The following is a 288,358-nucleotide window of genomic DNA, read 5'->3' on the forward strand; positions in this document are numbered from 1 at the left end:
GAGGCAACAGCCCGCTTGTGGTCCCCAGGGGGGAGGCTCCATGGGTCTCGGTTCCTGAATCGGGTGGGGGGAGGGGTCCCCGGCTCTCCCACCGCTCCCCACCGGCTGTCCGACCCTCACCAGTACTCCCCAAGCTCGGAGCGAGGAGAGGAGGGGGAGGGCAATGAGGGTGGGCGGGGAGGCTCCCGAAGGACTGCCGTCCCCGGCGATCACAGCAAAGGGAGGCGCGCCTCCTGAGTCGGCTTCCCAGCTACTTGAGGCTGCGACTTTAGATCCCGCTGCGGGCCTCAGTGTCGTCGTTCACGCTCCGTGTGCGCTCGGGGGCGAGGGCGCGTCTCCTGTCCCTCCCCCTGTCTTCCATGCGACGCCAGTCCTCAGTACCTGCTCTAGCAATGGTTGGGGGGACTTTCCGTGCACCCCCGGTGCCGCCACGCCCGGTCCGCGGTCCGCAGCCTAGCGGAGCTCGCCACCTAGGTGCCCATCGCTGTTCGTGGCCAGACCACGCCCCCTAGAATCCTGAATCTTATTAGAAGATTAATGAAACAAGTCACAAATTAAAACTGTAAGTTACCGCTTCCTTTTCGGCATGACTAGGTCTGTACTGACAGAAAGAGCGCGTGAAAGGAAGGCTTGCAGGGTAGATTAATTAGAGTTGAGTCGCTTAATTTTGGAGACGCTAATATACTGTGGCGTATCGAGTACTGAATGTTGGGGGCACACATTGTGCCACATATAAAACTGATAGGAGGAACTACTAAGATCACTCTAAAAGTGCTTGTCACAAATGGGTGTGTGAATGATTTAAGTTTTGTATTAGTAAAACATAATTTATTATATTTATTGGTTTTCTACAAAACCAACTTAAACTACATAAACCTCAAAAATCCAAAAGCTATATTTAAGACTTTTTTGTTATACCTGAAAGGTATATTTTACGCCCGCCCAAAACTTACTATAACTCGTGCACTTGAGTACAGTGTTGCAACTCGCTAGCAAGACTAAATTAACTACAACTCGCACCTTTCCCATGCAGTGTGTATGCCCCATCATATTATATCATGGCATGTTAAATCATAGCTTAACAACGCTCATGAAATCTCAAATGATATCATTTGTAAGAAGGGTGTACATGGTAGAGTGCCATGTTATAGTTAATTTAGCCCTTTGTTGGTTTTAGCAGCGCCAGATCACAACCCACAGCAGCTACCAGGCAGACATGATGGTTACTGCATTTGTGTAGTTTCTGGAGTGCAGTTCTGAGGAGGAAACCCATAGAGACATCTGGAGATCCACTCACATCTCAGATCAATCCTCAGTTCACTATCTCAAGTAGTCTATTTTATATGGGTATTTCTCAAGCCAGGAACATGCTGGGGTTCTCCTCCTCAAGAGTTTCTCCTGCTGCAGGGCCAAAAACACTTCCTCCATCATTCATCAGGCAGTCTGGCTTCTAGGCATTGAGAAACCCTCAGATCCTGTACCTGAAAGTGAAGACTTCATGTGATGTCACCACAGCTCTGGAAGGCTGGTTGATGCAAGTCCTGATTACAGCATCTATTCAAGTACTCACTTCCTGGTGAAGAAAAACATTGGATTGCAAAAAGTGGGGTGGTTTAGATCCCACTTTTATACACAATGTCCAGATAAGGGACGTGGAGCCACTTTCTCAGGATTCTCAGGATTCAGAACTGGCTTGAGTGAGATTTATTACAGATGTAGCTTTTATAGGCAGAAACACCCTCTGTCAATGATTCTTTTTATCCTGATATTACATCCTTTGGCAATAGCTAGTAGAACATCTACCAGCATTAGTAGGATAAACACATCATCAGGAGAACTGGAATTCATGTTCTATGTGCATGTTGTACTGACAATTAGTAATCTTGACCAGTTACGGCTCGTGGTGATAAAGGGGGAGGAACGTGTGGGGGAGGGGTCAGGGGGCACGTGGCAGGAGGGTAAAAATATTAATAAAATAAAAAAAAAAAAAAAAAAATTAACTGAACGCCGTGCTCCGTCTCTGCTGCCTTGTGCTGCATGCACAGGCTCCCAGCCTGCCCTGCGCCAATCCTGATGCTGCTTTGAGCAGCATTAGGATTAGCTGAGAGCACCCAGCCAGGGCTCTCCCAGGCAGACTGGGAGCCTGTGCAGGCTCTCTGGCGAGAGCCTGTGCGCATGTGTGTTTGGCCGGCCCGAGACAGCCGGCCAAATACACATGCGCTCTGAGGGGAGTGCTCTGGCACTCCCCTCAAGTGCTCCTCACCCCCATGGCCCTGCCCCTTTTAAAAAAAATAAAAATAAACACAGTTTATATCTTTTTCTTGAAAAGGCTTTGCAGCTGCCGCTGCTGGCGGGGGGCGACGTTCCTCCACCCTAATGGAGGAGCCGCACCTGATCTTGATGCTACCGTACCAGCCCTGATGGAACTAATTGCTAGATTCAAAATAAACTGAACTAGACCATCACCTAAACCCCAACATGGGAACCTGATGGAACAACACCAGCTATTAAATGCAATCAGACAACAGAATCAATATAATGGAATCAAGTCCATGAAAGACCCAGACAATCCACTGTTAGCGGAGATAATCCATGTATGGTCTTCGACTCTCAAATATCTGGAGAAAGAATTGTTCCTTCACTGTGATGCCCCATCTGGAATAATATAGAAGTAACAAAAGTGAACAGCTCAGTTCTGGAAATACTTGAGTCAACTGAAATTGTTTAACAACAGATTAGGGGTGCTACCACAAAATGTGTTGCCCTCTCTCCTACGTGTTTACTTGATAAACGAGGGCACTTCAAAAAATGATCTTCAGTCTTTATAAACATATAATAACAGAACTATACTCCAAGACCAACATAATTGTAGAGATGATATCCGTACACAGGATTGGTAAATTATATGTTTATTTGGGGAACAGGAGTACACATCTGCAAAAACTCACAAAACAATTCCAACTGCCATCCCTCCAGTTACTATTCTAGAACCCCATTATTTCATGAGAGTGCAGCTGGTATCCTAGATGCCACAGTAATGTATCAGTACATGTCAAACAATATTACACAATTCATACACTGACAAAGAAAGGTAAGATCTATTGAAGACTCATGACAAAGGCTGCAGAGGTGCCAGTTTTATATTTAGATTCCTTAAAATTTCACAGGACTGGCATTTGACTCCACACATACTGCTTAGGGTCAAAATGTTGACTTCATCATGTTCCTATTATTGTGACGAATCAGAATTCAAACAATTCAAAATTCACATGGCATTGATATGGCATACCATTAATTATAAATGTGATTTCAATTTTTAACCATGTGCCAGAACTAGCGATCCGACACGGCATTACAGGGATAAATAACCACAAGAAGAGATTGTTTGATACAGCTCTTGCTGTGACACAATTGTGTTTCTTGAGGAAATGGAGAAAAAAAAACATAACCCATTTATAAGGAATTGGTGGAAATGTTGACACACAAGAGACTTAATTATAAACCTATTGACCAGCTGAAAGTAGCTGGGTCCCATTTGAATGAAAGGGATCTCTAACTAGCATCTTTCAACCTCTAAAGGTTATTGGGGACTTGCAACAAAGGCTTAGGAATGAGTCTAATACCCTATATCAACACCAATATCTGGTAGTAACTTCCTTCCTTGTTTAGTCCCCTGTTTTCATATTTCTTTACTCTTTTATATCCAACGTAAGTACTTGGCTAGTGGATTGTATGAAAATATTATTGAAGCGCTCATACTTATTTTCTATCCTTTTTTCTTCTCAATGATTATCATCATGGTCTTTAACTGGTATATTAGGTTACGTTACACTATTCTGAATCTTTTCAAATCCTTTCTTAGTAACTATATTATCTGACCAACCAGTCATTTATGTAAAAAGCTTTTTAAAAAAAATGTAATATTCAGGTTGTTCTGCAGACACAGCTGTTTAATAAAATGATGCACATATCAATGGGTTTGGCTTAAAGTGTCCAAAAGATGGCACAGTAAACTTTGAGCTGCCTGCACCTGATTGTCATCAGCGTTCTTAAATTAGTAATTAGGGGCAGACAAAAGGGCTGGCGTGAGCTAGAAACTTCCTCACCTTGAAAGAGAGAAACCACAGTCCTACCCTTTACCGCTAGCTTCAACCAAATAGTTGTCCTCAGAAAGGATTTATCAGGAGCCATTTGTTAATGAAGACTTTGTGGAACTTGTGTCCACTCTCTAGCCATATGAATGGAGGCAATACATTTGCACTTTCTGAGGAAACTGTCCTCAACCTCCATTGTATGCTTGGTCAAACGAGGAACATCCAAGATAGACACCACTGTCTTCAGTATCAGACTCACAGACACATAAAGTTCCAATATCATAAACGTTTCACACACACTCTCTCTCTCTTTCTCTCTTTCTTTCACACACACTCTCAGTTGGCCTGCCCATGGGATGTCATTGCAAGGTTCTGGGGTTGACATAACAGTAAAAAAGAGTGCCTGTGCAGGGTCAGTTGACTGTCCTCTCACTGACAGAAACATGTCTGGCAAAACTCAATCACAGAACACAGTATGCTACCACCACAGCCATGTGAAACACCCTGGAGGGATACAGTTGTCACTGACTGCTCTTTCTAGGCCCCAGGACTGGTTCTGGACCTAGGTCACAGACAGGCATAGATCTCTGTGCACTCAGTAGATTAGTGTAACACCAGGGTCAAAATAAAAGCCAGGGTATCAGCTTCACATGCTGTTGGGCCCCTGGGTCATAGTTACATGCCTTTAGACTATGCAGGGGACATTCACGTCCAAACAATCATAGTTTTATGTAACATCTAAACAATTCATGTGCTAAGACTGTATAGACCTAGGGCTGAGTTATTACAAACTTTTGAGGCAGGGGAATGCCGCAAGCCTTCATACTGCGCTGCCCTGCACTGAAATAAAGGGCAGGAATTTGCCACATCTACAAGATCCAGCTCATTCCTGACCTTTTCCCCTGTGCTGGCACACAATGGACTGCCATGCACCAGTGCAGGCACCCTTGCACCTTCCTGCACTAAAACAATCATGAAAGGCGTTTTCCTCTTTCTATGTGTGCTGTTGAATGTACAGCACACATAGAACGAGTAAAAAAGGAGGAGAAATAATGTTATTTCTCCTCATTGCGCCTCCCTTATGCCTCTCCTGGGAAGGCATAGACTTTTGACTCATTTCAGGTTTACACAATCTTGTAAATCTGGGAATGCGTCAAAATCCATCGGTGTTGCGTTGGGACACCCACCACAACACCCATGGAACGCCTCTATGACACAAAGTAAGGCAAAGCAGAGCTACAAGGCTAGGTGGTTTTGTGTGGCCTTGTAGTTATGGCCCTTCAGCCTGTGACACCAGTTTCTTAAGCTCGGTGACCCCCCCTCTCAATTTGCTTATAAGTTATACATTTATCTCTATCCTCAGCTCAGGTATCAAGTATGTGGAAACATGCTAAGGTTATTCCTCTCTTGAAGAAGCCATCTCAGGATGCCTCCAAACCAAATAACTTTCACCCTATCTCGCTCCTGCCATTTACAGCAAAGGTCACAGAGAAATATGTTAATGGAATTTTAGCGAAGTACCTGGATTACAATCATATTTTGGATGTTTCTCAGAATGACTTCAGGCCACGGCACTTTACAGAATCCGCACTTCCTGTGGTCAGGGAACAGCTTCTCGGCGCCCTAGATGAAGGCCGTACATCTGTTCTGATCTTGCTTGACTTGAGCGCCACATTTGATAAGTTGTCTCACAAAATTATAATACAGCATTTAGAAAGCATCAGCATAGGCGGGAGGCATAGTCCTGGTTTTTATCTTTCATATCTGAACGCTCCTTCCAGGTTATCTCCCCTCCTTTTAGTCCCGATACACATATTTTAAAGCATGGCATTCCGCAAGGGGCTTCACTAAGCCCTACCCTGTTCAACATGTATATTGAACAGTTGGCACAGGTTATTCAATCCACCAGAATGACATTGATATCCTATGCTGACGATACTCAACTTGTGCTTTCCTTTACAGATAACTCCTTGCTTGACCGGGCCAACTTCCAAAAAGGACTGCTAGTGGTTGCAGTGCGGATGAATTTTAATTGCCTTTACCTGAACGCTAATAAAATGGTAGTATTCCTTTAGGGCAAAGATACCTACTCCTGGGGTGATCATTGGTGGCATACCCCCCTTCCCCCACACCTAAAATGTCTGTAAAAAATATAGGCGTCATAATTGACAAGTTTCTGACCTTTGAGGCTCAGGCCAGTTCGGTTGCTGGCACCTACTTTGGGCTCCTGAGGAGTCTTAAATCCATACTTGGCTTTTTAGATCTTAATATTCAACGGTCTATTGTCCAGGCAGTAGTCCATCCCGGTTGGATTACTGCAATATTCCACACCTAGGAGTTAACAAGACACTTATCAGAAGACTTCAGCTGTCTCAAAATGTTGCAGCTAAGCTGTTATTCTCGCTCCCAAAGTCCTATTCTGTGTCCAGACTTTTGCATAAGTTACACTGACTCCCTGTGGAAAAGCACATACATTTTAAGGCTTTGTGTGTGGTTCATAAAGTTCTGTATTCCGAAGGGGCCCCTATTTTGTCTAAACTTGCTCTTCCGTATCATCCCTCCCACTCCTTGTGCTCTGTGGATCTCAATATGGCTGTGATTCCCTGATTCAAGTGAGTTGGAGCAGGGAACTGCTCCTTTCGAGTCAAGGCCCCTGCCGCATGGAATTTGCTACCTCTTCACATCAGGAACAATGAGAATCATCTTTAGTTCAGGAAAATTCTAAAGACTTGACTTTTTTGCTCTTTAGCACTCCGCAGGGCCTTTCACTTCCATTTCCAGCAGTAGCAGTTCTAGCCCCGTCAGGCAAAGCACTGGGAAGCCCCGTTGCTGGAACAGCTGTGCGATTTACAAATCTTATAACATAACATCACAAAAAGTGATGCAGTGACAGCACAGGCCGCTTGTACACATGGCCCCTAGAGTTTTGGAAATAAAATTGATCTACAATAGAAACGTTTTACTTTTATTTTTCCAAATGTGGCCTGCACCTGCATTGTCTAAGAGATGTGAACAGCCAGTTCAATCTACTTGCCCAACAACTGTTTTTTGTGCCCACTGTGAAATACTTGACTGAAGATGGCAAAGCAGATTTTAAGAATCCTTATCCTGATACAATTGAAACAGTTCCCAAGTGTAGAGGACTGTAAATACGATTGTGAGACATTTGAACATCATTCTGGCAACATAGTTTTCGGAGATTTGGAAATATATGTTTAACCATTTTACACCTTATTGTGCCCTGGCTCATTGGCTACCATGACCCAATTTCAGTTGTAAATACAAAAGTCTACTGTGGACCTTACAACTGTTGCTCTCCTTTGTTCATCCAGTAAGCCACAAATAATTGTAATTCTTAAGACCCGGAAATGTTTCTCATTTAAAGATGTTGCTCGGATTAAACGTCAAGTTTTATAGTGATTTTGAAGAGAGAAATGGTAACCTTCCCACTTCTCATTTTGGCACATTTGGTACTAAACTTTGCTAAGAGATCTCTTAACCTCAAATACATCACTTTCATATTGCTGGCATTTAATTCATGGTAATATTGATACATCCAGTATTTCATTACCACAAAGTGTTTTTTTATTCTGTCACTCTCAATTTTATAAGAAACTGCTTGTGATAATATTCAATTCCTTTAGCCAGGAATTGATTATTGGGAATAGGCTGCAGGGAGCAGGCTGCATAAAGTGGATTCATAAGTGCCTTCTTCACCAGTGGTGTAATAAATGCCTATTAGAGGCAATAGGGATAGCATTACACCAATATATTATATTGATTGCTGTAGATATTTTAGAGAAAAAGCTTGTGCATTGGATTTAATTCAGATTTTTGGTATTAATTTCTCATTCATTGTTGAGTATTTGTGATGCCTTCTCTGTATGGGGTGTTCATACTCTGTACTGCCTCTTTTTTGACAGCTCATTAGTGTTGAATGATCTGTTTAGGAAGTCCCCACACTGTTTACTTAATACTAATGAACTGCAGGTGACATATGGCCGGTCATTCTCCCTTTTTCCTTACCCAGACCTAGTATAGAAGCTTTCTGTGCTTCTATGGTATTGAAGCTTGGACATACAGCAAGATGACCACAGAGTGTAGAAAGCACTGCAGATCCATGGCATTAGGTGTCTTTTATGCTTCAAGCCTTGCTATGATTGGTTGTTGTCTCACATTTCTCTCTCTGATACCCTGTGTGTGGGATCCTTAGCCCTTAAGACCTCAATTTCAAACCTGTTTTTGGGGACATTTACCAGCTTCTCTCTGTGCTATTGTTCTTGATGACTGAATCTATTTCTGTGAACCTCCATGTTATTTAGCCAGTTTTCCAGTACAAGGCACACTAAGATATACTGCAACTATGTCTTTATAAATAAGAGGGCATGGAGAAGCCCCCCCAGAATGCAGCTGTTTGTATCCAGTACCAACCTTATTTACACATGCTTTTGTCAGGCTTTTGTCCAAACTATGGGGTCTAAGGATAGAGAATGTAGACATGGAATGATTATCATTCCTCCCACAAGGCGAACAAAATCTAAGGTTAGTGCTTGGTTTGATTTTATGATCTGCTTGACGGTGTGGTAGTAGACTCACCATGAGGCAGAAGATCTGACCAAGGTCCTTACCCCACTTCTGAATCCACCTTAGAGCACCATGCACCCTTAGGCCTGCATCTCTTTTGAGTATCTTTCGTCGTGGTGGCCCATTCCATGAAGTTGCTCATCATGTCAATAGCATAGGAGGCCAAAAGCCTCTTCATCTTCTAAGATATGGAAAGGCCAGGTAATATGTGGGTATGCCGACAGTGAAGCTTGCAGCCTGAGTATAGAAGATGGCATTGGAGTCAGGAATCTGGAGGCCCTGGAACCAGTGACTACTAGTGCATGCATGTGTGACCAAGCGTGCATGCAGTCTTCTGGCAAGGAAAGCAAATGAAAATGAACCCAAACATCAACACCAAATATATTGAACAACACAATACTGCTAAATAAAACACCAAATATAAATAAATGATTATGCTTAAAAATAATATAAATTAAAGAAAAATTGTATATAAATATACAATAAAAATAATAGCAAGCGCTTTTTATACATAGTCAAAATATGTTGTAAGTAATAACCAACGAAATTTAAAATAAAAACAGAAAGTAGAAACAAACCACTACTTAAAAGTAGCATAAAGAGAGAACAGCAAAATAAACCAAACTGCTTCCCTGGATGCCACGGGACCAGGGGAGCATTACTCTGAGTAATAGCCACAGAGAGCAACTGCATCAAGAATTTTAAAGAAAGCATCTCAAACTCCACAAAAGTGAGAATCTAAAAATAACATGCAACGATTTATTATAAAACAGCATTTTAAACTACTTTATAGCAAACTAAACAGCTTAACTAATGCAATGCAAAGTTATTTACATATCAACAATACAAACAAAGGCAGAAGAAATTGAAAGAAAAACTGTAAAGAAAAAAAGAAAAATCCTGAAAATCGAAAGAAAATCAGACCACTAGACAAGACACAAAGAAAATGTAAATTGAACAATTAATATAAAACATTTTAAATTTATAGATGAATAATCCAAATCATTGAAAATGTAAAAAATAATTATAAAAAATACAGAAAAATATAGAATAAGAATGTAAATGCTAAATATGTAACACATTTTTACAAGATATTTTTTCATATCTAAGCCCCAAAAAAGAAAACCCAAAACAAGTACTGCAAAAAGAAACATTTCAGAGACTCTAATTAGGAAAAAAAGGAAAGATAAGTGTTAAAAGTGACATGTTAGAAATGTACCTAATAATAACTGTAAATATAGGGAGCCGGCAGTCAATGTAAGCCTGTCTCTTATTGCCTTGTGACTTCTAACCTGCCGAGTCATCTGTAATAATGAGATGACATGGTTGCTATACTATAATAACTTATTGTGGTCAAGGCCACGGGAATTATGTGAGTGTGCTGCCCTGGCGAGTTTCCCATTATTAAAGCTTTGCCGCATTTGCCACACAATATATCATCTGCCGCATAATCTTCAGATTTTAACAACAACAAAAATTCTAGCTCAAACAGTTCAAAAGTTACTAAAATTGCAACAACATGCGAAGTGGGAGGTCCTTTTTAAAGCTGCACTGGTCCCTTTTTTGCTGCTTATTGGCAGTGGCGTTACAAAGGCTTCCATAGCTCCCATGGTGCAGGGAGCCCCAAGCTCCAGGAGGCCCCCTCCGACACTCTGCAAGCCGACGGGCACCAGAATGAGAGCTCCTGACTGAGTCCAGAGCATGGGGGCCCCCTCCATATATTTTGAAGGGGGCCCCCTCACGTTTCATTATACCACTACTGATTGTTGTATTTGAGTGTTGTACAGGTACTAATAAGGTGCAACCAGGGCCCAGAGAGAGTTATCAAGTTTACAAATTCCAAAATAATTAAGTAAAACTATCACAACATTTGCTGCATTATTCAGCATAATTTGCCTTCTCTCACCACATAAATTACTTATCTCTGCCACATAATCTGGTCTTCTCCTGCCACATAGTTCCAGTGGGCCTGATTGTAGTTGACTTTTGAGGTCAATTGTCAGAGCGAGCAGGCGAAGAGAAAGGCAGCTCAAAAGCATAGTTTAATTTGCATTTTCAAAAAATTAACATGAAACTAGGTGTTTACTCCTTCTGCTCTGTGTTTCTTGATGAAAAGTGATATGCATAAAGGAGATGCTTGTGGCAACATGTTTTGTTTTCCCGTGCTTTGGAAAGTTATAGGAAAGATAAAATTGCTCTGCATCTTTCTAGACATTCTGAGCTACAGCTATTTTTAAAGTATGATGTGGACTGGTTCTAATATCTTTTTGCAGCAAACATCCAACTGCTAGCGTGTTTCACACTAGAGAGCCTAAATGCAAACATTCAAACATCCTAACTCCCTAATATGAAAGAGCATCCCACTAAATATTTAAGTGGATTGTGGGTTGGGTGAAGTTATGACCATGTAGTATGAATAATAGCGTACACCCTATTGTTTATTATACGAATATTGCAAACCACCTCGGAGTTCCATGACCTCTTTAAGGAACTCAGCCTTCAGCCTTGTTCCTCTATATGGTCCCATACCTCCTTGTGACTTGCATTATCCTTATACTGTAGGTCAGGTTATACTTTATCCAAAATACAATACAATACAATGAATATATGATATAATATAGTACAGTATAATATAGTTTTCAATATTACAATAAACCACACCTCCTAAAATGCCAGAAACTGGCCTGGTGTAGATATGTCCAAAGGTCAACAGCTAGCATGGGCTGCTCAACAAATGCACAATTTGAATTTAAACAAAATAAATGATTAGCCGTAGCCTATATGCCAAGTACAGAAGTGAGAAAATACTATCGATGGAGAGTCACACTTCAACCAAACAAATAAACCAAAACAATCTATAAAACTGGAAAAAGAAAACACTTGGGTTGGATACCTGCACTCCTCAGTTCACAAGCACTAAGGAGTAGCCAGAAAATTAATAAACTCCCTACTTAAACCATATCTCATATCATACCATGTGGGAGCGCGCACATACACACACACACATATAGCGCCGGGAAACCTTCGGGTAGCTGTGCGCTATATAAAATCAATAAATAAATAATAAATAAATAAATATATATACATATATATATATACACACTCCACTCCATACCTACTCCCCAGTTTTCTGGATGGACAAATGAGCTACACCAGCAGAAACGCTCCACACTCATTTAATCACAGCATATGGATTAAACACAACGCGTTTCGGCCTGCACTTGGTCTCAATCACGCCATTACTACTCTGTTGATAAACACTGAAGGCAGACTGTGTTCACCTCTAAAATCACAGAAATCACACAAAAAATACATGTTTTCTCCCATGGGTGATCAAACTGACATAATTAAACAATCCCTTATATGATGACCACAAATTAACTTCTCATGAATTAATGGCAGTCCTCAATTCAGTAAATCATGAGCATGGACTGCAAGCAACTACGTCTTCTGAGTAGTATTACATAGTTTTTCAATGTAATCATGTATATCTTGGATTGCTCATTCTGCTTAATTTATAATCCATTTTAACATGATTTAATTAAACACTTGAAATAAATATATTCATCACCTAGGCCCTTATTAGGAGTATGGCGGTCTTGAGACTACCACACTCGTGGTGGCAGTCGGACCACCACCAAAGTGGCGGTCCGACTGCTATATTACAACCATGGCGGAGGTGCCACGGTCGGTCTGCCGGCACCACCAGGTTGCCACCAGTCGACAGCATGGCGGTGCCAGCAGTCTAAATCCACCAGGGCAGCACTGCAAGCAGCACTGCCCTGGGAATTACGACTCCCCTCTCCTCCGGCATTTGCATGCTGCTTCCACCGCTGTAAAAAGGCTGGCTGAGATGGGGTGCTGGAAGCCCCATGGGCATGGGAAGTTCAGAAGCCCCCATGGACAACCCTGTCACCCTTTTCACTGCTTGAATTACAGGCAGTGAAAAGCGATTACAACCGATTACGAGCAGGCACCAATGTTGTGGCCTGTTTCCCGCTGGGCCAGCGGATAAAAAATCGGAGTAGCAGTTTTCTGACCCAAACTCTTAATAAGGTCCTCAGTGTGAACACTAATAATATCAGTCTCTCCTACACTTTAACATAATTCGCAGGGTAGCTACACATTGTAACATTTTCACTTCTGAAGCTAAAGTAGCAAAATCCATGTTGTTCCTGACATATGTCTTGCTTTCCCTTAATGTGTATATTGTTATTGTCATTAGGGTGGAAATACATGCATGCAAAATCAAAATATATGTCAAAAATCACTTGTCCTGTAATGGCTTCTATTAGCCAATCGGTCTTTCCATGATTCAACAGGAAAATTAAAACAACTGTATTCATCACCTCTTGTCAACAGTAACAATGCTTTGTCTTGCTAATGCTAAGAAGTTTGGGCAAGGTATCTTTGCTATATCATTCTGTTCACACCTGAAGCACAAGTAGTCAGCTATAGATTCCATAATAGCAATGACCTGTTGTTCACAGCCCAGGACGTGCATACTTTCAAACATTTGTATAAAAAACACTCACAAAAACAAAATAAATGAAAATGTATCACTTATCCAATATAGGCTTCCAGTAGCCATTTGTCAATCCAAGTCTAACCGTTGATCGGACATAGTAAAATCACAAAATAAAATTATGGATGGAGTGTTGAAACTTTTCAAACACTCACCCCTACTCACAGATCTGGGTATCATCCATAATTATTTTGCTCACCACATCATCCCAGTTTGGGCCCAGCCATATGCAAATCAGTTATGTGGAGTTCACTGTAGGGGATACTCTGAAATTTGGTGGGTGGTTGCTACGTCCATGTAGGACTGAACTACCTCCAGTGCCTTTTCTGAATAATTTGGTCCCCACGTCAAAGTTTACCATGATGTAAGACTCTTCCCAATTATTCTTTTGCATCTTAGCTATAAAATGTTTAGTATCCCTAACATAAGATGTCATTCCTTCAACTGCTCAAAGCATCTGTGGTGTAAATTCACATAATGTTCCAGATGTACGAACGATCTACGAGTTGCAAATCAATCGCAAACTGGTTAGCAAATGCAAAAAGGGCTATGTACGAAACCCATTCCCTAACCTAAAATTGCATGCAATAGTGACTTGCACAATTGTGTGAACAAAAACAGCAAATCTGTATTAGGGAATCGCTAATACTGACTACCAGGCTAGATGTATAGATCAGTTGCAAATAGCGAATAGTCACTAATTGGCCCGTTTGCACATGCAATTTTCCACCAATTCAAACCAGGTAGTAAATGGTAGGTAGAAATATCGATTTTTAAATATTGTGATCCACAAATATCGTGATGCATTATTATCTTTGACGAGAATATTAATTTTAGATGTAAGTAATATTGATCTTAAAAATATCTATGTTTTAAATATCAATGATAAAAATATCTATGTTCTTAATATTTTTTACAAAAATACATATGTTGATAATATAATGTTAAATGTCTATGGCCCTCATTACAACCCTGGCGGTCGGAGATAAAGTGGTGGTAATACTGCCAACAGGGTGCATGTAATTACCGCCAAATTATGACCATGGCGGTGAGAACTCAGATAGACAGCCACTTTACCACACTGACCGCCAGTATTAAGACCCTGCAATCTCCCACCTTTTCCGGGGCGGTACCACCGACATCAAAAGCCTGTCGGAAACAATGCAGAGAAGTGAAAGGAGTCACCACTGGCGACACAGGGAACAACCACGCCGCCATGGAGCCCGAGCTGCATGTCCAATGATTTTCTATGTGCTGCTCCACCACCAACAACGGCGAAGACGACGACGGTGAGTACAGCCGCCTAGCACACAATGGAGGGGGGTAGGAAAAAGAGAGTGACACACACACACACACGCACAACGCACCCCACCACCCCAACACCATACACACAATCAGCTGCAGTGATAAAACATATATACCCCGTACCTCGGATGAATAATGCAAGGACAACAGGAATTTACTAGAGTGTGATAAAATCAACACAGTAGAAATAAGAAATATGCAAGGTAACTGGTATATACAAATGTACAGTTCAAGGGACACTGCCCAGTCCTCAGTGTGCGTGGGCCACAGGGCCACAGGCCAAAGTCCAAGGCCGCACTTGTCACCTGCACCAACACAGAGAGAACACTGCAGGGGCATCAGTTGGAAAATAGGCAGGCACCTCAGGAGGACGAGGAACGGGGGGCACCTCAGCTGGCAGATGGAACAAGACCACTGGTTCTGGAGGGGGGCAACATGCCCTGTGCTTGGTCCTGGGGAGTGCGAGGCCACAGTCTCTCAAGTGGGTGACTCACTCACATGCTCTGGAGGGGGGCACATGCCCTGTGCTTCGTCCTGGGGAGTGCAAGGCCACAGTCTCTCAAGTGGGTGACTCGGCCACATGTACTGGAGGAGGTAACATGCTCTGTGCTTGGTCCTGGGGAGTGCAAGCCCACAGTCTCTCAAGTGGGTGACTTGCTCACATGCTCAGGAGGGGGCAACATGCCCTCTGCCCGGTCCTGGGGAGTGCAAGGCCACAGTCTCTCAAGTGGGTGACTAGCCCACATGCTCTGGAGGGGGCAACATGCCCTGTGATTGGTCTTGGGTAGTGCAAGGCCACAGTCTCTCAAGTGGGTGACTTGCCCACTTTCTCTGGAGGGGCCAACATGCCCTGTGCTCTTGATCCTGGGGAGGCTGGGGTTGTGGGTGACTTACCCACTGGTTCTGGAGGGGGCATTGTGCCCTGTGCTCTTGATCCTGGGGAGGCTGGGGTTGGTGGGTGTCTTACCCACTGGTTCTGGAGGGGGCATCGTGCCCTGTGCTCTTGATCCTGGGGAGTGCAAGGTCACAGTCTCTCCGGTGGGTGTCATACCCACTGGATTTACAGGGGCCAGGCCGAACAGCAGCCCGTGGAGTCAGGACTGCATACCATCCACCGGTGGTGACAGCTGCTGGGAGTGGTGGTGGTGCTGCAGCCGCTGGTGGGGGGAGGCTCCAGCACACCCCCTGCAGCCTCGGATGGCTACCCACTGGTGGTGGTGGTGCTGCTGCTGCTGCTGGTGCGGGGAGGCTCCTGCCCATCCCCTGCAACCTCGGACGGCTGCACAACCATGGTTGGTGGTGGGGGCTCTGTCTGAGTCCCTGACCCAGGGCCCTTGTCCTTCCTGCCTGCTGGTGCTGGCTCCTTGCCCTTCCTGGCCGCAGCTGGTGCTGGCTCCTTGCCTTTCCTTGCAGCAGCTGGGACTGGCTCCTTGCCCTTCCTGGCTGCAGCTGGTGCTGGCTCCTTGCCCTTCCTGGCAGAAGCTGGGGCAGGCACCCTTTCCTTGAGGCTGCCTGGTGCAAGCTCCTTCACCCTCTGCACACATGCCCTGGATCCTTTCCCACCACAAGTGGGTATGGAGACTATTGGCCCAGGAACTGGGTGGCTGAGGTGCTTGCCTGTGTTTTTACCACCCTGGCCAGATGTGAAGGACGGGAGCGAGGGGGAGAGAAGAGGTAAATGGTGGAGAGGAAAAACTTCTTAGGGACTTTGGGGCGGGAAGAGGGAGAAGGTTTGGGAGTGGAGGAAGAGGGAGGGGTTGTAGGAGGTGCCTGTCTGATGATTTTGGGTGCAGGTGCATGGGCTGGATGCTGTTGTGAGGTGGATGGCTGCTGGGTGTCTGAGTGCTTGAGTTTGTGTACTTTAGGAGGAGAGACAGACCCAGTGGGAGAGGACACAGGGGACATGTGCATGGAAATTGTGGATGTTGGTATGTCTGCATCTGGATGGTATTTATGTAAGTGCCTGTGGGATGATGTGTGGTGCTTGTGTTTGCCTGTGCCACTCTTGTGTGTTGTCTTGTGTGCATGCTCATCTGTCTGTGTGCTTGGGGTAGGTAGGGGTTGAGAGGAATGGGATTGGGAAGAGGAAGTTGGAGGGGGGAGGGGGGAAACAGGGACAATGGCTGCCATCAGAGAGGTGGCCAGAGCCTGGATCGATCTCTGTTGGGCTGTCAAGCCAGTGTGAATGCCCTCCAGAAATATATTAGTTTGTTGCATTTGGGCTTCCAGCCCCTGGATGGCATTCACAATGGTTGACTGCCCTACATAGATCGATCTCAGGATGTCAATAGCCTCCTCGCTCAGGGCAGCAGGGCTCACTGTGGCAGAGCCTGAGGTGCCTGGGAGGAAGGAGATACCACACTCCTGAGTGAGCGGGCACGGGCAACTCTATGAAGGGCTGCTGGGAGGGCGGTGCTGGTACGGGGGTGGCAGCTGTAGCTGGGGTGGTCACAGAGGTGTCCGCCACCACCAGGGAGCTTCCATCGGAGGAGGTATCTGTGTCTGAACTGTCCCCTCCAGTCTCTGCCGTGGTGCTCTCCTCGCCCTCCGTCCCACTGGTGCCCTCACCATTGGTGGACTCTACCTCCTGAGTCCTGTGTGATGAAGCTCCCTCCGTCGCCTCTGCTAGATGATGCTAATGCACATAACGACAGCGTGACAAAACAAAAAGGGGGGGAAGAGACAAAGGATACACCTGGTCAGTGGCTACACCAACACCACCGTTGGCGTACACACAGCTCTCTCACACAGGGAACAGCCCTATGCACTATGCATTGCTTTACCAGTTATTTTGCTAGCCACCAAGGCATGGGGATGGGCACACACCGCCAAATGCAGCACACCTGGGACCCACGCAGCCCTGACCAGTTGTGGATGCCTACGAGCTAGGTAGCAGGATTGTCCCTTCAGGACCCTTGCCACCAGGGGACCTACTCTGCCTGGGCTGGGGGCACCCACTGACACACATCCCCCACCCGGATACCACCCTACCATGCTTAAGTTGTAATGATGGGCACTGTACTCACCCCCTTGTGGCTGCTGTGATGCCCTCAACCACCCATCCAGCTCTGGATAGGCCACCGCCAGCATGTGGGCCATCAGGGGGTCAGGGTTCCGACGGGCACCCCTTCCTTGTTGTGAGGCCATCCCCAGCTGGGCCTCCTCCGTCTTCATTGCCCAGCGTCTCAGGTCCTCCCACCGTTTCTGACAGTGGGTGATCCACCTGCCGTAGACGCCCAGGGTCCGCACATCCTTGGTGATGGCACGCCATATACCCTTCTTTTGATGGGTGCTGACCTGGAGAGGTATTGCACACAGGAAAATAGTATCAGTCAGACAGTCCTGCTTGTTTCGCTTATGGCCCACCATACCCCTTCACATCACCATTTGCACACCCAGGGCCCAGCACACAACCAATACGCCGCCCAGAGGACATCCACCCAAACCCCTTAGACAAGGCCTTCACACACACCACTCCATGAATTCATGCCACATGCATCCTGCTCACAGTGTACTCAACTGTATGTCTGGAGGCCCATACAGCAGTCCGTACTGTGGTAGGACCCCATCCACCAGTCACTCCAACTCCACCGAGGTGAAGGCAGGGGCCCTTTCTCCAGTCACACTGGCCATGGTAGGTTCCAGACACAGGTCACAGCATGACATGCAGTGTGGGTCCTCTCCTGTTGAATGTCAGGTAGCAAGTGAGTGATCAGATAGAAAATGGTGGTCATGTCCGCGGCGGTGTATACCGTCACCGCAGGCATAGATCACCATTGGCCACTGTACCCCATAGGGCCCAATGTTAACCACTGAAGAGTTGCACGGCGGTTCCCGACCACCTCCCGTAACAGCGCACAACGTCAGCAGAATTACCTCACTTCTACCTGTCCCTCCACACAGGACATGCGAACGCCATTTCAGGGGGGGGGGCAGGTCCTGGATAATAACTGCATCATAGTTAAAATTTGGACATACAGGACATGTCCCACTTACCCATTACAAATTTACATCATTCATTGTACTGTTGTGGCTCCAATGCTCAGTTTGTGACCGGCTCCTCACTCCTTTGTCCCATAGATGGCTACCGCTGTGGATGAATAGGAGATGGAGACATACCCCCGTGTCCAGATCCCTGGTGGACTTGGCAACACTGGAGGACAGGCACATCATCCTCACCTATAGACTTGACAGGGCCACAATCACAGAGCTGTGTGCCCAATTTGAGCCTGACCTGATATCTGCTATCTGTCACCCCACTGGTATCGCCCCTCTTGTGCAAGTTCTATCAGTGCTCCATTTCCTGGCAACTGGTTCTTTCCAAGTGACAGTGGGCTTGGCAGCAGGAATGTCACAGCCAATGTTCTCAATAGTGCTGACAAGAGTGTTGTCTGCCCTGATTAAGCACATGTGCATCTACATTGCTTTTCCCCAGGTGGAGGATTTGGCCACAGTGAAGGCTGACTTCTATGCAATGGGACATATCCCCAACATAATTGGGGTGATTGATGGAACTCATATTGCATTTGTCCCCCCGTCACAATGAACAGGTGTTCAGATATTGTAAGAGTTTACACTCCATGAATATACAGATGGTGTGCTTGGTGGACCAGTACATCTCCCATGCCAATGCTAAGTATCCTGGGTCGGTGCATGATGCCTTTATCCTGAGGAATAGCAGCATCCTAAATGTGATGGCCCAACTACAAAGGCATAGGGTGTGGCTAATAGGTGAGCCCTGGCTCCCACACAGTAGGTGTTTGGTGTATGGGTATGGTGTGGGCCATATGGGATAGTGTGTGGCTAAATGTTGTCCCTCGATATTTGCAGGTGACTCTGGTTACCCAAACCTATCATGGCTACTGATCCCTGAGAAGAATGCCAGGACAAAGGCAGAAGAACGTTACAATGAGGCACATGGGCGAACAAGAAGGATAATCAAAATAACCTTTGGCCTCCTGAAGACCAGGTTCAGGTGTCTCCATCTAACAGGTGGATCCCTGTGCTACTCACCCAAGAAGGTCTGCCAGATCATCGTGGCATGCTGCATGTGCCATTTCTGCAGGAGGAGGAGGTTGGAGATGGCTGTGTGGCAGCAGCGGACCCTGTGGACAGTGAGAATGAGGAGGCAGACGATGAGGATAAGGACAATAGTACAGCAGTGATACGACAATACTTCCAATGACACACAGGTAAGACGGTGTTACTTCACATTTCATTGTCAATATTTTGGTTATCTTTGGCAGTGGCATGCTGTTATTCCCCACTTCTATGCCTACTTACTATACCTTTTGGCAATTCATTTTACAGGTGTTGGTGCCCCATTATCGCTCCTGGTGTGATCACTGCAGCCAAATACAGGTCTTTCCTATGTGCACAATTACTGTATAGTTGAATTGCAGTGTTTGAACCTGGAAAAGCAAATACATACTTTAAAAATGTAACATACTCTATACTCCACACTGGCCATGTCTGCCAGCACCCCTGCAATGGAGACCAGGGTGGTGTTGATAGCCTACAAGTCCTCACTGATCCCCTGGTACTGTCCCTACTGCAGCCGCCTATTCTCCTGCACGTTGTCCATGATCTGGCCCATCATGTCCTGGGAATGTTGAAATGCTCCTAGGATCTCGGTGAGTGCCTCCTGGTGTGTCGGTTCCCGGGGCCTGACCTCCCCCTGGTGTACAGCAATCCTCTGAGTTTCCCTGTTGTCCTGTGCCTCTGTCTCCTGAACCATATGCCCACTGCCACTGTCCCTTATTGTCTTGGCTATGAGGTGTGGCCTGGGGTCCCTGTAGAGGTGGACCCACTGCTGATTGACGTGTCCTGGGGACAGAGGTGTTGGTGCGCTGGGTGGGTGCTGTGGTGATGTTTCCAGATGGGGGAGGCTCTGTGGTGGTGTGTGACTGGACCTGGGTAACCTATTCCAGAGGTCCCTGAATGGCCAGGTTGGTCATCCAGATCCAGGCGACCAGAGTTGCTGTCATCACTGTGGGCCTCTTCAGTTGGGAGACTGGATAGTGCTGGCACCTCTTCTCCGGTGACATTGGCTGGGATTCCTGTGGGGATGTAAATGAAGTGCTATTGTTTCTGTGTGTGATATATTGTGCATCAGTGGGTTGCCCTATTTGGTTGTATTTGCCCTGGCAGCTTTCACTTGTGTAAGTTGGTATGTGGTGGGCTAGCTGATTCTCTCTAGTGTGCATGCTTTGGTGATAGGTGTCCATGCAGGGCTGTGAGTGGTGTCAATGCATTGGTAGTGCATGCAGGGTTTGGCATTGGAATGCGTGGGATGTGATGGTGGGGTGTGTGGGAGGTGGTGGAGTGATGGGAGTTCGGGTGAGGTAACAGATTATGATGTCATGCAGGTAGGGGGGTAGTAGTAGTATAGAGTTGACTTACCAGAGTCCAGTCCTCCTCCTACTCCCAGGCCCTCAGGATGCATGATTGCCAAGACGTGCTCCTCCCATGTTGTTAGTTGTGAGAAGGAAGTGGGGGTCCACCGCCAGTCCTCTCTACAGTGAGCTGGTGTCTTGCTGCAATGGAACGTACCTACCCCCATAGGACGTTCCACCTCTTCCTGATGTCATCCCTAGTTCTTGGATGCTGTCTCACGGCGTTGACCCTGTCCACGGTTCTGCGCCATAGCTCCATCTTCCTAGCTATATATATCTGCTGCACCTATGCTCCAAATAGCTGAGGCTCTACTCTGGTGATTTCCTCCACTATGACCCTGAGCTCCTCCTCTGATAATCGGGGGGGTCTTTGTGGTATCATAGTTGTTGTGTAAGGTGTGTAGGTGAGGGTGTGTAGGGTAATGTGTTGTGGTATGTGATGTGCGGTGCGTGAGTGGTGTATAGGTACGGTGGTATGTGGCTCTGGTTGTGTGAGTGGTCTTGCTGTCTCTCTCTGGTGGCAATTATTTGTAGTCGTAAAGTGTTGCGGGTAATGTGGGTGTGTGTTTTACAGTGGTGTGGGTGTTGTGTGTGTATGGGTGTCAGGTGTGTGTTATTTAAATTGACCAATGTAATGTTTTTTTGTATGTGTGTGTGTATTTTGAGCACGACGGTATGTCCCACCAATGGTTTACAGCGGTTGAATGTCCGCGGTGGTGATTTGTGGGTCATAATGTGATGGGCATTGTTCTGTTGGCGTAACGGTGTGGGTTTGGATACCGCCAGTTTATCACTGACTTTTGGTGTGGCGGAATTGTATCTGTGGCTGAATAGTGATGAATTGGTGTGTGTGTGTCATAATATGGTGAACGGATATCCGCGGCAGCGGCGGTATGTTGGCGGCAGTCAGCATGGCGGTAAGTGGGATTTACCGCCAATGTCATAATGAGGGCCTATGTTGTTAATATCGTTTGCAAAAATATAGTTGTCAATAATATCATTTTAAAATTATTTTTATGTGTTTTAGTACACATTTTTATTGTATATGTTTTAAATTGCATGAATATTGTTATTTTTTTTTATAAAGTTTGTAACTTTGTAGCTGTTTTTTATTTAATTTAATTGTTTATTGTAATTTTTAGTGTTGTGGCATGTTGTGGGTTTTGAGGGGGATAGGGTGGGAAGTAAGTTAATTATAATTATTTAATAATTAATGTTTAATTATTATCAATGATTTAACTGATAATTAATTATGTAAATTCTTGAATTGATTTATTTTTTCAGTCACGGTTTAGGTCCGGGTTGTGAGTTTTGTAGGAGTATAGGGTGAGAAGTAATTTAAATATAATTATTTAACAATTAATTTTTAATTAGTATTAATTAATTAATTGATAATTGATCATGTAAATTCTCGAATTAATTTGTTCTTAAGTTATGTTTTAGGTGCGGCTTGTGGGGTTTTCTAGGGGTACAGTGTGGGAAGTAAATTAATTATAATTAATTAATAATTCATTTAAATTATGATTAATTATTTAATTGTTAATTATGTATGTAAATTGTGGAATTATGATCTTTATTAGATTACACGTTAGGTGTGTGTTGTGTTTTTAGAGTTACAGGATAGAAGTTCATGAATAATTTATGGATATTTATTTATGACTTTATTATTTATATTTTAATTGATAATTAGGTTAAGTTATATTTTAGGTGTGTGTGGGAAGGTATTAAGTAATTATTTTTAAACGTTTTTGTTAGAAATTGGGTTTTTGGTTGGCAGTCAGGTTGCCCTCTGTCCAAGTAATAACCCTCACTCTAGTCAGGGTAAGTCACACACAATCCAAAATCAGCCTGTGCTCACCCTCCGGTAGCTTGGCACGAGCAGTCAGGCTTAACTTAGAAGGCAATGTGTAAAGCATTTGTGCAATAAATCATACAACACCATAGCATAACACCACAAAAATACACCACACAGTGTTTAGAAAAATATATAATATTTATCTGGGTATCTTCAGGTCAAAACGATCAAAGTTGCCATACGAATTTGTAAAGATATCACTGAAAAGTGATAGAGAGTGTCTTAAGTCTTTAGAAAGTAAACAAAGTCTCTTTCAAACACAAAGTACCTGGTTTCTGGTGGAAAATCTCCTCAGAGGGCCACAGAGGAAGAGGTGCGTGGAAAAAGGGTGTGTGCGTCGATTTCTCCCCAGCACACACAGACTTGCATTGTTATTTTCCACGCGGGGAAGTCGGGCGTCGTTTTCCGGCGCGCGGAGAGTCTCTTTCTGTGGGTCGCGGGGATTACCAGATGTCCCGGGTCTGTGCGTGGATTTTCCTGCTTGTTTTCCGGCTGCGCGTCGTTCTGCGGGGCTGTGCGTCGAAGTTTTGATCTCACGGAAGGCGTCGCGTCGATTTCTCCTGCGGAGTCGGGCGGCGTTGTCCTTGCGAGGCCGTGCGTCAAAGTTTTGATCTCACGGCAGGCGTCGCGTCGATTTCTCCTGCGGAGTCGGGCGGCGTTTTCCTTGCGAGGCCGTGCGTCAAAGTTTTGATCTCACGGCAGGCGTCGCGTCGATTTCTCCCGGGAAGTCGGGCGGCGTTGTCCTTGTGAGGCCGTGCGTCAAAGTTTCGGTCGTCCCGAAGGCGTCGCGTTGATCAGCGTCGGTGTGCGGCATTTTTCTTGCCGCGGAACAAGCTGTACGTCGAAAAGTTCGGCGCACGGAGCGTCCAGGAGGAAGAGTGAAGTCTTTTTGGTCCTGAGACTTCAGGGAACAGGAGGCAAGCTCTATCCAAGCCCTTGGAGAGCACTTTTACAGCCAGGCAAGAGTTCAGCAAGGCAGCAGGCCAACAGCAAGGCAGCAGTCCTTTGTAGAAAAGCAGACAGGTGAGTCCTTTGAGCAGCCAGGCAGTTCTTCTTGGCAGGATGTAGTTTCTGGTTCAGGTTTCTTCTCCAGCAAGTGTCTGATGAGGTAGGGCAGAGGCCCTGTTTTATACTAAGTTGTGCCTTTGAAGTGGGGGTGACTTCAAAGAGTCTCTCAGAAATGCACCAAGCCCCCTTTCAGTTCAATCCTGTCTGCCAGAGTCCCAGTAGGGGGTGTGGCAGTCCTTTGTGTGAGGGCAGGCCCTCCACCCTCCCAGCCCAGGAAGACCCATTCAAAATGCAGATGTATGTAGGTGAGGCTGAGTACCCTGTGTTTGGGGTGTGTCTGAGTGAATGCAGAAGGAACTGTCAACTAAACCTAGGCAGACGTGGATTGAAGGGCACAACAAGATTTTAGTGCAAAGAAATGCTCACTTTCTAAAAGTGGCATTTCTAGAATAGTAATATTAAATCCGACTTCACCAGTCAGTAGGATTTTGTATTACCATTCTGGCCATACTAAATATGACCTTCCTGCTCCTTTCAGATCAGCAGCTGCCACTTCAACAGTGTATGAGGGCAGCCCCAATGTTAGCCTATGAAAGGAGCAGGCCTCACAGTAGTGTAAAAACGAATTTAGGAGTTTTACACTACCAGGACATATAACTACACAGGTACATGTCCTGCCTTTTACCTACACAGCACCCTGCTCTAGGGGTTACATAGGGCACACATTAGGGGTGACTTATGTATAGAAAAAGGGGAGTTCTAGGCTTAGCAAGTACCTTTAAATGCCAAGTCGAGGTGGCAGTGAAACTGCACACACAGGCCTTGCAATGGCAGGCCTGAGACAAGGTTAAGGGGCTACTGAGGTGGGTGGCACAACCAGTGCTGCAGGCCCACTAGTAGCATTTAATCTACCTGCCCTAGGCACATGTAGTGCACTCTACCAGGGACTTACAAGTAAATTAAATAGTCAATCATGGATAAACCAATCAGTAGTACAATTTACACAGAGAGCATATGCACTTTAGCACTGGTTAGCAGTGGTAAAGTGCCCAGAGGTCAAAAGCCAACAACAACAGGTCAAAAAAAATAGGAGGAAGGAGGCAAAAAGTTTGGGGATGTCCCTGTCAAAAAGCCAGGTCCAACAGTTTTCAACTATTTTAAATTAATTTTTTGATTATTTCATATGTTCATTATGTTACACTTTCTTTATTTTTATTACATTTTAATAGTTGGCTGTTATGTTGGTGGGAATATAGCGTAGTATTTTAAATAATATGTGGGTTCATTGATAATGATTATTAAAATTTGTAATAGTTATGTTACTTTTCAAATTGTTGTTAAAATGAAGAGAGTTTATGTCTTCGTGGTCTTGGGACAGCCATACCATCTTTGGCGGTCCTACTGCTGCTTCCTCGGATGTCTGACCACCTGACTACGATCTGTGCAGTTAGACTGCCACAAGACCGTCACCACTGCCGATATTTGATCTACCACAGTGGTAGGGACTGCAGCAGTCATTGGTGTCAGTGCCAGCATTTGTATCACCGTATGTATTATGATCTACCTTTCGACTGACCTCTTCATGGCAGGGATACCTCCATGAAAAAGTCAGCAGGATGGGCAGGTAAAGCACCACAGATAAGGGCCCCAGGGCGAATAAGCCCATGTGGATTGTGGCCGGGACCCATGTTGCCCTTAGTCCTGCAATGTTGGTGTGCACACTGTTTGCTGTGCACGACATGGTGCATGGAAACAGTGCGCCTGACTTCCTGGACATGCAGCAGTGTAGGCGGCATTGACTTCAGGCTCTCTTCAAGAACCAGAGCATGCCACCACCTTGACTGCACCGCCGACACACTGTCAGCCCCACAGGAATGTCGTAATGCGGCAGTCGTGATGCAGCCAGCTTAGTGGTGTTCTCCCAACTGCCGCTGTAGCGTCCTGGCGGTTCAACCACCAAAGTCGTAATCAGACTCTTAATTTTTATAACTAGAATTGTATATTTTGAGGCATATAATAGAGTTGTTAAATATGTTGTTTGTTTGAAGTGAAGCATTTGCTTTATACTGTACCAGTGAATGGGGTGGGAATATTACATTTTACCTCTTCTAAGTAAAATGCTTTCCATACTGTTGCACACACTAGAGTGGGAATAGTTTATTTTACCCCTCCTAAGTCCAATGCTTTCCCCACTGTTGTAGTTACTAGAGTGGGAATAGTAAATTAAATTTTTCCTGAGTCCAGCAGTTTTCCTACTGTTGCACACATTGGAGTGGGAATAGTAAATTTAACTCTCTTCGGTTCAATGCTTTCCCTATTGTTGCACGTAGTAGAGAGGGACAAATAAATTTGACCCCTCCTGAGTCCAACATTTTCCCTAATGTTGCACTTACTGGAGTGGGAATTGCAAATTTAGGCCCATCTTTATGGAAGCTTAGCGTCACCTTAGCACCTTATTTTGCCGCTACAGCAGAGCTAACTTACCACCTTATTTATATTTTGACGCCAAACTCGTCTAGTGTGAAAAGATTGGAGTTAGCGCCATTTTTAGGATGCGCCAACCCACCTTGCTTCAATGAGATGCAAGGTAGGCGTTCCCATCCTAAAAATTACGCTAGCCCCCCAGCACCATATTTAACTCCAGGCGCAGAAACGACGTGTGGGTGCAAGGTGGATCAAAATGATGGCTCTAAACCCTCTTAGCACCATTATTTAAAGCCTGGTCAGACCAGGCTTCAAAGTGCAGGTAGACCCATTTCCATGTAGAAACCCCATGGAATGGGCACAAAAATGCCCACCTCAAGCCCGGCAACACTGCCACCCACACCAAAGGGACACTACAGTAGGAGGGAGCACATCCTAGGTAAGTTGCAGGTAAGTGTTTGCGTATGTGTGGGGTGTGCCATTGGGGGCTCCTTACATGGGGTCCCCTGCCTGGCACTGGGTATGAAGGGCTTGCCCACAGGACACGGGTCCCCTGTGGTGGGCAATGGGGTGGTGGTAATGACTCCTGTCTATACTTAGACAGGAGTAATTTCTTGTTCGTCAAAAAATGACACTAGGATGATTAGCAACAGAAATTTTGCTGCTAACCAGCCTAATGTCATTTCTGACCCACTAGCTCCATTTCCCCTAGGGCCATCCCCCACCGGCTAGCATCTTTTTTTGTGACGCTAGCCATTCCTTAGCGCCGATGTGCATCATTTCTTAAATATGGCGCATGGATGGCTTTAAGGAATGGTGCCAAAAAAAATGACGCACAACTGCTCCATTTTTCATAAGTATAGGCCTTAATTTTTCCTGAGCCCGCAAGTTTTCCTACTGTTGCACACACTGGAGTGAGAATAGTACATTTAACTATCTTGGGTCTCATGCTTTTCCTACTGTTGCACACATTACAGTGGAAAAAGTAAATGTTACCCCTCCTGAGTCCAACGCTTTTTTCTACTGTTGAACCTCTCCTGATTCCAATAGTTCCTCTAGTGTTCTACACACAGTAGTGGAAATAGCAAAATTTACCTCTGCTAATCCAACATTTTCCCTACTGTTGCACATAATAGAGTGTGAACATTAAATGTTACCTGTCCTGAGTCCAATGTTTTCCCTACTGTGGCAGTTACTGGAATGGGAATAGAAATTGTAACCTCTCCTGAGTCCAACACTCTCCCTACTGTTGCACACACTCGAGTGGGAATAGTAAATTTGACTCCTCTGGTGTCCAACGCTCACCTTACTGTTGCACAGATGGGAGAGGGAATGGTAAATTTTACCCTTCATGAGTCCAATGTTTTCCCTACTGTTGCACTGACAGTAGTGGGAATAGTAAATTTTACTTTTTCTGAGTACAACACTTTCCCTACTGTTGCACACACTTGAGTGGAAGTAGCAAATTTTATATTTCCGGTGTCTAACGATTTCTCTACTGTTGCATAGATTGGAGTGGGAATAGTAAATTTTACCCCTCCTGAGTCCAATGCTTTCCCTACTGTTGTATAGATTGGAGTGGGATTAGTATATTTATTATTGCTATTTTTTAATAGTTTTGTTAAAATTGTTTGAATGTATATTAATATTATGTGTATTTTTATCTATTGTTTACTTTTTTTATATAATTAAACTGGAAATATTTTAAATTTATTTGCAGTCTATTTCTTATATTTTTATTAATATTATATATATATATATTATATATATATATATATATATGGAGAGAGAGAGAGAGAAATGTAAGGCGAAAAAATATAGCTATATAAGGATGCAGATCCAACTGTCCCCGTGCTGATATCTGATAGGCTACCAACACTTCACAAGGAAGTGTTGGCAGCCATCTTGGGACTCAGCTTCAGCCGAGTCCCAGAAAAAAAGCCAAAAACAGAAAAGGGACCAGGTTAGAGTCACCCTGACTCCTTAGCCCTGGTACTGGGGTCCCTGAGGGACCACACTAGGCTTCAAAAGCATTTTTTTTTTAAACATCAGAACATTTTGCAGATGGATCTGCAGATATTTTGAGATTTCAAAAAAAAATAGTGGTCTCTCACACTTTCTATTTTTTTTGGTCCCAGTTGTTTGGAGGTAGGGGAGGTCAGTTGGCCTCCCCCACAGCCCTGGGAACCATCACCACTTCGGGGCTTTCAAGTAATGAACATGCGGAGCTGCCAAGGCCCCCTGCTGCCCCGGGGACTGCCACCTACCTATGGCTATTTTAATTAAATAGGGGGTGGCCACCGCTCCCAGCCCACAGGTCCATCACCTCCCCAGGGCTTTCATAATAAATAAGTGGGGGGGCTGCATGGCCTCCCCTCTGCCCCAGGACAACTACCTCCCCATGGCTAAGAGTAAGAAAAGTGAAGGGGGTCCATTTTGGACCCATTTTAGCACAGGGGACCACCACCCCCCCGGGGCCATCTCCACGTTGGAGGGGGCTGCATGGCCCCACTTGTGGAGCCACTGATGGTCCTAGGGACCACCACACCCAGGGCTGGCTCCTGCTATGTCCTGGGGTGCCTATCCCGGGACATAGCTGTTTGTTGTGGCTTGGCTCCGCTTTCTGGCAGTGGGGCCTGTCAAACAAATACCGCAGTCAGAAAGCGGAGTTTTCATCTTTGTTCCGTGCATGCATGTATGGATACAGGGAAAAGAGATGAAAGCTTTGCTTCAGCAAGCAGGGAGCTGTTAAAAGCAGCTGCCTGCTTGCTGGAGCAATGGGAATGCGGGGGAGGCATTCAGCCTCCCCCACGGTCCCAAGTAGCCCATAAAGGGCACAAAATAAAATAAAATAAAAATTGGCAGGGACTATGAGCAGGCCTTGAGTCTCCTCCTGCAGCCCTCAGTAGCCTGTAAAAGGCACAACAACAAAAAATACAAAATAATCATTAGGGACCGTGGGGAGGGCTTAAGGCTCCCCACAAAGTCACAGGTAGCCCATAAAGGCCATTTAATAAAATAAATTAGCAAAAAAACTTGTCAGGGACAGCAGGAGAGGCCTTGAGGCTTCCCCCGCTGTCCCAGATAGCCCATGAAGGGCTAAAAAACTATACTTAAAAAAATGAGTAACAAAAGTGTGAAAGTCAGGTCTTTCACACTGAGCACTGAGGGTTTGAGTCCAGGTGTATCCCTAGTCATTTCCTTTTTTTTTTTAAGTTTAAACATTTAGGGGGTCATTCTGACCCCGGCCGGCGGCGGAAGCCGCTGGCCTGGCTGGAACCTCCAGAATACCGCTGCGCGGTCAAAAGACCGCCGTGGGTCTTCTGAGTTTCCCGCTGGGCGGGCGGGCGACCGCCAGAAGGCCACCCGCTCAGCGGGAAACCCCTTCCCACGAGGAAGCCGGCTCCGAATGGAGCCGGCGGAGTGGGAAGGGTGCGACGGGTGCAGTTGCACCCGTCGCGATTTTCAGTGTCTGCTATGCAGACACTGAAAATCTTAGTGGGGCCCCACGACACCCGTTACCGCCAGCCAGGTTCTGGCAGTCAAAACCGCCAGAACCAGGCTGGCGGTAAGGGGGTCGGAATCCCCATGGCGGCGCTGCCTGCAGCGCCGCCATGGAGGATTCCCCAGGGCAGCGGAAAACCGGCGGGACACCGCCGGTTTTCCGTTTCTGACCGCGGCTGTACCGCCGCGGTCAGAATGCCCATGGGAGCACCGCCAGCCTGTTGGCGGTGCTCCCGCGGTCATTGGCCCTGGCGGTCCATGACCGCCAGGGTCAGAATGACCCCCTTAATGCTTGTACTAAAATGTGATCTTACTGTTTTTAATTGACAAATACATTTTTCTTTTCAATTTGTGGAAAAATATCTCTTTCTAACTAAATCATCCATCAAAGACTAAAAACTCCCTCTCACTCTCTTTCTCTCTCTCTCTCTCACTTTCAATCTCTTTCCCACTCGCATACCCACTTACGCACCTACTCACAGACCCACTTAGACACTCACACACCCACTCACAAATCCACTCAGATCCTCGTGCACCCACTCACATTCAGATGCTTATGCACCCACTCAGAAACCCAATCTGACAATCACGCACCCCACTCACAGACCTACTCCGACTCTCACACACCCACCCACTGAAAACCACATGCACCCACTCACACACTGATGCACCCACTAAAACACTGATGGATGCACTCACACCCAGACAGACACTCTTACAGCCACTCTCACCATCTGATAGCTCTCTCACACCGATTCTGACACCTAGAGAGGCTGCGGCCAACTCCTGACTTTGTGCAGCATGAGGTTGGGTGGTTAGGGGGGTTGGCCGCAGGGTCTGGCTGCAGGCTAGGTCTTGCGCGAACCTCAGCTGAGCATGGGCGAAGGCCATCTATGGTGCAAGGTTGGGTGCCTCATAGCGGGTAGGCCGCAGGCCAGGCCATGTGGCCAACTGCCATCGCACACGGCCAAAGTCCGTGCGTGGAGTTGGTTGGATTAACGTATAGTAATGAAAATTTCTATATGTTAAAAAAAGCATAGATATTCACTGAAAAACCAAAGTTTACAGGCACGTCATAGTTAGGAAATATAATTTAAAAAATCATAGAAATTCACTGACAAAAACAAAGGTTATAGGGGCATTATAGTTAGACACACGTTTTAAACATACAAAACCATATACATTCACCAGTTATAGTTAGAGTTATATCAAGTATCTATATTTTATGCCCTAAGGTAACCATAACTCATGCCCTCGCCATGCATTTCTAAATATCCCACAAATTGCAGCACTCATGACATCTTTGATAGCATCATTGATAATATTAATGTAATATTTGCAGTAAAAGTTTTGACAAAAATACTGTGCATGGCGAGGGCTCCAAACTCGTAATTAGGCCCTAAGTAATCCTACCACACGTATCTTTTTGTGTTTTACATGTTGCACCAGGCTCAGTGATTCAGAATAGGGGAGAGAGAATGAAAATGTACCCTTTTCTTCCTTATCTGCTCATATATAAAAGTGGCGGTGACCATGGGTATATAACCATCTAGGGCAACATCAGGGAAGAATACCATTTGCGACTTCCTAATAGGGAATCTTTGTGATTCGCAATTAGATCTGACCGCCGGGCGGCCGCATATGAGGCCGCACTCCAGCCACGGTCATTTAGAGATCCCCGCTGGGCCGGCGGGGATCTCGGCCGCGACACAGGAGCCGGCTCCAACTGGAGCCAGCGGTGTTGTGGCCGTGCGACGGGTGCAGTTGCACCCGTCGCGCTTTTCACTGTCTGCATAGCAGACATTGAAAAGCTGCATGGGGCCCTGTCAGGGGGCCCCTGCACTGCCCATGCCAGTGGCATGGGCAGTGCAGGGGCCCCCAGGGGCCCCGTGACTCCCCGTACCGCCAGCCTTTTCCTGGCGGTTCAAACCACCAGGAAAATGCTGAAGGTCGGGGACTCGGAATCCCCTGGGCAGCGCTGCAAGCAGCACTGCCCAGGCGGATTATCACCGGTGGGGCAAATGTGGCGGGAAACCTCCGACCCCGGCGGTGCGACCACGGCGCTTCCGCCGCAGAAAATATACGAGGTTGCAACGCCAGCCTGTTGGCGGTGCAATCGCCAAAACAGCCCTGGCGGTCTTTGACCGCCAGGGTTGTAATGACCCCCTTAGTGTTTTCCAGTGGGTTTCCAATGGACTTACCTCATCAATATTCATGACATAGGTCACAATTTGCGACCCATTGGGAATGGCCTGAAATTACAGGGAAGGTAGCCTGCTGAGTACAGCAGACCAACATGTCTGTGATTGCTTTTTCAATAAAGCATTTTTTTTAAAATGCAGACGATTTTCCTTAAAGGAAAATGGGATGCTATTCGAACACAAAATTTAAAAGTTATTTTTTTCATTTTTTAAAAGTAGGCAGTGGTCCATGGGACAATTGCCTACTCTTAAAAACTGTTTGCGCTCATATTCACTAAGGGGAAAGGGTCCCATGGGGGCCTATTCTCATGTGTGAATGGGTTACCACCAACTTGAAGTTGGTGGTAAACTGTGAATGTTTTGCATTCGAATTTCAATCGCAAAACAATTGCACATGCCAGCGCGAGTCCCTATTAGAAAGGGATGTCCTTAACGCACCCCTTCCTAATACTGAATTGCAAACCCTATTTAGCAATTCTGTAGTAGGTTACCGAATCGCAAAATATGGTACATACGTTGGACCTCATTATGAGTTTGGTGGTCTTTGGGCAAGACCACCATGGTGGCGGCGTCAAAAGACCGCCATATTGGTGGTTACACTGTGAAGCCTGCCAAAAAACAGGCAAAACATCCGAAACTACCAGGACACTGGAGGAGGGAAAAGAGGCGGTACCACCGCCAGCACTGCCAGCCCAACAAAAACCCTCCCATCAGATTACGATCCACAAATCATGACAGCATTTCCTCCATGGCAGAAAACCACTCGAACTGCCGTGGTGTCTACTCACATCACACTGCACACAACAACACATAGGATAGTTTGAATACCCCACACCTGACACACCTACACACTGTACTATATAACACACCCCTACACGACCCACAATCCATTGCAAATAGAATGCCACACACAGCCACAGACAACCTACACATTAGACAGATACAAAAAGTAAGATTAGACACCCATTGACATTTTACTATGCACACTTCACACACCTGTACAACCCACTCAACACACATTTTACTACCAAACATAACCCACAACAACTGTCACTTACTCATATCACAGCACCTACACCTCACCATTTACCTTTTTTTGCAGCCATTCACTTTGAACACAACCACACCATTTTCACCACCACTACTATGTCTCCACAAAAACACCCATGTTTCACGGCTGAGGAGTTGAGTGTCATGGTGGATGAAATTGTCAGGGTACCTGTTTGGAGCACAGGTCCAGCAAACATCAATTGCCAGGAAAATTGATTTGTGGCAAAGAATAGTCGACTGGGTCAATTCTGTAGGCAGCTATCCACGCACAAGGGAGGTCATCAGAAAGAGGTGGAATGACTGCAGGGGGAAGGTACGTTCCATGGCATCCAGGCACCAGCTGCAGTACTCAAAACTGCCGATGGGCCCCCACCTCCTCCCCCTACTTTCACATCATGGGTGGTGAAGGTCTTGGATATACTGCATCCTGAGGGCCCTACAGGAATACATGGGGGAGTGGAGTCGAGTAAGTCATCACAACATTCATGTCATTCAATTGTCAGGTTCTGCTGCTCCCTCAACAACTTATCCCACCCCAATTAACACACCATCCACTACACCTCAGTCAAAGTCACCTAATAATCCTCTCTGGCATGTCACATGTCCACTAACCTCACCTGGCCTTGGAAATGGCATGTGAAGTACTGGGTAATTATAGCAATATAACTCCCAGAATGCAATATCCCATTATTGTGAAAACCTGGACAGTGCACCAAATATTATATATCATGCATGTTAAACTAACTTGCTATCTAAATTCATCTTGAATTTTCTAGTGTGGAACAGTATATGGTGATGATAGCAATGCAATGGCTCACTGGCACTATCATCCCAAGCAAAACACATCTATAGCTGAGTGCCCATTCATAATGGCCTCAGATTAAAGATTCCTAAGCTAGAAATGTACTCACCTCGGTTGGAAAGGCAGATCGCTGAGCGGATGCAGATGCAGTACATCCAGATACAGGTCAATGTCCATTGCTTACTCACATACTGTGTCCCTACAATGACACTAATGTCAATTGTGCAGCTCTTATTTGTGCTATCTATCATGCTTGACAGTTCTGTAAGTAACAGAGGTGAACAGCCATGTCAATAATCAGACAACATCAGATGGCGTCAACAGTAAAATCACTACCAACATAGTCTGTCAACTCTAAACATGGAGCATGGAATTGAAGTCACTGAGTGTTATGTTATACTAAGTTATTCTGTGCAGAAGCTGTCAATGTCATGTGCTGTGGATCATGTTAAAGCACGGCCTGCATCTCACAGAACTGCAACAATGCCCCCAGTTTACCCTGAACCTTGCCAGTGTCATCATGGACAGGATATCAGAGACTGTCACTACCCCTCTGGATGTATGCCCAGTGAGGACAACACCCTTGGATGTCTGGATACTGATGATGAACCTGGCCCATCTGGGACACCTGGTCAGTCAAAAACTGTCAGTCTCACTCTGGCTCCACCCCTTCCACCCCAGTAGCAACTACAATACAGGCAACCATTCGCCCCTCAACCTGTGTTCCAAGGACAGTTCCATTTATTGTGTGCACCACCGTACAGGTACCTGAGTCTCCTCTTAACACCCTTGACAATGTTGGTCCTGCCACCACTGGGAGTGGGCACACTGTGTCAGGGGCAGAGGCACGTGTGGGCAGGGTGTGTGAGAGGGATACTGTGGCCTAGAGGATGGGGCATCAAAGGGAAATACTGACCAGGAAACTATCTCCCATGTATTGGGAGCCTACCAAAATTCCTAAGGCATGATGGGCCAAGTAATCACCATTTTGAGAGAAATCCAAAACCTGCAGAGGGACAACCACCGGGAAGTGATGCAGCAGTGGCAGGCACAAAAATGCCATCCTGGCTACTACTTCTGGGATTCTGAGGGACATCAACACTACCCTGAGTAGGTCTGCAAAACAACATCATGCCTCTTCCACTAGTAATGACTCTTCAAGCCCTTCAACATCTGTGATTGCTAGTGGAAGTGAGGCCCCTCCAGGGGAAGGACATGCATCAGATACCCCACCCTCTGTAGCTGAAGAACTCCCCGGCAAATGTGGATGTCCACCCAGACATCCAGCAGAAGCAGATGCCAAGACCAAATGCACTGCCAGGAAGTGAACCTCTCCTGACCTATTCCCCTTGTTTGCCACAGATACACCCTGTTGATTTTTCTGTAACCTATCTCTATTTTCCCTTTTTGCAAGGACACTGGACTTGTGTATCCTAATAATGTAAAGGTTACCCTAATCATTCCAGCCTCAATGACTGAACCCTTCACTTTTAATTCAGTGTTACATTTTGCTACTAGTCACACATATTCTTTTACTGTACAAAGTAAATTACACCAAAACACAACACAGATCCTGTGTATGTGTCATTTATCAACCATGTACAAAAGTTATGCATGTCAACTCTAGTATGATTATGTCCCTCTGTATTGTACACCCTTTGTTATGGACATCACACGTGGACTCTATCAGCACAAGACTCGCTACATTAGGATTTTAACAACTACATATACCAAAAATGTTATAAACTGCATTTACACACACATTTATTGGTAGAGCATAACTGAAAGTAATATCAGGATGTTTGCTACGATGTCACACAATGCTAAACCACAGTATACAGTTAGGGTCATGTTAATCTTCCCAAAAGGCAGGAGGCACACATATTGGTCCTTTGTTTCACCTGGTAAAGCCTTATCACATACCCATACCATAGCTTCCAAATATTCATATCCCATGATACAGGCAGAGATCAGTACTGATGTCCCCAGTCCAGGGACCCATCACTTACATTGGCCACATACCTGTAGGCTTGTCACTCACCTATGTCAGTCCACAGTGACATGCACATTGGTCTGCAAAGTAGGAACACACTGGCAGCTGGGTTCAAGGAAGAATACATACAATCGAAACCATTGTGATGGTAGAGGCTATGGTCCTATATTTATGCAGACACAAATGGAGGCACAAATTACACCATTTGACCACCCACTGTTCCCTACAGATGAACTTGAAGGGAAAACACATTACCACCCCACTGTCCTGATAGTCTAACAATGTTAGTTACACTCCACAGACTCATGACTATTAGTACCTGGTTTTAGCCATGTCCACTTCTCATGTCTGCCTGCAATTCCCATCTGCTTCTGACACTGTCTGTCACTTGCTAAGGTTGATGAGCCAAACAGATTCTCAGCAAATCTGTGATTGACAGAGATATGGGGAAGGATAGCAGAAAACATTCCTCAAATCAGACAAGTCATGTCCACAAGTGTGACTTTGCATCTGCTATAACAAAATATGATACTGTAGATCACTCTGTTCTGTACAAAATACAAATTTCCAGTCTACATGCTACCTACAATCCCACAGATAATGCAATAAAGGAGGTGACATACTACCCATCAACTTCAGGTTACTAGATTAAATCATAACATTAAGTAAACATCACATAGCTTTTAGTCAGTTGAAGTACTAATTGATGAGATCTGCCCTGGAGTCTCCTGCTTCATTTTCCTCTAGCTCTTCATCACTTGGCAAATCTGCATTTCCACCCACAGGTTCGCTGCCTCCCCTTCATCTGGTATAAATGGTATCTGATGTCTCAGGGCAAGATTGTGGAGCATACAGAAGGCAACTATTATTTGACATACCTTGTTGGGTGAGTAGAGGAGGGCTCCTCCTGAAATGTCTAAGCACCTAAATCTTGCTTTCAAAAGTCTGCTCCATGACACACCCTGCCCTCCCGTGGGCCTCACTGTAGCGGACTCCCTGGTATGTTTGGGTACCTCACTGGTGTCAACAAATAAGGACGGTCAGGATTGCCGGAGTCACCTGTAAGGAATTTGGTAGAACAACACAAATGTATACATGGGACATGCAACATTGTGATGGCAGGAGACATACTTTGCAAACACACAAGTCAATTGTAACTAACCAACCAGCCAGGCCCTCTCAGTGTGGAGTCGTATCATCAGCATTGGATTGCTGTTACGCATGATGAAGGAATCATGGACTGATCCTGGATACTTAGCACTGACTTGTGAAATGTACTAGTCTGACAGACACACCACTTGTACGTTGATAGAGTGGTAGTTCTTCCTGTTCCTATAAACCTGTTCATTGGAACTACAGGGAACCAAGGCTACATGGCTGTCATCAATGGATCCACCCACATGTGGAATGTGTCCCATAGCATAAAACTCTGCCTTCACATAGGCCAAATCCACCCTTTGGGGAAACCTGATGTAGCTGTCCAGGTGTTTTCAACAATGCAGCCAGTACATCCTTTTAAACCAGACTGAACATGGGCTGAGACATCCCTGCAGTTAAGGCCACTGTATTCTGAAAGGAACCAGTGGCCAGGAAGTGTAGCATTGACTTGACTTGAACGATGGGAGGTATGCTATAGGGATTGCGAATGGCAGGCATCAGAACTAGCTCCAACTGATCACAAAGATCCATGACAGTATGCCGATTCAGTCAATATGTCTGAATACTATGGCCCATATTTATGGCTAACACAGTTTTGCAACAAAAAAATCAACACTGGCTAAAGCCATTCATTAAGGCCATCTTAATGCCATATTTATACAATGACGCAAGATGGTACTAAGTAATGGCTAGAACTGGAAAAAAGACGCTAGCTTCAAAGGGTTGGCATTATGGAGCTAGTGGGTCAGAAATTACTTAAGGCATCATTTTCTGACACACAAGCAGCCACAAACATGACTCCTGTCTAAGAGTAGACAGGAGTCATGCCCACCATCCCAATGGCCAGCACAGGGGACCAGTTTTTAGGCAGGCTTCACAGTGTAACCATGCCGGGGGCCCCCCATGGCACACCTAAAAATAAAAAATAAATACTTATCTAGGATGACCAGATTTTGAAGAGCAAAAACCGGGAAAGGTCAAACATAAAAGAAGGACTAACGACTTTGCACTCACTTTTATATTTGGCCTGTCCCGTTTTTTTTTTGTGTAGCTTTGTGAATGTGTGCCTATATATGTGTGTGTTTATATATATATATATATATATATATATATATATATATATATATATATATATATATTTCTATAAACACACACACATTTACAAGACTATACATGTAAAATTAGCTATGGTTTGACCTCCCACCCTGCACCCCAACACACTCCCACCCACCTCTCTCTGCCCCCCACTCCGTATCTCTGCTAGGCGCAGACAGGGGACTGTGTTGCCTGACAGTAATAGATAAGTCACTTAATTATTGCATACTTTGTAAGACGTCTGTTAAAGGAGAGCATACCTTTAATTTATGCTTCCCTAGATAATCTGACCTTTGTCCAAAAACCAGGACACTTATGTAATAATTTGAGCTTTGTCCCAAAAACCGGGACATTTGTTTAAAATTAAGAGAAGCGTCGGGACACCGGGACAGACCTCTAAAAACCGGGACTGTCCGGGGAAATCCGGGACGTCTGGTCTCCCTATACTTATCTCTACTTACCTGGGATGGAGTCCCCTATCCTGTGGTGTCCCTCTGGTGTGGGTGGGGGGGTTCCTGGGACTTGGGGTGGGCATCTGTGGGCCCTTCCATGGTGTTTGACCATGGTAATGGGTCCACAGCAACTCTAACGTCTGGTCTGACCCAGACGTTAGATAATGGCGCTAAGTTGGCTTAGCGCCATTATCTGGGCCTGCCTACTCCTTGCAAGTGGTCTCTGCACTGGAGTATAGGTATGGTAGTGGGGGTAAGAGTAATTTCTAGGGTGGGAATGCTCACCTTGCATCTCATTGATGCAAGGTGGGTTGGCACATTCTAGAAATGGCGCTAAGCCCAATTATTTGACACTAGATGTGTCTAGCGTCAAAGTATAAATATGACGTTAGGTTTGCGCTATTTTTGTGTCAAAATAGATGACGCTAAAACGGCACAAGCAGAGTATAAATATGCCCCTTTGTTTTTCCTCCATGGTGTACACGTCTACAAGTGGACGGTACACTGGTGCTTTTCTTCCTCTCCTCATGGAAGGGTAACTATGTGAAAACATTTAGATATAGTATGTGACATGCAGCATGCACCCATCATGTAAATGTCCATATACAAGTCACACATATCTGCTCTTGCTTTCGGTTACAACCTCTGACATCTACCGTAAAGCACATAGCTATGCATCCGATGACACTCCCCTTGGTGCACATAACCTCAAGTACCTAATGTACTACACATACATATTCATCTGCGACTGAATTTGTTTGTTAGTAGAACCTACTTGACATGTCGTACACATTTTGTTGCACATTATCTACATTTACAATGTACATAGGATCCTGAGAATAGGTGTACATTGCTATCACCACATGTCCTTCAGTTACACAACTTTTACTGCTCACATGCACAAATTGACAACTAAACATGTAGGCTGTACATACAGATGTACTGCACAATATACGGCACATAGTTTATGACGCAGATTACAAAACTCTTCCAAACATGAAATGTGCTCAAAATGGCAGCATCTGACCTACTGTACTGGACAAGTGGAAGTGACCTAAGTCCACTGGCGGAAGTCGTCATGGCGGTAGGCGGTTATAACAACGGTGCAAATTGCCACTGGAACACATTTCTGCCTTTGGCGGGCTTGGAACAATGGCGATGCCCACCAGTGGTGACGGTCCTGTACGTGGCGAACGTGACCACCATCTTCTGCAGTATTGCTCACTTGACTCCTCACATTACTGCCAGCAAGACCGCCACTTCCTGAACTGCTTTGTACTGCCCCTGGGAGCTATCATGCCACATCCTGCAGGTGATAGGGCCCCAGCCTTCACCCCTGAAAAGCTGGACAAGCTTGTGGAGGAGGTCCTACCCCTGTATGACAGCTATATGGTGCATCAGAGGAGCCGGTGAGTACAATGGCATACCAACGTCAGAAAGGTGTGGTGTACGGTGATGTATCTCAAATGTAAAGTAGTGAAGGTGTTGATGCATGTAGATGCTAAATAGTGCATGAGTGTGATGTTGCCTACTTGCTGTTACTGAAGTGTTCTGTCCACTTGTGTTAGTATGGTGCATGTGAACATGACTTTTTCCTTTTGTCTGTGTCATCCAAGGAGGTCAACGCCCATCAAAAAAGGGAATCTAGTGTGCCACCGCCAAGCAAGTGCAGACCCTGATGGTCCACAGCTGGCAGAGCACGCACTGTAGGAAGTGGGGGGAGGATCTGAGATGCTGGGCCCGGAAGACAGCAGTGGCCCCGGGAGGGCTGTCCATTGGGCCTTGAACCTCCCCCCACCAATGGCCCGCATTTTGGCTGTGGCCTACCCTGAGGTGGATGGGTGTTTGAGGGTAGCACAACAGCCACAAGGGGGTAAGTACTGACAGTACACATGTACATGCCTCTGCCAGTTAAGTGTATGATGTCTAAGTATCTCAGCTGTGACAATGTGATGAGTGCTAGAGGTAAGGTGTCTCCTAGGAAGACATAGTACTACAGTTGGCAACATTAAAACACAGATGTGGCCATTGTATTGTGTATAAGGACATGTTAATCAACTATGTCAACCAAATAGTATGACTGCATGTGGAGATGCATATGTGACTGTGTCATATGTGTAATTCTACTCAGCCATACATATGTGTAACTTGCTGTGTCATCCTTCCCAACTAGTGTTCCCAAGTCCATTTACCTAATTTGTAAGTTGTCTAGCTCTTTGGTCTCTGACCAGTCCTATTCCACTGGATCTTGCTCAATGTGCAACGTTGGGTCTGATAGATGAATAACAAATTCTGTGTCCTGAAATAGATGGAAACTTCATATGAGGCTGCAATCCCAACCAGTATTTAGCTATGTCAAAATTACTACACTCCCTATGAAGTTTGAGGAGATGTCCCCATTGTCATGTCAGATTCATACATTGGGAAAGGTAGATATTGATCAGGGTGGACTTCCTACACATTGAAAATCATGTTGGTAATAATACATTAACATTTCAAGACATAAGATTGACATGTGTTCCAATACCTTTTAATCTAATGTATATGGTATTGAAAAGGTAAGTGGATAGGCTGCTGATCCCTTAGACGATGTATATTGTCCAATGCTACATAGGGCAGTAATATACCTCTATGGGTGCAACATAAACCATGTTGTGCCTACATCATGTGCCAATTGATACTTCATGCCTATTGTTCTTTTGAAACCTCTTATTTGCTAATCTGAAGCCATTTGGACAGTTCTAGTAATTGATCTGGTCATTTCTTCCTGACTTAATAGTGTAGCAGGGCTTTATTCGACATACACATGTTGGTGTTATGGGATATGTTGTCCTTCAATTTGCTTGACTCTAGGTGTATGTGTCATTCATGGTCATATTAATAATTAGTTATGTAAGTGTTAGTTCTGTACTATGGTAATAGGATTCATATGTCTGGACAGTTGTTAGTGATGTAGGTGTTTAGATGTTGTCATGGAGAGGTGTCTAATCAGCATGAATAGTGGAGTGGAATGTAGCCTTCATGCACATTGTTTGGTATCCATTGTATTGGAGGTGTTGGTATGCTCCCAGTGGATGTCTGTGGTTGTTTCCTGCATGCTAAGTAGGCTCCTCCTGCAGGACACAGGATTGTTGTCTATTTGTAAATGAGTTAGATAATGGGTCCAGATAAGCATTATAAATCTTTTAATAGTATTTAGATTTATGTTTCAATGACATGCTATGTCATTTTGTGAGGCACACTGTTATGCCATAGGTAGTGTCTTCACCTGAGGTGTTTAACATTGTGAAAGATATGGACAGATTTGTGTTAGGTATGTGTTTGCAAAGCAACATGCTATGTTGTATTTGAAGTGAGATGAGTTTACTTTCATGAAACATGACTACTGGTGATGGACTGGGAAAGTGTGGAGTAGGGGGAGGCATGATATTGCATTTCCTAAGAATTATTTGTTTGTACACAGTGATGATCTGCATGGGGAGAGACTTTAGATGTAGGCAATTCATCTTATGCAACATCTTTTGGAGTTACTGCTGTTTTGATAAGGGGGTGATATAATGGTCCGATGGTTGGCTAATGTTGGAGGTGAGACTGTGGTCATATGGGAATATTGGAAGTATGTAGTTGTGACATAATGTAGGCTCTAAATGGTTCCTATTTGCGTCTTAATTCAACAAATATGTGTTGTTACTGTTGTATATGATGTAATGTGTGTGTATGTTAAGAATGTGATGACCCTCTCTCTCTCTCTCTCTCTCTCTCTCTCTGTTTCTCAGCATCAGGATAGGCAGGCAAAGGAGACGGGGACCAGCCAAGTGGGGAAGCTACTGGCCATGGAACCCGGCGTGCTGATACCACCGACACCGTGCGAGCCAGAGGCCTGGAGGGCAAAGGGAGTGCTACAAGGGAGACTAGATCCAGCTCTTCATCATCAGAATCCTCCTCCAGTGGACACTCCCTGGCAGTGGTGGACCCATAAGGGACCACCCCAGCACCATCTCTGGCTGCCACCCCTCTTACTGCCACCGCCCTCCCTGTAGCTCCCCACCCAGTTGGCTGTGCCCACTCACCCAAGAGGGAAGGCGTCTCCTTTACTGCAGGCACCTCTGCCCCTGTCCCTGTCAGCCCTGCTGCCCTCAGTGAGAAGGCTATTGACCTCCTAAGGTCGATCTCTGTGGGTCAGTCGACCATCGTGAATGACATCAAGGGACTGGCAACTCAGATAAAACAGAGCAATGCGTTACTGGAGGGCATTCACAGTGCACTGGCTGGCCTACAGAGATCCTTTCAGGCTCTGGCCTCTACACTGACGACAGCCAGTCACCCTTTGCCTTCCGTCTCCCCTCAACCTTCCTCTTCCCAAACCCAAACCTCTCTTCCCTGACTCAGCCAAAGCACACAGACTGACAAGCATACATCCACCTCAACATTCAAGGGTAGCTCAGACAAACAGAAGCACCACAAGACACACCACTGCATGCACAAAGCAACATACACCTGCACACACATTAACAGTCACAACCTACCCTGTCACTTCCAGTACCCCAGCATCACAGACAAAACACCGGACACACCTGCAGACACCACACCAACATTCACAGATTCAGTCACTACACCTATCATGCCCACAGACACCACAACAGCAGACACTCAGACATCCTTCCCAGTCTCCATATCCACAGACACCACAACCACGGATGCACCTACATGCAGCACATCCACAATACCTGCAGTCACCATCCCAACAGACACTCACCCACCTAACACAGCATCTCCCAGCACCTCCAACCCCCCTCCTCCCAAGACAAATAAATGCCCACACTCACCCACCCAACAGACACCCACCACCCACAAGCATACCTCGCACAAACATGCGCCCAAAACATCCAGTCTACCCTCTACCTAAAAGCCAACCCTCCCCTAAACCTAAGTCCAGGCCCAACCCTCCCTCACAAAGCCAGATCTCAAAGGACCCCCTCCAAAACCCAAACCCAACCCCTCTTCCACACCCCTACAGATAACCCCTGAGGTGTCTGCCTTCCCCATAGATGCCCCTACCTGTGGAGGTTACATGGCAGTCAAGTTCGGGATACACACATGTGCACTGTGTGCAATCAGACTTTTAAGTGAAGAACTGGCCTTTGTTTTGCCTTGATCATGGTTTTAATAATGACTTAAACCAACCAGTTGTTGGTTTCCTCATTACATCGCCATGCATTACTATCCCTAGTATGTAGTTGTCCCTGGCTGACATTAGTTGTGTGTCTGTATTTGTATGTGTGTGTTCTGCTTGGGCTACGTGTATTCTTTAGACAGTATGTGAGGTTCTGTCCTGTGATTTTGTCCGAAAGTGGTAGGGTATGTGTTGTGTGATGGACATTTGTGCTTCGTAGGGATAAGTTGTGCTGGTGTTGTGTGTTGTTGGTGTTGTGATGTGTTTGATGGTGTGACTTTGTGTGCACTGAGTGTGTGATCATTATGTGCATGACATGTTGGACACAGAGTTCTTTGTAGGGGGATCGGTAAGTAGTACGATTGTGTATTTGTATGTGTGTTTTGCCTGTTGGTGTTTCGTTGTGAAGTCTGTGTGATGTGTCCCTGGGAAGTGGCCCCTGGTGTCCCCTGCCAGGTGATTCGAGATGGTGAGGTTGTGTTGTTTTTGTGACATGTTGTAGTCCTGTGTTGTAGTATGTGTCGGCCTGTGCTATGTTTCCGTTCATACCTGTGTGTGTTTGTGACATGTGTGTGTGTGTGTGTTGCCTGTGACGTGTTTGTTGTGTATATGCAAGCGTATGTGTGGCTGTCTGTGAGTGTGCGTGTCAGTGTGCAGTTATGTGTGAGTGTGCCCTCGTACCCCCTTCCCGAATGTATTTTGTGTGTGTACAAAAATTGACAATATACAACACTAACACGTAAGTGTCTATACTTAAGGTTGCTGTCATTGTTGTTGCAGGTTCTGAAGTCTTTGGGTGAGCAGGAGCGGGAAGATGTGTAGTTCTGGTTCCATGGCGGCTCCGGACAAGTATGGCTTCCTGAAGGTGGGTGTCTCCTTTTATGCAGTTGGTTTCCGCCTCGGTTTCCATCGTGGTACGTCCATGGCGGAAACCGTGGCAGTGCGCAGCCTCGTAATCTGTCCTGCGGAAACATGGTCTCCACCAGCCTGCAGGTGGCTATCGTTGTCCGTGGTGACCAGACCGCAGTAGTGGTGCCTGTGGTGCTTTGGCTGTATTCTGTTGGGAATACTGCCATGGTCATAATATGGTTGTCTTCTCCGCCAGCCTGTTGGCGGTACGACTGCCAACATGGCAGTCCTGGGACTGCCAAACTCGCAATGAGGCTCATAGTATTTAAGCAATAACTTGTAGAACTAGAGGCATCTCTTAAGTAGCTTTTAAATTGTGTAGGAAAAAGAGAAGCCAAAACTGCTTCCTGCAGTTCAAAAGGGTTTCGCGTCAAGGCAAAGTCCCTGGAAGATGTATATCAAGCGAAAAACTTAAAGATTCATGAAGCCCCTTATATCATCCTTTTTACTGTTCTTAAGCTGAAAGCCCCACTGAATCACCAACCATTGAACATAGGAGCTTATGAAACCTAATAACAGCCTTAATGCAGGGGTCAAAATGGACAAAATTAAAATTCTGCAGTTTATCTAAGATTTGCCCTTCCAGTTTCCATAGAAAGTCCACTTTGTCATATTAATTGATTCAATGTCATATAATTAAGTCGGAGGAACTTTCTCCTTAAAAACAGATGAATAAAATGTCTCCGACCCATCGCGTAGCAGAATGCATGTAACCCATTGGCATGCAAAGAGGCCTTAGAGAAACAATGTTTATTATGTGCTATTTCAAGCGTGTTACCTACAACATTTTTCTCTAGATAAGGATACATGTTTAAAACCTCCAGCTTCCCTCAACCTAAACCCCAGGCATAGTTACTTGTCTTCCCAGCCTTTCTACTTTTTAGGACTAATACCTTGCTCTTTGAGACATTGATCTTCAAGTAATGAAGGGTGGCATACTACTGTAAAGATGCCAGACTATTACCCTTGGGAGTTAGGTCCAAGATTGTGATATCATCTGCATACATTAAGCAAGGTAAAGGTTAGCCACCTACCTGAGGAGCATCTCCCTTGTTAATTTCTAGGCAGTCAGGGAGGTCCAAAATATACAATGAGAAAAGGAGTAGAGCAACCCTGTTTCAGACCATTTTTGTTGGAATTACTGAGAATAGTCCTTGATTCCCCCTAGCACCAGCTGACACCAGATAGAGGAGTGGAGGGTGATTATTAATGAAAGAAGAATATTGGGCAAACCTAGCTTGTTTAGCTTTTTTAATAATGTTGGACCTCCACCCTTTCTTAAGCCGTAGAAAAATCTATGAATGCCACTTACATATTGAGCCTCGGATTAAAGCTTGTTCAATAGAGAGTATTCTTTCCTCTTGGACCCACTCCGTGAGATGTTCTAAAATACTCCTAGCAAATATTTTCCCTACCGCATCCAGCAGTGCTATTTGGCAATAGTTTTCTTGTATCCTTTTTATGGAATGGAATTAAAATGCTTCCAGACAAAGAAGAAGGGGCACCATACTGATAACAGTGGACAAAAAAGGGATTAAGGTAAGAGGCCCACAGCGAGAGCTCCATTTTGATAACAGTAATGGGGACCTCATCCAGTGACAATTGCCCCTGAGACACTCATTCCCTTAATAATGCCCTCAATCTCTTTTGTAGCAGGGACATAACATACTGGGGGAGAAGAAGAAGATTCAATAAAGGGAGTTTGAAGCCATACAGAATCAGTGTTACCTGAATAAAGTTATTCTAGATAAGCTCTCCAAACCGCTTCCTTTATTGGATTAGGGAGGTACTTTACTTTAGTGCTACAGCTATTAGAAATATTTTCCCAGTATCTTTTCGAATCTTTATAGGAGGCTGTTTCTTTTAACTGTCGCCAATTATAATCATCTCTTTCTCTCTGTAGAGAGCATTTTAGACTGTGTCTTCTCCTTTTCAGAAGATTGATTAATTTACTTTGTTCGAAAGAACAGGCCAGATATTGGATCCTCACTGATCTGTTTATCTCCTGTTAGAACAATAACTGGGTTAGGATGTGGTCTCCAGCTGGAGGGTAAATTGATTATTTTGCAGGTGGTTGCGAATGTTTATAAACAAATTTCATGCTTAATTACTGGATCATAATACAAAAACTGTGGATCCCCTAATAACGCTGTCAGTGATTCTTTCCGTTTTACAGATGTATTTGAATATCAATTAGTTCTACCAGTTGATCGCTTGAACCTCACTGTTCTTTAAAACTCAAGGTTGCATTAATCAAGCAGCAAACCAACATATGATCACTATAGGGATTGTTAAGAACGTTCTTGTCTGATATCATATTAACTGTGGAAAATTGGGCAATTATATAATCAATATGGAACAGCTGGTTGAAGATTTATCTGCAAAATTCGCTGGAGTATCACTCTCTATTCTTCCATTTACTATTAGAAATTCATTATTCCTTACACATTTAGCAAAAGCGGTCATCTAATGCCAGCTCTAAACTAGTAGGGAAGGTTACAGGGGTGATATTTAATGCTTCTTCTTTAGAATCATTTGCAAATGTTCGAAAAGCATGATTAGAGACTTTAGCATTCATTTTGTCTAATAGTACGATGGCCCTGGTTACAAGTTTGACGGTCCATGGACTACCAAGGTACCGGTGGTGGTCTGACCACTGTCAGGTTGGAGGTCAGCATCAGCATGCACCAACTTCCTTATGTACACAAACAAGAATTCATCTTGTGTGTCACACAAGGCCCATCACCAATGTTCTGGGGGATGGATAGCAGACTCTAGCACATCAAATTGGAGATGTAACAGGCAGGGACAGGCCCAGAACTCCCCTCAAATGCCCATTAAGCTCAATGGATGGACCCTCCTGATTGTCGAGACGGGGCTACTCACCTGAAAAGCAGGATGTCTGCAGGGGCGATGGTATGCCCCTCAACCTCCTGGAACACCTCTCGGCACTTCCTGGTGGACACAGAAACCCCAGCAGGTGTCCCAAAAGGGAAGGGGGAGTGGAAGAAAAAGAGACAAAACACTGCCACGTTTTGCCGGTCCAGCCAGGCACCCTATATCTTCGGAGGGCAGGTCGTTGTTGACAGAGTGATAGTAGAGTTAGTGCACTCAACTTCCTTGAAACTGAATCTCTCTTTCGGATATGATCACGGGAGCAGTAGAAGAACACCGGGATGCTTCAGCACTTTTCTTGGATAATAATAACTGTTGGCACAATTACTAACACTGCATTACCAAAAACCAAAACTGAGTACCATAACAATAAGTACTGCAATGCTAGGGCTGGCTTCACAGAGATTCACTGTTGCACACTATAATTAGGACTGTGGTTGCACTTATCATGCACAAAAAAGACAAACAAGGGCATTAATTATATCACATATAACTTTCCTGCATGCATAGGGTTAAACGAAAAGGAACAAAAACAATCCAAGAAATACAAATGTCCACTCTGGATTTAAACAGTTAGGGTGGCACAGTTTGGTTTGGTTTTACTGTGTGTGAACAACCCTTCAAAAAGCAAATTCCTCAAACCTGAAACACAGGCATGAATGACACAATTTAAATCCAAGATTTATGCTATTAGAGAAAGAAAAGTCACGTAAATGCTCTTTTAAAATTGCACTGTCACTTTTTGTAGTATTTGAGCTCAAGCAGATTTCCTGAAGCACATTTAGGCAAGTAACTACAATAATAATGTAGAAAGTTCAGAAATGCATTTTTCTCTTCAAGATAAGCACTCTGCTAAAATACAAGGTCTGAAATACACCAGCTGTTCTAAGAAAGCGCAGCGCTCAAAGAACAAACTCCCTGGAGAATACTAGTCACTTAGCTGCAGTCTTTTCCGGAGTGCTGGAGGAATGCCTGGTGTCAGCTGGTACAGGAATGAAGAAAAGAATTGCCTCAAAATTCCTGAATACGAGGATGACAGCAGGGGCTGGACTGCCAAGTCAGATGCTGAGATCAGGAAGCAAAACAAAGCCAAGGAGGGAGGCATGCTTCACTCTGCCATTTATAGCCAATCGTTAAAGCAGTTGAGTTTCCACATGTGGATGAGCCACCACACACAATTAGAAGCACATGTCTACACCACCCCCAATTAGAAGCACATATCTACACCTGCTCACATTAGCAAACAAGCACTGGTAAAACAAGCATTGATAAAACCAATTGTGTAACACAGCACATTATGGCCCTCATCACAACCCTGGAGGGGGCTACATGCCCACTGCTTGGTCCTCGGGAGTGCCAAGCCACAGTTTCTCAAGTGAGTGGTTTGCCAACTGCTTGGTCCTGGGGAGTGCAAGGCCACGGTCTCTCAAGTGGATGGTTTGCCCACTGCTTGGTCTTGGGGAGTGCAAGGCCACAGTCTCTCAAGTGGATAGTTTGCCCACTGCTTGGTCTTGGGGAGTACAAAGCCACATTCTCTCAAGTGGGTGGTTTGCCCACTGCCTGGTCCTGGGGAGTGCAGGGCCACAGTCTCTCAATTGGGTGGTTTGCCCACTGCTTGGTCCTGGGGAGTGCAAGGCCACAGTCTCTCAAGTGGATAGTTTGCCCACTGCTTGGTCTTGGGGAGTGCAAAGCCACAGTCTCTCAAGTGGGTGGTTTGCCCACTGCCTGGTCCTGGGGAGTGCAAAGCCACAGTCTCTCACTTAGGTGGTTTGCCCATTGCTTGGTCCTGGGGAGTGCAAAGCCACAGTCTCTCAAGTGGATGGCTACTCCACTGGTTCTGGAGGGGGCTTTGTGCCCAGTGTGCTTCATCCTGCAAAGGATAGGGTGAGTGTATGCCTTATTCCACTGGTTCTGCAGGGGGCTGTGTGCCCAGTGTGCTTCATCCTGCCAAGGATAGGATGAGTGGATGCCTTCTTCCACAGGTTCTGGAGGGGACTTTGTGCCCAGTGTGCTTCTTCCTGGCAAGGAGGGGCTGAGTGGATGCCTTCTTCCATCGGTTCTGGAGGGGCTTTGTGCCCAATGTGCTTCTTCCTGGCAAAGAGGGGCTGAGTGGATGCCTTCTTCCACCGGTTCTGGAGGGGGTTTTGTGCCCAGTGTGCTTCATCCTGCCAAGGAGGGGGTGAGTGGATGCCTTCTTCCACTGGTTCTAGAGGGGGCTGTGTGCCCAGTGATGCAGCACTTGGGGAGTGCCAGGTCACAGTCCCTCACCTGGGTATCAGAGCCCCGAGATTTGCAGTGGCCAGGATACATGATACTCCATGGTGATGCTGGTGGGGGTGCTGCCAGTGGTGGGGGGAGGCTTCAGCCCTTCCCCTGCAGCCTTGGAAGGCTGCCTACTGGGGCTGCTGCTGCTGGCAGTGGTGCCACTTTCAGTGGTGCACGTGGTGGTTCTTGTGGCGGGGCTAGCGGCGGTGCAGGTGGCGGTGCTTGCGGCAGGGCTTGCGGCAGTGCAGGTGGCGTTGCTGGCCGCGGTGCAGGTGCCGGTACTGCCTATGGTGGGGGAGGCTCCAGCCCTTCCCCTGCAGCCTCGGACAGCTGCCCACTGGGGCTGCTGCTGCTGACAGTAGTGGTGCTTGCGGCAGTGCAGTTGGTGGTGGTGCAGGTGGCGGTGCTTGCGGCGGTGCAGGTGGCGGTGCTGGCTGCGGTGCGGGTGGCGGTGCTGTCGGTTGTGCTGGTAGCCACCAGGACTTCACCTGCAGGCTCGGACGGCAGAAGTGCCTTGGCTGCTATTCTGTGCCCCTTCCTGCCCTTGGCAGATGGTGGTGTCACCTTGGGTCTGGCAGCTGGAATCTTTGACGTGGCCTTGCTGGGTGGTTGTGGCTCCTTCTGGCTGGATGCTGTCCCCTTCTTGACCTTGCCAGGTGGCGGAATCTTCTTGGCTTTGGCAGGGGTTGGTGGCACATTGGCTGGGCTGACGGGTGCCCCCTTAGAGCCTCTGACAGCTGCAGAAACCACAGCGGACGTGGATTTGGAGCTGAAGTGCTGCGCTGGCTTCTGGCCTCCCTGCCCCGAGGTGAAGGGCGGGGGGTAGGGAAGAGGTCAATGTTGGCTACGAAAAGCTTCTTAGGGACATTGTGGTGGTTAGAGAGTAAAGGTTTGGGAGTGGAGGAAGAGGGAGTGGTTGTAGGTGGTGTCAGTCTGCTGTGTTTGGGTGCAGGTGCATGAGTTGGATGCTGTTGTGAGGTTGATGGCTGTTGGGTGGGTGTGTGCTTGCGTTTGTGTACTTTGGGAGAAAGGGTCACAGACACAGTGGGAGAGGACACAGATGATGTGTGCATGGATGTGGGGGTGGTGACTGCCAGTGAGGGGTGTGTAGTGATGGGCGTGCTGGTGATGGAGGTAGTGGATAAGGATGTAGTGCATGCAGGTGTGAGTGGAGACACTACAGAGAGGGAGGTGGACGAGGAGGAGGAGGGGGACACAGTGGAGGCAGTGGATGTTGGTGTGTCTGAATAGGGATGGCGCTTGTGTGAGTGCCTGTGAGATGAAGTGTGGTGCTTGTGTTTGCCTGAGCCACTTCTGTGTGTTTGTTTGGGTAAATACTGGTGTGAAGGTGTGCTTGGGATAGGCTGGGATTGAGGGGATTGGGACTGGATAGAGGAAGTTGGAAGGGGGAGGCTGGACACAGGGACAATGGCTGCCATCAGTGCGGAGGCAGAGCCTGAAATGCTCTCTGTTGGGCTGCCACCCCAGAGTGAATGCCCTCCAGTTATGCATTTTTTGTTGCAAATGCCTCTCGACACCCTGGATGGCATTCAGAATGGTTGACTGCCCAACAGTGAGGGATCTCAGGAGGTCAGTAGTCTCCTCAATGAGGGTAGCAGGGCTGACTAGGGCAGCGCCTGAGGTGCCTAGGGCGAAGGAGATGCCCACCCTCCTTGGTGAGCGGGCATGGGAAACACTCTGAGGGGCTGCTGGGAGGGTGGTGCTGGTAAGGGGTGGCGGCTGTACCTGTTGTTGTGGTGGGCACAGATGTGTCCACCACTGCCAGGAAGCTTCCACCGGGGGAGGAGTCCTGTCTGTATTGTCCCCTCCTGGTTGCATCGTGGTGCTCCCCTCGCCCTCCATCCCACTGGTGCCCTCACCCTTGGTGGATTCGGCCTCCAGGCCCATGTGGGATGCAGCTCCCTCTGTCGCCGGTGCCTCTTCTCCTCTGCCAGATGATGCTAATGCACACAAGGACAGGGTGACGAAACAAAAAGGGGGGGAGAGACAGAGGATACACTTGGCCAGTGCCAACAACAACACTAATGTTGGCGCACACAACACACTGGGAGCAGCCCTATGCACTAGGCCGTGCACTACCAGTTACGAAGATAGTCACCAGCCCATGGGGTACATAGCATAACGCCATCAGCTGCACACCTAAAACAAACAGGGCCCTGTCCAGTAGTAGATGCCCACTAACACCATTGGGGTTGGAGTGCTTCAGAGCCTGACCAACAAGGGACCTACCCTGCCATCTTCGCCTTGGCCTAGGGGAACCTGCAGTCCACATCCCCCCACCCAGGTAAAACCTTAACGCGCGCAAAGTCATGATTCTGAATCTGTACTCACCCCCTTGTGGCTGCTATGATGCCCTCCAGCCCCCATCCAACTCCGGATAGGCCACCGCCAAGATGCAAACCATCGGGGGGGTCAGGGTACGACGGGCCCCCCTTCCTCGTTGGAAGGTCAGCCCCACCTGGGCCTCCGCCATCTTCCTTGCCCAGTGGCGCAGGTCCTCCCACCGTATGCGGCAGTGGGTGCTCCACCTGTCAAAGACCCCCAGGGTCCGCACCTCCTTGGTGATAGCACGCCAAATAACCTTTTTCTGATGGGCGCTGACCTATTGGAAAAAGACAGCAGAAAAGAGATTAGTCATACCGTCTGGACTGTCATACTCATGGCCCACCATATCCCTCCCATCCCCTTACGCACATACATTGACCACCATACATGCAGCACTCTGCCCAGGACCCCTCAGCCTCCCTCCACGTGTGGCTTACACACACAGCACTCCATACATTCATGGCCCACGCATCATGCTCACAGTGTACTCACCTGTTTTTCTTTAGTTCCATAGAGTAAAGTGTACTGGGGTAGGACCCCATCCCCCATTCTCTCCAACTCCTCCGAAGTGAAGGCAGGGGTCCTTTCCCCATACACATGAGCCATTGTCGCTTCCAGACACAGGTCAGAGCAGCACTTGTAGTGTAGGTCCTCTCCTGTTGAAGGTCAGGTAGCAAGTGAGTGAACAATTACGCGGTGCGTACCGTCACTGCGGGCGTACATCGCCATTGACTCCTGGAAGCCATAGGGCCTAATGTTAACCAATGCGAAGTTGCGTGGCGGTCATCGATCACCGCCTGCTACGGCACACAGCGCCAGCGGAATTACCTCATTTCCACTTGTCTCTCCTCACAGGTCAGGCAGCCTCCATTTCAGGGGGGCACAGGCCATGGCACCTAACTGCATCACAGCAAACATTGGCACATCAACTGACTCTCAAATTCACATACCGTTTATGTAAAGGAAGAAATGCATCGTTATTTAAATATATGTGTGAATATGACCCTCTGCTCACCGTTTTCCACCCTAGACTTCAAACTCTGAGGATGAATAGGATATGGAGACATCCTCCCATGTACAGACCCCTGTAAGACCAGCGACAATGGAGGACAGACACATTATCCTAACCTACAGACTTGATAGGGCCACAATCCAAGAACTGTGTGCCCAATTGGAGCCAGACCTGATTTCAGCTATCCGCCAGCCTACAGGTATCCCCCCCTCTAGGGCAGGTCCTGTCAGTGCTCAATTTCCTGGCAAGTGGTTCCTTCCAAGCGACAGTGGCCATGGCATCAGGGATGTCACAGCCTATGTTCTCCAACGTGTTGACGAGAGTGTTGTCTGCCCTGCTGAAACACATGCGCAGCTACATCGTATTCCCCCAGGTGGAGGATTTGGCCACAGTGAAAGCTGACTTCTATGCCCTGGGACATATCCCCAACATCATTGGTGCCATTGATGGTACACATGTAACATTTGTCCCCCCCAGAGGAATGAACAAGTGTTCAGGAATAGAAAAAGCTATCACTCTCTGAATGTGCAGATGGCATGTTTGGCGGACCAGTACATCTCCCATGTGAATGCCAAGTATCCTGGCTCTGTGCATGATGCCTTCATCATGAGGATTAGCAGCATTCCATATTTGTTGTCTCAAATCCAGAGGCACTTTGTGTGGCTAATAGGTGAGCCCATGGTCCCCACCCAGTTGATGTAGGTATATGGGTGTGGGGTTGTCCCTAATGGTGAGTGTATGTCTAACAGGTATCCCTCGAATATTTACAGGTGACTCTGGTTACCCCAACATTTCATGGCTACTGATGCCAGTGAGGAACGCCAGGACAAGGGCAGAGGAACATTACAATGAGGCACATTGGTGAACAAGAAGGATCATTGAAAGAACCTTTGGCCTCCTGAAGGCCAGGTTCCGGTGTCTCCATCTGACAGGTGGATCCCTGTACTACACACCAAAGAAGGTGTGCCAGATCATCATTGCATGTTGCATGTTGCACAACCTGGCCTTGAGACGCCAGGTGCCTTTTCTGCAGGAAGATAAGCCTGGAGATGGTCTTGTGGCAGTGGTGGAGCCTGTAGACAGTGAGGAAGAGGAGGCAGAGGAAGAAGATGTGGACACCAGAAGATCAATCATACAACAGTACTTCCAGTGACACACAGGTAAGACACTGTAACTTCACTTTCTATTACAGTTTTGTGTTGGACATTGTACATGGCAGCCTGAATTTCCATATTGTATGCCCACTTACCCTTTGGCAACTCTATTTTCAGATCTATGTGCCCCACTCTGGCTCCTGGTGTGTTCCCTGCTGCCCACTACAGGTCATACCTATGTATACATGACCGTACAGTTGAATTGCAATGTTTACAGCTTGTTAAACGAATACATATTTGAATCAATTGACAGACTCCATACTTGTATTAGTTCTAAGGGTGCTTATTTTTGTGCAAATAAGTAGATGGGGTATTGCAATGGGCTAGGTTGCTGATGTTGGAAAGTCCAGGGTAGTGTCCAGTCTATTGGTATCACAGGTGCATTGTCCAATGGGGCATATGAAGGGGAGCAATAGCAGTTCAGGGTGGACAGGGTAACAGAGTGGGACAGAAGGGTGACAATCAGGAGAGTCTTATTTCTGGGTGGGGGTCTTGGTAATGTTCTCTGGCTTCTGCCTGGATCATAGGGAATGTTTGCGGGGTGGTTCTCCTTCTGCAGGGAGTGGGGTGCTGGTGGCCGGTTGGTCCTGTGGTGGTGCTTCCTGTCTACTAGCGCCGGTGGAGGTGGAGGGCTAGTGTCAGGGGCCAGTTGGTGTGCCACTGCCTCCCTCATGGTGTTGGCCATGTCAGCCAGCACCCCTGCAATGGTGACCAGGATGGTGTGGATGTGTTTGAGGTCCTCCCTGATCCCCAGGTACTGTCCCTCCTGCATCCGCTGGGTCTCCTGCAACTTGTACAGTATCTGGCCCAAGGTCTCCTGGGAATATTGGTATGCTCCCAGGATCTCTGCAAGTGCCTCATGGAGAGTAGGTTCCCTTGGCCTGTCCTCCCCCTGTCGCACAGCAGTCCTCCCAGCTTCCCTGTTGTCCTGTGCCTCTGTCCCCTGAACCGTGTGCCCACTGCCACTGACCCCAGGTCCCTGATCATGCTGTCTTTGTGGGGTTGCCTGGGGTCCATGAAGTGGTGGACACACTGCTGGTTGACGTGTCCGGGAGACAGAGGTATGGACCTACTGGGTGGGTGCTGTGCTGGTGTTTCCTGAGGGGGAGGCTCTGTGGTGGTATGGGACTGTGGCATGGTAACCGACAATCCAGAGGTCCCTGATGGGCCAGGTTGATCATCGTGATCCAGGCGTGCAGAGCTGCTGTCATCACTGTGGGCCTCTTCTGGGGGGGGACTGGATGTTGGTGGCCCCTCCTCTCCGGTGATGTTGAGTGGGGGTCCTGTGGGGATGTAAATGCAGTGTTATTGTATCTGCGTGTGCCATCTTGTGCGTGGGTGTGTTTCCCTGTATGGTTGTGATTGCCCTGTCAGCTTTGCCTTGTGTGAGTGGTGATTTTGTGGGCTAGGTGATTCTCTCTAAAATGCATGCTTTAGTGATGGGTGTCCATGCAGGTATGTGATGGGTGTCCATGCATTGGTGTGGCATGCAGGGCTTGGTTTTGGGATGGGTGGGTTGTGACAGTGGGGTATATGTGAGGTGGTGGAGTGATGGGTGTGAGGGTAGGGGTAGGAGTTTGTGCATGCAGGTAGGGTGGGGGATATAACAGTAAAGATTTGACTTACCAGAGTCCAGTCCTCCTGCTACTCCTGCGAGGCCCTCAGGATGCATTATTGCCAAGACTTGCTCCTCCCATGTTGTTAGTTGTGGGGGAGGAGGTGGAATCCACCGCCAGTCCTCCGTACGTCTCCCTGGTGTCTTGCAACCACGGAACGCACCTTTCCACTGTAGGTCGTTCCACCTCTTCCTGATGTCATCCCTTGTTCTTGGGTGCTGTCCCATGGCGATGACCCTGTCCACGACTCTCCGCCATAGCTCCATCTTCCTAGCAATTGACGTCTGCTGCACCTATGATCCGAATAGCTGTGGCTCTACCCAAATGATTTCCTCCACTATGACCCTTAGCTCCTCCTCTGAAAACCTGGGGTGTCTTTGGGGTGCCATGGATGTGGTGTGAGTGGTATTTGTGAGGGTGTGTGGGGTACTGTGTTGGGGTGTGTGCTGTGAGTTGCGTGGATGGTGTGTGGGTGATGGTGTTCTGTGGCTCAGATTGAGAGGGTGCCCCTGGCTTGTCTCTCTCTGTTATCAATCTTTTTTTTTTTGCGTTGAAAGGGTTGTGGGTAATGTGGGTGTGTGTTTTATAGTGGTTTGAGTGTGTGGGTGTGGTGTGTGTATGTGTGTCAGGTGTGTATAGTTTGAATTGTCCAATGTAGTGTAGTTTTGTTAGTGTGTGTGTATTTTGAGCATGGCGGTGTGTACCGCCAATGATTTACCGTGGTTGAAAGACCGTTGCGGTGATTCGTGGGTCCTGATACTGTGGGCATATTTCCGTTGGTGTAACGGTGCGGGTTTTGGTACCACCAGTTTATCACTGACCTTTGGTCTGGCAGACTTGTGTGGGTGTCTGTATAGTGGTGGATTTCTCTGAGTGGGTCATAATATCCGTAGTGGTATACCTCCGCGGTCACGGTATGTTGGTGGCCGCAAGCACGGCAGTAAGCGGCATTTACCACAAGGGTTGTAATGAGGGCCTATGTTTACTTAGAAACATGAAGGTTTAACCAAGAACAGAGATATGATTTAACCCTAATCCCTGGGGATGATGACAGATAATGCAGGAGGCACCTTAGGGATTCCTGACAGTCCTCCCCACCAAGGACCCTCTCAAAGAGCAGGGCTTGGAAGGGTGCAGGAGATGGAATTTTTTAGTAAGACATGGAGCATGAATTGTGAACGCGGGTTCCCAGGAATTGTCCTCAGGCCCATAGCCTTTCCAAGCCAATAAACAGTGTAGAACACCACGGACACACCTGGAGTCAAGAATTTGGGCCACTTCAAATTCCCATTGCCCCTGTACTTTTACTGGGAGAGGTGGTGGGGCATCGCGGGTATCAGGGGAATAGGGACGGAGTAACGACACATGAAACATGGGGTGTACTTTGAAATCATCTGGCAATGTCAGTTCTACTACCACAGGATTGATAATTTTGGCAATAGGAAAAGGGGCCTAGAAATCAGGGGTTTAATTTTCTGGATCCTGCAAGATGGGGATTTTTTGATGAGAGCCTCACTGATCTCCTATCTGATAAGAGGGACCAGGTCTCCTTCTTCTTTCGTCTGCTTGTTTTTTTTTTACTTGAGCTTGGTAGAGTTTTAAATGGTGTTGTACTTGTTTTTTTAATCTCCTGTAACTCTTTATGGTGTTTCTGTACTGCTGGCACTCTTGTGGATGTTTGGGAACCAGTTATAGGTAGCATTCTTGGGTGCAGACCAAACAAACAGTAAAATGGGGATACTCCTGTAGCCACATTGACATGGTTGTTATATATAAATTCAACATGAGGTAAAGCCTTATCCCACTCAGTAGACCATGTCTCAATGTAACATCTCAGGATTTTCTCCAGCGATTGGTTGGCATGTTGCGTCTGGCCATCCGTTTGTGGATGATATGCAGAGGACAAGCGGACGTCCATACCGACAGAGGAACAGAAGCTACGCCAAAACTGTGATATAAATTGGGGGTCACGATCAGAAACAATTGTGGTGGGCAACCCAGGAAGCCGTACAATGTGTTGGACAAACAAGTCAGAGAGCTTGGAAGCCGTAGCAAGGCATTTTAATGGAACAAAATGAGACATTTTAGTTAGGTAATCAACAACCACCCATATGACATGGGTCCATTGGAAGCTGGGAGATCAGAAGTAAAATCTATACTTATGGTATGCCATGGGGCCACCGGAAATGGCATGGGAAGTAACAATCCTGTGGCTGAAATATGTGAGGTTTTAGCCCAAACACAGGTGGAACAAGTCTGGATGTAGCTTCTGACATCCTGTACAAGTATGAGCCACCAAAACCATCTTTGACAGAGATCTAACATCTTTTTCTCACCTGGGTGACCTGGGGGGACAGAATTATGTCCCCAATGTAACACTGTTTCCTGTAATGTTTTGGTAGGGACGTACAACTGATCAGCATGGTATAGTAAACTCTCTTTTTCATACACATCAGTTGAACAGGGAACCTTGTGTTGGGCGACCCATATTTTCTCAAGGAACTCTTGGGAAGTGCACACAGCCAGATTTTTTCTGGGGGTATAATGCTTCTGACCTGTTCTATCGTAACATCAGAGGAGAAACCCTTCCCAGACAATGTGGCTCCATTTTGTTGTGTAGTACCGGGCCTATAGGTGATTACGAAGTCAACCTCGTTAAAGAATAGAAGCCAGCATAATTGATGAGGTGTAAGGGCCTTGGTCGCTTGGAAAAAACTGTAACTTATGGTGATCGGTGTAAATAGTTAAGGTGTGTCTAACTCCTAGTAGGTGGTGACATCATTCCTGGAAGGCAAGCTTGATGGCCAGAAGTTCCCGCTCTGCCACCGTGTAAATTTGCTCTGCGGGTAGCAATTTCTTTGAGAAGTAAGCTACTGGATGGAAATGCCCAGACTCAGGATCTCGTTGGGACAAGACACCACCCACTGCCATTTGGGAAACGTCTGCTTCCATGAAAAATGGCTGGGCCGGGTAGGGATGATGGAGAATGGGTGCTTGAGTGAATGTGTTTTTAAGATGTTGGAAGGCTTTCTCAGCTTCTGCATCCCAGAGGAACTTAACCCCCTTTTGTAGGAGACGAGTTATGGAGATACCACTGTAGAAAAGTGGGGTATAAGTCTCCAATAAAAATTTGCGAAGCCCAAAAACTGTTGCCCTTCCTTGATGGATTTTGTGGCTACCCAATCCAGGATGGCCTGTACCTTGGACTTATCCATGGAAATTCCATCGGGAGTGATCACATACCCCAGGAATTCTACAGTTGTAGCATGAAAAACAAATTTTTCCAGCTTGGCAAAGAGATGATGCTCACAAAGCCATTGTAAAACTGCTCTCACATGCCCTATATGTTCCTCAGTGGAAGACAATAAATCACAATGTCGTCTATATATACCACTACACAGATATCCAGAAACTCCTGCAGCACGTCATTGATGAAAAATGGAAATGCTGCAGGAGCGTTACACAACCCGAAGGGCATCACTGTGTACTCGAAGAGTCTGAATTTAGTTTGGAACGCTGTCTTCCACTCATCCCCCTTCGTCACTTGGATCAAGTGGTAGGCGCCCCAGAGGTCGAGTTTAATATAAATGGTTGACTGACGTACTTGATCTAAAAGTACCAAGATCACTGCGCGATAATCTATACAGGAGTGCAGCTCGTGATTCTTCTTAGGCACGTAGAACAAAGACGATGATACTGGTGACATTGAATGACGAATGAAAGCCTTGGCCAATAGATCATCGAGGTAGTCTCGCAGGTATCGATTCTCAGGCTCAGAAAGAGCATACACCCTACTGCATTGTAGCGTTGCCCCTGGAATCAAGTCTATACGACAATCGTATGACCTATGTGGCGGCAGCTGGGTGGCCTTCTGTTCACTAAAGACATCATGGAAGTCTTTATGCGGTGCAGGAATGGCCAGTATGTCGTCCGGCTTGATAGCCGTACTATGTGTGGACCCACAATGCAAGGGTGTCACTAGAAATAGTTTGTCTTGGTAACAGGAGTGCCATCAATGTTTAGAGTATAATGTCACTTTCCTTGCTGCTGAGTCAATTTTGGGATTGTGTAGCTGAAGCCATGGTATCCCCAAAATGGCTCCAAATACTGGGGTATCTATGAGGTCAAACTGAATGTGTTCTGTATGGTTGTTTGCACAAAAAATGGACAAGGGTGTTGTTAGATAAAGGATAAGTCCTGAGGACAATTCTGAGCCATCCATGGCTCTGACTGGTTCAGGGACGTCTTTTCTGACAGTCGTAATATTTAGGGTTTTAGCCAAACCGAAGTCTCAAAAGTTTCCAGTAGCCCCAGAGTAAAGCAATATGGGAATGACCTTACGAACCTGAGGGGACAATACTAACGTCATAATAAGAGTTAGGTGTTGAGGTACTGGACTGGTGGTATTAGCCAGAAGATGTGAGACCATATTGAAAGAAGTGCTTGATAAAATGGCCTCAGAAATTATTGAGCCAGTTAGTTTTCTGCCTGGCCAGGAAGAGAGAATTCAGGCCCTGTTACCGGTCTGGTGGCTTTCTTTGGAGCAGTAGGCTTGTTAGGACATTCCTGAGCAAAATGCACGCCTTACTGCAGTATAAACACAGTTTCAATTTTTTCCTACGTTATTTTTCTTCTTTAGATAGTGTGTCCCGCACACTGCCAATTTGTATGGTCTCAGGAGTATCATGAGTGGAAATGGTGGACTCCTTTTTCTCAGTTTTGAGCACCACTAAGCGTGTGTCACCCCGGAATTTTTCTCCCTTACTTTTACTCAAGCGGTGATCCAATCGTACCACCAGGTCAATGAACTTGGATCACTCCATAGGAGGTTCCACAATTTGGGCTAGAACATCCTGGAGATCGTCCCGAAGGCCATGATAGAAGAGGGAGGTCCTCTTCTCCTCGGGCCACTGAGTCTCTGCCACCAACCGATTGAAAGAGGTGATATAGGACAGTGGATCCTTGTTTCCCTGGGGCAAATTCAGCAACTCATTGTCACTAGCTTGCATGAAGAGGTGTTTAGCAAACAATTTCCGGAAGGCTTCCTTGAACTGGTTGAAATCACACAGTATAGGGTCATTGCGCTCCACCAGCGGAATAGACCAATTAGTTGCATTGCCTCCCAAATAAGAGATAATAAAAGCTACCTTTGCAGCATTGTTGGGGAATGCAGCTGCCCGACACAAAAACTGTATATGGCACTGGTTAAGAAAAATGCTGAACTTGGCACTATCTCCCAAAAAACTTTCTGAAGGAGCTAAGGGCACAGGGGTTGGTGTCATGACCATTACCTGCATGGGTTGTGTAGTGAAAGTAGTTGGGCCTGAATCGGGTCTAGGAACATGATTAGATGGGTCAAACCGAGGGGCCTGTAGTACTGGAGACCTTTGTTTTAGTATGACTCCTCCCCAGGGGTGTCTTGTGGTTTATACCACTGTAGTTCAGTGTGCAACTCCAGGTTCTCTTGCTTTAAGGAAAGAACTTCCTTCTGTAATCCCGCTATGGCCCCAGTTAAATCTAATAAAGATGGAGCATCCTGATCGCTGGTAAAGCCTGTGCTAAACAACTACCCATTGAGGAATCCATCGCCCAGGCAGCCCTGTATGTTGTGCCTTGGCTTTGTGTCCAGACGGGGCGACTCACCTGAAAAGCAGGAAGTCTGCAGGGGCGATTGTATGCCCCGACCTCCTGGAACACCTCTTGGCACTTCCTGGTGGACACAGAAACCCCAGCAGGTGTCCCAAAAGGAAAGGTGGAGTGGAAGAGAAAGCGACAAAACACTGCCACATCTTTCCAGTCCAGCCAGGCACCCTGTATCTTCGAGGGGGGGGAGGTCGTTGTTGACAGAGTGATAGTACAGTTAGTGCACTCAACTTTTTTGAAACTGAATCTCTCTTTCTGATATGGGCACGGGAGCGGTAAAAGAACACCGGGATGCTCCAGCACTTTTCTTGGATAATGATAACTGTTGGCACAATTACTAACACTGCATTACCAAACCCTAAACGGAGTACCATAACAATAAGTACTGCGACACTAGGGCTGGCTTCACAGAGATTCACTGTTGCACACTAAAATTAGAACTGTGGGTGCACTTATCATGCACAAGAAAGACAAACAAGGGCATTAATTATATCACGTATACATTTCCTGCATGCGTAGGGTTAAACGAAAAGGAACAAAAACAATCCAAGAAATACAAATGTCCGCTCTGGGTTTAAACAGTTAGGGTGGCACAGTTTGGTTTGGTTTCACTGTGTGTGTGAAAAACCCTTCAAAAGCAAATTCCTCAAACCTGAAACACAGGCATGAATGACTCAACTTAAATCCAAGAGTTATGCTATTAGAGAAAGAAAAGTCACGTAAATGCTATTTTAAAACTGTCACTTTTTGCAGTACTTGAGCTCAAGCAGCTTTCCTGAAGCACATTTAGGCAAGTTACTACAATAATAATGTAGAATGTTCAGAGATGCATTTGTCTCTTCAAGATAAGATAATGCCAAAATACGAGGTCTGAAATACACCAGCTGTTCGAGGCAAGCACAGCGCTCAAAGAACAAACTCCCTGGAGAATACTAGTCACTTAGCTGCAGTCTTTTCCGGAGTGCTGGAGGAATGCCTGGTGTCAGCTGGTGCAGGAACGAAGAAAAGAATTGCCTCAAAAGTCCTGAATACGAGGATGACAGCAGGGGCTGGACTGCCAAATCAGATGCTGAGAGCAGGAAGCAAAACAAAGCCAAGCAGGGAGGCGTGCTTCACTCTGCTATTTATAGCCAATCAGGAAAGCAATTGAGTTTCCACATGTGGATGAGTCACCACACCCAATTAGAAGCACATGTCTACACCTGCTCACATTGGCAAACAAGTATTGATAAAACCAATTGTGTAACACAGCACCTTATGTTTACTTAGAAACATGAAGATTTAACCAAGAACAGAGATATGATTTAACCCTAATCCCTGGGGATGCTGACAGATAACGCAGGAGGCACCTTGGGGATTCCTGACAATGATGGCCCACACCAGTATGCGGGCCATCAGGAGGGTCAGGCTCCGGGATACATCCCACCCACATTGGGAGGGCAGCCTCAGTTGGCCCTCCGTGATCTTCCGGGCCCAGCGTCTCAGGTCCTCCCACCTCCTGCGACAGTGGGTGCTCCGCCGGCTATGGATCCCAGAGTCCTCACCTTCTGGGCGATGGCTCTCCAAATCCCTGTCTTCTGATGGGTGTTGACCTGTATGGATGCAATAGACATGTGAAGAAGTTACAATTCCATTTAATAAACAACCTGGTTGTGTCACATACATTTCAGAAACACCAACCACAAAAATATTGTAACTGTCAACACACCACAAGTCTCAAGCATATATGCTGATACGTACAGGGACATCCATGCACACTTTTGGAGTCATCTGCAGAGTAACCCACTGCCTTGCACATGGCCTATACTGAATAAGCAATGCCACTGAAAGCAGGTAGCCCAGGCTCAAGAAACATGTACTGGGATGTGAGCCTCAATGACACACAACACACCATTGTAACCTTCGGAAGGGTAAAATACTTGAGTCTGACTGGAAGACACATTTACATCCAGCCATATTGAGTCTATGCACACAGTCCCTACAGATAGCTACCATAGTACAGACTACACCCTCAGACTCAAGTGACAATGAAAAGGCTGGCATGGGTGGCACGGGAAGTCTCCTCCCTGTGCATGTGTCAACATGTGGCCTACCCAGTGTAATCTCATATCACTTCAGAGTGGGTTTGTTTGGTGTGTCCCTATTGTGATCAATTGTTGGTTTGCGGCTAGATAAATGTGACCTTGAATTTTAAAGAACAGTGAGGCTCAAGCGATCAACTGGTAGAACTAATTGATATTCAATTATATGTGTTTGGTATGTACTTGTGGCACATAACTAAGGGTGGGCGGAGCGCATGGAGTTGCGCCACACGGAACTCAGTGAGGTTTCAAAAATACTCAGTTGCATCATGTGGAGTTCCAGGAACGGGTAGAGTTTTCTGTAGCACCTGTTTGCATTGCGTTTGACATCAAACACAACACGACACATGTATTTGTGTTGAAAATTGCACCCAAAAAGTAAAACGCGGTTCTCAAGGGAGCAGCCATCTTATTTTTTAATCTGCTTATGGTGCTGTGCCTTTTTTTCCATCCCTTTTTAATCCATTTGATCCTTCACCCCCCTAAACTATCTGCCCCCCATTTTTATTTATTTTCTAAGCCTCTCTTATATTGAATCTATATGTTTACCTTTTTAAAAAAAGGTTTTGCTGTTTTTTCTGACTTTTTGTCTTTTTATTTAATTTCCTATTTCTTTCTTCCTTCATTCTCTTATCTCTTCACTCCACCCCACCCAGCACCATGGGTGCAGCCTCACCCCATTTCAGTAAAGGAGGAGACGGCAGCACTAGTTTTGTTTGTGCAGCACCTCCTCCCCTCCATGCTGACAGCAGGTATCAGGCCTAATTCCGGTTACCCCCTGCAGGAGTGCTGATTGCTGTGAGGGAGTGTGTACCGGCTGTTTCGTCAGCACACGGGGAGCCAGCGCACCGAGCACCAGCTGATGCACCATTGGGCGGACATCAAGGACCGTGAACAAGACCTGCTTGACCTGATGGGAGTCAAGATGCCGGGATTGGTGAGTAATTGTAAACTTTTTTTTATTTATTGTTTTGTGTCTGTTGTTCTGCAATGCAAATCACTGCGTTGATGCACCCTGCGACAGGGAGGCGTGCCATGGTTGGAAAACTCCTCTTGCAATTGTTTTTTGTTGCAGGAAGGTGTTCCTTCCTGGACAAAAACAATCATTCCCCCAATGCAGGCACCCTTGCAGCATGGTGTGGGGTGTCTGCATTGACTCTTGGCAGCCCTTGGTGCGCCAAAACAGGGGAAAAGGAGGACAGGAATGCGCCATATCTATTGTAGATACAACACGTTCCTGCCCTCTCCTTTTGACGCAGTGAAGCACTGCAAGAAGGCTTGCAGTGCTGTCCTGCATCAAGGCCCGTATTTATTCTTTTTTTAGCACCGCATTTGCGCCGCTTTTTTATGCAAAATGGTGCAAACCTACAAAATACAATGGCATTTTGCAAGTTTGCGCCGTTTTTGCGTCAAAAAACGACGCAAATGCGGCGCAAAAAAAGTATAAATACAGGCCCAAATGTTTGTAAATAATATTATGGCTGCTAGTTTAGGAAATTTGTAGAAGGGCTTAGGTGTAGGAATTAGGAAAGTCAAACTAATAAATAGGTCAACTTGAGTTGAGTCCATCATACTAGGAAATCTGATATAGAAAAGTACAACATTTCTGTATGTGCCCCCACTTGTCAAAAAATATTTTTTGGAGGTTAACTGTGCCACTAATCTTTTATTTGTATCTTCTTTATTTCTTACCTCAGCACCCAAGGGGAAGAAGAAGGCAACAGCATTCATGGGTCTAGAAGGAGAGGCTGCCAGTACTTCAATTGCCACCACCCGTGTGGATGCTGGCAGATCAGCTTGCCCCACTAAGCCTTTCTTTATATTATTTTTATTTCCCTACTTTTATTTTTATTTTTCACCTCTCTTCCTTTAAATTCATTTTTCTTTTAGTTTTACTGTGCGTGTCTACTTTGTTGTACTTATTTTTGTTCTATGCAAGCTTTGTTAAATTCTTGTTCTCTCTGCATTTATCTATTTATTTACATGTTTCTTCTGTACCTGACTTCCTCCTGTCTGCAGTCTGTATTAACTTTCTTCTGCTTTGTTACTATTTACTAAGCTTAGCTTTCTCTTCTCCTGTTTATATATTGCGGATTGCTACTTAATACAAAGAGGACAGATTTTTAGGACAGGTACCCTACCGAAAAGATTGCATGCCCAGGTCAGTTTTTATACAATATGCCCCATTTGCAGGAATAACAAACAAACTCCAAACAAAACTTCAAAGAATCCAGAAAGCATCTGCACGCCTCATTCTAAACATTCCACGCTGCGACCACATCTCACCCCATCTCAGAGACCTACAATGGCTACCAGTATCAAAGAGGATCACCTTCAAAATCCTCATCCACGCACACAAGGCCCTCCACAACACAGGTCCCACCTACCTCAATGACAGACTCACCTTTCACACCCCCACCGCAACCTTCGCTCCGCCAACCACGCCCTTGCCTCTGTTCCTCGCATCCGCCATACGACCACCGGAGGAAGATCATTCTCCCACCTTGCCGCAAAGACCTGGAACTCCCTACCACTCCACCTCTGCCTAGCCCCCCCGCGCCTTGAGACCTACCGGGTGAGTAGTGCGCTTTACAAATCCCTGATTGATTGATTGATTGATACATATGTTCGTGAAGGTTTTCTTTGCCTTGCTCATGCCCATTGCATTTGCCAACCAAGACCTCCTCATAGGTTCTCCTGGATTGACCAAAGTATTCCACCCATTTATTGCACTTCAGTGACTTAGCTGAGCTCTGCCCCTCCATTCCAAAACGTTTGCGTAAAACAAAATTCCTATAGTGAATGACAGAAGAAGATAGACCTGTAATGATCTATTGTGGCTGTATTTATTTTTTTGGAACTAGATTGTGTAATGGTTTTTCCCGCCGCACTGATCACCAGGGCTGGGGCCAACGGCAGCACCAGCGCGCCGCAGCATCTGGCGGTTGAAGGAGGAGAACCGGCGGCAGCTGGGGCAGGCGGTGTTAAGTCATATTGCTCTTTTTCATTGACAATTACTAATATACTCACTGCAAGGGTGTTGCTTGTGAAGCACCTGGTTGAGCAGCTGCAGTGAGGGTTGAGTTCTCAATTTTAATGTCCTCTTCTCTCTGCAAATCAGCGGACAGAAGCTCATTATAATATTGCACAGAGGCTAAAAATAATGGCTTGATGGAAAACCAAAGGATGGATGGCTAAAAGAAAGAATGGGTGAAATGGTATATGAGTGAAAGGACGTGTGGCTGAAAGCAAAAGAAAGATGCATAGGTGAATGATAGGAGATACAAGGGTGGGTGAAGATAGATGAAAGGGGTAAAAGGGGAGAAAGGATGCCCAGTGAGTGAAAGAAGGGTGAATGAGTATGCTTGGGTGAGGAACGGGTGGATGGGTTGATAATGAACAATACATGGATAAGTGCCAGACGGATAGGTGAAAGCAAGGTGTTTGAAAGGGTGGATACTGGATAGGTGAGTCTATGGATGGACAAGTGGAAAAATATGAATGGCTGGATTGGAATAGTGGAAGACTGGATAAGAAAGTGTAAGTTTAAATCAAAGGGTGAATGGATTAGATGAATAAAAGACAAGTGTTTAATTGCTTGGATCAAGAAGAAATAAGGGAGCCGTTGTGGAGAGGGATGTGTCTGCTGTTCACCTAATTCACTTGCTTGGTTTGCATGGTTATCAAAGTTATGTTTAAGTGGGGGTATTTTAATTTTTTGTCCTCTCCCTTAACTCCCTGTAGCTGAATCAAGGCAGATGTATCCTCCCACCCATCATGGTCATACCTCCCTCCCCATTAGTCACCAATGCTACCATGAGTATGTAACGGCAGTGTGGCAGTGTACAATAGTGCTTTATATGCAAAGTTCTGTCCCAGGCCACCCCAAAAAAATGTAAAATTCCTTTTGGCATCTGCCACATTTATGTATGAGTTAATAATATGTCATGGCTTCCATATTGGATTCATACCAGTTCAAGTTTTACCCTTTTGACATTCAGACGTCAACTCAACTACAGTGCTGCATGTATGGATACAGAAAATGGCCCTGTAACTAGTCATAAATAATCTCCCACATCAAATTCCAATGGCTCTAAAGGACTAGCAATTTACTGCTGTTGTGCCACTGTTATTTTGTTTATAAATTGTTTGAACAGAGCACGGTTTACAATTTGTTATTTTCCTTTTTCTTTCCTGCTATAGCTACTCCTGGTGGACATCATCACCCAGCTTGCCAGGAGATAGCAGCACTGCTCCGGCAGCAGAGGCTGGAGGGCATCAGGAATGAATATGGGCAGCTGGTACAACCAGGAGGAAGAGAAGGAGAACGAGGCAGTACTTATGGCCGCCAGCCCTAGATCCTCCTTCTAGCTGCCAATGCCTCCAGCCTCTCAGCAGCACTGGCAACACCAGCTGGCAGCTAACCCATCCCAGTTGCACCACTGCTGCCCCCCTCCTCACGCCAGGCTCAGGATTGCTATGCCGCGTCTTATAACACCTTGCATGACTGAGGCGGTCCTCAATAATATACAGACCCTACTCTAATGAACTTGGATGCACCCTCTTCAGATCCTTTTTTACCTTTTTTGTTTTGGTGGTAGGGACACTTGTTGTGGGTGGGGAGAGTGGGGAGGGATTTGGGAGGGGGCTTACTTTGACTTTTTGTTGAACTTTTTCGGGACATGGCTATTTGTTCAGGGAGAGGGGTGGGCCTGTTGTAGGGGGAAAGGGTGGGTGTTGTTCAATTTGTCAAAATTAAAGGGGATCATTTATTTTACTTTATTTATGCCTCAATCCAAAGTTTATTATGGTGTTTTAGTTTGCATCAAAGTCTTTAAGTGTAGCCTGCTTTTTAAATCTGCTAAAAAAGGTGTAAATCATTTAATTATACGGTTACCATTCTTCTATTGCCCTCTGCAACTGAACTATATTGATAACTTGTGAATCATTGGCATTGCCTATTTTGCCTATAAAACCTAGATACACATAGATAGGTAAGACAGCATCTTCTTTAGTAGGAGTTAAATTACAAACTAAACAAGTTAACTACTTCAATCCATAGTAGTTTTTTTACCTGAAATAATGAAGTCAGAGAGTCGTCTTCTTCTTAATGCAGGGTTTTTCCCAAGATGGCAACATGATACGTAAGGGGGTGATAGGCAGTAGTAGTAGCAGGCTAGCATGCTAACTGGAAAGACAGAACTTTACAAAAGGTGCCACTCAAAATACAGGATTAATCAAAGGGTTATGCATCACTGTCAACTCGATTGAAAGAAAAGTAAAACAGAGTTAGTGGGCTATAATATCATAACTTTAGGAAGACTGAGACTAGACTACCACAATTACAGTATTTGACACACAGCAAAGAGGAGTCAGACCTGATATGATAATAAAATCTAACAAGATCAATTTCTTCTGAGCAATGGTGGGGAGCTATAAAAACTAAATGTAGGAAATTAAGGGGCAGATGTAGGTAGCTAAATAATAGCAAGTCGGAAATGGCAAGTCGTTGCGACTCGCAATTTCTGACTCGCAAACAGGTATCCAACAAGAAAAAGCGACTTCATTTTGCGACTCGCAAATGAAGTCGCACCGCAGATTGCGAGTCCACTGTTAGCGAGGTCGCTTTTTGCGACCTCGCTAAAAATGAACACGCAAATTGCGAGTGGGTGTCGCAAATTGCGACTGTGCCGCAAATAGCATGCAGGTGCAGCAGAACAGTCTGGAAAACACTTCCTGGCTCTTGCTGATGACATCACAGCCAGGAAGTTTACAAATACACCTGGGAGGAGGGAGGACCACACCCTTTTCCAACTGCTGAGCAACCACCAGGAGGAACAGCAGCAAGAATGGAGGACTCTGGCAGGAAGAGAAAACTTAAGTTTTCAGAGAAGGAACTGGAGGTGCTGACTGATGAATGCTGCCAGCACCATGACCAGCTATTTGGAAGGGCTGCCCTGAGTGTGCCAGAGACCGACAAAAGGAGGATTTGGAGTGACATCCAGGAGAAGGTCAACGCCATAGGGGTGAGCCACAGGAGCATTGAAGAGCTCAAAAAGAGATGGTACGACCTGCGCTCCAGGAGCAAGGAGAGGGTGGCAGAGCGCCTCCGGGAGATGAGGGGCACAAGAGGAGGCTCATCCACCGTCCCACCACCCACACCCATGGAGGAACGTGTGGAACAGACCCTTGAGCCAGAGGCAGTGGCTGGAATGGGAGAGCTGGACACGTCAGCGCCAGGAACATCAACAAGTAAGTACTGTGAAACATGCATGTACACCCATATCTGCCATACCCCCACCCACCCAGTACACAGCAGCATGCACAACCAAAATAGCTCCATTCCAGACTAGCAACCGCCAGAATGGTGCATTATGGGCAATGTAGTTCAGTAGTCAGCTGATAGGCAACAGTTTATTAGGAAGCATACAACAGATGTTAGATACTGACAGTGTGCTTCCTATGTCCCACAGGTCTCCCACAAGACATACCCACCAGCCAGTCCGTCCAGGGTGCAGAGGGCAGCCAACAGGCAGCACCGGAGTCAGGAGCAGCCACTACAGGGCCCAGCACCACTCACCCACAGTCCCCTCCAGCTGCACCGATGGACATTGGGGAGATCCTCCCAGCACCCGGTCCCAGCCACAGTGCCATCCAACAGGACCCTGATGCTCCACCGCGTCGCAGACGCCGAGTCCATGTCCCTCCAGTGTCCCAGGAGGATGTAGGGGACTCTTCCATGTCCGCCGCCGAGGCAGCTCTCATCAGTGGTCAGCGCCTGCAAACAAGGCAGATGAGAGTTATTTCAGGGGCCATGCAGCGAATGGAACGGAATTTCACCACAGGGCTGGCACAGGTGCACACAGACTTCCAAAGCCTGAACACTCATGTTGGTGACCTTGCACTCTCCATCCATCAACTAGTAACTGAACTTGTGTCAGAGAGAGAGAGTGCAAGGCACCGTGAGCGGCAACTCATACACCGTTTGGACCGCATGGCTGCCTCAACCGTCCGCCTGGCAGTCAATACAACAGGGCTGTCACGCCGTACAGTCAGTTTACAGGTAGACTTGGGCCACTTTGCAGGGGATGTGGCTCGAGGACTGGGTAGGATTAGCCACGCTGTGGACATGATGGAGGCAAGACAGGTAGCCAGGGGCACGGCAGACACACCTCAAGATAGTGAGGAGGGCTCCACCGTCAGTAGTGCATCTGCCACGGACACAAGAGTATTGAGGAGGGGCAGTGCACGTCAGGGATCTGCTGACACTCCAAGCACTAGCCATGCTGGGTGTCCCAGGCGGAGGAGTTGAGCTATGCACTTGCGGACAATTGAGGCACATGAGGTGAATGTGTCCTCATTGCATGTGGACATTTACAGCCCCTTCCCAAAAGTTCACTCCGTAATTACTTAGGTTCACTTAATAAAAGTTCTTGTTTGTTCCACTTCACAACTGGGCTCTTTGTGTGTGACAGTAGTGTGTGTGGTGACAGGTAGCACATACCTTCCAAAGTATTGGTTTGCAATGTGGTCCCGTCTCTGTCTGCCTTGATTTGCAATGCTTCTATCCCCATGATGGCGATGTGGTAGCTCTTGCTCGTCATCCTCCGAATCTGGGTCTTCTGGGGTGAGATGTAGCCCACGTCTGGTGGCAATGTTGTGCAGTATAGCGCATGCGCCAACGATCTTGAATGCTGTAATTGGGGCATACTGGAGCGCACCTCCACTTCTGTGGAGGCATCGGAATCTTGCCTCCAACAGTCCAAAGGTCCTCTTTATAACATTTCGGGTCCTCCTATGTGCACTGTTGTATCGCCTCTCAGTCTCATTGCTGGGTGTTAGGTACGGGGTAAGTATCCATGGTCTTAGAGCATATGCACTGTCACCTGTTTGACAAAAATAAGCAATGTTAGCAGGGCATGAATGGTTTCCACAGTGACCTGTCTGTAAGTCTTCAGGGTGTCTGCAGCAATACCTAATAGATATCCGTCTCCAAACTCCCCACGTTCTAGGCGTTGGTGTATCCCACTGTGCCTGAAAATGTAGGAGTCATGTGTACTCCCAGGAAATTTGGCTACCATGTCAGTGATGACATAATGGGCGTCACATACCACCTGGATGTTCAGTGAGTGGGTACACTTACGGTTGCGGAACAGATATTCCAGATTTGCAGGAGGGCAGATTTGTATATATGTCCCGTCTACACGCCCTATTACATGAGGGAAGTTGGCAATCCTGTAGAATTCCAACTTGGTGCTGTTGATTTCTGCCTCATTCCTGGGTAGGTATATGTATCTGGACATGTGTGTGAGTATGGCATCTAAGAAACATCTGAAAAACCGGGAGAGTGCACTTTGGGATACGCCACCTGCCACAGCAATGACCCCCTGATAGCTACCCGAGGCCAAGAGGTGCAGTGAGCATAGCACTTGCACATGTGTGGGGATGGCGCTGCCGCGCACAGTCTGGCATGAAGCTGCGGATTGAGTAGATCTATTAATTCTAATATTGCTGCACTGCTGAGTCTGTATTTATCATATATCTCCTCCATCTTGAGTAACCCAGGTGCCATCTGGGTCTCCTTTTATACTTTGGTTCTGGTTACCATCTGCTCTGACTTAGTGGTAAATTGGGTGTGCCAAATGGGCTTTTTGCGACTAGTCGCAATTTGCGAGTGGCTTTTTCATATGGTTTGCGACTCGCAAATTGCGACTTCCTATTTGCGGGTCGCACTATGGGGTCGCATATTTTGTGAGTCGGTAATGGCTTGCGTCGCTATTTGCGATTCGGAAATGGGGTTTTTGCATCCCATTTCCGATTTTGCGGGGTCGCAAATAGCGATTCGGGGCATTTGCGACTCGCAAAATTTTGCTACATCTGGCCCTAAATCCTGGAGTCAGGAGAAGTGGGCTCAGACTTGAGCGGTTGGACCAGGTTAAGCATTTATTGAACACACACACAAGACCTGAATGATGATGATTTGATTGGGCAGGTGTGGAATATTGCTCAGGTAGAAGAAGGCAGAAGGTCATGCAATGAGTTGGTGTCGCTTTCACCACACCCTCCACAGCAAGTGTGTGATTCATTTATGGTGTAAAATTAAGTCACACCTTAATGAACCACACAGCCTGGGGCAAGAGGGTTAGGGGCCTGATGAATGGATAGAAAAGGGAATTTGGGAAAAGGTGTGACAAAGACAAACCTTACTCAAAAGAAACAGCAGCAATATTCTTTGGTGCTCTGAGCAGCACACCATCATCAATCTGTTGTGAAAGTAAAATGAAACAAAGGGATAAGTATGACACAGTTCAGTTTAAGGCATGCAACAAACTGTCCTTCTGCCTTTAGAGAGGCATCAGATAGTATATCGTAAGTGGTACGTCTTCTATTTTTGAAAAATAGAAATTATGGAAGATTAAAGATAACCCGCGCAGTTCTAAATATTGTGATTGTTAAAAATAAAATGATACTGTTTTGCCAAATTCGGCGATGCATCTCTCCATTCTTGGAATGCTGGTCACTCCTGGATGCCTCTCTAAAGTCTAAACCTGACCGGTAGGTAAGCTGGACTGTTGAGTTTTCTGCAACTTTTGTTCATGCAGCAGAGGACAAGAAGAAGGCCTGCGTATTGAGAAAAAACAGTAGATGTGTTATGGAATAAAGGAGAAGGACAAAAGGAAGCAAGGTAAGCTTCATGAGGAGTCAGGAGTGTACCAAGAAGACTCAGAGGCAGAGCAAGAACATAAGGAGTTTCACGTTTGAGTCAGCAATGCAGCAAACACATACCCTTCAGCAACATTTCCAAATCAACGCACCTCTCTCCAGTTCACAGAGCTCAGAGAGTGAGTACTAGACATCAGAGCCTTCGCCATCATCATGGTTTCTCTCTGAAGTGGATAACTTTCTCTTTCTAGCTGTTGAGGTAGTCCAGCCCTTCGTCCTTGCATCCTTCTCATCTTGATTCTGAGTAACTCCAGCCCAGTCCCAAATCAAGCAATGTAAACCTGTGAAGTGCACTGCTGTTGAAATGAAGATTAGAACAAATAGAGAAACAGAACTGGAGTATTTTTTGTAGATTTGTGTTTGGTAACTTAAATGGCTGGCCTGGAACCAGAAAAAGCTAAAGAGTGGACCCTGCAGGTAAATTTCACTAAGTTTGAAAGGACAATCACTTTCAGGAACAAATTATCACCCATCAGCCCCCAAACATCACAAATCCTCGGAAACAAGTTTGCAAATTTCTTGAACTCTCTTCCTCAATGTCAGCCACCACATAAATTAGTCATCACTCACAAATTCACAAATACTCAATGTATCACCACTCATTGGTGCAAAAAGAGTTACTTTGGTACTAACAGTAGTTACCTCTTCCAATCCAAGCACGGTCATTGAACAAAATACCTCCTCTTTGATGGCAACTCAACGCATTGTTGACATTGGCACTGACAGTAGCTTGTTTTTTGATCTTCTAGGGCGGCCCTGCTTGGTGATGTAAAAAAAAATAGGATAGGCAATGGCATGTGAGGGAGGCAGGCATCGTCGCCAATCTCCTGAAGGGTATGTGGGAGCTTCTTCACTGCACGTGTCCAACTCCAATCCTGGTTTGTAATATGTGACTGTAAAATGGTGGGGCAGCATAAATCAGACACAAACATAATGTTCCACTTCTTTTTTTTGCAAAGAGAGACAAAAATAAATTCAATGAGAAAAATAATTACAAAGTTCTATGGTGGCTCTAGCATACTCAGTCCGGGAAGTCAAGTTTGTCCTCAAACTCTAGTGGTTCACCCAGATGTTGGTCTGCTAACATACTTGATTCTGACCAATCATCCGTTTCCTCCTCCTGTGGTGTTTCGGGAACGGTGTAATCAGGTGGTATAAAATGTTGTCTCATTTTAACCATGGGTAATCTCTCCACATTTTGAGGCTTGAGACTGGCCCTTCTCACTGTAACAACTGCATCAGCTGCACTGAACACACATTCTGCAGACATGCAGGCTATAGGACAAGCCAGACACTTTATTGCCAGCCTGCTGAGCTCTGGCCATTGGCACATCTTCCCATGCCAATACACCAATGGGTTTTGAGCCACATACACCTCCTTCGGGTCATCCAGGTACTCCTGGAACATCCTCTGAATGGTCATTGGTGCTGCCACCTGCTCGACTGCTTTTTCCTTCACCTCTGCACTGGACTTATGACCTTCCACTTGAAACTAAGCCAATGCAGAGGCTGAGTATGATTCTTCTGTTGCTGTTGTCACTGGTTTTCTTGTAGGTGGGGTTGGGGTATGTTAGACAAGACTGCCCTCTCTGGAATTTGAAGGAGACACCCCAGAACTGCAGAGTGGAACTGAGAGTTCCAGCCGTTCTTCTTCCAGTTCTCCTGTTTGCTCAACAATCCACCTCTTGTATTGTGCAACATCCCCTTTAAAAAAAAGAAAGATAGTGGATAGACTTTTTTGTAGTGTATTTCAAGTAGTCTGGCTCAGATTTACTCTTTGGACAAGATTATGGCATTTTTCAGCCTTGCATTACAAGTCAAGCAATAGCTTAGGCTAGCAACCAAGGCATGCACTTCTGGGTTTTCATTTGCACCCCCGCATATGAACCTTTCAGACACCTTCTTTAGCTGCTCCTGTATCAGATGCAATAAATGGATAGCTTGGCCCATTGTACTATCCTCCTTGCTAACTTCCCGCATGAAAACCTCAAAAGGGAGCAGCATCTGTGTGAGGCATTTGACTAGGCCCCATTTGTCAACATCCATGGTCATAGGTGTCCCAATTGCATCAGCTCATCTTTCAATGAGATAGTCACTGATCTGTTTGTATTGTTCAAACAGACATTGCAACGTATAATAGGTTGAGTTTCAACGTGTTGGAACCTCCTGTATCAGGACTTTAACTGGTACTCTCTTATGACGCTGAATAATCCACGACAGTTTCTGGGCTTTAAAGGAATGGCTGAAATGAGTTCAGATGCACCTGCAGGTGGTCAGTATCATGCTGACTATGTCTTCTTTTTTTAGAAAGTCTTGCACAACCAGGTTGATGCATTGCACCAAACACAGAACCCTGAAATAACCACCGTCTGCTATGTCCTTGACTATGTTACTGCCATTGTCCATGGCAACAAATCCAACTCGAAGACCTCTGGGTCGTAGCCATTCAGACACCTTTCTATTAAATTCTGCCAAGATGTTTGCAGCTGTGTGTGACTACGCCATGGATAACATGACTACTATTGCATGTCGCTGAACACTCTTAAAACATTTTTCAGGGCTAAGACCAGTAGATACCTTTTGTTTTATCTCCAGAAAAGAGATCCAGTGTGCAGTGATGCACATGTAATAAGTCGCCTAACAACCGGTCCACAGGTCTGTTGTCAGGTGGATAATGTGGACAACACTTTGCTGCAAAGCTTGGCCAACTAATTGCAGCACATTGTGATGCAGTGCTGGAACACCACCTCTGGCAAAATAGGTCTAGTTTGGCACCTTCCATTTTGGGCAGAGGGCTGCCACAAACTCTAAGAATCCCACTCCATCCACAAACGAAAAAGGGAGGAGGTCCAGTGCTAACATTTTTGACAGCTTGCCATTGTGCAAATGTGCCAATGGGTGGTTGCTGTCGTAACTAAACATGCAAACAATTGTAGCCTGAATTTTTTTCTCTTGTGGGGCCACTGACAAGTGCAACTTTTCAGATGTAGGTGGTGGTAGAAGTAGTGCACATTGTGGTGCAGTTACGAATGCTGTAGTGTCTCCATCTGACCCTGAGATTTCCTGTGCCATCGTGAGGTAGCTGAGGCAGGTGATTCTGGCGCACTGCTGGGGACAGGGCTGCTTTGCGTGAGGATGATGTCACCCTCTTCTTCCTCACCTTCCACTGTGATTTGACAAGGTGTAGTTGATATTTCCTGGCTCTTCTCAGCTTAACCACCATGACCACATTGAACCATTTGTTTAAGGGGCTTCTCCCACCAGATTGTATGATGTTTTTTTCATATGGGTTGTCTGGCCTCCAGTACCATAATGTGAACCAGGCTTACCTCGCATGGCAAATTGAACATATGGCAATGTTCTCCTCCTGTTTGCTAATCGTAAAAAGTCCCAAGCTGGGGAGATGTACTTTCTTGTTGGGCCACTGCCAATGCCTGAAAAATAACTGGATATAGGTGGTTGTGGGTGTGTTGATTGCCTCTCTGCTGTGCATACTTGTACTGAGGTAGGGGGTGTTGCAGGTCTCTGCTGGGACATTACACATATAGGAGCTAGGGGTGCTGCCTGTGCCACATCCCTCGGAGCAGGTTGGATAGTAATGTCGGAATCCTCTGTGCCAGCTTCCACAATGACTGTGTCATCATCATCATCCTCTTCGATGATTCTAAGGTTTTCTGGAACCAAGATTCTCACATGACTCAAAAAGTATGAATACCCAGCTCATGCTGTAATGCACATACATGTTGATTTACAGTTACAAACATCATATCCAAAGACATGTAATTGTATGGCTGTTGAGTCTCCTTACCTATATATAAGAATGAAGCAGAATGAGGATCTGTGGCTTATCACACATCACACAACACAATGGTAATGTGACATACATAGAGTACTTGTCACTACTACCAACACTGTGTGCATCCTATGTAAGGAACACAAAATGTGACAACAGGCATCTAATAAATCTCACTGGCACTCAGAGGCACATTGTACCCTATGAGAATGGTGTCAAACAGAGTCAAATATGCCTATGAGGTTCCTACCTGCTCTTCTGGTGAGCCATAGAGCTGACCATACAGGGTAAGGACCTCACCAATGAGCCTCTCTAGCTCCTCAGGAGAGAAGGCAGGGGCCCTTTCACCTGCTTGGCCCGGCATTATGCTCACAGGGGTGGCACACAGCAGCTGAATTGGAGGAACTGTTGATGGCAGCAGTGTCAGGAGTCAAGTGAGTGATTTAGGAAAACACGTCACTGGCATTTGTTGGTGTCATATCACCAGATGCCGAAGCACTGGATTGTAATGACCCTGTGATCAGAAACTGTTGCATTGCCATCTGTCTGCCATCTCCCTGAGTCTTGCATTATATGATGTTGGATTCCTTTTGAGTGATAGGCGATATGGCTCCAGCTTATGACATCATCCACTTTAATAAACATTAACCACTTTAATATTTGCCTATTCTGTTGGAAAATGTATGATAAATCTCATCCTTCCATGGTCTGGAGGTCTGTATCTGTAAATTTGATAATTTACCCAGTAATGATTCAATCATGTATGGTTTGCTATGTTTCAGACATATTGACAGCCTATGTGTTGAACAAGGTAATAACATTTCTTCTTTGACAAGACACTTGCACATATGTGTTTGTGTGGAATGTCTGTAATCCTGAGCTGGACTCTGTGTACATGCTACATACCCTGTTTGCACAAGTACCTTGGATCTTCATTCTATGGTTTACATGGTCTGACATATCTACATAGCTACATTTTAATTTGAAGACAGCAGACAATGAGTTTGTGATTGGTGAATTTATTGCAATGCTACTATATAAAAAAAACTTGTGACAGAAATAAACAGAAATGTAAAGTGAAGGGGTCAGTCATGGTGAATGAAATCAGTAGAGTAGATGCCACGCCACTGGAAGTCCGAAGTCCAGAGTATTCCTCCCATTGGAAATCACATGCCCCTCTGCAGCTTCTTTATTTCCCAGAGTTCAGTCAATACCTGGCCCATCACGCCTTGTGACTCCTGACTGACCCCCCGACTTGGCTGATGATATCCTGGTCATGAGTGGCCCCAGTGGCCTCTATCTGTTGACTCACAGCATCCCTCCCACTGACTCTACCCATACCAGCCTGTGCGCTTAGCACAGAGTGTCCTCTCCAACTGGGTCCCAGGACCTCAGTGTCAGGAGTGTTGGGTTGGAACTCAGGATCTGGGACTGGGTAGCATAAGATGGTGGAAACTGTGCTAGGAACACAGGTTGTGCGACGCATAGTTGCCTGTGATATTGATGCAGCAGGGCTGGAAGGTGTAGTTGTGGGGACAGTGAGACTCACTGCTGCCATCTGACCCGGTTGGCCAGATGTGCCAGGACCGTCCCCCAGGTCCACAAGTCCAGGAGCGTTGTGATCACTGAGGGCTTTATCCTGGGGTTGAGTAGTAGTCTGGTCGGTGGACGAGGTCTGCCCAGGGACTATGCCTGCTCGACCTGTTGAGTAAGAGAGTACATTGTTATTCTTTGAAGTATGCCATCTACCTTGAAAGGCTTTGTGTCATAATAAGTGGAGACATCGGACATTCTTAAGTTGTAGGTCAGCCTATTGTGCCATGTTACCATGGTACTGGAGTACTTGACATGACAAGTGTGAAGCTTGCCTAGACTATTGGTCTCAAGCAGCTCAGTAGAAGTGCTGATCATTTGCAGTTTTAATGAGGGAATGAAAATGACATTTTACCAACAGTGAAGCGAACACATTTGAGAGGCAACATGTGCATGTGATCATTTGGAGGCATAGTTGAGTGTGATACAGGTAAACATACAACTTTGTTGTATCTATATCTGCAGTCATCATGTGTGCAGTGGTGTGTCACTGTGTTTGCTGCTGCTACCAATATGCTGATGCAGCTTAAGGTCTTAGGAATACTTGCTGTAAGGTGTCATCCATGTCCTCAATAGTTTAATTTTGTGATACCATGTCAAGATGGGGGTAGTTAGACAGACATGTCTCTAAGTTGAGCATGATTTGCATTTTTCTTACTCCCAGGTGAGTAAACTTCATTTGAGAGTTCACACCCAGGTGTCTTTGGGAAAGTTAACTCTGGGCTTGTGGTTAGAGTTACAGGAACAGGGCCTCCCGGGAGTTGTAGTGAGGTCACTCCTTCTACTTCACACTGTAGAAAAATGGCATAATCCCAGGTGAGGAAACTTAATTTGAGAGTTCACACATAGGTGTCTTTGGTAAAGTGACCACTGGGCTGGTGGTTGGAATTATAGAACAGGGCCTCCTAGGAGCTGTAGTCAGGTCAATCCCTCTATTTCACACACTAGACAAATGGCATATTCCCAGGTGAGTAAACTTAATTTGAGAGTTCACACAGAGGTGTCTTTGGGAAAGTGAACACTGGGCTGGTGGTTGGAATCAAAGGAACAGGGCTTCCTGTAAGTTGTGGCCAGGTCAATCACTCTACTTCACATGCTAGACAAATGGCATACTCCCAGGTGAGTAAACTTCATTTGAGAGTTCACATGCAGGTGTCTGTAGGAAAGTGAACATTGGGCTGGTGTTTGGGAATTGTAGTTTGGTAGCTGTGATGTTTAATCCAACAGTACACATTGATAGTCTTAAATGTCAGATTCTCTGGGTATTGTATGTTTGAATAGTCAATGAATGACACTGTGGTACAAGCTGAGCTGTGTGCATGCAGGACATTGCAGTTTGGCAACAGTTTTTGTGTTGTAACTTATAATACTCCGCTCTCCTATGTATTCCTTTCAGGCCCTCAGGATGCAGAATGGCCAAGACCTTCTCCTCCCAGGTAAAGAGTTGTAATGGGGCACTGGGAGGGCCACCACCAGTCTTGTTGGCCCCCATGTGTTGCCTGGAGGCCAGGGAATGTACCTTGCCCCTCAGGTCATTCCACCTCTTCCTAATGTCCTTTGTGTGCAAGCATTTACTCTGTCAGCTATCCTTTGCCACATTTCCAATTCCCTACTGAGAGGAGTATGTTGGACATGTGTTCCAAACCATTGTGACTCTACTCTTATGATTTCATCCACCATGACTCTCAACTCATCCTCTGAGAAATGTGGATTTTTAGGGCCTGAAATGACTGAAAATAAAGTTGGTGACAAAGTAAACAAAACAAGTGATATTTGGGACAAAAAATAAAAAAATATTCAAAGTGTGTGAAAGGTGAAAAATGGTCTCTGTTTTGTTGTGCTGCAGTGGCGAGGCAAAGGATCATGGTCTGTGAAAGGGTGTGTTTTATAGTGTGATTTGCAGGTGAGTCCACTGGGTCCATATTTGTCAGTTGTGTTGTTTCTGAATTCATCCAATGTGCACTTGTCTGTTACATTGCTGAATGCGGACTGGGGTGGTTAACCACAATTGACTAACCACCATAAGGGGACTGCCATGTCGAATGTGTGTTTGTAATAGCTCAGTGGTTGGCCGCAGTGCCGATGGCACCAGAGTATAGACCGCCACGATAGCAGACCGCCACACCTCTGGCGGTCTGCACTTTGGCTTGGTGGAGGGGAGATCTACCTGTGTGCATCATCATACGGTGTTTACATGCCTCTCCCAGCATGATAGTATCTCCTCTAAAGGCAGACATGTTGATTAACAGGAGGACGTGGGAAAGATCAGGTGGAATGTATACATTTACCACTAGTAATGACTTAATACTATCTTGCTTCCCATTAAAGCTTGTTTTTACCACTTATATTACTTTTGAGTCCTGAGTGAAATGTTCGTACGTCGAACTGTATTTCCTACTAAATAATAAGGGTATACCTCCTTTTGCATAACCCCTCTTAGAGGGGATTGCAGGGCAGCTTAACACAAAGTGTCCCACAAATGACCAATTATTTGTAAGCCAGGTTACTTGGATGTAAACTACATTGGTCTCCATTGTGTTCAGAAATAGTATTTTGTTCCTATCGGTCAGTAGCTCAGCCATATTCCATGAGACAAGCTTAAGATTATTACTAGGCATAGCTTTTGCAGAATAGTCCAGTGGAACCATTAGAATTAAGTATACCCACTACCCAGCTCCATCTTCCAGCTCTCTCATCTTGGACATGGTCCTGCCTCTCTCTGAGAGCAATAAAACCCACCTGCCCCTTTTTCTCAACGAGACCCGCAAGTTATTTTTCTTCTCAATTGGGGAGGTGTCTGGGAGAGGAGAATCTGGAAGATAGTTGCCCTCAACCAGGATGTTATGCGAGGAGATTTTAGTAACCTTCTCCTCCTGCAGAATGAATACATCAATGCCACGACAGCGCAGCTTGTTGTTATTTAATAATGAAAGGTTAGATACCACTTTGAAATTAAAAGTTACTCTAGCACTGCAATTTACCCTGTGATGGGTCATTTGAACGAATGAAAGATCACTACTTTGAAGTGTAGATCTGGTATATCTGCAAAGCAGCCTAATAAAAATAACATATTCAAATAGATTTCTGGGTCATAGATAGCAATAAATTCCACAGTCAAAGGCACTTTTAGTGGATTTCAAAATATATAATACCCAAGAAGCCCCATCACATTGGAATTATAAACAACTTTATTCCCCACTTTAGACGTAAACATCTTAGCATTGGGGTTCAGGGAGCACCATTGGGAGGGACAAGACTGTTGTGTCCAGAACGTCTTCTCAGGGATTTGGCTGTAATTCAGAGGAAGTCCCTTTTGCGCTGTTAGAGTCGGGCAGAATTTAATTCAAAACGTTTTTTCCTTGGTCACCTTTTACTGATTCTGCAATGTTTCCTCCTGCCTGCAGTCATTTGTTTGTTGTTTTCCTTAAGCTTCTTGCTTTCCTCCTCTAAGGGTCATGGTAATGCTATGGCCTCTTTACTTTGAAATATGGGAAAGAGTGTATTTACTTTGCTCTGACGTACAGGAAGAGAGATTGGGGACAGGATTAGTCCTTCCTTCAGTTTTGGCTCAATAAGACTCTGCAGGGAGTAGATCTGATCATTCTCTGTGGAGCTCTCGCTCTCATTGTTACTTGTCCCTCATTATGTGGACCGGCCTATGTGTCCGAGTCTTTACAACAGGGTTCAGGTGTGGCGTCCACCGATATGGTTTACTTGAGGAGAGACCAAGTTGAGAACCTGAGACCAAGACTCACTCTCAGACTTCCGAGTTATGGCCAGGGGGAAGTGGCTTTTTCCAATACAGTTCTCTTATCTAAAATTAGAAATTTAGTTAGGGAAAGAAGTGAGTCCAGAATATGGACAGATATTCACTGATTTCCCTATCAGAGCAAAATCAAAGGCAAGATTGTTTCTAAACAAAGTAGGGATTCTCACAACTGTACATAGCTCCCTGGGTGGTTAGAAGAGTGTGGGCTCAAGCGCAATTCTGTAGTACTGGACAGTATTAGGTTGGTTATGAAACTCTCACTAGAGGTGCTACTGAAGAGTTGCATCCTGGGTGGGGAACCCAGGGGAGTGCCCACCATGTTTTTCTCTGGCCGTTTGGGAGATGGAAATTTAGGAATTACTCTCTGGTACAGTGGTAAGATGACACTGCACGCAGTTGAAATCCAAGCATTTATTGAGAGTTCAGGTTTCGTAAAACAACCACCACAACAGTACAGTCTGCTTCTATGCTCTCCTTCAACCCCCACTGTTGCCTGGTTACAAGCATTCCCTATGATGCATCAAAGAATCTCTTAGATACATCACAGTTAAAGCTGAACCACAGCAGACAGCTTGTGACTTTGAGCAATGTCTATGTCAGGGATATAAAAATCTTGATTAAAAGATACCATTTATTAGTAGATGAGATCGCCTGGGTCATACACCCTTCCAAGTTATTTGGCACTGAAGTTTTACAGAGCATGAGACAAGGTTCGGCTTCCGCCAGTGATTCTAGATTTGTCTCCAGGTTTGCCTCTACCAAAGCCAACTTATTGGATCCAGCCTCCCTTGTGGTAAAGAAGGTAAAAATTGCATTAAAGCCTTTTAGGGCGTTCACTTGCAGAGGCTTATTTCTCGGGGCGTTGGCTTTAGTTTTTTATAGCCTCTTAAAAAGGCCAGTCTATCAGAGCAACATTTCCTGGCCATCATGGCTAAACCCCCTTCCCTAGGAGAGTTTTCTATTCAGTACTATATGGGTGAAGGGTATCAGATTCTGGGAGAGCAGAAATTAATATCTATTGCACACCGGAAAGTAGTCCACAAGCTGCACCTGGACATTCAGCCAATCTACCCCAACATTATATCACATTCCTTTCCCCTACCTCTTCGTCCTTTGTAAGCTGACACAGGCCTTAACTCCCTCCACCTTTACCTAGGTACTCCAGAGGCCTCCAGTTCCCAGATGCCAGCTATGCAGATGCTGGGGTGGAAAACAATGCCACTCAGAAGACGAAGACACTAACTCTACCTTCAGTGAGGTACACACAAGCACTAGGACAATGTGGCACATGCACCTGGGCAGACACAGTAATATCCATTACTCACACGAGGCTTGCATGGAAGCTTTCTGTGAGAAAGGGCCTCTTTTGACACAACAGCCCCCCCACTTTTTGGCTGGAAAATGATGTGTTTTCAAACTGTAAGTGCCCTGGGCCCCTGCTAAACAGGTTTCCAGGGCCAGATCTCTTCCCCCAAAACTGTACTATGTTTGTCACTTCATCCAACCTTGTAAGTTCCTAGAAAATGGTACCCCAGTACATAGGGCATGGGTACTGAAGAGGGCCCCCCCAGAGCTGCAGCACTATTTGTGCCACTCTGAGAGGTCCTACTGCATGCCTCCTGCAGACTGACATTGCAAGTGCATGACTTAGGTGTACTTAAAAGTTACAAACTCGACATGGTACTCACCGAGAGTGTGATGCCCACTAATACTGCATGCGACATAGGTAACTCACCCCTTTGGCAGGCCTTCCAGCCCTAGGGCAGGGTGCACTATAATGCATGTGAGGGTATATGTGTGCAAGAGCAAATATACCCTTACTGTGTCTTTGCAAAACCTGAAGACATAGTAAGTGTACCGGGAAGTCATAGCAAATACATGTGCTAGACACTGGTCTTTACCGGTTCCTCACCTACATGATGGTCTCTCTGCATTCTGGGTTGTTTGGTATGAAACAACTCATAATAATAAACCCACACTGGTTCCAGTGTTGGAATTATTACAAAATGTATCCGGAGGGCACCTTAGAGGTGTCCCCTCCAAAATCTAACAGCCCTGCCATGCTTGCTGACTGATCTTAGCCAGCCTGCCACCATGAGACAGAAGTCTGGACTCCTGGGGTGAGAGCCTCTGCTCTCAGGTGCCAGAACACAAAGCCTTTCCTGGGCATAGGTGTTACACCTCCTCCCTCAGACAGGCATCCTGCACCAGCGGTCAGCTTCAAAGGCCTTCCCGCCTTTAAAATCTGACCCACTCCTCTGCTGCTAGCAGCAGATGGCTGCCCAATGGTTTTTCCCCACTTTGAGTGGGATAACCGGTGGGAAAACTAAGACGGAGTAGAAGGAATGGCCCCCCCTTCGGCTGCACCACCCCTCACGTGTGGAAGGCAAGATGACCACTCCATTTCATTTCTCCCATCCTGGATGGCAGGAAAATAGCCAATCATAGTTAGGGATGTGACCCCTTCTCAGAGGAAGGGGTCACATAGTGGGTGTAGCCACCCTAAGGTAGGTGACCCGTTGGCCACTAACAGGTACTTCCCCTAAAACTCACTAAATGCAGTATTTCATAGGAATCCCTGGACCTGCAGATCAGATTTGACAGACGCAAGACGACCAGGAGAAAAGAAGACCCAAGTTACGAGAACAGACGTCCTGCTGCAAGAAGAAAAAGGGACCAAAGCCTGTCTGCTGCTCCTAGGACTCGACAATAGCTGCTGAAGTGTTGCCTGGAAACCTGAAGAACTCTATAAGCCCTCAGAGCACTTCCAGCCTTATAAAAAGCACCAGGAGTCTCCCTCAGAGTGAAGGTATTGCTGTCCTTCAAGGTGCAAGCAAGGAACCAGTGAAGTCCAGTTCACTGACCAGCTGCTGACCAGCGAACCGGATCCAGCAGCCAAAAACAAATCCACACAACAGACCTGAATGTCAAAACCTACCAGTTTGGTGGCACTGTGACTTTCAGGGCCTGAGATGTCCCAGTGCCCAGGGTAATCAACTCCCAATGTCAGACCTCCAGAAGCAACGTCCACTCTGGACTCTCCAAGGACCAGATGCAGGCACCAGTCGAGGGACTTCAGGAAATTCAAGAACCACCCCCAGAGTGGCCCTGCTGACCTGCAAGCTACCCTCCAAGTAACCTGCACATGACTCCAAGGACTTCCTGACGCATGACTCTTGGCTGAACTATCTGCACTGCAGCCGGCCTCCCTGGCACCTGCAACACCAAACCAGCTGCACTCTAGGGGTCCCTAGCCCCTTGTGTCTACACTTCAAGGGGGCACAACAGACTTAAGTTTAAAGTCCACCTGTGCAGTGTGTTTCCAAGTGGTCCCCTTCTCCGTTGTGCACCAGCTCCAACGCTTTCAGCCACTACTCCTGCATGAACTAGGAACTGCCCAAACTTCTCCAGCTGGCCCACAGGACATCTTGACGACCACAATCTTAAAATAGAAGGTGACACTTGTGAGAGCACTGCCTGATTTTATAAGCCTTTGTAAACATGTTCCCATTCCTACCGATGGTGCATACCTACACACAAAAAGCATATATTTTCGAAATTTGAAAAATCATAACAAAAGAAGTACTTACCATATATTGATGATATTGGTGTTAAAAATGTTACAGAAATCTGAAGTATTTTTGGACATTGGTCTCGAGTTATTCTTCTGAGTGTGTGTCCAAATTTATTGATACTGTGAGTACGACAAATGCTTAGCACATCTCCAAGATAAGCCTAACCCACACTACCACAAAAACAGAGCATTAGGTGGTGTGATTTTCACTTCTGAATGCCAAAGTGGGGTTGCTTGGACTCTCTGCACAGTGCACGTCATTTTCATGCACTATATAAAGAGCCTGCCTCTTACCTTTGGTGAATCAGCAGTGGGATAAAATACTTTTGCTGATACCACTTTGTCACTAAGGGCCTGATTACCATCTTGGCGGATGGGATTACTCCATCACAAAGGTGACAGATATCCCATCTGCCATATTACGATTCCATTATATCCTATGGAAATAGTAAACTGGTGGACGGAATATCCATCACATTTGTGATGGAGTATTCCATCCGCAAACATTGTAATCAGGCCCTCAGTAACAGAAGTAACTCTAAAAATTGTCTGCAGTTGTATTTTGTAATTGGACTATTTTTCTAAATTTTAAAATGAATTGTTATGGCCCTGGTTAGGTCCCTAAAACAGTGAGCAGAAACTAAAAGTCTTTACTATAGTTAGGCCTTAGAAAAGTTTCAAACAGTTTCTAAATGTTTTTGAAAGTTTGCAAAAGTTTTTCCAAAAGCTAAAAAGGTCCCAACTTTAGTGAAAACATGTCTGATGCAGAGAACCAGACTAAGGAGCTCGACCTGACTCCTTGCCTGGATTTGAAACACCCTAGGCTAAGGAATCTCTGCAAAGGATATCAAACTCACACCGGTGCTCATGCTACCACAGAAACGCGTAGGCAGCTTATGACAGAATATGAGACTGCACACCAGGTGGAGGAGGGGGAACCCTCAGGAACAGAAAATCAGGACAACCCAATGGAGCTGAGGATGATGAGGTAGGATCCTCCATTTCAGAAATAGGAGCCCCCTCAGAGGAGAATTTGTCTCTAGAAAGGTTAACCAAAAGGCTTGCTTTAGAAGCCCAACTTTTGGAGATAGAATTTAAGAGAAGAGAATTGGGCCAAGGACCCATCTCTGGTGACAACATACAAATAACTGGAGAGAAAGAAAATTATTTCAACCTAAAAAAAAACAAATGAGTTGCCCCACCTTCTACAGAGAATGATGCTATTACCAAGTGTCTGTCTGCCTATAAGAGAGCCTGCAGAGCAAGAGATATAGATAGAAGACATCAGGGCTCTCTGTTATGAAAACGTTTCTCAAGAAAATGCTAGGATAGAGTTCTGACAATAAATGAGGCAAATGCCAGGTCCTATGACCTCATGAAGGTTACCCTGAGTGGGGACTTTGGACTTCCAACTGAAGAGTACATAATTAAATTCAGGGAGACTCGGAAACCCAGAGTCAATACTGGGTAGAATTTGTGGTCTATTCAGTAAAAATGCTGCGTAGCTGGTTAGAAGGCAACAATGTAGAATATTTTGATGGGCTTTCAAATCTAATTATGACAGAGAATCTTTTGAGTAATTGTTACAATGAGAAACTACATCAGTTCCTGGTAGATCTAGGTCCACCTTCTCCTCCAGAGTTGGGGAAGAAGGCAGACCACTGAGTCAAGACCAGGGTGACCAAAACAACCACTGGTGGAGGAGACAAAAAGAAAGAGGATAAAATGCCCCCCCCCCCAGTGAAAGATGAGAACCAAACTAAAAGCAGAGTCTTCATCAGGACCCCAAAAATCTGTTCAGGAGGGTGGCCCCTGAGACTCCACACAGCCTAAGTGTGAGAACAAAGGTAGGAACCTTGATTCCAATAAGGCTTGATGCCATGATTGCAAGAATAGAGGGCACTACACTTGAGACCCTAGGTGTAAAAAAAAAGAAAATGTCTCTTATCCACCTGCAGTAAAGACAGTTGTCAATCTCCACATGGGATCACATTTGTGGCCTGAACATGTCAGTGAACCCACTGAGGCAATATTAGTCACTGAGGAGGGGTAGATCTATGCTGTGCTGTCTGGCCCACTAACATGCAAAAATACAGGCAGGACCCTTTGATTAATGGGACTCGGTAGAGCCTTGAGGGACACAGGGACTAGTGTCACCATGGTGACCCAGCAAACCAGTCCACTCAGATTAGTTTTTGTTAGTAAAAACATATCCTTTTACCAATGCTGACAATGTCACAAAGATCCTTCCCATGGCAATGGTATCATTTGACAGGGGTAGTTGGTCAAAAAGAAGTAGCTGTGTCCCCATCCATCCCTGTAGACTGTCTGCTTGGTAATGATTTGGAAGAATATCCCTGGGCTGAAGTTCAACTGAGGACTCAGCAACAATGCTTGGGCTCCCAGAATGGGGTTGTGTCAAAACAAGGGCACAGAGAAAACTCCAGAGTGAACAAGAGGTGTTGGATCCTGGAAGAATGGGCCAACCCTCCAAGAGAAAAAGCAAGAAGGCTGGGGGACAAGCTTCTGAACAAACAAGTCAGAACCCCTCTTTCTAGGAAGACACCTTGTTAACCCCAGGGGGAACTGAGCCTGCAGCGCTTGGGCCTTACCACCCAGAGCTCTTAGGACCAGGGGGAGCCCCTAGGGAGGTACCAGGGACACAAAACCTGTCCCACTCTTGAAAGCCTGGGTAGCAAGCTGCACAGGAAGAAAAGAGTAGTGTCAGTGGTACCCACAGGGTTTATTGTTCACTGAGGCCAGAGACCGCAAGCCTGGTCAAACCAGGAGGGTGGTAGTGCCCCAACAATACAGATAGCTCCTTCTCTCTTTAGCCCAGGACATTCCCCTAGCTGGGTATCTGAGTCAAAACAAAAGCTGGAGCTGGATAGTTAATCACTTTTATTTTTGTCAGTCCTGTGTCACCTACCAAAGGAAGGCAGGAGACCATCTGAAGGTGTCCTTAATTCCATTACCTGTGGTTGGGTGCCCTTCGAAAGGGCAGGGGTTGACATTGTTGGCCCGTCTTGACCCTCAAACAGAGTCAGGGAATAGGTATATTTTTGTGGTAGTGGATCACGCCACTAGGTACCCTGAAGTCATTCCTCTTAGGACCATCACTGCCCCTGAAGCGGCTAAGGCCCTCCTGGGTATTTTTACCAGGGTTGGCTTTCCTATAGAGGTAGTATCAGACAGGGGTTCAAACTTCATGTCTGCATACTTAAAACATGTGGCAGGAACGTAAAGTGACTTATAAGTTCACTACCCCATACCATCAACAAGCAAATGGACTGGTTGAAAGATTTAACTAGACATTAAAAGACATGACTGGAGGACTCCCTGAAAAACTCAGAAGGAGATGGGATCTCCTACTTCCATGTCTGCTGTTTACCTTCAGAGACGTGCCACAGAAGGGAGTAGGGTTTTCCCCTTTGAACTTTTGTTTGAGCATCCTGTTAGGGGTCCATTGTGTCTTGTGATTGAAGGCTGAGAGAGGCCTCTCAAAGATAATGTTGACTATGTACTTGGCCTTCATTTCAGGATGGCTGAGTATATGAAGAAAGCAAGCAAAAATCTTCAAGCCAGCCAGGAGCTCCAGAAGCACTAATATGTCCAAAAAGCTCCACTGGTGGAGTTCCAACCGGGTCAGAAAGTTTGGATATGTGAACTGGTGGCTCCTAGGGCTCTCCAAGAAAGGTGGTCTGGGCTCAGCCCTGTACTTGAAAGAAAATGGGAGGTCACCTACCTGGCTGACCTTGGTAGTTGCAAAAATACCAAAAGCATTATTCGTGTCAACCACCTGAAGCTCTATTCTGACAGAGCTGATATGACCATGCTCATGGTTACAGATGAGGGACAGGAAGAAGAGAGTGAACCTCTCCATGATCTCCTCTCCAGCAACCCACAAGATAGTTCTGTGGAGGGAGTGTTTGTGTCAGACACTCTCACAGGACAACAGCAGGCTGACTGCAGGCAAGTCCTCAACCAGTATGCTGAGCTCTTCTCTCTGACCCCTGGTAGGACTAAATGATGTACCCATGATGTGGACACTGGTGTCAGCTTGCCTTCCTTGGCTTAACTGGGTACTATATGAGGTTTGTGAAGGATAATGGCACTCTAGTGATCCCCCTCACAGAACTTACCTCTAAGAAAATCCCCCAAAAGCTCAACTGGACAGTGAGTTGTTAAAAGGCTTTTGACACTCTGAAGGATGCAATGTGCTCTGCTCCAGTCCTAAAAGCTCCAGGCAGTTTATTGTCCAAACAGACGCCTCAGAACTTGGGATAGGAGCAGTCCTAGCCCATTCCATTCATGAGGGAAATGACTAGCCTTGAAGCCTACTCCCTAGAGAACAAAAACGGAGTATCATAGAGAGCAAAGCCTTTGCTGTGGTCTGGGCCTTGAAAAAGCTGAGGCCTCACTTGTTTGGTTCTCACTTCATAGTTAAGACAGATCACAGGCCTCACAGGTGGCTTCAACAGATGAAAGTCGAAAACCCCAAACTACTTAGGTGGTCCATATCTCTACAGGGAATGGACTTTAAAGTAGAACATAGACCTGGGACTAACCATGCCAATGCAGATGGTCTTTCCAGGTTCTTCAACATAGACGATAAAGACTCCCCAGGGGAATGATAGTTTCATCCCCTTTCATTTGGGGGGTAGTGTGAGAAAGGGCCTCTTTTGACATGGTGACCCCCCACTTTTTGCCTGGAAAATGATATGGTTTGAAACTGTAAGTGCCCTGTGCCCCTGCTAAACCAGTACCAAGATGCATGTTTCTTGTCCAGTCAGGACCTGGCCTGGCAGTTCGGGCTGAACTGTTCCCTTTGGAAAACAAGGCCAAGAATGATTTGCATATGGCTGGGTTCAAACTGGAATGGTATGGCAAGCAAAAAAAATAATGGACAAAACCCAGATCTGTGACTGGGGGTGAGTGTTTGATTTGTTCTGCATTCCATCCATCATCTGTGTTTTTGCATTTGTCATCCTAACTGGGAAGGGTATGCCCAGACATGGGTCCTATGCTTGCTATGCCACCAGAGTAAAGGTAGCCCGGCTGATGAAGGGTGATACCCTGAAACTGGTTCCAGGATGCTTGTTTCTGGTCCAGGGAGGACCTGGCCTGGCAGTTCGGGCTGGACTGTTTCCATGGGGAACAGGGTCAAGAATAATTTGCATATGGCCAGGAGCAAAATGGAATAGCATGGCAAACAAATAAACAAATGGTTTAAACTGAGATCTGTGACTGGGGGTGAATGTTTGATTTGTTTTGCATTCTGTCCATCATCTGTTGTTTTTGTATTTGTCACCCTAAATGCGAAGGGTATGCCCATATGTGGGTCCCATGGGAAAGGAGGGAGAAACCAGTAAAAATGATGCAGGAAGCAGGAGAAATGTCTTAGAAAAATTAAGGAAAAGGAGGGAGAAACCTGTGAAAATCAGGCAGAAGGCAGGAGAAAGCAGTTAGAAAAACAGAGAGGAAAGGAGGGAGAAAGTAGTGAAAACAAAATAGAAGGCAGGAGAACACACTCAGAAAAATGGAGGGAAAGAAAGCAGTGAAAATGAGGCTGAAGGCAGGAAAAAGCAACCAGAAAAATGGATGGAAAGGAGGGAGAAAGTAGTGAAAATGAGTCAGAAAGCAGGAGAGAGTACTCAGAGAAACAAGGGGAGTGGAGGAGAAGGTATTGAGAATGCAGCAGGAAACTGGAGAGAGCGAGGCAGTAGGGGAGAGCAAGCCTCGGACCTGCTCAAAGGCGTTGCCCTGGGGCCTCCATTAAGTAGGTTCTGCGAGGTGGTGGGTGGGGTAGGCAAGAGCCAGGAAAATGGGCAGCAGGCGAGAGTGGGAATGGAGGAAAAAGGAATGAACAAAGAAAGAAAGGAGACAGAAAGCAGAAGAAAGCACTCAGAAAAAACAGAGGGAAAGGAGGGAGAAAGCAGTGAAATGAAGCAGAGGTCAGGAGAAAGCACCCATAACACAAAGGGGAAAGAAGGAAAAATCTATGAAAACTAGGCAGAAAGCAGGAGAAAGCAGTCAGAAAAAGAGGGGGGAACGGGGAGAGCAGTGAAAATGAGGCACAAAGCAGGAGAAAGCACTCAGAAAAACAGAAGGAAAGGAGGGAAAAAGAAGTGAAAACGAGGCAGAGGACATGAGAAAGCACTCAGAAAAACAGAGGGGAAGGAGGGAGAAGGTAGTGAAAATGAGGCAGAAAGCAGAAGAAAGCACTCAGAATAACAAAGGGAAAGGAAGGAGAAAGCAGTGAAAAAGAGGCATTAAGGAGAAGAAAGCACTCAGAGAAACAGAGGGAGAGGAGGAGAAGGTAATGAGAATGAGGCAGCAAACAGTAGAGAACGATACAGCAGTAGGTGAGAGCTAGCCTGCTGCCATAATAAAATAAGCAGTTGATCAGAAAGGGTAAAAGAAAATATAACTAGTTTCCTTGGTTTCTGCACTCCAGCCACCGACATATACCTCTCATCCTCAATAATCCTTGCACCATTAACACCCAGCAGCCCACTTTTCAGCAAACCATCAACTCAACTACCCCATTCTGAATACTGATAGAACAAAATTACAGATGCTGCCAAGACACCTCAAGATAAGCCTTGTAAATCTCTCCTCTTCAACTCCATTAATCTGCTAAATCCTATTAAAATATTAGCAGATAATGTTAATACAATTTTGATGTTCCTTGTATTTGAGGTGGTCCCATCATCTGGTTAAATTTGTGCAATATGATTTTAAATTACTAGATGCCACAACGTACATACAATTCCATTCTTGGGCCTTTGGTTTTTAAATAACGGAGGATGCTTATTGGTAGAACATTTTAACAAGCCTACTGATATATAACGAGAACAATTCAACAGATTGTGCCTCTTTTTATTAAAAAGAGATTATCTGTGAAGACTACTTAGACAATGTGAGACAGTGCCTCATCTTGCATGATCACTCCCATTGTTTGTGGACTAATGGGGCTGTTTGTTTTACTCTGTGCACTCGGACACTACTAACTATGCCACTGTGCATTTGGTCCAACCCATAAAACATGACAAATTTACAAGCATCTAATTGGCATATCTAACTTTCCTATAAGTCCATTGTATATAGGGCCTAATTACGACTTTGACAGTCAGACCACCAGACCACCTTGGTGGCAGTCCTAGAAAGACCACTGAGTCAACGGTCTCTCGTCTGCCATAATATAATGTTGTTGCTAGCCCAGCAGGGGTGTACTTGATGGCCGTTGACTGGGGAAGGACACGGTCTGCAATGCAAGGTATTTTTTTTACATTTTTCTTGATGCAGGTGTGTACATTTTGACTAAAAGTACAGATATGCATGACATGTGTAAAACTATGTTGTGCATGTGCCATTTTATTGATGGTGACTGGGCCAGATATGCCCAGTCCAGCCAATGGCAGAAAAATGCAAATTATACTTACCTGTATTATTTATTTTTTATCAGTGGTAAAGATACTGCCATGAAGGGAGGGCATGGACAAAGGGGCCCTCGTTGGAAACTGTGGGGAAAATAAGGAAATGAGGGAGCTAGTGCCCCATTTTCTTCGGTTCCGACAACTTGTAGGAGTTGGAGTCGCCCATAACAGTCAGCTCGTTGGAACAGCACATAATAATGTGCAAGGCGCTTCCCTTGCCTACACTGCCCTTTGATGGCTACTTTAACTCAGCCTCCAAGGTGGTCAGTGGATGGCTGGCTGTGTTGCCTGGACTCTGGCAGTCTCTAGCTCAGCACACCGCCAACATCATAATACAGCAGTCAGACTGCCAACACAGTGGCTGTCGGACCGGCGCTATGGCGGTCCCCTGAAGTCCAAACTCGTAATGAGGCCCGTAGTGTCCATAGTACATCTGTGGCATGGAAAGTTAAATATCTCCTATGGAGTACTGCACTACTGTGCTATGTACTAGTGTGGCCAGGCAGACAAGACTCCAGGTCTGCCACTGCAACCTGGCAGCTGCAATCTGACTGGTGAAAATAAACTCTTTTTGTTTCGCCTATGTAGGTCTTGCAGCCCACAGTGCAGAGCGCATAGTATTTAAAGTTAATATGTCCTCACAATGACTAGCACCTAGCAGCTATTTTCACTGTAGCAAGGCTGGCTTCATCCCTGCACTCTAAGATGCACTCTTAGATTGAATATTGCTACATGTGATTAGGAAACACCTAGAAATGTCATTCTTGAACCCTTTGAAATATTTATTAAAAGCCCAATTCTCTAATGAAATCTGTTTTTTCATAAATATTAAGGTAAAGATACGTTTTGAAAGATACCATTTGCTTGCCTAAAACCTGCAAAGGATGAGGTCAGAGAAGTTATCTGGGAGTGCTTTTCAGACACAACCTGCCTCCTTGGTCTGCTTCTGAACTCTGAATATGCCCTTGGCAGATATAATACTCCGTCACAAACGTGAAGGATCTCCCACCCGCCTTTTTACAAGTTCCATAAGATATAATGGAACTTGTAATACAGCGGGTGGTATATCCGCCAAGGTCGCAATCAGGCCGTAAGTCTGAAGGTAGAAATCTTGATGGTGCAAAAGTACCATAATTAGCTGGCAAGAGGACTTTCCTGGCATGAAATTTGAATGTCTCCTGATCTGAGCTTTTCCCACCAAAAGTAACAGTTTCACTCTGACCTCATCCAAAATCTATCCAATGTCATTGAGCCTTTTTCAGTTCCAGCCTGCTGCCTTGCTCCGCTAAAGGATTTTGACTTCCAGAAAAAGAGTCTGAAGGTAAACTTTCCTTCTGGGTCAAACCTAGTTGGTGTATCTGACCCATGAATGTCCTAATCCTGAAGCTCCATATCTAAAATGTGTAATAATTGGTACAGAGGTTGTCCATATAGGTTGAACAATAAGGTACATATAGAGGATTCTTGTAGAACCAATGTTCAGCAACAATAGTTTCTGCACTTCATAATTTAACAAATACCCTTGCCTTCCTTTTACAAAGAAAATACACTTTCCTTTTACCGACAGTCACCAGCAAACTGACCCGGTTTCTAACCCTTGTTATTTAATATAAAACACACTGCCAACAGAAGTATGACTGGGACGCTTCAGCACTTGACTCTTACTGGTAGCTTAGGTTGATTAGTCCAAGGCTAGTCAGGTCAGGATGAGGTACACACAGAGTGTGAACACAGGCTGACAACTCAAAATATGTTCAGCTGTAGCAATAAATGACTGTCCAGTCAAATATGTTCTTTTATGAAAAAAATAGTATTTGTATACAAGCACAAAGCAAAAGAAGACATTCACAAACAATACACACAGGCACTTGATGTTTCATGGACTGGCTCCTGAGTCCAACTCTCCTCTCCCTATTGGTAGTGGTCATTCTTAATTCACTATAGATGACATTTAAGTTAAGCCCCAGTAGAAGGCTGAATCTCAGGAGACCCACTCTTTATCAAAGTCAAGTGTTCCAGCGGTCAAGCACTATCTGGCAGGCAAATTATCATGTGGGCTTTGTTACCCCAAAATCAGTCTTAGTCTCACCAGTAGAATCTGAGAAACCAGAATCTCTGAGCTTGCCCCATTCACAGGTATTGAAACTGCAGTGGCTGCCTCCAGTAAGTATTTCACACTTGGACGGGGAGGGCAGGGATAGTGTTCTCAAGCTCCTCATATGCTGTCTTGCAGCATCCGGGGGGTTCTTAATGCTCCTCCAATGCTGGTAAGTTCCTTGGGATCATCCTCACAGGTGGAGGGTGCAATGCTTTTGATACTGCTCCTCGGTCTTGGCTTGGGCACAGTCAGGTAACCACACGGCCTTCTTCCGCTGGCAATGGTCTCCACGAGACCATTCTCCTTGCCTTGTCGCTGTGTACCCCTGCCATACAGGGCTGTTCTTCCTCAGTACATGGGCTACGGCCCAAGAGACACAGCAGCAATCTTCACGGTGCCCCCACCTGGCATACAAGGTCACCGACTTAGCTCTGCACATGGGCTGTGTTAGACTTGGTATCTTTGGTGTGGTCTCCCCTAACTTTTTGCCTCTGTTTCCCAGGTTGTTGATGTGTGCTGGACTCTGTTTGTGCTGTTTTTGTTACTCTGCGCACTTTACCACTGCTATCCAGTGCTAAAGTGAAAGTGCTCCTATGTAAAATGTATGTGCAATTGGATTTCCATGATTGCCATATTTAATTTACTGGTAAGTCCCTAGCATAGTGCACTAGAGGATGCCCAGGGTCTGTAAATCAAATGCTACTAGTGGGCCTTCAGCACTGGTTGTTCCACCCACATTAGTAACCCTGTAAACATGACTCAGACCTGCCACTGCAGTGTCTGTGTGGACAGATTTTAACTGCCAATTCGACTTGGCAAGTGTACCCACTTACCAGGCCTAACCCTTCCCTTTTCTTACATGTAAGACACCCCTAAGGTAGGCCCTAGGTAGCCCCAGGGTGCAGTGTATGTTTAAGGTAGGACATATGCTTATGCGTTTTATATGTCCTGACCGTGAAATACTGCCAAATTCGTTTTTCACTGTTGCAAGGCCTATCTCTCTCATAGGGTTAACATGGGGGCTGCCTTTAAAAAATATTAAAGCGTAGATTCCCTTTGGGGGAAGATAGACATCGAGTTTGGAGTCTCTGAGCTCACAATTTAAACATACATCTTTTAGTAAAGTTGGTTTTGAGATTGTGTGTTTGAAAATGCCACTTTTAGAAAGTGGGCATTTTCTTTCTTAAACCATTCTGTGACTCTGCCTGTTTGTGGATTCCCTGTCTGGGTTAGTTTGACAGTTGGGATGTTTGTACCTCTCTTTAGGCAGTGACACAAAGGGAGCTGGGGTGTAGCCTGCATATCCTGATGAGCCATCTGTGCCAGGAGGGAGGGGAGAAGTGGTCACTTACACCTGAAAGGGCTGTGCCTGCCCTCACACAATGCAGTCTCCAGCCCATTGGTGTGTGTCTGGGACCTGGCCTGGGCAAGGCAGGATTTCACAAACAAGGGAGATTTTCCTTTGAAGTAGGCCTACTTCAAAGGCTGAACTGGGTATAAGAAGGTCACCCAAACCCCTGAAAATTAGATCACTTCTCGACATCAAGAGGAACATCTGCCTGGAGAAGAGCTGAAGAGCTGAGGAGAAGTGCTGCCCTGCCGGTGACTGTGCTTTGTGGAGCTATCCTGCAGTTGCTGCTTCTGCCTGCGCAAGGGGATAAAGACTGGACTTTGTTTAGCATTTCTTCTTGTGAAGAAATCTCCAAGGGCTTGTCCTGAGCTTGCATACTGTTGTTGAAGTCTCAGGGCCATCAAAGACTTCTCTTGCCAGCACCTGGACTCTCTGCTAAGACTCCTGCCCTGCCAAGTGGTGCCCTATCCAGTTTCTGGTGCCTGGGAAGGTGAAGCTGGCAGACCAAGACTGAAAATCCACGCACAGACTGCCGTGTGGTGAAAATTTCGGCGAACCTTCTGAGACGCGGCTGAGAAACGACACGCCGCTGGCTTCGCGGCTGAAATTGACTCTCCACCTGCATTGCAGCTGGAAGATCGACGAACGCAGCTGGAGAAATGACGCGCAAAACACCCGCTGACGGAGGCTGATAACGTTGCAACCCACACAGCATGGTTTTACTCGAAACCGTGCGGCCTGATTTTCGATGCAACATCGCTGGGCGTGGAAAAACGACGCATCACTCTCCTGCAGAGAGAAGAAATGACGCACGCTGACGCGACCGGAGGAGGAGAAAGGACGAACGGACTCGCTTGCGGGTGAGAAATCGATGCATCGCTAGCCTTTTCCGATGCACACTCACCCGTGCGTGTTGACACTACCAAGGATTTAAGACTCTTTTTGCTTTTTAATTCCTAACTTAACTTGTGTATGTTGGATTTTCGTCATTTTGGTCTTGTTTTTTTTAGATAAATATTTCCTATTTTTCTAAACCTGTATTGTGTCATTTTGTAGTGTTTTCACTCAGTTACTGTGTGTGTTGGTACAAATAATTTACACCTGGACTCTGAAGTAAAGCCTGCCTGCTTGTGCCAAGCTACCAAGGGTTGAGTTGGGGTTAACTGAGGGTGATTCTCCTTTACCCTGATTAGAGTGAGGGTCCTTGCTTGGTCAGGGGTTAACCTGACTGCTAACCAAAGACCCCATTTCTAACAGGCTGTGACCTGATAAGCAATGAAGCACTCTTCATATTTACTCTTAGCCTTGACATTTGTTTTTTATCGCAAGTCAAATGAGAACAGAGTCTGACCAGTAAATTTGCCTGGTAAATATCTTACTCTCATCCAATCAGTTGGTATCCTATCCAAGATCCTTTGATGTAAGTTGACTTCCAATGATTGCTGGCCGAAAACCTAGTCCTTTGAAAGGATGAAACGTGTTGCAAAAGCTGGATCTTTTGGGTCCTGTAAATCAACAAACACATTTTCGAATAGAGTAATCCTGGATCTTTGAAACATAATAGACAAGTATCTATCGTATAGGTAATTCACTAGTTTCTTAGCTTTCAATGGGATGAACATTGCAACTGTAAATTACATAATTGCAGATGAACATAATCCAATCTTGTTAATTATATGTTTGCAGATGCTTTACAAATAATGTGTGGCAGGGGTATAGCAACAGAGTGAATAACCAGACTTCTCATTTAGCCATTTCACTGTGCCCAAAACTATGCCTAAAATATCATTTGATGTGGGATCTCTAGTTTCATTGTCATGAGCATTATGAAAGCATACATTTATTGATGCACATTTCAAACAAGTTTTATTATTTTACTTGTCCATGGCAGGAGTTTCTTTTATTCTACTTGGTTGCATCATTTCCTTCTAAGCCCTTGTTCAAAATGACTCATCTGACCCTGGTCCTGTGATTCAGAAATTAATAGGGACAGCTTGAGCTCAGATTTCTTCAAAATCCTAAAGTCTGAAAACACAAACTCCCGTTTAGGGGCAGGATCCGAGTGATTCCCATTAAAACTCAGCACCTCATTATCCTATAAACAGCTGATTGCACTGAAGTATCCTTCCAGAACCTACTAACAGGTATGTCATTCTCCTATCTGAGCCCCAGTCCACTCTGTTTCTATTCAGTGGTGGCAGGTTTTTGTTATCTCCAGTTGAATCACCAGGAGAAATTGATGTCACTTGGGAGATTTACTAAAGGCAGGAGCTATGATTGTGAGGGACAAGGCACTTTCATCTGCTGCTCATTCGGCATTCATCCAGCCGTGTGGCTTCAGTTCTGTGACTAGCCGCATGACCGACCTCACATGAACATGTTGGTGGAAGGATTGCTGTTGTGCTTAAACTCGGAGACAACTACTATAAAAATATGTGTGTGGTAAAGATCAGTTTGTTGATGAGACGTGCCAGCCTGCATGGCATACACCTTGTCATGTGGTGTGAGCCCAAACCCCCCCCCCAAAAAAAACGTTTTACTCTCCATGGCCTAGAACAGAACTGAAGAACACCAGTGGGAAAATTCAGCCTACTCAGCCATGGTGCTGATCTGGTAACCACAATGAAGTGAAAGCTACTTCTTATTTTATATTAATTAAAACACCTGCTTCTCGGTGCTTCTGTAGAACTTGGTTGATGATTATAAGGGTGGGGTCTGGGACACAGCTTACTCACTAGGTTTCCAATGAAAGACCATAACAACAAATTGTGGTCACTACTTGGATTACTCATTTGATGCCAGTTTTTAGGTCGAGTGGGCAAGTGCTTTTACCTGTCATAAGTATTGTGGGTTTTTAAACACGCACACCGCACGCACATCACATTCACTTTTTCCTAGGCTTGCCTTTCAAAAATCCTTTGTTATCGTTGATAAATGCTGTACATTTGTCCCTCCTTGGGGCGGTTTTGTTACCACCTTGCAGACTGCCCCTGTTACATGGATGATTGCACAATTGCTGATATATTTGACTGCAATATTTGACTGCTCTGAGCAGGCATAAAAAATCCCGGAAAAAATGACACAAAGAAATCTGTTCCATTTCATTGCACCTTTTTTTCACCCCCACCTAATGGGGGCATGAACCCTCTTGAATATATTATGCCTGGCACAGGTATAATGTGCCGCAAGGGGTTACAAAGTGGCGCAATGCATGCATTGCACCACTTTTTAAATATGGTGCTGCATTTTTGGCCTTCTAACGCCACATTAGCGTTAAAAAAATGACGCTAATGTGGTGTTGGGATGGCACTAGGCCCTCTTAAATCTGGGCCTAGGAGACCAAATACACTGCTATTGTGGGGATCCCACAAAAAAGTTGACAAATGAACAGAGAGGTCGTATCCTCATTGAAGAACCAGTGACCGCATAAACGACAGTGGAATATCTGTTAAAAACGAATATGATCAGAGATCATATTTAAGTGATGTGCAAGTATTAACATTAAATATGACAAAAAAAACTATTCAAACATGCTTTCGAATATGAGTCAATTACAAATACACCACCTTCTACCAGTCAATCTACTAAGCTTTTCAAAATTCCAGCACAATTTTAAAAAAACCTGTCTTTATGATGGTGATGAAACAGTGCGTACTCTAAACATCTGATCTTGTGTATGTGGACAGCTTGTCTTCCACAGAGTCATTATAAAAGATCTAGCAATTGTGAGGGCGATGAAAGCCACAATATGATAAGTAGGGGCATATTTAAGAGCCCCTAGCACCACTGAAGCATCACTTTTAGTGAAGCTCCGGTGGCACTGTGCACTGCACCATATTTACAAGATGCCGTTAAGCCACTTTTTGCGGCTTAAAGCTACCTAGTAAATACGGCCTCTTCACACACAGCACTTTGCGTGGAAGGGGCGTGCAATGGGTGTTGCTGTGGGCGTACCACAGCAACACCCATTGCATTTTGATGCTGCCCCAGATTTACGAGTTTTCGTAGACCTGACGCAGCGCCAAAATCTAACGCCACCCGAGGGGTGACGTTAGCAGGGCGCAATGAGGAGAAATGCTTTCATGTTTTTGCTCTTTCTTTGTGTTATGTATTCTGCAGCACACATAGAAAGAGCAATTCACCATTTAAAATGACAGTGCGCAATGCTACCAAATTTGCCGCAGGGACGCGCACCGTTATTTTCCCTTAAATACGGCCCTTAATATTTGTTCAAATTTCCACATCAATCAAACCGAAGTGAATAGCTCCGTTGATGGAAATGGGTGAGCCACAAACTTACATCTAAGATATCTAAGAAGTTCCTTATGATAATCCTGGAGTTGCTGACATTCCAAAAACCCATGTTTTCAATCCCTTTGGAAGGACTTAAGCATCGTCGTCAAGATGGTGCAACGTTTGTGCAGAATTTGTTTAGTTTCGAAGAGGTATAGTATAACATCCACTTATTCATAAAAAGCATTCTTCGAAAGTTGGAACTGTGGAGAACAGTGTGTTATACCTTACTCATCTTCACCATGCCACCTGGCCAACAATAGTACCTGTGGAATCTGCCCATTTCTTTATAATATGTTCATTTTGTTTTACTGGTATAGTTGAAAGATTCTGATACCAATACCCATCTTTCATATCGACAACCTCAGTTCTATGAATGTGTTGAACAGTCCTCTTAGGCTGTAATACCTAATTTATATTCAGTTGTTTGGTTACGAGCCCTAACTGATTATATCCAACGCAATGCATTTCAGAATTCCTCAAGTTTAGTCCCATATTTATAGTTTTTGACGCAAAACTGCGCTAACGCAGTTTTGCGTCAAAAAAATTAGCACCGGCTAACGCCATTCTGAAGCGCCATGCGGGCGCCGTATTTATTCAATGATGTTAGCCGGCGTTAGCCGCCGGCGCCGTCTGGTGTGCGTTCAAAAAAACGACGTACACCAGGCAGCGCCGGCGTAGGGGAAAATGGAGCTTGGGCGTCAAGAAATGGGGCAAGTCAGGTCGAGGCAATTTTTTCGCCTCAACCCGATTTGCGCCATTTTATTTCACTCCCAACCCCCATAGAAATGACTCCTGTCTTAGCAAAGACAGGAGTCATGCCCCCTTGCCCAATGGCCATGCCCAGGGGACTTCTGTCCCCTGGGCATGGTCATTGGGCATAGTGGCATGTAGGGGGGCACAAATCAGGCCCCCCTATGCCACAACAAAAAAAAAGAAAAAACACTTACCTGAACTTACCTTAATGTCCCTGGGATGGGTCCCTCCAGCCTTGGGTGTCCTCCTGGGGTGGGCAAGGGTGACAGGGGGTGTCCCTGGGGGCATGGGAGGGCACCTCTGGGCTCCTTCAGAGCTCACAGGTCCCTTAACGCCTGCCTTTTGCAGGCGCTAAAAAACGGCGCAAAAGCGGCCGTACGTCATTTTTTTGACCCGCCCACTCCTGGGCGTGAATTTTGCCCGGGAGTATAAATCCGACGCACATGCCTCGGAGTCGATTTTTCAGACGTGAACGCCTACCTTGCATCTCATTAACGCAAAATAGGTGCCCACGCTAAAAAATGACGCAAACTCCATGGAATTTGGCGCTAGACGCGTCTAACACCAAAGTATAAATATGGAGTTAGTTTTGCGTCGAAATTGCGTAAAAAAAAACGACGCAATTCCGGCGCAAACGGAGTATAAATATGCCCCTTAGTACTTGCAGTGCGGCAATGTCCTTAATGCCCCTGCCCCCCAGAAATAAAATCAGCAACTTTTGCTATTCCAACCTGGGGCCAACTTGCAGACCATGCCGGAGTTATAAACTCAAAAGAGTTTGTAGTGTTTTTCAAGGTAGTTTCAGCACCTATTTGGTATTTGCCAGTTCTCATTTCGCCGCCTTTCATTTTTGTGGAATTTCACTGAAATTGTGCATTTTACTTTCTTTGGAAGTTTTACCAATTTGATTAAACAAAGTAGATTGACTATGTCTGTCATAATTTTTATCATTATTAGGTTATAACTTCCAATATCAATATAGCAAACTCGGGTATCTGTGTAAAAGCTGTGGCTAAGTAATAAAGTTGCAGATTGGGGGAGAGACCTCTCCGTTATTTTGCGAGTTTCAGAACCTTAATAGAGATCCCTGGCTGTTTATTAAAACTTATGATGCTGGAAAATCTTCAAACTAGTTTGACAAAAGAACACAGATAAGTAGCAGGGAAATGTCACAAAAAATAATGGTATTATCAGCATTTTAATTAATGAAATTGAGCCACTAATTGATAATGGTAAATTCCCCCATTCTTTGGAAGTATCTGTAATTAAAGGTATATAGTTACGTTCAAATAATAAAATAGGGCTCTCTAAAAATCTAACAATGATACGTTTTTATATTAGTATTATATATATGGTTACTGGCTGCTAGAGGGACTCACTGTCCCAGAATTCCGTGCCGCAATAGGAGGAGGGGCTGCCACTTGTCTTCCCAAGCTGCTGCGCTATATCGCAAGTTTATATCACCTGCAGGGTGGGATGCACTTGGGCAAGGAAGGGCACGTCTTGCACCTGTCATTGACCAGAGAAGGCTGGGCTGGGCCACCCCCTGACATCTGCAAGGTCAGAAGGTGTGAACTTTAGGGGCAAATTTATGAGCCCCTAACACCACCTTGCGTCACATTTGCAGCATTTATTTTGATGCAAAATGTGGCATTAAGGTGGCATTTCCCACACACCATATTTACCCCGTAAGGGGGGCTGAAAAAATGGTGCAAGGAAATCTAAGATATTTCCTTGTGCCATTTTTTTGGCACTTTTAACTCCTGCTTAGAGCAGGCATTAAAAGGGGTCATACCATTATTTATAATGGGCACCTATGTACTCTTCTGCAGGAGTAGTGCCAGCATTTTGGCACTACTCCTGCAGAGTACATCAATAGCTTCGAAACCTATAACGCTATTGCCCCCTACCCTGCGCCATGATGCCCCATATTTTAAATACGGCGCACACATGGTGGCGGTGGGGTGCACTAAGTTGCTCAAGGAAATTGATACTGCACTGGCTGCATTGCCACTTACCTTAAATCTGTCTTTTTTGTTGCTTTTGGGCTGGACAAAGAGAATGATAATCCAGTAGTCCTTTCTGGTCTGGTTGTTGGACAGGTGTTTCTTAATATGGAAGAATAAGTTGCTAGAGAGGTCCGTGAAGGCCTGAACTTCTTACAAGAAGGCTAGTGTGGCAACAAGTAGTAACATCCTAATGGAGATGGAAATTCTGAAGAGGTTGAAACAATGTTGAAATCTAAATCGCTGTCTGGCCCTCCTTGCCCCATGGTAATAGGGAGGCTGGAAAACTCTTAGCAAATATTGTTTCAAAAATGTGGGAGAAAGAGACAAACTTATCCAGTTGCAGTGCTGCAAGCCTTTGGGTCCGAGAAATGGATGTGTGGTGACTGAATCTTTAGACATCATGCCTGCTGCAGAGATCGCAACACCCATTCCCCCTAAAACGTTTCACGTGTAGTGTAACAATCACAATGCCCCCACAGCCAGCATGGAGCCTGATGATAACTGTGTGCTGGCTCCCCCAGAGGGCGGGGGTCTTTAGTGAGTCAAGTCACCTCTCTGCCCGATTTCATCCAGGCTTTGCTTAAAACAGTCACTGATCCCATGTCAAAAGTCTTGAGAGCTCAGAACAACTCCCTAATGGACCTGTATCAAGTAATAATAACTCCTTCACTTCATCAACTGACTTAGACCATCTGCAACAAGTAGGTATGGCACGTATGGTGCCTTTCCCTGGTACAGCATGTTCCCAACCCAATCCTTGGCCATCTGTGTCAGCTACTTAGAACATTTAGAAAGTCCCAGCAGCAATGGCAGAGGACGGAGAGTCCTGTCAACTCGAGTTGGTCTTCTAATAATCCTCCTTCAGCCTTCCCCCATCCTATTTGAGATCTGAACCAGTGTATATAGGGCCTGAGACCAAAAACCTGGCATGCGTACCAGGCCGAGGTCAGCAAGGGTATGGTCTTATAGTTTTTCCTCCGTCAGTCCAATGTCCTCTCTCTTATAGGATCGAAAACCTGAGAGTGGCAGCACCATTTATATGCATATTGTTCCAAGGCTGTCACAAGGGTCGAGAGAAGATCATGAGTTGCTGACTTACAATGTGATTCTTAGGATATATTATATGAGGAAGTCCCTGTGAGTTGTCCGAAAGGACATTGCTGAGGTGAAGCTCTGTATTTTACCGGAAGGTGATTTGGACTGTGTTGAGATAAAACTGGCTTCCTGAGATCTGGCTGATAACATCATTGCTTCAGACGTGTGTTTCACTTTACGCATGACAGCAAAGATTTGTTTAAAGTGTAATGCGCACCAGACTATGAAGGGAAATGACCAGAGTAATTGTCACGGGTCCAACTGTGGAGTGACTGTCACTAGCCACAGTGTATCAATTTTCATCCTAAGATGCAATCGGAAGTTTGGAATCTTCTTTCATGGAACATTGCTAGCTTAAATTCTAAAGTGGCTGATATAGACTAGGGTTTTTTTTGGACTCATTTTATGTTTGTCTGCTCCAAGAAACCTGGTGTACTGAGCCGTGTAGAACAGGGTTCACAGCTTTTTACTGTCCAGCTACATCATAGGGTAGAGGTCAGCCTGCTGGTGATGTCATTATCTGGGTAAAGAGCATATTAGCCTGCACAATTAAGAGTTTTAAGTTAAGTACACCAGACATTCTGGGGTCTCACATGATAGGGGTGGGTCCCCCTTCCACATTTCTAATGTATAAAATGGGATTAGTGGGGTGAATAGGTCATCTAATATTCTTACCATCCTTGAGGGGGCTATAGATGCTTTACCTTCAGATGACCTGGTAGTTGTTACAGGAGATTTTAGTATAACCTTTGAACCCTTTGGCCCTTTGATCTTCGACTTAACAGATGAGGACGATGTACCCTAGGGTAGCCCCCAGCTAGATCTGAAACTGGTTAAAGGGTGGTCAACGGTTGCAAATGAGTTGTTGAGCTTGGTAACAGCAGGATATTCTAGTTGTTGAGTCCCATGATAGTGCCAATAATGTACTGAAGCTAATCATCAATAGTCCTGGGATTCTAGATTCTAGATCAGTTGCATGTTATTTTAAGCTATGGGGTGAACTGAGCCTCCCCAACAATAAGTGAGAACGTGGGGTGTAGGAAGATTTGGTAGAAGTAGTCAAGGTAGGAGATAATAAACTGTTTTGGGGCATACTGGCTCCTGGAAGCTGACATATTGTTTCTTGTATTATCTTCCCTCTACAACAACAGCAATTAGGTGGTACCTTTTCAGAGGGTATATACAGCAAAGGGTGTTGTCACACTCAAAGCTATATCATCAGAGTTGGCACTACCAGTTAGAAATGATACACCGCTTGTATTTACACTCAAGTCCATCATAAAGCGCCTGGCACTGACTCTGTCCCTGGTGATTTGTATTTAGCGGAACCGCTTGTCTGGTGGTGTTACTTCCATTTGCTATTCCTATCAAATATGGAAGGTGGCCTGTTATCCAGATTTTGGCAGGAAGCTGAGAGTGTTCCAATTTTTAAAAAGGGCTGCAGAAATGACCCTGACAACTACAGGCCAATTAGTTTCGTTGTGGTTTCACAGAAACTATTTTGTAGTCTTATTTTGGATGAACTGCCAGAGTGGGCTTCTGGAAATGTCATATTTTCAGACTTTCAGATGAGTTTTAAGAACAATGCCAGCACAGTAGACCAAATGATATGCTTTTGTTTAATCCACTGGAAAACTGTTAGGCTGGATAGGGGTCACTTGTATGTGGCTTTTGTTAAACTGAGATCAGCATTTGATTCAATCCCCAGGGCAAAACACTGGGAAGTGCTGAAGCAGATGGGAGTCATGGAAAAGCTCCAACTGGAAAAGAACAACATCCTTTTAAAGTTTGCTGCCCTTAAAGATTTATGTCTTGCTAACAATATAGTATTCCATTCATCCAGCGAGAAGCGACACTATGTGGTTAACTAGATTTTCAAAGTTAGTCAAATAATGCTGTGTTCCTTGATTACTTAATAGCCTATATCAATTACTGATGCCCAGACATTTGGAACTAAAAATTAAGTGCAAATCTGGATGAGTATCCTAGCTAGCACCCTGATCATGGGACCTCAAAAAGTGCACAATCTGTACAAATCGCTTACAATGATCGCTACACTGGGTGCAGTTCTCTTGCCACCTGAAACATTTACCCAGTAAAAAATAAATACCCCCTCTCCTTGCTTCAACAAGAATTGCAATATATGATATGGGTACGTGGATGTTCTTATAAAACTACACACCTCTAATTACGCAAGCGTACGATATGGGAACAAAGGCAAACTAGCTGACCCCCTTAGGAGCATGACAGGTGTGCTGTGTCTTAGCACCAACCCAATTTATACTTGACTTCATTGATTTAGTAAAAGCACTAGATTCCCCTGGTAATGATGCCCCTAAACTTAGTTCTTATATGTTGTTTGCAGATAACATGCTTCTAATATCCAAAACTCTGTAACTGTCTGCAGGCCATAGTGAATCACTTCATAAGCTTTTGTACTGATAGGGGTTTGAATTAAACATCAACAAAATCAAATGTATGGCTTCCAACACCTATAAAGTGGTGAGGGTGAACATTATGGTGTAGGGGGTCCCTGTGGAACCAGTGCAGGAGTTGGTTTATTTGGGGGGTTTGCCTGATGAATCAACTCAGTTGGTCTGCGCAAGTTAGCAACAGTACCCTCCAACTCCAGCAGGAGACTGGTGCTGTGATTACGATGTGCACCCACAGCACCCACAGTGGAGATTTACAATGCAAAAGTAAATAATGTAGCACAAAGAGTTTCAAAGTGGCGCAATGCACGCCTTGCGCCCCTTTGTAAATATGATGCAGGATTTTTGGCCACCTAACCCCACATAAGCATCAAATAGATTACGCTAATGTGTTGTTAGGATGGGGCTAGGGGCTCTTAAAGCAGCCCCTTGGAGTTTTACAATCAAACACTAGAGAAGTGGTTGTTGTTGCGGTGGCCATATATCTCCATGCAGCTTGACTCATCTGTGCACAAAGTGACTGCTTGCGGGAATGTGCACATGGCCCCTGTTAGCACTCCCTGATTCTTTCTGCTTTCCATGGCTTTAGTTTTGTAATCCTGTTGTCTGAAAGTGCTTACATTTAAAATCAATAGTAAGGGGTCAGGAGGCCTGGGGTGTTGCGTGGATTACCACCCCCTGTTACACTTTACTGATTCGGAAACGTTAAGTGCACAACAGCTGTTTTATACTCTGTAGTTGAGAATTTGCACTTTATAAGGTTTGTTTAGTAACATTATAGTGTAAATATGTTTTTTATTGTATCTTAAACCATTCTTCTGTTATCCTAGCTCTAGCTGGAATTGTATGTTTTACTCTGGTGCTATGGATTTTATATCCGAAATAAACAAATCTACTGACTGATTATCATAATCAGAAAATAGAGAAGGCAGTAAGGGCCACATGTAGGTAGCTTTTAGCACGTCGCAAACAGCGAATTTCGTGCAAAAAGCACTTCGCGATGCACAAACCCAGTTTTGCAATTCGGTAACCTGGTTACCGAGGGCCAGATGTAACAAAGCGTTTGCGAGTCGCAAACGGCGAAAACGCCGTTTGCGAGGCACAAAAGCCTCACCAGTATGCAGAAATGCATTTTGCGAGTCGGATCCGACTGGCAAAATGCATTTACGACTCGCAAATAGGAAGGGGTGTTCCCTTCCTATTTACGACTCGCAATGCAATTCAATTCCATTTGCGACCGAATCGCAGTTACCATCCACTTGAAGTGGATGGTAACCCAGTCGCAAACGGGAAGGGGTCCCAATGGGACCCCTTCCCCTTTGTGACTGGAAAAAAAAATATTTTTTCAGAGCAGGCAGTGGTCCAATGACCAACTACCTGCCCTGAAAAAATCCGAAACTAAAGGTTTCGTTTTTTTTTTCAAAGTGCAGCTCGTTTTCCTTTAAGGAAAACGGGCTGCACTTAGAAAAAAAAAAAAGTGCTTTATTAAAAAGCAGTCACGGACATGGTGGTCTGGTGTCTCCAGCAGGCCACCATCCCCGTGAGTGCCCATACTCGCAATGGGGTCGCAAACTGCGACCCACCTCATTAATATTAATGAGGTGGGTCTTTGCGACCCCATTGCGAGTTGCAGAAGGTGTCTGAGACACCTTTCTGCATACCAAATTGTGACTTGCAATTTGCGAGTCGCAGGGACTCGCAAATTGCAAGTCGCAATTTGGATTTTTGCTACATCTGGCCCCGAATCGCAAAATGGGTTTGCAAGTCGCAATTAGGAAGGGGTGTTCCCTTCCTAACTGCGACTCGCAGTGCAATGTAGGATTGGTTTGTGAGCGCGAATGCGGTCGCAAACCAATCGCAGTTTGCATCCATTTCAAACTGGTGCTAACACATTTGCAAAAGGGAAGGGGTCCCCATGGGACCCCTTCCCCGTTGTGAATGTCACTGTAAACATTTTTTCACAGCAGGCCGTGGTCCTATGGACCACTGCCTGCTCTGAAAAAATTAAACAAAAAAGTTTCATTTTTTGTTTTTGTAATGCATCTCGTTTTCCGTTAAGGAAAACGGGCAGCATTACAAAAAAAAAAAAAACTGCTTTATTGAAAAGCAGTCACAGACATGGTGGTCTGCTGTCCGCAGCAGGCCACCATCCCTGTGAGGGCCGCCATTCGCCAAGGGGTCGCAAATTGTGCTCCACCTTATGATTATTCATGAGGTGGGCATTTGCGATCCCCTTGAGAATCGCAGATAGTGTCAGGGACACCATCCTACATTTGGATTTGCGACTCGCAAATAGGGAGTTGTTCTGACTCGCAATTTGCGGGTCGCAATTCTGAACCTACATACATGTGGCCCTAAGTCTTCTCAAGGAGCTTTGAATAACAGCACTTCCGATTTCGATGCTTACTACATTTTTTGATTGCTGTAAGGGTCAATGATCTTTTTTCAGTTGCCAGGTGAAGTGTTATGTCATCTCTGAATAGTTAATCCAATTGTTTTTACTTCCTGGATTGCAGAAGAGGAATTAATATGGATGGTTAATGGTTCTATAAACAAAAAGAAGAGAAGTAAGTGGGCACATACGACATCCCTGCCTTGTACCACTTTTATTCTGTTTTAATTCTAACTATAAATTCTTGTCGTAACATTAAACTATTGTTAACTCTCCCTTAGTTATCTGCAAGAGTGCTGAGGAGTGGTCGGAGAAAGAAGGCGGCTCGTAGCACTATGGGACCTGTTAAGATTGCGGCCACCAGGAAGTAACCTATTTGAGAGGCGGATTTAAACCTGCCGGAAGCACACGAAAAAATCCTGTTTGGAACAGTCTCACCTTTGTGAATCTTCAAAGTCCAAAATGGTACAAAAGGTACAAAATTCTAGGAAAACAATCTCAGCTTTGTTCTTAACTTGAATCCGGTTAGGATTTGTTGAGTCTAGTGCATTATTTAGTAAGGAATTAAAATATATACCTATGCAAATATAACCAGACAATTGAGCTATGTGCCAACCCAATTATTTGGAAAAAGTGGGCTGATCATAGATCATAATATGAATTTACTTTTATAGAATGTTCTATTTTAATAGGTGTTTTTATCCATCTGCATTGTGCAACTTCTATGGGTTTAGAAGTTACAAAGAGTTCTGTTTTTTGTTAATCATAATAAATGGGTTTGGAAGTTACAAAAAGTTCTGTTTTTTGTTAATCATTATAACTACCCCGTAGATGAAAAAGACAGTGTTTCTGTCTAAGAACATTATACCTTCTGCTCTTAGCTCTTACCCCAGTGTGTTTCTTGCAGCAGAACTATCACTACATTTTTCTATTAAGCCGACAAACATGCCCTGATGCCTCTTTGCATTATTTATTCCATTAGCATTAAGACCTAAGGTCAGGTCCAATGGAATTCTACAATTGTGCGCCCGCAGCGATTTTCGATTAATTGGTGATTTGCCGCATTTGCCACATAATACATCTTCTGCTGCATAATCTGCAGATTTTAGCGAAAAAATGGTTTCTAACTCAAACGGTTCAAAAGTTTTAAAAAAATGCAATGGCAAGTGCTAGCACGCCATGAAAGTCCATTCGCAATGCTGGATTTGACATCTTTTTGTTGTAGTATTTGGATATTAGAATTGTACTAACAATGCGCTACCAATGCCCCAACAATGTTACCAAATTTAACAATTATAAAATAATAAAGTAATACTATTAAAAAATTTACCACGTTACGCCACATAATGTGCCTTTTCTTGCTGCATAATTTACTAGACACTGACGCAACCCTCATAATTCCAGTGGCCCTGCCTATAGTGTGTAATGCCATGATGATTTAAATCTTGTCAACCACTTGTTGAGGTGATTGCCATATAAGCTTCCTAACTCTTGCATCTCCTGTTCTGACTTTTTCATATTTAACACATTATGGCCCTATCACCCTCTCCCCCATATCCTGCCCTCCTTCCTGACACCTTGGGTTTTTAGCCCTTCCTGTTATTGGTACGCCACTCACCCAATAACCCATTTTGGTGACCTGTCCTTGCAACTATGTTTGAGGGTTGATAGAGCGAACCGTGGTAACAATTTACCTGTATTCAGACGCTCTTTAGGCCGATGAATCTTTTAACTTAGTGGGAACTCTCTGTACTCTTAATCGATCAATCATATCAAATCGATAATCAATAACGAACATAGGCAACCCCTTGAACAACATAACACTTAACAATTAATCCAGAATACATTTCGGCGAACCCTGACCTTTCAGTCAGGAATAACCACACCAGTTTATTGCAAAGTTAGTGAATTTATTTCCCTATATTAACAAAGCTAGCACAATATAAATGTGTCTCAACACTAAATGATAAACATAAATGAACATTAATAGCTGTCCATATCGTCGAAACAAGTGCAATCTATGTAGCATTTGAATCACAAGGCATTCGATAATGGCAATGCAAAGCACTAATACGATAATCTGTAATGAACTAATTGCGTACATTTAGTCAGCATAACAAGATCTCAAATTGCATCGTGCGACATATGGAATCCTCGTCTAACCTCAAATTAGCATCAGCATGTGGGACTTCATGCAAAAACAATTTAGCAACATCAATTTAGAAAACTCCTAGCTGGGGCTCTTATCAAAATCAGCAGTTGGTTACCTAAAAGAAACACAATGCAATTTTACAATTTCCTTTCATAATTACCAATTCCGATCAGCAATCAATGAATTCTTCGTCTCACAGGTATCGTTTCTCGATCAGCATAGGACGGGACAAAGGGACAGGGGTGAACGGGGCAATTGCCTCACGGCGGCAAGTTAAGACTGCTACTTCATGCAAAGGGGCAAATCAAAGTTAAAGTCTCTAGGGCAAGAATCATTAAAGTCTCTTTCTCTCGACTAGAGAAAGCATCAAAGTCTCTCAAAATGGCGTCGCAGCAAAGTGGGCCATAATAGCTACGAAGTCTGCAAAATGGTGGGTTGTCCAAAAAAGGGGCGCTTTCCTCTCGTGCACCTGGGTTTTATAGACAACAGTTCAAGTCCAGTAGGGTCTCCATTGGAGGGTTCATAGGTTAGCTTCAAATTGTCCAATCAAAAACGACAGTTCTCAAGCTTTTACTTAAGCATACATTATCCTTGGAGATGGGTACGCAAATCGCAACATTGTCTCCCAATTAGCTCACTTTCAGAGCCTCCATTGTCCGCACCTGCAAGTCGACCTTGAATTAAAGAGAAAATATGCCAAGCTGGCACGAAACTTTAAGATAAGCATGTGAACAGTTTCTGTGGAAAAGTACAGCTTCAAGCAGAAATACACATTTAATAGCACATTGGAAAATACGAACATCTAAACCGTGAGACCAGGCCACTAGGCCAAAGCCTCCGTTAAAGTAATGCTAAGCTAAAGCATTTCAAACAAGCAAATCGTAGCATACGTTTATGATTATGTCGGATTAGTGCAATTCTAATACACCACGTTATATAAAGCACGCGTATAAATGTTGGCAAACTACTCTAAGGGCACATTTTGTCCCCGTACAATCTTAATTAGTTCGGTTAAAGTCACACAAGATTATTTCAGCACTACGTTTAAGCGTTAATAAACCAAAACCTTCATTTTCTGCTTCATCAATCCCTCCTCTGATGACTAATTGTCATCACACAAATCTAGCCCACAAATTTTATTCCATTAAAATTCTGTCAGTTCCCTTTTCCTTTTAGTACCCCTAGTTTGCGCTTTGTATTCTTCTGCCATTCTTTTCATAATTTTCTCCTCCTTTCTTCTTTTAATTCTTTCCATAATCATTATTATTCCCCTTTTTATTCCCCAAATTCCAAATACACAAATTATCACTATTAATATTCCTTCTATTATTTTCAATAATATTCCATTCCAAATTCCCCCAATCCAATGTCCCACTGAAGCTAGTCCCTTTCCAACCTTCTCCCACACTCCTGGTTCCTTCAGTTCTTTCAAATCTGCACTTTCTTTTGTTAGATTAGCAAGCATAGTTTTAATTTTCACACTATTATCCGGTATATAGGTACAACAGTGACGTGCACCAATCATTTTGCAAACGCCTCCATCCTTTGCTAAAAGAATGTCTAAAGCAAGCCTATTTTGAAGAGTCATAGCTCTTTCCGCTGCAAGCTCAGCATCTATCAGGATTATGGCACCTGAAAACTTTGTCAACATGTTATCCACTATAGTAGACAACTTTCTTATTTTGATGGAATTCAGCACAACTCCCAATGAAGGAATCATGGCTCCAAATATATCACCTACCACAGCAGCTGCGGTCTCTCTTTTCTGGATACGATGGGATCCAGATGTCTTTTGAATCATCGATACGTCATCCAGCTGATAAACCTTTGGAAACACTATACCCAAATAACATCTTCCCCACCATCCCTTTGGAAGACGATAATAGGCATTATGCCCACAAATGTAATACACCCCTGGAATGACAGGGTCAAGTCCGTTCATCATGAATGTCCATTTGGCCTTAAAGATAAACGTATGTTTGCATTCACTCGCTCCTACAAAAATATTGTCATAATAAGATTCTCCTCGATATATACAAAACTTCCCTACATGCCAAGCATCTAAAGCAATTTTTCCTTGCGTCTTTATAGCAGCAAAATCATAATTATCTACTGAAGTCCTCTTATGTAGCTCCTTTTCTAATTTCGCTTTCATTTGAGCCCTTCTATCATCTGTGCGATCTAAAAAGCTTATTTCTACAGCAGAGACGGAGCAAGTAAGGTTCTCCCTATGAGCATGAGCCGTCTCAAAAGGTAGCATTGGCTCGAAAAATTCCCTCATAATTTTAAAATCCCAATCTTTTGCAGTCTGGCTTAGCTGCGCTATTATAGGAACATAAGCAAAGGTAACATCATAATTCGAGTAAAAATACTGTATGTTAGATTGACCATAAAACCTAGACATTACTATACTACATGTAATCCCATATGTAAGAGGCATGTGATGATAAGTTACCCCTTCCTTTACTGATGTCGGTATCTGGGTACACACATAACAATCTTTCGCATCCATAGTCTCAACATACTCTGTTAATAAGCGATAGAAAACGTTATACGAAAGCTCTTTCTTATCGTGCAAGAGCCTCTCATCCAGTGCTAGTCTTTTCAATGGTGTTAATTCAGTAACAGTAACAGGAGCAATAGTAGAAGCAGCAATAGTCTCATTCTCACCCTCTCCATGCATTACAAACACAATTCCCATTATTATTAGTACACATGTTACTACCAAGCCTATACACACGTATTTACAATATTTATTTCTATTGTTTTGCGTCATGATCTGTATAGAATCAGAGAGCTAGAAGCACTTATAAATGAAACTAATTAGCAATTCAGTTACAAAGCTGAACGAGCACAATGTTCACACCGTCTTCTTCAAAAGGCCAGTCACTTATTGGTTAGCAGCATTTGTCTCAATTCGGTTTAGCAATGTCTCAACTTGTTGTTTGCCTCACGTTAGATTGCAGCAAGCAATACCATTTACTACCGTTTCAATCGACAGAGTCTATGAAACTTTTCTTTTCTATTGGTATCTCTTCTTCTTCTTCGTTCTCGATGCTTAGAGATAAAAACTCATCAGTCCAATCATCATTTACTGCATATGCCCATTCAGGACCGGAATACCTCCTGTTTGGTATCCTTTTCCTTTTCAATTTTGCTTCTCTTTTCGATTCTGCTTCGCTGGTACTCTCCTCTTTTGTCAAGTCTTTTTCTTCACTTGACGATTGTTCCACAACAGTCACTTCCTTTCTTTTCTCTTTCACTTTTGGTCTTCCTCCCTCGTTCAAACCTTCTTTACCCTTTTCTTTTATCGGTGAGATACTTAGTCTTCTTTTTGCACCGTGTCCGTTTGATGGACCTGCGATCTTTTCTGTAGAGGTTTGAACTCTTTCGTTCTGCTCTTCCTTGTCCCCACCTTCAGGGGAATCGGTCACGTTTTCCTTTTCTTTTTCTGTATCGTCTGTTTCTGGGAAAGCCCCCTTCTGATCAGGCTCTCCTGCCTTTTCACCTTTTTCGAGCCCTTCGTCACCGTTACTTTCTTCTGGCTCTGTATCACTTTCAGCTGCTTCAGGTTCTTTGTCACCTTCAGCTGCTTCAGGCTTTTTGCTACCCTCAGCTGCTTCAGGTTCTTTGTCACCTGCAGCTTCTTCGTCGCTATCTGAACTTTCTCCTTGGCCTTCCCCAAGTGAGTCAGACTCTTCGCCCTCCAATAATATTTCCTTCTCTCCTGCTTCTGCTTGTTCGCTTTCAGTTCGCTTCGGTTCTTTCTCAGCACTCGGCACTGTTTTGTCAGGCACTGGTAGTTTCAGCGCTTCAACTTCCTCATCTGTGGGACACAACACCTTCTTTGTGTGACTGGCGTGAATCCAGTTGGGAACCCCCGCGCACTTCACAGCGGTAGTTGTTGTCAGGATCACTTGAAAAGGGCCTTTCCAACGGGGTTCCAGACACGATTTTCTCACGTGCTTCTTTATCACGACCCAGTCACCTGCTTTCAGTGCGTGTCCTGGACCTTGGATCGGTGGCAAGGTGGTCGCTTCCACCTGGTGAGAGAAAGAGCGAACCACGTCAGCCAGTCCTTTGCAGTAGTCTAACACCATATCATCTGTAATATTCAAAAGCATGTTTGCGGGAACTGCAGGAAGTCTCATAGCCCTGCCCATGAGAATTTCGTGCGGAGACAATCCAGTTTTTCTATCAGGAGTGTTTCTCATTGACATTAGCACTAAGGGCAATGCGTCAGGCCATTTCAAATTTGTCGATGCACATATTTTTGCCATTCTCGATTTCAGCGTACCATTCATCTGCTCCACCAGTCCTGATGCTTCAGGGCGATAGCTACAGTGCAGCTTTTGCTCAATGTTCAGTGCTTCGCAAAGTAACTTCATCACCTCGTTATTGAAGTGACTTCCCCTATCTGATTCTAAAGAGATCGGGAATCCGAAACGTGGTATTAACTCCCTCAATAATAGCTTGGCAACTGTAAGGCTGTCGTTTCTACGTGTGGGGTATGCCTCAATCCAGTGACTAAAAATGCACACAATCACCAACACATATCTTAAACCTCCATGCACAGGCATCTCAATGAAGTCCATCTGCATACGACTAAAAGGTCCGCTTGCCCTACCAATGTGACTCGCGTTCACAACTGTTCCCTTTCCTGGGTTCATCTGCTGGCAAGTGACACATCGATGGCAAACTGCTTCTGCAGCTTGACGAAATCTGGGGTTAAACCAATCAGTTTTGAACAATCTTATCATGGCATCTCTCCCTAGGTGAGCCTGCCCATGATAGAACCGCGCAAGCTGCGATAAGAGACCATTTGGCAAAACACATTTTCCCTCATGTGAAACCCATAGCTCGTCTTGTCTCTTTATACATTGTGATTTAATCCAGGAATGTCTTTCATCCTCCCTGACATTATTCTGTAGTGCTTTTAGTTCCTCTATTGTATCTACGACCTTCAAGGCAAATGCTTCAGCTGGTTCGAGTTCTGGTTCACTTATTGTATTCCAATCATCCCTTAGCAATATACAGTTCAAAGCACAAAATCTTGCGACTTGATCTGCATATGCATTTCCCAGAGACACATAGTCCTGTCCTTTCGTGTGAGCACTGCACTTTACCACTGCAACTTCAGCTGGCACTTGAATGGCATGTAACAATTCCCTTATTCTTTCCCCGTTCTTCACTGGGGATCCTGAAGAAGTCAGGAAACCTCTCTGTGACCATAGTTGTCCAAAGTCATGCACAATCCCAAACCTGTATTGACTATCAGTGTAAATGGTGACTTTCATCAATGCAGACAATTGACATGCTCTAGTAAGGGCTACAAGTTCTGCTACTTGTGCAGAATAGACTCCTTGAAGCCATCCCGCTTCCAAGACCCCTGTTACAGTACATACAGCATATCCTGCTTTCAAAATCCCCATCCCATCTCTTAGACATGAACCATCAACAAAGAGAATTTGGTCATTTTCATCAAGTTTAGTATCCTTGATGTCCGGTCGGGGTTTTGTGCAAAATTCAGTCACCTGAAGGCAGTCATGCTCGACGTCTTCAGCGTTCTCAATTTCAGCATTTTCTCCAGGAAGCAAGGTAGCTGGATTCAACGTAGTGCACCTTTTCAGCTGCACATTCGGTGAGCCCAGAATAATCGTTTCATACCTTGTGAGTCTTGCTCCAGTCATGTGCTGCGTTCGGGAGCGGGTCAAAAGTATCTCAACTGAGTGAGGGACCATGACTGTTACTGGGTGTCCCATCACTATTCCTTCACTCTGAGTGAGGCTGATACCAACTGCTGCTACGGCGCGCAAACACCCTGGGAGTGCTGCTGCAACCGGATCCAAAGTAGCTGAAAAATACGCTACTGGTCTGTTTACGCCACCATGGGCTTGAGTCAAGACAGACAAAGAACATGCATCACGTTCATGACAAAACAATGTGAAAGTCTTTGTGTAGTCAGGCATACCTAAAGCGGGAGCCCTGCACATGCATTCTTTCAGTTCAACAAAAGCATCCATCTCGTCTCCTTTCAGCTCAATTTCATCCAAGGCATCCTTTTGGGTCAATTTCAGTAGGGGCTTTGCTAGAGACGAAAAGTTGGGAATCCACTGGCGACAATATCCCACCATTCCCAAAAACTTCTTCACCTCCTTCCTTGTCTTAGGTGGACTCATTTGGAGTATACTTGTAATTCTTTCCTTCATTATTCTCCGTGACCCTTTCTCTATTTGGTGACCCAAGTATTTCACTTTCTTCTGACAGAACTGTAATTTGGAAGGGGACACTTTATGTCCATTCCTTCCCAAATGATTCAACAGAGCAATGGTATCGGCTGTGCAGCCATTTTCCGTTTTGGATGCAACCAGTAAGTCATCAATGTACTGTACTAGAATTGACTCGTATGGCAATTCTAATTCTTCCAAATCTTTCTTTAGAACTTGATTGAATATTGACGGTGACTCAGAAAACCCTTGAGGAATTCGACACCAACTGTACACTCTGTCTAGGAATTTGAAACAAAAGAGGAATTGGCTGTCCTCATGAAGAGGCACAGAAAAGAATGCCTGTGACAAATCGATGACTGAGAACCATTCAGCATCGCAAGGGACTTGAAACATTATCACAGCTGGATTCGGCACGACAGGGCAGCACTTTATTATGATGTCATTTATTTTCCTCAAATCCTGCACGAGTCGGACTTTCCCACTTGGCTTTATTAGTCCCATTATCGGTGAATTACATGGGCTGCTTAACACTTCTTTCAGTACTCCCTGCTTTACGAATTCGTCAATAAGTTGGGCAACTTTCATGAGGGTATCTTGTGGCATGTGGTATTGTGGGGTCTGGGGAAAGATCGCATTGGGCTTTACCATCACTTTTACTGGTTCCACTCCTTTCATCAATCCCACCTCTTTCCCTATCATGTCCCACACTTCCTTTACGACTGTTCCCCGTAATTCTGCTGGGATATCTTCTTCAGTTATCATCGGGAAAAGACAAATCAGAGGATACTCTTCGTCGACTGTTTCCATCTCATCCCCCTCTACACTGTCCTCTTCTTCCTCATCATTGCTCGTCTGTATTGTTATTCCTTCGTTTGAACACATTATCGAACAACCCAATTTACACAATAGGTCTCTTCCTAACAGTGCTATCGGGCTTGAGTCACACACCACAAACTGATGTACCCCTTGATAGTTACCAATGTTGACTGGTACCAGATCTGTAATTGGGTTCGTCAGATGTCTGTTTGCTACTCCCACCACTTGAACTGTCCTCCCTGAGAGTGGCAAATTTGGTACTTCACTGCTCTTAACAGTTGAACGTGTGGCTCCCGTGTCAACCAAGAATGAGACACGATGACCCATTACTCTTCCTTCTACGTACGGACCCCTTTGATCAACTTCTAGGGATGCCGCAAGCACACAATCTCCTTCCTCTTCTGAGCTTTCACTCTCCCATACATTGTTTATTCCACTCTCACTGTGTAATGGGAACTGTTGTACTGTGCCGTTTGTACTCATTACCTGACCCGTTACCTGTGGAGGAACCATCACTTGCTGCTGACTCATTGGTGCCAAAGGTATTTGCATTTGCTGATTAGGTACCATAGGTAACTGCTGTTGCATCGGCTGCATTTGCGTCATCTGCATACGGGGCATCTGCATCTGCTGCGGCTGCATAGGTTGTAATCCCTGCAATTGATTTATGGTCTGAAAATTTGGGTTTGGACCTCTCATTTTCGGTCCTCTCATTGTCTGAAATGCATTGACATCATTGTTTTGCTGACCAACACCTACACCTGCACCTGCACCTTCCTGCACCACCATCGGGCACTCGCGCTTCCAATGACCTACAAGTCCGCACGCGTGACACGGCATCACCTTCTTCATTGCCTGCACACCCGTCACAACAGTGTTCAAATCCGGACCATTATTCACAAAACCTCCTCTGCCTCTGCCTCTGGCCTGTGGTTGAAACGCCATGTTTCCCTGCAACTGTGGCTGCGGTTGCGATACCTGCTGTTGGAACCCTTGCATCCCTTGCAAACCTTGCAGACCTTGCAAACCTGTCTGGGCTGCCTTAAGCTGCATCATCATCACCTTCTCTTTCAGCTTTTTCTGTTTCACTTCAATTTCGTCGCTACAGTATTTCGCATAAGTCAAGACCTCATCAATCGGTTTCGACTGCCAGCAAATCAAATGCGATTTTATCATCTGACTTATCTCTGGTCTCAGCCCTTCCACAAATCTGAACACAAAATGAAGCATATCTTTCGCCTTGATTGCTTCCGTGCCACTGTAATTCTTGAACGCCTTCAACAACCTTTCATAGTAACTATGAATCGATTCTTTAGCCTCTTGGGCAGTTCGATCAATTTTCTGCCAATCCACATTTTTCGCGGCAACCTTCGTCTTCAAATGCTCAATCACCTTATAGTACAAGCTCATCACCATAGGTGATGGTGCACCATCTGTCTCTCTCTGGTTCACTTGTCGGCCAACCTACAGCTCTTTTGCAATGCTCCCACAAATCTGCCGGAACCACAATCTCGAATAGAGTGTTCAGGTCTTCCCAGAGACATTTCGCAAGCTTCACAAACCTATCAGTCTGTTGATACCATTCAATCGGCTTCTCTCTCAGTTTGGGAAAATCATTCGTAAAAGACTGAATGTCGCTTCTATGCCATGTTACATGTACTAATTTTCCCCCTGCTATCTCCCTCATTGGTAACATTGTGACTGTATCACTACTCTGCGGTCCTTTCTCATTGTGCTCTGTAGCACTGTCCCTCCTCTTATCCTTCCTCTTTACCCACCTGCTTTCCCACTTGTCTAAGCACCTCCACACTTGTGCACTCTGCAACAATTCTTTAAGGTGTGCCTTCATGCCTGCTGATCTCATGTGTTCAAAATCTGTGGTCCCAAAATCCAACCTATAGCTCCTGCTCAAGTGTTTCGTCTTGCCTATGTCAATCCCGTTTCTGTCCGCTACTTCCTGCAAACTTTTATGTACCTTGTTTACTTCTTTCGTGATCTTTGGACATAGATACCTCAGCTCCTCTTCCGTGTAGGACTCTAACCTGTTCACACCCATATTCCCTTCCACCAATTCTTGTGCTTCCATGTTCAGCCTCATCCTATTCAGGTACTCTTCTCCTTTCCCACTGCCTGAACTTTGTGTGGAATTTAGACTGTTGAACCACTGGGTTAGCTGTTGCGCATTTACCCCCATCAGTGTAGCATTCACATCGACTGCCATCGATGGTTGCGGCAACTTTTCAGTGTTCGATGTTAATGGTATTATCAGTGGGGGGCTCGACCTCACCAGTGTTGACTGAGCACATATGGGACTAAACTCCATCAGGGACCCAGACCCAGTTGGCTGAGCCGCTATCGGAGTTATCCCTGGAGTGTTTTCTATGCACCTTCTTTCTGTCCCATTCTGCAGCATTGATCCCTGACTGCTCAGGCCCGAATTAGGCTGACTATACAGAGGTACCGCTGGACCTACGGTAATGGGTAAGGATATCGCGTCTGGGTTCTGTCCATTCCCCATGTTCTGTGGCATGTTCATTCCCACACCATGGGTCGTCATTGCCGGCATGCCCATCTGGCTCCCCGTCATTTGAGCATATGCGTTTCCTCCCTGCATCTGCTTTTGAGGCATCATAAACTGAGTTGATTCAGCTTGTGCTATTGTTGGGTTGTAACCATTCTGTACGCCCCTTACGGTTGGATCTAGGATCATTCCTCCACTATTTTCACTGCTGTAGTACCCTGGCATCTGCGGCTGATAATTTTCTGCTGGTTTCAACACGGGCACATCTGGATATATTCTCCTAACCTGCGGTATCTGCGGGGTGAACAGCAGACTCGGGTCCTTAGATCCCGATGGTGCTCCTGAACTCTGGGTTTCACTGTTCTGTACTAGTGCCGGAGGGGCAGAACTGGTACTTGGACCTTGTCCATTTTCTGCATAAGGTGGTGGACGGTCGTTCAGCAATTGCATTATTAACTCCTCATCCTCTAACTCCTCTTCTCTTCTCAACTTTTCCTCATCCTCTCTATCCTTCGAACACTTCCTGTCTGTTTTACAGGTAGCTTTCTTACCTGTCTCCTCTTCATCCTTAGTAATTGCGGGAAACAATTTTATTCCCTGCAATACATCTGACCTCCACACCTTCTGCGCATTATCCCACCTAGCATCCGCTAGTGTCTTTTCTACCTTCCTCATCCTTGTTTCAAACTTGTTCTTCTGTTGCTGTCTAGCCATTAATTCCCAGATTGCTAGAGCCTCAAACTGTGCTGGCCTTGGAGGCACCTTCATGTCGTACATTGCGAATCTCAAATTCTCTAGGATCCTTATATTGAATGTCCCATGTATCGGGAATGCTACGCTCCCATGTTTCTCTGTCAGTTTGTGCCATTGCTTTAGCCAAAGACACGGAGCTACCCCTTTTTCCTCCATTACAATGTAAGCTGGTGTACCTTCGGGTGGCGTCTCCTCTCCTACGCTCGCTTTAATGTAAGACTCCCCCTTCATCGCACTCCTAAATGCTTTAAGGAATTTCATTTTCTCGTCTTTTATTTCACCAAGTTTATAGTCAATAGGTCACTTTTATTCCACAAAGTTTGTAATCAATAGGTGACTTTAATTCCCGGAATACTCTTCACCTGCCTTTCCCCTTCCAATCGAGTCCCACGGACTGCGTCCAATCCGTGCGCGACCCTTCTCTCCAACCAACCTATCCCAGCGCGGCTTCTAGTGACGTCACACTCACACACACTGCGGCTGACAAAGCCTCGCGGCTAGTCCTCCTTCACTCAGTTCCTCCCGTAACAACTTTTTGCATGTATCGCGAGCTACCAAAAACTAAAACAGATCTGTCGGTTTACTACAGGAAGGGTAACACAATCGCTTCAGGACCTTAGGGACCTTTCACTAGCCTCGGGACTTTTCACTAGCCTCTGGCCGCTATTCCGTCTTTCTCAGTCCCCACATTCGCAAGCAAATCTGACCTGCAGACCTACTCTCAACTTGTCAATGATCTGTTCTAGTGCACTTAGAATCTTGTCAGAGCCCGAAGTCGAAGTTTCTTTCACTCCCTAACACACGTACCCGACTCGTTGACCACGCCCGATCAACCTACTAAACCGCCCAGACCACAACATGGATCAACATACTCCGGAGTCTCTTGACCTCGCAGGGCCCGTCTCAACAACAACAACCACGTGGACCTTTTTATGCACAAAGCGCCAGACGCACATGAAGTTCGACGACTTCCCTACTCTCACACTCGGAGCCGCACCTCCGATATCTCTATGAAGTTCGATGACTTCTCTACTTCTACACTCGGAGTCGCACCTCCGCTATCCTTAAAAAGAAAATCCTCGCAACCTTTTCACACACCCTGCGGCAATAAGCTGTGCAAGCGCAAAACCCTAACTTCACTCATACCATCACTAGTACTGCCAACGCTGTTTCCACATCTCCTTTCTCTCCATTCGCAAGCTTCGAGATCCCGGGAAAGTCGCGGTGGACCTAGCCCATCATCATTCTGTCAATCTGTTTTACCCAAGAAAATCTAATTCAACTTCTCGAGTGGGGTCTCAAAAATGCGTAACCGCTAATCCAACACCATGTACTCTACTAGTACAGGGTCCCAAAAGACGAAACCGTCCTCTGCTACCATCTACTGATAGAGCGAACCGTGGTAACAATTTACCTGTATTCAGACGCTCTTTAGGCCGATGAATCTTTTAACTTAGTGGGAACTCTCTGTACTCTTAATCGATCAATCATATCAAATCGATAATCAATAACGAACATAGGCAACCCCTTGAACAACATAACACTTAACAATTAATCCAGAATACATTTCGGCGAACCCTGACCTTTCAGTCAGGAATAACCACACCAGTTTATTGCAAAGTTAGTGAATTTATTTCCCTATATTAACAAAGCTAGCACAATATAAATGTGTCTCAACACTAAATGATAAACATAAATGAACATTAATAGCTGTCCATATCGTCGAAACAAGTGCAATCTATGTAGCATTTGAATCACAAGGCATTCGATAATGGCAATGCAAAGCACTAATACGATAATCTGTAATGAACTAATTGCGTACATTTAGTCAGCATAACAAGATCTCAAATTGCATCGTGCGACATATGGAATCCTCGTCTAACCTCAAATTAGCATCAGCATGTGGGACTTCATGCAAAAACAATTTAGCAACATCAATTTAGAAAACTCCTAGCTGGGGCTCTTATCAAAATCAGCAGTTGGTTACCTAAAAGAAACACAATGCAATTTTACAATTTCCTTTCATAATTACCAATTCCGATCAGCAATCAATGAATTCTTCGTCTCACAGGTATCGTTTCTCGATCAGCATAGGACGGGACAAAGGGACAGGGGTGAACGGGGCAATTGCCTCACGGCGGCAAGTTAAGACTGCTACTTCATGCAAAGGGGCAAATCAAAGTTAAAGTCTCTAGGGCAAGAATCATTAAAGTCTCTTTCTCTCGACTAGAGAAAGCATCAAAGTCTCTCAAAATGGCGTCGCAGCAAAGTGGGCCATAATAGCTACGAAGTCTGCAAAATAGCGGGTTGTCCAAAAAAGGGGCGCTTTCCTCTCGTGCACCTGGGTTTTATAGACAACAGTTCAAGTCCAGTAGGGTCTCCATTGGAGGGTTCATAGGTTAGCTTCAAATTGTCCAATCAAAAACGACAGTTCTCAAGCTTTTACTTAAGCATACATTATCCTTGGAGATGGGTACGCAAATCGCAACATTGTCTCCCAATTAGCTCACTTTCAGAGCCTCCATTGTCCGCACCTGCAAGTCGACCTTGAATTAAAGAGAAAATATGCCAAGCTGGCACGAAACTTTAAGATAAGCATGTGAACAGTTTCTGTGGAAAAGTACAGCTTCAAGCAGAAATACACGTTTAATAGCACATTGGAAAATACGAACATCTAAACCGTGAGACCAGGCCACAAGGCCAAAGCCTCCGTTAAAGTAATGCTAAGCTAAAGCATTTCAAACAAGCAAATCGTAGCATACGTTTATGATTATGTCGGATTAGTGCAATTCTAATACACCACGTTATATAAAGCACGCGTATAAATGTTGGCAAACTACTCTAAGGGCACATTTTGTCCCCGTACAATCTTAATTAGTTCAGTTAAAGTCACACAAGATTATTTCAGCACTACGTTTAAGCGTTAATAAACCAAAACCTTCATTTTCTGCTTCATCATTGTTAGGCCCCACCCATCGACAGCTAGCACAATTTCATTTTCTACTGCCAATGTCCATATATATTTTTGCAGTTACCATTTCTCTGTGGATGAAGTAGATACCTGAATTTCAGTTCGTAAAATTGTAACAAACTAAATATTTGCTACTAGCTGAAATTGTTTTAACCACATTCCTGGCTATTAAATTCTCAGACATTTGTTTGACTTCACATTTTCTTCTTAATGTCTCATATAGTAAGTTTTGGAATATTGAGAAATGAAATTCATTAGCCACAGACTTTTTTATTCTGGATTGCTTTAGACAGAATCTACTTTTTAATTGTGAAATGTTTAGAGTTAATGAGAATGGTGAATGATCGAGACCCTTTGAAGAAACGACAATTATAAAGTTGAGGACGAGTGGTGGTGTTATCTCAGCAGAGCCTGACCCAGTGCACAAGATAAGAGACCACTTCACCTAGACCACTAGCAGTCTGTGTCCAAATTCAAAGTGATTGCAACAATTCCCAGAGAATGCATATATGATCTCTTCCCATATTGTATCTTAAGACATATTTTTTGCTTTGAAAGATTGTTTTTTATTGTAGCATGATTTGCATCAACAAAGGTGACGAATACAATGCATTATCAAAAACAATTAAAGATTAAATAGTTAATCGACAAACTGTGCTCGAAGACAATGATTGTGCAAAATTTGCATTAGAATAGTTGAGAGGCAAACACATAAATAAATAAAAGTATCATATTAAATAGAAAACAAATTGATAAAATGCAGCCGTGCTGTAAAATCTCAAACATAGCCAGTTAATCATACATCATAGACCGTAAATCACATTTTCCATAATTTCCATCAACAAAGATAACGGATACAATACATCTTCAAAACATGAGATAGTAAATGTCAAAAGTTTGATAACGTGGAGACATTATGAAATCGCAACTATGAATAGTTAATCCTTTATGATGTATCATTAATAAAAAAAAAATCGTTATTCAAAATTACCAGCAACATAGATAACAGATAAATTACATTATCAAAAACCCTTTAGAAATAAGGTAATTAAGCGCCAGACAGAGCTGGAAAACAACAGTTGTGCAAAATTCACAATAAAATTGATGAGAGGCAGATGGATGAATCCAAGAAAGCATAAATGCCAAAAAATGTATAAAGTGCAGATATAGCATGAAATCCCAACTATAAATAGTTAATCATATATCATGTATCATAAAGCACAATTTTTCACAAAAAAAAAAAAACATGATTTGAAAATGTATTAAAAAACAGTAACCGGAAAAATCTAAAATGTCATAGATGAACAAATGCATACATAACCCAAGTGCCATTAAGAAAGTGAGAACATGCCACCTATATATCATTAGGACAATATAAAAATATCTAAAGTTTTGTGATGCTGTCGGGAAAGGAGAGTTTTCGATGAAGTATAACATCGCAACCTACATGCCCAAGCAGAGGACAGGGTCATCCATCTATCTAAACGGTTTGTACTAAGAGAACACAAGACCCCCTTTTTTCAATTAAGTCAAGGTAGTGCCAAGAGGCATTGGATCTTTTTAAGCCGCCTACCCGTTTTGCATAAGCCTCCTCGAACTTCTTGGCTGTAAGCACTTTATTCATCCAGTCTGGATATGATGGGTCCCTATCAGTTTGCCACAACTGCAATATCAAGTAGCGGGCTGTGGAAAATGAAATTTACATGAATATCTGTCCCCATTTCCCAATTGTCGAACACTGACCCCCTGCTTGCTGAACCCAAAGAGTACCAAAGAAGAATCCAGATCTACTCTTGCACTGAGACCCCAACTCAGGGCAGAAGAAAGGTGCTGCCAATGGTGTGCTAGCTTGTGACAGGTTTAGAAAATATGGAGCCATACTCTAATGCCCTGCAGCTTACACAGGAAGCAACGACCCTCAACTGATGGAAACATTCTGTGAAGGGCTGCACGGTTATAGTTGATCATTCAATGGGATAATAACAACATCCTTTTAAATTTTGCAGCCCTTAAAGATTTATGGCCTGCTAACAATATAGTATTCCGAAGCGACACTGTGTGGTTAACCAGATTTTCTCTAAAAAGTTAGTAAGATACTGCTGTGGCCCTTGATTACGTAATATCAATTGCTGATGCCCAGAAGGTTGGACCTACAAATCTTGCATAAATCTGGGTGAGCATCTTGATTAGCTTCCTAGTAATGGGACCTCAAAAAGTGCACAATCTGTAAATATAATTTACAATGATCGCCACACTGGGTGCAGATCTCTTGCCATGTGATACATTTACTCAGTAAAAGAAAATGCCCTAACTGTTGAATCTACAAGAATTTCAGTATCTGGTCTGGGTACAGGGGATTAACAGAGCATCTTACTGGGGCTCTTCTAGTGTAGGAAATGTGAATACTGATGAAACATGAATGGAAGGAAATATTAGTTGGGCAATTAAATCCTGCAGTTACTTGTATCTGTTTTTTTAATATATTTTGAAACCTTCATTAAAACTTCAAGCCGGGTTCCAGCATCCTGCAAAATTTATCTAAAAAGAACAGTCAATAGTCCCTCTTCCTCGCCAATCAATCTAGAAGGGCTGCCTCATAATATGTCTGACAGGCCGACCCACCCTGTGGAATGTTCAGTTCAAGTATGCGATATTTGACCCTCGGTACCTTTTTATTCCAGACTAGCAGTCTATTGAGTAAATCCAAATCACTAAAATAATTCCAAATAATTTTAATGGGACATTCGAAAAAAGGAACAAAAGTAATGGCCAAAAATACATTATAATGGGAGCTACCCTACTGACCAATGTTAAGGAAAGAAGCTCCCATCTGTCAAGTACCCCTTAATCTTTTGGAACATTGAGACATAATTTAATTGAAAAAGCTGGGAATAATTGTTTACCATATTTATTCCAAAGTATCGTATTGAGCTTTGAGAACGAGCTGGCAGCTGCAAAGAGACTACTGGCTGAAGTATTAAAAAGGAGCCCAGTTTTCTTTCGAATAGTTTTATGGCTACCCATACTTTTAACTGGTCAAACTAATTGAGCACTGTTAGAAATGGGTTTTCTGGTTGGCTAGGGTATGCACCTCAGCCAGGCAGAACCTACCCACTATAGTCAGGGCAAGGGAGTTACACGTCCAAGATAACCCCTGCTCACCCCCTTGGTAGCTTGGCACGAGCAGTCAGGCTTAACCCGGCGGCAATGTGTAAAGCGTTTGCACAACACACATAACACTTGTGATGCAATATCCCCACCACAAAGGAAACAGCACCAGATTATATTAAAATATACTGTATTGTACACAACGCAATTATCAGACCAAACATCACATATCAGTACTATCCTGCTACCTTAGCAGTTGTCAGACCGTTACACCTTAGTTACTCTGCAAATTAGCAGTAGTCACACATCACACACAGGTTACTCGGTATTCTGCAACATAAGCAGTAGTCAGGAAACACGTTATTACATCACAGCACTTGTCATAAGAATATCATAAAATGCCCATAGTAGGAACATTAGAAAACATATGGCAAGTTAGAAAAACATATTAGCAAGCATGTCCATAAAAGGAACATTTGCATACACATATGTAAAAACATCAAACGCAGGTAGGTAATATATGAATCAAACAAAAGTCTGAGGAAAGAACTTTGGATTGCAACTATATTGGTCCTTTAAACAGCACCTGGTTGGATGAAGGCACCTCCAGTGCCTAGAAGGCGAACAATGGGGCCCCTGGTGCTCCTATGCGCAAAACGGGGGCCTCCCTTATACTCTGGGGTCAGAGGAGGGCGACATGCACCTCCACTCTTTTATAGACAGGCCCCTCCGGGGACCGTGTTTACTGGGGGCCTCCCAGGGCCTCAACCGGCCATCATGAGGGGGGCCAAAGCCAGCAAAAACAACTTAGGGCAGGAGGGGGGCACCTCCCACCCCCTCCGGTTTAATGACAGGCCCCTCCCGGGACCCGTGATCTCTCGGGCCCCCCCCGGGCCTCCACTTGCCCTTCCACCAAGCTGGGGGGGGCACAATAATGCCTGTTTCACCTAACAGCAGAAAAGGAGCGTCCTGCTCCTAACGCAGAGGCCAGGGGGAAGGGGGCACTCCCAGCGCCTTCCCCTGGTCCTGCCGTGAAGCCACAAGAAGACCAGACCCCTCCTGGGGCTCGAGCAGACACTCGCCTGCACCCGATGCAGTGCGTGAGTGTTCTTCCAGCTTCCCGGGCCGCTGCGGTGATCTTATTTAAAGGGGCACAAACCAGCAAGGAGCCTACGAGCTCCCAAGGCTCCATAAGCACGCTGCAATCAGCGCTATGGCAGCCGCAACCACGTAGAAGCACCCCTCGTGAAGAAATGGATGCAGGGGTCAGGGGCCACAGCACCCTGCCCCTGGGGAGCAGAATCTTAAGATAAGGTCCTCAGGTGGAGGGCCCAGCTACAGGCCAGCACAAGGGAAAGGCAGCAAGTGGCAAGTCCTTCAAAGTGACCAGGCAGGTCACAGGTCAGCACAGCAGCAGCAGTCCATGGCGGTTCCTGGTGAGTCCTTTCAGCCTTTGGTGTCCAGTTCCAAGATGATTCCAAGAGTCTCCAAATTGTAGGGAAAATTCCCCTGTACTTATAGTCAGTTCTTACAGTGTTTTACAATGGTAGGGAGAGGAGGTTCCAGCCAGTTACAACTGGTTCTGGGAGTGCCCCCTCTCTCCTTTCAGCACAGGCTCCAAACATCAGTGGGGGGTTAACGACCCTATTGTGTGATGCCAGGGCACAGTCTTTACAAATGCAGGTGTGCCCCGCCTCTCCCTTCTCTCAGCCCAGGAAGACTATTCAGTATGCAGATGCACCTCTGTGACACCTCCACCCTCCCTGTGTACAGGCTGTCTGTAAAGCATGCACAAAGCCCCAACTGTCACTCTGCCCAGACGTGGATTGGAGTCAAGCTGCAAAACACCAGAGTCTAGAAGGGGTATTTCTGTGATAGTAATAAAAAATACACCCACACCAGTAAGCAGTATTTATCATCACCATCACAACCATACCAAACACGTCTACGCTACCCCTCAGAAATCAGACAATACCCTTACACATAAGGCAGGGCATTTCTAATGCAATCCTATGAGAAGGCAGCACTCACAGCAGTGAGAAACCAAGTTAGGCTGTTTGTCACTACCAGGACCGGCCATGCAAAATGGCACATGTCCTGCCTTTCTACATACATGGCACCCTGCCCATAGGGCTAGCTAGGGCGTACCTTAGGGGTGACTTACATGTAGTAAAAGGGGATTCCTGGGCCTGGCAAGTAAGTTTAGATGCTAGGTCCCTGTGGCAGAAAACTGCGCACACAGGCCCTGCGCTAGCAGTCCTGAGACAGGTTTGAAAGTCTACTTCAGTGGGTGGCGCAAGCAGCGCTGCAGGCCTACTAGTAGTATTTAATTTACAAGCCCTGGATATAGAGATACCACTGTACAATGGACTTATATGTAAATTAAATATACCAATTAGGTATAAACCAATCATACCAACTTTAGATGGGAGAGCACATGCACTTTAGCACTGGTCAGCATTGATGAAGTTCTCAGAGTCCTAGAGCCAACAGCGAGAGGTCAGAAAAACCAGGAGGAAGGAGGAAAAAAGACTGGGGATGACCCTGCGTAAGGCAAAAAGTCCAACAAGCACCTTCTGGATTCTCCTTATCTGGCTTCAAATAGAGAATGATGTCTTCTGCTAACATTTTTAACTTGGCCATACCCAGAACAGGAGCTGCGATTGCTTGATTGACCCAAATCCTGCACACCAGAAGCTCTTTGAAAAAATGTAAATACAATAGGAGAGAGGGGGCACTCCTGATGGGTCCCTCTGTTAATATCCACAGATCCCACAAAGTCAGAATTGATGAATATCTTTGCTTGTGCCCCTTGAAATAAATTTGCCAACATCCTATAAATTGTGGAGGAAAACTGAGTCCCATATTTATACTTTTTTGCGCCGCATTTGCATCACTTTTTGGCACAAAAGCGTCACAAACTTATAAAATATAATTGTATTTTGTAAGTTTGCGCCGCTTTTGCGTCAAAAAGTGACGCAAATGCAGCGCAAAAAAAAATAAAAAATATGGGCCTGAATTTCTTCATACCAACAAACAACACGTCCCTGTTAACCAGGTTGAAAGCTTTCTCAGCATTGACCATAATGACTGCTGCACTGGTCTGCTTAATTGAGAAATAGTACATCTCATGTAATAGGAAGCTGGTATTTGCAGCCATCAACCGGCCCACCACAAAGCCAGTCTGGTCTATTTGTATTAAAGCCTGGGAAACTGGGGTAGTGTGAATGGCCCATATTTTCATCAAAACCTTATAATCAGCATTAAGTAAACTAATAGGCCGAAATGAATTGTCATCCCTGGGATTTATGCCTCTCATTAAAAAGCTAACTATTGTATATTCCTCAACAAGAAAAGGGATTTCCCATCCTCTTTAACAAAATTAACCAAATTGGTCAAAAAAGGTACTAGATCAGCGGCAAAGGTTTTATAAAATTCAAATGGAAAACCATAATTTCCGCAAGCCTTCCCACTTGACATAGTTGAGAGAGCTGCCTGTACCTCTGCAGTGGATATAGTAGAGATCAACCTTTCAGCCTGGAAATTCAGTAGATGAGGTAATCTGATGGAGTGAAAGTATTAGCCTTTAAAAGATGGTTCTCCGAGAGGTGGGAAGGAGCACCTTGAAGCCTATAATTAATCTGTAGCGCCTGGTCTACTGTTGATTAGAGCTGGGTTATTTTCTCTCTATCCTTTCTGTGTTGCTGCACCTTGTAAGCAATGATCTGACCCCATGGCCAAAGCCTTAAATGCTTGTCACACAAAAAACATGGAGGTCATGCCCCTATTCAACTGAAAATAATCCTGAATTAATTGGCTCATTTCTATGAGCCAATGCTGATCCGATAGAAATGTCCAGTCCAACTGCCACCTGGGCCTTTTGCCCCTAAGTGTCTCCAGTCCCACTGTAACCGAGACCAAAGAATGATCAGAAAAAAGGAGTTAGTCCAAATATCAGAACCCACCCTTTCAATAAAATAGGAAATAAAAAAAAAACTCAATATGAGAGGCAGTGTGGTACCGATGCAAGAAGCAAGGAAATTGAGAAATACCTGGGTGATCACCCCTCCATGGATTGATCAATAAAAAATGATGTTTAAGTGTATCCATGACCTTTTTAGTATGGGGCTTCAACTTGTTTTTCATTTTATTTGAGGTATCCAAGTCTAGCTCCTGAATGAAATTAAAATCACCTCCTGTAACTAATGGCACCACTGCACCAATAGCAATATTATAAATCAGCAACAAGTCTGTTTCATGAGAAAAAGGGGCATAGTAGTTGACCAGATTCTGCGGAGCCCCATTTACAATAACCTTCACCCAAAGCCATCTGTCTTGTGGATCTCTAATTACATCACTGACCAACCAGTTGAGCCCCTCTAGCCAACAGCATCGCCACTCCCTTACTGCAAGACCAGCAGAAGCAAAATAGGCTTGAGAGTACTGCTTCAGAGTAAAGATATTTGGAGAGTCTTTCTTAAGAAACAGTACTGTCTGGGAAAAAGAGTCCAACAGTCTTATCAGACCCCCCCATATTTCTGTCTATTTGACATGCCATTTACATTACACAAAATAAATCTAAGTTTACATCCCAACACAAGGGTACATTTTTGCTGGCCAAGAATGCCCCTGTGTCACTCACCCTCAACCAGTTAAGCTTTGCTTCAAGTCTGCTGATTTTGACTATAAGTGAAATGCACCACCCCTGGATCCCACCCTAAGGACCCCAAAGTGCCCCAAAAATAAAGTAAAGAAAGCAAACACTAGAACCAAAGAAAAACTTTAAGCCTAGCAGGAGGGAAATCACCCACAATACCCCTCCTGCTGTGTTTCTACTTACACTGGGTGCCATGGCTCTGCATCCGGTCACACATGTGACCCACCCCGACATGCCACAGTCATGTTGAGTATCTCAGCTTCATTAACCTGAAACACTTACGTAGCTAAATTAATGCCAGACCAAATAACGAGAATGAGGTGAAACATTCAAAAACACATTAATTCATCCTTTAATCGCCCCATAAGAAAAAACAAATGCTGAAGAATAGGGGGTGAATGAAAGCTCATCTCACCCGGATTAACCCTCCAGTGATTTAGACCAAGACGAAGGTCGGATTAAAACATTCTCACCTTCATACTCAAGACTAATTGGAAATTCAGTGCAAAAGCTCCAGTACCTCTGACACATTAGTAAACATATGAAACCGTCCCTTAACTAACACCTACAAATTAGATTGTTGTGCATTTGACGCTTGAATGCCCTGTGCTGTGAACAAATACACGATTTTTACAAAATCCTTCAGACATTGAGCTACAGAGAAAGACATGTCTGAGAAAATGCAACAGTGAGTTATTTCAGTCATGGAGATCTGGTTTTGCATATTTGCCTTGCTTAGCACTTGTTCTTTAATAAGATAATCCATGAAAGTAACCTGATGAGCTCTTGTATTAGTTAAATTACCTGAATATTCCAGTAGTACATGAGTTCTGATGAAGGTGTCAACCCATTGGAGAACCTGTTGGTCCTCACATCCCTCAGGAACCCCCACTATGTGCAAATTAGTGCATTGTGCATGGTTTCCAAATTCCTCTATCTTCTCAAGTAAGGACAGTTGTTTGAGGAACTGACTATCTTTTTTTGCATAGTGGAAACTTCCAGTTCCAATATTCTGGACTCTACCCTCTTCGAACTCTCAGGGAGTTGGGCCATAGTTTCTTCAATTTTAGAAAGTCTTGAATGCAAGGCTGCTATTTCTGTCACCTATGATGACCTGAGTTCTCAAATCTGGTCCAGGATTAAGTTAAGCAAGAATGTAGCATCCCGTTGCGTGGTAACTGCCTTGACACATGCATCTTGCTGTTGCTCCTCCTGTTGCAGCCATAATAGGGAGCATGAGGATGTCATTGACTCGACCAAGAGCCGTTCACTTACTAAATTAAGATGCTCTGAAGCACGATGGAGTAAAATCTGAACACCATAAGAAGACACCTGCAAAAGGTCAGCCCTTTTAGTAGCTGTAGGAGCTAATGTTCAATCAATCAATCAGTATTTGTAAAGCATGGCTACTCACCCGTGAGGGTCGCAAGGCGCTGGGGGGAGGGGAGGGGCCTCATTGGAAGATCCACGTCTTGAGGTTCTTCCTGAAGCCGTGAGTGACGGGCTTTGTCTGAGGTGCAGGGGGAGATTGTTCCAGTTCTTTGCTGCAGTGTAGGTGAAGGATCACCCTTCGGCAGTGATTTTGCAGATGCTTGAGATGGTGGCCAGGTCCATCTGGGCAGAGCGGAGGGATCTGGCGAGGAAGGAGAAGTAATGGTTCAGGTAGGCTGGTCCTGTGTTGTGTATGGCCTTGTACGTGTGGGTGAGAAGCTTGAAGGTGATTTGCTTCCCGACCAGTAGCCAGTGGAGGGTCCTCAGGTGTTGGGAGATGTGTTCTCAGCGAGGAATGTCCAGAATGAGTCTGAAGGTGGTGTTCTGGATGAGTTGTAGTTTTTTGATGTTCCTGGTTGAGGTGCCAACGTAGAGGGCATTGCCATAGTCGAGTAAGTGACAAAGTGCTAGTGACTAGTGACTAAGGCGTAGGTCTTCCGAAGTTTGCAGAGTGTGTGCCAGCAGGAGGAGGCAACAGAGTTTACCTGGTGGGTCATGGATAGGGAGGAGTCGAGGATGATTCCTAAGTTGCGGGCATGCTCAGTTGGTGCAGGGGAGAACTGAGGGATGTGGGACACCAGGAGTCATCCCAAGCTGAGGTGGCGTTTCGGAAGATGATGAGCTCATGTCGGAATTGCACTTGAGGCAGCTTTCTCTCATCCAATTGGCGACAGTTTCAATTCCTGAGTGGATGTTCCCTTTAGTTAGGTCCAGGTCTTTGATTGGCAGGGCTGGCCATGAATCTACTAACTGCAAAGCCTCCAAGAAATCAGAGACCGTTTTCCACTCAGAAAACAAGGGGTACTCCTTAACTTTAAGTTTTGCTTCTACCTCAAGAGCAGCAACCTCAGGAGGTGTTCCAGCTGTCTCATTGTTGAAATAGAGAGATTCAGCTGTCATACTATCCTTCATCAAGTCCACTGAAGAACGCCTAGCCTCCGCGGTAGCTCCAATTGCCTTGCCTCTGTCAAGTTGACCTGGTTTATGCAGAATTTCCTCTGAGCTCAGAGAGTTTGCTTCCTTCCTGAACTCCTTACACAGCTGAGAGCTTTGATTCGCCCATGCCACTGCTTGCCCTGTGCGTCTCTTTGCTCTCTGTACTAAAACTAAGACATCCAGATTACCAGCTGTGCTCACTGTCTTGAAATGTTTTCTCATATTTTAAGTACAGTTTGAGCGTACAACATTAAATCCACAGCAAGGGTTCTAAGAGACTTAATGAGTCTTGTAGGCTAAATATTGGGGAACCTGGCGAGTGGCCCTCGACTGGGTAGTCAATCTGTAACTCATTAGGTTGTAAAAACAGCTCACAGAGCCCTTGCCTCCCCAGTGAGAAACCTGTTGCTCATTCATCCACTCATTTTAAAGCAAAAGCCGAAAAAGCCTGTATTTTCTCCCTGCATAGGTGCAAGCTCTCATCTCTCTGAAGTTCCAATCTGCCACAGTTATCACATCATTTTGGTCAGTGCGTTCACAGGCATAATAACGTACCAGTGGTTGAAGCATCTGTGGTCATTATAACTGCGGCTGCAGAATCAATGTCACCCTCCATAGCATCTCATTCGGCAATCCACAAAGCGAAAACAGGCTTCAAATACTAAATATGACGTGGAGCTCCTCGTTGATCCTACTTGCTTCTCCAGCATCTGAAGTGGAAAGCAGCATGACAAGGGGAAGGGCCAGCATGTGTTCGGCATTGGATCAAGTGGGATCCGTCCACTGTCCCCGCGCCTTGAAATATTGTTTGAGAGATGTCGCTCTGCTCTTTCATACTCTCAAGAAATTGTCACTATATGTCTCCACATAAGTGTCAGTGGTATGTACTCAAACCACATTTTTTATTGGCCCTCCATAGCCGACCAAATGGCTCAGTCAGTGGTGACGTAATCATGTTCACTAGGCCATCAGAAATGTCATCAAGCACACATTTACATTTTAAATCTTGTTCAGCTGCCTGGATATGTGATGATCATTGGTGTTGGACCTGGTCCTCTCTGCAGGGTCACCCCCAAACCTTTTGCCTTAACTCCTTCTATATCTTTGCTGGATTTGTATTGTTGGCTTTAGGACTCTGTGCACTTTACCACAGCTAACCAGTGCTAAAGCACTTCTGCTCTCTCCTCTAAATATGATAAGATTAGTTTACACCTGATTGGCACATTTAATCTACTTATAAGTCCCTTTTAGAGTGGTATACTGTAGGAAAGTACCATCTTGCCTGGCATGTTACCCCCATATTTCACTGTATATATGTTGTTTTAGTCTATGTGTAACTGGCACCCTGCCAGGCAGGGCCCAAGTGCTCATAATTATGTGCCCTGTATGTGTTACCTGTGTGATGCCTAACTGTCTCACTGAGGCCCTGCTAATCAGAACCTCAGTGGTTATGCTCTCTGCTTTCCAAATTTGTCACTAACAGGCTAGTGAGTAAATTAACCAATTCACATTGGCATTCGGGTACACCCATATAATTCCCTAGTATATGGTACTGAGGTACCCAGGGTATTGGGGTTCCAGGAGATCCCTATGGGCTGCAGCATTTCTTTTGCCACCCATAGGGAGCTCTGACAATTCTTACACAGGCCTGCCAGTGCAGCCTGAGTGAAATAACGTCTATGTTATTTCACAGCCATTTACCACTGCACTTAAGTAACTTATAAGTCACCTATATGTCTAACCTTCACCTGGTGAAGGTTGGGTGCAAAGTTACTTAGTGTGTGGGCACCCTGGCACTACCCAAGGTGCCCCCACATAGTTCAGGGCAAATTCCCCGGACTTTGTGAGTGCCTTTACACGCGTGCACTGTACATAGGTCACTACCTATGTACATCGTCACAATGGTAACTCCGAACATGGCCATGTAACATGTCTAAGATCATGGAAGTGTCACCCCAATGCCATTCTGGCATTGGGGGGACAATTCCGTGATCCCCCGGGTCTCTAGCACAGAACCCGGGTACTGCCAAACTGCCTTTCCGGGGTCTCCACTGCAGCTGCTGCTGCTGCCAACCCCTCAGACAGGTTTCTGCCCTCCTGGGGTCCAGGCAGCCCTGGCCCAGGAAGGCAGAACAAAGGACTTCCTCTGAGAGAGGGTGTAACACCCTCTCCCTTTGGAAATAGGTGTGAGGGCTGGGGAGGAGTAGCCTCCCCCAGCCTCTGGAAATGCTTTGATGGGCACAGATGGTGCCCATCTCTGCATAAGCCAGTCTACACCAGTTCAGGGATCCCCCAGCCCTGCTCTGGTGCGAAACTGGACAAAGGAAAGGGGAGTGACCACCCCCCTGACCTGCACCTCCCAGGGGAGGTGCCCAGAGCTCCTCCAGTGTGTCCCAGACCTCTGCCATCTTGGAAACAGAGGTGTTTGTGGCACACTGGACTCCTCTGAGTGGCCAGTACCAGCAGGTGACATCAGAGGCTCCTTCTGATAGGCTGTTACCTCTCTTAGTAGCCAATCCTCCTTCCTAGGTAGCCAAACCTCCTTTTTTGGCTATTTAGGGTCTCTGCTTTGGGGATCTCACCAGATAACCAATGCAAGAGCTCATCAGAGTTCCTCTGCATCTCCCTCTTCACCTTCTGCCAAAGGATCGACCGCTGACTGCTCAGGACGCCTGCAAAACCGCAACAAAGTAGCAAGACGACTACTAGCAACCTTGTATCGCATCATCCTGCTGGCTTTCTCAACTGTTTCCAGGTGGTGCATGCTCTGGGGGTAGCCTGCCTCCTCCCTGCACCAGGAGCTCTGAAGAAATCTCCAGTGGGTCGACAGAATCTTCCCCCTGCAACCGCAGGCACCAAAAGGCTGCATCACTGGTCCTCTGGGTCCCCTCTCAGCACAACAAGCGTGGTCCCTGGAACTCAGCAACTGTGTCCAAGTGACTCCCATAGTCCAGTGACTCTTCAGTCCAAGTTTGGTGGAGCTAAGTCCTTGCCTCCTCACGCTAGACTGCATTGCTGGGTACGGCGTGATTTGCAGCTGCGCCGGCTCCTGTGCACTATTCCAGGATTTCCTTTGTGCAGAGCCATGCCTGGGTCCCCGACACTCTAACCTGCAGTGCACAACCTTCTGAGTTGTCCTCCGGCGTCGTGGGACTCCCTTTTGTGACTTCACACAGACTCCGGTTCACTCTTCTTCCAAGTGCCTGTTCAGGTACTTCTGTGAGTGCTGCCTGCTTCTGTGAGGGCTCGCTGACTTGCTGGGCGCTCCCTCTGTCGCCTCCTCCAAGTGGTGACATCCTGGTCCCTCCTGGGCCACAGCAGCACCCCAAAACCTCTACTGCGACCCTTGCAGCTAGCAAAGCATGTTTGCGGTCTTTCTGTGTGGGAACACCTCTGCAAGTTTTATCGCGACATGGGACATCCATCCTCCAAAGGGGAAGTTCCTAGTCCTCTTCTTTCTTGCAGAACTCCAAGCTTCTTCCAACAGGTGGCAGCTTCCTTGCACCCTCAGCTGCCATTTCCTGGGCTCCTGCCCACTCTCGACACGGTCGCGACTATTGGACTTGGTCCCCTTGTCTTACAGGTACACAGGTCCGGAAATCCACTGTTGTTGCATTGCTGGTGTTTGTTCTTCCTGCAGAATCCCCCTATCACGACTTCCGTGCTCTCTGGGGGAAGTAGGTGCATTTTACACCTACCTTTCAGGGTCTTGGGGTAGGCTATTTTTCTAACCCTTACTGTTTTCTTACAGTCCCAGCGACCCTCTACAAGCTCACATAGTTTTGGGGTCCATTTGTGGTTCGCATTCCACTTTTGGAGTATATGGTTTGTGTTGCCCCTGTACCTATGTGCTCCTATTGCAATCTACTGTAATTTTACACTGCTTGCATTACTTTTCTTGCTATTACCTGCATAATTTTGGTTTGTGTACATATATCTTGTGTATATAACTTATCCTCATACTGAGGGTACGCACTGAGATACTTTTGGCATATTGTCATAAAAATAAAGTATCTTTATTTTTAGTACTTCTGTGTATTGTGTTTTCTTATGATATTGTGCATATGACACCAGTGGTATAGTAGGAGCTTTACATGTCTCCTAGTTCAGACTAAGCTGCTTTGCCATAGCTACCTTCTATCAGCCTAAGCTGCTAGAAACACCTCTTCTACACTAATAAGGGATAACTGGACCTGGTACAAGGTGTAAGTACCTCTGGTACCCACTACAAGCCAGGCCAGCCTCCTACATATGCCATATGAATAGGGCTTGTAACGTAAATGGTACTAGTGGCCCTACTACACTTACTGTACCACACACTTAAATACACCCTCAAAACATGCACCTAAGCCTGTCATTGCAGTCTGAATGCAGTTTTAATCTGTCAATGTAACTTGAAAATGTAGCCCTCTTGCCAAGTCTTAAACTCCCCCTTTACTTCATATGTCACCCCTAAGGTAGGCCCTAGGAAACCCATAGGGCATGGTGCATTGTTATTAAACGTTTGCAGGTTTTACAAGTCCTGGTAGAGAAAAACTGCTAAACTTGTTTTTCACTATTGTGAGGCCTACCTGTCCCATAAAATAACATTGGGCTGCCTAGTTAGATTTAATAACAGCTAACATTTGGTTGGGATAGCATGTCATGTTTTGGTATCTATGAAATTGTAATTCAAAATGCTTTTTAATGGTAAAGTCGGACTTTAAGTTGCAATTTTGAAAATGCCACATTTAGAACATTGGCTTTTTCTTGCCCTTTGCTATTTAGTACCTGTAGCTTGTCTTGTGTGTATTTGGTAGTTGGGCTTTGTAAATTCATCCCAGACAGTTACACAATAGAGGGTTTAGATGTGCCTGAATGGGCGATCTGCTAGCAGGATGTTGGGGGGGGGGGTGAGCTGGGCACAGCCCCACATAAAACTGAATAAGCTTTGCTATGCCTTTACACTGAGGGCTTGTCACCACTGCATTTTCCCTGCAGCCAGCTTGGAGCCAGGGCAGGGGAGCCAGGAAATTCCAAGCACTTCAAAGGAACACTTTAAAGTGCTTGGAATTTCCAGGTACCATGTATGAAAATCTGACCCCAAGACCTGCTCCAGGTCATTTTCTGTACTTGCAGAAGTACTCTCAGAGGACTGCCTGAATCTGTGGCCTTTGTTTTACCTGGAAGGTCTGTCCTGCTGCCCGGAGCCAGCCTCGAATCCTCAGAGGCCTGCCCTGCTGTTTGAGCTCTGCCTCTTTACCTCAACCTTGAACTACCAGAGTGACTTCAAGGGCTACTTTGCTGGCATTCTGTTCAGGACCACAGGGACATAAGAGGCTCTCACCATCTTGAACCCACACCTGAACCCAGCATGTTTACCCCAAGTGGTGCACCTCCAGTCCTAGACACTTGGGGGGTCATTCCAACCCTGGCGGTCGGTGTTAAAGCGGCGGCCAACCCGCCAACAGGCAGGCGGTAAAAAAAATGGAATTCTGACCCTGGCAGAAACCACCAACAGAGACTGCCACTTTAACACTCCGACCGCCACGGCTGCACAAACAAACAGCGCGGCGGTCCCCGCCAACAGACAGGCGGGAGACAATGTACCGCCCACCCTATCACAACCCACCAATCCGCCACCTTTTCCGGGGCGGTAGCCCCACCGATAAAAACACGGCGGAAACAGACATTACGAACGGAAAACGCTCACCTCTACACACTCCACGAGGAATCTGGACAGCATGGAACCCGAACTACACATCCTACCAGCTATTGTCTTCCTGCTCCTCTACCAGGAGCACGAACGCCGGCGCAGAAGTCAACAGTGAGTACTGCACCTATGACACAGGGGAGGGGGGAGGCAAAAAATTACGGGGACACACATACGCGACACACCCACCCTCACCCTCACCCACAACTACATACACATCAATGCAGAGCAACAACTCAGAGTGACACCCCCAAACTCCCCGGAAGAATGCAAAGACAAAATAAAATGATCATGAAATTTGAAGTATATTGTACGGCTAAGTAAAAAAATATATCAAACATCTATAACTATATATTCATATGTAAATTGTCCTGTCCAAATTGGGTATCAGCCATTGTTCATGGGCCAATGGGCCTAACCACATGGGCAAAGCCCACACAGGATACCCGACTCCAATGGAGAGAACACTGCAGGGGCATCAGATAGCAAAACTACAGGCACCTCAGGGGGAAGGGAAGGGGGGGCACCTCAGCCAGATGAGTCCACGACGCCAGATCCACGAGGGGCCTCCATGGCCACTGTGCCATCCTGGGGAGTGCAAAGCCACAGTCTCACAAGTTTCTACAGTGGGTGGATTGCCCACTGTGCCATCCTGGGGAGTGCAAAGCCACAGTCTCACAAGTCTCTCAAGTGGGTGGATTGGCCACTGTGCCATCCTGGGGAGTGCAAAGCCACAGTCTCACAAGTGGATTACAGACTCCACTGGTTCTGGAGGAGGCATGGTGCCCAGAGTGCTTCATGCAGCCCTCCCCGACACAGATGCAGGCCTGCCCCTTCTGCCAATGGGCCAGCGGTGCTTGAGACGGCGGTGCCCAGCGGAGCGGTGCTTGACATGAAGGGCCCAGCGGAGCGGTGCTTGACATGAAGGGCCCAGCGGAGCGGTGCTTGAGATGAAGGGCCCAGCGGAGCGGTGCAGAGACGCCGGTGCCCAGCGGAGCGGTGCTTGAGTTGAAGGGCCCAGCGGAGCGGTGCTTGAGATGAAGGGCCCAGCGGAGAGTTGCAGAGACGGCGGTGCCCAGCGGAGCGGTGCTTGAGTTGAAGGGCCCGGCGGAGCGGTGCTTGAGATGAAGGGCCCAGCGGAGCGGTGCAGAGACAGCGGTGCCCAGCGGAGCGGTGCTTGAGTTGAAGGGCTCTGTTCTGCGGTTCTTGACTTGAAGGGCCCTGTTCAGCGGTGCTTGAGACGGCGGTGCCCTGTTCAGCGGTGCGTGACTTGAAGGGCCCTGTTCAGCGGTTCTTGACTTGAAGGGCCCTGTTCAGCGGTGCTTGACTTGAAGGGCCCTGTTCAGTGGTGCTTGACTTGAAGGGCCCTGTTCTGCGGTTCTTGACTTGAAGGGCCCTGTTCAGCAGTGCTTGAGACGGCGGTGCCCTGTTCAGCGGTGCTTGACTTAAAGGCCCCTGTTCAGCGGTGCTTGACTTGAAGGGCCCTGTTCAGCGGTGCTTGACTTGAAGGGCCCTGTTCAGCGGTGCTTGACATGTGTGTCCAGGTCACCAGATCCTCCCATTACATGGATTTCCCTCGCCACCTGACATGTGGTGCACATCTGTCTTCTCGCTTGCGGGGCCCTCCTGTGCTGCCGTCCCGGGCCCGTGGGTGTCCTCCTGCACACCTGGAATGGGGCTGGTGGGGCCCTCCTGAGCAGCTCGCCTGCTGCCGGACTTGTCGGGCGTGCTGCCCTTGCCACCCTTCCCTGCTCGTCTGTGGCCCTTTCCTCCCTTTGGCGGTGTGCCAGGTGGCACCCCACTCCCTGACGTTGCCAGGGTAGTGCTTTTGGAGCCTGCTGTCTTTGGCCTGTCGCGCCGGGCACTGGCTTTCTTGGCTTTTTTTTCAGGGGGTGGGCTGGCCGTCTCTTTACTCCTAGCTGAAGTAGCTGGCCTTGAAGGTGGTGGACTCCAAAATCCTTGGACTATTGTCTTTGTAGGTCCAGGTTTTGTGGTGGCTGAGGTGCTGATTGGAATCTTATGAGATGGAGGGGGTGGGTCAGTTGTTGGAAAGAGGTCAAGGTTGGAAAGGAAAATCAATTTTGAAAGACAGGGACGGGTAGTTGTAGTGGGTATGGGAGTGGAGGAAGAGGATGTGGTTGTAGGAGAGTGAACTCTGGTGTCTTTGGGTGCAGATGCTTGTGCTGGACGCTGTCGTGAGGTGGATGGCTGTTGGGTGGGTGGCTGCCTGCGTTTGTGTGGTTTGGAAGAGGGGGTGACAGACACACTGGGAGAGGACACAAGGGACGTGTAAATGGTAGTGGGGGTGGTAACTGCACGTGTGTGGAGTGTTCTGGTGGGTGTGCTGGTGATGGACGTAGTGGCTGAAGATGTGGTGCATGCAAGTGTGAGTGGAGACGTCACAGGGAGGTAGGAGGGAGACGAGGAGGAGGGGGACACAGAGGAGGCAGTGGCTGTTGGCATGTCTGCATGTGGATGTTGCTTGGGTGAATGCTTGTGTGATGTGTGGTGCTTATGTCTGGATGAGCTTCCCTTGGCTGTTGAGGTGTGTGCAGGCTGGTCTGTAGGTGTGTCTGTGATAGGCAGAGGTACAGGGGAGTGGGACTGGGTTGAGGAAGTTGGAGGAGGGAGGCAGGAGACAGGGACAATGGCTGCCGTCAGTGCTGAGGCCAGAGCATTGAACGATCGCTGATGGGCAGCCTGACCCAAATGAATGCCCTCCAGGTATGCATTGCTCCGATGCACCTCCCTTTCTACACCCTGGATGGCATTCAAAAGGGTAGACTGCCCAACAATGAGCGTCCTCAGGAGGTCAATGACCTCCTCACTGAGGGCAGCAGGGCTAACTAGGGCAGGGCCTGAGGTGCCTGGGGCGAAGGAGATGCCCACCTTCCTGGGTGAGCGGGCACAGGGCGAAGGCTGAGGGGCTGCTGGGGGGGAGGAGCTGGTGCGCTGGGTGGCGGCTGTACCTGTTGTTGCGGTGGGCACGGATGTTGCCGCCACCACAATGGAGCTCCCTTCCGAGGATGTGTCTGTGTCGCTGGTTTCACCATGTGTCCCCGCTGTGGATCTCCCCTCGCCCTCCGTCTCACTGGTGAAATCCGAGTCAGTTGCATGGCCCTCCATGGCCATGTGAGATGCAGCTCCCTCGTGCTCCGATGCCACTTCTCCTCCACCTGATGATGCTAATGCACACATGAACAGGAAGACCACAAAAAAAAGGGGGGGGTGGAGAAACAAAGACATGTTGAGTGCATGCATTGGCGACACCGTTGGCGGAGAGGACAGACACAGAAGCCCCCTGCACTACGCCACGCACTTGGGGTACACTACTCAATCCGTGGGACATGGCCTACAAGCCTATGGACGACAACTTCACACATAGGTGACACAGGGCCATGAATAGCTGTACTAGGCAACCTACAGAGGTGGGGGGTGGGGGCACAGGGCCATGCCTAACGGAGGGGCCTAGCCTACAGAAATCGCCCTGGCCTAGGGATACCCACAGCCCTCCTCCCCCACCCAGACACCTCCAATGTGCGCAAAATCAACAGAATGTGCTTGTACTCACCCCCTTGTGTCTGCTGTGATGTCCTCACGTGCCCATCCAAATCTGGGTAGGCCACCGCCAGGATCCTGGACATCAGGGGGGTCAAGGTACGACTGGCACCCCTCCTACGTTGGGAGGCCATCCCCAGCAGAGCCTCCGCGGTCTTCCTGCTCCCACGGCGGATGTCCTCCCACCTCTTCCGGCAGTGGGTGCCCCATCTGTTGTGGACCCCCAGGGTCTGGACGTCCTTGGCGATGGCACGCCAAATGTCGATTTTCTGATGGGCGCTGACCTATGTGACATGTACAGGGGGAGAAAATAAAAAATCATCACCTTCTGCATGCTCGATGTGAGTGGCCCCCCATCCCCACCCTTGCCATGTGGCACATGCTCTCATCTGTCGTTTGATGCATGCCTCATTCGCTCCCCTCCCAACCATCTTTCATTCACCCCACTCAACCTAGGCATTGGCCACAAAGCATGGTCCCAGTGTACTTACCTGTTGGTCTGGAGGACCGTAGAGTAGCGCATACTGGGGGAGGACCCCATCCATGAGTTTCTCCAATTCTTCAGAAGTGAAGGCAGGGGCCCTTTCCCCAGTCGCAGCAGCCATTGGCTCTTCCACACCGAGGTCACAGCAGCACTTGCAGTATAGGTCCTCTCCTGTGGATGATCAGGTATCGAGTGATTAAGCAGATAGAAAATGGCGGTCACGCCCGCAGCGGTGCGTACCGCGGCGGGGCGTACCGCGACCGCCGCCGCACATCGTCATTGGCTCCTGAAACCCATAGGGTTCAATGTTAACCAATGCAGCTTTGCGCCGCGGTCTTCGACCTCCTACCGCCACGGTGTGCCACGCCAGCGCATTGACCTCACATCCCACTGTCGCACTTCACAGGTCAGGCAGCCGCCATTTCAAGGGCCCCCATATCTTTATTTCTACTACTTCACACATGCCTAGGCCTTGCATCAACACTCATACAAGCCATTCAATGCATTGAGAATCGTGTACTGTGCAAGCTGTGGGAACGTACCTGTGGGTTGATTGACTCTGTGCTCCATGTTGTCCTTCCTAGGCACCGTCCGCTGGGACTTGTGAGGAGATGGAGGACTCTTCCCGTATACAGACCGCTGGTGGACCTGTCGACAATGGAAGAAAGACATGTCATACTGACATACAGGCTTGACAGAGCCACTATACAGGAACTGTGTGCCCAGCTGGAGCCAGACCTGATGTCACCCATCCGCCAACCCACAGGGATCCCCCCTCTAGTGCAGGTTCTGTCAGTACTCCATTTTTTGGCAAGTGGATCACTTCAAACAACAGTGGCCATTTCATCAGGGATGTCTCAGCCTATGTTTTCCAAGGTGTTGTCCAGAGTGTTGTCTGCCCTGCTGAAATACATGCGGAGCTACATTGTTTTCCCTGAGGTGGGCGATTTGGCTACAGTGAAGGGTGATTTCTATGCGCTTGGACATATTCCCAACATCATTGGTGCAATTGATGGGACACATGTTGCTTTGGTCCCCCCCAGCACGAGTGAACAGGTGTACAGGAACAGAAAAAGTTATCATTCCATGAATGTCCAGGTGGTCTGTTTGGCTGACCAGTACATCTCCCATGTAAATGCCAAGTTCCCTGGGTCAGTGCATGACGCGTACATCATGCGAAATAGCAGCATCCCTTACGTGATGGAACTACTTCAGAGACACCGTGTGTGGCTAATTGGTGACTCTGTTTACCCCAACCTATCATGGCTACTGACCCCAGTGAGGAATCCCAGGACAAGGGCAGAGGAACGGTACAATGAGGCCCATGGGCGTACTAGGAGGGTGATCGAGCGGACCTTCGGCCTCCTGAAGGCCAGGTTTCGGTGCCTCCATATGACAGGTGGATCCCTAATGTACTCACCAAAGAAGGTGTGACATATCATCGTGGCCTGCTGTATGCTTCACAACCTGGCTTTGCGTCGCCAGGTGCCTTTCCTGCAGGAGGATGGTCCAGATGGTGGTGTTGTGGCAGCTGTGGATCCTGCAGAGAGTGAAGAGGAGGAAGACGAGGAGGACGACACAGACAACAGGGACACAGTAATACAGCAGTATTTTCAATGACATACAGGTAAGAATCAACACCGGCATTTTAAATTTTCTTAAAGTCTCCTGCCTCTCTACTGTCTGAGTTTCCCCCCAGTGTATGTTAACTGAGTTGTGACTTTCCCTTCCAATTTCAGAGATGTGGGCCCCACTCCGTGACCTCTGCTTTGTTTCCCCATGGACTACAGCTGTGTGACAGTGGTATGTTGTCATCACAATGTAACTGGACATTTTGGCACGGTTCTGTGTAATACATTTGTTCAAAAATACAGGCAGACTCCAGATTATTTTTGTGCAATAAGTTTGTTTATTAAAGTGCTCAATTTTGGGTAATGGTTGCAATTCGGTGATGGGTGATGGTGGAGGAATGTCCATGGCAGAGTCCAGATTTTCAGTCTCACAGGTGCATTGTCCATATGCCTGTGGACGGTGGAGCAGGGGCAGTTTAAGGTTGGACAGGGTGACAATGTGGGACAGTGGGATGACAATCAGGGGGTATCCTTTCCTGGCGGGGGTCTTGGCATCCTACTCTGTCTTCTTCCTAGATCTCAGGCCCCGCTTGCGGGGTGGTTCTCCTTCTGCTGGGGGTGGGGTTCTGGTGGCCTGTTGTTCTTGTGTCGGGCCTCCTGTCCACTAGCGCCGGCGGAGGTGGTAGTCTGTTCTTGGTCCATGCTAGTGACAGGGGCCCTTTGTGGTGCCACATGGTCCCGCAATCTGCTGACAATCTGATTGAGAGCCACAACGATGGTGCCCATTGCGGAACTGATGTTTCTGAGTTCTTCCCTGAACCCCATAAACTGTTCCTCCTGCAGTACCTGGATCTCCTGGAACCTGGCCAGGACCATCGCCATCGTCTCCTGGGAGTGGTGGTATGCTCCCATGATGGAGGATAGGGCCTCGTGGAGAGTGGGTTCCCTGGGCCTGTCCCCCCCCTGTCGCACAGTAGCCCTCCCAGTTCCCCTGTTTCCCTGGGCCTCTGTCCCCTGGACCGTGTGCCCACTACCACTGCCCCCAGGTCCCTGTTGTTGTTGGGGTGGTGGGTTAACCTGGGTGCCCTGTAATGGTGGACACACCGCTGATTGACGTGTCCTGGAGACAGAGGCATGGGCCCGCTGGGTGGGTGCTGTGCTGGTGTTCCCAGAGGGGGGTAGGTCTGCTGTGGCCTGTGGCTGTCTGAGGGGAACCGACTGTCCCGAGGTCCCCGATGGGCCGGGCTGGTCATCTGGGTCCAGGGAGACAGAGCTGCTGTCATCACTGTGGGCCTCTTCTGGGGGTGGAATGGACATTTCTGGACCCTCCTGGGCGGTGTGGTGGCGTTCGGGTCCTGCAGGGCTATAAGAGTATGGTTATTGCTTCTGTGTGTGCCATAGCGTGCAATGGGTGGGTGCCCGTGTACCCCGGTGCTGGCATTCCCTTGTGGGGGCTGTTGTGACGGTGGTTTGGGGGGGGATGGGTATGTGCAGTGGGCATGCTTAGGTGATGGGTGTCCATGGTTTGTGGTCGCATGCAGGGCTTGGTGTTGGGATGGGTGGGTTGTGATGGTGAGACATTAGCAAGGAGGATGTGTGATGGGGGTGGGGGTGGAGGGTGGGGGTATGATTTGGCATGCCGGTGGGTGGGGGGGGATGAAGTAGTTAAGATTAGACTTACCAGAGTCCATTCCTCCACCTACTCCTGCGAGGCCCTTAGGATGCAGGATCGCCAGACCTGTTCCTCCCATGTTGTAAATTCTGGGGGTTGAGGTGGGGGTCCGCCGCCAGTCTTCTGCACCGCGATGTTGTGTCTGGATACCATGGAACGCACCTTCCCCCGTAGGTCGTTCCACCGCTTCCTGATGTCGTCCTGATTTCGTGGATGCTGACCCACAGCGTTGACCCTGTCCACTATTCTTTGCCATAGCTCCATCTTCCTGGCAATGATGGTGTGCTGCACCTATGTCCCGAAGAGCTGGGGCTCTACCCAAACTATTTCCCCCACCATGACCCTGAGTTCAGCGTCTGAAAACCTGGGGTGTCTTTAGGGTGCCATGGGGTGGTGTGGATGAGGTGTGGGGTGGTGTTTGTGGTGATGAGTGTGGTGAGTGTGGTGGTGTGTGGTGTTTTGTGCGTGGATGTTGTGTGAGTGATGGTGTAATGTGCCTGTGAATGCTCTGTACTAGCTGGTGGTGTCTCTCTCTGGCCTTAGTCAATAAATGGTGGTCGTAGGGGTTTGTGGGTGATGTGGGTGGGTGTTTTATATTGTGTTGGGTGTGTGGGAGTGGTGTTTGTATGTGTATCAGGTGTGTGTATTTCAAAATGTCCAATGTGGCAGTGTTTTGGAGCTGTGTGTGTATTTTGACCGCGGCGTGTGTACCGCCAATGGAATACCGCGGTTGAAAGACCGCCCCGTGGATTCGTGGGTCGGAATGGAATGGGCGTATTTCTGTTGGCGTGACGGTGGAGGTTTGGTCATCGCCAGTTTTTCGCTGGCTGTTGGTGTGGCGGACTTTTGTGGATGTCGGGTTTTTGGCGGTTTGCCTGTTGCGGGTCAGAATGACCGTGGCGGTTTCCCGCGGCCGCGGCGGTGTTATGGCAGTCTTCTGAACGGCGGTAAGCGCCTTTTACCGCTGAGGTCAGAATGACCCCCTTGGTGTTGATGCTAAAGGTCCCCAGATAACCAAAAAACTAAAACTTATGACTTAGAAACATTTTGGTTGAAAATTGCTCTGAGAACTGAGAGAATATAGGTACCAATAGCTCGCACCATGTTCTCCACAGCAGCAAATTCTGTTCAGGGGCCCTTCACCAAAGTTGTAAACAGACTCCTGATACTCTCATCGGCCATAGCCTTCTGCCTCGTCCGCTGGAGATTTTTGTTTTCCAAAAATGTGAAATGGAAAAATATTCACCACAACTTTGACCAGTGGCTCCCCGAGCTCCCTCACAAGCTGCCTCCTTGCTCACAGCCTGCAGCCTTGCCCCGCTGAACCTTACCTTATCAGAACTTTTTCTTCAAAATGTCTTCTACATGTGAAGGTAAGTGCTGACCGGGTTCAATTCACTTCTTGTATCAGACCTGCACTCCAACATGGTCGGCTATATTTTTTTACTTTTTCCTAGTATCGCGTAACTAGGTGTCTACGATTGGTGCTTCGATCTTTTAGCCATTCGTTTTTACTGAAACCTTTAAATATGCATAACTGAGGTTCTAGTGATTAGATTTGTGTTCCGTTGGTGTCAAATTATTTATTACAACTTACGCAATTTTTCTAAATAGGTGTGGGATTTTTCTGGTGTTGTATTTACACTTTATTACTGTTTATGTGCTACATAAATACTTTACACATTGTCTCTAAGTTTTCTGACTTGTTTTGTGCCAAGCTACCAGAGGGTTGAGCACAGGTTACTTTAGTGAATTTTGGGGTTCACCATGACAGGGACTGTGGCTGTTGCTTAAACAAGGGTCAACACCCTTCAAACAACAACCCAATTTCTCACAATTGTGGACTGTTGTGTCTTACATACTATAGCTAAGTTTGAGGACATGTGTGATTTTTTCATTTCAAGAGAACCCTAACACAAATTTTCATGCAAGTAAGAATTACCTTGATTCAGTCATATACTAAAGACCAGTGGAAACTATAAAAGTAGTAGGGCACCATGTTGATCGAGCCAGCCGAGAAGCATTAGTTGACAGTTGTGATCAAGTGCTGTCTGCCTCTGCACTGCCCTACATTTCTGACTCTAAATCAGAACAGCACATTCCCATGGTGAATCTGTGTTACCTGTCTGCTTAACAGGAGAGCTATGTCTACTTCCAAATGTTCTGCATGCTGCAAAGTTAGGCCAGACACACTTGGCAGTCAACATCAATGAAATCATATTTTGACATACTTGACATGATGATAAGAGAACCATCTTATGCTATACTGGTTCATCAAGTGTGTATGAGTCAATAAAAGCAAGAGACAATGCTGCAGGACTAACTATGAACACCAGAAGCATTCATCATTAAACATTTCTAGCACATCTCGAAGGATAGAACTGAAGTTATAAACCTGGCACTATACTCTTCAGAAGCCTGCAAACTCACATGTCAGTGTCTCAAGATTCATCCCTCTGCCCTATCCTCTTCTATGCGTACATAACCCCTCTGTCCAATGTCATCAACGCACAATATCAGCATCCTCTCCTATGCCAATGACATGCAACTCATACTCTTCCTCTCAGACAAGACTCCTTCACACAAGGAACACGTTCTCTGCCTCCATAACCTAAGTTGCCAACAGGATGAAATCCATCTGTCTGAAGCTCAACACTGACAAGAATGAAGCAGAGATCCTTGGTAAGAAAACATCAACATGGGACTCCACTTGATGGCCAACCGAACTTAAACCCATATGCCACAAGCCTCAGGATCATCATTAATAACAAACTGGATATGACTACACAAGTCAGCAAGGAATGACCTCCACATCAGAGCCTTCTATCTTCTGAAGTTCCACAAGAAACTGAAGACGTGGCTCTTTAACTACCACCCTGCCCTACAGTAGCTGTCTCCCCTTTTTCTTTCCTATCTCCAAATCGTTAGCTAATATAATCACTTTCTATAGTTTTCTTGTCCCCTCTACTCATGTTCTTATGTGCATCTGGTTCTGCAGTTACCTACCCAACACCCTTACCCATGCGCCTCCTGCCTTACTCCCTTCTACCACGACTATCCTCCTTTGATGATAGCCCTAAGTTCAAGATTTTTTTAAGGTGTGTCCCTCCCTTCATCTCCTGCATGCTGTGTAATATGTCTGATATTCTGATGTAGAATCTACCATAGTGCTGAAAAGTTTTACCATAAGACACTCACTCTGCTTTATAGATATGATGTAATTGATTTGTTCAGTGTCATTGATAATGGGCAGCAATTACTGTATTGCTTAGGGTATTGGACTTACTTATTTATAATACTGCCACATAAAGAGCAAAGGACAATGTGGATTTAGGGGCCTTCCAATTTGTCATGAGAAAATGGCAACAGACCCACTCAAGTGTTAAAACATTGAAAACACTAGTTTGATTCTTAATATAGTTATTTCCGATTATCTGTCTGCAGTAATAGTTGGAAAAGAGTGATATGAGCACACCCATTTTTTGCAAAGTTCCACCTACAGCATCAAGTATTCCATTCTGTCTGAACACTAAAATTATTTGGCAATCTTGCACAGAAATTGTAAGCGTAAGTCCTATAGCTTGGCCAAGGAGTCAACAATAACCAACATGGTAAATGTAAGTCAATGGAGATACTATGCCATCGCAGATAGAGAAAGTAATAGCCCTTAGGATGTTCATGTTCAACCTTTTATTTCTAGAAAATTCACAAATTTCACCAAAGTCAATTTCTGATTGCACAACCTAGACCACCAGAAATTAATTTGCGATATATTAGTTGCTTTAGCTTGTCCTACCTACTCTAGTTTCTATGATGCATTTAAAGCACCTGGGCTTTCAGAACAACAGAAAGTAATATAATAAAAACCCCTATCATGGTTTGAGACATTTCTAAGACTAACATGCCTTTTTTGCACTGGTCAATTAAGCGTGGGGTTTCTATCCCTATCAATCCGTTGATGGAGAAAACATTGTTCCTCAGTGTGCTCAGTGTCAATGAGGTAGACTAAATACCTTTCCGGTCCTCTGTATGAAAAGTGATAGTGATTAGTAATGGTCTGAAGAGGTTCTTGTAGACAATGCCGTCAGGTCATAAAAGTGCTATGGACTGCACAAATCTAATTCCCCAATATTGTGCCATTTTCTTCTACTTGAACTGTCTGATAAAGAAATCTGCTTAATATATCTGTCCACTGGTAATGCTGATACGGGGCCCTTTTAGTAACATTGTTGGATGTTCCAGGTTTTAAAACATATTGCTGGATGCCCCAGGCTCTATAATATATGATTGTGACTGGTCAGAATAGTGAAGGCAATTTATTGCTATATGAATGCTCAAATGGCCTGTCCAAGCAGATAGTTCCTTATAGTCACAGGTTTGGAGAAATCTTAGACAAACCATGTGTTAAAGTTAGCAGATTTGACACAACTGTTATGCCTAAAATGGAAGTGGGGGTTTTAGTCTGCTCCACCTAATTAGAATACCAATAGAAATAGACAATTCTTCAAAAATGTTATCAAAACCTGTAAATTTACTGTCTTTTCTCCACCCAACATTTCTAGTCAAGACAAACTGACCCATGGATTTCACAACTTCATCACATCCAGTCTCCTGAGCCCATTCTTCCTCTGTAACACATCTCATGCCAACTTCACATACCTTGACTTCATCATCTGCCCACCAACTCTCATCATCATTCATAGTTTCATAATCAACCGCTAACCATGACAGGCAATCAGCCACTTTATTGTCATCCCCTTTAATATAAGCACCTGAAAATTGGAAGTCTTGTAACACCACAAACCATTTGCATATTCTGGATGAAATGCAGTCAAGACCATTTTTTTTCACAATCCTCTTGCAGAGGTTTGTGGTCAGTACTTACCGAAAACTTCGCACCCCACAAAAATTTGACAGAATTTCTTAATTGCCTAATACACAGAAAAGGTTTCTTTCATAATTGTCAAGCACATTATTTCAGATCCTTTGATAGCCCTCAACTCATAAGCTGTTGTAATCTCCTTCATGTCACGATTCTGTAGAAGTACAGCCTCCAGCCCTTTCTCATTAACATCAGTAGTCCTGGCACAAAACGTTTGAGTAAGAGTTTTTTTAAGACCATCAAACTCTTCTTGACACTCCTTAGACCAGGAGAAGTGAGTCCCCATTGTTGGGAAAATATCTAATCACAGCGTGTGACTCGCAAAGTTTGGCACATATCTAGAATAGAACTCTACCATACCCAAGAAAGTCTTCACCTCTTCCTTTTTTGATGGTTGGGCGAGCTCTAAAATAGTTGTAACACATGCTTTCCTGGCTTAATCCCTTTAGATGAGACTACATTTCCCAGATATGTTATTTGAGACTGTGCAAATTTACATCCGTCAAACTTGAGAGTTATCGCCTTCTCTGAACAAATCTGAAGTACTTTCTTGAATCTATCAACATGGTCATGAAGATTGTAATTAAAGATCAGTACCGCCCGCCAAGCGGGAACCGCCAGAAGACCGTACCGCGGTCGAAAGACCGTACCGCGGTCGAAAGACCGCGGCGGTCATTCTGGGTTTTCCACTGGGCTGGCGGGCGACCGCCAAAAGGCCGCCCGCCAGCCCAGTGGGAAACAGCCTTCCCACGAGGACGCCGGCTCCGAATGGAGCCGGCGGAGTGGGAAGGTGCGACGGGTGCAGTGGCACCCGTCGCGTATTTCAGTGTCTGCATAGCAGACACTGAAATACATAGTGGGGCCCTCTTACGGGGGCCCCTGCAGTGCCCATGGCATTGGCATGGGCACTGCAGGGGCCCCCAGGGGCCCACGGCACCCCCTACCGCCATCCTGTTCCTGGTGGGAGACCCGCCAGGAACAGGATGGCGGTAGGGGGTGTCAGAATCCCCATGGCGGCGGAGCGCGCTCCGCCGCCATGGAGGATTCTCAAGGGCAGCGGAAAGTCGGCGGTACACCGCCGACTTTCCGTTTCTGGCCGCGGCTGAACCGCCGCGGTCAGAATGCCCAGCGGTTCATCGCCAGCCTGTTGGCGGTGCTACCGCGGTCATTCGCCCTGGCGGTTTTTACCGCCAGGGTTAGAATGACCACCTTAGTCTTGAAAATGTTTAACCCTTTTCAACCCTCTCAACAGATTTAAGATAAGCCTTTGAAACAAAGATGCCACTGAACATACTCCACGTGGCATTCTGTTGAAATGGTAAACTCCAAAGGGAGTAATAAATGCAGTCAAGCCCTTTGAATCTTCACTCAAACGAACCTGATGACAGGCAGATGTCAAACTGACAGTGGTAAAATACTTGGTATTGCCAAATAATGTTACCATTTCCGTAATATTGGGCAGTGGGAATTTATCCTTTTTGACCTCTTTATTGAGATGACGAAGGGCAACACAAAGACGAATAGCACCAGATGCCTTTGAAGCAACAACCACAGGGGCCACCCACAATGATGCCTCCAATGGTTCAATAATACCTTCCTTTTCTAGTCTCCCCAGTTTTAATTCTACTGCCCCTTGTAAATTTAAGGATATATGTTTAACGTTTCAAATAATAGGAGTAGCCCCGTTTTTAATTATTATGTGATGGACTTATCCTTTAACACATCAGATGTTTCCTGGGAAAACGTGTGGAAATTTGTGTTTCAATTGTTCTGCCAAGGTACCAACCCTGTGAACTTGAGCCTGCCAATTTAGATTAGGGTCAAGAAAAAATCCCAGTAATTGTTAATATGGCTAACTTAAAATAGAATCTTCCTACACTGGTACATGAATTTTACCTGATATCGTTACCTTGAAACTCAAAGTCAGCATCAAATTAACCAATAAGCTCTATGGACTTTCCACCTTAGCTATATGATGGAACATCCAGAGCACTTAACCTGACCTTACTTTTGAACTCACAGTTATAATCCGTGTCCCAAATCAAAGACAACTTTACACCTGAATCCATCATCATTACAACATCAATACCATTCACTTTAACTCTATCTGAGGATGAGAACAATGACTGTTTTCTATCCAATTAACATAATTCTCATTATATATCTTTAGCACAACATCTTCTTCATCCATACACAACTCTTGTATTCTGCTTTTGGCTGAAGAAGATTTACAGTATTTTGCAAAGCATCCTTTTTTACCCCAAACTTTGTATACTGCGTGAAATGCAGGACAATCTTTGGAATTAGGAAGATGATTAGGATTGCCACTCTTATAACAACTATTCATATGTTTCAAAGGAAACTGTTGTTGTTTTAGTTGTGGATACAGCCTGTACATTTTTTCCTTCAGTTTTCTCATCACCACTTGCTTCAATTTTAAATTTCTGTAAGCCACGAATACCCTGCAGGGAATATTCCACTTGTTTAGGAATTGCAAGCATTTCCATACTCTGGGATCACTTTTAACCAACGATTCTTACCTAACTTTATCATGATTGCATTCCAAAATAAATTGATCTCAGGTTCTTTCCTCAGTACTTTCTCCAAAATTGCATTGTGCAGCTAATTTTCTTACAGCACTCACAAAATCCTCAACTGATTCGTGCTTATTCTGTTTTCTTTTGCCAAAGTAATTCCTTTCTAAGATAACAGAAATCTTTGGAAGATAATGCAAATCTAATTTTAGCATGTCATATTCTCCCTTCTCTTAGAAATCAGGTAAATTGTCATATACCTTCTGCCCCTCTGCTCCTAAATAGTATAGTAACATGGATGTTTTCTTTTCTACAGAAAGACTCAAACCATATACTTTGAGATAATTAATAAAAACGTTTCACCATTTTGACCACTGTAATGAGGGTTCACCAGGAGAAGATGGAAAAATGGACGTGGTGACATAGGTTGCATTGTAAAATAAAAAATAAAGAATAAATAGAAAAAGAAAAATATACAGCTATTGGCATTGAATGACGAAAAAGAAAAAAATGAAGGAAGACCAAAAGTGATGAAAGCAAAGAAGAAAGAGAGAGAGAAGAGACAACTAATTATTAGATAATGAAGAAGAAAAGAGAAAAAAATAAGAAAAGAACAGAAAAGAGAAGGATCAAAACTGCAATTCACTGTATTGTATCCGAAATCCTCCTGTAAAGAAATATTGGTTAAAATCTTATAGTTTAAACGTATAACCTTATGTTCTAAATGTGATATATAGTGAGTCTTGTCCTTTTATCCTTGCAATTGGGATAGAAGCAATGTTGGAGGATTTGCAGGTCGACGTACATGGAGGCAGAATAGATGTTGACAACGTGGTAACGTCTTCACACTTACGATTACAAGGAAGGGCAGAGAAATCCAGATGTGCGGTGTACATTCCCAGCACGTGAAGGAGAACTCTTGATTCGACGGACACACAACAAAAATGCGCAGAGCACTGGAAGATGTGAGCACACGGCGATATTATATTCCGGCCCAGAAGCTGAGTACGTGAGCTCACAGCAATGTTGATGAAAAGAGCGTACAGAAGATTCCAGGTAGGAGTGAACTACAGATTCCAGCACTTCACAAGCAAGCGTGGGGGTCAAAGTGTAGTCACACGATGGCATAACTAAAATTCCACAATCAATCCTGGTGTGAGCTTGAGTAATGGCATTGATTCCAGGCTCATTTTGAAAAGCAAATGAGAGATACATTGCCCAGATAGATAAAAATCACTTAGCAGGAGTAAAGAATCATAAGAAGCCCAAAAACAGAAAAAATTATACTAGGATAAGGCCACAGACAAACAATGCCCAAAAAACAAAGAGAGTAAAGAGCCAAAAGAACATTTGACAATAGAAATATTCAAACTGAAGCAGTACAGTGAAAAGGTAGAAGAAGAAGGTAACTCCATTGGCTTGTTGAGAAAGCCGATGAAGAATAGTGTTGAACTTTCTTCTCAAGATGCACAGATCCAAGACACATGTACATGGCCAATAGCGTAGGTTAGCCAATCATCACCAATGTGAAGAAGATGGATAATTAAAGCAGAAAGTGGGATCCAAGGCATAGATCTGAGAATCATTTATTGGTATAGGAAGAAACTCCAGCCACTGCTCAGCTCATATCAAAGTGACTGCTTTCAATGTCTCTAACTTCCTCTTTTAACATTCTCACAACAGAATCCTACAGAACAGATGTTTTCATGAGAACAATAGAGTTCAAAACATAAGAGGACTGAGAGGCTAAAATAATTAAAGGAACATATCCTCAAGGAAAATTAGTATAGATTACCACACATGTATTTGCTGATGAAATCCAAATCTCTCTGACTCGTGTTCACATCTTGAAGAAACTGACTTAAGCCTGAGAAAACTGAATTTGTCCTTCTTCATTATAGGTTGACCAGGGGTCCCAGATTTGCCAGGTCAGTCCAGTGTTTTCACCAGCTGGCTCGTGTCCCGGTTTTTCAATAGAGTTGACTAAAAACAGAGGGAGGCATGTGTTTGTGTGTTACAAAGCAGGGCTAGTTAGCAGTTATTACATGAAAAATCTTGTTTTAAAATATATCCTACTGGGCTTAAAAATTGCATTTTAATAACTTTCTTAGTGCCCCTTCTGTAATTCTAGGTTAATTCTGTGCCGCTTGGATGATATAAAATGGTAGTCCTTCTTTTATTTTTGCAAATGCCTCAGTTTTGGGGATTTATAATCTGGTCACCCTACTTCATTAACAATCCAAAACTAGAGGTGACACACAGTAGTCACTTACATAACTTCACACCTTCCCTTGCCTCCAAGATTAAGGGCCTGATTACGAGTTTGGCCATCAGACGAGCCGACCGCCAAACTCTCGGGGTGAGGCCACTGGCAACCTGGCAGCCTCATCCCCAGTTATATCAAGATGCTCCCATTGGGCTGACAGGTGGGAACCGTGCTATGGTATTGGTCTCGGCCCACTTAAGGGAGTTAATACCAATACTGTAGCACAATAGCACCCTCAGAATTTCCGCTGTCTGCAAGCAGACAGTCCGCATTCTGAGGGTGCATGGCAGGGAGGGCCATGCACTGCCGACAAAATGGTTGTGGGCAGTGTAGGGGACCTCTCTGGCCCCCAGGACTTCCTTTCCACCAGCCTTTTAATGGCAATTGAAAAGGTTGGCAGAAAGGGAACTAGTGATGAACTCATGTTGAACTCAGCACTGCCGTGGCTGACTACAGATCTGATCGCCGCCATGCTGCCAGAAACTGTCAACACCAGGACAGTGCACGTTCTACGGTCAACATAATGCAAAATGACAAACCTTGTGTAATGTAATACTTCATGCATTATGTGTTGATATTGCATATCAACTTTTTACATTGCAGGTATTTATCTTGAAATGTCATTAATGCTGTTTGTAATGTATTGTTCATTTTCAAGCCTTTCCTGCAGCCTGGCTGGGTGTGGCATGTGGGCAGGGCTTGGGTCTATTTAAGGAACCCAGCCAAGCTCCACGTGCCCACTATTCAGAGGTCCCGGTGCAGAGCAGCAGCATTTTCCTGGGCTCCTGTTCCGGAGGCCTACTTGGACATTTCCTGGCCCTGGCCTCATTATCTTGCTGATCTTCAAGCAGGGCAGTAAGGCGGAGGTCGGGGTAGGCCCCCCGACTCCGTTTCTAGAAATATTTGAGTGTTTGGCTTTGTGATTTACAGTGTGCCCAATTTATTCTTGGCACTTAACCCTTGCAGTTCGGATCGGCAGAGTGCACGATCATTTCGAGGCATTTGAATCTTGATGGTTGAATAGGCAACAGTGTGCGCGATTCAATCTTGGCAATTAACCCTTGCAGTTCAGATCAGCAGAGAGCACCATCATTCTAGGTACTTGAGTCTTGATGCGCAGTCTGGCTATAAGTGCGCAATAATTTCTGGGCAATTGAATCTTGAAACTTAGATGAAACAGAGTGTGATCTTTCTAGACAAAACACGTTTAGTCAGTTTGCCTATTCTACAGTATTATTCATAAATCCTATAGCAGTTAATTCTTTGGGAACAAATGTACTCATTGACCCTTGTTGTGACGTAATTGCAATTCTAAGGATTTACTTGAGAGAGTTCAACGTCAGAGTATATGATTATAAAAAGGTCACGTTATTGAAAAGTTCTTGATCTTTCATGTTATTGGAGCATAAAGAATTAAAACAAAGTTTATGAAGATTAATGTGAATGATCTTGCTATTGTGTTCTTAACTCTTGCTTCCACTGGTCTCCTTCCCCGCTGTTCCCAACCTAAACCCCATCCCCGCTTGGCCATTCTTTACTCTGTGCTATGATAGCTAGTAAAGTTTGGAGCTGCCAAGATGTGGACATATTGAGAACAGGCACAAACCCAGAGGATCCGGCCTCGCTGACAGAAACCATGTTCCTGGTTGGCACCGCGGTTAGATCACCAGGTTTGTAATGTGGCAGCTGGACCTCCTCTGTATAGGTTCTTCCACATTTGTCATTAGGCACAGCTTACTGCTTGCTAGAAATAGAATCTCTATTTTGCAGAGGTATGTACCTTTTCCAAGAACGGACCACCACTGTAGTCGCAATAAGTCAGATACACACCCTAAATTAACCTGTGCTCCCCTTCTGGTAGCTTAGCACAGAGCAGTCAGGCTTAATTTAAGAGGCAATTTGTAAAGTATTTTTGCAATACTTAACACAGTAGAAAAGTGAGACCACCCCACAGAAATAATCAACACCAGGTTAGAAAAATAGATCTTAATTTAATGAACAAAACTAGACCAAAACAACAATAAGTAAAATTCGAGATTTTTATTTTTAAAGAATATCTGTGAATGTAGTGCTTAGATACTGATAGCGCCAACCAGGGCTATGTGGTTTAACTAGACCGAGATCAATGCAAAAGTTCAGTCCAACCTTGATACAGCCTACCCCAGCTACAAGCACCAAACCTGTCCCACTAATACAGTACCTTGTGTGGAGAGTTGCACTGATGTCAAGGATCCAATGCTAGGAGCAGAGGAGATGATGCAAAGTCGATGCATCAGTTTCGATCCGCACAGTCAGGGGATGCATCATCATCGAGCCATGCAGTTGTCAGTGTGCGGAGTTGAACACTTTATGATGAAGGTGATGCGTCATCGTTGAGCTGAGCAGCTGGGAATGCGAGGGTGATGCGTCAGGGTTGACGGCGATGCTTCGATATGGAGTTGCGCAGTCAGCAAAGCGAACGCCTCAACCTCAGTGGCAGTGGCGATGCAGCACCGTCGAGGAGGGATCCAGTGGTTCTGATCGGTGCAATGATGGTAGTGCATGTTTTTTTTGTAGAACACAGCTGCAGAACCCACTTCCAAGGGCCCAGAAGTGGATTGGCGCCACATGGCAGGGCCAGACTCACAGATGGCAGAGTCCAGGTACTGTTGGAGGATTACAGGACATCTTTGATGTCCCTGATTTCGCAGAGGAACAGGAGGCAAGCCAGAAAGCCCTTGGAGTTTCTTGGATCTGGTGATGTAGAGATTCAGATCCAGTCCTTCTCACTACCAGGCAAGGAGGGCAGCTGGCAGCATGGCAGGTGCAGCAAAGCAAGAGTCCAGCAAGTCCAGCAGAGTCCATCAGAGTGGCAGTCCTTTCAGCAGCACAGCAGTCCTTCTTCCTGGCATAACGTCCTCAGGTCCAGACGTGTACTAATTTGTTGGGTTTTGGGGTCCAGTACTTATACCCAGTTGTGAATTTGAAGTGGGGGAGACTTCAAAGAGAGGCCTTTGAAGTGCACAAAGTCCCCATCCCTTCTTCACTGGATCCAGACACACTACGGGGGTTATGCAGCTCTTTGTGTGGGGAGAGGCACAGCTCTATTCAGGTGCACATGTCTGCTGCTCCCTCCGATTTAGCTCAGGAAGACCCATCAGCATGGTTTTGGACCATCAGGATGTGAATGACACACCCCAGCTCCCATTGTGTGTGACTCTTTAGAGGAAATGCACAAAAGGAAGCTATCACCTACTCCAGACATTTATTGAGAGGCAGGCAGAAGGCTCAGAATAGTTAAAGTAAGTAAATCCTAACTTTCTAAAAGTGACATTTTCAGATTTACAAGTTAAAATACAACTTGACTATAATTTGTGATTTTTAATTGTGAGTCCAGAGACACCAAGCTCAAACTATCTATCCTGTCCCAATTGGAAATTACACTTATAAAACGTAATAAGATACTCCTGATGTTAACCTATGGGAGAGATAGAGTTTTTCACTACCTGGATATGTAAAACCTAAAAGTAGATGCCCAACCTTTTAAACACACTACACCCTGCCCTTGAGGCTGTCCAGGGCCTACATTAAGGATGACTTGTATGTCTTGAAAAAGGAAGGTTTGGTCCTGGTAAGTGGGTTAACATGTAATGTCGAAATGGCAGTTTAAAACTGCACAAGTCCTGTTTAAATGGCTACTGAAGTGGGTGGCACGATCAGTGCTGCAAGCCCAGTAGTAGTATTTCATTTACAGGGCCTACGCACATGTAGTGCAATTTACTAGGGACTTACAAGTAAATTAAATATGCCAATTGTGGATAGTCCAATGTTACTATGTTTAGAGCAAGAGCACATGCACTTTAGCACTGGTCAGCAGTGATAAAGTGCTCAGAAACATCAAGCCAGCAAAAAGGAAGTCAACAAAACAACAGGTCAGAAGGCAAAAAGTCTAGGGAACACCATGCCAAGGATGCCAGGTCTAACACTGCTTACGGCTCAGTGGGAGCAGGGACACAGTACTCCAAACCAACTGTGCCAAGTCAATTGAAATGCAGCTAAGGCTGCTTTCTGGTGAGGCTTTGCATGTGTGGAGAACGCTATGTGGTGATGATGATGAACTACATTTCCCAGCAGTCGCTGAACACTTACATTGTTTGGAGATGGCAGTGGCCTTTTGGATTATTGAGTTTTACAGAATCCTCCCCAGGCAGTTCTGCTACACTTCAACTGCACCCAGAACATTGTCACAGTGACTCAAAATGTATTTTGTAAAGAACAGTTTCTCCATGAGAGTTAATTAGTGGGCATTTGCAAGTACAAAACATTCCCCTGAAAGCCAAGCCGTGTTGATTAAACAAACTTTGAATCATTTTAAATATTTGACTTTGAACTTTGCTGATACTTAAAAAAAATTCAATTTAAACTTGAGGTTTACTTCTGTGAAGAATTCTGGCACCAGTATAATGTTACACATGATATGTATATCTGATAATGCATAAAGTAATAAGACTTCTTAATGAAGTATATATTGACTGCAAACGTTAGAAACCAAAGCATACTAATGCCTGTTAATTACTTCTCCAGTAGCGCAAATTGTCAAGTATAACCTACGCTTATCTTATCTCCATCAGGCAGTGCATGGTTTGAAGCTAAACATAGTTATCCTACTAATAAAGTAGAGGTGTTTAAGAATTTAAAGCTCTCTTGTTATGTGTAGGTTTCAGGATCGGGAGCTTCATAACTAAACACAGAGAATTGATTACACAGAGACACTGCCAGAATGTAACTTCTCATTAGTGTGGTTAGGTGCAGGACCTTCATGATAGATTACGCAAATATCTCTTAGTACCTTTAAATACTCCCTTTGACGTGCAGATGCCTGTGTTCAGGAGAATTCACAAGTCAGAGAGGTCTTTCCAGTGCCTTAATATGCTCGTTTATCCTATTTCTACTACTGCCCTCATATTCTCATGGTAGGCGATCAGTGAAGGAGATTATGAGAGAAGGAGCGTGCATTACACCTGTTGGGTCCAGAGTAGAAAGTTAAAGCATCTGACAACACTAAGCATACCGTAAAGTCAAGAGTTACTCTCTTTTCTTGAAAATATTTAAACTTGCACAGATTGCGCTTTACAGTTTACAAAAGGTCTACCGTCATAGGCAACATGAAAGTGAGCCCTGGTTTAATCTGGCATGCATTTCCAACTCGTGCTGCTCAGAATCTGCATTTCCTGCATTTCTAGTGGTTCTGGAATTTTTACTGGCCTCCGGATCCTTAGGCTACACTTCCGCCATGTTCAGGCTCCATGCCATGTCCCCAAGTCTTATTGTTATTATTGTTGCTAACATAGATTTTTTTTTACTTATCCGCTGCTACACTTAACTAATATAGAAATTGTTTAGCATATGCACATGCATATATGACATTTACTTGCACTGTTGATGTATGCCCATTTTGTTAATCACATCGATGCAGGTTAGGGCTGCTGTGCATTTATATGTGTTGTATTATTCTGTTCACCCCATAGTGACTATTATGAGAAAATAGATTATTATTTGAAGTACATGGTAGTCCTCTTTTTGTAATAATGGAATTATTCCTTACTAGGCCCAATTAGGTCTCAATAATGTAAGCATGAGCTCAACCCAATATCTGTAGCATAGAGCAGACGGGCTTAATTTAGGCGAAATGTATAAAGCATTTATCAGTACCAAGACAGTTGAAAAGTAGAAAGCACAATACAATCGAAATCCCACTTCAATTTATAAAATTAGAAAAATCTGAACGGCCAAATAGACACACACATTTCAAAAACCCAATGTATGGAACAGAAGATGAAGTTTTAAGTAATTCTACTGCCAAAAAAGCACAAAGCACCAACTGCGTGTATCTGATCATGCTAGACTGGATCAAATTTAAAAGTTAAGGCCAACCATGATGAAACATAAATCCGATGCCAATTAGATACGGGTACTAATTTCTTCCCAGTGAAAAGTTAAGCTTCTTAGTTGTTTTTTTCTGTAGAAAGGTCCTCATCGACAAAGGTGCAGGCTGGATCTGAACAGGGGCCTGTCAACGGCAGCTGGCTGAAGCACACAGGGCCTTGGTGGGAGCCACAGCTCGGGCTGGAAGTTCAAGACTCCCAACATTAAAGGTCAGAATACTCAGAGCAGGAGAAATCCAAAGTCAGTGCCCAAAAAAGTGTTGTTGGGGTGCTGCTCAGTGCTGGTCCCACTTAATTCCTCTGTGTTTGGACTTAGAAACATTTTTTTAACCAGCAGGTTGAGTATGACTGGCAGTTCAAAATCATCAGATATGGCATGCAGTTGTCAGGAGTTAGCCTCTGGTTCTTTTGGCAAGACGTTCAGAAAATGTTTGTAAGTGTCCAGTTTTGCAATTTTGAAGTGGGAAAGAGTACACTCAAACACCAGCCATGGAACCAGGAATGTTTGGGCACCACTTTGGAATTAGAACTCAATCTCCCAGAAGCCGTCAGTATTATGACAATGAAGGGGCAGGAATAGGAATGAGTTCCATCTGTGAAAGAGTAGGCACCATTTGAAGTTTAATTAAGTTCCTGAACACAGCCCATGTGGCCACCATGTCAGGGGAAAACATCTTCCCCAACCCACACTTTTTGTCCACTGTCTGGGAGCAATGCACCTCTTAACAGAGAAGAACCATTAACAGTGGTGTGATGATAAGCCCTGACAGAAAGGTGCATTTGACTAAGAGAGTTCAACTTTCTAAAGGTAGCATTTCCAAAATTGGAAGTTAAAATCCGACTTGACCATTAGATTGGAAATAAATTACTATTTTACATCACAGATCATTGTTCTAGCTAGTGTTCAATTTAATTTAGGGATTATAAGGTGTTATAATGAACCCAGTGCTTTTCTATGGGTAGAGCAACATTGGAGATTTTTCACTGCCAGCATATTTAAAACTTGAGTACTCCTGTCCTACTATTATACACCATGAATGCTGCCCTATGGGCAATTAGGGCCTACCTTAGTGTTGACGTATAAGCATTAAAAAGGAAGGTCTAAGCAACAACTGTATATTGCCTGGTCGAATTTGCAGTTTAAAAACTGCACACTCAGGCTAAAGGGGCAGGCCTGAAGACATGCTTTGCATTGTCACTTTTATTGCGGCAAAGTAGGTGCTGCAGTACTATAGTGACATTTAACGTACAGGGCCGTCAGAATGTTTAACCAATTTGACAGGTTTTTAGGGGTCAGAGTACAGGCACTGGTTTGCAGGGTACAAGCATACATAGTCCAAAAACCAACAGCATCAGCTAAAATATGGGGCAATAACTCAAAAAGAGGCATGTTCTTAGATTATTCCTGTATATGCCACAGCTTTCTACACATAATGAAAATAGCTGACTGTCTACTGGACTTTATCACACTTTATCACTGATTGTAAATATGCAAAGATTCAACCATTTTGGATGATGCTCAAATTGACCCTCAATGTCCTTTACTGAGTCTCTGACTTTGTCTAGGGCACATCCATTTTATGAATATGATTAGGATTTTATGGCTACATAGTCGCTGTCTTTAGTGTGTACAGCAGTTGTCTGTGGTATTGCCACATCCGATTTTGGTATGCAAAATTGCTATACTTTGGATAATTGTCACTATTATTGTGACTGCAAAAAAATTATTCCTGACAGACATGAAGGGGTATATTTACTACGAGTTTGCCCCCTGATTGCATAACAAAAGTGATGCAAATCAATGCAAAATCACTTTTACTTATTTACTTCACATTGCAAAAGTTGTTATGAGCTGGAAAATTACTTGAAAGTAACACAAATACAGCTCATAGGGCTGCTTCGAATTACTTAGTGCCAAGGGGGCATTCCATGGGTGGTGCATGGGCATTCCCGTGCAACCACCCAAAGTTTTTGAACCAAAGCTGTATTTACAAAAAAAAGGAAAGAGGGTTTTGCGTCAGAAAATAGTACCCATTCCAACTAGGTGCTATCACAGAGAAATACTTTATTTTCTCCTTTCTTTTCTGACTTGATATGTGTGCTACACTGGACAGCACACATACAAAGCAGGAAAAGCTTTAAAGTGTGTCTAAGCATAGTATTTTGTACTGGAAAGCTTTGTTCCAGTACAAAACCTATGCTAGACTCACGCAGACACCCTTGGACTCTCGTGCAAAGATGTGTGCATGGCGCACAGCAGCAGATTTCTGTGTCGGTGCAAGGGAGAGGGGAGGAGAGTGCCATATGTTTGTATATATGGCGCTCTCCTTCTCGCACAGTGCAGCATTTTTCACTGCTGCACTGCACTATGTGATAGAGTGAGGATTTAGTCCTCCACAGTCATAGTTTCTTTCAGGACAGCAGCAAATTTGCACTATTGTTTGTTGTGATGTCCCACCTTTGCATTTTTTCTACATTTCCTAATATGGATATTATTTCAATTTATCAAAAGGATCACTGATTTCATTCAATATCGCAGGTAGTATAAGAGACCTCCGACTAAATGACCCATGCTATTTGCAAATTCTTCAGATAGAAAATGTACTCTCCTTAAATGTAGACAATTCAGGGTCCCACTAGGATGTGACACACACAAAACACATTCAGCACCCTAAACTCATGATTCCACCATGCCCGAGCCAGCATGGTAGCTACAGAGCAGGGGACCAAGGAACAATGGTCATGCAGCTTGTCATATCAAGAGAATGAAGAAAAGAAAGATCATCATATGCAGACAAGTGTTATGTTCTCACTAGACTTAGGGGAACATTTAAGAAACTTAGCACTGCACCCAGTGCAGCGCCACTTTCCTTGCACCCCTTAGCGCCCCCTACCGCCACCATGTGTGTGCTATATTTACCCCCACCATGGCGCAGGGTAGGGGGCAATAGCGTCATCATTTTTTACTCTATTGATGTACTGTTCAGGGTGAGCATCAAAATTTGGACGCAGAATCTGACCAGTACATAGGGGCCCATTGTAACCAATTGTGTGCTCCCTTTTAACTCCTGCTCTGAGCAGGCGTTAAAAATGCCCAAATAAATGATACAAAGAAATCTTTTAGATTTCTTTGCGCCATTTTTTCAGCTGCCCTAGTGGGGAAACGCCCCCCCTTGCATACATTATGCCTGACGCAGGCACAGTATCCCTGCCATCCAAGTGGGGCTTCTCTAATCGGAGAGACCAGTAATCCCTCTAGCATTCACAGATACAGAATTAAAGAATGGTGCTCATGAGACCAGACTTTAGCTGTTGCAAACTGAAAGTCTCATAAAGCCTAGTATATAGGAGCAGAAGTGAATTTTAATGATGGCTGCAGTGCGCTTTGGCTACCCCTAATTATAAGAGCGTAGACTCCGTGATTGATTGGCAAGAAAAAAAAATTGGGATTGTCGCGAGTGGACTCATTAGTTGGAAAAGGGCAGGGTGACCTAAATCCCACAGCATATGAGGACCTTTGTCACTCTGAGCAGTTTTTAAAGTAGATTGTGCTTTTCCCGTAGAAGGTCAAATGAAATGTGTTTCCCCCATTTCAATCTCCCACAATTATAAATAGAGTTAGGTTCTTGTATGATTCTTGTCCTTAAGTGCCTGACAATTTAAGTTTACATGAGTTTGTTCTTTAATAAATTGATGATATTCCTCAGTGCGTCCTGTATTGTCGGATCTAACGTCTGGAGAGACTGCATTGTTCAGTAGGTGGCTGAGTCATTATTCTCCTATTTGGTGATGGTTTCCACTTCCACTGTTTTAAGTCAGAGATATGGTATGTGGTAGGCAAAGTCTGAGTAGCCATGAGGGTACTGCCTATACTGTTAAACATTCCACGATTTGAAGAAAACAGGAAATGTGTACCTAACACATGTTCCCTGAAAGCAGTGGTACCCTTCAGAGTTCAAGACAGGTAAAGAAGGATGGCCCAGCAACTCAATTTTGTCTTGAACCGAAGGAGGAAAGGGGGGAGGTAGAGAGGGGGGCGTTGATAGTGCATAGGTTTTGTCCTTCTGCTGAAAAAGCCACTTTGTATTGCACTTGCATTGCATTTTTGCCTTGTTTGAAAGTTTATGCTTCACTGTGAGAAATTGTTGGTTGGGGGTGGGAGTCCTTCTCAAACAACAACCTCAATCCTTGTCAGAGTGAACCACAAAAAGTCACTAAATTAATCTGTGCTTAACCCTCTGGTAGCTTGCTACTAAAGCAACAAGGCTTAACTTAGAGGCAATGTGTAAAGTATGTATGCAGCTCTTAATCAATATTAAAGTAAAAACATAACTAAAGTAAACTCCCACACTAAATTTAGAAAGATAGAGCAACATGTAGTTAGTAGAAATAGGGTTTCTGGTTCTCTAGGGAATGCACTTAAGCCAGGCAGAACCCACAACTCTAGTCATGGCACGTAGTTTACACACCAAAGATAACCTGTGCTCACCCTCTGGTAGCTTGGTGAAGAGCCGTCAGGCTTATCCTCAGAGGCTATGTGTTAAGCGTTTGCATAACATACTCAGATCAGTAACACCATGAATACACCACAAAAGAGACTCCATACAAGGTTATATGAAAATATGCGTCTATAATGTATATATAAGATAAGACCACAAATGGCATAAATCATAAGTACTATGTGTACTAGGTAATTACTGACTTGCTATCCTGACAATGCAAGAATCAAAACATCATACATGATAGCGTCAAGGCATGAGATGCAGCAGTAAAACATATAAATCACCATATGTCACAAATAATGCATGGACCATGACATATCCCCACTCAATCATAATATGCAGTGCACCTGCATTCATAGTAGGGGTTAGCAGTGATCAGAGATCAATGTAGGGCACAGGCTACCTACGCACCTACTGATTGTGTTATGGTACTTCCACTAGAGTACTCAGGTGGTCTATTTCCAGACACGCCCTGCGCCACTCTCAGGGAACTCTTCCAAGGGGTCCCACCCTAAATTCTAGAAAATAACAATGCCTCCAAAGTTACCACCAAGAAATGTGAACTGCTTGTGTATCACTGCAAAGCAGTGCCACCATTCCTTCATGCTGACACTTCAGCCGCTCCCTTTAGGGAGAATAAGGTGAAGCTTCTCAGTGACATGTGGAGAGTGGGTGCGAGTCTGGGATCTCCACCGTGGGGGTGCACCACTGTTGCGGGTAGCATTGACAGTGGGGGTCCCAATGGACTGGGCAGGGCCCAACAGAGCACTCCTCTTTCAGCACGGTTGTGGTTGGCCCAAGGTGGTCGTCGCTGGAGATGGAAATCCAGTGCCAGCACCAGGATGTCTAAGGTGAGTCTGCACTTTTGCAGCACCAAACGATCCACACTCACTTATCACCGCAGGATCGGTCCACTGAATTCAGCTGGGCTTTGCTCTGTGCTGGGAGCTCTCGAAAGGGAGGCCAGCAATAGCGCTCAACACAGACTGAACTACCAACAAGTGCAGTACTCAGCACACGCTTGTCAGCACACTTTGGTCAGTAGAAAGTAAAGAAGCGCTGGCCAAGCGCTAAGAGAAAAATTAAGCCCTCCCCCTGTGCTAAGACAAAATGAAGTGCTCACTACACTCTGGTTTCAAAGAGGCAAGGAGCCATAAACAGCACTCCGCACACACTGGGCTCTTTGGAGAACACTTTGGGGCCTCAAAGGGGCAGGCAGGTGAGCACAAGAGTCCTTATTGCAAGGTGGCAGTCTCTCGGGCAGCCTAACAGGCAGGCAGGTCAGCACAAAACAAGCTAGTAGTTTAAATGGCAGTTCCGCCTGACATCACCACACTGTGTGGATAGAACAGGACCAGGGAGTAGCTGGCAGCAGGGCAACAAGCAGAAAACAAATCAAGGGAGTCATTTAGGCCACCCAACAAGTACCAGGCAGCAGGGAACCAGCAGAAAAGCAGTCTAGATGAGTCCTTTGAGCAGGGCAGGTGTCCTTCTGACAGAGGTTCAGTCCCAGCTCCAAAAGTGCTCGGAAAACATGGGGTCAGAGCCCCTGTACTTATACTCATAAATGTCTTTGATATATGGGGTGACTTTCAAGCAACCCTTTCAAGAAACATCTGCCCATTGTGTGAGGGCAGGACACAATCTATTGACATGTAATGTGTGAACAACCTCTCCCAGCCCAGAAAGACTATCAGGATGTAGATGAATGGAAATGCATCTCTTGTTACACCCAGCCCTTCCTGTGCTGTCTGGAAAGTATGCACAAAGTGTAACTGTAACTTATCTCTAGTCATGGATTGGAGTAAGGCTGCAAAGCATATAGAGTTATAGGCACAGAGAGCTGCCCACTTTATAAAAGTGGTATTTCTAAAATAATAATGTAACATCCAACTACACCAGTAAGCAGGATTTCTCACTACCATTCCAAAAACACCAAGCATGGTACCGCTATTCATTTCAGAACAAAAACTATCACTCGAAGTATTTGAGGGAATTCCCAATGCTAACCTACGAGAGGAGCAGCCTTCACAGTAGTGAAAGAAAATAGGCTGTTTGTCACTACTATGGCATGCAAAACATAAGAGTGCATGTGTTACCTTTTACATACACAGTACCCTGCCCATAGAACTACCTAGGGCCTACCTTAGGGGTGACTTAGGTAGTAATAAAAGGGGCGTTTAGGCCTTGGCTAGCAGTTTGAAATGACAAATCACAGTGGCAGTAAACTGCGCATGCAGGTCCTGCAGTGGCAGGTCTGAGATAGGTTTACCGTGCATGACTTTACCATCATGCCTTTACCACGAATATACCTTTACCGTGCATTCCTTTACAACAAATTTAGTTGTAAACGCATGAATGGTAAAGTTGTATGTGTAGTAAAGGTTTTAAAGGTAAGTACAGGTAAGTATTAAGTGAAGTGGGTTGAGTGATATACATATATATATATATATATACACACACACATATATATGTGTGTTTACATACCCACCCTAAAACATACCACCAATAACCGTTACCCACCGGTAAAGGTAACCCGGCAACATATATTGTTGAGGGTGGGTAACGGTTATTGGTGGTATGTTTTAGGGTGGGTATGTCTTTGTGGGTGGTAAGGGCATTTTTAGGTTTTAGGGTGGGTATGTGTTTATGTGTTTTCGGGTGGTAAGGGCATTTTTAGGTTTTAGGGTGGGCATGGGCTTTGGAGTGGTAAGGGCATCTTTAGGTTTTAGGGTGGGCATGGGTTTTCGGGTGGTAAGGGAGTTTTTAGGTTTTAGGGTGAGTATGGGTTTTGGGGTGGTAAGGGATTTTTCGGTTTTGGGGTGGATATGGATTTTGGGGTTGTAAGGGGTGTTTAGGTTTTAGGGTGGGTCTGGGGTTTGGGGTGGTAAGATCATTTTTAGGGTAGGTAGTGTTTTTGGGTGGAAAGGTGTGTTTGCGTGTGTATATATACACACAATATAGAGTGGGTGTATATATATATAGATAGATATATATATATATATATATATATATATATATATATATGTATAGATACAAAATCAAAACTCAGTACAAATGAAAACACAACGCGTTTCGGCTGTTGCTTTGGTCACATGTAACTGTCCTCCAATCACAGCAGTATAAATACGTATTTAGTGTGAACAAAGAAATGGGACTGCTACAATGAAATGCAGTTGCTTGTTATAGAGTACTGTTATGAGGTGTATAGATATAAATTCATTTATTCAAACCATATTTTGAACTGGTTTTGTGTGCAGCTGCAAGGTGGGGTTTAATTTCAGGTAGGATAAGGACATCCTTGTTTTTGAACTCCATCTAGTACAGCTGAAGTCTGCTCTCCAGGTAAGATTTGAACCACTACAGCATTGTGGCACCAAAGACCTTTCTAAGATAAACTTTGATGAAGTTCAATGTTACCATTTGTGCTGGAGTTATGTTTTTTGTATGAATGCTATCATCTTTGTAGGAAGAACAATAATGTGTCAGTTATTCATTCCTTGGAGAGGTTATCCAAGGATGTTCATTAAGGTAGACTACATAATATCTGTGGTTATTGAGTGAAGGGATGCATAACTCAGGTGTCGGATTTACTCATTTTTGTGCCTTTATAGTTGTGAACAGCAGAGTATTAGTCTTCCAAATAGGTGATTTTAGTACCAGTTAAGCATATTAGGAAGTGCTTGACTGTTTTGAATATTTCAAGTGACTTGAAGGTATTAAAGAGTGATAAGATCTGTTTGTTGCAGTGTGCATATCTGTCTAAATCCTGCCAATTTAATGTTACATTTGCTGTTAATGATGGTGTTGTCGTACCTAAAGTCAAATGTTTTAGGTTTGTGGTGTGGAGCTTTAGAGGCTCGTGTGTCTCCAAACATGGCGAAAGTTTTTTTAGGTCTTCGAGTAAAAAGTCCTGGTTAGTGCTAGTATTCAAGGAAACGCCTATTGCTGCCATGTCTTGGTGGACAATATCATATGGGAAATTTCTGAAAGATCTGCTCATGCTACGTGCTGTTTGTTTTCAGTAGTGGTTTGTGCAAATATTTCAAGCCATGGTCATGGCTGGGTGATCGGACCAGATCAACTGCTCTGGTTGATGTCATGAGGCTCCAATCAGCGATGTGCAGAGTAGACTCCAAATGTTTGGTTTCTTGTTAGGTTGCTACTTATTGTGAGATATTGGCAGTGGCATGAATGTTGAGGAATCTTTGCTTTATAATCTTATCTTCAGGTGGAATTGCGATGAGGGTTGAATCCCTGAGAAAGATTTGGTTTATTGAGGTAGTTGACAATTTTGTGATTGGGGTGCTATTCTATTGTTGCATACTTGTTTGAATGGTGATGGAGAGATAGCTCTTGTAGTGGTAATCTGCCAGTGACAGGTGTTGAATACCAGCAATTTCAGGAGTGTGCAGGCACAAGTGGATCAGTAAAAGACTGCACCACCACCCCCAAAGGTCCCAGGTATATCAATCTGTTGAATTTTGTACTAATGTGGGATCAGGATGTCAAAGATGTCAAAGATGTTGGTGGCGGTTCGGGTGAGCCAATGATTCTGTGATTAAATTTATGTTCAAGTTGTTGGTTGTAATGATAACAGTCATCTGTCTCCTCTGCACTGAACATTGATTGAGAAGCATACATTTTAGGGTGTTCTCTGAGTATGTAAAGTGGGTGTTAGTGAACTGGATGTTTGCGTTTCTTTTATTTGCCGGCTTAGGTATTGTCATTCTGTTTGTGTCCTGTCTGTTATTGTTAGATTGTTGGTCTGTGGTATGTTGTGGTTGTGAATATACATAAGATTGAGGAAAGGAGTGGGTGCATATGATCCGAGGAGCAGTGTTTGTGTCCCTAATGCTTTTTCAAGCAGTCCACTGTCATCAAAGAGGAAATTGGGTTCTGTTTTATTGGATGCACAGTGGGTGACAGAATTGTGTTTTGGTGTCCCCTGGGGGTCCTGGCATTAGGTATGTCCATTTCTTTTTGACAACTGGCAAAGTGTTGGGTAGTGAGTGGCTGGAATAGTGGTTGACCTGCCACCCCGAATTCTGGGGCAATCTGATACCCTCCTAGCCTCAAAAAGGACTTTTTCAAGTGTTGTGTTGTCAACATTGCAGAATGTATTGTCCATAATTTACTTAATTTGCCATGGTTACTAACTAGGGAACAAATAACATTAAATAGAGAACTGAAAAAACGGTATAACATCAAGACGAAAGTGTGGCTAGGGTGACCAATAGCAGGGAGGTGGAAAACACTTAGGGGCAGATTTATGAAAAGTGGTGCTGCACTTAGTGCAGCACCACTTTTCTTGTGCCCTTTAGCGCCCCCCTAACACCACCATGGTAGTGCCGTATTTACAATACAGCACACCATGGCGGTAGTTAGGGTGCCTAACATCATAATTTTTTATGTTAGTCTGTCGCTTTGCAGGATTAGCATAAAAAATGATGCCGCTAATCCTACAAAGCACCCAGAGGCCCATTGTAATCAATGGGAGCCTCTGTTTAATGCCTGCACTTAGAAGGCATTAAAAAATGCTGGAAAAAATGGTCTAAAGGAATCTCATAGATGTTTACACCTCCCCCCCCCTACTTCTGGAACGCCCCCCTTGCATACATTATGCCTGGCATAGGTATAATGTGGCACAAGCGGTTACAAAGTGGTGCAATGCAACCATGTGCCACTTTATAAATATGGTGCAGCGTTTTTTCCCCTTCCAACACCACATTAGCGGAAAAAATATGATGCTAATGTGGTGTTGGAATGGTGCACGGCCAGTGTAAATCTGACCCTTAATATTGTACATAGAAATATATTTTCTTTTTGGACTTATTTTGAAGGTAACTTCAAAAATCTGATTTACACACAAATTTGTAGATACATTTGGAAGGGAACTAGCCACCAACAGCAATGGGTAATATTTTAAATGCATTAAAACTATGCCTGACAAGTTTTGAATATGTGCATTACATATGACAGTAGGATTTTCCTGTCCACATGTCTAGCCACTGCCCTGACATTGATAGCTTGTGGAGCCAGAAATAAGAGGTATTTATGTGAAAGTGTTCTACATACATTATAAAACCAAATAAAACTTTTAAAAAACAGTATTCATCCACTCTATCTGCTAATGTGCTGGTCTTTGAATTATTCTGAAAAACAGAGTGAGAAAGACGCAAATCCAGTGGCGGCAATGAGGCCTGCTGTTGTCTGTATGCCTTGGAAAGTTCTTTTTTAGGTGGCCAGTTTCCATAAAGAGGAAACTGGGGAGTACTTGACTGTATGTGCAATTGATCGTTTGAATGGGCCTTGGTGTATCTTGCAAAGCAAAAGTTTCATATTGTTCTTGGATAGTACTTTTTCGTGTGAAAAGGAGGAAAGCACATCAAGATTGGTTGAATAAAGAATGGTTAGGTCACTCTGCCATGTTTGCTGCTGAAGAACACCATCCTAACCTCAGATAATAATTTTTCAAGTGGGCAACTATTGTGAAACAGAAAGGTTGGCTGAGATTATGGTGGATCGCATTAATCTGCTACAATAAATACTGGGATACATTGATGTCCTCCTGGCATTTGTTAAGCCTTGCTCAAGGGGTCACTGAAGTTAAGCTATGGGTGGCTGGATTTGTGGTGGGTAACATGGCTCAGCTCTGGGTGCTTCTGGGACATGCTTGTTCTATAAGACACCAGGTCAATAATAATCCCTGTGTGCATTTTTTTGTTGGACAGTTTCGTAAGAGTGTGAGCAAAAAAATACTCCATGGGGAGGCCCTTTGGTGCCCTTCCAAAATTAATCGTGTTCAGCACCTTAGAGTTATGGTAATGCTAAAATAAACTGTTGAGCACAGGGGCAGATTTAACAGCCCCTAGTGCCACCGGAGCGTCACTTTTTGTGATGCTCTGGTGGCCCTAACCACTGCTCCATATCTACAAGGAGGTGGAACACCACTTTTTTGTGGCGTTACACCTCCTTGTAAATATGGGCCCCTCTGATGCAGTTTTCAGCATCAGAGGGGCATGCAATGGGTGTTGCAGTGGGCGTTCCACTGCAACACCCATTGCTTTTGATGCTGCCTCAGATTTACAAGTTGTTGTAAACCTGAGAAAGCACCAAAAACTAATGCTACCCCCGAGGTGGTGTTAGCATGGCAAAAAGAGGAAGAATGTTTTTATGCCTCCACATTTTTTGTTTTTCTATGTGTGCTGCATTCTGCAGCACACATAGAATAAGCAAAATGCAATGGATGATTGGTTATGTGCAGGAAGATGTCCCTTCCTGCACTTAACAATCATTTCGAAATGACGCTTTGGTACTTCTATGTGTGTTGCATTTTGCAGCACACATAGAAGTGCCAAATCGCCATAACATATTGTTTATGTGCAGGAAGGGACACCTTCCTGCACATAAACAATCTATCCTCTCAATGCAGACACCCTTGCACTATGGTGCAAGGATGCATGTGTTGGCACAGGCAACTTAATTTAGCAGGGAAAAACGCAGGGGGAAACACAGGGCTGCACCATATTCCTGTTAATACGGCGCTTCCAGTTGTTTCAAAACTGGTGCAGCCCGATGCTGCTATTTTTAGTGCAGCACCTCGCTGTGCTAATTTGGCTTAAATCGGGGCCACAGTGGTAAAAAGTGAAACTCTGCAGCAGAAGATGTTTTGTGATAGACTCCTAGTGCTGGAAACATTGTAGTAAAGCAAAAGTCTCGTTTGTTTTAATTTTCCGGTAGTAAATAGTTAAGACATAGGATTGTATCAAATCATGAAAAGTTATTTCGAGTTGAAAAAGTATTAGTATTGGACCAACAGAATGCATATGTAAAACACTGAACTTGAAAACTTTACATACGTGTAAATATATTTTGCTATTGAGCTGCAATTTAGTAGGTCTTGCAAAATCTCAATACAACAGAAATATTTCTCCTATAACCAGAGCGTTCATGCACCAAAGGCCGACACTGAGCAAAGCGTTTAAAAACAGTACCTGGCAAGACTTAAATATCTTTATTATTTAAGCGACCGTATAGCATCTATGTTGTTTCTGGATCCAGAAGTGGTATGTATAGGTTTTTTAATGAAAGTGCTAAACATACTGTACAAAATCAAATAAACACAAAAAACAAGTGTTCTTTAACCCCCTTTGCTGCCAGGCCTTTTCCCCCTCATGTGCCAAGCCTTTTTTTGGCTGTTTGGGGCAGTTCACGCTTAGGCCTTCATAACTTTGTGTCCACATAAGCTACCCATGAAAAATTTGCGTCCTTTTTTTCCAACATTGTAGGGATTCTAGAGGTACCCAGACTTTGTGGGTTCCCCTGAAGGAGTCCAAGAAATTAGCCAAAATACAGCGGAAATTTCGTTTTTTAAAAAGAAGGCTGCAGAAGAAGGCCTCTGATTTTTTCCCCTGAAAATGACATCAGCAAAGGGTTTGCGATGCTAAAATCACCATCTTCCCAGCTTTCAGGAACAGGCAAACTTGAATCAGAAAATCCAATTTTTCAACACAATTTTGGCATTTTAGTGGGACATACCCCATTTTTAATTATTTTTGTGCTTTCAGCCTGCTTCGAGTTAGTGAGAGAAATGGGTGTGAAACCAATGCTGGATCCCAGAAAGCTAAACATTTCTGAAAAGTAGACAAATTTCTAAAATGTTGTGTAGATCCTACAAGAGTTTCCTATAGAAAATAACAGCTGAAATAAAAAAATATTGAAATTGACATGAAAAAAACAGCCATTTTTTTCCAACTTTTACTCTGTAACCTTTTCCTGCGATGTCAGATTATTTAAAGCAATATATCGTGCGATCTGCTGGACGCTTCTGGTTGCAGGGATACATAGGGCTTGTAGGTTCATCAAAAACCCTAGGTACCCAGAGCCAATTAATGAGCTGCACCTTGCAATGGGTTTTCATTCTATACCGGGTATACAGCAATTCATTTGCGGAACTATAAAGAGTAAAATATAGGTATCAAGAAAACCTTTGTATTTTCAAAATGGGCACAAGATAAGGTGTTGAGAAGCAGTGGTTATTTGCACATCTCTGAATTCCGGGGTGCCCATACTAGCATGTGAATTACAGTGCATTTCCAAATAGACGTCTTTTTTACACACTGTCTTACATTTGGAAGGAAAAAATATAGAGAAAGACAAGGGGCAATAACACTTGCTTTGCTATTCTTTCTTCCCCTAAGTCTCCCGATAAAAATGGTACCTCACTTGCCTGAGTAGACCTAATGCTTGTGACAGGAAACGCAACATGGACACATCTCATTTTTACATTAAAATCTTACGTGTTTTTTGCAAAGTGCCTAGCTGTGGATGTTGGCCTGTAGCTCAGCCGGCACCTAGGGAAACCTACCAAACCAAGATGGGGTGACTTGTGGGGCTCTCACCAGCTTGTATTACCCAGAATCCTTTGCAAACCTCAAAATGTGGCCAAAAAAACCACTTTTTCCTCTCATTTCGGTGACAGAAAGTTCTGGAATTTGAGAGGAGCCACAAATGTCCCCTAAGTCTCCTGATAAAAATGGTACCGCACTTGTGTGGGTAGTTCTAGTGCCTGCGAAAGGAAATGCCCCAAAACATTATCTGGACACATCAAAATGATCAAATTCAAAACTACCTGTTTTTGCGGGGGCACCTGCGTTTTTGGTCCTGGGCTCCGCAGTCGTCTTGGGAAACCTACCAAGCCCAGACATTTCTGAAAACTAGACACCAGAGGGAGTCCAGAGAGGTGTGACTTGCATTCTTACCCAATGTTTTCTTACCCAGAATCCTCAGCAAACCTCAAATTTAGCTAAAAAATATCACTTTTTTCCACAGTTCTGTGTGGGAGCACCGCACCGGAGCAAATTTCCTACCACCCAATGTCCCCCTCAGTCTGCTGGTTGTACCTCACTTGTGTAGGTGGGCCAAGTGCCTGTGACAGTGAAGAGCCAAAAATAGGTCAAAATTGAGGGGGAACCAAAGAGGGTCAAAATGGAGAGCTTGAAAAAAAAAATTTTTTAGGCTGACAAGTACACTAGAATTTTTATCGTTATAGATGAGACAATGCTGGGTGGTAGGAATTTTGTGGATTCCTGCAAATTCTGAAAGGTTTCATCACAAAAATGTGGGGAAAATTTGTGATTTCCAGCAAAGTTGGAGGTTTGCAGGGCACTGTGGGAGGAAAATGGTGTGGGGTGCATGTGAAGCACACCTACCTGGAATCAACCAGATTTTTACTTTTCAGATGTGCCTAAATCTTGTGGATTTTTCTACATGGCAGCATCCAAAAGTCCAAAAAGTGCATCCCTCACCATTCCAAGTGGGACGATTTTGAGAGTTAGCCAAGTTCTCATGGCTCAAATGTAAAACTAAAACCCAAAATAATCAAATGTCCTCTTGCTTTCTGTGGGATAAGTGGTTTTAGTGTGTGGGGGGAGAGCTGAAAGACTGTTACCCCCGTCAGTTGGGGTGGGGGCATAACTAGGCCCATACTGGTTGGTACCCACCATCCCACTATTTGTTTTTTATTCCCTGGCATCTAGTAGACTTTCTGCCACCCCGGTCTGTGGATCGGGGGTAATTGCCCAATCTACCCACTGGTGAGCAGAACAAATTTGGCACCATTTATTTGGGGTGGGGGTGGGGGTATGGCCATACCTCCACCCTCTTATTTTGAAAAAAAAAAATCTTCCCTGGTCTCATTGGGGGCAGATGGGCCTTCTAAAAATAGACCAATGACCAACAGTAATGTGCCCCAATGGGGAGCGACCCTTGCCCAAGGGGCTGGCCACCCAAACAAAACACACACACCAATCCCTAGTGCCTAAGTGGTTTCTGCCCCCTCTAGGGGCAGATCACCCTAATAGAAATAGGCCAATCCCCCCAAAGGGGAGCAGAAATGGCCTAAAATAAATTTGTCCCCCCAGGGGAGCGACCGTTGCCTAAGGGGTCCCTCCCCTTGAGTGAAATTGGTGGGAAAAAAATCCCTGGTGCCTAGTTGTTTCTGCCCCCGTGGGGGCAGATTGGCATAACAAAAATAGGCCGATCTGCCCCCTAGGGGGGCAGAAATGGCCCAAGTACAATTTGCCCCCCAGGGGAGCGACCCTTGCCTAAGGGTCTCTCCCCATATATAAAAAACAAAAGTAAACATAAACAAACATATATCCCTGGTGTCTAGGGGCAGATCAGCCTAATTTTTATAGGCTGATCTGCCCCCGGGTGGGGGAAGAAAAGGCCTAAAAATATTTTGCCTCTCTGGGGAGCGGCCCTTGCCAAAAGGGCAGCTCCCCTTATGCGCAAGTATAAAAAAAACTTTCCCTGGTGTCTTGTGGTATCTGACCCCCTTGGGTCAGATTGGCCTAATAAAAAAAGGCCGATCTGCCCCTGGGGGGGGGGGGCAGAAATGGCCTAAATACAATTTGCCCCCCAGGGGAGCGACCGTTGCGTAAGGGGTCGCTCCCCATACATAAAAACATAAAGTAAATAAAAAAAATATATATCCCAGGTGTCTAGAGGTTTCTGCCCCCACAAGGGCAGATCAGTCTAATTATAACAGGCCGATCTGCCCCCAGGGGGGCAGAAAAGGCCTACAAATATTTGCCACCCTGGGAAGCGACCCTTGCCCTTATGTGTAAATTTTTTTAAAAAATCCCTCGTGGCTAGTGGTTTCCGCCCCCAGTGTGGGCAGAAATGGCCTAAAAATAATTTGGCCCTCCAGGGAGTGACCCTTGCCTAAGGGGTCGCTCCCCACAAAAAGAAATAAACAAAAAAAAATATCCCTGGTGTCTAGGGACTATCTGCCCCCCCGGGGGAAGATCAGCCTAATTACATTAGGGCGATCTGCCCCCAGGGGTGTGCAGAAATGGCCTAAAAATATTTTGCCACCTCGGAGAGAGGCCCTTGCCCAAGTGGCCGCTCCCCTTTGCGCAAGTATAAAAAAAAAAAATCCCTGGTGTCTATGATTTCTGCCGCCCCTGGGGGCAGATTGGCCTAATTATATGAGGCCGATCTGCCCCCGGGGGGGGCAGAAATGGCCTAAAATGATTTGACCCCCACCCGAGGAGCGATCCTTGCCAAAGGGGTCGCTCCCCACATATTAAAAAATAAATAATAATTATCCCTGGCGTCTAGGGGGGTTTCTGCCCCCTGGGAGGCAGATTGGCCTCATTATATGAGGCCGATCTGCCCCAAAGGGGGCAGAAATACCTTAAAAATAATTTGTTCCCCTGGGGAGCAGCCCTTGCCCAAGGGGGCGCTCCCCTGATGCATAAGTATCAGCAAAACAAATTCCCTGGTGTCTAGTGGGTATTTCTGTTGCCTGATCGCATCGCGATCGGGCAGCGGAAATGCTTGCAGAGACATGAAAGGAAAGGAAAGGCCTTTCCTTTCCTTTCATGCCTCTGCCGGCCCCCTCCTCCCAAGTGGAAGAGAAATGCTGAGCATTTCTCTTCCGCATCGTGCTGGAAGCATACTTCCAGTGTGATGGAAGGTAACCTCAGATGAGGTCAGCACTTGATTGCGTGCTGACGTCATCAGACGTCACTGAGGGAGTCAGGGAGGTCGGGGTGGAAGAGGAAGCGATTCCCCTTCCAGCCCTGCCCTGGGGGGGGAGGGAGAGAGGCCCCTTGAGGGGAGCGCCAGCGTTTTCCTGGAGGGCCTATACCAGGACATAGTTGTTACGTCTGTGGCAGCTCAAGTGCCGCACCACTGGACATAACCACTACATCCATGGCGGGGAAGGGGTTAAGATCTTCACTCCTGTGGGCCAGATTTTCAACAAACTGGTGCAGCGCAGTGTCTGCTCCAAAATCAGCAGTGCTGCTCTACGCCAGTTTTGAAACACAGGGATGTGCCTATTTACAAGAATACGGCACACCCCTGCAATTCCCCCTATGCCGATGCTAAATTTAGCTGCCAGCAGCAATGCAGGCATCTTTGCACCATAGTGCAAGGTTGTCTGCGTTGAGGGGATTGATTGTTTATGTGCAGAAAAGTGTCCCTTTGTCCCTTTCTGCACACAAACAATCTACAATGGAAGTTTGGCATTTCTGTGTGCTGCAGAATGCAGCACATATAGAAATAGCAAAAACGAGGAGAAATGAAAGCATTTCTCCTCACTGGGTGATGCTGTTAGTTTTTGATGCTGCCACAGATTTACAGATTCTTGTAAATCTGGGGCAGCATCAAAAGCAATGGGTGTTGCGGTGGAACTATCACAGAAACACCCATTGCACACCCCTCTGTCACAGAAAACTGAGTCAGGGGACATAATTACAAGGTGGCAATAAGCCACGAAAAGTGGCTTAACACCACCTTGTAAATATGCATAATTCACAGTGCCAGCAGCCACAAAAAGTGATGTTCCGCCGGCACTACGGGGCATATACTTATGCCCCTTAGTCTTATTCCGAACTGGGTGAGAAAAAGGCAAATCCAAGGGCATCAATTTGGGGTTCTTTTGGGAAGCAGCTGCTTCTCCTGGCTTACATTTGTTCCTATCATAGTGACCTCTGGTCTCTGGGATTAAGATAGCTTCAGGAACAGGAAGTTAAAAGGGTGTAAAAGGCCCGTCTGTGCATTTAAGTCTTTGCTCTTCCTGTAGCTCATCAAACCCAAACTGGAGTTGTTGACAAGCTAAGACTGGGGCACTGGGTCACCCTAGAGATGGCATCAACTGCCAAGTGATGCATTATGTCACTTCTGCTAATGAAGGAATTTTGGTGGATCTAGATTTAGTGGTTCACCATCCAATATCAGGTTTAAGCCCTTCAACCTTATAGCTCTTTGTCACTTTCCAAATAAATATAGCAGCATTCATAAAGAATCCTGAAAGCAAGACTAATGGGTTCTTTTTCCAACAAACTCTAAATCAGCACCCTAATCTTGTTTATGGAGCACAAAATTCTCCAGCTGGATGAGCTTAGAGCTGTACCTGATGAAGTCCACTCATAATCAGCCACTGTTGCTGTAATGTATGGCTAAAGCTCTGGAGATCTTGGAAAGCTGCAAAGTACCAACTTTTCTGAGTTTCTGGTTCAGAATCTCTGGGCCACTTCTAAGGCTCATGACCTCAGGGACAGTACATAGTGACCCGACTCACTCCATTAGAGGCCACAAGCGGAGTCCATATCAGATCTAGATGCTACTGGTCAGCTAGAAACTTAGGGAAAAGGCCTCCTGCAGCTTGTTGTGTCCCTGTACCCAAAGGAGGTTAGCCAACTGACCCTCAGAGTCCACTTCTTAGTCCTGGGTAGAGTGGGAACAGGTCCAGCACTTGAAATCTTCTCACAGGCCTCAAATATCAGGCCCAGTCCTCGTTCACAGATACAGAAAGCATTCAGATGAGCTGTGGGTAATGTATCACTTTTATCGGATTTTATAGGATTTACTAGTCAGTGGCTGGGGGAGATGCTTGGACTCTCTCTAAGCAATGAGGAAATGGTTCCCTAGGGCAAACATTCCCACTTTTGCAGCACATCCTGTTTGCTCTACAACAAAATATTCCACAGTGCATGATTCTACAGAAAATCTAAGATCACATAGCCCTCCTGCCCTTGGAGGCAGTTGAAGTGCCAGTCAGGGATGTGTTTAGGGAAATGAGCAGTCCCATCCTCCTCAGTTTCCATCCAATTCAGGATACCTGATTGTGGTCTGCATAACACATGAAGGACAGCCTGAAAGAGGAGATCACTTTGGTCAGGGGAGCCAAATACTTGATGGAGATCGTAGGGCTCGAAAAAGAGCCCTGTGGAACTTTACCCTACAATGGTACTGAAGTTGCACAATAGGAGGGTAACATCAATTACTGACTGCAGTCAGAAAGAAAAGAGGAAATCCAGTCCAGGGCCAAGCCTTTAATGCCCATTGCTGAAAGTCTTGAGACCAGTACTTTGTGGGATACTGTGTCAAAAGGAGTCAGCAAGACCAGAAGAATTAGGGCTGCTACAAATCCCTTTTTAAAGATCTTACACTGTTGATCTTTCATGGCAAAGAGTGCCATCTGTGGCACTCCATTGGCTTGTCAAACCCCTACCTAAGAGATTGCTGTGGGAGAGCTGGAGGAATTAAGAATTAAGGGCCAGATGTAGATAAAACCGGCACTGCGACTCGCAAATTGCGAGTCTGAGCGAATCGCAATTTGCGACTCACAATGCCGGATGCAGGATGGTGTCCCTGACACCCTCTGAGAATTGCAAGGGGGTCGCAAAGACCCACCTCATTAATATTAATGAGGTGGGTCGCAATTTGTGACCCCCTTGCAATTCGCAGCACTCATGGGGATGGTGGCCTGCTGGAGACAGCAGACCACCATGTCTGTGACTGCTTTTTAATAAAGCCGTTTTTTTTTTGTATTGCAACCCGTTTTACTTAAAGGAAAACAAGTTGCAATACACTCGAAAAATGAAACGTTTTTGTTTAATTTTTTCAGAGCAGGCAGTGGTCCATAGGAGACTATGCCCATGGGGACCCCTTCCCTTTTGCGAATGGGTGCTAACTGCGAATTGCTTTGCGACCGCGTTTACAGTCACAAAGCAATTCTACATCACGATGCTAATCGCAAATAGGAAGGAGAACACCCCTTCCTATTTGCGAGTCGCATTCCCATTTTGCGAGTCGGTAACCAGGTTACCGACTCGCAAAATGGGAATGAGCATCGCGATGTGCGAAATTCGCTTTCTACATCTGGCCCCATATGCCAAAGGTTGAGCTAAGTAAGAGGTTTTTTTATTGGGAAATTGTTTTTGCGCAATGGCAAATAAAAGAAAATGATGTGTTGTTTTGCATTCTCACCATGGATATCCATGTAAATTATTGCTCGATAGGACTAGGAGTACAGGTGTAAGATTTTGTATCTTAAGGAAAATGCATTCACACAGCAGTACTTCTTTTTAAGATTGTGATTGGAAACAATGCTGTAAGTTATACAGTGTTGGAAGAAGCTCACTGTTACCACTTTTCAGGCTTACTGGTATCTCCCCCTGAGTTTGTGCCTCATTCTGCTACCTCTCTCAGTTAGGGTACTCAAGGCCAGTCATGCCACCTATTTCTCATCTGGTACCATTGTTCCTTCCATCACACCCACTTGTGCTCTACTCAGTGTTTGAAGCCCCTCTCCAACCTAGTTCTGCTCCTTTTTTATAAGACCTGGAGACCAGATTTTGTGTAAGTGTAGGACCAGGAAACACGAGCCAGTTGCATTCACTAACCCACAAGATCACACCATTCAAGCCCATGCAACATAAACATCCAAACATACACACACAAGTATACACGCATAAACTAAATCACAGGAGCAGCTCCTCCATGAGAGCGGAGAAGCATTGCCCTGCTAAAAAAATGTCCCAGGGGAGCTAAAAACGAAAGTGGTAATAAAATGTATTTATTACAATTTTATTTTTCAGCAACCTGTCCTGAACCAAATTTCAGGACAGGTGGGGGTATTGCTGCTGAGTGGCAGCAGGGAGCTGTGCACTTATGTTTAAAGTGCACATTTCCCTTTGGCCAGCCGTCTTTGGACAGTCAGCCAGACGTGCATTTTACACTTCTCTAACCTAGCTGTGTTAGACAGCTAGGTTAGAGGAAGCGCAGGCCTCCAGCACTCTTGAGAGTGCTGAGAGAGGTCACTCCTACCAATCTTGATACTTCTCTCGTGCTGTTTAACAGCATGAGTGCAGCGCCAGGATTGGCAGTTTCCTGGGTCCAAACTTCGAGGAGAGAAGACACCTAAGGGAGGAGGACATCATGATGCAAGCCAGAAAGGTAAGTCAAATGTTTTATTATTATTCTAATATCACCCGTATTTTGTCTACCTCACCACTCTATATGCCAGCCGCAACTGCTAAATCAAACACATGTACACAGTATAAGAGAAGTGAACACTGCTGCCTCCTGTGCTGTTACTGTTTATGTACCTATGTATGCATGAACATGATGCCTGTGCTCTGTGTATGTGAGGGAAACTTGCACTGCTCCTGCATATGGTTTACCTCTTAATAAGAGACTACCTTGCTTTTAGAGATTTCATAATTTGCGAGTGTAGGAAGCTGGCTGTCTATATGGTGCTCCAAAAAGAAGTACACCATACAGAGAATCCAGTGGACCCCCAATTGGTTTGCACAGGCAAGAATAGATAGGACTAATGCTCTATTTTGTGGTAGTGTGGGAGAGCAGTTAGGGTTATCAGAGAGTAGTACGAAGCATTTGTTGTACTCACAAAGGCAATGAATGAGACAGACACAACCAATTGGGAAAAATACACTTCTTTCTATACATACTTTAAACCCAAGAACTTCGTTATAAGGTAAGTACATTTTCAAGCTTAAATACTTCTTAGTTTCAAAAATCGACACAGTGCAATTTCAAAGTTCTTCAATGTTAGCATATGGGAGGAAAACACAGTCAGAAAACAAGTACTTATTGATGACTCACAGGATCAATCTTGCAGACTTAAGGTAAGTACTAGGTAAGGGTCAGCAACCCACAAACAGGCCATTCCAGTTAGCACAGGGGCACCTGGGTCCAGAGGTGCAGTATGCATTGGGTACCCAGAGTATTTCAAAGGGGATTGGTCTCTGTGGATTTAGGCTGCAGGCTCTGGTTACGGGGCCATTTGGGGGCAACCAACAGGTAGGTCTCAAAAGTGGAGTGCTCGGGGATATAGGTACACCTTTGGTCCTCTTCATCAGTGGCAAGGTGTGCCAGATGCAGGGTTGTCCTTTGGCGTTGGGTTTCCTAGTCCAGTAGCACTCACGATTGGGGGTCCAGAGGTCTGAGATTGCAGGCATTGTCGGGGAGTCCAGGAGGGATAAAACCACAGTGGACTCGAGCTCAGGAGAGCTGGGGATGTCGTTGACCCCCAGGTTCCACTTCAACCGGGGCAAGTGAGATGGGTGCAGTGGTTGCTTTAGGTGTCGGGTTTCTCTCACTACAGAGGCTGTGGGAGAGGTGACCTGTTTGCAGAGGCTGCAGGTGACTTCAGGGAGTCCAGGAGAGGTGAAAGCACAATGGACTGTGACTCTGGACAGCTGGGAGACCTTGCTGACACTGGAGGTCCATACCCACTCGGGTTTCGTGACTGCGTATACAGTGGTGCCTTCAGGTGTTGTGTCTTTGCGGTTCCAGAGGCTGCTCCCCTGTGGAGGTTAGTTGGAGAGCAGGTCCACTGTTCCCAAGAAACTTGAGTCTTTTTCTAAAGCAGGCAGTCCTCCCAGGTTTCTGGAGTTTCAGCTGCAGGAAGAGGCGTCTTTTGGTATGGAGGTAGTACCAGGCCAGCTGCTACTTCTTCTCCTCTTCTGCTAGTGCATCTCTTATTTGTCCTTTCCTTCATAGGTTATCAGGATCTCTATTCTAGGGTTCAGGGGTTCCACCTAGATACTCAATTTAGGGGTACTACAGGGAGTACCAAGTGGTGGCCACTGGGCCTACCACCTTTAGGGTGACTACACCTTTTCCATGACCACTTCCGCTCGGAAGTGGGCCTAACCCTAGTAGCCTAATTCCTTCCAAACAAAGATGGAGGAATTTAAAAATTGGTGTCCACTTCAGCTCATCCAACTTAGGGGTGGGACTTCCATGAAATGGGCACACCTCCTAATCTGCCTAATTTTCCCACCTGTTATACCACCAAATGTGGGGTGAGGATAGGCGACTCAGCATCTCTGCCATCTGAGGAGACCTGGATCACATTGCAAAGATGGCCAGGCCTTTGAAGCTTCCCACCCCGGAATGTCCTGCCTGGGTGATGTGCTAACACCCCCACCCAGTGCAGGCTTTTGTCTCTGGCCCTCAAGAGCACTGGCTGTCACCTTGGGGGGGTCATAAACGTGGCTAGGGTGGATGAACTGTTTGACTAGTCAGTGAACACAACAGTAGCTGGTAGCTTTTCAGGGGCACCACTAAGGTACCATCTGGGAGCAGGTATTGGTGAATCCAACACTGGCATCAGTGTGAGACCACCAGCATGAGATGTTTGATAACAAACATCCCTATCTTCAGTGAACCCATCATGTAGTTGGGGAACTTGTAGTGACCAGTGTCCAGCACATGTATTTGCAATGGCTTCCCTGGCCACATATTATGTCTGAGAATGCACAAAGACATAGCAGAGGCATATCTGCTAATGTTGATATGCCCTCATATGTAATATAATGCACCTTGCCTTAAGGTTTTAAGGTCTGCTAGAGGGGTGACTTATATTGCATGCAGTGTTAGGGGACTAGGCACACAGGCTGTGTGCTGTATTGTGGTTTCACTTTTGTCTGCCCCAAGACATAAAGCCTGAAATGGCAGCCTGTTATGTGCACAATTCATGATGCAGCTATTAGGTGTCATCTTTAGTGCTCCAGGTCTTGGGGACCAGGGGTACTATTTAATAGGGACTTGCAGTGGGTGCTAAAGGTTTTGTCAGTTGGGAAAAACAACTGTGCAGTTTTGAGGAAAGAGATATGGCACTGAAGACCTGGTTAAAAGGGACCCAGTGCACTTTCAGTGGAAATTACACCAGAAACCAGGTAAAAATTGTGGGGTGGCTGACCAAGTCAAAAAAGGCAATTTCCAACAGCAAATTTACAGCCAAATGAGTAGTTGTGCATGATGCCCGCAATTTCTGCTACAGAAGTTTCAAAAATAATAAAACTTCTGAACAGCTTTTACTTTATTTACAATTGTGCCTTTTTAAACTTACGAATAGCTATTGGTGTATATAAATTCAATGACTATTGGTAGTCTGCACAATGGACCGATAACTTGCTTAAGCATGCCTCCATGAAGCAGGCCAAAGAGCAGTTTTGTTTTAATTCCTTGCAGGAGCATGGTGCCTCAAGGGATGGTCACTCTTTTGCAAGGACTGGCCTTCACATATTTGTCTGCATGCTTGCCTTCTCAGCAGGCACAGTTCTTCGTGCAGGTATGTGTGCGGGCAGCAGCCTGGCAGCTGCTATGAGAATTCTCCTCTCCTCCACGCTGCTGATTTTTACCAGGAGGGCTCAGGACAGTCCCTTTTTATCTGTGCAGCATGACTCGTTGCAGTATGCTGCACAGATAAAATACATGTGTCCATTTTTCCTTGGATGAGCAGTGCAAGGTGCCGGGGCGAAAATACATAAACAATATAGCAAATTATTCTGGGCACAGTGAGGGTGGTAGCAGGGTGACATATAGTTAAAAAGCACAACATGATATATAACTAATTTGCTGCATTTCACATACAACTAACTGTATATTAATCCATGCAATGCACAAACCTTAAAATTCAAAACATTCAAGCTAAACCTATCTGTGGGAAATGCTCTGTTCAGCTGGAAAAGATCAGTTGGTTACTGCAATCACTTCAGACTCCTCTGTGTCTGTAGTAATGGTCTTTAACAGTGTACTACACTCTTTATAAGATACACTGCCACAGATGTTTCTGGGGGTGGGGGTAAACCTCAATTTTTTTTTTTTATTCCTCTTTTCCCTTTAGCTATTTCTTGTGCTGAATCGTAAATTTACCCTTAACCCACAAACTGTAAAATTTACACCTTTTACACCTTTATAAATTGGTATTTAAATTATAATATATATATATATATATATACATATATATATATATATATATATATATTTATCTATATGTACAAAAATTCATGTGTTATAGTTAGAGGTATTTCAAGTAACTCTCACTTGTACTCTAAGGTAATTATAACTTCCGCCCTCATCGTGCACAGTATTTTTATGCATAATTTTACAACTCTTACAGTAAAATTATCAATGATGTTATAAAAGATGTTGTGAGTACTGTAATATCTGGGGCAATTAGCAGTGCATGGCAAGGGCTCAAGTTATAGTTAGCCTGCTGCCAGACCCTGCGGCCAACCCCCCTAACCACCAGCCCCATGCTGCACACAGCAGTTGGTAATGAGCTGTGGGAGAAGGCCACAGGTTCACATGGCCACCCTCCCCCAGCCGCTTTTATCCCCAGGGACATCATTCCCCAGGGCCTAGCCTTCAAAATGTTTTTGTGGGGGTAAGCCCAAGACCTTCACTACCCCAACCAATTTAGGTTCTGGAAAACCAGGGAAATGACCACTGGCACACATAGAGTTGAACCCTCAACCTTCAGTGTATGGGTAGCTGTACCATTAGGCCAAATGTGCCTCCTTAGCATATGGTGTCCAGAATTAGCTATGACATTGAACCCAAACATTTTGATTGGAAAATGACTTCAATGTTACATCACTAGGAATGTTTAATAGACAAAAAACTGAAAAATAAACAGACACACAGCCATGGTATACAATGATTTGAACCTTTAGCCTACTGACAGTCCAAGAGCTTTACTATTACTCCAGAAGTGACCTTGCTCTGCCTCAACGTGTATGTCAGGCCTGTTTCACAGGAGTGAAATGAACATGACATAAATCCCTACCTCCCTGCAAAATAAAACAGACACTAGTTGGTCACCCCTGACCCAACGGGATGAAGCTAGACCGAGGCACAACACCAGATTTCCACTTGACGGCATCGGGTTGTCTTATCAGCTTCTAAAACATAAAGATCAATACATTAAAGCTTAGAACATTTACAATGTGGTTTCTTCCAAAATAATGTGACCCACTCCTGCATTACCTAATGTCTCTTCTTCCTATTTAAGTCTACACTAAATCTAGGAAACAACTTAATACTATTGTCGTAGTTGGACTGTTGCTCCTAGGTGAGATTGCTGGTTGAGGGATGACAGCACTTTTGTTCGTAGGTGACTAGGCCAATCCTACAACAAGTCACAACTGTCAGCCCAGCCCTCCCTGCTCACAAGCAGTACCTCACCAAAAACCCAAATAGTAAAAATTTATTTCCAACAGCCTTTATGCATGGACTCTAGAATGCAACATCTCAGGGTACTCATGGTGGAGTGGAAGTTACCCTTTTCTCATTTTAGTAAAAAGTCTCAGTCACACACATGCAATAAAGGAGATGCAGGAATGTTTTCAATAGGGTTAAGAAAAAGACTGGAATCTACTGTAAAATGCATGAGCTGCAATGATTAGAATAATGAACAATGCAAGAAACAAAATTGTGAAGATGAAGTTGTGAATATAAAGAACTCCACCATCTTGCAATAAGCATGGAATCAAAAATGCCCTAAAACCCTAGCATGGTGAACCTAATCTCTAACCTAACAAGAGCTTGGTGTGTTAAACCTAATCTGCCAGTACCAGGTCCATGAGAAGAACCCCCCCCAACCGTTTTTACCTTGGAATTAGATTTCTAGATCAGACTCTGTGATGACACGAAGGTTGGGTCTGCATCAAAGCGACGTGCAGCATAGATGGCATCAATAGCATCTGGTAGGAATCCATCTGATAACCTTGTCTGCGTAACCTTGTCGACGTGAGTTGTATTTATGAAAATCTTGTAGGACACCTGACACAGGTATGTTCTGAACAATAGATAAGGGGGAATGCTTGGGGCAGCAATTATATGAACTATTCCCTCCAAAAGTACATTATGTTCATTTCACACATAAGTGGGAAAGGGACATTATGTGAATACCTACATATCTCACTTAACTTTGACTGATAACGTAAAATAAAAACATTTCACTAACTATAAACATAGCAGCCATTTTCAAAAAAATAATTAAATAAATAGGCTAAGATAGAGCAAGCTAATTGGGTTAAAAGTCACTAGGTGACTGGGCCAAGGACTGCAAGCCAGAAGGCTAAGCTAAACTTCTGATTCCCATTAAAACTCAATAGGATCCACTTACACTATTAGCTCATGAGGAAAACAAAATAACATGCAAAATATATATATGTGAGATCAGCAGTCTCTAAACACCTAACTAGAGTATCTAGACTCTGGGTTTCTAATAGTTGAATACTGATTTAAACAACATCCTTTCTGACAATATATTGTCGCGTAGGCTCTCATTATTCTAATGAGACCACTGGATTTGAGCGGCAGAGTCGCCTACAGTGTGGGAGACTGAGTCTTAACTCACTACAGGTGACACCTGTCACCCCAATCTGGGTTTTGCTCCGATAACTAGCAGTGCCTCACCTCTACCCAGGCACAGGGATGATTGGGCAGCTGAGTGCATGACACAATTGACTCCTCAGGGAAATCGTGGTCACTCAGATCTCATCCGTTTCTCTCAGTTGCATTAGTCTCACATATACAAGGACAAGCAGAGGCAGTATATCTTTTAAGGTTTTAATGAAGCAACTGCATCTTAGACAATAAAGCATGTACAGCAATAACCAGGACGATAAAACTTGACAAGATTAAAATTGCGACAAGGAGAGTAAAGCATAGAAATAACGCTACCGTATTGTCACTAGAGTCAATAGACTAATTCCTACTTAGGCTATATTAGAGCACAGCATGTTAAGCTCTAGTTCTGCCCTTCAAGTTCCCCTGGGAAGACATCATCCTCCATATCTGAGCAAAGGCCTGAAGTGTGTACAAGGAGCTGTAGTGAAGCGTTCAGCAATCAGCATACAGTTGTGGTCATCTGGCTGGAATCTTCGTCTAACGTGTATGGGACAGGGAAGTGTTTTTATAATAAAACAGCTGATGTTCTGAGAAAATGTCCCTACGTAAGGATGTGTATGTTTCTATGACTACCAGAGACAAAATGTTACCACATTTACCGGCAACCTCTGTTACTGCAGCCTTGAGAGAAGCACAGAGTGAAAGAAATGTCTTGTTTTAAGAACACAGTGCTTGCCTAGGCAAAGAACAGCTAGATAGTGAGAAATAAAACAAGACCCCAAATGTGGCTATTGTTAAAATAATAAACAAAGCTGAATAAAATATATCTAGGTTACAGTGCACAGCGGCAGGGCTAGTCTGCTAAAATAACATACATGGAGCTATAACTAAAATGGCTACACAACAATATCACATGTTTATATTATAGTTCAAACCCTAATCAGTGTTCATCTTCTGGAATTATTAATGCTCATCAGTTCATCAATACCTTGTGCAACTAATAATATGATGACCTTAATATGATTAACTCCTCATATAGTCAATGTTTATCAGTTCATCAAACCTTGTGCAAGAAATCATATTTCTTTTTCTCGATAGCAAACAAAAATGGTTGAAATCACCAGTTCTTTCTGCAAGAATCCATCAGATAAGTATTTCCTTAAATCTTTAGTACAAGTCTCAGTATTGTTACCAGAATGAAGAGATTGCTGTTTAAATGTTGTCCTTTTGTTTTTTTGCAAGTTGCCAAGTAATCCAAAGGTGCAGCAGAAGGGAACCACAATGAACCCCTGGCCAGTGGACAAACCTGCAGAAATCCTAGGAATGAGGATGCTGAGAGCTAGGTGCGAGGTGGGGAAAAGCAAGGCAGGGAGATGCCAGAGAGAGAAGTGGAAAAACACCAATAATAGCTACGCTTAAAGGGACCGAGACAGTGTGGCGTGCCCAACAATATAAGTGTAACATTCTAACAAAATATTTGCTATAGTGTCGCTTGCAAGTCATTGCATGGAGTGACCATTGCAGTAACACTCGCTCTCTCTCTTCTGTCCGTTATGGGATAGAAGAGAGAGAGAGAGTGACAGGACTGCAGGGGGAGCCTCAAGGCCCCAGAGGTTCATTTAAAAAAACAAAGGTTCCAGGGACATTATAGTTAGGCTAACATTTCAAACATACAAAATCATAGAAATCCATGTGTTAGAGTTAGAGTTATTTCAAGTAACTATAACTCGTGCCCTAAGGTAGTGGATTTCTATGTTTTTTTTGAATTCTATTCCCTAACTACAACGTCCTTGCAACCTTTAATTTTTTTCAGAGACTGTCTATGTTTTTTTTTAAACTTGAAGTAATTTTCATCACGATATATTAGTCCAAACACAGTTGGCCGCAGGCCAACTCCCTATAACCACCCAAACTTGTGCTGCGCACAGCATTTGCCTGTGCATTATGTGGTTGGCTTCAGGGTCTGATCTGCAGCCAGACACTGTGGCCAACTCCCCTCACCACCCAACCAAATGCTGCGCACAGCCTTTGGCCATGTACAGAAGGGGTTGGCTACAGGTCTGCCAGGCCCCCTTCCTCTGACCAATTCTCACCCGGGAACCTCATCCTCTGGACTTAGCCTTTTAAAATATTTTTGGGCGGGAAGGGTGGCCTCTCGGCACTCCTCCCCTAGCCAATTCCAGCCTTGGGGATCCCATCCTCCGGGGCTTGGCATCGATATATTTATTTTTTTGGGGGGCCCGTGACCCCCTCCCAAGGCCAGCCTCAACCCCGGGTACCCCATGCCCCGGACAAAGGCTCAAATATTTTTTTTTTGGGAGAGAGGTGCCACACGGCCTCCCTCCCCAATCTGATCTTAGGTCCAGGGACCTCATCTCCTGGGGCCTGGCCTAAAAAAAAAAATATATATATATATATATATATATATATATATATTTATTTTTTTTCATTTAAAGGGCCGCCACGCAGCCCCCCCTCCCCAGGCTGATCTCTGCCTGAGGAACCCATCCCTCGGGCCTGGCCATGTGACCTGAGTGCCCTCTAGGGCACTCAGTGACAATATTGGGGGCTATGGGGGAAGCCTGGAGGCCCCCATTGCCCCAGCTGGCTCCCTACCTCCTGTGGAAACCAGCATTGCTGTCACAGAGAGGGAGCTGCTAAAGTAATTTTTCCTCTGTTTCCCTGCCTGCATCTCCATGGTCAGGGAAACAGAGAAATCCTCTGCTAGCAGTGATGGAGAGCTGTTTGACAGATGTATATATACATCACCAAATGGCCACATTGAAAATTGCGCGCTCTTGCTGCCGGTGCCGATGAAGGAGTTAGCGACCCAAACTCCTCTTAATTTCGTACAACAAAGTGAATCATCGCACTCCAGGACGATTCTTATTCCAGCCTTTTATGTCCATTATTGTAAACTATACTGAGACCACCACAACATATAAGTGTGTATATATATGTATATATATTCACTGAAAAAGGCAAAGGTTACACGGATGTTATAGTTATGAAATGGCATTTAAAAAAGCTTTAAAAATTCACTAAAAAACCAAAGGCTACAGAAACGATATAGTTAGGTTCAGATTTTACATGCACACAATCATAGAAAAACAGCTGTCATAGTTAGAGATATTTCAGGTAACTATAACTCACATCCTCACCATGCTCAGTTTTCTCATCAATAATTTTACTGCAAATGTTACAGTGATATTATTAATGATGTCACAGACAACGTCATGAGTGATGTAATATCTTGGGTAATTAGCAGTGCATGGTGACAGCCCCGCTTGTTGGATCATCCCGAAATGTTCCAAGCACAAGAAGTCCCTAGAGGGCACTATTTTGGGAATCTTTTGTGAGGATTGGTCAAATGGTACTAAAGATATAGGTAAGTCAAAAAACACTTTTTCTATGGGCACTGGCTTCTAACTATAATCACATACTGGCAACTGCCAGTAGGTAATATATAAAAATAAAGGGGGTCATTCTGACCTCGGCTGTAAAAGTCGCTTACCGCCGGTCAGAAGGCCGCCATAACACCGCCGCGGCCGCGGTAAACCGCCACGGTCATTCTGACCCGCAACTGGCAAACCGCCAAAAACCCGACATCCACAAAAGTCCGCCACACCAAAGGTCAGCGGGAAACTGGCGATGACCAAACCTCCACCGTCACGCCAACAGAAATACGCCCATGCCATTCCGACCCACAAATCCCTGCAGCGGTCTTTCAACCGCGGTATTCCATTGGCGGTACACACCGCCGCGCTCAAAATACACACACCTTTACAAAACACTACCACATTGGATAATTCAAAATACACACACCTGAGACACATACACACACCACTCCCACACACCCAATTAACTATAAAACACACACCCACATCACCCACAAACCCCTACGACCACAATTGCGAGTGAAGGACAGAGAGAGACAGCACAGCATAGAGTACACCATCACACAGAGGCAAATCACAACATCACCCACACAATTTCCACGCACAAAACACCATACACCACCACACTCACCACACTCTACAACACATACACCACCCCTCACCTCATCCACACCACCCCATGGCACCCCAAAGACACCCCAGGTTCTCTGACGCAGAACTCAGGGTCATGGTGGAGGAAATAGTTTGTGTCTTCGGGGCACAGGTGCAGCACACCACCATTGCCAGGAAGATGGAGCTATGGAGCAGAATAGTGGACAGGGTCAACGCTGTGGGACAGCATCCACCCAATCGGGACGACATCAGGAAGCTGTGGAACGACCTACGGGGGAAGGTGCGTTCCATGGTATCAAGGCACAACATCGCGGTACAGCGGACTGGCGGCGGATCCCCACCTACTCCCCCAGAATTCACAGCATGGGAGGAGGAAGTCTTGCACATCCTGCATCCTGAGGGCCTCGCAGGAGTAGGCGGAGGAATGGACTCTGGTAAGGCAAATCTTCACTAATCCATTCCCCCCACCCCACCTGCATGCCAAATCATACCCCCACCCTCACCCCCACTCCATCACACCAACTCCTTGCAAATGGCTCACCATCACATCCCACCCATCCCAAAACCTAGCCCTGCGTGCGTCCCCAAAGCATGGACACCCATCCCCAAAGCATGCCCACTGCACACACCCATCACCCCCACAAGCCACCGTCACAAAAGCCCCCACAAGCGAATGCAAGCACTGGGGGACACGGCCACCCACCCATTACACGAAATGCCACACACAGAAGCAATAACCATACTCTTATACCCCTGCAGGACCCGAACGCCACCACACCGCCACGGAGGGTCCAGAGATGTCCATCCCACCCCCAGAAGAGGCCCCCAGTGATGACAGCAGCTCTGTCTCCCTGGACCCTGATGACCAGCCCGGCCCATCGGGGACCTTGGGACAGTCGGTTCCCCACAGACAGCCACAGGCTACACCAGACCTAACCCCCTCTGGGAACACCAGCACAGCTCCCACCCAGCGGGCCCATGCCTCTGTCTCCAGGACACGTCAATCAGCGGTGTGTCCACCACTACAGGGCACCCAGGTTGACCCACCACCCCAACAACAACAGGGACCTGGGGGCAGTGGTAGTGGGCACACCGTCCAGGGGACAGAGGCCCAGGGAAACAGGGGAACTGGGAGGGCTGCTGTGCGACAGGGGGGGGACAGGCCCAGGGAACTGACTCTCCAAGAGGCCCTCTCCTCCATCATGGGAGCATACCACCACTCCCAGGAGACGATGGCTACGGTACTGGCCAGGTTCCAGGAGATCCAGGTCATGCAGGAGCAACAGTACATGGGGTTCAGAGAGGAACTGAGGAACATTAGTTCCGCAATGGGGACCATCGTCGTGGCCCTAACCCAGATAGTCACCACATTGCAGGACCATGTGGCACCACAAAGGGCACCTGTCACTAGCCTGGACCAGGAACAGCCTACCACCTCTGCCGGCGCTAGTGGACAGGAGGCCCCCACACAACGACAGGCCACCAGAACCCCACCTCCTGCAGAAAAAGAACCACCCCGCAAGCGGAACCTGAGATCTCACAAGAAGACAGAGTAGGATTGCAAGACCCCCGCCAGCAAACGATACCCCCTGATGTCATCCCACTGTCCCACATTGTCACCCTGTCCAACCTTGAACTGCCCCTGCTCCATCCTTCCACAGGCATATGGACAATGCACCTGTGCGACTGAGAACTGGACTCTGCCATGGACATTACTCCACCATCACCCATCCCCGTTTTACAATCATGTTCCTTAAATTTAGCACTTGAATTAAATCACTTCTTGCACTAAAAAAATCTGGAGTCTGCTTGTATTTTGAACAAATGTATTAGATATAACGGTGCCAAAATGTTCAGTTACATTGTGATGACAACATACCACTGTCACACAGCTGTAGTCCATGGGCAAACAAAGCAGAGGTCACGCAGTGGGGCCCACAGCTCTGAAAACGGAAGGGAAAGTCACAACTCAGTTAACAGGAACTGGGGGGGAACTCAGACAGTAGAGAGGCAGGAGACTTTAAATAAATGTAAAATGGCGTGGTTGATTCGAACCTGTGTGCTACTGAAAATACTGTTGTATCACTGTGTCCCTGTTGTCTGTGTCGTCCCCGTCGTCCTCCTACTCTTCACTCTCCACAGGCTCCACAGCTGCTACAACACCACCATCTGGACCATCCTCCTGCTGGAAAGGCACCTGGCGTCGCAAAGCCAGGTTGTGAAGCATACAGCAGGCCACGATGACATGGCACACCTTCTTTGGTGAGTACATTAGGGATCCCCCTGTCATATGCAGGCAGATAAACCTGGCCTTCAGGAGGCCGAAGGTTCTTTCTATAATCCTCCTAGTTCGCCCATGGGCCTCATTGTAGCGTTCCTCTGCCCTTGTCCTGGGATTCCTCATTGGGGTAAGTAGCCACGACGGGTTGGGGTAACCAGAGTCACCTATTAGCCACACACGGTGTCTCTGTAGCTGTTCCATCACATAAGGGATGCTGCTATTTCGCATGATGTACGCGTCATGCACTGACCCAGGGAACTTGGCATTTACATGGGAGATGTACTGGTCAGCCAAACAGACCACCTGGACATTCATAGAATGATAACTTTTTCTGTTCCTGTACACCTGCTCACTTCCACTGGGGGGAACCAAGGCCACATGGGTCCCATCAGTGGCACCAATGATGTTGGGGATATGTCCAAGGGCATAGAAATCACCCTTCACTGTAGCCAAATCTCCCACCTCAGGGAAAACAATGTAGCTCTGCATGTATTTCATTAGGGCAGACAACACTCTGGACAAAACCTTAGAAAACATAGGCTGAGACATCCCTGATGATATGGCCACTGTTGTTTGGAATGATCCACTTGCCAAAAAATGGAGTACTAACAGCACCTGCACCAGAGGGGGAATCCCTGTGGGTTGGCGAATGGGGGACATCAGGTCTGGCTCCAGCTGGGCACACAGTTCCTGTATAGTGGCTCGGTCAAGTCTGTATGTAAGTATGACATGTCTTTCTTCCATTGTCGACAGGTCCACCAGCAGTCTGTACATGGGAGGATTCCTCCATCTCCTCGCAAGTCCCAGCGGACGGTGCCTAGGAAGGACAACATGGAGCACAGAGTCAATCAACCCACAGGTACGTAACCACAGCTTGCACATTACACGATTCTCTATGCATTGAATGGCTTGTATGAGTGGCAATGCAAGGCCTAGGCCTGTGTGACGCAGTAGAAATTCAGCCATGTGGGCCCTTGAAATGGCGGCTGCCTGACCTGTGAAGTGTGACAATGGGATGTGAGGTCAATGCGCTGGCGAGGCACACCGTGGCGGTAGGCGGTCGAAGACCGCGGCGCAAAGCAGCATTGGTTAACATTGAACCCTATGGGTCTCAGGAGCCAATGACGATGTGCGCCGGTGGTCGCGGTACGCACCGCCGCGGGCGTGACCGCCATTTTCTATCTGCTTAGTCACTCGATACCTGATCATCCACAGGAGAGGACCTATACTGCAAGTGCTGCTGTGACCTCGGTCTGGAAGAGACAATGGCTGCTGCGACTGGGGAAAGGGCCCCTGCCTTCACTTCTGAAGAATTGGAGAAACTCATGGATGGGGTCCTCCCCCAGTATGCGCTACTCTACGGTCCTCCAGACCAACAGGTAAGTACACTGGGACCATGCTTTGTGGCCAATGCCTGGGTTGAGTGGGGTGAATGAAAGATGGTGGGGAGGGGAGCGAATGAGGCATGCATCAAACGACAGATGAGAGCATGTGCCACATGGCAAGGGTGGGGATGGGGGGCCACTCACATCGAGCATGCAGAAGGTGATGATTTTTTATTTTCTCCCCCTGTACATGTCACATAGGTCAGCGCCCATCAGAAGATCGACATTTGGCGTGCCATCGCCAAGGACGTCCTGGCCCTGGGGGTCCACAACAGACGGGGCACCCACTGCCGCAAGAGGTGGGAGGACATCCGCCGCGGGAGCAGAAAGACCGCTGAGGCTCTGCTGGGGATGGCCTCCCAACATAGGAGGGGTGCCAGTCGTCAATTGACCCCCCTGATGTCCCGGATCCTGGCGGTGGCCTACCCCGATTTGGATGGGCGCGTGAGGACATCGCAGCAGACACAAGGGGGTGAGTATCAGCACATTCCGCTATATTAGCGCACAGTGGAGGCGTCTGGGTGGGGGAGGAGAGCTGTGGCTATATCTAGGCTAGGGCGGTTTCTGTAGACTAGGCCCCTCCGTTAGACATGGCCCTGTGCCCCCACCCCCCACCTCTGTAGGGTGCTAAGTACAGCTACCCATGGCCCGGGCTCACCTATGTGTGCATTTGTCATCCATAGACTTGTAGGCCAAGTCACTAGCATTGAGTAGTGTACCCCGAGTGCGTGGCGTAGTGCAGGGGGCTTCTGTGTCTGTCCTCTCCGCCAACGGTGCCGCCAATGCATGCACTCAACATGTCTTCCTTTCTCCCCCCCCCCCTTTTTTTTGGTTTTCCTGTTCATGTGTGCATTAGCATCATCAGGCGGAGGAGAAGTGGCATCGGCGCACGAGGGAGCTGCATCTCACATGGCCCCAGAGGGCCCTGCAACCGACTCCGAGTTAACCAGTGAGACGGAGGGCAAGGGGGGCTCCACAACGGGGACCCGTGGAGACGTCAGCGACACCGACACGTCCTCGGAAGGGAGCTCCCTTGTGGTGGCGGCAACATCCGTGCCCACCGCAACAACAGGTACAGCCGCCACCCAGCGCACCAGCTCCGCCCTCCCAGCAGCCCCTCAGCTTTCGCCCCGTGCCCGCTCGGCCAGGAAGCCGGCCATCTCCTTCGCCCCTGGCACCTCAGGTCCTGCCCCAGTTACCCCTGCTGCCCTCAGTGCGGAGATCATTGACCTCCTCCAGACGCTCATTGTTGGGCAGTCTACCCTTTTGAATGCCATCCAGGGGGTAGAAAGGGAGGTGCATCGGAGCAATGCATACCTGGAGGGCATTCATTCGGGTCAGGCTGCCCATCAGCGATCGTTCAACGCTCTGGCCTCAGCACTGATGGCAGCAATTGTCCCTGTGTCTAGCCTCCCCCCTCCAACTTCCTCAACCCAGTCCCACTCCCCTGTTCCTCTGCCTATCCCAGACACACCTACAGACCAGCCTGCACACACATCAACACCCAAGGGCAGCTCATCCAGACATAAGCACCACAGATCACACAAGCATTCACCCAAGCAACATCCACATGCAGACACAGCAACACCCACTGCCTCCACTGTGTCCCCCTCCTCCTCGTCTCCCTCCTCCCTCCCTGTGACGTCTCCACTCACACCTGCATGCACACCACCATCAGCCAGTACATCCATCACCACCACACCCACCAGAACAGTCCGCACACGTGCAGTCACCACCCCCACTACCATTTACACGTCCCCTGTGTCCTCTCCCAGTGTGTCTGTCACCCCCTCTTCCAAACCACACAAACGCAGGCAGCCACCCACCCAACAGCCATCCACCTCACGACAGTCTCCGTCACAAGCACCTGCACCCAAAGACAGCACACTTGACTCTCCTACAACCACATCCTCTTCCTCCACTCCCATACCCACTACAACTACCCGTCCCTGTCTTTCTAAATTGATTTTCCTTTCCAACCTTGACCTCTTTCCAACAACTGACCCACCCCCTCCATCTCGTAAGACTCCAACCAGCACCTCAGCCACCACAAGCCCTGCACCTACTAGGACCATCGTTCAGGGCTATTGGAGTCCACCAGCTCCTAGGGCAGGAACATCGGCCAGCAGCAAGGGGACAGCCAGCCCACCCCCTGGGAAAAGAAGCAAAAAAGGGAAGGGCCGGCGCCACAGGCCTGAGACGGCTGCCCCCAAGGACACCAGCCTTGCACCGTCACCTGCCCCATCCACCAAGGGAGGCAAGGGCCCCAGAGATTCTTCCAAGGAGGGCAAGGGCCCCAGAGATTCTTCCAAGGGAGGCAAGGGCCCCAGAGATTCTTCCAAGGAGGGCAAGGGCCCCAGAGATTCTTCCAAGGGAGGCAAGGGCCCCAGAGATTCTTCCAAGGAGGGCAAGGGCAGCAAGGCGAAGAAGTCTGGCAGCAGGCGAGCTGCCCAGGAGGGCCCCACCAGCCCCATTTGGGGTGTGACGGAGGACACCCAGGGGCCCAGGAGTCCAGCACAGGAGGGACCCGCAAGCGATAGGTCGGATGGCGACTGAGCGGGAATGATTGCCCAGATCTGGTTCCCTAGGAACACAAGACAAGCACCGCTGAACAGGGCCCCACCGTGAGAAGCACCGCTGAACAGGGCCCCGCCAAGAGAAGCACCGCTGAACAGGGCCCCGCCAAGAGAAGCACCGCTGAACAGGGCCCCGCCAAGAGAAGCACCGCTGAACTGGGCCCCGCCGTGAGAAGCACCGCTGAACAGGGCCCCGTCGTGAGAAGCACCGCTGAACAGGGCCCCGCCAAGAGAACCACCGCTGAACAGGGCCCCGCCGTGAGAAGCACCGCTGAACAGGGCCCCGCCGTGAGAAGCACAGCTGAACAGGGCCCCGCCGTGAGAAGCACCGCTGAACAGGGCCCCGCCAAGAGAAGCACCGCTGAACAGGGCCCCGCCGTGAGAAGCACCACTCCGCTGGGCCCCGCCGTCTCTGCACCGCTCCGCTGGGCTCTTCCTGTCAGGCACCGCTCCGCTGGGCCCTTCCTGTCAAGCACCGCTCCGCTGGGCCCTTCATCTCAAGCACCGCTCCGCTGGGCCCCGCCATCTCTGCACCGCTCCGCTCCGCTGGGCCCTTCCTGTCAGGCACCGCTCCGCTGGGCCCTTCCTGTCAAGGACCGCTCCGCTGGGCCCCGCCGTATCTGCACCGCTCCGCTGGGCCCTTCCTGTCAAGCACCGCTCCGCTGGGCCCCGCCGTCTCTGCACCGCTCCACTGGGCCCTTCCTGTCAAGCACCGCTCCGCTGGGCCCTTCATCTCAATCACCGCTCCGCTGGGCCCTTCATCTCAAGCACCGCTCCGCTGGGCCCTTCATCTCAAGCACCGCTGGCCCATTGGCAGGGTCGGATCTGTGTCGGGCAGGGCTTCAGGAAGCACTCTGGGCACCATGCCTCCTCCATAACCAGTGGAGTCTGTAATCCACCAGATGGACTGTGGCTTTGCACTCCCCAGGATGGCACAGTGGGCAATCCACCCACTGGAGAGACTTGTGAGACTGTGGCTTTGCACTCCCCAGGATGGTACAGTGGGCAATCCACCCACTGAAAAGACTTGTGGGACTGTGGCTTTGCACTCCCCAGGATGGTACAGTGGGCAATCCACCCACTGAAAAGACTTGTGGGACTGTGGCTTTGCACTCCCCAGGATGGTATAGTGGGCAATCCACCCACTGTAGAGACTTGAGAGACTGTGGCTTTGCACTCCCCAGGATGGTACAGTGGGCAATCCACCCACTGAAAAGACTTGTGAGACTGTGGCTTTGCACTCCCCAGGATGGTACAGTGGGCATGGAGGCCCCTCGTGGATCTGGCAGTCGTGGACTCATGTGGCTGAGGTGGCCCCCCTTCCCTTCCCCCTGAGGTGCCTGTGGTTTTATTATCTGATGCCCCAGCAGTGCTCACTCCAATGGAATCGGGTCTCATGTGTGGGCTTTGCCCATGTGTTTATGCACATTGGCCCACGAACAATGGCATGTAGCCAATATGTGCCGGGCTTTTGGACTATGTATACATTGTTCATGTTGTGATTTATAAGTTTTAAAAATCTCATATTTCACTTAAGTTCAAATATGCTTTAATATACTTCTATTTTAATGATCATTTTATTTTGTCTTTGAATTATTCCGGGCGGTTTGGGGGGTGTAAATCTGACTTGTTGCTCTGCATTGGTGTGTGGGGATTTGGGGGGGGGGTGTCGCGTATGTGTGTGCTCGTAATCTTTTCTCCTCCCCCCTCCCCTGTGTCGTAGGTGCAGTACTCACCGTTGTCTCCTGTGGCGGTGTTCGTGCTCCTGGTAGAGGAGCAGGTAGACAATCGCTGGTAGGATGTTTAATTCGGGTTCCATGCTGTCCAGATTCCTCATGGAGTGTATAGAGGTGAGCGTTTTCCCGTTCGTGGTCTGTTTCCGCCGTGTTTTTATCGGCGGGGCTCCCGTCCCGGAAAAGGTGGCGGATTGGTGGGTCGTGATAGGGTGGGCGGTACATTGTCTGCCGCCTGTCTGTTGGCGGTGACCGCTGTGCTGTTTGTTTGCCCCGCCATGGCGGTCGGAGTGTTAAAGTGGCGGGCTGTGTTGGCGGTTCCCGCCAGGGTCAGAATTCCATTTTTTTTACTGCCTGCCTGTTGGCGGGTTGGCCGCCGCTTTAACACTGACCGCCAGGGTCGGAATGACCCCCAAAGTGTTTTAAATGTGTGTGGGAGGCCAGTCAGCCTCCCCCACAATCCTAGAGACCACTACCTCCCCGGGGCTTTAATTACAAGAAATACAGGGGCGCACGCTCCTTCAAGCCCTGCAGACCACCACCTCCCCTGGGCAAAGTCTAAATCTGGTGCTTGGGGGCCTGTGCAGCCTCACAGATCACCACCTTGCTGGGGCTTTGTGCATTTTGGAGGTACAGTGTGGCCCCCTTGTGGAGCCTCTGATGACCTTGGCACTGCCACCCACCAGGGCCGGCTCCTGCTATGACCTGGATTGCCCATCCCCGGGACACAGCTGTTTGCTGTGGCTTGGGTGCAGCTTTGCAGCTGCAGCCAAGCCACAGAAAACACTTTGGTTTATGACAGTGGGACCTGTCAAACATGTCCAGCTGTCAGTAACCAAAGCTTTCATCTGTGTCCTCTGCACACATGCAGGGAGCAGAGATGAAATGCTTCAGCAAGCAGGGAGCTGCTGTTAAAGCAGCTCTTTGCTTGCTGAAGCAATGGCTCAGCAAGGGAAGCCTTAATGCTTCCTTCGCAGTGCCAGAAAGCCCGAAAAGGCCATTTTGTTAAAATTAAATAGATACATAAACAAATAAATGTGCAGGGACTGCGGGGGAGCCATTGAGGGCTCCCTCATGGTCCCAGTTAGCCCATAAAAGGCTAAAAAACAAAAAAGAAAGGAAAGCAATAGCTCAGTGTGAAGGTCTCACACCTTCCTACTGAGCACTGAGGGTTTGAGTCCGGCTGTACTCACTCCCCTCTTTTTAAAAAAAAATAAAGTACAAATGATTGCATTTTTTTAAAATGACAGATACATGTTTTATTTTAAATTGCACACACATATCTCACTCTAAGTATATCGGACATAAATGCCTAAAAAACTCTATCTCTCTCCCTCTCACTTTCCTTCTCTCTCTCTGTCTCTCTTTCAATCGATTTCTCCCACTCACACACCCACACAGACACTTACGCACCCACTCACAGACTGACTGGCAGACCCACTGAGACCCTCATGCACTCACTCACAGCCCCAGTCAGACCCTCACACACCCAGTCACACACCCACTCAGACTGTTCACACCCACTCACAGACCCACTGACAACATCATGCACCCACTCACAGACCCACGCACCTACTGACACACCCACTAAAACACTGATGTACGCACTCTCACACCCAGACAGACACTCTGGCAGGCCAGGCCTTGTGGTCAACCGCCACCATGCACCGCCGAAGTCCATGCATGGAGGTGGTTGGATTAACGTATTGTTATAAGAATTACTATACGTTTAAAAAATCATTGTAATTCACTGACAAAAAACAAAGGTTACAGGGATGTTATAGTTAGGTTGTGAAGTACCCGTTCAAAACCATAGAAATTCAGCAGGATTAAAGAGGTATGGGAGAAACCAAAAGTAGGAAACCTTGGTATCCAGCACCCCGACCTTAGATAGCATCAGCTGCGGGCTTCTGAACAAAAGAATGGGCCCCAAAACTAATTATTTCACTAATTAAGCAATGGCTGTCACAGTATAAACACATAAAATGTTTTGCGCATAGTGTAAGGCAGACTGCATGTAGGATAAGATAGACAGCCACAAAATGTTCAAAATGATAAAGCATTTAAATGATTACAATGAATCTAGAAGTTACAACGCTTTATAAAATAGGAGTGTGATGAGAGAGGAATTGGGAGGATGATGGCAAAGGGAGGTGAGGACAGAATGGGATGACTGTATTTAGGTGGCAGCAGAGGAGCATGATGGTACAGAAGGGGGATGATCAAGGCACAGGAATGGGAGGGGAAGTTCATGGTAGTGGAGGAGTGTGGTGACGTAACCGTAAAGGCAAGGGAAGGTGATGACACGAGGGTGGTAGGAGAGGAAGAGAAAATTAAAGAAAGATGATGGCTAAGCAGATTAATGGCAAGAGAGCGTGAAGTTTTGGGGGTTTAAACTATGATAAAGCAATAAATATTAATGAAAAGCATTTCAAAATTTCAGCAAAAATGCAAATTTGTGCCGCAAAATATCCACTTTGGTACCGCAAAATGTCCATTTTCATGTCACAAAATCCTGGAGGGTCTGTCATCTGCGTGTAAAAAAACAGAGATTGCTGCTGCTGCCTCCTCCTGTGGCATTACTGTGCATGAAGGAAACAGGCACTGTTGCTGTGCGTGCGCCACCCGTTTCCTGTATTGCTGAACATGTGCACTGCTGCTACTTATTTCACTGCACTAATCCTTGCACCACCGAATCCGCTCTTTACCTCCAATCTTTTCGTTGTATTCGGAAGACTGTTTTTGAATTATTTATGGAAGCCTACTTTGCTCAGCCTATGCTACGTATTTGCTGTGTGTCAGAGAAGCTTGATAAAGGCAGTTCCTTGCACAAAAGCCATAGCTACTGATATTGTGTTACCGTCTGCAATGTCTTCAGAATTTGATGTTTTCTGGTCCATCTTTTCCGAGCTATGCCACATTTCTTTTCATACACCCATCTTCGCAATGTGGAGAAATTACGTTTAAAACAAGAAGTGAAAATGTGGCTTGTTGGACTTTTGGCCATACGCATGGTCATCCCTAGTCTTTTTGCCTCCTTCCTCCTGGTTTTTCTGACCTTTCGCTGTTGGCTCTAGGACTCTGAGCACTTTATCACTGCTGACCAGTGCTAAAGTGCAGGTGCTCTCCCATCTAAAGTTGGTATGATTGGCTTATACCTAATTGGCATATTTAATTTACCTATAAGTCCCTTGTACAGTGGTATCTCTATACCCAGGGCCTGTAAATTAAATACTACTAGTGGGCCTGCAGCGCTGCTTGCGCCACCCACTGAAGTAGACTTTCAAACCTGTCTCAGGCCTGCTAGCGCAGGGCCTGTGTGCGCAGTTTTCTGCCACAGGGACCTGGCATCTAAATTTACTTGCCAGACCCAGAACTCCCCTTTTACTACATGTAAGTCACCCCTAAAGTACGCCCTAGCTAGCCCTATGGGCAGGGTGCCATGTATGTAGAAAGGCAGGACATGTGCCATATTGCATGGCCTGTCCTAGTAGTGACAAACAGCCTAACTTGGTGTCTCACTGCTGTGAGTGCTGCCTTCTCATAGGATTGCATTAGAAATGCCCTGCCTTATGTGTAAGGGGTATTGTCTGATTTATGAGGGGTAGCGTAGGCGTGTTTGGTATGGTTGTGATGGGGATAATAAATACTGCTTACTGGTGTGGGTGTATTTTTTATTACTATCACAGAAATGCCACTTCTAGAAAGTGCGCATTTATCTGTGCTTATGATTCTGGTGTTTTGCAGCTTGACTCCAATCCACGTCTGGGCAGAGTGACAGTTGGGGCTTTGTGCATACTTTTCAGACAGCCTGTACACAGGGAGGGTGGAGGTGTCACCAAGGTGCATCTACATACTGAATAGTCTTCCTGGGCTGAGAGAAGGGAGAGGCGGGGCACACCTACATTTGTAAAGGCTGTGCCCTGGCCTCACACAATAGGGTCGTTAACCCCCCACTGATGTTTGGAGCCTGTGCTGAAAGGAGAGAGGGGGCACTCCCAGAACCAGTTGTAACTGGCTGGAACCTCCTCTCCCTATCATTGTAAAACACTGTAAAAATGGACTATAAGTACAGGGGAATTTTCCCCACAATTTGAACATTCTTGGAACTTGAAACTGGACACAGGACGCTGATAAATGGACTCACCAGGAAACCGCCATGGACTGCGGCTGCTGTGCTGACCTGTGACCTGCCTGGTCACTAGGAGGAACTGCCACCATCTGCACCCCTTGTGCTGGCCTGTAGCTGGGCCCACCAGCCCTATGCTCCTTCTTGTGTAGTTGTTCCCAGGGGCAGGGTGCTGTGGCCCCTGACCCCTGCAACGATCTTTGACATCTGTGCCCAGGATGCTTGAAGAGAAAAAAAAGGCATTCTTTAATAGTGGAAGCTGCTGAGGTCCTAGCGCTTTGAAAGCGCTTTTCTTTTGCTTGAGGAAATCACCGCCGCAGCCCGGGTTTTAAATCATGCCCTCGCGCTTCCTGGAGTGCGTCTCTACTAAAAAGAAATCACCGCCGCAGCCCGGATTTTAAATATGTCCTCGCGCTTCCTGGAGCGCGCCTGGACTAAAAAGGAAATCACCGCCGCAACCCGGGCAGAGCACTCAGCTGAGCGCGAGGTTTGTGTTCAGCCCTGTGCCCCCAGGGCACGAAGGAAAACTCCTTGTTGGATCCTAAGGAGCAAGCGTGCTCCTGTGGGTGCCCCCGGGGCGAGGACTGCTCTGGTGAGTCCCCCCGGGGCACCGGAAGGCCCTGCCGTGGGCCGGAAAGAATCCCAAAACAGCCGGGAGAGGAGGAAGCCTCTCCCTGCCCTGCTGAGCCTGGAGAGGCTCTCTCGGGGAGTTCCCGGGCGGACCGAGGCCTCGCCGGAGGCTCGCCCGCGCCGCCGGACCCCAGCTTGGCCCTTGTGTGGGCCGGCACTAATTTTTCTGGGCTCCCCCCTGGTGAGGAGAGCCAGACAAGGCTCGGGGGGCCCGACAAAGTTTGCGGGTCCCAGGAGGGGCCCGCACTTGAATCGGAGGGGGTGCGTGGCGCCCCCCTCCGTCCCAAAGGTATTGGGCGACCTGGGCCCCCCTCAAGAGGGCCGGTGGAGGTCCAGGGGGGCCCCCAGTGATCACAGGCCCCTGGAGGGGCCCGTTAGGAGTACGGAGGGGGGGTGTGCTACCCTCTTCACTCCCGAATTTGTGAGGAGGCCCCCGTTTTGCGCAGAGGAGCGCCGGAGGCCCCATTTATTCGTTTTAGGCACTAGAAGTGCCTCTGCATCAGAACAGGTACTTTTAAATGGACAAATATAATCATGATTTAAAGTTCTTTCTACAGACTTTCTTAATTGTGTTATGTTACCTGCCTGTACTATGATGCTTTGACATATGTGTGCACATGTTCCTTTTATGGGCATGACTTGCTAATATGTTTCCCTAACTTGCCACAGGTTTTCTAATGTTCCTACTATGGGCGTTTTATGATATTCTTATGACAAGTGTGCTAATGTGATAACGTGTTTCCTGACTACTGCTTATGTTGCAGAATACTGAGTAACCTGTGTGTTATGTGTGACTACTGCTAGTTTGCAAACTAATGTGTAACGTTCTGACAACTGCTAAGGTAGCAGGATAGTACTGTTATGTGATGTTGGTCTGATAATTACGTTGTGTGCAATACAGTATATTTTCATATAATCTGGTGTTGTGTTTCCTTTGTGGTGGGGATATTGCGTCACATGTATGTGTGTGTTGTGCAAACGCTTTACACATTGCCTCCGGGTTAAGCCTGACTGCTCGTGCCAAGCTACCAAGGGGGTGAGCAGGGGTTATCTTGGACGTGTAACTCCCTTGCCCTGACTAGAGTGGGTAAGTTCTGCCTGGCTGAGGTGCATACCCTAGCCAACCAGAAACCCCATTTCTAACATTGGAAGTCAGCGGTGAGGATAGGACTTGCGCTTGCACAATACCATTGTGACTCATTATTTCACTACAAGGATTGCGTTTAGACCATCACATGTTTGGCTTCTCTTAACTTTCTCTCTTTGGTCATTTTTCCTGTTTTCAGTTCTCACACTTGGGTATTGTGATTGTCACAGTTGAGTTATTTGTACCTTTTCAAGATGGGGCTTACCTTTGATTTAGAGGACCTGCCGTTTTATACGCAGGGGGAATTAGAGGGGTTCTGTAGAGAGAGAGGGCTGCCTGTAGAAGGGGACCTCAGGAGATCTCTGAATTTCTTTGAAAGGTTTGTGACATTTACCCAGGGAGGGAGTGTGCTTAGGGGGTACCCAGAGGATCCTGAGTGTAGCGAGGGTTCCCAATGGGAGGGCTCCCAGACCTCATCCCTAGAGAGTGGTAGAGAGACTGATCAGGAGGGTGAGAATGACCGGTTGGGGACGCCAGTTGACAGGGAAGGCCCCAGTGATAGGGAGTCCCTTGCTGGGTCCAGTGTAAGAAGCAGGGCTACCTCTCATTCCTTGACGCCTGATGAGCTAAGAGATAGGCGGGAAGAGAGGGACCTGAAGTTGCAGTTAGCGCGCCTAGCTGTTGAGGAGAGAAGGGCTGAGGTAGAGAAGGCCTTAGTACAGGAGAGAATGGCAGAGGCAGAGAGGGCCTTTGCCAGAGAAAGACTTGCTCTAGAGCGCAGTCTGAAGGTTCTGGACTCACCAGCGCTGCAGGTGGAGTCCAGTGGTGGCAGCAATGTACAGTGATGTAGCAAAGATGTTCCTCACATACCCATAGATCTGGTACCTAGGTTTCAAGAGGGGGGTGACATACGTCAGTGGTTAAAGGAATATGAGAGGGCTCTGGTAGAGCGCAGGATCCCTGAGAAGGATTGGGGAACTGGCCTAGGGAGTTTTATTCCTGAGGAGGGGAGGGATGCCCTACTGACTCTAGAAGAGAGTGACAGGGAGGGGTACTCCGCTGTGAAGAACGCACTGATTGTGAAGTATGTTTTTTCCCCTGAGGAATACAGAAAAAGGTTTAGGGGTGGTAAGAAACTGTCCCACCAGTCTTGGGAGGAGTTTGTGGAGGATTGCTGCATTGCACTAGATGGATGGGTGAAGGGTAGCACAGTAAACAATTTTGAAGGGCTGTTTAATCTGATTCTCAGAGAGCACTTGTTTCGTTGTTGTTTTTCAGAGTTACGCCAACACTTGTCAGTGTGTGAGCTCTCTGACCCCAGGGAGCTCGCAAAGGAGGCAGACTTCTGGTTGCGTACCAGAGGGTCTGGAGTGGCATTAGGGGGTGTTCCTAATGAAAGTGGTCTAGGTGTTTCCCAACAAGGTGTGGTGGGAAAGGAATGGAGTGTCCCAGGTAGGTCCCAGTGGACTGGGATGGGTGAGGGACCCCATATCCCGTCTCTGAGGAGAGGGAATGGGGCTGGGCTGAGGCCCAAGGTGCCCAAGATACCGTCCCAGGCCCCTGAAGGTTCCATGAGTGAACGCCAGGAGGTGAGCCTAACCTGTGCCGTAGGGCCAGCTGTTCAGAAGGATCCCATTTTGTCATTAGGACTTAGGCAGGTGGCTGGTGATAGCGTTCCGCCGGTCCTGGTGTCTGGTAGTCTCGCTCTACAGCGGAGGAGGCGGAAATCCAGGCATAGGGTTGAGAGTGGGCTGCGGGCCCCAGTGGAGAACCTGGAGGGTCAGGGGTCAGCTCCGAGAGCAGAGCCCCCCAGGAATGACCTTGGTGAGACCATTTCTGGGCTGGGGGGAATCCAGACTCTGTCTGATGGGCAGAGGTCAGGAGACCTGCGCCAGCCAGACTCTTGTGTGGCCCTTGGGGAAAGTGTTTCCCTGGTGGGGGGTAGGTGAGCCCCCCAGGAAGTCCTGGTGCGCCAGGCAATGATTCAACCGCAGGGTGGTGACTCTGGGTTGGATGATCAGGTTCAGGGGGTAAACTCTGACCTGATGGGGAGTACGTGTGCTCCCAAGGAAGTCCTGGTGCGCCAGGCAGTGGTTCAACCGCAGGGTAGTGACTCTGGGTTGGATTGCCAGATTCAGGGGGTAAGCTCTGATCTGGCAGGGGGTAGGTGTGCTCCCAAGGAAGTCCTGGTTCGCTGGGCAATGGTCCAGTCTAAGGGTGTCGTCCCTGGACTAGATAGACAGGTTCAGGGGGTAAACTCTGATCTGGTTGGGGGGGCGGTTAGTGTGCTCACCCCCCGTGTGAAACTTCTGGTGGCTTCTCCCGAGGTGGGGAGACGCAGGACTCTGGAAGTGGGGTTCAGGGAGGGGGAAGCCCGCCCCGGACCCCGGTGCAACCCAAGGGTGTCGTCCCTAGGTTGGGTGGTCAGTCGCCAGGTAGTGATCCTGGGCTGGCGAGAAAGTTGTGCAGGGCTGCTGTACCCAGCACCCTGGCAAGTGTGGATTCTGGTGATACCCCTCCTAGGAGAGGAGGGCGGGATCCTAGAAGGAGGGGTAGAGGGAGGAGAGCCTCGTCTCTAGCCCCTGTAGAACCTATGGGTGCGGACCCTAGGTTGGTGGATCAGTGGCAGGGTAGAGCCCCTGAACTGATCGGAAATGGAGTGGAGACAGGTTGCTTTGCGCCTGGGGCTACCGCCCCCCACTCATTATGGTTTCAGAGACCAGAGGCTCCTAGATGGCCTGGGGCCTGGTTCTGGCCATTGGCAGCTAGAGAATCCCCGTGGGTTGGTCTAGGCTGCCTGGGACGCATTGACAGAGAGATCCCAGTGGAGTCAGGAAGGCGTAGAACTGGAACATGCCCCTGCTGTTGTGGGCCTGGGTCCTTGTTCTATCGCCCCAATCAGGAAAGTACATCAAGGTATTGATTGTTCTCCCCTGGATTTTGGCTGGTAGGGGGTTGTGTTGGACTTTTGGCCATACGCATGGTCATCCCTAGTCTTTTTGCCTCCTTCCTCCTGGTTTTTCTGACCTTTCGCTGTTGGCTCTAGGACTCTGAGCACTTTATCACTGCTGACCAGTGCTAAAGTGCAGGTGCTCTCCCATCTAAAGTTGGTATGATTGGCTTATACCTAATTGGCATATTTAATTTACCTATAAGTCCCTTGTACAGTGGTATCTCTATACCCAGGGCCTGTAAATTAAATACTACTAGTGGGCCTGCAGCGCTGCTTGCGCCACCCACTGAAGTAGACTTTCAAACCTGTCTCAGGCCTGCTAGCGCAGGGCCTGTGTGCGCAGTTTTCTGCCACAGGGACCTGGCATCTAAATTTACTTGCCAGACCCAGAACTCCCCTTTTACTACATGTAAGTCACCCCTAAAGTACGCCCTAGCTAGCCCTATGGGCAGGGTGCCATGTATGTAGAAAGGCAGGACATGTGCCATATTGCATGGCCTGTCCTAGTAGTGACAAACAGCCTAACTTGGTGTCTCACTGCTGTGAGTGCTGCCTTCTCATAGGATTGCATTAGAAATGCCCTGCCTTATGTGTAAGGGGTATTGTCTGATTTATGAGGGGTAGCGTAGGCGTGTTTGGTATGGTTGTGATGGGGATAATAAATACTGCTTACTGGTGTGGGTGTATTTTTTATTACTATCACAGAAATGCCACTTCTAGAAAGTGCGCATTTATCTGTGCTTATGATTCTGGTGTTTTGCAGCTTGACTCCAATCCACGTCTGGGCAGAGTGACAGTTGGGGCTTTGTGCATACTTTTCAGACAGCCTGTACACAGGGAGGGTGGAGGTGTCACCAAGGTGCATCTACATACTGAATAGTCTTCCTGGGCTGAGAGAAGGGAGAGGCGGGGCACACCTACATTTGTAAAGGCTGTGCCCTGGCCTCACACAATAGGGTTGTTAACCCCCCACTGATGTTTGGAGCCTGTGCTGAAAGGAGAGAGGGGGCACTCCCAGAACCAGTTGTCACTGGCTGGAACCTCCTCTCCCTATCATTGTAAAACACTGTAAAAATGGACTATATGTACAGGGGAATTTTCCCCACAATTTGAACATTCTTGGAACTTGAAACTGGACACAGGACGCTGATGAATGGACTCACCAGGAAACCGCCATGGACTGCTGCTGCTGTGCTGACCTGTGACCTGCCTGGTCACTAGGAGGAACTGCCACCATCTGCACCCCTTGTGCTGGCCTGTAGCTGGGCCCACCAGCCCTATGCTCCTTCTTGTGTAGTTGTTCCCAGGGGCAGGGTGCTGTGGCCCCTGACCCCTGCAACGATCTTTGACATCTGTGCCCAGGATGCTTGAAGAGAAAAAAAAGGCATTCTTTTAATAGTGGAAGCTGCTGAGGTCCTAGCGCTTTGAAAGCGCTTTTCTTTTGCTTGAGGAAATCACCGCCGCAGCCCGGGTTTTAAATCATGCCCTCGCGCTTCCTGGAGTGCGTCTCTACTAAAAAGAAATCACCGCCGCAGCCCGGATTTTAAATATGTCCTCGCGCTTCCTGGAGCGCGCCTGGACTAAAAAGGAAATCACCGCCGCAACCCGGGCAGAGCACTCAGCTGAGCGCGAGGTTTGTGTTCAGCCCTGTGCCCCCAGGGCACGAAGGAAAACTCCTTGTTGGATCCTAAGGAGCAAGCGTGCTCCTGTGGGTGCCCCCGGGGCGAGGACTGCTCTGGTGAGTCCCCCCGGGGCACCGGAAGGCCCTGCCGTGGGCCGGAAAGAATCCCGAGACGGCCGGGAGAGGAGGAAGCCTCTCCCTGCCCTGCTGAGCCTGGAGAGGCTCTCTCGGGGAGTTCCCGGGCGGACCGAGGCCTCGCCGGAGGCTCGCCCGCGCCGCTGGTCCCCAGCTTGGCCCTTGTGTGGGCCGGCACTAATTTTTCTGGGCTCCCCCCTAGTGAGGAGAGCCAGACAAGGCTCGGGGGGCCCGACAAAGTTTGCGGGTCCCAGGAGGGGCCCGCACTTGAATCGGAGGGGGTGCGTGGCGCCCCCCTCCGTCCCAAAGGTATTGGGCGACCTGGGCCCCCCTCAAGAGGGCCGGTGGAGGTCCAGGGGGCCCCCAGTGATCACGGGCCCCTGGAGGGGCCCGTTAGGAGTACGGAGGGGGTGTGTGCTACCCTCTTCACTCCCGAATTTGTGAGGAGGCCCCCGTTTTGCGCAGAGGAGCGCCGGGGCCCCATTTATTCGTTTTAGGCACTAGAAGTGCCTCTGCATCAGAACAGGTACTTTTAAATGGACAAATAGAATCATGATTTAAAGTTCTTTCTACAGACTTTCTTAATTGTGTTATGTTACCTGCCTGTACTATGATGCTTTGACATATGTGTGCACATGTTCCTTTTATGGGCATGACTTGCTAATATGTTTCCCTAACTTGCCATAGGTTTTCTAATGTTCCTACTATGGGCGTTTTATGATATTCTTATGACAAGTGTGCTAATGTGATAACGTGTTTCCTGACTACTGCTTATGTTGCAGAATACTGAGTAACCTGTGTGTTATGTGTGACTACTGCTAGTTTGCAGAGTAACCAATGTGTAACGTTCTGACAACTGCTAAGGTAGCAGGATAGTACTGTTATGTGATGTTGGTCTGATAATTACGTTGTGTGCAATACAGTATATTTTCATATAATCTGGTGTTGTGTTTCCTTTGTGGTGGGGATATTGCGTCACATGTATGTGTGTGTTGTGCAAACGCTTTACACATTGCCTCCGGGTTAAGCCTGACTGCTCGTGCCAAGCTACCAAGGGGGTGAGCAGGGGTTATCTTGGACGTGTAACTCCCTTGCCCTGACTAGAGTGGGTAAGTTCTGCCTGGCTGAGGTGCATACCCTAGCCAACCAGAAACCCCATTTCTAACATGGCTTTATTATTTGTTCATGAAATGCCAGGTTTTGGGATGTACATTGTGAATGGGCAGATATCTAAACATGCATTGTTCTTAGAGTTATAGCGAAGCATCTTTCAAGACGTTCCTGAAACACTCGAATTCCTGAGGGGAGACGGGCTTGCAGCAGGCTCCCCTGGTGTGAGTTGCCTGGCGGTATACTCTTTTTTCTTTGACTAACGATCTAGTTAGTGATCAGGTCATTGTGTTCCCTCTGTCCCCAAACGTTTTTTTTTTTCCTTCATTTTAAGAGGTTGTGCCAGAACTCCTTTTTATGAAAGGCCTGCTTTCTTTCTCCACATCGATCACATTCTTTCGTATTATAGAATAATCCAAGCAAGCACGTAGCTTCCATTGCGAATGCTCCATTTCCGAGGTCCCTGCGCTTTTTCTTTCGGGCAGAAAACATCCATTAGCAAAACTCATTTTTAGACACATAGAGAATAAAACTTATTTGACAAATTAAAGCAATTGTGGGCTGTGTAACGATGTGTGCACACCCTGCAGTTTTCGTTGGTGATACTTTTTGGGAAATAAATGTAGTTCTTCCAAATATTTGTGAATGTACAGTGCCACTTTATGGTCGCCATCTCTCGTACGGTTTACTTTTACGGTCGTCTAGATAGGACATGCGCTGTCCTGGTGAATTAACCTTTATTTGTAGACACCATTCCAATGTGATGCCTCAGTTGTTCTTCTCGTGCGGAATAGGAACTAAGCGAATCAGTGGCGGCTTTCAACACCTTCAAGCTAATAGGACAGCACTCACGGAACAAAGCAGCTTAAAGTGAACTCTTGCCCTAGCTGTACCAAAACTGGTGCTGATTGGTGTGTAAATTAAAATTACATGTTTTTAAATAATACTTTGTTCTGACGATTTGCCTGTTTCTTGGGTCACTCCTACTTTGGTAGCAGAGGAATTGAGAAACAGAAGTGGTGAAGCAATAAGTCTAAGATTACAATATATTGCAAAGTTGGGTAAAGTAAGTTGGGATAGAAACTCAGTACTCTTAATTGCAAAGTACTTGTTTAATCTTAACATCGCTAGTCGTGTCGTGCATTCTATTTATCATAATTTGTATTTTCTAGCTGGTTCATTTGTTTCTGTCTGTCCTCAAATAGGTATCCATATCTTTCTAGCGTTCGCTGTAGTGACCCATTCATTTCTGCAGTGGAAAATCCTAATTTTCAGAATGGACAGTTTCTAATGTATTTGCCCAGAGAGGAAACCTCTTTGTCAAGTTACTCTTTTTTACGTCCCCCAACCAATCTCGACTAGACTCAGGTGCAATGCCTACGGAGGTGATGGCCTTGTTGCAGTCACGTTGCTGAAACGTGTGAGAGAAGCATTTTGCTAGTTCAGAATCTGTGGGTCTGATTCAGAAATCTTATTCACACAGGTTACAAAAGGGGTTGTCCAGCTGTAAAAGTAATGACGAGGGAAGATGATTTTCATATTATAGTGTCACTATAACTGGTAAGAGAGGTCATGCATGTTATCCACAAACAACATGCTATTCGTGAACACACTGCTATTGGGACCTTTGATTTTGAACCACCAATACATGATGAAATGCACAAATCAGACAATCAGGGTTATTGTGCTGCAGCTTAGGAATTCACGTCAACTTACCCCATAATTAAACATTCACATGAATACTGCAAGCAATAGGTTCCTCCATTTTTAATCTGTCTGCATTTTTCACTTTTTGAACTCGCTAGTTTTCAGACAACCTTCTTTTGTGATTGAGTCTTGCTGCCAGAGTCTGATTCATGGTGATCTCTGTTATAATGGATTGGGAGTGCTAACCACAAGTGTCTTCCATTTAAGAGGAGGTCTGCTGCTGTGCAACTAGAGTAGAAGGCTCTGGGTAGTTTGCAAGTTAACACTCTCACCACTGTTTGTGTGCACATGCACGGGCTGAACGAGTAGGACTACCATCTAACTCTGTCAAATATGTGTGCACATGCAGCCGATCACAGAAGGGACCCTTCTTAGTGCTAACCTGGTGCAGACCATAATATATGAGCAGGCATTCCTAGTGTAAGTCTGTAGTGCCCGACTGAGAACGTGTGCTTCGTTAATTGTACCTTATGAGCGAAATCTGCACAAAGGTACAGTTTCGCCATAGTTAATCCTAGAGCTTAGTATGGCACAAAGATATTGTGGTAAAACAGGATAGAGCTCTAATATTAATTGACCCATATCTGCAGATGAAGTGTGATGTTTATTGGTTCTACCTAATATAAAGACGCCACCCACAGCCTTCAACAGGCCACGTGATGGGGCCACCCTGGAAATTCCCGACATGCTCTTCAGGAGGATTGAGGGAGAGGTGGGGTAATAATGTGTCATCGTAAAACTGAGCAGAGGTTCCTAGCTCCCAGCGCTTTCCACCCAACTTAAAACCTTTGCACAGTGGATAGACTTTTGGGAACGGCATGAACTTGGGGGAAGCAATGCCAGTCAGGTGTCTTCCCTCCTCCAGATGGAGGAGGGAAGACAACTGATCCCACTTCAAAGGTGGACTTAGGGTCTTCTGAGTTCAGTTGGCACCCAGGGCATGGATTTGTTTCTCCGGGGCCAGTGGTAGTGGCCCCATGCATCCTCTGAGTGGCAGTAGAAGGAAAGATCTGCTGTCAGGGAACATGGAGATTTCTGCAGAAGCTTCTGGGAACTGGTCCTGCAGGAGTGTGGCCTCCAGAACCTTGGGCTAAATTCAACCCGTAATGAGTTATGGAGGTTAAAGAAGTTGCCCAAGTTGGAGCAGTCCACTCTGCTCATGAGCCAGCCACCCCTCTGTTGGAATGAGCTTTTACTGACCTTGGAAGATCCATACGAAGGATTGCCTAGGCCAAAGAAATGACTGAGTCAGAAATTAGAGACCACATTAAGAAAGGAAGAACTATCTCCTGTTCTTTATCAAAACCAAAATCACCTTTGGAACAAAATTGCGGACCCAAAGTTAGACTAATTCCATCCTCAAAAAATTTACAGTTATTATGATGGAACAGAAAAGAGCCCAAATCACCAGTCCTCCTTCCAGTGATAATTGCTACCAAGAAAAAAAAACTTTAAAAGTAAAACTTTTCTTAGTCATTTTCTAAAGGTGCATGTAAGATTATGTAAACCAAACAAGACCAAGCAAATATCATAAAAAGGAAAAGATACTTAGATTTAATGTATTTAAGCCCTTCAAAATTCTAGGAATCAAGTTTTCAACCAAAGATAAAACTCTCCAGGAGGACCTAATCGTCTTAATGGCTAACCACTGAAGCCTTATAGTGACCAAAAAAACGTTTTCATCAAACCCAGGTTGAAGAAATTTCCGAATGTTTTCTGAAGGATAATCTACACATGAAAGACCCCACTATGTACCACAGTTATTAAAGTTATCCCAGTGATGGTCATAAGACCTCTGCATGGTAACTCACATAGAAGCCTGAATAGAAAGCAAAACACAAAGTGATTGGCCCTTTTTATAAGATCCGACTGCTCAACCTCTAAGCCTTCAAATTTAATCATATATAAGTGGATTAAGGAAGAGAAGGATGAATCAAAGGAGGAGGATTTAAGGAATGAATGCACCCTCCTCCACTGAAAGATTATGGAGCATAGGAAACCATGTCATTCTTGGCAAAAGAGGGACAATCAAAATAACCTCTGCTTGATCTCTCTGAATCTTCACTAGGACCCTGGGAATGGGACGAATCAGTGGGAAGGAAATATTAGCAAACTTAACAAGGGATTTAAAAGGGCATCTACCCCCACTGCCCGAGGATCCTGAAACCTGGTGAAAAGCTGGGGCAGTTGAATGTTCAATTTGCCCTCAAACTGACCTAGCTGATCTATCTTTGAGACCCCTCCCACGGAGATATATCTTTTGCAAAAGTATGGGATTCAGGACAAAATCTTGAGGACAGTCTAAAACCCGACTCAAATGATCTGTTGTAGTGTTGAGCATTCCCTATATGAGAACATCCCTTAGAAAAAAAAATAATTTCTGCCCAATACTTAATTATGTACTTCAACTGATTTAAGCACTGAGCTTATTTGCTTAACTGCCTGCCCAAATAAGAATACAATATTATATGGTATGTGTGAACTACTAGCACTCACCACCTGACATGATCTGAGAATGCCTGGAGATCTTTCCATACCACAATCCGTTCTTTCCAGATAGAGGAAAGAATCTTTCTTTGATGGGAGCATAACACAATGCTTCTAGTGTCTGTCAGCACAGTAAAAATCAAGTCCCCTGCCCCAGGGTAGAGGCATTTGCCACCATACCAACTGATTTTGAATGTTTTGAGTCAAGAAATAACAGCCTTGAAATCCTGTGAACTCAGACACTAGTGCCAAAGAATGTGAGTACACTTTGCAAAAGTTAATTCTTGCCCAAGGTGTGATGAACTGCATGTGAAGGCATGTTAATGATGTGGTGTGTCACACTAAATATTGGTGTCCCAGTAACCACATTGTGAGCTGTCACTGCTGCACGTCACACAGTTGACCACTCAGATTTACTTGATTTACTTGAAAGGAGTAACTCTAAAGGGAGTACAGGTTGCTCATTAAATCATGTTTTAACCTGACAAATGGGGTAAATTAGCTCTAAAATTGCCTTGAGCATTCACACAGCATTGTGTCTCCCCCAGTGGAACTGTAAGCAAATTCAGTTTAATGAGCAGATGAGGCCTGGTGTCCTGGGGGCCTTTGACTGGCCTACTTTCACCCAATGTGACAATGCATATGATGTTGACTCATCTTTATACTACTTCCTTCTTGGTGTTAAGCCAGTGTTTTCATGTTTTAGGCTCTCTGTGTTACCCACAGCTTATGCTGCATTGCCAGGGCAATATGTGATCTCAAGCTGGTGTATTGTAAAGTTTCCAGATGTTCTGTGCTATGTGCTCTTAAAAGAGTTATTTCCAGTGGCCAGAGTATCCAGGGATGTGCTGTGTCAGTGATGTTACTACTACTGAATACCATGACACTGCTGCACATTATACTCTAGTAGAATAACTGTGATTTTTTAGACACTTTTGCACAGCATATTTATGGTTCAAATCTATTTTATTGAATTTTAATAGCTTGCCATTATAACAATCTTACATACAACAGAGAGGCAGAATGTCCCAACACCTTTGCTGTAGTATGTGGCAGACGATACAGCATAGTCAAACATACCCCACCCATTCCCCGAATCCTCACACCCATACTCACTCATTTAAGAAGCACCAACACCACCTAGTGTAACCTTTGTCTCAAACCTACAATATTGTACCTCTTCAAATGACTTATCAGCAGTTTATGTCAATCGCAACAGATGTAGGTACCTAAGGCATGTCAGTTCATGAAATTCAGCTGACAGTAGCAAAATGAATGGCTGTCCCAGCTCTCTGTAAGTATCCAGTTGAGAGGTGAGTGCAAGAGACAATTTTACCATATCAAGTATACAAGTATACTCTATTTCCTATGGAGCCATGCAGTGTGTGTGTTGGAAGCTTACCAGTTCCTCATTTTGTCAGTATTGGCTGGAGCGCTGCTCTCAGTGCTAGGCCAATGAGTCTACCCCTATGTAATTTAAGTGGCAAGGTCAGGGGGTTATTGAGGCCCGAGGCAATGTATGTTGGAAAGTGCGGCAATTGCGTGTCAAGATACTTATCAATGTTGGCTAGTACCGATTCCTAATAGTGTGTGCGTTTGTTGCAATCCCTGAGGAGGTGAAGCAACATTCTGGGAGCACCACAACCCCTTCAGCAGTCCACACTATGCTCATGTTTGTCTCTGTAGAGTTGGTTGGGGGTTAGGTACCAGTAAGTTACAATTCTTGCAGAGGTTTCTATGCTTGTGGTGTTACACGCAGTATGCCTTACCCTATTGTAAATCTCTACTAATTCCTTCTGTGTGAGGACCCAGCCTATCTCCTGTTCCATCATTTCTGCCCTGGGGCTTTCTCCTTGGTAGGGGAATAGAGCAAGCAAGCATAGAGTTCAGTCATGATACGTTGGTCATTGTCTTTAGATAGCAGCAACTTCTCAAAGGGGATGAGTGGGCGCTTTGCGCCCGTGCATATATATGAATGAGTGACTCTGTGTTCAATTGGCATATGAACGAGCCACTCTGTTTCTGAGAGCCCATATTCTTTCTTTACCTGTTCAAAGGGGAGGGGACCGGTAACATCAAACAGATGCCCCACTGAGTGACAGTGGCTGTTTGCTATGCCGGGAAGGAGGTGGGGTGGAGAGCCGAAGTAAAGTCCTTGCTACCCAGTATAAGTGTCAGTGGTGATGGGAATGAGGACAGTCCATGTCAGATATCCACCCGGTCCCAAACTCCTAGTGTGGCTCTGGTTACTGGAGAGGAATACAAACCTCAAGCTATTTCCATGTCCATAAAACACCAATACCTTTTGAACTGCTTGCGGGTCCAGTCCACTAGAAAGCATAGTTGTGCCGCTTGGTAATAGTGCTGGAGTTTGGACCACCCTCCTGGGTCAGGCACTAGGCCTGTTCATGACACATAGGGACCATTGACCCACCGAAACAAATTCGTTGATATCTTTCTAGATAGTTTGCAGCGTGCCAACTCGGCATGCTAGAGGTAAAGCCTGAAATTTAATTTGTTTTTAATTTCAGCACTACCTTCCAACCCAGCCAGGAGAATCAATAGCTTTTTCATTGAGTCAGATTGGCATGGATCTTTCAGAGTGTGGCAAGGCCTGGAGAGGATATTCAAGTGCCAACATCACATCATATGTATAAAGGCTGATGACGTATTCTTCACCCCAGTAGTGTAGCCGGATAATGCAAGGATTGTCACACACTCTCTTCACCCGTGGTTCCATATATATCGCGCGAATAAAAGAGACAATAGTGGGCATGCCTGTCTTGTCCCTCCGCGGAAAGGGAAGGGGGCTGAGGCCATTCCAGTCATGCCCACCGTCACCTAAAGGGCTCAACAATTGCTAGTAATCCACACCCTGAATCTGTCTCCCATGCTAAAGTGTGTCACTGTTGCTTCTATATAAGGTCGAAGGACTTGATCAAATGCTCTTTCAGCATCGATGGCAAGAAGCATGAGTGCCCTCTGTGCTTGTTTGGCATGTGTGAAGGATACATTTGGTGTTATCGCTGCATTGGTGGTGAGGTGCAAATCCCGCCTGACCATAATTCATTAGCCCTGGCATGTAAGGTCCCAGTCTTGCTGCTAGAATGCTAGTGAACAATTTCTCATCCACATTTATAAGAGAAATGGGCCACACTGTCTGTTATCTTTCCCTAGTTTGGGTGTCAAACAAGGAGGGCGGAAAGGTGCGGGTTTCAGCTTGGGAGTTGAAGAGTCAAGTAAGGAGATGGGCAAGTACCTGGCAGAACGTTTTGTAGAAAGAGGGCAGGAAACCCGCCTTGGCCTGGTGACTTCAAACGTTCTGGTGCAGAAACGCCATCACCACCTCATCAATGCATATGGGCTGATCCAATAGCAGCCTGATGGGCTGTAAGCCAAGCTGTATATGCATTTCGGAGGTAGCCTCTAAACTGCTCTAGTGGCAAGTCCTGCACTGTGTACACAGACATGCAGTGAGTCCAGAATGCAGCCGGGAAAGGTGCATCTTCGGTGATTTCAGTTCCCTCAGTCCTCAGGATAGTCTCCACTCTCTCTGCCTGCCCCTTAGCCCTCTAACTGTTGGATAGTAGCCTACCACATTTGCCCCCTCCCTATAAAGAAGGAGTGTTGCAAGCGGAGCACAGTATATTTGGCCCTATCAGGTCTAAGCTATTAAGCAGTGCATGTGTCGCTTCTAATTGCTTCCAGATCTTGGGTCCCCTCTTCTCCTTTCTTGAATAGTTTCTAGTTCCCTCACTTTCCCCTCTAGCTATTTCTCTTTGCGTACTTTATTGTTGTAAGTGGAGTTATCAATGAACTCTCCCCCCACCATTGCTTTCAACGTCTTCCATAAAGTGGCATTTGGGGTACCATCCAGTTCCTTTATTGCTAAAAAATCTTGAATCATCTGGGAGATGCATTCAACTGTTTTGAGCAATGGAGGAGACCCTCTCTGCCACCACGGGTGGATGGCCTGGCTTTGAGGGGTCACACGGAGGGTAGGGGCCATGGCAGCATGGTTGGAGAGATTCCAGAGCTCAATCTCCACTTCTGCGACCGGGGTTTCTATACCCCTGGTACCCAGGAAGTAATCAAGTGTTTATAGGTTCTATACGCTTGTGAGGAGGAGTTATAACCCCTATTGTTGGGTGTGTGTCTCACCATAAGTCATTCAAGCTGATTTCACCTAACTCTCTCATCCCTTCCCAGGAAAGTGCCTCAGTCTGTCCATAGAGCTCTCCTGACCTGTCCATGCCATTGCTCATCACTAGGTTAAGATCCCTACATAGCAGTACCATCTGATCAGGGGGCATCAGCACCTCAGAAATAGCTTGTGTGAGGAACTGCTCGCGGTTATTAATAGGAGAGTATGTGGAGGCCAGTGTAATGGAAAAGGACCCCAAAGTGTACTGGATATGCTAAAAGTCGCCTCTTTAGCTCTGCAAGCTTGCAACCTACCTTACCCCTAAAGCACCTGTCTCCAGTGAGAGGTTTGTGAGCTATCAGTAGCTCCCCAGCCAAAAGTGAGTAGCTCTCCTGTGCATCCCAGCCTCCTAACATAAACAATGTTTGCTTGCTTGAATCATTAGGTAAAGCAAAGTTAAAAAGCACATATTCAAGTCAAAAAAGTGTATATTTTCAGAATTCATACCCTGATGTTTGGAGAAAAATTGTTACATTTCCAAAATGGATTTAAAGCTGTTATCTGAGTTGGAGAGATTCATGCTTCATGTCCATCAAGGTGCTAGGGTTTTGCAAATATGGCTTGTGTTTATTACCCATGTAATATTTCAATTTAATTTGTCAAAGCCTTTTTTACATTACAGCTGGAAATCCTGTTGAATGCACTGACTGAATTGCTGATAACCTTGGATGGGGTGGTCACTATTACATCACTAATATTCATAGCTCATGTGATTTCCATTGAACATAAGTAGCTCTTATTAAAGGAAAAGTTAGAGACCCCTGCCCTAAAAGGAACATGCAAAGAGGATAAAAACCCCTACAGTCTTGGCGGCGTTAGAAGAGAAGTATTGTCGTGAGAAGAGCTGTGACTTAATTTGGTGCTAATCGCTGGCTCACAACTGAGCCTCTTGTAAGAGGCAGACACTACCCCAGAGTGTTCAAGGTAGGACAAGACTACTCTGCGCTTAATCAGGCTGGTAAGCCCTTTCACGTTCACTATGAGGACTTTCATAGCTGCGTATGCAGAGAGTTGTGGTGATGGGAGCTTAATTGTGGGTGGTTAAGTGTAGCATGATCTGTGCGTCGAAAGATAGGTGGTGTTTACTAGGTGTATACAAAGGATTTGGGTAGTATAGGCCTATATATCAAGAACAGAGTGAGTAGCCCTCCCGTAAGTACCCCAACAACCCTCAGCGTAAAACAAAACCAACATATTACCACTGTCCATATGGTGGTCTTGAAAAATCTTGGGACAAAAGCACCTGACCCCCTCCGGCCTGACCCAGGATCTAACTATAGTCACATCATTGTCTGAAGTAGGCCACATTGGCCCCAACCTCAGGGAGTCTCAAGTCGAGTCTTACATTTCCGAGTCACCGGTCAGGCTGTCTAGGACCGGCTGTTGCTCCACGGTTCTCATTGCAGGATCTGGCCCAAGGCTCCCTATAAAGCTGGATACTTTACTCCACTGCTTTACGGCATCTCAACCTGTGGCTTCTGGATCAACTGGGTGACTCCTCCGTCCCACCTTTCAGGAAGATTCAGGAGGCAGCAGGCCTCTTGGAGGGATACACTTTGATAGAGTTTGTTATCCCAGCAGGAAATGAGGCAGAATAGGTGACCCCAGCTGTTGCAGAGGAAGGTGGTGATGTGGTCGAGAGCCCCTTCAGTTTTGTAGCACACCAGCTTCTAAGTCTTGATACAGCATTAGTGTGTGACCTCCAAATTGTACAGGGTGGGCATCCTGTGCTTTGCGTAATAAGGTTTCTTTTAGTTGAAAATCATGTACACAAATGGGGATAGCTGGCGGACGGGTCACCTCTGGGCTTAGGAGGCTGACTCAATGAACTGTGCCCAACTGCACCTCAGTCATCTAAGAATCCCAGTATCTACAGAAAGAAGGCCTTCACAATAGCTGCTGTTAGAAATTGGGTCTCTAGTTGGCAGGGTATTCACCCTATCCAAGTTAGGATCACAATCCTAGTCAGGGTAAGCCAGGCACACAACCTAAATTAACCTGTGCTCACCCCCTGGTAGCTTGACACAGAGCAGGCAGTCTTAAATTAGAAGTCAATGTGTAACGTACGTGTGCAACACTTAATTATAGCAAAACAGTGAAAGACACCACAAAAAAGGACTCAACACTAGGTTTAGAAAAATAGGGGATATTTATCTCATCAAAACCAGACCAAAATGACAATAATTCAATAAGACAATCAAGGGTAAGGTGCTTGGAGAACAATTAGGCTCCTAAGTGTTATAATCATAGGTGCCATTCATTTGTTATGCTCTTCTTAAACTCCTTCGCAATGTCAGTGTAAAATCTATAGGTACCAGTTTCAACGTCCTTTGTGGGCCTCCCGCTGTCTCTGTGCAACAAGGCTGTTAGCAAAGTATTGAAAGAAAATACACGGGTGCTTATTTCTGCAGGTGGCCAGCCATCTCACGGAGTACAGCCGCGGGTCTCCTGAGTATGTCTTCCGAGGTCTGATGCAGCCATGGTCCTAGTTAATCAATCAATCAATCAGCAATCTGTAAAGCGCACTACTCACCCTTGAGGGTTGCAAGGCGCTGAGGAGGGTGGGAGAAGAGGGGGTAGGTGCTGCTATTTCTCTAACAGCCAGGTCTTTAGAAGTTTCTTGAAGGTAAGGAGGTCTTTGTTCTGGCGCAGGTGTGTGGGAAGAGTGTTCCACGGTTTGGCGGCGAGGTGCAAGAATGATCTACCGCCGGTTGTAGTTCTGCAGACGCGTGGGACGATTGCGAGGGTGAGGTCGGCGGAGCAGAGATGCCAGGTTGGGGTGTAGCTGGGGAGACGTCTGTTCAGGTATTCTGGTCCGGTGTTGTGCAGTGCTTTGTGAGCGTGGGTGAGGAGTTTGAAGTTGATTCTCTTGTTGACTGGGAGCCAGTGCAGTTGTCTCAGGTGGTCTGTGATGTGGCAGTGGCTAGTGGGATCCTGGTGCGAGTTGGAGGCTCCTCGCCTACATCAGGGGATGAGCAAGGACGCCAATGGTTTGCACATTTCTCAAGACACAGTTTCGCCTGGATGGAGTCGTCACATAGGGGCCCAATGTGGTATCAGGTTGGTACCAGGTGACCCCAGCAGCCGTGCCTAGTAGCTTGATGAGGGGAGCATAGTCAGATCATTGCAGGACTGCTAGGTGGGGGCAGGTGTGAAAAGATCTCCAGTGTCCAAGCACAGTCCCACCTGGAGAGCAGTGTTACACACGGCATGTCTGTTGAGGTGTGGAGGCATCCTGCAGCCTCGCTCAGAGTTGGGAGAAATAGAGTGCAGCCCGCACCTCAGCAGGTCCTACTGCAATGCAGGTGGGCAAGGTGGGGCATGGTTCGTAATGGCAGGCACACCATCAGTGGAGCAGTGGTGCCACACTAAGTGTTTTCTTTCCCTTGGAATGATGTTTCATGTGCAGCAGTGGCAGGCTAAAGTTAGCACTGTGCTCAGTCCCTCCAAGCACAGTCTGTCATGCTCTCACCGTACCCATGCCGACAAAGAGGTTTTTGATGTCCCGGGAACCTCTGGAGAAATGACAGAAAGCCAGCAAGCCTTTGGAGACCCTCTGGGCAATTACAGAGAGACAGAGAGCAGGCCATCACGACAGAGCAGGAGCAAGTTGGCAATCTCTCCTACAGTCCACCACACAGCAGCAGTAGGTCAAATAGCAATGCAGTGCAGAGTGGCAGTCCCTCCTGGAGCCCAGCAGTCCTTTTTCCTGGCAGAGTCTGTGTCCCAGAGGTGTTCTGATTTTGTGGATTTGGGGTTCAGCGTGTATACATAAGTGCCCAGGTTGAGGAAGGTTGAGAAAGCTTTCAGGTTTCCCTTTAAATTCCCCAGGGTCCCTTCTGTGCCCTCCCCAGCTCCAGATGCTACATATGGGGTATGAGACCCTTTTTGTGAGAAGAGGCACAGCCCTATTCAGAGGCAAGTGTCAGATCCTCCCGCCCACCTAACCCAGGAAGATCCATCAGCCTGGGAATGGGCCATCAATATGTTAAAACCACACTCAGGCTCCCTTTGTGTGTAACTGTCCAGGGGGAATGCACAAAGCCCAGCTGTTATCTGCCCCAGGCATGTATTCAGAGACAGACAGAGGCACAGAATTGCTAAAGGAAAAAATGCCAACTTTCTTAAAATTGGTATTTTCAGAGTTACAGTTTAAAATCCGAATCCCCCCAACTTGTAATTTTAAATTGTCATCCCAGGGACACCAAACTCCATATTTCTATCTTGTCCCATTTGGAAGTTATACTCCAAAGATCTTTTAAGGCAACCCCAATGCTATTCTAGGGCAGAGATAGGCTTTGCAATAGTGAAAAATCAAGTCAGCAGCTTTTCACTACTTGGGCATGTTAAAGTTAAAAGGTACATGCCCAACCTTACATAACATTGCACCCTGCCCTTGGGAGTAGTAACTAAGGCCTACCTTGAAACACAAGGGAAAGTTTGGGCCTGGCAAGTGGGTACACCTGCCATATCAAAATGGCAGTTTAAAACAACACACAAAGGCTCAACAGTGGCAAGTCTGTGGCATGTTTGAGGGACTACTATAGTGGGTGGCACAATCAGTGCTGCAGACCCACTCATAACATTGAATTTACAGGCCCTGGGCACATACACTTTTCTGGAGACTTACAAGTAAATTAAATATGGCAATTCTGGAGAAGTTAATGTTACCATGTTTTAGAGCACAAGGTACCTGCACTTTAGCACTGGTCAGCAGTGGTAAAATGCACAGATCCCTAAAGGCCAGCAAAACTAGGTCAGAAAAATAGGAGGTCAGAGGGCAAAAAGGTAGAGGAGACGACGCCAAAGATGCCAGGTCTAACAGCAGCAATGTCTGATCCCTCCGCCTTGGTCAGCGATTCTTGGATGTGTATGTTGTTTCTGTGGGACCGATTTTCAAGAACTTCCATGTGTGCCTGGAGAGGAGCTTGTTGCTCTCACAGGTGGACTTATGTCTGACCTCTTAAAAGTCCTGGTACAATTCTCTCATACTGCTTGGATGTCTTCCCGCAGAGGTGGGAAGAGTGCCTCCATAAAGGATCTTGTTAGGGGGACTTCCCCCCAGGCACTACAGACTACAGGCTCACAATGTTGACTTTGCCTGCTGCACATTCTCGTCAGCTGAAACAACAGTTGACTGTGTGAGCAGGTCCTTGAGTGAACACTTCTTCCCTCTGGCTGAGGCCATGACAGCTTCCATCAATGGGGTTACAGAAAGCCCACAGTCAAATGTCCTCGCTGAATGGGGCCCTCAAGATGTAGCCCACAAGCAAGACGTTTTGCAGTCCTTAAAAGTGTCACAGCATCTCAGAGTGTAGCCTAGCACCAGCTGCTAGGGTAACATGTGGGAGCCCGGAGGGAGTCCCGAGAGTCTCCTCGCTCTGTAGATATGGGGTGCATGTCCTGCCACTGAGCTGGGCATTTTGGGGTTGTGGAGTACAATTACAGGTGAGTGGCCCTTGAAGCATTAGCAGCGCATAAGGTTTACGGTCTACCGTGACCTGGCATTGTTACACACCGGGGTGCTTGAAGGTGCAGCTGCTGTCCACTGGACAGACCAATCATGGCTATGACACCCCCTAGGGCTGAGTTGGTCTGATGTTGCATGCTGGGCACCCTGCCTCGTGCTCTTCGCCGCAAAGATCGGCCCTCGCATTCCATACCTCTAAGCCTCTGCCTCTGCAGTCTCTCCAATTGAAGGTGCAACCTTATCAATCACACTCCAGGCTTTTGTTGGCAGGCCAGCTCCCTTTATGTGGTGAAGAAAGTGGCTGCACATGAGAGGGGCCCAATCCCAAGCTCGGCAGGGAAGTCCACTGGGGCAGGTTGCTGGCTCTGCGACCCATCACTGTACTAGCTCTAGCAGATGCGGTGGGCCACGTACACCTCAGCACAGCTGGCCTGCCCCTCACTATCTGATAACTTCACCGTTACTGAAGATTCAATGAAGGCCCTGGTCAGTGGGCCAGCCTACAGGTCTGTCACCGCTGCTCCTTCATGCTGAATTCACCTTTGGGCCGACGGTAGAGGTGAGTGCCTCCCCCAGGGCCCGCTGTGTGTCTAAAGGCAGCCTGCTCACCAGGGATTCTTACGCAGCCATCACCATGGTATGAAAGCCAACCAGAGGGCCCAGCTTCCGCAGGCCGTCTGAGCCTTACCATGTAGGCCAACCACCACCACTCAGCCGAGCAGCTGCAGAGGCCCCTCTCCTGGGCCACGGGGCCATGGTACATGCTCCTGGAGGTGGCGGTCAGTGGGAGATGCAGGACGGTGCGTCCTAAAGGTCCATCCTCTGGGCCACTACCCTGCACACCATATTTAGAATCAAATTAAAATGTGGACTTTTCTCCTTTTAACATTTGCCAAAAAATGGCATTGCGCACAAATAAAAACTAAAAAAGACAGCTTCAGAAATGCAGAGTTGACTTTAGTATCTGTGCAAACATTGTTAAACTCAGCTGTAGGACCACCCATCAAACAGAAGGAATTGATTAATGTCTATCTAGTGGCAATTGACGGATCCCCGTTGGAAATGGCCCTCTCTGCAAGGTCAACCCCAAACATTTAGCCTTTTTTCCTCCACTTTTTGCTAATTCTTTTTGTTGGGCTTGGGACTCTCTGCACTTTATCACTGCTAACCAGTGCTAGAGTGCTTTTGCTCTCTCCCTAAACCATGATTTGATTGACAACTACCCAATTGCTATATTTAATTACTTATACATCCTTAGTAAAGTTCACTACATGTATCCAGGGCCTGTAAATAAAAATGCTAGTAGTGAGCCTGCAGCACTGCGTGTGCCATCCACTTAAATAGCACTTTGAAACGTTTCCCAGGCTTGTCATTGCAGTTGGAGTGCAGTGTTACACTGCCATGTTGACATGGCATTTAAAACATCTTGCCAAGTTTTAAACTCCCCAATTATTACGTATAAGTCATCCCTAAGGGAGGCCCTAGGTAGCCCATAGGGTAGGACGCTGTGCAATTAAAGCGGAGGACATGTACTTCATGTACTGTGATGTATACATGTCCTGGTGGTGAAAAACTATCAAATTCATTTTTCACAACTGTGGGTCTTACTCCTCCCATGGGATGACCTTGGAGATTTAATAAGCTGTAGTTCCTGATTGGGAAGGGGTAGATCTGTCACGTTTAGTACCTATGGAATTTTGAAAATGCCACTTTTAGAAAGTTGGCATTTTCCTGCTCCTAGCCATGTGTGCCTGCGGCTTGGCTCCAATACACGCCTAGGATTTGGTGACATTCCCTCTAGACAGCCACACACAAAGGAAGATTAGGTGTGACTGATGGGTCATCAAAATTCTAAGGGGCCATCTTGGGGGATGGGATGGAGGAGTTGGCCGCAGCCTCACACTTACACCTGAATAGGCTGTGTCCCATCCCCACACAAAGGGCTGCATAACCACCTGTAGTGCGGCTGGAGCCAAGACAGGAAAGGAAGACCTCTGTGCACTTCAGAGTCCTTCTTTGAGGTCTCCCTCACTTCAAAGGCACCACTGAGTATAAGAACTGGATTTCTGACCCTACCAACTCAGTACACTTCTGTACCTGTTGATACTCTGCCAGGAAGAAGGACTGGTGTGCAGTTACAAGGACTGCTAATCTGCTGGACAGCTGCTCTAGAGAACTGCTTTATTGCTGTGCTCACCTGCTGCCTGCTGCCCTCCATGCTTGGGTGAGCAGGACTGGACCCACAACACTTGAACCCACAACCAGAGTGACTCCAAGGGCTTGCTGGCTTGTCTTTTGTTCTTCTGAAGTCTCTGGAACAAAAAAGACTTCCAACTCATCACCTACAGCACCTGGACTCTGCCATCTTAGAGTCTTGCCCTGTCAAGTGATGCCAATCCAACTCTGGGCCCTTGAAAGTGGGAAAAGTGCTGCAACTGCGAGAATCCACACATCAATGCTGTTGCGCCACTCAGTATCGGTGCACCTCCAGCACTGTCAGTGCATCACCTCCAGTTCCAACGCATTTTCGACTGCATGGTTCAGAACCCACGCATTGTCTACATCTGAAGGATCAGTGACAATATATTGCTTCCTCTGCTCCATGCATCTCCCTTGACGTCGACTCAACCAAGGTAATGTAAATAGAATGTCTCATATAAAGCGTCCTGAAGTAATGGCAGTCACATTGGACAACACTGAAAATGAACCCTTAATGGGACATCTGCAGATCCATTTCCAAAGATTGTACCAATCTGGATGCAAGACAGATGTCGAGTGCCCCGTCAAAATGGACACCAGGACAGTAGAACACAGGCTGCACACAATAGAATCAAACTGGTTGAAAAGAAAGGGACCAGTTTTTATTCAGTTCCTCCAGTAAAAGGTACTCCAAAGTACTGTACCATATGCTCATGACACAGCTGGACATGCAGTAGTTTCATCATCATTTGGCCTTGAGGTAGGACATTCATTTTAGAGCAACAAATATCAAGAATAATACAAGTGGAATTCCTCCAAATTCACTTGAAAACAAAGAGTGTATAAATGATGGTATTGCTCTGAAAACAACCTAGAACATGCTGACAAAGCCAAACCCAACCTCTTTTAAAATGTTTATCTGTGGTGCTAAAAGCATTAAAGGCGTGACTCACAAGATCACCAAAATGTCAGGGAAAGTTTGTGTTTAACATTGATTGTATTTCAGAGGACAAACTTGCAACTGGCAGTTTAAATGTTACACGGGCAGATGTAAGTGCCATAGGCCCAATTCACAAAGGTAAACTTAGACCAAAAAGTTTAAGTTTAGACTAAAAGCCTAACTTTACATGTAGAAAAAGTTAGACTTATGGTCTAAGTTTAGGCTTTTGGTCTACATTTACCTTTGTGAATCAGGCCCCATGTTTGTCTGGAACAATAAGTCCATTAGTCTGCTCACCTTGTCAAAATTAACATTAAAGGTTGGATTGGAAGGCCACAAGCTGACTACTCTAATCTCATGTGCGGAAGGAAAGAGCACATTATTACACCAGGTGACTATTTGAGAAACAGAAACCACCTCGGGGACACCTTCTCTCATCCCACAACATCCTTGATCATTCAACATCAAATAATTTCATTTGAAAGCAACTGAAATACTGGGCGAATGAAGGAAACTGAAATTCCCACCAACTAATACGCCCGATTGGCCACAGAGACATTGCACACCCCATTCAATGTTACCTGTTTACAAGTCATGGAGTGGGCCAGAGAAGTTTCACATTTGTTTTCACTAAGAAAAAACTATTTTTATCCCACTCACACATTTGTAATGAAAGAGTTATGCCCACACCTCTTAAACAAAACTCTCCCCTGAAGCTTAATTTCTGCCTACTGGAAAATGTTTCAAGCATAATGTGAACATAAACGTTAAAATTGGCAGTGAGATAACTCCATGAATGAGCCATGCTGATGCTGTTTTGGCCACTGCGAAAGGGAGTTGTTTATCTTTCAATTATCTTTCAATATTCAGCATTGTGTAAGTAGAACCTTTCTTTGCCATTATTAGTTGTCTACATGTCAAATTAAAATACAAAAACAATTCTGTTGAGTTCATGTGCTTCCAGGGCACAGGGTTTCAGTTTAAAACTTATGACCTCTAACTCAGCTGCATAATACACCTAAGCTGACTTGGCCCACGTTGTAAAGAAGACATGTTGTTCTGTATTTTGTCAATTGCAGATGATACAAGGTTATTCAATGTGTGAATGTGAGTGGACAATGTATTCATTCCGTTGTCAACATTCAATGCTTTTTCCAAATTAGCCTAATGTATTTGACTTAAAAGAGCATCTGCTTTCATTTGAGAAAGCGTCCATATTTTATTGTAGATTGCACAAATAAATCTTTTGAAGTGTGGTGACCCAGGACATAACAAGAAATCCTGTCCTCAGAGAGGAGAGAGAGGTGTTTTTGTACTACATATAGAGTGGAATGTTGCAACCATTGTTAACATAACTTCCCCATGCTATAATTGGTGACCACCCCTGAGTGCTACGCTGGACATAACAAGGGTGCAGTCTGCTTGCTTTAAAATCATGTGAAAGGTTTAAGAAACACGCATTACAACCATTTGTGCCTACTGGTCACAATAACAACCCAGTAGCACCGGAAAGTGCAGAGTTAAATGTACCGCTCTGCCCGTCCCATTGACCTATTCTTCAATGTAATTTACTCAGTGTTGCCAAGTTTCAAACCATTCAATTGAGGGAATACTTGGCACATTCATTTAATTAATTTTTGCTACACCCAAGCAAGCGGTCTGTTGTACAGTGTCATTCAGAAAAATCATCTGTATGGGAATTAGACATGCTTTAAATAAGATTTTTATGCCTTGCATTTGCCAATGTTTTGTTCCCCAAACTGATTTTCAATCAATTGTGTCTTTCCAATATTCACAGCCTTTAATTGCAATTTGGGAAACAAAAGAACTTGAATAAGTTAATTTTGTCTCGATCAACATGTTTTTCCTTGCTTTTGAAGATACTACTTTATAGTGGTAAAAAACAGGATCTGATGTATCATGCCCAGAAAAGTATGCAAATCTGTATGGCTATGTTTTGGGACTCCCCGCTGGTGGTGTTAGGCAATGTTCCCATTGCATATATTGAAAACTGTATGAGGAGTAGTATCTCTATGTAAGTAGTGGAGGCATAATGATGGTAACAAAATATTTCACCTTAATTTGCAGAATTTATATACATAACTTTACTTCAGATACAGTACAATATTGAAGCTAAGACGGCATTGAACTCACTGTTTTAACATCCCATTCATCAGAGATAACACCTGGGGTTATTATGTCATTCATTGGTACTCTAAAAACATAAAGAATTTGTAAAATCTCTGTATGATTAAAAATATCATATGGGACATTCTAGTACACAAGTTGATCGGAAACTGGAAAAGCAGAAATGTTCATAACAGACAGGTCTCTTTGAACTTTGTGAGAAGAGGAGTGAGGTTTCAATACCTCAGCTAGTAATTCTACAGCAGAGCCTTCTGGAAGACAAAGACAAAAGACAGAAGAAAAGCAAGTAATTAAATTACAATCCACAAGTATGACCATTGATGGGTCAGATAAATCCATTTCAAATGTTGTGTGGCCATTTTAGTTATAGCTCCAGGCACGTTATTTTAACACACTAGGCCGCTGTGCACATGATACTAGATACATTTTATTCAGCTTCACATTGTTATTTTTACAATAACCATTTTTACGGTCTTGTTTTATTTTTTATCTATCTAACTGTTTTTGCTTAGCCCAGCACTGTGTTCTCAAACAAGACATTCTTGATTACTCTGTGCTTCATTCAAGGCTACAGTTTGGTACATTGCCGGTGAACGCAGTAGAGGTTTAGTCTTCAACATTCGTAGAAAATACACATCCTTACGTAGGGACATTTATTTTCTTAGAACATCAGCTGTGTTATTATAAAAACACTTCCTAGTCCCATTATACGTAAAGAGGGAGATTCTAGCCAGGGAACCACAACTGTATGCTGATTGCTGAATGCTTTGCTACAGATGCTAACGCAGACTACAGGCCTTTGCTCAGGTATGGGGGTTGATATCTCCCTGGGAGAACCTGAAAGGCAGAATTAGAAGCTTAACATGCTGTGCTCAAATTATGACTTAGATAGGAAATAATCCATCGATGGTAGTGACAATATGATAGAGTTATTCTTATGCTTCACTCTTTTTGTCACCATTTTAATACTGTCATGTTGTGTCGTCCTGGTTATTGCAGCTCACGCTTTGCTATCTAAGATGCAGTCATTTTATTAAACTAACATTAAAACATATACTGCTTCTGTTTGCCATTTATATATGAGACTGAATTGTAAATGAGAGAACCGGATGCGACCTGAGTGACCACGACTTCCCTGAGAAGCTTAATATGTCTTGCGCTTGGCTGCCCAATCATCACTATCCCCTGGTAGAGATGAGGCACTGCTAGTTAGCTGGAGCAAAACCCGGATTTAGAGGGACAGGTGTCACCCACAGTGGGTTAGACTCAGTCTCCCACACCGTGGACGATCTTGCTGCTCAAAATCCAGTAGTCTCATTAGAATAATGAGAGCCTACGCGACACAACCAATGAAGAAAATCACATACATCATCAAGTGAAGTGCGAGAAGAATCAATAGAGATGTTGTCAATGCCCACAAAATAACCAGAAGCAGTCTGTGTGTGGACAGGAGCCTCAACAGGTGAAAAAGAACTGGTAAACACCTTCGAAGTTGGATCATCATAAAAAACTCTGCTGTTTTGAGCATCAGTAGAAAAATGTAGACCTACATCTGATGTGTTTCGTACATTCCCAGGGTAACAGGAATCAACAAAAGTGTATTCTCCACTCTCCACAGCCTGATGGGAAACAATATTGGTGTTGTTCAATACCTGAAGAGGTATTTCTTGTAGGCTAGTGAGAGGGGATAGGGAACTACCCAGGAGTCCTTGTGGCCTACTGTGAAGGATTGGTCTCATGATGTAATTTTACTTGATCAATGGAGACAAAGGCCCTCATTATGAACACAGCAGTCGAAACCGCTGTGTTCATGCTGGCGGTCTCACTACTGACCGGCAGCGGTCCCGGAACCCCGCGGGCCGTATTCTGAACATTCCTCTGGGCCGGCAGGCGGAAACATTGTTTCCACCCGCTGGCCTACATGAATGCCTGGCCGGGACATTGACAGCAGCTCCACATGGAGCCGCCGCCAATGCCTCTGTGCGGTGGGTGTAGCTGCACCCGTCGCGCAGTTCACTGCCCGAGACCTGCGCGATGGGGCACTGCACCGGGGCCCCTGCACTGCCCATGCCAAGTGCATGGGCAGGGCAGGGGCACCCCCTCCACCAGCCTTTCCCTGGCAGGTTTCCTCACCAGGGAAAGACTGGAGGATTAGGGATCATTATCCGAGGGGCAGCGGTGCTGCCCTGTCGGATAATGATTCCGACCGCCACCAGGCTGCCTGACGGAGGCAGCCTGGCGGTGAGTGAGGGCTGCCGATGATGGCCCTCAAGGTGTTCTTAATGTGGCGGTGTACCCCGTCATGCCGGCTGGCGGTTTTACCCACCACCGCCGGCATGACGGGCCACACCACCATGTTCCAAATGACCACCAAAATGTTTTTCTTTACAACCAGCAAGGGACGGCAAAACAATAGTTCTGGTAGCTTGAATGACAGGGACTGGCATTGGTGCACACTATGATGGGCCAATCTCCTTCTTTACCGCAATCTTCTCCCCAACCTTTGGAATCCAGCAGGAACGTGCTTGCTGCTCCTTCACTCTATCTGTGGAAGAAAGTTTATTGTGATACTCATCCCGGAAGTCTTAGAGTTCCTGTAAGACAGCTAAAAGGTCATTTATGTCAAAAGATGAGACAGCCGCCACTGCACCAGGACCGTCAAGATCTAGCATGTATATCTGGATGCCAAACGGGACCGCATATGTGATCCAGCCACCCAAAGATTGTTTAGGCACATTGTTTAATGATCTCTGGACTCCATACAGTTGATAGATCCAACTACGACCTGAACCTAGTATGCTAGCTGTTAAGGATAGCTTGGTTTTTCTTCTCTACAATCGAATTTCCCACAGGATGATATGGTGAGGAATAATAGGCAGCTGCACCCAAGGTTTCCATAGTGTCTCTGTAGGCCTTAGAGGCAAAACCAGGCCCCTGGTATGAGCAGAATACAGCTACTGCATGTGGACTGATGAAGGCTTGTAAATCTTTAATACTGTGCAAGCATCAGCCGATCGCTGTGGCCACACCCAGGGAAATATGGAGCAAGAATCAACAGCAAATAGAATGTAATTTAAACACACCATCAGAATTTAAGGGGCCTCAATGTTCTAGATACACGCATTGCAGCAGTTTGTTTGCAACTATATGGGGTGTCTCCTGTGGGGTGCATTGGCGGAGCCTTTAATTTGTGGACAGATGTCACAACTAAGGAGATATTTTTTTGTCTGCTTGTACAGACCATGCCACCAACAGTGTTTTTGTAATAGGGAGACTGTGGCCACTACACCAGCATGGACAGATACTATACCCCCATGTGCAGTTTTAATTCATTCTAGCCTGTGTTCTTGGTTAGGTATCATATGATCACTCCCCCCTCAGAATGGTAGCAAAAGGAATGTTTTGGGCACTTAAGTAGTATGCATATTTTGCTTGGTATGTTTTTCGTAAAGGGATGTCATTGCCAAAAGAATTAACGTCAGCCATGATAGCTTCATCTACCCTTACATGGGAATGAGCACTCGTAGCTACAATTGCAGTCTTAACTGCAGATTTGGCTGCCTCATCAGCCAAAGAAATCACTACAACATGTATTCCAACATGCTGATGACTCAATCAATGAACTACATGAGCCTGTGACTGACTATCTGTGAGTTCTGCTCCCTGTCTTCAAAGCACATCATGCTTTATAGTATTCCCTTTTGAAACTCTATGAATCCATTTAGGTGCCAATATTGCATAGTTTCATTAAAAGCCTGGACACATTAATATGAATCGCACACCATCAGAATGGAGAATTCTTGATCCGTATTTTCTAGTGCCATAATTCATGCTTTTAATTCAGCCAGTTGTGCAGTGCAGTCCCCTAGGGACTGTGTGAAAGTTTGTTGAGGGTGGATTTCTCTATCCCTCATTACTACAAATATATCTGCGCATGCCACGGAGTATTGGTGTTTGGTTACTAAGGCAGGCATGGCTGAACTGGCAGTATATAATATATATTTTTACTGATCTAGAGGCATTATATTACAGGGCATGGGGTACTTGTTCATATTGGAAAAATTATTGAGTTTGTAAGGTAGGGTCAAAGACATAGGGCCTGAGTTTGAATTTGGCGGACGGAAAATTCTGTCTGCCAATCTCCCAATAGGGTGGCCGCCGCCTACCCGATGACCTCCCCGCCTGGTTTATTATGGTTTTCCCGCTAGGTCAGCGGGCAGAAACCTGAGTTTCCGCACACTGACCTGGCGAGAAACAGGCTGCAATACTGTCTCTGGCTTGTAATTGAGCCGACTGCAATGCTGTAGCCAGCAGGATTCACCAGTACCCTCGCAATGTTCACTGTCTGCAGACAGTGAACATTGCAATGGTGCTGGCCAAGGGGGCCCCTGCAATTCCCTTGCCAAGTTCATGGGCAGTGCAGGGCCCCCCTTGAGGTCCCCTGCACATGTTCTCCACCAGCCCTTTCATGGCACTGCTAAAGCCATGAAAAGGCTGGCGGAGAACAAGGTTGTAATCTGCAGGGCAGCTCTGCTTGCAGTGCTGCCCTGGCAGAGTAGGACTGCTGTTGGACCTGGCTTTTTGACAGGGTCATCCCCAAACTTTTTGCCTCCTTCCTCCTATTTTTTTATGACCTGTTGTTGTTGGCTTTTGACCTCTGGGCACTTTACCACTGCTAACCAGTGCTAAAGTGCATATGCTCTCTGTGTAAATGGTACTATTGATTGGTTTATCCATGATTAGCTATTTAATTTACTTATAAGTCCCTAGTATAGTGCACTATATGTGCATAGGGCCTGTAGATTAAATACTGCTAGTGGGCCTGCAGCACTGGTTGTGCCACCCACTTCAGTAGCCCCTTAACCCTGTCTCAGGCCTGCCATTGCAAGGCCTGTGTGTGCAGTTTCACTGCCACTTCGACTTGGCATTTAAAAGTACTTGCCAAGCCTAGAACTTCCCTTTTTCTACATATAAGTCATCCCTAATATGTGCCCTAGGTAACCCCTAGAGCAGGGTGCTGTGTAGGTAAAAGGCAGGACATGTACCTGTGTAGTTATATGTCCTGGTAGTGTAAAACTCCTAAATTCATTTTTACACTACTGTGAGGCCTGCTCCCTTCATAGGCTAACATTGGGGCTGCCCTCATACACTGTTGAAGTGGCAGCTGCTGATCTGAAAGGAGCAGGAAGGTCATATTTAGTATGGCCAGAATGGTAATATAAAGTCCTGCTGACTGGTGAAGTCGGATTTAATATTACTATTCTAGAAATGCCACTTTTAGAAAGTGAGCATTTCTTTGCACTAAAATCTTCCTGTGCCCTTCAATCCACGTCTGGCTAGGTTTAGTTGACAGCTCCTTGTGCATTCACTCAGACACACCCCAAACACAGGGTACTCAGCCTCACTTGCATACATCTGCATTTTGAATGGGTCTTCCAGGGCTGGGAGGGTGGAGGGCCTGCCCTCACACAAAGGACTGCCACACCCCCTACTGGGACTCTGGCAGACAGGATTGAACTGAAAGGGGGCTTGGTGCATTTCTTAGACACTCTTTGAAGTCACCCCTACTTCAAAGGCACAACTTAGTATAAAACAGGGCCTCTGCCCTACCTCATCAGACACTTGCTGGAGAAGAAACCTGAACCAGAAACTACATCCTGCCAAGAAGAACTGCCTGGCTGCTCAAAGGACTCACCTGTCTGCTTTTCTACAAAGGACTGCTGCCTTGCTGTTGGCCTGCTGCCTTGTTGTTGGCCTGCTGCCTTGCTGAACTCTTGTCTGGCTGTAAAAGTGCTCTCCAAGGGCTTGGATAGAGCTTGCCTCCTGTTCCCTGAAGTCTCAGGACCAAAAAGACTTCTCTCTTCCTCTTGGACGCTCTGTGCGCCGAAATTTTAGACGCACAGCTTGTTCCGCGACAAGAAAAACGCCGCACACCGACGCTGATCAACGCGACGCCTTCAGGACGACTGAATCTTTGACGCACGGCCTCGCAAGGACAACGCCGCCTGACTTCCCGGGAGAAATCGACGCGACGCCTGCCGTGAGATCGAAACTTTGACGTACGGCCTCGCAAGGACAACGCCGCCTGACTTCCCAGGAGAAATCGACGCGACCACTGCCGTGAGATCAAAACTTTGACGCACGGCCTCGCAAGGACAACGCCGCCCGACTCCCCAGGAGAAATCGACGCAACGCCTGCCGTGAGATCGAAACTTCGACGCGCAGCCCCGCAGAACAACGCGCAGCCAGAAAACAAGCAGGAAAATCCATGCACTGACCCGGGACATCTGGTACTCCCCGCGAACCACAGAAAGAGACTGTCCGCGCACCGGAAAACGACGCACGACTCCCAGTGGAAAATAACGACGCAAGTCCGTGTGTGCTGAGAAATCAACGCACACACCAGTTTTCCACGTACCTCTTCTCCTGTGGCCCTCTGAGGAGATTTTCCACCAGAAACCAGGTACTTTGTGTTTGAAAGAGACTTTGTTTACTTTCTAAAGACTTAAGACACTTTATATCACTTTTCAGTGATATCTTTACAAATTCATATTGCAACTTTGATCGTTTTGACCTGAAGATACCCAGATAAATATTATATATTTTTCTATTCACTGTGTGGTGTATTTTTTGTGGTGTTATGCTATGGTATTGTATGATTTATTGCACAAATGCTTTACACATTGCCTTCTAAGTTAAGCCTGACTGCTCGTGCCAAGCTACCGGAGGGTGAGCACAGGCTGATTTTGGATTGTGTGTGACTTACCCTGACTAGAGTGAGGGTTCTTGCTTGGACAGAGGGCAACCTGACTGCCAACCAAAAACCCCATTTCTAACAACCGCCACCTATCATCAGACCACCAGGAAGCCCTGATCCTGGTGAAGCTGGCAGTCCGCTGGTGGCCCGACCGCCAGGGTTGTAATATGGAGCTTGGACTGCTGCATTTGTGGTGGTCCAACTGCCATCCGCGGACCTGGCAGTCACATAACCGCCAGGTTCATAATGAGACCCATAATCTATATCTGTGGCCATCAGGGGAGTGGGCCATTGTATCCATCAAGGTTGTAATGCTTTCATAATCAGGATGCTAGCCTTTGTGACATCCTCTAAGGCTGGGACAGGAGTAATCACAATTATGCATTTACTTGAGCAAGTGGTCTTTCTTTTATGACAGCCACTTGAAATGTGGTCAGTATTTTCTAAGTGGATGCAAAGCACATTTCTGCATTGGAATATGGATGCAATTTATATGCAATCAGCACTGTGTTACCCTTGTTGAATGCATCATAGGTGAAACCAATGGCACGTAGTATTACACTGATGACTAAGTTTGTCTATTTGACACATGTATGTAAGTGTCAAGCACGTCAGTCTGCAATGATCTTAGAATTTGTGTATATTCTGCTGTCCAACATTTACTGGAAAAATCTAGCTGAATGAAATCTTACAAAGGCTTTATGTATTGTGCACAAGCTTTCATGTGTGTTTTTGTTTGGTGTTTGTAATAGGACACACCTCTCTAGAAGTGTGGTGCCAGGCTCTTTCCCTCATTTGTCAAATCGTATCCTAAAAGCAATTTTTTTTTTTTTTTTTAACTGAATTTGTAGCCATGTTAAGCAAATCCCATAACAATGTTATCTACTATGGCTAGATGTGTGTTTGAGTCATCATCTGTGAGATATACAACATCAACTTAGGACAGCTTCTGGATCAATATTGTGCAATATTGATGTTACTTGGCCAGCAAACAATCCAGGACTGTTCTTAAACCCTTGAAGAAGCTGACAAAAATGGCACTATGAGCTGAGCATGGAAAAAGCATAGTTAAATCCCTGCTTCCAGGTGCTATATTTTGACAGAAAAAACATTGGAAATATCCAAGGTTGTTTTTTATTCTGATTGTAAATGATTGTGTATAACTATTTAGATGTCTTTAATCAAAGACTATTCTATAGGAGTGATCCGGTTTAGCTACTGGACACATGGTTATTCACAGGGGTGAAGTACTCCTTGGAACTCAAGCTGTGTGAGAACTTCTCTCACTGGAGCTTTTGTGTCATGTTTAATTGGGTATTGTGGTTGTACTTGTGGGCTGGACCTTATGGATGGGTGGTTTAAAGATGAGTCAGCATCACAGGCATTGTTACATTGGACAAACCAAATGTAACATGACTTACTGTTGTCCCCTTGTCACACTCAAATATAAAAAACAATGGTAGTCATTACAACCCTGGCGGTCGGTGTTAAAGCGGCGGGAAGATCGCCAACAGGCCGGCGGTAAAAAAATTGCAATTACGACTGTGGCGGAAACCGCCAACAAAGACAGCCACTTTAACACTCCGACCACCACGGCGGTACAGACAAACAGCTTGGCGGTCACTGCCAACAGACAGGCGGAAGACAAAGTAACGCCCACAGTATTACAACCTACCAATCCGCCACCTTTCCGGGGTGGATTCACTGAGGATAAAAACACGGCGGAAACAGGATTTCAAAGGGAAAACGCTCACCTCTACACACCCCACGAGGAACCAGGACACCATGGAGCCGGAACTCCAAATTATCCCTGCGATAGTCTTCCTGCTCCTCTACCAGGAGCATGAACGCCGGCGGCAAAGACCACGGTGAGTACTGCACCTATGACACAGGGGAGGGGGAGGGAAAAAACAGGGACACACACACGCAACACCCCCACCCCCACCCCCACCCTCACCCACTACAACACACACACTAATACATATTTATACATGACAGTTACACCGCCCAACCCCCCCGGAAGAATGCAAAGACAAAAGAAAATGAGTGTAACCATTGTAATATATTAAAATCAAGTATTATGGTGTATATATATACACCATAAACAAAATATACACCAAGCTTAGTAGTCCAGGTAGTGCTCCAATGAAGTCCGTGGAACACTGGGCCCACACGGTATGGGCGAGGCCCACCCAAGATCCCCGACCATGAACACTGCAGGGGCATCAGAGAGCAAGAAAACAGGCACCTCAGGGGGGGTAAGGGGGGGGCACCTCAGCCGGTTGAGTGCACGACGCCAAATCCACCAGAGGGCCACATGCCCACTGTTAAATCCTGGGGAGTGCAAAGCCACAGTCTCTCAAGTCTATACAGTGGGTGGGTTGCCCACTGTTCCATCCTGGGGAGTGCAAAGCCACAGTCTCTCAAGTCTCTACAGTGGGTGGGTTGCCCACTGTTCCATCCTGGGGAGTGCAAAGCCACAGTCTCTCAAGTCTATAAGGTGGGTGGCTTGCCCACTGTTCAATCCTGGGGAGTGCAAAGCCACAGTCTCTCAAGTCTATACAGTGGGTGGGTTGCCCACTGTTCCATCCTGGGAAGTGCAAGCCACAGTCTCTCAAGTCTCTACAGTGGGTGGGTTGGCCACTGTTCCATCCTGGGGAGTGCAAAGCCACAGTCTCTCAAGTGGATGACAGTCTCCACTGGTTCTGGAGGGGGCCTTGTGCCCAGAGTGCTTCATCCTACTAAGGACAGAGGTAGTGGATGTATCTCTCCACTGGTTCTGGAGGGGGCATGGTGCCCAGAGTGCTTCATCCTGCTAAGGACAGAGGTAGTAGATGTATCTCTCCACTGGTTCTGGAGGGGGCCTTGTGCCCAGAGTGCTTCATCCTGCTAAGGACAGAGGTAGTGGATGTATCCCTCCACTGGTTCTGGAGGGGGCCTTGTGCCCAGAGTGCTTCATCCTGCTCAGGACAGAGGTAGTGGATGTATCTCTCCACTGGTTTTGGAGGGGGCATGGTGCCCAGAGTGCTTCATCCTGCTTGTGACAGACTCAGTAGCGTCAGTGCCCTTGGCGCCCATGGGCCAGCGGTGCTTGAGGCAGCAGTGCCCTTATCAGCGGTGCTTGAGGCGGCGGTGCCCTGTTCAGCGGTGCTTGAGGCGGCGGGCTCCTTTGCAGTAACTCAGCTGCTGGCGGTCCTCTCTGTCCCAGCGGGGCTTGTGCTGGCGGTCCTCTCTATCCCAGCGGGGCTTGTGCTGGCGGTCCTCTCTGTCCCTGCGGGGCCTGTGCTGGCGGTCCTCTCTGTCCCTGGCGGTCCTCTCTGTCCCAGCGGGGCTTGTGCTGGCGGTCCTCTCTGTCCCAGCGGGGCTTGTGCTGGCAGTCCTCTCTGTCCCAGCGGGGATGATGGCGGTGGCCTCCTGGGCAGCGGGGATGATGGTGGTGGCCTCCTGGCCAGCGGGGATGATGGCTGTGGCATCCTGGGCAGCGGGGATGATGGCAGTCTCCTCCACTGTGCTGCTCTTCCCAGACTTTCCTGGTTTCTTGTGGCCCTTCCCCACCTTGGAAGGTATCGCAGGTGACTCCACACTCCCACCGGGACCCCTGGGAGCGGCTTTGGTGGCTGGAGTCTTCCCCCTCTCCCGCCGGGCACTGGCCAACTTTTGATGCTTCACAGGTGGGGGACTGTCCGTGCTGTGGCTCTGTGCCACACTGGCTGCCCTGGTGGCCGGTGCACTCCAGATTCTGGTGAATGCAGGCACCACAGGTACCGGAGATGTTGTGGCTGAGGTGCTAGTTCGGGACCTAGGAGACGGACGGGGTGGGGGAGGTGTGGGAAAGAGGTCAAGGTTGGACAGGAAAAGTTTTTGGGAGACACTGGGACAGGTAGCTGGAGGGGGTTTGGGAGGGGGGAGGAAGAGGTTGTGGTTGTAGGAGGTGTTCGTTTGCTGACTTTGGGTGAAGGTGCATGGGCTGGAGGCTGTTGTGAGGTGGATGGCTGTTGGGTGGGTGTGTGCCTGCGTTTGTGTATCTTGAGAGGTGGCGTCACAGACACACTGGGAGAGGACACAGGAGGCGTGTGAATGGTAGTGGGGGTGGTGACTGCACATGAGTGGGTTGTGGTGGTGGGTGTGCTGGTGATGGCAGTAGTGGCTGTAGATGTAGTGCATGCAGGTGTGAGTGTAGACGAGACTTGGAGGGAGGAGGGAGACGAGGAGGAGGGGGACACAGTGGAGGCAGTGGATGTTGGCTTGTCTGCATGTGTCTGATGCTTGCGTGAGTGCCTGTGGGATGTGTGGTGCTTATGTTTGCCAGAGCTTCCCTTGTGTGTTGACGTGTGTGCATGCTGGTCTATAGGTGTGCTTGTGATAGGCTGGGGTACAGGGGATTGGGTCTGGGTGGAGGAAGTTGGAGGGGGAAGGCTAGAGACAGGGACAATGGCTGCCATCAGTGCTGAGGCCAGAGTCTGAAAAGCTCGCTGAAGGGCCGCCTGACCAGAATGAATGCCCTCCAGGAATGCATTGGTTTGTTGCAACTGCCTTTCTACACCCTAGATAGCATTCAAAATGGTAGACTGCCCAACAGTGAGGGACCTGAGGAGTTCAATGGCCTCCTCACTGAGGGCAGCAGGGCTGACTGGGGCAGGGGCTTAGGTGCCTGGGGTGAAGGTGATGCCCACCCTCCCGGGTGAGCGGGCACGGGGAAATGGCTGAGGAGCTGCTGGGAGGGCGGTGCTGAAGGGAGCTCCCATCAGAGGACGAGTCCGTGTCGCTGGTCTCAGCTCCTGTCCCTGCCGTGGAGCTCCCCTCGCCCTCCGTCCCACTGGTGAAGTCCGAGTCCGTAGTGTGGCCCTCCATGGCCATGTGCGATGCAGCCCCCTCGTGCTCCGGTGCCACTACTCCTCTGCCTGATGATGCTAATCCACACAAGAACAGGGAGACCACAAAAAGGGGGGGGACGACAGAAGAAAGACATGTTGAGTGCATGCATTACCGCTACCGTTGGCGGACACGACAGACACAGAAGCCCCCTGCACTACGCCGCGTTCTTGGGCTCCACTGTTCAATCCCTAGGAAATGGCCTACTAGGCTATGGACGACATCTGCACACATGGATGACACAGGGGCATGACTAGGTGTACTTGGCACTCTACAGAGCTGGGGTGGGGTGCCACATGGCCTGCCTTATGGAGGGACCTTGCCTACGAAACTCGCCCTGGCCTAGGGAAACCTACAGCCCGCCTCCCCCATCCAGACACCTCCACTGCGTGCAAAATCAGCAGGATGAGAGTGTACTCACCCCCTTGTGGCTGCTGTGATGCCCTCAAGTGCCCATCCAACTCCGGGTACGCCACCGCCAGGATCCTGAACATCAGGGGTGTCATGGTGCAACGGGCACACCTCCCACGTTGGGAGGCCATCCCCAGCTGAGCCTCCGCCGTCTTCTTGCTCCAGCGGCGAATGTCCTCCCATCTTTTCCAGCAGTGGGTGCTCCGTCTGTGGTAGACCCCCAGGGTCCGGACGTCCTTGGCGATGGCACGCCAAATTAATTTTTTCTGGTGGGCGCTGACCTTCATGAATTGTACAGGGGGAAGAGAAACTTATTACCAACTGCACCGTCACAGTCATTGGCCCCCATCGCTACCCTTACCATGTGGCACATGCGCTCACCGTCGTTTCATGCACGCCGCAATCTCCCCCCCTTCTTACATCCACCCCACTGCACACAGGCATAGCCCATACAGCATGCTCCCGGTGTACTTACCTGTTTGTCTGGAGGACCGTAGAGTAGCGTGTACTGGGGGAGGACCCCGTCCACGAGTTTCTCCAACTCCTCCGATGTGAAGGCAGGGGCCCTTTCCCCAGACACTCGAGCCATTGTCTCTTCCAGACCGAGGTCACAGCAGCACTTGCAGTGTAGGTCCTCTCCTGTCGAAGATCAGGTATCGAGTGATTGAAAAGATAGAAAATGGCGGTCACGTCCGCGGCGGTGCGTACCGTCACCGCCGGCGTACATCGTCATTGGCTCATGGGACCCATAGGATCCAATGTTAACCAATTCAGCATTGCGCCGCGGTCTTTGACAGCCTCCCGCAACGGTGTACAACACCAGCGCATTTACCTCACATCCCATTGTCCCACTTTAGAGGTCAGGCAGCCGCCATTTTAGGGGCCCACATGGCTTCATTTTTAACTGCGTCACACATACCTAGGCCTAGACTCAACACACACACAGGCCACTTTTTGGATTATGATTCGTGTTCTGTGTAAGCTGTGGGTACGTACCTCTGAGTTGGTTGACTCTGTGCTCGCTGTTGTCCTTCATAGCCACCGTCCGCTGGGACATGTGAGGAGATGGCGGCATCCTCCGGTGTACCGAACATTGGTGGACCTGTCGACAATGGAAGAAAGACATGTGATCATCACCTACAGGCTTGACCGTGCCACAATCCAGGAACTGTGCACCCAGCTGGAGCCAGACCTGATGTCAGCTATCCGCCATCTCACAGGAATCCCCCCTCAAGTGCAGGTACTGTCAGTGCTCCATTTCCTTGCAAGTGGGTCATTTCAAACAACAGTGGCCAGAGCATCAGGGATGTCCCAGCCTATGTTTTCCAACGTGTTGTCCAGAGTGTTGTCTTCCCTGCTGAAACACATGCAGAGCTACATCGTTTTCCCTCAGGTGGAGGATTTGCCTACACTGAAAGGTGATTTCTATGCCCTGGGACATATCCCCAACATCATAGGTGCCATTGATGGGACACATGTGGCTTTGGTCCCCCCCGCAGGAGTGAACAGGTGTACAGAAACCGGAAGAGTTATCATTCGATGAATGTGCAGATGGTATGTTTGGCAGACCAGTACATCCCCCATGTTAATGCCAAGTTCCCTGGCTCAGTGCATGACACCTAATTCCTGCGGAATAGCAGCATCCCTTATGTGATGGGTAAACTCCAGAGGCACCATGTGTGGCTATTAGGTGAGTACCTGGAAGCAAGACAGTGGGAATGGTTGTCTGGGTCTGTGGATGTCCCTATGAATTAGTGTGTGTCTAACAGTTGTCCATCGCCATTTGCAGGTGACTCTGGTTAGCCTAACCTGTCATGGCTACTGACCCCAGTGAGGAATCCCAGGACAAGGGCAGAGGAACGCTACAATGAAGCCCATGGGTGAACACAGCAGATAATCGAGCGGACCTTCGGCCTCCTGAAGGCCAGGTTCCGGTGCTTCATATGACAGGTGGATCCCTATTCTACTCACCAAAGAAGGTGTGCCAGATCATCGAGGCATGCTGTATGCTTCACAACTTAGCTTTGCAATGACAGGTACCTTTTCTGCAGGAGAATGGTCCAGATGTCGGTGTTGTTGCAACTGTGGAGCCTGTGGACAGTGAAGACGAGGAAGCAGAAGAAGAAGACATGGACAACAGGGACTCAGTGATCCAGCAATATTTCCAGTGAAACACAGGTAAGAATACAAACCTGCCTACTACATGTACTTTAACACTACTACCTCTCTACTGTCTGTCGTTTCACCCAGTGTATGGTCACTGAGTTGTCACTTTCCCTTACGATTTCACAGATGTGGGTCCCACAGTGTGACATCTGCTTTTATTCCTCATGGACTACAGCTGTGTGACATAGGTATGTTGACATTACAAATTAAAGAGCTTTTTGACACTGTAATTGCTAATACACTATTCCGAAATCACAGACTGGCTCCAGATTGTTTTGTGCTTAAAGGGTGTTTATTTTAGTGCTCAATATTGGAGGGGGTATCAAAATGGTGAGGGGTGATGGTGGAGGAATGTCCATGGCAGAGTCCAGTCTATTAGTCTCACAGGTGCATTGCCCAAATGGGCATAGGAAGTGGAGCTGGGGCAGTTTAAGGATGGACAGGGTGACAAAGTGGGACAGAAGTATGACATTCAGGGTGGTCTCATTTCTTGGCGGGGGTCTTGGCATCATTCTCTGTCTTTGTCCTGGATCTCAGGAACCGTTTGCGGGGTGGTTCTCCCAGTGCAGGGAGTGGGGTGCTGGTGTGGTGGTCCTGTGGCGGTGCCTCCTGTCCACTAGCGCCCGCAGAGGTGGTGGGCAGTTCATCGTCCAGACTAGTGTCAGGGTCCCCTTGTAGTGCCACAGTGTCCCTCCTGGTGTTGAGTATACTTCCTTCAGCACCCCTACGATGGTGCCCAGGGTGGATTTGATGGCTCTGAGTTCCTCCCTGAAGCCCAAATACTGTTTCTCCTGCAGGCGCTGGGTCTCCTGAAACTTGGCCAGTACCGTTGTCATCGTCTCCTGGGAGTGGTGGTAGGCTCCCATGATGTTGGAGAGGGCATCGTGGAGAGTGGGTTCCCTTGGCCTGTCCTCCCCCTGTCACACAGCAGCCTTCCCAGTTCCCCTGTGTTCCTATGCCTCCGTTCCCTGGACCGTGTGCCCACTGCCACTGCCCCCAGGTCCCTGTTGTTGTTGGGGTGGTGGGTTAGCCTGGGTTCCCTGTAGTGGTGGACACACTGCTGATTGACGTGTCCTGGGAACGGAGGTATGGGCCCACTGGGTGGGTGCTGTGCTGGTGTTTCCAGAGGGGGGAAGCTCTGTAGTGGCCTGTGACTGTGTGATGGCAACCGACTGTCCCGAGGTCCCCGATGGGCCGGGCTGGTCATCTAGATCCAGTTGGACAGAGGTACTGTCATCACTGTGGGCCTCTTCTGTTGGTGGTGTGGACATGTGTGGACCCTCCTGTCCGGTGACGTTGGGTAGGGGTCCTGCAGGGGTATAAAAGGATGTTTATTACATCTGTGTGTGGCATGGTGTGCAGTGGGTGGGTGACCGTGTACCCCAGTGCTTGCATTCCTGTGTGGGACCTTGTGGATGATGGTTTAGGGGGGTGTATGGGTATGTGCAGCGGACATGCTTTAGTGATGGGTGTCCATGCTTTGTTGTTGCATGCAGGGCTTGGTGTTAGGATGTGTGGTTTGTGATGTTGGGACATTTGCGAGAAGTTAGAGTGATGGGGTGAGGGTGAGGGTGGGGGTATGTGATGGCATGCAGGTAGGGTGGGGCATGTAATAGTTAAGATTTGACTAACCAGAGTCCATTCCTCCAGCTACTCCTGCGAGGCCCTCAGGATACAGAATCGCCAAGACCTGCTCCTCCCATGTTGTTAGTTGTGGGGGAGGAGGTGGGGTCCGCCGCCAGTCCGCTGAACCGCAAGGTGGTGTCTTGAGACCACGGAACGCACCTTCCCCCGTAGGTCGTTCCATCTCTTCCTGATGTCATACCGATTTCTTGGTTGCTGTCCCACTGCATTGACCCTGTCCACTATTCTTCGCCATAGCTCCATCTTCCTTGCAATGGAGGTGTGCTGCATCTGTGATCCGAATAGCTGTGGCTCTACCCGGACGATTTCCTCCACCAGGACCCTGAGCTCCTCCTCCGAGAACCTGGGGTGTCTTTGCCGTGCCATGGTGTGGGTGTGGGTGATGTGTGGGGTGGTGTGTGTGGTGAAAAGTGTGCTGATATGTAGTGGGGTGTTGTGTGAGGTGCGTGGAAGTTATGTGGGTGATGGTGTTGTGTGCCTGTGGATGCTAGTATTGTTGATGGTGGTGTCTCTCTCTGTGCTTCTTTCTCAATTGTGGTCGTAGGGGTTTGTGAGTGATGTAGGTGTGTGTTTTATATTGTATTGTGTGTGTGGGAGTGGTGTGTGTATGTGTATCAGGTGTGTGTATTTGGAATTGTCCAATGTCATTGTGTTTTGGATGTGTGTGTGTACCGCCAATGGAATACCACGGTTGAAAGACCACTGTGTGGATTCGTGGGTCATGATAGTGTGGGCGTATTTCTGTTGGCGTGACGTGGAGGTTTTGTTTCCGCCAGTTTATCACTGACCTTTGGTGTGGTGGACTTGTGTGGATGTCTGAATATTGGCGGATTCCGTGCTGTGGGTCATAATAGCTGTGGTGGAATTCTGCGGCCGCGGCGGTGTGTTGGCAGTGTTCTGCACGGCGGTAAGCGGCTTTTACCGCCAATGTTGTAATGACCGCCAATGTTTTTGCCCCCCTATGGTGTCCCTGTGGGACCCCACCAACAGGCCTAGCAGGTCAGGGTATTTTTACCCTGCCACATTGTCTTTCTTTAATGCTTTTTCTTAGGACTCGGCTGAGTGTGAGTTCCAAGATGGCTGCCACTACTTCCTGGTTGAAGTGGTGGCAGCCAATTAGATCTCAGCATGAGAGCTATTGAATCCACAGAGGATTCATGTCCATAGATATACATAAATCTTTTTTCTTCATTAACTCTTAAAATACTGACTAGATTGACACCTAATTGCAAAAAACACCAAATTTGCCAGGCAGGTAGATGGTGTTCTGCAGATTGTGTTTTTTCGTAGTGTGCTGTAAATCTGTTCAGTAGTTTTGCAGTAATTTAAGTCCAAAAAAATGTATATATATATATATATATATATATATATATTCACCCAAATGCTGCTCATCGTTACCACGTTACCAAACTCTATCAGGTAGGTGCCTCCTTCGTGCAAGCAGCACTGCACGTAATTAATGTCCAAACCAAGCAGCTCCACTACAGAGCCAGGGGGACTCTTGGATTCCACTTCCTCACCCCAGCATGACGCGTTTTGGCGAAATGCCTTCTTCAGATGCCGGTAATTACAGGACACACCCACTAGTGTTAAAATACGTTTTTACTCCTCCTTTAATTCATTCATGATTACAAACAGACTTCATTTCCCATAATGCACCAAGCTGGATATGCTACCACTCTGATTTTTCTTAATTGTTTTTACACAATCCCAATCATATTTTCTCTCAGTGGATTGTAATACCAAGAACAAAACAATTAAGAAAAATCAGAAGAAGGCACTTCTGTGTTCCTAGATTAGGTAACTTCATTGCTCCTTATGCTCCCAGACCATTTCAACTTTACCATTTAGACACTGCTCATTTTGAAATATTTACTGAGTTGTTTGAACCTCACTTTATGGGAAGTTCTGCTTTGGTTACTTATTTAATTTGAGCTAATATTATTGCCAAAGCTTTATGCTTATTGATCTCTCCCTAATTGATGCTCCCTATGGGTTCTAACTGACACTTTTTCTAACCATTATGGAATTTTTTATACATTGATTATGAATGACTAATTGCCTATTTTGATCATTCACAAAACTAATGATTGATATTTACAAATATAAATGCTGACTCAATAAAGATGAAATACTAAAAGAATTTGGGTAATTACACTTTGAAAACTCATACCAAATCTCACTGCTGACTTATTGACTTATGACAGTAATGAATTTGTGATGATAAATTAATTGATGTACACTTCTTGAATAATCTCACCTAGTGTCAACGACGACCCATCGGCCTAGATGTGAAACAGCAAGGATTTCTCCCTGATGAGTTGGTAAGCCTTACTTCATACACCGATATTCAAACAGAGATTCCAGCTCCACCATATATTTATATATATATATAGCTAGGTCAGTGTTTCCGTACAAAATGCCTTTTTTGTTTTGCTAATAACTTTGGTGTTATTTGGCGAATCTTCACAGAACTTTCCAAAAGTGCTCTTTTTCTGCCTAGTTTGTGCGTGGAGCATTTCGGGGTGATTCCTCAAGTAGGGATTGAGAAAAAGAGGGGTCCCAAAATGCAAAATTAACTTTCATTTTCCATACACTTTTTTAGGAAGCACTCCCGCAAACCTGCTGAACGTAATTACACCAAATTTGCCAGGAAGCTAGATCTTGCTCCAGAAAGCATACTTTTTGTGATTTGTTTTAAATCCACTGAGTAGTTTTTGAGAAATTAAGGTTAAAAATGTATAGATATATGAACATTTGTTGTCCAGGTATTTTCTGCTTTGCCAATTTAAAGGAACCTAGTCAACTCTGATTGGTTGGTGAAAACCTGAACAATATGTTTTGGCAGCCCTTACAAAATTCAGAGACTTGTGTGTCCTGAAAATGAATTAAAAAAATATGTAAGGGGCCTAGTAAGCACAATCAGACCCCAAGGGTATGTGTGGGAAGGGGTCCCATACGGACAACCCATTTAAAGGCTGGCCACAACATGGACAACATATGGTGGCAACTGCTACGGGACTCTGGGACATGGTTCCCATTGAAATACATTAGAGTGAATGGCAGGTTTTGAGGGTCACAACAATGAGCATGTATAAAGAATTATAACAAACCTTAGTTACAATATACATCATTTGTTAGTGGTTCCATACTAGTTTGAGGAATTGTAGTGTGTTGTAAGGTGACTTTATACTGTATAAAATGCTGACCCTCTGCTGGGATTTCATGAATTATATTTGAGAGAAAACTGTTCTCTCTCATGGTTTTCTAATAGAGGTTATAGAAGGTGTTCCAGAAGCTGAAATAAGAGCATATTTTCTGTAAATTCACGGTATCTTTCTCACCCATGTAAGAATAAAGTCTGACATTCTGAATAATACACGTACTTCCAAGAGCAGCAGCCTATCCATTGATTCCTCTGGGTTCTAGTGCAGCGTCCCAGAGTTTTCTGGCAGTCTTTCATAAGACAAAAGTGTGGCAGTCCCGAAGCCATTTTGACTGAATCAAACTGGTAAAGCTTAAAACATTTAGGCCCATATTTATACTTTTTTAACGCCGCATTTGTGCCACTTTTTGACGCAAAAACTGTGCAAACTTAAAAAATACAATTGTATTTTGTAAGTTTGCGCTGTTTTTGCGTCAAAAAGCAGCGCAAATTCGGCGCTAAAAAAGTATAAATATGGGCCTTAATTTAGAAGGTAACAAAGTGAGGGAGTTCATTTTGTTACAGAAATTATGGTTACTGCTATAGAAAGCAAAATGAATTAGGACGCATTATAAATGAGTTCCTAAATATCTTCACCTATTTCATTAAAACATTCTGACATGCAGACTGCACTTTCAACACCAGCAGCAGATTAACAGTTAACACCCTTTAGCAACTAGAGTGTTTACATTCTGAATGACAAAAGTGTGCACATCTGAATGCATTCTTGATGGAATCGAAAATTGGAAGCATTTTGTTACTGAAGATGTTGCAGTAAATGAGGAAATGAGGGAGCTTCATAGCAAAAAAAGTCTCTCAACAGACAAAGAGCCCAAATGTAGCCCTGATATCACCCCTCCAACATATTTCAAGTATAGCTCAATGATAGAAGTGTGCAAAATGCTTACATTTTTTTCATTTGCAGTTTTGTAGAGGGCAGACGTGACCCAAAGGTATTGCAGTGCTTTATGTGAGCATCAGTTACATTACACAAGGACATATTCATTTTGGTTTTAGGCACAGAGATATGAAGTGATTTGCCCATATTCACAGGATGTTGAGCTGAGGCTGAACATGGAACCTGGTTCCCCAGTTTTAAAGTCGGCAACTCCGACCGTAACGCAACATCCTCTCACCTAAGACCAACAACTAGATAAAAAAATAGCAGAGCATTTAAAAGCGCTTCTTGCTATTTGAGCACTAACCATTATTTCTATGGGAAAAAGACCTCTTCATTTTGATCACTGCTAAAGGACGTGCTTTAGGTTTTATAGTTTTGATTTCATCAAGATAACTTCAGGTGTGTCACAATTTTGTAATAAATGCAGAATTTTAGAGAGCTTGTTGTTCATCAGAATACTGTGGGAGGCAGGTGTCTGGAGCATGGACTCAGACAAATGAGTGCCAGTAGGAAGGTGCAGAGGTAGCAAGTAAACCACTCTGGGCTGTTAGAATAGGCAGTGGCAGCACAAAGGCAGGGGAAAGTAGAGCGGGGCAGCAAACAACCCATGCAGGACAGGCAAGAGAGGCTGTGGCAACACAACAGACAATTGAGCTCAAGAGAGAGAGGCAGTGGCCTACAAGCCAACAGACTGAATTCAGGTGCCAGACTCCCGATCTTTTTAAATTATAGTAACTATACCTTGCAACCTTGCAATGCATTGCTTTCACCCTCAAATATTTAATCACTCATGACATACATATTGAATACATATATAAGATCCCTAATCACCTCTAAAATGCATCATTATGGACACTACTTTGCATGGAGGGGGTGTAAGTTATAGTTTCTTTAGAGCATGAGTTATAATTACTTGAGATAACTGTAACTGGTGAATTTCAGTGGTTTTATTACTTTCGAAAGATATGTTTGAAGTGAGATTTGCCCCTATTACATCCCTTTAACCTTTGTTTTTGTCGGTGAATGTATATATTTTTGTTTTTATTTTACCCAGTGGCGCTTTTCTCTCTGTGGTTATAGTTAGGACCAAGTTTCCATAGGAAAAGCATTTTTTATTTTGCCAATTACTTTCGTAATGTTTGACAAATCTTCACAAAACTTTCCAAAGACAAAAAAAACCTCAGCACATAGCTGCCCATTTTAAGCATTTCTGTCTCTATCATGGCTGCCAGCCATAAGCATTGTGACTTGCCACTCATATTTCATTTAAACTGTAAAGCTTTATGAAATATTATCTTCTCATGAGCTGTTCAAGTCATGAGATCTATATCTTTATTTTTGCCAGTGCTTTAATTTTGAAAATCATAACATGATTAATAGTGGCCAACAATTAACATTCCTTGCTGAAACTGTCTAGCGAATGGTCCCAGGTACTGAGACATTAAAGACCGAAACACCAACGGTGCTTCCACTTCAACCATTAGCTCCATACAAAGGACTAATTCCCTTGGATGTGATTGGACTTTATCATACAGCGCTTCATGATCATCAGTTCACCAGTTAATCAGTTTTTCAAGTAATCTTTTCCAGACCCGATTAATGTATAATTGTTTTGCATATCTTTTACCCCTTGTTTTATTTCCTCAAGATGACATATTATAAAGTAACTTTTTAAAGACAGTTCTCTCATGTATTACCTGTTTTACTTCTAGACCAAATTCATTCCAACATAATAATTTACATTGCTTAACGTTATGCACTATATGATTAATTTGAGATGTTACTTTTTGGCATATTGAAAAAGATACTTAATTAATTAATACACCTTATAAATCATCCTCTTGTTGGCCATATGCCTTGTACTGATTCAGTACCCAAACTTGCAGGGGGTTATTGGGTTGCCTTTTTCTGTTTTTTGAGTAGGGGCTAGGACAGCATCTAATTGGTATGGCAGATAAATTTTCTGCATTTCAGTCTGAGATAACTCTCTTTCATTGAGTGGAAAATGAATTTCAAACGTGGACATATGATCCTTCTGCTCTTCTTGGGTTCTCTGCCACACATTGAGTTGTATATTGTCTACCTCCATTTGGAACCAAATGTGGTGCTGTTGTAGCATATGGACCAGTGGCCCCATACTTAAAAATCAGAGGTGAAAAGGGAGATCCTGGCATAACTCTACATGAGATCTGTTTAACTGTTTACTATGGTGAACTAACTCTAATTTTGGGCTTCTGTTTGACATGGATGATAGAACCCAATAAACAGTACCCTTGATACTGGCCCATATATTCAGGCATTGTAAAAGCATGTTGTGATCCTCTCTCTCATTTGCTGGTGGTAAGTTGAGAAGGACCAGAGTGGCACATGCCAAGGCAGAAGCTTCTCTAATGTCAGCAGTTGGTTTCCTTTACTCACCCTTGTCTAAACAACGAATGTAACAGAAAATACTATTTGCTTCTATTAATTCCTGAAATCACTGTGTAGCCTTTGCACCCATGATTCAACTTTTAACAGAAGGCATAAGATGGGTCGGTAGATCACTGCATTCATGAGGTAATTTATTGGTTGAGTCAAATGGAAATTATAAATTGTGTGTTTACAGGCATCAGGCTCTCCCCTTGATCAAATGACCTAGTCATAGTTACATTTACCCCCAGGCCCAATAACAGCCAAGGTTCCTTTATTATTATAGTACATCAGGGTTCAAAAGAGATGCTTGCTATGTTTAGTCAGAATGTTGTTTGAACATTTGCTTAAGGCTCATTAAGTTTGAGATGCATCTAATCATTGACAGGGTCATAGCCTTGGGGGCTGGGGGAGGTGGTTTGGGATGTTACCCCACCTCCCCTAATAAATGTATTTTGTGATAGATAGTTGGTACACACACTCTCCCCCTCTTTCTGTTTGGAAAGTCTTAAAAAATGTTGGGTATTTCACAAAATAATGTGCTTTATTACCCCTACCTCTCCCTTTCCACTGCTCCTTACGCCCCTCTGGTGTGCCCTGCTTGTCGTGTAAACTATTTTAACATTATGTTCCAGTGTGACTGTTGGGAAATATGTAGGTTACACACCCCCGATCTTACTGACCAAGCTACGCTCCTATCACTAAACATGTTTTTGATTCTTTCTCAGCAGTGTAAAAGCATTTTTAGGTAAGCCACAATTTCTCTGAAATTTTGTAGCATAGAGTTTCAATCAAATGTCCGGACTGGTCTATATAGAAGAGGATAGAAATACTATGGTATTGAACACTTTAAATAATCTGGTCAGCGTTATATTCCTTTGCTTTAATCTCTGATTAACACTGATGTGTTTCATTTTAGTGTGGTTTCATTCAGGCAAATCACAGCAGATATGATTTGAAATTCTTTACATGCAATTAGAGCATTTAGCATAGATTTATAACATATTTCTGCACTGGAAATAGGCATGGGGATCTCCTCCCAAAATACACTGTGCATCCTTATAACATTTACATTTTTCCCTACCTCCATTCTTCTTTTGCCTTTCTTGCAATGCCTGTGCAATTTCCTCCTTTTTTCCCTTCTTGTGCCATACTGTTATCCTTTTCACCTCCAACTAATCTGTGGATATTCACTTCGCACATCATTTATGACTCCTCAGGCACTGGAAATGACCCAATCCCACTCCAGCCTTCCAGGGCTTACCTCCAGAAACTGAATTGATTTAGAACATTGTGCATACCTTCATTTGGGGTGCATTTTGTCTATTGCAATTCATTAGCTAAATTAGCTAGCCTTGCTTTAAGTTCTTTTTGTAATTTCCCACTCTAGGGACTCATTCATCAGCTTGAAAGTATCATATACCACTTGAGGAATGTACTCAATCTGACACTTTCCTCTGATACAGTCTCCATAAAACACTGGCTGGGTGGATATGATTGTTTCTCTCCCCACCTTATTCTGCATGAATGTTTACAGGAGCCACTGTTGAACACTTAGGTGGTCATTGCGAGTCTAGCGGTCCATGGACCGCCACGGAGGAGGTGGCGGTCACACCGCTGCGCCCCCAGTGGAGGGGTCTACCATATTATGAGCCGGGAGACAGAACCAACAGAACACAGCCAAGTCGCTGCACGAACTACCACTGTGGAGGGACCGCCGCGGCAAGTGGCAGGCATATCCGGGCCTGTAGTGAGGCTGTTTCCCACAACCTTATTACGAGGCTGCAGATTGCCATGATTTCTGGGGCAGTCGCACTGCCATGAAAATCCTAGCAGAAATGTTAGAAATTGGGTTTTTGGTTGGCAGTCAGGTTACCCTCTGTCCAAGCAAGAACCCTCACTCTAGTCAGGGTAAGTCACACACAATCCAAAATTTAGCCTGTGCCCACCCTCTGGTAGCTTGGCACGAGCAGTCAGGCCTTAACTTAGAAGGCAATGTGCAAAGTATTTGTGCAATAAATCATACAATACCACCATATAGCACCACAAAAATACACCACACAGTGTTTAGAAAAATATATGATATTTATCAGGATAATTGTAGGTCAAAACGAATAAAGTTGCAATGTGAATTTGTAGGGATATCATTGAAAAGTGATATAAAGTGTCTTAAGTCTTTAAAAAGCAAACAAAGTCTCTTTCAAGCACAAAGTACCTGGTTTGGAGTGGAAAATTTCCTCAGAGGGCCACAGAAGAAGAGATACGTGGAAAAAGGGTGTGTGGGCATGTGGGCTTTGGGCACCATTTCTCCTTCTCCCAGGGACACTAGGGAAATCTCTACCTGTTCCCCAAAGCTATCTGGGTCCATCTCCCCCCGAGCACTACACTAGTCAACCCAGGTGTCTGTCCAGTAGTGGAAGGTGCCCTCTTGGAGCACTGGGGGTCGCCTTTATAGTGACCATATTGGTAGCACTCTAAACATTTTTGGTTGGATCTCCCTGATTTGTCATAAGTCCCTGTTTTTTTCCCAAATCTGGAAAAGGAATGGTTTCCACCCGCTCCCTAGGAATTCTTTTGTGGGCCTTTTGAGAGTTCCTTATCTGTAAGTTTATCTCCCCCCTCTTTCTTCTGTTGGGAACCCTGACCACCTTTGTGGGTGTCCCCCCAGGTACCTTTTTGGACACTCTGGTGCTAACCCAGAGGTCCGCCTCCTCAGCGAGCTTCCTGGGATCAGTCAGCTTACTATCTACCAAGTGCTGGCGCAAATCTGTATAGGTAACATTGAGTATTTGCTCTCTCAGAATCAAGTCATATAGCCCTTTATAATTATCTACTTTGTTGCCCCGCACCCATCCATTCTGTGCCTTACTGGAAAAGTCAAAGAAATCTACCCATGTTTGTGTGGTTTGTTTGGTGCTGTCCCTGAACCTCTGACGTTATCCCTCAGGGGTCAGCCCAAACTTGGCAAGTAAAGTGGCTTGCTGAAGTGGGTATGTGTTTTGATCAGGTTGATCCAATGTGAGAAGTGTGTCCCTCCCCAATGGCGGCACATAACCCCATATAGCTACCCCCCATTGCCTTTCAGGAACCTCATGAGCCCTTAGTGCAACTTCATAAGCAGCTAACCATTTATCTATGTCATCTCCCACCACAAAACTGGGCACCACATTTTTGGGTATACGAACCTTCTTTTCTCCAGCAGGTCCTGTCTGTATGCTGCCACCATTATTGCTGGATTCAGACTGTCTCGCCTTGATCTCCAGCTCCTTGAGACTCAGTTCATGAGCCAACAATAGTTTCTTTTCAGCCAAAGCTCTCTCAGCTTCCACCTGTTTGGCTGCTCTTTCAGCTTCAGCTTGTTTGGCTGCCCTTTCAGCTTCAGCTTGTTTGGCTTCTCTTTCAGCTTCAATTTGTTTGGCTGCTCTTTCAGCTTCAATCAGTTTGGCTGCTCTTTCCGCCTCAGCTTGCTTGGCTTCTCTCTCAGCCCTTCTTTCCTCCTGTTGAGCCTCAATTTTCAGTTTTGCCATTTGCAATTGGAACTCCCTTTTCTCTCTCCTTTCCTCTGTGGTCAGGATTTGCACAGAGACACTCTCCCTGGTCTGGAAGGGGGCACAATTGCAGTGGTAACATCATCCACAGATAGCAACAAATCCTCTGAGGGGCCATTTTCTGGCTCCTATTCCTCATCACCCTCTTCTAAATGGGCTTCTGCCCAGGCCCTCAGCGCCACTTGAAAGTCCTCCTTTTTGGAGGCCCCTTGGGTGGGTACCCTCATTGCCCTGCAGAACCCTCTTAGCTGTTTGACTGTATATGTATCCAACAGGACTAGGTCAAAGTCTCCCATTTGAGACCAAGTCAGAGACATGTTGAGTGAGGATTTAGTTTTTGAAAACTGACAGGAAAAAAAACGAATTTTGCAAAAAGAGATAAAAATCAAGTTGACCTTCAACTGTGGGTAGGTAGTGAAATACTTAGCTACTGTATGTCACTGCACAAACACAAGTCCTATCCTCACCGCTGATCACCAATGTTAGAAATTGGGTTTTTGGTTGGCAGTCAGGTTACCCTCTGTCCAAGCAAGAACCCTCACTCTAGTCAGGGTAAGTCACACACAATCCAAAACTTAGCCTGTGCCCACCCTCTGGTAGCTTGGCACGAGCAGTCAGGCTTAACTTAGAAGGCAATGTGTAAAGTATTTGTGCAATAAATCATACAATACCACAATATAGCACCACAAAAATACACCACACAGTGTTTAGAAAAATATATAATATTTATCAGGATAATTGTAGGTCAAAACGAATAAAGTTGCAATGTGAATTTGTAGAGATATCACTGAAAAGTGATATAAAGGGGGTCATTCTGACCCTGGCAGTAAAAACCGCCAGGGCCAACGACCGCGGGAGCACCGCCAACAGGCTGGCGGTGCTCCCATGGGCATTCTGACCACGGCGGTACAGCCGCGGTCAGAAACGGAAAACCAGTAGTGGACCGCCGGTTTTCCGCTGCCCAAGGGAATCCTCCATGGCGATTCCGACCCCCATTACCGCCATCCTGTTCCTGGCGGTCGTGACCGCCAGGAACAGGATGGCGGTAAGGGGTGTTGTGGGGCCCCTGGGGGCCCCTGCAGTGCCCATGCCACTGGCATGGGCACTGCAGGGGCCCCCGTAACAGGGCCCCACATTGATTTTCAGTGTCTGCCTTGCAGACACTGAAAATCGCGAGGGGTGCAACTGCACCCGTCGCACCCTTCCCACTCCGCCGGCTCCATTCAGAGCCGGCTTCCTCGTGGGAAGGGGTTTCCCGCTGGGCTGGCGGGCGGCCTTCTGGCGGTCGCCCGCCAGCCCAGCGGGAAAGCCAGAATACCCGCGGCAGTCTTTTGACCGCGCAGCGGTATTCTGGCGGTCCCAGCCATGCCGGCGGCTTCCGCCGCTGGCCGGGGTCAGAATGACCCCCAAAGTGTCTTAAGTCTTTAAAAAGCAAACAAAGTCTCTTTCAAGCACAAAGTACCTGGTTTGGACTGGAAAATCTCCTCAGAGGGCCACAGAAGAAGAGATACGTGGAAAAAGGGTGTGTGCGTTGACTTCTCCCCAGCACACTCGGACTTGCCTCGTTATTTTCCACGCGGGGAAGTCGTGCGTCGTTTTCCAGCGTGCGGACAGTCTCTTTCTGTGGATCGCGGGGATTACCAGATGTCCCGGGTCTGTGCGTGGATTTTCCTGCTTGTTTTCCGGCCGCGCGTCGTTCTGCGGGGCTGCGCGTCGAAGTTTCACTCTCACGGCAGGCGTCGTGCCGATTTCTCCTCAGGAGGTCGGGCGGCGTTGTCCTTGCGAGGCCGTGCGTCGAAGTTCCGGTCGTCCCAAAGGCGTCGCGTCAATCAGCGTCGGTGTGCGCATTTATCTCACCGCGGAACAAGCTGTGCGTCGAAAATTTCAGCGCACGGAGCGTCCAAGTGAAAAAGAGATGTCTTTTTGGTCCTGAGACTTCAGGGAACAGGAGGCAAGCTCTATCCAAGCCCTTGGAGAGCACTTTCACAGCCAAACAAGAGTTCAGCAAGGCAGCAGGCCAACAGCAAGGCAGCAGTCCTTTGTAGAAAGCAGACAGGTGAGTCCTTTGAGCAGCCAGGCAGTTCTTCTTGGCAGGATGTAGTTTCTGGTTCAGGTTTCCTCTCCAGCAAGTGTCTGATGAGGTAGGGCAGAGGCCCTGTTCTATACCCAAATGTGCCTTTGAAGTGGGGGAGACTTCAAAGAGTGGCTAAGAAGTGCACCAGGTCCCCTTTCAGTCCAATCCTGTCTGCCAGGGTCCTAGTCGGGGGTGTGGCAGTCCTTTGTGTGAGAGCAGGCCCTCCACCCTCCCAGCCCAGGAAGACCCATTCAAAATGCAGATGTATGCAAGTGAGGCTGAGTACCCTGTGTTTGGGGTGTGTCTGAGTGAATGCACAAGGAGCTGTCAACTAAGCCCAGCCAGACGTGGATTGTAAGGCACAGGAAGATTTAAGTGCAAAGAAATGCTCACTTTCTAAAAGTGGCATTTCTAGAATAGTAATAATAAATCCAACCTCACCAGTCAGCAGGATTTTGTATTACCATTCTGGCCATACTAAATATGACCTTCCTACTCCTTTCAGATCAGCAGCTACCACTTCAATACTGTATGAGGGCAGCCCCAATGTTAGCCTATGAAGGGAGCAGGCCTCACAGTAGTGCAAAAACAAATTTAGGAGTTTTACACTACCAGGACATGTAAACTACACAGGTACATGTCCTGCCTTTCACCCACACCGCACCCTGCTCTAGGGGTTACCTAGGGCACACATTAGAGGTGACTTATATGTGGAGAATGGGGTGGTATAGGCTTGGCAAGTACTTTTAAATGCCAAGTCGAGGTGACAGTGAAACTGCACCCACAGGCCTTGCAATGGTAGGCCTGAGACAAGGTAAAGGGCTACTTAAGTGGGTGGCACAACCAGTGCTGCAGGCCCACTAGTAGCATTTAATCTACATGCCCTAGGCACATATAGTGCACATTACTAGGGACTTATAAGTAAATTAAATAGTCCAATCAGGTATGATCCAAGGTTACCATGTTTAAAGGGAGAGAGCATATGCACTTTAGCACTGGTTAGCAGTGATAAAGTGCGCAGAGTCTAAAAGCCAGCAAAAACAGTGTCCAAAAAGTGGAGGGAGGCAGGCAAAAAGTTAGGGGTGACCACCCTAAGGCTGTCAGGTCTAACAAGAAACAAATCAAACAAAAGGTAACACTCACCTTCAGGAACACAGGTATGTCCGCAGGTGCCATGGCATGCGAATTGCAAGTCTTCCCAATGCTCCTGCTGGCCATTGAACTCCAGGATTAGTGACGGTGATGAAGACACCAACCATAAGTACACGGGACTAATGTCCTTGAGGGAAGGACATTAGTACAAACACACACACATGAAACGGCAAGCAGCGCCCACACACACACGCAAACAAACACCCGTACCAATACAAACACACACATACACACACTCACACACCCCAAATCGCATATTTATGACACATACATGTTACCATCTTCACCAATGGTGCAGTGGTGCAGATATATTAAAAATACAAAAACATTATAAATAACTATGTACAAAGGGGCCCAGGGCCCAGTCCATAATGCCCATAGTGCCCCTTGCACACTGGGCACAGAATGAAGCCCCAGCTTGACTCCTGATTGCAAACTGCTGGCCTCCACTGGGCAGGGGCATCAATGGTGTTGTAATTTAGCAGTGATTAGATTAAGCATTAGCAGAAGACATCTTGTATTTAGTAACTATTGTGAACATTTTGCGGAATCCATTTTGTATTCATGGCAGCCATTTTCTCTGCTACATGCTGCCATGTGCTCACCATGTGCTCTGTCCTACCTTTCTGTTAACTGCTCTTGAAATCTGCCTAGTGACAAGTTATATTTAGCATCTCTTACTTTCGCACATGCTCAGTAAGGTCTGCAGCTGTTAGTCCTTGGAAACTGTTAGCTCCTCCTACCTGTCGACTGTGCATTTTCCACATGACCTTACATGTATAAAAGTCTTGTTTCCATAATTGTACCATCTCCTTTTAGCCCCTGTGTGGGTATAAAAGGACCATGCTCTCTCAGTTCAATGTGCTACTTCAGACATTACCCTAGGGTGCTGTTTGAACTGTAGTACCACCTCATGAGGTTAATAAACTTTTGTCTTTTATTCCAGTTTCTGTGCCAACTTCTTCCTACATGGTCTGAGGACTGTGTGCAGAGAAAGGTGAACCCCTTGCACTAGTAGGCCTTGCTGAGGCTTACTTCAACAAATTGGCACCCGAACAGGGACTCATCGGCGACTCGGATGCCCAACGGATTGGTCGCGACAAAGGATTGGAATCTCACTGCGGACGATCAATGCCTGAGGAGACCCGAGTCTTGGCAACCATGGCGTTTTTCCCTTCTTTATGATTTGACCATCCAGGTGGCGCCGGTCCTCGACTGAGATCCTTTTTGTTCATTCGTCAAGCAGTGACCATTTGGTCGCTTTTAGAACTTGGCAGTTGGAACCTGGACACCCTGTGATTGGTAAGAGCCGTTTTACGGCACTTGCTGTGGGTTTTGATGCCTATGTTTGGTAATGTAGTTTAGCACTACTTACTGTGGCTCTCGTGATTTGGGTGACTAGTCAATTTGTATTCTTTGGATTTGATATATAAATTGCAATTTATATAGGCAGGTAATGAGGAGAATTTTCTCCAATTAAATTTTGATTTGAACGGCACCTTAAGTGATACTTTGATTATAATATTGCATATTCTGCACTATTTTTGGCATGCCTGTTTTTAGCGCACTTCGTAGGATGTGTTGCTTTTGTAATGGTACCAATTTGAGACTGGAAGAATCGCAACCGGCACCCCCAGAGGGGACGCCAAATAGAGATATGTATATTAAACATGGTGTTTCTTCTATAATGTACAGCACATTATGGAATAAATACACCCGCGCAGATCCTGAGTTACGTTGGCCTATGCATGGGTCATTTGATTTGCGAAAGATTGAGTATGTGGAACAATGTATGTGTAAGCGAAAGTCTAGGCAAAATATGTTTGACTGAGTACGAATGTGGGAGAAAGAAGCGCGTGGACGAGTGAAGCGTGAGCAAGCCTTGCTTGAGAAAGAGCAGCGGAAGAATGTATATGTGAAAGCATTGGAAATGAGAAAGAAAGAAATAAATGACTTAAAGGAGCTAGAAGAGAAAGAACGTAAGCTACAGGTAACTGACCAATACACTGTTAGGCAACCTCTCTATCCTATCCTTAATAAACCACATGATGATTTATTCTTACTAGATCGCCCTGCACCTCCGTATGTCGTCCCTTCTGCCCCTCATGATTTTCCTAAAGTCTCCAGTTCGGAGCAACAGAAGATGCGGGACAGTCGCTCTATGCTGCCTGCTGACCGCGCGTCTGAGCTTAGATCTATTGCTCGTAAAACAATTCGTAGCGTTGTTTCTGCTTCTGAACTTTTAGACAACATGAAAGGGTGGACGGAAAAGGAGCAGCTATATTTTACTGAGGCATTTGGCTCAGAAGTTATTGAACTATATCGGAAATATTCTGATGAGTTAGAGCCCGATGATGTAGCAGCTGATCATAAGCAAATGCGTGATGGTCTTTTTGTTTTCTCCCAGGTGGCTGATGCAATCAGGCGTTTAATGAAATTACGTACTGTGGCAGTCCGTTTGCAAGAAGAGAAAAGGGCTGCGGACGCAGTTGCACGAGCATCTCAGACCGAAGGAGCGCAAGCTTCCATCTTTGAAACAGATAAGACTATGATAGTTCACGCGAAACCAATGCGGGAGGCCGCGCCTTTGTATGTTCCTCCTAAAGGATTGGGTACAAATGATGATAAAACTTCTGTTGATGCTAAGGGTTATTTTATTTATAATTGGGTGTATACTCCTTGGAATAGGGCAGATGTAATGGCACTTAAAACAGCATTACCTGACCCGCGGAAAAATCCAGCCGCCTTTTATGAGGAAGTTGAGGGAGCAATTAGTTCTTGTACTATGACTTTGTCTGACATTGATTTATTTTTCGGATTGATATTACCGCCAGATATGTGGAGAACTGTTCGTAAGATTGATGATCGTACAGTTTTTGGGGCATCATGGAAAGAAATAGAACAGATGGACGGGGATAGGGAACCTGCGAAAAAGCCATATAAGTTGATTCTAGATCTTCCTGCAGCCATATTAGTTAAGTTGAGAACGATTATTCCCCCTAAAAAGATAGATTGGACTGTTTTAGCGTCTTGTAAACAAAAGGCAGATGAATTGGTCTCTGATTTCTTTACACGCTTTGAAGAAGCATTTCATGATTTTAGCGGTCAGTCATTGTCAGATGATACGGGCAGACATTTGTTTGTTGATAAATATGTCACAAATCTGTTACCAGGAATAGCTAGTCGTCTAAAAGCTAGTGAAAGTTCATGGACTACCTCTACTCCGGTTTCTCTTTTGACTATGGCTCAGTATTATGAACGACAGGAATTAGAAGCAAAAGGTAGCGAGGAGAAAAAGATTAAAGAATTAAAGACGAAGGTTATGTTGGCTCAAGCTTATGGTCCGCCTTTTAGAGGTAGTAATAGAGGTGGACGTGGATCTTATGGTTCTTCTTACACTCTTTTGAATTTGTCTGATGATCAGTGTGCGTATTGTAAGAAATTTGGGCACTGGGCTGCCAATTGTCCAGCACTACGTGTTCAGCAGTGTTCACGTGGTCGGGGACAAATGAGAAATCGCTCAGGATATTAGGGACCTAGAAGAAGCACAAATGATCATGCTAGGGTTGATGCTAATACACGAGGGCAGGATGGGTTTAACACTTTTGATAGACGGAACCAATACCAGATGTCTGACCATGTGCAGCCTGATTTCCAAGATTCTGCTTATGCATAGGATTGCCTAGGATGGGGTAAGGAATCAGTTGAAGTTCCAGTAGATCAGAGGGGTCCCTATGTTACAGCACATGTTTTGGGTCTTACTGATCAGTTTCTGGTTGATACAGGAGCTACTCGTAGCGCCTTGTCTAAACAATTGATTCCAAGGGCTCCCCTGTCTGGCTTAACCATTACATCGATAGGTTTCGATGGAACACCTTCCCCTAGCCCATTGTCACAACCACTTGCATTCCATGTTGATAAATTTACTGCTCCATGTCCATTTTTGCTTTCTCCAAATACACCAGACAATATTGTGGGTCTTGATATGCTCAAGTATTTCAGGGCTACAATACGATGATCTCCTGAAGGGGTGCGTGTTATTTTAAATGATAATCATCCTGTGATGGAAAGAGTTTGTCTTGTTAAAGAGGATGTTGCATTAGCTTCACTCCCTAGTACTTTGTGGGCTACTTGAGATACTGATGTGGGACAAATGATTATTCCACCGGTACATATTAGTGTCAAGGAGGGAGCTGTATTGCCACGTGTGCCTCAATACAAAATTTCACAGGAGGGCGAAGAAGCACTCACACGAATTGTGCATGATCTTATTGCACTTGGAGTTGTCGAGGAAGTTCTGTATAATGTTTGTAACAGTCCGATTCTTCCTATTCTGAAAAAGGATACTGATACTAGGATTTACCGATTCATTTTTGATTTACGAGAAGTCAATAAGATTGTGATACCACAATATCCTGTGGTATCTGACATCACGACACTCCTTACTTTGGTTCCCCCGACAGCAACTAGGTTCTCTGTGATAGACTTGAAGAATGCTTTCTTTTCTATCCCTATTCATCCTGACAGCCGATATTTGTTTGGTTTTACTTTGAATAAACGATCATTTAGATTTTGCAGAGTTCCTCAAGGCTATGCGGAGAGTCCAAGTATTTATAGTCAGGCATTAAAATGACAACTTGATTCCTTTGTTTTGCCTGAAGGTGTGGCTCTCATACAATATGTTGATGATATTTTGTTGGCAGATGATACCCCGGAGCAATGTGAAAAGTGCACTTTGTCCTTACTTTCTTTTCTTGCTTCACACCATTATAAAGTGTCACGAAAGAAATTGCAATATTGTAGACCAAAGGTAACCTATTTAGGTCACCTTTTGTCTAAGGAGGGCCGTGCACTTACATCAGATCGTATTCAAGCAATTTTAGACACACCAGTACCCTCTACTCAGAAAGATGTTCGTGCATTCCTTGGTCTTACTTCTTTTTGTAGGCAATGGATATTAGGGTTTTCACACATTTCCAAACCTTTGCTAGCACTTTTGACTAAAGATACTCCAATGACCCTCCCATGGACAGATGAATGTGAGACTGCTTTCCGGCAGCTGCGACAAGCCCTTTGTTCTGCACCAGTGTTAGGTACTCCAGATTACTTGAAGCCTTTTGCACTTTACGTACACGAGAAAGATGGATGTGCATTGTCAGTTTTAGTACAGACACATGGCGATAAGCAGCGTCCCTGTGCATATTTTTCAGCAGTACTTGATCCTGTCGCTCGAGCGTTGCCTGGGTGTTTTCGTTCAGTTGCCGCAACAGCTGTCTCAATACGTCAGAGTGAAGGGATAGTTTTGTCACATAAGCTGTTGGTGCTAGTACCCCATGCGGTTGATGCTCTTTTAAATCAAACAAAGACACAACATTTAACTAGCGCCCGTATGACAGGTTATGAGTTGACATTGTTGGCTCCTCACATTACACTGAAGAGATGTGCGACACTAAATCCAGCTACTTTGTTGCCATATCCGGTGACTCAGCCTCAGTCACAAGAAACACATGATTGTATATTCCTTACCGAAGAACAGACAAAGGGTCATGTTGATTTACAAGATACGCACCTTTTAGATGTAGACGGGGAACTGTGGGTTGATGGGTCTTGTTTGAAGTTGCCAGATGGTACGACCTCAGCTGCATATGCAATCACCACAATACACACGGTAGTGGAGACAGCTCGTATACCACAGAAGTCAGCTCAAGCAGCTGAACTAATAGCTTTGACACGAGCATGTGAGCTTAGTACTGATTTAAGTGTGAACATTTACACAGACAGCTGCTATGCTTTTGGAGTGGCTCATGATTTTGGTTTGCTTTGGAAGGAGAGAGGTTTTCTCACATCCCACGGGATGCAGATAATGCACGGAGAATTAGTGCATAACCTCTTGACTGCATTGACATATCCAAATAAACTAGCTATTGTGAAATGTAGTGCACATAAGAAAGTGACCGATAAGATAGGGCAAGGTAATGCTCTTGCAGACCGTGTAGCATGTGTGACTGCGATGCAGCGAAGTACTACTTCTATGTATGTAGTGAAGTCACAAGCTGAACGTTGGCTTAATACTAGACAAGACGTATTAGATATACAGAAATCTGCTTCTGTGAAAGAACGTGAGCAATGGTCTAAAGATGGAGAATTGGACGATGAGGGCTGTTGGCGGAATAAGCAGATGGATAAATGGAAATTGCCTATAGCTTTTGTACAACCTATGGTTCAGATGGCACATGGGCTGGCACATGTTGGAGCTTCAACAATAACGAAGGTGCTTACGCAAGTTTGGGAGCATCCAGAAATTTCCAGTACAGCTCAGAGAGTAGTACAGTCTTGTTTGATCTGCTTAAAATACAATCCTGGAAAAGGGACAGGTACTCCTGCAGGAGGGTTTGCTACACCAACTGCACCTTTTGAAGTTCTACAAATGGATTATATTCAGCTTGAACACTGCAACAATTTAAAGTATGTCTTGGTGGTGGTTTGTGCCTTCAGTAAATGGATAGAGGCGTACCCCACAAAGGATAATACTGCCATTACTACAGCGAAGGTGCTTTTGAAAGAATTTTTCCCTAGATTTGGTGTTTGCAGACTTTTATGGAGTGATAACGGACCTCATTTTGTTGGGGAAGTTATAAAGTATGTCCTGAAAGGATTAGGGATCAAACAGAAGTTCCATGCGGTTTTCCACCCACAATCAGCAGGGTTGGTGGAAAGGTATAATGCTACATTGAAGCTGAAATTAGCGAAGATACAGGCTTCCACATCCTTAACTTGGCCGGATGCATTACAATTGGTATTATTGTCTATTAGGTCAGTGCCACACTCCTGACTTGGCCTTAGCCCCTATGAAGTAGTATTTGGGAGACCAATGAATATTTGGGGAGTTCCTAAACCAAAATCTGTATATGATGTACCTTGTGTCCTGATGAATGATTATTTGGCACAGTTAACCGACAATTTGGTTTCTATTCATCAACAGGTTCGAGAAGCACTTCCTGACAGATCTACAGGTGAAGACCATGAACTCCGACCTGGTGACCAGGTGATGATTAAGTCTTTTGAAAGATCAAGCAGCTTGGAACCAAGGTGGCGAGGCCCAGAACAGGTGCTCCTTGCGACAAGGACAGCAGTTCGAGTGACGAACCGAAAGAATTGGGTCCATAGTAGTCACTGCAAGAGAGTGCTACCTACCTTGGTGGAACCTGCTGTGCTGACCGATCATCGAGAGATTTTGACTACGGAGAAAGGCCATGCTATATCACCTGACGAATCTGCAGAGGTCTTCCCGGACCATACGACTTCTGGAGTGTCGCGATATAATTTGAGACCAAGGAAAGAATCTGAAAATTGTTTTGAAAAGACTGGTTGAGCTACCGCCCTGGGTTAGTGAAACGGAGAGCCAATGTGGCAAGGGGGGTGGATCAGACGTGCATTAGAGTAGTGATACCCGTCTTGGCCCGTGGTGAAGAAATCAGCGGCTGCCCAGGGATAAGAGCTCCAACGATTGTTTTTAATTCATTTCTGAAAGGGTCGATTATCACTGTTGCTAAAATGAATAACAAATTGATCATTAGTATTATGGGGTTTGTTGTTGTTTTGGTGGTTACAGCAACAATCACCTGGTTTATTGCAAAGAAGTCTCCTGCTCGTGAGTTTTTTGTTGCCACTACCCCAGTACCAGAGGATCACTATTACTTTACGCTTCCCTATCAGGAGCAGAAGCACCGTCAATCGTACTTCAATAATACTTTCATTCAGATGTTGCATCATACTCATAATGCTACAAATACTACTAACTGTTGGGTATGTGGAATGATACCTGCGCATCAAAAGAAAGGAGGAACACCTTTCATTCCTCTTCCTTTTTCACACAATGGTTCTTGTCAAGCTTGGTACATGCTTTTGTTTACATCTGGAAAACGTACAGAGGGCGGACTTCTTTTTCGCCTTAATAAAGTGTGCTACCAAGACAAAGAAGGGTATCCCCAAGCTAAAGGAACTAAATGGGAATCGGAAGAGTATCAACCGGACAATGTTTCAATACCATATGTCTTCACAAATATACGAGACTCTGACAAGAAAGAACAATTTGTGATTTCTGTTACAAAAACTAAAGCAGATTTATGTATACGAAGCATTGGACGAATTCCAGTAGGGATAAGCGATTGTACCTTGATTTTAACTATTGAGGGTGTAAATAATAGTAGTTTTACAGCTTCACATAATACATATTTTGTTTGTGGTAACTATGGATATTACAAACTACCTGTTGGGTGGTCAGGTGTGTGTTATGTATCTTTTCTATTACCCCCTGTGTTTTTGGCTCCTGCATCATATCACCAAGATTTAAAACTGTTCAATGACATCATTAACAGTAGATGTAAAAGGGAAATAAGTACAAATGAGGTAGACCAAACGGATACTAGCCTGCAACAATATGTTGATTTTAATTTAGGATTGTTCCCCTTTGTAGGTGTTGCATTAAACAGTAGGAAAGTGAGACAATTGACTAGGGTTGTGGAAGCTGTTACCAATCAGGCAGCTCTGGCACTTGGGAATATTACTGAGGAGCTCCAAGTTGCGAGGATTGTAGCGCTCCAAAATCGTATGGTACTAGATGTGATATTAGCTGATCGAGGTGGTGCATGTCGAATCATCGGTAGTAGTTGTTGTGTTTTTATCCCAGATCACTCACCTTCAGTATATGATGCAATATCTAAATTGCATAAAATTGCTGCAGAAATCCATACAGAGACTGGTACTTGGACTTTTTCTGGATGGTTTTGGGCTCTTGTTTCCGCCTGGGGCTGGAAACTACTGACTATCCTGTGTGTAATAATTGCAATATTTTTTACATGCTATATCTGTATTCAGTGTGGTCCAATGTTCTGCTCCATGTGTGTTACTGCATGTATGCCTACCAAAAGAAATATTACAGAAATGAAGGCACAACATATGTTAGATAAGGAAATAGCTGAAATGATGAGCATAAATATACAAGATGAATATTTAGATTATCCCCGAAAGACGAATGTCTTCAGCTAATGCTGAAAGGGTCGTCTGTTGTAATTTAGCAGTGATTAGATTAAGCATTAGCAGAAGAAATCTTGTATTTAGTAACTATTGTGAACATTTTGCGGAATTCATTCTGTATTCATGGCAGCCATTTTTTCTGCTACATGCTGCCATGTGCTCACCATGTGCTCCGTCCTACCTTTCTGTTAACTGCTCTTGAAATCTGCCTAGTGACAAGTTATATTTAGCATCTCTAACTTTCGCACATGCTCAGTAAGGTCTGCAGCTGTTAGTCCTTGGAAACTGTTAGCTCCTCCTACCTGTCGACTGTGCATTTTCCACATGACCTTACATGTATACAAGTCTTGTTTCCATAACTGTACCATCTCCTTTTAGCCCCTGTGTGGGTATAAAAGGACCATGCCCTCTCAGTTCAGTGTGCTACTTCAGACATTACCGTAGGGTGCTGTTTGAACTGTAGTACCACCTCATGAGGTTAATAAACTTTTGTCTTTTATTCCAGTTTCTGTGCCAACTTCTTCCTACATGGTCTGAGGACTTTGTGCAGAGAAAGGTGAACCCCTTGCACTAGTAGGCCTTGCTGAGGCTTACTTCAACAATGGTGCATGAAGGCACGTCAAGGTTGGGGTGGTTGGGGGTGGGGGTTTGGTGGGGGGGTCGTTAGGCTTGGATGGGTGAAGTTTGGGCTTAGACTTAGATTTTGGGGGAGTGGGCTTGGGTTGGGGCTTGGGAGGGGTGGCCGTGGACTTGATGGAGGCAAAAGTCTTAGGTGGGGGAGGGGCATGGCGACGACCAGGGGAGGGCTGAGAGGTGGAAGACAGAGGTTTGGGGTGGTTAACAAGGAGCTTTGGGGGGCAGGGACTTGTTAACAGGTGGGGAATAGGGAAAATTCACTAATGAAACGTTTCTTGGTGCACGAGGACGGTCACGGCAGAAAGGTGAGGGAGTGGTTGAAAGGTGAGTATGTGGAGGTGAGTTGGGTGCAGGCGTGTGCAGGGAGATGTCAGGAGGATGTGTGAGTGAATTTTGTGGTGGTATCTTCAGGTAGAGTGGGTGTGCTGACAGTTGTGCTGAGTGCGGATGTGGTGTATGGGTTGCATGTATGCGGGTCTGATTTTGTGGTGATGGTGGCAGTGAGTGCACTTGTGTCAGCATTTGGGACTGATGAGGTGGTGACTGCAGGTGTGAGTGGTGTAGTGGCTGTGAAAGGGTGGTGGTGGGCGAGTCGGTGTAGGGAGTGGATGTTGTCATGTCTGCATCTGAATGTTGTATGTGTGCATGGCGGTGTCCTTGTTTGTCCTTGCGTGCCGTGTCTGTTGATGTGGATGCATGTGGGTCTGAAAAAGTGTCTTGGCTGGGTGAGGGGAGAGGGATGTGGGATTGGGAACAGGTAGCTAGAGGGGGGACAGAAGAAGAAGGGACTCTGGCTGCTGTCAAGAGGAGACCAGAGCCTGAAATGATCTCTGTAGGCCAGCCAGGACACCGTGAATGCCTTCCAGGAACCTATTGGTCTGCTGCATCTGTGATGTCAGTCCCTGGTTGGCATTCACAATGGTTGACTGTCCCACAGAGATGGACCTCAGGAGGTCAATAGCCTCCTCATTTAGGGCAGCAGGGCTGACTGGGGCGGGGCAGAGGTGCCTGCTGAAAAGGAGATACCCACCTTCCTGGATAAGCGGGCACGGGCAACTGGGTGGGGAGCTACAGGGAGGGTGGTGTTGGAAAAGGGAGTGGCGGATAAGTATGTACCTGGAGTAGTCCCAGATGGATCCGCCCTCACCATCGGAGGAGGAATCTGAAGATGGTGTGTTCGATCCTGTCTCCTCGTGGCACTCCCCTCCCCCTCCATCCCAGTGGTCCCCTCGGCTCTTCTGGATTCAGCCTCCTGGGTCCTGTGGGCTTCAGCTTCCCCACTCGCTGGTGCCTCTTCTCCTTTGCCAGATGATGCTGATGCACACAAAGACAGAGCAGGAGAGGGAGGGAGGGAGAGAGAGTCAGGGTGCAATGGGTCAATGCCAGCACAACAATCACGCAGAGTTACAACATCATCATCTGCTGCCATGTCATGCCACACCATGCCCTCACCTATACATGCTACAACAGTGGGACACCATGGGGTAAACTACAGCTATGCTGATGTGTACTGCTGCTGGTGGTACAATTGTACCCATGTACTTGATGTGAGTCATACTAGTAACACTTGCCCAGTACTTGGCAACTCCACATGGCTGTTTAGGGAAACAATTCCTGTACTCCTGTATCAACTGAATCCTGCATGGGTAGGTAACATGACTACTAAGCCATTGACAATTAGGACACTAATCTTGCCCCACTCTGTCTTACTACACATACAGTACATGGTAGCAGAACGAGGACTCACTTATCTCCCCTGGCACAGTGGTCAGAAAATGCAGATGGCTATGCCCTGACACCTCAGGTGTACAGATGACTTTGGAAGGACCTGGGTTCCAAAACATGGTTGAGCGTGACCACACAAATTGCACAATGGAAGTACTTGCCCTCATGAGTCACTGTCTGCATGGTATGGGCACACATCTGTGATACCAATCCTGCCAGGGTGACTGATACTCAGAGTGGAAAGGCATCTACCTAGTACCTGCACTACAGATTCCCACTAGTACTCAACCCAAACCCAACTAAGCAACACAATAATGAGGTGAGAGTGTGTACTTACCCTCTTGTGGTTGCTGAGCTGCCCTCAAGTGTCCATCCACCTCAGAGTAGGCCACTTCCAAAATGCAGGCCACCAAGGGGGTCAAGGTCCAACGGGCACCCCTTCCTCGTTGGGAGGACATCCCAAGCTGGGCCTCTGCGGTCTTCCGGGCCCAGCGTCTCAGGTCTTCCCACCACTTTCTGCTGTGGGTTCTCCGCCGGGCATGGACCCACAGGGTCCGCACTTGCTTGACGATGGCCCGCCAAATCCCCTTCTTCTGATGGGCGTTGACCTGCATGGGTGACACAGACAGAAGGAGAATGTCATGTAGAGTGGCATCACAGGGACAGCATTGGACAGCACACATCTCATGCCCGCACTCACATGTCTTCATGCCACTAACGCTCAGAGTCCTTACCCATCTCCATGCCTCCACTGTATGCGCCATGTCCCAATGCCTTACATCCACATACACATCACTACCAGACAGGACAGTTAGACTCACCTGCTGCTCTGGTGCCCCATACAACTGTCCATGCAGGGGTAGGACCCTGGCCGCAAGCTTCTTGAGTTCCTCCTGGAAGAAAACTGGGACCCTATCACCTGCAGGATGTGGCATCTTGGCTACCAGAGTCAGGACACAGCAGCACATGCAGTGGATTTCTTGTGTGCAGGAGTGTCAGTGTTAAGTGAGCATCGCCAAATGAAATGGCGGTCACGTCCATTGCGGGCATCACCGTCACCACCGGCGGCGATCACCATTGGCTCCAGTCTCCCATAGACAACCATGTTATCCAATGAGGGGTTGCACAGTGGTTTGCGACTGCCTACCGCCATGACATCTAACGCCAGCGGTATGAATTCACTTCCATCTGTCATGTGCATGGAGGACAGGCGGCTTCCATTTTACATGTATTTAGTGAATAGTGGCTGAATATGTGCTGCGTCATGGGTGAAATTTTGTAACAATTGCACAACTTTACTGTGTCCACACAGTCAATGCAGCTTATTCTGACTTCTCCCTCTCCTATTCCCAGATACGGTGCAATGTTGAGGATGAGGCATGACCCTAGGTGCCGGTCCCTAGTGGACCTTGCCACCCTGGAAGAGCGCCACATCATTCAGACATAACGCCTGAACCATCAGACCATCATGGAGCTGGTGACCCAATTGGAGCCTGATCTGTTGCCTGACAACAGTCACCCCAATACAGGTATTGTCAGTCCTCCACTTTCTTGCCACAGGGTCATTCCAGATGACAGTGGGCTTGGCAGTAGAGATGTCACAGCCGATGTTCATTAACGTTTTGAGGGATGTACTGTGTGTCCTGCTAGGACATCTTCCCTGCTACATCAGGTTCCTCCAATGTGCTGATTTAACCAATGTCAAAGGTGCCTTCTACGATTTGTCACATGTCCCTCATGTGATAGGAGCCATAGATGGCACACCATTTTTTTATTTTTTTTTATCAATGTGAGGGTGGTGTTTCTCGCTTACCAAGGTATTACACAAGTGACAGCCAAGTTCCCTGGTTCCGTGCATGACTCCTTCAGTCTGCGGAACACACATGATGGCATCATTACAGAGGGACCAGGCCTGGCTCATCTCTATGTATACATTCGTATTTGTGCCCTTGTACACTCAACTCTCCTCACACCCTGTCCTATCTCCCTCCTGGTCTTGATATGGGTCCTACCACTGTGCACACAGGTCACTGTGGCTATCCCAACCTTCCCTTGGCTACTGACACCTGTGAGACATCCGACTACAGATGCTGAAAACCGTTTCAATGAGGCCCATGGTGTGATCGAAAGAACCTTTGGGCTACTGAAGTTATGTTGTACCACAGTAAATGGTACTACTTACAATAAAGCACATAGACTGTGCCTGTGCTCAGTAGTGTTTATTTGTGACTGACACATGCAAGGGGTGATGAGTGTGGTCATGGTTGGTGAACTCATCAGTGTAGTCACACCATCTGTGTGTAGTCTGGGTGCAGTATAGGGGGCCATGGAAGAATGGAGAGATGACAGTGGACAGTCAACAGGGTGTGTCAGTGGCACACAAGGGAGAATGTTTAGGAGAGGGTCACTTCCTGGTGGTGGTGTTGGTCTTGGCATCAGTTCCTGCAGAATGTCTGGGTGGACATCCCTGCTTGTGTAGGGGTCCCTTAGCTACAGGGGGAGGTGTGCTGGTAGTCTGCGGGTCCTCAGGCAGGCCCTCCAATCCACTGGCTGTCGCTGTAGTGGAGGGCTCTGTTGGGATGTGGCTAGTAGAAGGGGTTTACTGGTGGATGGAGGACTCATGCAGGATGGTGGTCAGTTCCTTGAGCACCCCTGCAATGGAGGCCATGGTGGCATTGGGGGCCTGCCATTGCTGCGTGGCCTGATGGTGTGCCCTCTGCAGCCTCTGGTTCTCCTGCATGGTTGTGAATATCTGGCCCATCGTGTCCTGGGTTTGGTGGTATGCACCCAGGACTTGGGAGAAAGCAGCCTGGGCAGTCTGTTGTTGTGGCAGCTCCATGCCTTGGACTACAGGCCCCCTCCCACTATCCCTGGCCCCCTGTGCCTGTGCCCCTGGCACAGTGTGTCCACTCTTGGTAGTACCAGGACCGTCATTGTCTTGAGTGTGTGCCCTTGACTCTGGCTCCTGTACTGTGGGGAACACTTCTGATTGACCTGTCCCTGGGGCATTGGACTGGGGACGAAAAGCTGGGTACGGTGTAGTTGCCACACAGGAGGGGGAGTCCGGTGTGTCCAGGGTGGGGCTGCTTGGTATGGAATGACCAGTCATCCCTGATGGGCCAGGAAAGTCGTAACTGTCCAGACATCCACTGGGGCCTTCATCCTGGGGAGGGCTGTCTGACCCTGGCATCCACTGACGGGTGGCAGCGGGACCTGTGGATGGAAAGAGAGTGAGTTCCTTTTGGAGATGTCTTTGTTGGCCACATTGTGTGATGCATGGTGTATCCTGACTTGCTTCTAGTGATGGCAATGACAGCTGCAGTAATGCAGACATTGTTTGGGGTATGTGGATTGTGCCATTGTTTCCATTTGCCATTTAGGGTTGAGGATAGTGGATAACATTACTGTCATTGCCATGTGTTGGAATGCAGTCGAGGCTGCCAGCTGGTGTGGCATGTGGTATGGTTTTCCATGCAGGTGTTCTACTCTAAAGTGGGACTGTGATACTCTGATATGTAGGAAGTGTTGCATTGTGCTTGGTATCCGTGCATTAGGGGGTGACTGGGGGGTGACTGTGGCAGTGGGGTGGTGTGGCATGCAGGGGAGGGGCCTGGGGCGCCTCGGGGTTGCAGAAGTATGGGACGGGGTGAATTGGGGAGCGATTGGTGGTGGGGACGCATGCTGGGCAAGAGTGGTTGGTACCTGCGGGGTGTTTTTGACTTACCAGAGTCAAGCCCTCGGATGATTCCAGTCAGGCACCCAGGATGCATGATGTCCAAGACCTTCTTCTCCCAGGATGTTAACTCACGGGGTGGAGTTGGGGGCCCACCGCCAGATCTGGTGCCTGGATGCCATAGAATGCACCTTTCTCGTAGGTCATTCCACCTCTTCCTAATGCCCTTTCTTCTCTGTGGATATGTACCCATTATCAACGATCCTCTGCCATAACTCAGTTTTCCTGGCCAACGATATTTGCTGGACCTGGGCTCCAAAAAGGTGTGGCTCTACCCTTCCAATTTCATCTACCATGACCCTCAACTCATTGTCAGCGAAACATGGGTGCTTTTGACGTACCATGTTGTGTGGGGGGTATAGTGTGTGTAGTATGCAGTGTGGGGTGGTTGGTGGGGTGGGGGTGTTTGGATGTGGGTGCAGGTGGATTGTGGTGTTGGTGTGTGAGTGTGATGTGTGCATATTGCAAAACCTGCAGTTGTGTGGTGTGTGCTGAGTGTGCAGTGTGAAAGTGCCTGTGGTGTAAGGGATCTGTGTGAATGGGTCATCGCTATGTGTGCTGTTTGTAGGATTCACAAGGGATTGTGGGTGTGAGTGGGAAGGTGTTTTATAGTGCCGTGAGCAGGTGTGTGTGGTTTGTGTATGTGTCTCAGGTATGGGGTATTCAATCTGTCCAATATGGTGTTGCCTAATATTGGTGGTACCTTTTAGAACCGCTGCGGTGCGCACCGCCAAACGTGTGGGTGGACAGTATGGTGTTGGTGTGGCAGGACTGGTGGTCGGACAGTCATTCTTTCGCTGTTGGTCGGCCTGGCAGTGTTGTATTTGTGGCTGTATTTGTGTGTTTTCCACTTTGTGACTCGTAATATAGTGGTCACTGTACCACCAGCACTGATGGTATGGTGGTGGTATTCTGCACGGCGGTCCTGCCTGGAAACCACCAAAGTTGTAATGAGGGCCTTATGAACTTATTACAAGGCTGGTAGTCCTAGGACCGGCAACCTCGCAGTGATGATCCGACCACCAGAACAGTGGACGACCAACTGCCAAATTAGAACCCTGGTCGGCGGACCCACCCGTAGACCCCCGTTCCCTCCAGGAATATTGTTCTAGACGGGGGAACTCAGCGCCACCTGACTGATTACAACCCCACTTTCTGCCAGCCTTTCCAGGGCTGGGACCCCACCATGAAAAGGCTGGCGGAAAGCCAGTGTTGGGGGCCACAGGGTGACCCCTGCACTGCCCATGCCAATGGGATGGGCAGAGCAGGGGGCCCCCTGCCCAACACTATCATAATGTACACTGTCTGAAATGCAGACAGTGCAAGAGGATATTGGCCTCTGCTCAATTAAAGAAGCCGAAGCCAATATCCTAGTACTGTTCCCAATGGTCAGCTCAGCAGGAATGTGTATTGCAATGTTCCCGCCGGTCAGCCTTGCAACGAAAGGATTAACGGTTCTAGCTATACAACCTGCCAATTGTATACAACTAAAGTAATAAAGTTCAGTGTTTAAACTTTACATTTGATTTAGATTTTTGGCTTGACTACCTTTTCACACAGCGTTTCATTTGCTTACTATTTGTAATTTAAACCATCAATGTGGGTGTTCAAGACCACTATATTGCTGTGATCACGCCCCCCATTTTTTTTATGTGGCAAAAATGCCAACGTAACACTGAACACCAGAATGGAAATATCACACTTGTAATGGTTTTAACGAGCTTGCAATGTTGAGTTATTAATTCAATCTACCTTTTGTGTCCTTAATGGCAAGACTGGAGGCTCCTATTATGCTTTTTTTTTCTTGTTTTATTTAATAGCAACAGAAAAACTACAAATCCCAATAGGCATCCGAACGTGGCCAATGGGAAGAAATGAGTAGTCCATATATATGCACCAATCACGGGCCAGAATAACCTTAAATACTCATCTTGACTGTGAACAGCCCTCTTTTCTAGCTGCTCACAGTCAAGATAAGTATCTGAGGAATTTGTTGTTCATTATTTCGAATGTGTTCGTGGTTTTATTAATTAGTTTTATGCGCACTGCCCTTCTTGCGCTTATCCCGCCTTCTTTCTCTCCAGAACGGCTTGTAGCCGTACTCCCCAATGCCCCTCTTGCTCGCACGTGCTTCACCTGTGGAATCTTCAACGGTTTCTCTCACCATGGTTGCCATTTTCGGACGGCAGTTGTGAGAAACGTCGAGTTCTTTAGTTGGTTCCTCCTCAGTTTGCCTTCTGCTTCATTTCCTGGCCATTTTCCAGCCTGCTGCCCGCGTTTTCTTCTCACCAGAAGGCTTCCTGGGGTTCGTTTGCCATCCCTCTCCCTGGGCCCTCCCTTTTCGTCACTCATAGGTGGAGCTAAGCTAGTTTTCGTCTGGCTGAGGAAAAAGGTTAACTCTTTCCCAGCCAGTTAATATTGTTACACAGTTTGCCTACTGTTTTATTATGGAAATTGATAGTCTATTTCTAAGGCAATGAATGAAGAGGAGGAAGTTATCAATGAACATTTAAGTGATTTTATCCAAACTTCTGTGGAACAGGCTATTTCGGCCTCAATAAATGAACTTCAAAAATGTGGAAAATTCTGTTTTAAGCTTTGTATCAAAGACGATTTTGGCCCAGTCTGTCGGGGATAGCAGAAAATGCCCATTATCCAAAAATCTTCCCAAAGTGGCGTTATTGGTTGATGAGGGTTCCTCACAAAAGGCAGAGGACATGGCTCCTCATAGGCCTCCCTTAATGTAGGGGTTTTCAAACAACAATAAATTGTCTCTCAAATGTACGAAAAAATCCAAGCACACTTCTGCGCCTGTTGGTATTTCAGATATTATGGATACTGATGATGGCATGCAAGATGCTAATTCAGATGCAGACAAATATGATGATGATAATAGGAATATTGGCTTTCCCCTCCTCCTAAGAAAGCTAAACTTTCTGCACAAGAAGCTTCAAAACCTCTAATACTTTCTGACACAGAAGGGGACCTTATGGTTGTCCCAAGTGACATACACCATCCGCACTCCACGGAATGGTGTCCTGCAGACCATGTTGGGGATTATGTGGCTTCTAGGCTACGCACTCCCTTGGATAAAGAAACTAGGGCAAAACTTTACTCCGAGTGCCCTCGCCCTTCCCTGCACTCAAAATAACCTCTACTCCCTCCATTGATCCTTCCCTTCACCTTTTTTACTTAGTTTGGTAAGGATCCCATCAAGGGTGTTGATAAGACATGGGCAAGCTTTTAGACATTGTGGGTCTGTTGACTCACAATTTTGATTTGGCAGAGTCAGCTCATTTGGAAAATTCTGCTATTAACCCAGTTGATTTGTCCTTATGGGTTCAATGTTCCACATGTCTTCCTTCTCAAGCTTGACCCCAAACTTGTAAATCTGGCTGTTTCAGACCCTGGCATCAAGGCGGAAGGTCTCCTCTTTGGGGATTATTTTATAAAGGAACTAAGCAAGTATATGGCAACCTTTGCTTCGTTGGACAAAGCTCAGCAAAAAGACGTTTACCAATCGGGTTTTAGCCAGGGCCGGCAGAGGCAGGAACCGCTTTGTCTGCCACTCATACAGCAAACAAGGTTCCAGTGGTGCATACAACTCCTCGTACCAAGAACACAGGCCACAGTTCTACCCTCAGAGAGGCCGTGGTTTCTGCAACAAGGACAACAGAGGGTCCAGATACTCGTCCCAAACCGGTAAGTCACCCTTCTGGCCTTCATACTGCAGGAGTTCGTCTTTTATCCATGGGTGTTAAACACTGTACAAGGTTATATTATCAAGCTTTACTCAAAGCCTGTTCAGTTGGTGCTTCCTCACCCTCCCCAATTCTCTGTGGAAATGACAAACCTAATCTCAACAGAAATCCAGTCACTTCTTCAGAAACGAGCAATTGTCCCTTGTCATCTAGACCCTTCAGGTTTCATCAGTTCAGTTTTTTTAGTTCAAAAGAAAAACAAAAAGATGGGTCCAGTCATCAACTTGAAGCATTTCAACCATTTCATTGTTTATCGCCATTTCAAAATGGAGACTATATTGCATAGCCAGGATTCTCTCCTTCAGGGCGACTGGATGGTTCATTTGGACTTCCAGGATTCATGTCTTACCGTTCCCATGCATCCAGATTCCGGGAAATACTTATAATTCCAATGGCTAAACCAGACTTATAATTTCTCCTCTTTTCCTTTCGGCCTCTCTTCCGCACCTTGGTGTTTCACAAAGCTCATGAAGCCAGTTGTAGCCTTTCTTAGAGCTCAAGGAGTCAGGTTAATCATTTACCTGGACAATATCCTCATCATGAATCAAAACCCTTCTTCTCTTCAGTTTCATGTCCAGTGAGCCTGTTCTCTTCTGTCAGATCTCGGTTTTCTCATCAACAGTGAAAAGTCTTATCTAGTTCCGGTTCAACAAATAGAGTTTCTAGGTTTTCTAGTAGACTCTATCTCTACTACTCAACATCTTCCTTCAGCAAAAGTAAAATCCATGAAATCCGAGATACTTTGCACAAATCGCTCATATCCATAAGAACCATAGCAATGATAGTAGGCCTCCTTTCTTCTTCAATTCAGGCCATTTTTCCAGGTCCTCTCCATTACAGAGCCCTAGAAAGACTCAAAATACGTCATCTTCAAAAGGCTTACTCAGATAGCGTTGCTCTAGACCAAGAATCTCGTGCAGAAATACAATGGTGGATAGACCATTTAGACGCCTGGTATGGCAGGACTATCTTTGCATCAGCCCCAGACCTTGTATTAGAATCCAATGCAAGTCGTTCCAGCTGGGGAGCCGGGTGTGGTCCAATCTCGACTGGGGGCACATGGTCTCTAGAGGAGTCAAAGTTTCACATCAACTGTTTAGAGATGCTTGCCGGTTCCTGTGCGATAAAAAGCCTAGCAAAAGACGAAGGTGTCATTACAACATTGGCGGTAAAAGCCGCTTACCGCCGTGCAGAAGACCGCCAACACACCACCACCGCGGAAATCTGCCACAGCTATTATGACCCACAGCACGGAATCCGCCAATATTCAGACACCCATACAAGTCCGCCACACCAAAGGTCAGTGATAAACTGTTGAAAACAAAACCTCCATGTCACGCCAACAGATATACGCCCACACCATCACGACCCACGAATCCACGCGGCAGTCTTTCCACCGCGGTATTCCATTGGAGGTACACACCCCGCGCTCAAAATAGACACACATATACAAAACCTTGCCACATTGGACAAATCAAAATACACACACCTGATACACATACACACACCACTCCCACACACCGAATACAATATAAAACACACACCCACATCACCCACAAACACCTACGACCACAATTACTGAGAGAAGGCCAGAGAGAGACACCACCATCAACAATGCCAGCATCCACAGGCACACAACACCATCACCCACATAACTTCTACGCACCTCACACTACACACCACCACATATCAGCACACTTATCACCCCACACACCACCCCACAAATCACCTACACCACCCCATGGCACAGCAAAGACACCCCAGGTTCTCGGAGGAGGAGCTCAGGGTCATGGTGGAGGAAATTGTCCGGGTAGAGCCACAGCTATTCGGATCACAGGTTCAGCACACCTCCATTGCAAGGAAGATGGAGCTATGGCGAAGAATAGTGGACAGGGTCAACGCAGTGGGATAGCACCCAAGAAATCGGGAGGACATCAGGAAGAGGTGGAACGACCTACGGGGGAAGGTGCGTTCTGTGGTCTCAAGACACCACCTTGCGGTTCAGCGGACTGGCGGCAGACCCCCACCTCCTCCCCCACAACTAACAACATGGGAGGAGCAGGTCTTGGCGATTCTGCATCCTGAGGGCCTTGCAGGAGTAGCCGGAGGAATGGACTCTGGTAAGTCAAATCTTAACTATTACATTCCCCACCCTAACTGCATGCCATCACATACCCCCACCCTCACCCTCACCCCCATCACTCTAACTCCTCCCAAATGTCCCAACATCACAAACCACACATCCTAACACCAAGGCCTGCATGCAACAACAAAGCATGGACACCCATCACTAAAGCATGGCCACTTCACATACCCATACACCCCCCTAAACCATCATCACACAAGGTCCCACACAGGAATGCAAGCACTGGGGTACAGGGTCACCCACCCATTGCACACCATGGCACACACAGATGTAATAAACATCCTTTTATACCCCTGCATGACCCCTACCCAACGTCACCGGACAGGAGGGTCCACATATGTCCACACCACCAACAGAAGAGGCCCACAGTGATGACAGCACCTCTGTCCAACTGGATCTAGATGACCAGCCCGGCCCATCGGGGACCTCGGGACAATCGTTCCCCTGACACTGGCACAGGCCACACAGAGCTTCCCCTCGCTGGAAACACCAGCACAGCACCCACCCAGCGGGCCCATACCTCCGTCCCCAGGACACGTCAATCAGCAGTGTGTCCACCACTACAGGGAACCCAGGCTAACCCACCACCCCAACAACAACAGGGACCGGGGGGGCAATGGTAGTGGGCACACGGTCCAGGGGACGGAGGCCCAGGAACACAGGGGAACTGGGATGGCTGCTGTGCGACAGGGGGAGGACAGGTCAATGGAACCCACTCTCCACGAGGCGCTCTCCAACATCATGGGAGCCTACCACCACTCCCAGGAGACGATGGCAATGGTACTGGCCAAGTTTCAGGAGACCCAGCGCCTGCAGGAGGAACAGTATTTGGGCTTCAGGGAGGAACTCAGAGCCATCAATTCCACCCTGGGCACCATCGTAGGAGTGCTGAAGGAAGTACTCAACACCAGGAGGGACACTGTGGCACTACAAGAGGCCCCTGACACTAGCCTGGATGATGAACTGCCCACCACCTGCGCCCGCGCTAGTGGACAGGAGGCACCGCCACAGGACCACCACACCAGCACTCCACCCCCTGCAGAGGGAGAACCACCTCGCAAACGGTCCCTGAGATCCAGGACAAAGACAGAGAACGATGCCAAGAACCCTGCCAAGAAATGAGACCACCCTGAATGTCATCCTTCTGTCCCACTTTGTCACCCTGTCCATCCTTAAACTGCCCCAGTTCCACTTCCTATGCCCATTTGGGCAATGCACCTGTGAGACTAATCGACTGGACTCTGCCATGGACATTCCTCCGCCATACCCCCTCACCATTATACTCCAGCTCAGCGTAGGTCACCACCAGTAAAGGGGCAATCAGGGGGGTCAGGGTCCGACAGGCAGCCCTTCCTCATTGGGAGGCCATCCCCAGCTTGCCCAGCGTCTCAGGTCCTCCAACCGCTTCCAACAGTGGGTGCTCAGCCTGCCATAGACCCCCAGGGTCTGCACGTCCTTGGTGATGGCACGCCATATTCCCTTCTTTTGATGGGCACTGACCTGCAGAGGCAATACAGACAGGAGAACACCATTAAAGAAACAGTCCAGTCTGTCACACAAATGACCCACCATACCCAATTCCATCATCATTGGCACACACATCGCCCAGCGCACACCGTGTACACTGCCACAAAACTTTCCCCCCACCCCTACACCCCCCTTACACGATGCTTGCACACAAATCTCCATGCATCCTTCCCACATGCATCTTGCCCAAAATATACTCACCTGTTGGTCTGGAGGCCCATACAGCTGTCCGTACTAGGGTAGGACCACATCCACCAGTTGCTCCAACTCCTCCGAAGTGAAGGCTGGGCCCTTTTCCCCAGTCACACAGGCCATGGTAGGTTTCAAACACAGGTCACAGCAGCACACGCAGTGTAGGTGTTCTCCTGTTGAAGGTCAGGAAACAAGTGAGGAATCAGATAGAAAATGGTCACTTCAGTGGCGGTGTACACCGTCACCATCGGCGCAGAACCCCATTGGCCACTGTGCTCCATAGAGCCCCATATTATCCGATGAGGAATTGCACGGCGGAACATCGGCGGAATTATCTAACTTCCACCTATCCCTACATACAGGACAGGCGGTCGCCATTTTAAGGGGGAGAACAGTAATATTGACAATAGCTGCATCATAGATTAGATTGGCACATACCTCACCATTAATACTGTCCCAATACATAAGGGCACCATGTGGACTGCAGTTGTGGTTTCATTTTTCCAATTGTGACAGCCTACTCACTCTTGTGTCCCTTAGATACCTACTGCTGCAGATGAATAGGAGGTGGAGACACCCACGTGTACAGACCCCTGGTGGACTTAGCTACACTGGAGGACAGGCACATTTTCCTCACCTATAGACTGGACAGGGCCACAATCACAGAGCTGTGTGCACAATTGGAGCCTAACCTGATCTCATCTATCCGTCATCCAACTGGCATCCCCCCTCTTGTGCAAGTGCTATCAGTGCTCCATTTCCTGGTAACAGGTTCTTTCCAAGTGACAGTGGACTTGGCAGCAGGAATGTCACAGCCAATGTTCTCAATTGTGCTGGCAAGAGTGTTGTCTGCCCTGGTAAAACACATGTGCAGCTACATTGCTTTCCTCCAGGTGTAATATTTGCCCGCTGTGAAGGCCGGATTCTATGCAATGGGACATATCCCCAATTTTATTTGGGCGATCAATGGTACACATATTGCGTTTGTTCCCCCGCCAGAATGAACAGGTGTTCAGGAATCGTAAGAGTTTCCACTCACTGAATGTTCAGATGGTGTGCCTGGAGGACCAGTACATCTCCCACGTCAGTGCTAAGTATCCTGGGTCGTGCATGATGCCTCTGTTCTGAGGAATAGCAGCATCCCAAATGTGAGGGCCCAACTACAGAGGCACAGGGTGTGGCTAATAGGTGAGCCTTGGTCCCCACCCACTGTATGCTATTGTATGCCTCTGGTGTGAACCCCATAGGATTGTGTGAGGCTAAATGTGCTCCCTCAATACTTGCAGATGACTCTGGCTACTTAAACCTATCATGGCTGCTAACCCCTGTGAGGAATGCCAGGACAGGGGCAGAGGAACGTTATAATGAGGCACATGGATGAACCAGACGGATCATCGAAAGGACCTTCGGCCTCATGAATGCCAGGTTCAGGGGCCTCCATCTGACAGGTGGATCCCTGTGCTACTCACCCGAGAAGGTCTGCCAGATACTAGTGGCATGCTGCATGTTGCACAACCTGGCCCCTGAGACACCATGTACCTTTTCTGCAGGAGGAGGAGACAGGAGATGCCCCTGTGGCAGCAGTAGACCCTGAGGACAATGAGGGTGAAGAGGCTGAGGATGAGGATGAGGACAACAGAACATCAGTTATCCGTCAGTACTTCTAATGACACACAGGTGCGAAAATGCAGTTGCACATTTTTATGACTAAATGTGTATTCTGTGTGGCTGTAGCATGATGGCATTAACTTCCTTTCATCTCAACTTACTGTCACCTACGGTTTGTCATTTTACAGATGTTGGTGATATAACAACTGTGTCCTGATGTGCTGACTACAGCCAGCTACAGGTCATTATTTCTATGCTCTCACAGTGTACAGTTCATTTGCAATGGGTGTGACTGTTTCCATACATTTTCAACACATAAAATACTAGTAGTCAAGTTGTGTTCAAGGGTGTTTATTGTAGTGCTAATAAATTGATGTTAAAGTGAAAAGGAATGGGGTGATGATGGAGGAAAGTCCAGGGTATTGTTCCAGTCTGTTTGTAGCACATGTGCAGTGTCCAAGGGGCCATTGGAAGGGGAGCAATGGCAGTTTAAAGTGGACAAG

Source organism: Pleurodeles waltl, chromosome 1_1 (genome assembly GCF_031143425.1).
Source record: "Pleurodeles waltl isolate 20211129_DDA chromosome 1_1, aPleWal1.hap1.20221129, whole genome shotgun sequence".
Lineage (NCBI taxonomy): Eukaryota > Metazoa > Chordata > Amphibia > Caudata > Salamandridae > Pleurodeles > Pleurodeles waltl.